The sequence below is a fragment of the Sphaeramia orbicularis genome, chromosome 17, assembly GCF_902148855.1.
Source record: "Sphaeramia orbicularis chromosome 17, fSphaOr1.1, whole genome shotgun sequence".
NCBI classification, from domain to species: Eukaryota; Metazoa; Chordata; class Actinopteri; order Kurtiformes; family Apogonidae; genus Sphaeramia; species Sphaeramia orbicularis.
The window spans coordinates 22660554-22915489 of NC_043973.1; the positions used below are offsets into that span (position 1 = coordinate 22660554).

The 254936-nt window shown below is 38.0% G+C and overlaps 4 protein-coding genes across 5 annotated transcripts; 2 read left to right on the forward strand and 2 right to left on the reverse strand.

Moving 5' to 3' along the window:
- Nucleotides 1-15696: 15696 nt before the first annotated feature.
- LOC115437925 (glypican-5-like) lies at nt 15697-124478 on the reverse strand. 2 transcript variants are annotated; one of them, XM_030161329.1, is made up of 9 exons: nt 124021-124478; nt 114947-115108; nt 100644-101347; nt 85404-85567; nt 84294-84350; nt 83482-83604; nt 56792-56912; nt 40058-40199; nt 15697-17177 (listed from the first exon to the last, which is right to left on the reverse strand). In XM_030161329.1, the coding sequence occupies exons 1-9, from the start codon at nt 124196-124198 to the stop codon at nt 16990-16992; spliced, it is 1839 nt and encodes a 612-aa protein (XP_030017189.1). In that variant the 5' UTR covers nt 124199-124478; the 3' UTR covers nt 15697-16989. The 2 variants fall into 2 exon arrangements, with proteins under 2 accessions (XP_030017189.1, XP_030017190.1); XM_030161330.1 differs by lacking the exon at nt 84294-84350.
- An 11392-nt stretch (nt 124479-135870) lies between these two features.
- nyap2b (neuronal tyrosine-phosphorylated phosphoinositide-3-kinase adaptor 2b) lies at nt 135871-155062 on the forward strand. Its single transcript, XM_030160125.1, has 7 exons — nt 135871-136857; nt 139248-139449; nt 143426-143745; nt 147030-148106; nt 150759-152078; nt 152514-152617; nt 152724-155062. The coding sequence occupies exons 2-7, from the start codon at nt 139271-139273 to the stop codon at nt 153006-153008; spliced, it is 3285 nt and encodes a 1094-aa protein (XP_030015985.1). The 5' UTR covers nt 135871-136857; nt 139248-139270; the 3' UTR covers nt 153009-155062.
- A 2646-nt stretch (nt 155063-157708) lies between these two features.
- LOC115437361 (collagen alpha-4(IV) chain-like) lies at nt 157709-198116 on the reverse strand. Its single transcript, XM_030160588.1, has 46 exons — nt 198061-198116; nt 195743-195785; nt 188226-188297; nt 185239-185373; nt 185093-185137; nt 180578-180694; nt 176438-176503; nt 176322-176357; nt 175578-175640; nt 175379-175414; nt 175245-175286; nt 175027-175113; nt 174795-174839; nt 174631-174702; nt 174491-174535; nt 173966-174029; nt 173649-173753; nt 173061-173222; nt 172928-172936; nt 172753-172842; nt 172209-172360; nt 171969-172041; nt 169896-170002; nt 169588-169771; nt 169391-169456; nt 168221-168328; nt 167209-167427; nt 166900-167055; nt 166612-166779; nt 166235-166378; nt 165159-165251; nt 164866-165044; nt 164509-164572; nt 164333-164407; nt 164070-164177; nt 163846-163953; nt 163629-163700; nt 163321-163449; nt 162977-163084; nt 162728-162883; nt 162537-162644; nt 161352-161489; nt 161143-161259; nt 158444-158632; nt 158057-158340; nt 157709-157969 (listed from the first exon to the last, which is right to left on the reverse strand). The coding sequence occupies exons 1-46, from the start codon at nt 198099-198101 to the stop codon at nt 157709-157711; spliced, it is 4941 nt and encodes a 1646-aa protein (XP_030016448.1). The 5' UTR covers nt 198102-198116.
- Nucleotides 198117-202753: 4637 nt separating this feature from the next.
- On the forward strand, nt 202754-238249 carry LOC115437362 (collagen alpha-5(IV) chain-like). Its single transcript, XM_030160589.1, has 51 exons — nt 202754-202819; nt 207567-207656; nt 207892-207936; nt 208063-208107; nt 208676-208738; nt 208911-208964; nt 210038-210064; nt 213495-213563; nt 213644-213706; nt 213804-213839; nt 216506-216550; nt 216636-216719; nt 217874-217927; nt 218840-218905; nt 219482-219526; nt 219619-219672; nt 219763-219804; nt 219990-220071; nt 220236-220271; nt 220420-220596; nt 221239-221328; nt 221425-221502; nt 221618-221688; nt 221778-221966; nt 222057-222228; nt 222341-222430; nt 224682-224789; nt 224890-224984; nt 225351-225501; nt 226604-226708; nt 226889-227053; nt 227482-227568; nt 227742-227879; nt 228046-228144; nt 228235-228330; nt 228423-228562; nt 228826-228916; nt 229017-229097; nt 229269-229367; nt 229528-229575; nt 230007-230189; nt 230832-230962; nt 231150-231222; nt 231457-231531; nt 231805-231930; nt 232092-232187; nt 232697-232906; nt 233021-233198; nt 235107-235221; nt 235317-235489; nt 238135-238249. Exons 1-51 carry the CDS (start codon nt 202754-202756, stop codon nt 238247-238249), a joined length of 4911 nt encoding a protein of 1636 aa, XP_030016449.1.
- The last annotated feature ends 16687 nt before the right edge of the window (nt 238250-254936 follow it).

The window sequence follows — 254936 nt, forward strand, 5'->3', positions numbered from 1 at the left end:
CCTTTTCATAATGTAAATTTACTTTTTTCGCTCTAAAACATAGAAAAAAGTTTGGAGTTGACATTATTTATATATTATTATGTTATTATTTTACTGGTTTGGTCCACTTCAGATCAAATGTGGCCCCTGAACTAAAATGAGTGTGACACCCCTGGTTTACGAGGTAAGTCTGTGACAATATGGAGAGTGGCTTGTTTTTATTAGTACTGAAAAAGAATCAGTCAAAAGTAATGCCAAGACAAAGACTGAAACACACTCATTTATTCAAAGAACATTTGAATTCCCATTTAATCAGGTGTTCAACAGGTGGCACCAAATGAAATACAGCCATTATAATAGTTTTTTTTTGTGTGTTCTGTGTTCTTTTGTTGTGTCAAATGGTCTCTGCTGCACTTTCATCAGGCTGGTAAAAAGCAAATTTCTTCAAAGCAAATTACTTTAGGAAAAAAAAAAAAAAATCATGTTAGGATTCAGTCATTTCTTTCCTGTACTGTATCTTCATCTTCCAGCAATGGGTGTCTTTTTGTTAAAAAAAAATTGTTTAATTCTTTAGAAATGTGATGCTGTTGATTACATTTAACCCTTTCATGCATAGTGGTCACTACAGTGGACAGTTATTCTCCAGCTGTTCTCTTGTATATTCATGGGTTTTGTTGTTTCAGTTCCATATCAGCCAACACAGTGGACGTTTATGCATCATCCCAAACACTGCCATTCATACTATTACGGTAACCTTTCTGTTCTTCATAAACCTGATCTGCACATGTTTTGAATGTAAATCAGTTGCTAATTGTTATTAGACTGTAATTCAGAGTTTTCTTATACAAAAATTCTTTTTTTTTTTTTTTTTGCATACTATCTCCATGAAGTGAGTAAAAACTAGTATTAGCCATTTGTACCTATGTGTTTTATATATGTATGTGTGTAATTTTAATTGTGTTTGATTAATTTTAACATCTTTGTACAGTGACCTTGAATGTCCTGAAAGGCACATATAAATAAAATGTACAATAATTATTATTAGAGTATGTTAAAATGTGACAAAAGATCAGATTAGTGGCATTAAAAATGTGTTCATTTCATAGTTTTCACACAGTTTATCGCTTTCTGATGATGGGTTTTAAATACTTGTTTCTTTGCTGCAAAAATTAAATGCATGGTGTCCAGCTGAGTGGACATTTTTCTAACTCCATGAAAAATAGATTCATAAAAAAATTGCAACTGTTGTTTTTTTTCATGCCTAAAAAGGAATAAAATCACTCAAGAAAAACATATTGACTATGGTTCTCATGATTCAGGCATGAAAGGGTTAATGTACAACAAGAATGGCTGTTATATGTAATATCGATACACGCAGATGTCTTCTGAGTTTTGAAAGCATAACCATCAGCCACTGGAGAGTACATCGATGAAAAATACATACAGTTATGTGGATGTTCGGTGTCACGTCTCCAGTCACGCTTGTGGTAAGGTTCCAAGTCAAAATGAAAAAATGCTCCGGACCTTTGTTGTCCCAACAGAACTCAAAGTCAACAAGATGTGTTTAGTGTCAGTAATGTAATCCAAATCCTGTCCGGTATGAGCATCGGGGTATGTGTTGTAAGAATGAGAGCAAAGGCTTTGTGGCATTGCTACATTGATTTCTCCTCTCTCGTGTCCTGCAGAATCGGACGGGACCCGACGTCTCTGAATACATACAAAGAGCCAATCAATGCCAGTCCTGAGTCCAGCTCATTCATTCATCCTATAGGTCACACACATTCAAGTGGTCACATGAACAACCTGGAAAAGCACTCGGAGAGCGTAGAATTCAAAGGTAGATCACCCCCCCCCCCGCCCCCCCATCACCACCAAAATTTTATCATTTGTTCCTTGTGCCAGAATCAACATTTCCTGAAAATTTCATCAAAATCCCCCCCCCCCCATCACCATCAAAATTTTATAATTTGTTCCTTGTGCAAGAATCAACATTTCCTGAAAATTTCATCAACCCCCCCCCCCCCATCATCACCAAAATTTTATCATTTGTTCCTTGTGCAAGAATCAACATTTCCTGCAAATTTCATCAAAATCCCTCCCCAATTCACCACCAAAATTTAATCATTTGTTCCTTGTGCAAGAATCAACATTTCCTGAAACACCAACACCCCCCCCCCCCCAATATTACCACCAAAATTTGTATTATTTGTTCCTTGTGCCAGAATCAACATTTCCTGAAAATTTCACCGACACCCCCCCCCCCCCCCAATATTACCACCAAAATTTGTATTATTTGTTCCTTGTGCCAGAATCACATTTCCTGAAAATTTCATCAACCCCCCCCCCCCCCCCCCCCAAATATTACCACCAAAATTTGTATCATTTGTTACTTGTGCCGGAATCAACATTTCCTGAAAATTTCACCAACCCCCCCCCCCCCCATCACCACCATCATTTGTTCCTTGTGCCAGAATCAACATTTCCTGAAAATTTCACCGACACCCCCCCCCCCAATATTACCACCAAAATTTGTATTATTTGTTCCTTGTGCCAGAATCAACATTTCCTGAAAATTTCATCAACCCCCCCCCCCCCCCCCCCCCCAAATATTACCACCAAAATTTGTATCATTTGTTACTTGTGCCGGAATCAACATTTCCTGAAAATTTCACCAACCCCCCCCCCCCATCACCACCATCATTTGTTCCTTGTGCCAGAATCAACATTTCCTGAAAATTTCATCAAACCCCCCCCCCCCAATATTACCACCAAAATTTGTATTATTTGTTCCTTGTGCCAGAATCAACATTTCCTGAAAATTTCATCAACCCCCCCCCCCCCCCCCCAAATATTACCACCAAAATTTGTATCATTTGTTCCTTGTGCCAGAATCAACATTTCCTGAAAATTTCATCAAACCCTCCCCCCCCATCACCACCAAAATTTTATCATTTGTTCCTTGTGCCAGAATCAACATTTCCTGAAAATTTCATCAAACCCTCCCCCCCCCCCCCCCCAATCACCATCAAAATGTAATCATTTGTTCCTTGTGCTGGAATCAACATTTCCTGAAAACTTCATCCAAATCCATCCAAAACTTTTTGAGTTATCTTGCTAACAGACAAACAAACAAACAAACAAACAAACAAAGAAACAGACAAACTCCAATTGAAAACACAAGAAGAGCACTCGGAGACCTCCGCCAAGACAGATCTGCCTGCCCCACCCCCCCCACCCCCAAAATGTAAGCGTTTCTTCCTTATGCCAGAATCAACATTTCCTGAAAATTTCATTAAAATCTGTCCATAACTATTTGAGTTATCTTGCTAACAAACAAACACGTATGCACACTAACGCACACACACAAAGCAAAGTGATCCAAGTATCTCCTAGCAGAGGTAACTAGCAGAGGTAATAAACTCTGCCGTTTTACTTGGCAGAGATAATAAATAAATTGTCGTTGATGTTCAGTTATGCTTACGCAGTGATATCAGATACTGGAACCGTATGACGGAAGCTGTGGCATAGGGTCTACTTATTACCAAAATGTTTATTGTGCAGCAGTCATACACAGTAATGTATCCATTCAGTGGTTCCATTTAATATAGACAGAGAGAAGTACAGAGAGGGAGAGAGTTGGAAAGGTGAAATGGCACCCAGGGGAGCCATGGAACATTCACACCAGTGCTCATCCATCTCCAGGACATGAGGAAGGAGGCTGCCTGTAGCATGCCAAACAGAGCCAGCATGACAGAGAGTTCAGCATGAGAAGCAGGCGTGCCTTGAACATGTGTGACAGATACAGATGCATGGACACAGACGCACACACACAAACTCCTTTTCAGACTCTTTAATCAAACCTCACACCACACACACACCGATGCAGACCCCACTGGTCTAATTGGAGGGTGGGGGGGTATCTGCTAGCAAGGGGCACATTTTTCTCAGGCGGACTATTGTCATGTGGCAACATAGTTAATCTGTTTTCTCAACAGCCAGACTTTCATGTGACCAATATTTAGGTCCGTCTACACCACTTTATTAAGATCCAATACATTGTAAAGTCAGGTCTTTCCACTCCTGCTTGTGTGGTCTGCGGAGTGTGTATTACTTCTTAAGTTTTTTATCTTGATATCTTGATCATTTCAGGTTACAAGTTCTGGATCCTACCAGAACAAGATCTAGGACGTTCCACATTAGACCCGGCACCTCCTTCATCACTATTAAAATGTGTAAATCTGTTGTGTAATTATTTTATTTCCCTTTGGCTGTTAATTGTTTGTTTGGATGTCTATAAAGAGATAGAGATATCAATCACCTACGTCATGCAGTGATGCATGAAGTCACACTGGAGAACTACTGAAATGGAACATAGTAGAACCATGCACACAAAGACAGAGGACTTAGCCCAGTTTCTTAGAACGGACGCTTTTCTTCTTAGAATGGACGCTGTACATAGATGTGCGTAAGGTGCTTTTGGCCAAAATTTCACCAACCTGCCTTTTGTCCAAATCCACAAACAGAAGGGTGATAACTGAGTGGGATACTGAATAAGAAAGAAAAACTAACTCAGTGGGGGTGCTAGCTTGAATGGCACCCTGTGCAAGACACCCCTTTATCACCCCCCCACACACACACACTGCAAATTTATTTTCGGGTGGTGACGTCCTCCCCATACAGGTCTGAAACGGTACTTTTACAATAACGTACTGCACCCCCCCCACACACACACACATTTTCTCAGGGATGGGGGGGGGGGGGGGGGGGCAGCAGGAGGCTGATGCTACTGTTAGTGGGGCTTTTTTTTTTTTTTTTTTTTTTAAGTTTTAGAAACATTACATTCCACTATAGAAAACTATTTCCAATTTTTCAATTTTGGGACATGTTGCCCCCCCCAGGAATGCACATGCCAGAAACTGCCACTGGACTTATTACACGTGTTCTGATTCTCATTTCTTCTACAATGTGTCAAATATTTACTTTTTCCTCTAACTGCTTTGGTATTCGCACTATTAGAGACAAGACTTAACCCATAAAGACCCAGTGCTACTTCTGTGGTAGTTCCCAAATGAATTTTTCTCCATTTCTGCCTTTCTTAACTGATTTATCACCAATTTTTTAATATAATATTATCCTCTGTATTTTCCATATTTTGGTGTAAATCATGTATTTTCCTATATTCAATGCACAGATCATGTAGATGTTCGTGAAAACTCTGTGTAAATTAAAAATTAATTATATCAAAACAAGAAAAAATGAAGAAAATGTGACTTTTTCAATCAAATCTATCATGAACTGAACATAAACCAAGTGTCTCCATCCATTTTCATTGATCCAACTCCATGGGTTTTACTGGTGAATCAGTACAGTGGTCCCTTGTTTATCGTGGGGGTTACGTTCTAAAAATAACCCGCAATAGGCGAAATCCGCGAAGTAGTCAGCTTTATTTTTTACAATTATTATACATGTTTTAAGGCTGTAAAACCCCTCACCACACACCCCTCACAGCATCTTCCTCTGCCTTTTGGGTGTGACCGCAGGTGCCTTTGTTGGTGCAGAACGTTTCATCGTCGTAGTGGGTTTTGTCGGGGAGAAAACTTGCAAACATACAGCACTTCAGAGTCACACTGCTAGCGATCGAATATTTATGTAAATTTGGAAAGCCAAATGCATTCTGTACTGTACAGGAAACACGGCACTGAGGAGATTGATTGAAGATGGTCTACAGTCCCTTAGCCAATCAGGACGCAGAACACAATGCCCGTTCATATGCTGTAAAAAAACAAAAGCATGCAAAATTGCACTCAAAAAATCTGCAAAACAGCGAGGCCGCGAAAGGTGAACCGAGTTATAGTGAGGGACAACTGTATTGCAGAAGATGACGGTGTTTTCACGGCAACTACAAAGCCTCTGAACATCCAAATGGGTCATATTTGATGAACATAAAAAAATAACAAACTGTGTTTTACACCAATTATTTACCTGTATTGATAGGATTAGTGGATCAACAGATATTAAACAGTTTATATCTGTAGATGTTTTGTGTCACTGGTGGCTGTTTGGGTCTCTATGGTTTAATAAAGGAAGCACAGATTTGCATCATGGCAAATCCATTATCTGCGGTGGGTAGTCAGGCCTCAGTGACTAGTGCAGACCAACCTAACATAGCCCCTGGACGCCCTCCCACAGCAGGTCCGGAACAGCTGGGAAACATGTGGTCTAAGTGATACTAAGCAGGCAGTAGCTATAAACTGAAGTCTCTGGTTTGCCACGACTGAAGAGGCAGCAGTGTAAAGACTCACAGACACCGTGGCATGAGGGAGCATGGCATATGAAGCTAACCCAGGTGACCTCTGCATCTACAAATAAGATGGATGAAATCTAATTGATGACAGCAATGTGCCCATGGATGAGAACAAATCACACCCAAATAAAATCAGACCACTCAAAACACAGTGTCCTTGTCTTCAGAAGATGCAGGATTGTAACGCTGCAATGTGAGGTGAGACTAGGTGAGGACCTAGTTAAATGTGAGCAGAGACAGTGTCCATTTGTGTGGTGGCCTAGACATTCTACAGAAATAAACTAGCTCATGACGTAATGCCAGGTGTGCTCTGAGCTGAAAAGAGCACAACTAGACTATTATTCCAGGTTTATAGAAATACTGCACCTGCCCTCAATGATGAGTGCATGTGCAAGTTATCCAAAGGTCTTTGCCAGGTTTGGCATTCCAGACAATGTGGTGAACAGTAACGGATCACGATGTTCGTCGAGTTCTCGGAGTGAGGAAGCTGTTCTCAAACACTGCACGTCTAGGCTTCACCGCAGTAGTAGGCATGCAGAGAAACCCCTACAGCTGCTATGATAGCTCTGATGAGTAATCGGTTGACTCCGGGCTTCACCACAGGTAAGCTGCTGATGGGAACAAAGATTAGGAAAACACTCTCCCCCTAAAAAATCTACTAAAACGGCCCTGCAGAACAACTGTGAAACAAAAGGACACGAGGGATCAGACTAAACGCAATCACTAACTCAACCGCAGCCGTAGAGACAGGCTCTTACTTCTATTACTTTAAAAAGAGGCAATTTCCAAAAGGGCCAGGCAAGCAGAGGTCGAGTCAGAGCATGAATCCATAACCCCTCCTGGTCCTGGACAGGTGAGGTGACATTTGCCACGTTTCCACCAATGGCAATTTCTCATAGACTGCAAGGGTAGTTCAGCTTCCCCTAAAATTACGAAAATTCAGTGGTTAAATATATACAGTTGTGTTGACAATTCATTGACTACAAATGTGTTAGAACATGTTCATCTCACAGACGAGTTCACTCAGAATCAGCTTGTTGTCCCGCCCCCGGACGCCCAGCGTCTCTGGGGGTGAATGGAGCTGTGGGTGGAGCTTGGCCGGGCTGGACGCCAGGCTTCCACGTGCTGATTGGAGGATCAGTGGAAAGGCTGAATCCCGTTTGATTGACAGCTATTTTGAGATCTACTCCCTTACTTGACAGAGTTCAGTTTAATACCGTCGCGCATTCTGCTTGTGAAATGGAGAGAGAAACCACTACGAAATTACTTGTTCATTTCTTGAACTGTAAATAAAACACACTCATTGTACTTCCTTGTTTCAGTTTAACATAATTTCAGCGTTTTCTTGTTTACTTGGTACGATAAGGTCACTGATTTTTTTCTCAAAAAGGAACGGAGGGCCGAATTTATGTTTAATTAACTTGACCATTTTTTTTTAATGCAAGCCGACAATGAGCTTCCCCTCTCTGAAAGACGAGCAGCTGTCACTGGTTTCCACTACATGGTATCGGCTCGACTCGACTTGACTTTTTGCGTTTCCATTACGAAAAAGGACCTAGAATCTGGTACCCAGTACAGGTTTTTTGGTATCATCTCCACCAAGGTTCCAGGACTGGGGACCAGATACTAAAAGGTGATGTGTACACACTGCAGACCACTGATTGGTCAGACAGTTGTCTCTGTGACCCGCCATTTTACAAAAAACAGATGCAGAAGTGGACAGTAAATATAGCGGTAGGTTAATCCACATGATGACAGCCCACAAAACTATACAATGGTTTGTCGAAGAGGTTCAGATGTAAAAATTCAGTATGAGCTTGACAAGACAACACGCAACGAACAAGTTTATCAGCAACTCTCTGAGCAGTCGACACAGAAGTAACGTGCCGCATCGCTATGACGTCCAGGTACTGTAAAGCTGGTAGTATCCTGTAATGGAAACGGTCTGGAAACGGTTGAATCGAGCCGAGCTGAGTCGAGCCGGTTCCATGTAGTGGAAATGCAGCTTTTTTTTTAAGTGCTGTTAATATGAAGATTTTCTGTACAAGTCTTCTATTAATGTTAACACAAAGAACAGGAAATGCTTCATATAGTCTTACGTAATTTCCGTATGTAACATAGAAAACAGATGACCACATGATCCATCTTGGGATTGTACATGTATATCCATCTACTGCCTGACATTGATTGGTTTAAAACTTTGTTGGGCAAGTTACTATTTTTGGTCATTTGTGCACACATTACAAGACAGTGGCATCAGCAGTTCCAGTGAGGACAGTGAGTCAACAATCTCAGGTCCAATGTGGTCTACAGGGTCTGTAAGGTCCACCTCTGCATGAACAGTGAGTGTACCTGCTTTGTTAGGTACCATGAAGTAATGGTACTAATGTAAGGAATGATGTTCAAAGGGGTAATGTGGATGTGGACAGGGGTCTGGATCAGCACTTATGTTGGTCTAATGTTCTAATAGTGATGTTCTAAGGTTCTAAAATACATGTTCCTCTCACTTTACATGTATTTTTTATATTTACTTCTTGTATTATTTGTTTTTTTCCGGCCACTTATTGGTAAGGAACCAAATATGGTAACTTCACTGACCTTGATTTTCGACATAATAAAAAAATAGAAAAATTTCACAAAAGTAATACAGTCTTGTTATGTCCTCCAATAACACACTAAGGTTGAAATTTTGAATTCAAAGTATTTCTATGAGTGACCTATAAAGGGTTAAAAATCAAAGCCTGCAAATCAATAATTATAGATGCAGTAAAAAAACAAAAACAAAACAAAAAAAAAACATCATTGTTGTCTGACAGCTCATTAGCCAGCCTCTAGATGAGATGCTACAATAATGGCACAATAATAATAATAGTAATAGTAACAGAGTATATAATAACAGTATTGTATTTGCTGTAAAGAAACAGGAAGAGTGACGAATAACAAAAATTTGTATTGGATAAGTGGATTAATTGGATAACTTTTTGATATGTTAAGGGACATGTAGGAGCTTAGTGACATAATTGTCCATTTGTATGTGAAGTTGCCTGGTGAATATTGGATGGAATAAGTGGAAAAAAAAAAAACATTTTTTTGCCTTTGGAGCTCCTTCAACAGTGGTTAGAAAAGGGTCCAACCTAGACGCCCAGTCGTCTGGCTTATGGTGTGGCTGTTCACGTCTGCCTCTATTTTTCTTTCATAAAAGGCCGAATAGGTTGGGATTCTTGAGGGATCTGAGATTATTGCACAGTCGAATGGTTGTTCTACATTATTACTTTCATATTGGGCGCTGTTGCACATTCAGAATGCCTGCCAGAAGGAGCTGCGGGATGCCTCTGACACGTCTTAACTTTCTCTATTGTTAAAATAAATGAATGTTGTTCTTAGAAAACAGTCATCAGTCAGAAGCAAAGAAAACCAGGGAGTGTATTGTCACACCACAATTATTCCTGCAGTTAGGTCTATGAAAAATGACAATATCCTTATGGTGTTTGTCAGGAGGAGAGCACCCCCTAACTCTGTTTACCTGCCGTCTGCCAGCAGCAGAGTACATGATGGGAAACAGAACTGACAAGTGAGGCCAATCAGTGAATAGGAAGAATCAGGCAAAAGTTCTCATGTCCTTGTTGTAGATCTGATCCCTGTCAGTGTTGAACAGACTCCTCTTGATGGTCTGTCGTGTTGAAAATGTGTTTAATTTGAACCAATTAACTCCAGTGTTCAATGCACATAATGCTAATTGGCTAGCAGAGCACAGTGACAAGTAGAATTGGCAGTGGCAGCTTGTGTTTGTCTGTTGTTAAGGAAGGCAGAGGAAGCTCTGAGCTGAAGGGAAAGGATACAGTTGATGGCTGAAACTCAAGAAGGAGAGCTGTGGTTATTAGGAGCCGCAGGTCCTCCTTCGCTTCCCCTCTGCCTCACTCAATTGTCCGTCTTTGAAAAGTTATTTCCAGTAGCTCTCCGCCTCCATCGCTCCCTCCTCTTGGTTTAAGCTTGTCACTCTGGCTAAAAAGGTAAGACAATCTGGGAAGGTGGTGAGAAAGCGGGGGGCATGGGGGTTTGTAACCCATGCTGTCACTGACTTCAGTGAACATCTGTTCGAAAATGCGGTTATGCATCTTAAGGCTCACGGTCACGGTCTGTGATGCAACTGCGGTTCATCTCTCAATGTGTGAAATGCTCTTAGATTTACTCTTAACTAAGGCAAGGAATGTTTCAGTATGTGTATGTGTACGTATGTGAATGTGTGTGTTTCTGTGTGTGACTGAGAGGACACTGAGGTGTGGACTTGGCCAAGCCAGTGGGACAGAAGCGCTGATGTGTGCTACCGTTTAAAATAGCCCAGACAGACAGCTGAGCAGCTGTGACCTCAGGTCCCCTGAACTCTCAGTTACACTCACTGACCACACTGCTCCTTACAGTGTGTGTGTGTGTGTGTGTGTGTGTGTGTGTGTGTGTGTGTGTGTGTATGCAGACTACCTACAGTATAATAAACTGAATCCTCCATGCCCATTTTGAAAACATTAAAGTGACTGCATAGCCCAGAGCTAAAAAGCTTACTTCAAAGTACTCTCAGACTAAACCTTTGTGTCTCCGTTTGCTGCTGTTGTTGTTGTCCATATTTTAAAGTCATCCATGGCTTTTTGCATCAGTCATTGAAGGTTATTAAAGGACGGCAGACTGCTTTAGTTCTGTCAGACAGGGACAATGCAGTCCAATTACAGCTCAGCCAAAGAGCAGGCACAATATCCTTGGACTGGGTACTCTTCCTGCTCGTCTGCAGCCAGCCAGACACTCAGTTTCACAGCAACAAGCATGAAATAGACTCCAAGGATCAAATACAGACTGCGTGCAATTGGAAGTGTACAACTGTGGGACAGGGTGTGTGAATGAGATCATCGGCGTGTGATGATTTTTATGTTCGCAAAAGTGTATGTGCGAGAGACAAAGAGACTGAGGAGCGGGTGGATATTGTGTGCTCAGCCAGGAAAGTGTTATTAGTGCTATATTCTTCCAATCTGATGGCTAAAACAGTAGGAGGTGTGGTAAGACTTGGAGGGCCAGTGTCGCCTGATCCACTGCCATCAAATGCTTTTATAATCAATGGGGAGGAAAAAACTACCAGTTTTACCCTGAAGGCCAGTTAGAAACATTACGACCAAATACTTTGACTCACTCCTCATGTCTTTGCAGTTACTAGCTTTATTTTGTAGTTAATAAAAACCATAAACTAAGCAGGTGTACTGCTGCATGGCGGAATGTGTCATGATTCAGGTTGAACCCTCACTCTAATCGACTCTCAGCGTAGATCTGGACAGTTTAGTGTTTATGAGCCGTCTGGTACTGTAGCTAACGTCAGGTTTGACAGCACAGACTAATTTCAGGCAATTATAGTCCACAAATAGGCAAAGTTTCCCCTCCAGAAGCAGCCAATGGGTCAGCCACACATCAGCTGAGCGAGCAAACTGTCACGGTCGACGCCGCTGTCATCACAGCTGACTGTCTTTCCTTCACCATACCTATTCATGTCGTCTCCGCTCTCACACTCTCCCCTCTGCCTCTATTCCAGGGGCAAACACACAGACCGATATGTTTAGCAAGAGGCTTCCTGAATGCAAATAGAGAAGGTCAGACTGTGACGGCTTACCCTGCCTGTGCCCTCAAAACTCCATTTCTGACCAGCAGCAGTCGGACTGTCAGTCAGACTGGGGTGGATGACACATAGACTGATGTTTTCAGGCGCAGGAATCAAGTGTCGTGTAATTATAGTGGCCTTCTGAGTTTAAATGAATCTTTTTAGGACGTGCATAAAACATTAGATAATAAGATCTATATTAATCATATGTTTCTCTTGTGTATGTAGTTCAGGGGTGTCAAACTCATTTTAGTTCAGGGGCCAGTTTCAGCTAAATTTGATCTGAAGTGAACCAGTAAAATAATAACATAATAATATATAAATACTGTCAACTCCAAACTTTTCTCTGTGTTTTAGAGCAAAAAAAGTTAATTTACATTATGAACAGGTTTACATCTACAAACTATCCTTTCAAAAGATGTGAATAACATAAACAAACTGACAAAATAAGTGTAATTTTAACAATATTCTGCCTCAGTTTATCATTTACACATGTACATTAGAACTTACAGATCACAGTGGATCTACAAATACACAAAACATTTAATAACAGGCAGAATATTGTTAAAGTTGTACGTGCCTCTCTTAAGACATTTCAGGTGATTCACATTTTTTGCAAAATTATACTTTGTTTTAGTGTAAATACATGAAAATATTTACATTTACAAAGAGAAACATTTGGAGTTGTCATTATTTATCTGTTATTATGATAGTATTTTACTGGTCTGACCCACTTGAGATTGAATTGGTCTGAATGTGGAACCTGAACTAAAAGGATTGTTAATATCTTCAGTCTAATTTTTGCATTTCACAAATTCATCCCAAGGGCCAGACTGGACCCCTTGGCAGGCCAGATTTGGCCCCCGGGCCGCATGTTTGACACCTGTGATGTAGTTGAAGTAAGCAGTTTGCATAGGTAAGCAAAAGAGGGGGGAAAACCGCATCTCCCCAAAGTTAAAAAATACTCAACCCAGCTCTATCTCATTATAAAATTCTGCATCTTATTAGTTAAACCAACATTACATACAAAGATGAAAAAAATAAAATAAAATTACAATCCTTACTCTGGAGGGGTTGCATGATAACCAAACTTACTGGAACAAAATGACTCCACTGGTATTGTTTATGGTTCGGTTTGTTTGTTAACACTCTGGCAGCAAAACTATTGGTTGAATTCATACCAAATTGGTTTTACAGATTGCCAGTGACCCAGAATAGATCTGATTACATTTTGGAAACAGTAGGTCAAAGATCAAATTTTTTTTAATGAATTTTTAAAATCTTTTTTTTCATCTGTTTTCATTATAATGGGCAAAATTTTAAATGTCTGTAGCAGCAAAACTATTAGTTGAATTATTTCCAAACTGGGTTTATAGATTGACAGTCACTCAGAGTAGATGTGGTTACATTTTGGGAAAAGTTGGTCAAAATTCACTTTTTTCATTTTTTAAATCTTTTTTCTTCTCCCATTTACTTATAATGGGCAGAATTTCAAATGTCTATAAAAACATCAATTTTGTTTCAATTTACTTCGAACTTGGCACATATATAGAGGCAGTTGATATGCTGGCATCAGCACATGCATAGACATGATGACATCAGCTGGACTGATGCCAAAATAGGCTACAATTTTTGTGTGTGTGTGTGTGTGTGTGTGGAGGGGTTTGTTTTGTTTTTTTTCAGCAAAAGATCTTTGTCTTTTCCATAGTACTCTAGGGCACAGGTGTCAAACATGTGGCCTGGGGTCCAAATCCAGCCCGCCAAAGGGTCCAGTCTGGCCCTTGGGATGAATCTGAGAAATGCAAAAATTATACTAAGATATTAACAATCCTTTCATTTCAGGTTCCACATTCAGACTACTGTAATTCAATCTCATGTGGGCAGGTTTCAGTAAAATACTATCATAATAACATATAAATAATGACAACTTCAGATTTTTCTCTTTGTAAATGTAAATATTTTCATGTATTTACACTAAAATAAAGTTTAATTTTGCAAAAAATGTGAATAACCTGAACAAATATGAACAACCTTAAATGTCTTGAGAAGTAAGTACAGTTTTAACAATATTCTGCCTGTTATTAAATGTTTTGTGTATTTGTAGATCCACTGTGATCTGTAAGTTATCATGTACATGTGTAAATGATAAACTGAGGCAGAATATTGTTAAAATTGCACTTATTTTTTCAGTTTGTTCATGTTAATCACATTGTTTGAAAGGATAGTTTGTAAATGTAAACCTTCTCATAATGTATATTTATTTCTTTTTTGGTCTAAAACAGAAAGAAAAGTTTGGAGTTGACATTATTTATATATTATGTCATTATTTTACTAGTTCGGCTCACTTCAGATCAAATTTAGCTGAATGTGGCCCGTGACCTAAAATGAGTTTGACATCCCTGCTCTAGTGACTTGAAGCTCTTCCAGGCTAAGCTGTGCTGACCAGAGCTCCATCACATACAGAACATATCGAATGCTTAAATATGACATTAAAAGAAAAACTGTGTCACCATGATGTTTTCCACATATGTGACATGCAGTATTAGACTTCTTCACAGGATGAATTTTAGGTGAATTATAATATATTAGGCTTGAGAGCTTTGGTTTTAAGAAAATATTTACCTATGTGTTATGTAATCGATTAAATATGTAATCATTTATTAATAGAAAAAAACCCTGTGATCAATTTGCAATTTCTACAACAAACAAAATGCCAAAGTATTAGCTGGGAAACAATAAGTAAATGTCACCATGTGCTGCATAAAGAGCCTCAGACATAAATGTTAGACCAAGGTGTCATCACTGTGGTTGTTTGACATGAGGAAAAGTGTAAAACACCATTATTTGATCCAAACCAGTGGACTGGTTTATGGGACAAAAGATAAATCCAGATTCAGGTCCAGTTTTTTCATCTCCTTAATTAACACATTGGGTTTTATATTATTATTATTATTATTATTATTATTATTATTATTATATGATTTTTTTTTTAAAGAGAGGCTATCGAGACCAGAAAAAAGCAGAGCACCTTTAATAGAGCTCAGCTACACTGTATTATACTGATACAAAAAGAGAAGAAATAAGACACAAAACAATGGCAAGTGACTTAAATTATGTACATTTATACACATGCGAGGGAATATGACTGTTAGTGATCTGTGGGTGCAATGAATGACAGAACAAAACACAGATGCAGTAAAACCCATATGGATATAGAACAAGGTGTGACACATTTAAACTTGCAAAACTGTATAGAGCCTGTTTTCATTTCTATTCTTCATTAACTGCAGAGATTTATATGTATTTGTGTACAGTGAAATTAAATGGGTCATTCTTCTATATTATGCAGAAGTTGATGGTGAGGTTCCAGTTGGGAAAGGAAATGTTTATAATTAAGGTTTACTGATAGAAGAGGTGCATATATCAGCTTCAACAGACTGATACTGACCTTTAACTGTACAGACTTATTTAGCTTAGATATTACATGTATCTTTTAAAAGGTGAGCTTTAATACTGTTTCTGCAATAAAGTGACATTCATTATCCACATTCACTCATGAAACTCTTCTGTATCAGTATGTAATTTGATTTTTATTAAGTGGAATTTCAAAGAATGGGAGTTTGATTTAAAACATTTGAGCTCATTTGGTTCTCCTGAATGTTAAAAAACCAAATAAGAGGGATACATGAGGAGGGACTGTACAAATTGCGACCTCTGGAAAGGATGTCCCAATTTTTTTTAAGTGTTCAATAATCCTTTTTCTTTCATACACATTTATGTGTTAAGTGGTATTTATTCTGCATATGTTTGATATGCTAACTTACTCTTTTTCTCACATTTCTGGCCCTTGTTTTAGAGACAAAAGTTAAGTTCTGCTGTTGCTATCACTATGATGTGAAAAAACTTTTTTTTTTTTTCCAAAATCTGCTTTTGATGAACAGATTCCTGAAAGAAAGGCCTGATCCAGTGGTTAAATTTGTAGGTTATACATGCATTAATGTGCAATTCAACAAGCAAACACACAAACTGGATGCACAATAAACATTAGTAAAATCATCAATGTACAGACTTTTGTTTAAATGTCCAAAGTTTGTTCATTTACTCTGTGTCCACTGGTGTACATTCCTGGTTTCTTTATGATACAAATGAAATCTGACTTTTTTTTTTTTTTTGCATGGTTATGCACACAGTATTCATATTTAATGTAAGGGAGAAAAAGAAGAAGAAGAATCCTTTCAGCTTAAATGAGCTTTTTGTCAGAGCCTCATACATCATATCTTTCCATCTATATACAGTTACATACTATACACACCTAGTTTGTCTGCACAATGTGTTCAGCCATGCCAGTGTGCCTGTGCTCTACCTGTGAACTCATTACGTCCTAATCCCTGCCAAGGTACACAGTCATTATAGTATATCAGATCAGCTGTTCTGGGCCAGACACATGGGGTTGTTCTATCAATCCATCATGCATTCTTTAATCCTCAAACAGAAAACGAGTTGAATTTTCAAATGAGCTGGATTCTTCGGCCTTACTGGCAAATGGTGCAATGGCTGTGATGAGGCCTTAGCTTGATAGGATAAGTAAAAACCAGCAGCGCTAAGAAGACAGATGTATCGGCAGATTAAAAATGTATGTATATGAATTAGCGTTTTTAAGTAAAGTCAGAAGGATGCAGTCCTAATCTGAACCACAAAGTCTGTGTCAGTGAAGCGAGGAGCAGTAGGGCTGTTCTAGTGTTTGTCGCCCGGACTGGACTGTATACGGAACAGAAGAAGCAGCAGGCCTTGTAGATCATTGCAGAAGAACATGCATGGTATCAGCTTGTGCAAACACCTGAATTGGTGATGTTGTTCCTCCGTGAACCCCTGTTTACAGTCTCCTATAATGCAGTCTTCTCTCAGCTTTCCGTTATTTTTTCCATCTTTAGTCCATCCGCGTAAGTTGAAGTCGGGGGGGGGGGGGGGGGGGGGGGGGGGGGGGGATATTATATGATATGTAAATGGAAGTGTCTGTGCATGTATGTGGTTCCTAAAAGGACAAGAGTAGGGGACTTCACAGAGGCTGCTGGCATCAGAATAAGGTCCACTGTGAGCAAAGTGCAGCGAGAAGCAGTGCAAGGCCCCAGGGTCGTGGCCAGCTGGTGGACGATGAGCTCCCTATCACCATAAATGATGTGGGTTTGACAGGTCTCTCGTATGGGCCGTCACTTCCAGGCTGTCTCCCTGTGGACTTTCCTTCACTGGAGACGTCTATATGAGCTGTGAGAAGACAGAAAAAGGCAGACATAAACGGAGGTGAATGGTTCTGATCGTGACGCTAATCACGATGAGTCCCTGAGCTTGTAAAGTTTTACATCAGAGACTAACTATTATCATACAATTTCCTTTCCCATCACCTCATTTGTAGATTTCAGCCAATATGTAATAAATAACAGCACGATTTTCTATCATTAGCACAGAAAAAGTCACAGCCGTAGTTATTTTTTTTCTTTTAACTCATAAAGACCCAAACAGTCACTGGTGACCAAAACCATCTACTGATATAAACTGTTTAATACCTGTTGATCAGTACGTGTAAATAATTGGTGTAAAATACAGTTTATCATCTGTCCATGGCCATCAGATATGACTCATTTGGACGTTCAGAGGCTCCCTAGTGAATGTGGAAACACCGTCATCTTCTACAATACAGGTGTCAAATATGTGGCCCGGAGGCCAAATCCGGCCCGCCAAAGGGTCCTGTCTGGCCCTTGGAAAAATAATACTGTTGTGTTTTTGGTTTAACCCATGAAGACCCAAACAGCCACTGTTGACGAAAAGCATCTACTGATCTAAACTGTTTGATCCTAATCCTATCAATACATGTAAATAATCGGTGTAAAATGTAGTTTGTCATCTTTTAATGGTCATCAGATACATTTGGATGTTCAGAGGCTCTGTAGTGAACATGGAAACAGCGTCATCTTCTACAACATTGATTCACCGGTAAAACACATAGAATTGGTTTGCCAAAGGGTCCAGTCAGGCCCTTGGGATGAATCTGTGAAATGCAGAAATTACACTGAAGATATTAACAATCAAGGATGTTAGAATCATTTTAGGTCGATTCAATCTAAAGTGGATCAGAACCAGTAAAATACTATCATAATAACCTATAAATAATGAAAACAAAAAATTTTTCTCTTTGTTGTAGTGTAAAAAAAAGTAAAATTACACAAAAATGTTTACATTTACAGACTAGCCTTTTGCAAAAAATGTGAAGAACTTGAAATGTCTTAATAGAAGTCTGTGGAATTGTACCAGTATTCTGCCTCTTACTACATGTTTTATGCATTTGTCGATCCACTGTGATCTGTAAGTTGTGATGCACATGTATAAATGATAAACTAAGGTGTAATATTGTTAAAATTACACTTATTTTTCTTAAGAATTTTCAGGTTGTTCATATTTGTTCATGTTATGTTTAAGTACAGTTCGTAGATGTAACCATTTTCATTACGGAATTTGACTTTCTTCACTCAAAAACAGAAGAAAAAACTTTGGAGTTGACATTATTTATGAGTTCTTATCCTATTATTTATATTATTTTACTGGTCCTGCCCACTTTAGATCATATTAGGCTGAATGTGGCCCCTGAACTAAAATGAGTTTGACACCCCTGTTCCACAACATTGATTCCCCGGTAAAACCCCATGGACTTTGAGAAATGACAGTGGATGGAAACACTTGTTTTATGTTTGAGTAATGTTATATTTTGTTGAAAAAGTCACTTTTTGTTCCGTTTTCTTGGTTTTTGATATAATAAAACACAACTTTATTCAGAACTTTTATGAAAATCTACATGATCAGAAAATTAAATATATGAAAACACATGATTTACACTGAAAATACACAAAATAACACAAAAGAAGCACTGGGTCTTTATAGGTTAAAGTCTAAACATCCACCATGATTATTTTGAAATATCCCATAGCAGATGATAGTCAGACTTCACTGTGTTATAAAAGCCAGCAAGGAAAAACAGTTGGTTCATCACAATCCAACAAAACACATACTTAAACGTCAGATTCACCAACACTCGCACAACTATCCAACTCACATCTGTCCACATCTCAGCTTTTCATAATGAGGACTTCACCCTTTTGTCTTTCCCCCATAGTTTCTGTAACGCGATCGCTCCTATTCTTACAAGATTGAATTGTTCTGGTTGTGAACATATCTTTTGTCATCTCCCTTCCTCATGTGATCTGACAGTGTGTTTGTGTGTCTAAAATCAAAAGGAAATGGATTCCTTCTGCTCATTACCCACCGTTCTTTCTGTTCCCGTCAATGAATCCCAGCTCTACACTCATCAATAGATTATTGAGACTGAGGATGGTAATCTCATCCTCAGCGCAGATGTTACACCACACACCCAGTGTTACTAATTCCGTTCCATTTAACTGGGCTCATACTGAGTGCATTATCGAAGGCCAGGTTGTGCTGTTTTCAGTGATGTGTTGTCAAACCATGTCTGGAAAGCGTAAAGGGCAAGACACAATAATCTGTTCCGAACACAGCTAATAGTCTTTCCTTAACAGCTTTCTGGCAGAAGTGGAATGGACACGTAAGACCTTTAGGACTGTACAAGTGTCAGATAGACATTTTCACCTTCTGCAAGCCTTGATTGAATGAGCAGGTTATATTGAGGAAGAGCAAATGAAAAACAGAAAACAGAAGCAGGATAGAGGGATAAAATTACTGTGTTTGTTGTGACAGGGGTAAGCTATCAGGACGCTGATGGCACAAGAGCCATGTGTCAATACTGTTTGAGCTGTCAAGAAGATAGGGCATGTTTATGATGATTATTATGTGTGTACAGACTGATATGTCTGGAATTGTCTACTCTGTGACTCAGCTGTCAAACAGGCAGGCAAGCAGGTGTGTGATGTAGTAAGAGATATGATGCTTGTTACACACAAAATCGACACATATCAGAATGTCAAAACCTAAATAATACATTCTTTCATTTAACTGAGAATGCTTATCAGCCCATCCCTACTGCGCACTTGGGTTTGTATATGCATGTGTGGACGGGGCTAGGCAGGACTCGAGAGAGAAGAGTGTTTCTTGTGCCAATGGCTTTTGTTGTTCCAGTAGACAATAGACAAAGACATCATTTATCCTAAATCAGATGCTTGTTATTGTTTCAATGGAAATGGGCTGCATCTCATCAGGGAGATGTCAGAAAACAGCATTTGAATGGGCCAGCATTACATTAATACAACTCCACTGCAGGCTAAACAACTGGCTAATTAATGGAGCAGGTTCCTGCCAGAACAAGCAATTATGAAACAGACAGCAGTTTTGCTATCTTTATATACACATTCATTTAAGAATGCATGGTGTTGGAATGCTCTAAAGTTTGAAATGAAATCAAACTGGATGCAATAAAAGTTACAAGGGTGACAATCAGTTCCTATTAAAACTACTCATCTTTCAACTACTCATCTGTGAATATTAATCACCATGTGCACTAAAACTATTCTGTATACAGGGTGGGGAAGCAAAATTTACAATATTTTGAGGCAGGGATTGAAAGACAGTGTATGACCAATTAGTTTATTGAAAGTCATGAGAATTTAAATCTTCAAATCATATTTTACTGCATTTCTAACAGTCTTGTTGTCTACGTCAAGTTCAATTGCCGTTTTTCTCATGGATTTGGTTGAATCCTTTAGGATTTTGGATTTGAGAGCTTTAATAAAAGCTTTGGTACGTTTTTTGTTGCTTCCTCCACTTCCAGACTTTCTCGTAATAGTTTTGCTCATAGTCATTCTCTTCTTTCCATTATAAACAGTCTTTATGGACACTCCAACTATTTTTGAAATCTCCTTTGGTGTGACGAGTGCATTCAGCAAATCACACACTCTTTGACGTTTGCTTTCCTGATTACTCATATGGGCAAAAGTTTCTGAAAAGGTATGGATAATAGTGTTAGGTATGATTATGACATCAATATAAGTTTGGTTTCAAAATAATTGACGTAGTGCCTGCTGAGAAAAAACAACTAAATGTTCATTGTAAATTTTGCTTCCCCACCCTGTATATTCAACCATCCTGTGCAATACATTCTTTCATTTTTTTTTTTTAAATTCTCAATTCTATCCTTTTATCTTCATATTGTATGTAAAACTAACTGCGCTGTCTTGTAGGACTTTATTTTGTACATATTTTGCATGTTATGTCTTATATATAGTCACCTGTTTGCACTGAAAAAGGAGAAGCTCTTCAATCTTGTTGTGCATTCCAAATAATGACAATAAAGGGCATTCTATTCTATTCTATGACAGGCAAATCTAAACTGCGTGTGTGTGAATAACAATGACCAGACATATAATCGCAGAAAAATTATTAGACCATCAAAAGTCATCAAAAACAATGGTTATGCAATCAAGTACTAACTCCTGTGTGAATCATGTGACTAAAACAGAACGAAAACAAAACACTGAATGCCTAAAAGCACTGTTTTTGTCAGTACAATGTCATAGCTATTGATGTAAGAGCTAAAGTGATTTTGGTTATTATCAAGAAAACATGGAAAATGGTTAGATATCAGCTCTGAAATTAAACTCTTATGAGCTATTTTTGTTGTTATCATTATATTTGTTCAAACAAATGTACCTGTAGTTGTACCAGGCATTAAAATGAACAAGAAATGGAAGAAAACAAGGGTGGTCTAATATTTTATTCCATGACTGTAGGAGAAAAGAAAAAAATGCACAACTTACCAAACAGCACATCCATTTAAAATTCCTATCAAAGCATCATCTGCTGCAGCAAGTAGATTTATGAATAAACCAGAGACACTATGTCTCTATGATGTGACCAAGATGGGCATTCGTTTAAAGATACCATTAATATTCTAACATCCAAACAAAAATGAAAGCCAAATTGCTCGCTTTTATGTGGTATTAATGTGACTGGGAATAAAATAGGAGGTCAAAGTAAATCTATAGATTACTGTTGCAGTATAGGTATTTTGGTACGTAAAAAAAAAAAATAAAAAAATTCAATCATCAGTTTACAACATGATATGTTGCCATGATTTTGCTTGCAAAATTTTCAGCAAAATTACCAACACACTCGTTAGATGTAAATACACATTGTACATAAATAGGTTCACTGGAAAAATCTAAATCTTACCAAGTGTATTTTTCTCATTTCTAGTCAAAATATCTCATCACACTTAAAATAAGACATAATGACCTAAAGAGGAACTTTTCAGTGAGATATAAGAACTGATTTTTAGACAACAGATCTTGAAAATCTTATTTCAAGAAATCTTATCAAGATAATTTTCACTTGTTCTATTGGCAGAATTTTTGCTTTATTGATGTTTTTTTTTTTTTTGCTTAATTCAAGAAAAAAGTCTGTCAATGGAACAAGTGAAAATTATCTTGGTAAGATTTCTTGAAATAAGATTTTCAAGATCTTTTGTCTAAAAATAAGTTGTTATATCTCATGGAAAAGTTCCTCTTTAGGTGATTATGTCTTATTTTAAGTGTGATGAGATATTTTGACTAGAAATGAGAAAAATACATTTGGTAAGAATTAGATTTTTGCAGTGTTTTGGGGAGTGTGGATAATTAACTCTCTCGGGACACAAGAAGATAATCACTATTTTTGATAAACTATAATACTTTTTTAAAAAAAATTATTGTTATTTTATTTTCATTTGAATGATTAGAATATTTTTGACAATGAATAATTGTAACTCATGAAGACAAACAAAAGCACAAACTCTAAAGTGATGCAATGAAACAGTTAATTCCCTGTAAGAAAATAAACACTGAGGCACAACGTAATGAAAAAGCAAGAGGGCAGGATGACAATGGAATGTGTTGTTGTTGTCATAATGAGACAATGTTAGCGGATAAGCCTCTCTTCATAAGCTGGCTCATGTGTAAATCCCCAAAATATGGTGGGGGAGAAGACAGGAGAACAAGCAAAAAACAAGAACAGAGGAAGGAGAGGAAGATGACGTCAAGTTAGAAGCAACAAACAGCCCAATTTCCAGTGTGATGGTAAATATCCGCCGTCGCTTATATAAAAGCAAATGGAATCAAGGAATGCTTATAAAGCTCCAGATGATGTCTGTGTGAGGAAAACAATGACTGAATGTGTGTGTGTGTGTGTGTGTGTGTGTGTGTGTGTAGGCAAAGAATGTGGTGTTATCTGTTATTTGTCACTAGAGGCTGCAGTGGACAGGGTCAGTCAAATGAAAGAAGACAATGTCAGGTTGTCAGAAAAGGTCTGCTTATCAAACGCCAGCGCCATCCTGCTTTACTTTAATAACTATACACAAAGCAACACAGCTCAACCAAGGTCTGCGGCTTGTTAATGAGGCTGTCGACTCGTGTACTTTGATGACCTCGGTGCTTCTGGCTAAGAGTGTGAGAAACGGTTCATCATGTCCTTTGCTGCTAATGCCTCTCCAGATGGGCAGATTGTGTGTTTGGAGGAGCATCCATTTCCCACTAGCCACAGAGCAACAACAGCTGCATCTAACAAGCCACTGCGCCGAAGAAGAGGTGGACCTCGAACTTTAGCCAAAAGCAGGAAGGATGTGAGAGGAGGGAGTGAGGATGGGGAGAGAGGGGGTTGGAAGGTGAGTGGGAGGAATAACAAATGCCTCAGTCATCATTCCTTTAGAAATGTTTGGAGTAACAGAAAATTGCGTGGCGTTTCTTTGAGCAATTCTACCGCTACTGTCCTCCATCTCCATCTTCCTCCATCCTCTCAAACGCTTGTGTTTGTTTTTTTTGTTTGTTTGTTTTTGGGGTTGCCAGCATACAGCCACTGCTGGCGCACAGATTAGACTCTCAAACCTATGCAAAGAAAAGAAGCAAACTGTTCCCAAACAATCCTCCTTCTGTCTCCTGCTGATAAGATTTTGTCTCTTTTTCTGTATACGTCATACTCTAACAAGAATACACACATTTAAAGTATACGTGCACAGTGCAAATGGACACACAGTGTCTTTACTCTTTGCTAACACAAATATTTGCATACTTTGATATGAGCCACTCTAGTGCAGCAAAACAAAGTTGATTTAAGGACAAAACCTGTTCGTGAACACAGGGATTTTAAGTTGTGTATGCCTACGTGTGTTACTGCATTTGTGTTGTTCAAGTCTGCATGGATCTCTGGCCTAAATACTGGCTCCAGAGCTGTAATCCAGTGTGGAATGGTGCCCCTGTATAATGTGGCTTAGCAAGTTGTCATAATATGTGCTCTCAAGATGACAATGCAGTATTCAAGCACTAACTTGATGCAGTCATTTCAAATATACCATAAAAACACGATTTAGTATTATTTTCTATTATAATTCATTGAATTAGAATACACACAATATAAACACTTAACTCAGAATAGAACCTAAGCTGCCCTTTTGGACCGTGGTACTTAATAACAAGTGCAATCAAAAGGCTGGCTTGTTTATTGTGGCCTTTAAAGTATCTGTGGCAGTTTCTGCTGCTCTACATTCTCTGCACAATACAAAAAAGGTAAAGGTTTGTTAAAGGGCATATCTGGGGAGGTGGGTGGTGATCAGTGTTTTGTTTCACCTCTCATTCTTACTATCTTCCTGTGTCTTTACTCACAGCCCTGCCTTGACCTTGGGGGTCCCTGCCAAGCATTAGATGAGAGATGGATGCGTGGGGGGCTGTAGTGCATTGAAGGAGCTTGGATTTTGACAAGGCCACTGGCAGCCTTACAGGGTGGTTTCATTAGAACAGGTGACCTAAGATATGATTTTTTTTACCACTTTGTAGAGGCAGCCACATAAATGTTAGTATATATAATCCATTTATGTACATTCATGACATTCAAACACTGTATTAAACTAGAAGCACTCGTAGAACGCAGACCTCCGCCAAGGCAGATCAGTGGCCCACCCCCGATCACTACCAAATTTTAATCATTTGTTCCTTGTGCCAGTATCAGCGTTTCCTGAAATTTTCATCCAAATCCATCCATAACTTTTTGAGTTATCTTGCACACAGACAGACAGACAGACAGACAGACAGACAGAAAGACAAACCAATGCAGACAAAAACATAACCTCCTTGGCAGAGGTAAAAAAAAAATAAAAAAAAATCTTGACCTTGAGCAACTACCCTATGTTATGACGTCCAACATGGTTTAGCTCTGACTCCAATCCACACCAGGACTGTTCAGAAGAAGAATGTTTTGTCTGTTTGATCTCCTGATTTAGGCTACGTTCAGACTGCGGGCAAATGTGGCCCAAATCCTAATTTTTTTTTGCCCATATGTGACCTGTATCCAATCTGTCAAGGACAGTTTGAACAGCCCAAATCCGATTTTTTCCAATCCAACCCAGTCCACTTTCATATGTGATCCTAAATCCGATACATATCTGATATTTTATAATGCAACTTCATTCTGAAAGGCCAGGTCGCATTTATCCGACCTTTACATCATTGAAATGCGACAAATGTCACAATTCTGTATCCCAGGAGGAGTGGCAGGAAAAACATATTTACTTCTATAAACACAGTGCGTACCTACGTGGTCACGTATTACGTCAAAACCTCTTTTGTGCATAAGGATCACTTCAGGATTGCATTCAGTTCATACTCAAAACTGATAGAAGTCACATTTAATGTGTAATATGAATGAGCACACAAAAATCCGAATTGTGCATTAAGACCTGCTGTCTGAACATAGCCTTAGTCATTTTTACATGATTTTTGTGGTTCTGCCATAGGCTAAGTAAGCCAAGCATGCTTTTACTGCCCTGCTGTTAGTACAGTTAAGTAGAATGAATGGCATGGATCAAATATTTGCAGCTGTTGTTAAAAATGCATTCATCCACATAATTATTTCATATCTATATTTTTGTGCAGTAATTTTATGTGACTGAGAGTCTCACTTTAAGACTAGATTCTCTATGCCATTTGTGTGTCTAACTTTCTGTTCATCTCATCTGCTATGTGCCGCTTGTTACAACATCCATCAAAAAATCGACTTGTGTATTTCAAGTGAAGCAGAGCACTGAGCCGGTTCTAGGGGAGCTTCAAACATGCACCACGGTCCATTGGTGGAAATACTGGAACTATGTACAGGAGCTGAAATATGATACAGCAAGACCCAGTGGAAATCAAGGATCTGTCCGCATGAATACACAAAAAGACAATGTAAACATAATAAAAAAACATGCCAAACCAATATACAGTGATAACCCTAACCCTATTGGTAGATCAAACAAAGGACATAATGGTGCACATGGCGCGGAAAAGGTTTGTTTTTACATGCCATGTGCATTTAAACACGAGGTCTAACTAGAAAAAAAAAAAAAGCTGTGAAAGTGTGGACTAGATCTGTGGGCTTGAATTTCAAGACCAACTCAAGTGTGAGTCACAGTTTAAACTATTTCCTATTAGTTAATATACTACATAAATACTATATCATATAACAAAATTATTTTCTCCTAATAGCTCTGCCCACTGTGTAAAGGATTTAAGATTTTCTGAATGAATCACAAGTGCTGTAATGAAACCTATGAAGCCTTTGAAATCTAAAAATCTAAGGAAATTAGCAACCTCTTTTAAGTGCCTCCTGAAAACATAATTTTGTGGTTGAGACTTTCCTGATTTTTATTGAGTTTTAGTTTCCTTCAGCTCTCTTTTATCTGCCGTTTGTGGATAGTTATTCAGCAAATTTTTATATGTTTTTTCCCTTCTTCAGTCCAGTGACATTGAAGCATTTCATAACGTGGATGTTGTGTTTTGAAAAAAAAAAAAAAAAAAAGGATTATTCTTAAGTGCTGTATATATATGAACACATCTATCCAGAGATGGTGATCTAGTGATACTTATTCATAGCAACAGTATCATGGCAACATTAAAATATGACCATAACATTAGCCTCACAGCATAATTGTCTAAGTCACCTTTTTCAGGACATAGCCAATGATGCAAAATGAAGTAGCAGTGTTATGAGAGTAAAGTGAAGCTAACGATAATCTTCACACAATTCACAACAGATACTCATGAACAACCAAGTGAAAAGCCTGGTATTATAGTTAGGTAAAGCCACGATTAGTAAAACTCAGAGCTATCAGTCTGTCTTGGATCAGACGTTAGGAGACCAATACAAGACTGATGCTCCCCTTGGTGGCTATGGATCACGGCTGTCCTGACACTGTTTGGTACAGCTGGAGAATGCTAAAACTCTCTGGGTCACTATCTTATTTTAAGGCTTCTCTTTCTGTGTCTCACACAAACGCGTTTACCTTTCTGAGTAGTTACAATATTTCCTTATCTTTTTTTCACATATGCTTTCTTACAAAGGGGGATAAGGTCAGAGGGCGGGGGAAAGGGGAGGATGCTTTTCACACACTTCATTACTGCCCATCCATCTTTGAGCTGTTTTTGTCCACAACTCAGTCTTTATGTGGTGCCATGTCAGGCAGGGGCTCCTCATCCCTTTAAACTAATCTCCCTATTTTGTATTCAAAGTAAAACACCGATATTGGGGACACACACACACACAAAACCTCACTTTTCTGGGAACAGTCCCCCTGGTTCACAGGCAACCTGTATAGGGAATCTAGGACTGGTACAGGGGTCTCTGGAAGGCCATTCAAGGGGCAAAGGAGACAAAAATACAGTGGGCTACACATCCTAGCCTGCAGCTAACCTAGCAACGGGCACAGCAGCATGGCAACTCCAGAGTAGGGATCAGTGCAGTGGAATCTGTCCAGTGCAGTTCTTGGCTGTATAAGACTATTAGGCTTTGGCAAGATGAAGATTTACTCCCATATACACACACACACACAAACACATACAGATAGAAACAAATAGGCAAAAGGGGCCCTGGGAGGACAGTGACCTCCACCAGTCAATGTGGCATATTGTCAAGATGGAGGGGAATCCTGAAGGAAAAACAGTCTATCCAAGAGCACAGTTAAAGGCCCAGCAAAACTTCTCAGATGGCCCTTTTCAGCATACCAACCAACCAACCAAAAATCAAACCAACCAAGTTCCACTTGCCTTGGTTTGATTTTCCATCAGATACCCACAGGGCTAACTCTGGTGCATTTACTGCAATGTGAACGAATGTACAACGTCCCTGTTAAATAAAGCAGTAAATAAAAGAAATTAAAATAAAATACATTAACCCTTTTATGCATGAATTATGAGAGCCTTAATCAAGATGTTTTTTTTCCTGAGTGTTTTTATGCATTCTTTAGGCATTAAAAAACAATGTGATTGTTTTTTTGTTGTTTTTTTTAATGAAGCTGTTTTTTGTGGAGTTGCAAAAATGTCCATTCAGCTGGACACCATGTGTTTAATTTTTGAAGCAAAGAAACATGTAATTACTGAAATACTGTGTGAAAACTATGAAATAAAAGCATTTTAATGCTACTAATCTGATGTTTTCTCACATTTTAACATACTCTTAATACAAGTTATTACTCACTTCATGGAGATAATATGCCAAAAAAAAAAAAAAAGAAAAAAAAAATGTTGTTAATTACAGTCTAATAACAATAACAAGCAACTGATTTACACTCAAATATGTTAGATCAGGTTTATCAAGAACAGCAAAGTTACAGTAATGTTATCAATTGCAGTGTTTGGGATGATGCATAAGCATTCAGTGTGTCAGCTGATATGAAACTAAAACAAAATCCATGAATATACAAGAGAATATCTGTCCACTGTAGTGACCACTATGCATGAAAGGGTTAAAGTTGTGAATTGTACCGGGTTCCTTTTTGGCCTCCAGAGTCCAAGGATTCTGCCTCAGCTTGATGGCCTTCCAAGCTAAGGTGGTATGAAAACACTGTAGACTACTGACTGATCAGACACACTTGTCAATATTACTGTCATCTGTGTGCAAGTGGATGAGGTTGAACAAACTCAATCTACTCTTTCTAGTCAATATTGTAAGTAATTTTATACTATAGCACTGATGCTGTAATATTGACTCCTTCTGCAGTACTGTATCCCTGAGTCCATAAAACACATCTAGTTATCATTCTACCACTTTACATGTGACAATGAAGACCAGATAAAGTGGATGAAAAATAAACAAGTTTACTGCTGGCTAATGTTTGCACGTTAGTTCCCACTGCATCTTCCAAACTGAATCTTTATGGATTCCCCTGATACAGAATACACACCAAAGGGTTTATAAGGCATTTCCGTTTTTAACACTTCATATTTCATTTGTCAGCCCTGTATCTGTGCTGTTAAGCTCAGGGGAAGTGATGCACTGCTGTAAATGGATCAAGAGCTTAAATAGTATTTGAGACACAAAAAATTGCAATCTACTTCATGTAAAACACAGATTATGGAAAATTGCACTGTCCACTGAATTTAGCCCCTTCTGATCGATAATGCTTGTCTCACTAATGAGAAAAATCTACAATAAACGAGCATACAGACTTCACCGTTGTTGACTGTTTAGACTGAAAAATGGCAAGCAGATATTGCAACCCACAAAACCACCTTGAGGTCAAGTCAGAAAGTACAGATGATTCAAGAATAACAAACTTTTATGATGATCAGTTATATTGAGCGGTGGACTGAGGTTGAAAATAAATTGAATATTGGGTATCAAAAGTGAAGTGAAAGTGAGGGGGAGCTGACATCATGTGGTGGGAAATTGGCAGTCAAATCTCATAGAGGGACACATGATGTCTCCCACTAGTCATTTGAATGATATCAATGTTCAGACACACACCTTGCGCTACACCTGTGTGTGTTCATCCAGCAGATGCCTTATTACACTGGCAGGTGTCAGGGTGTCCTTGTAGACAGACAAGCATGAAGGATGGAAAGGTTGGATTCACACTCCTGTTCTCTCCCTCTCTGCTTCACACACACAAACACACACATATATACGTTGTCAGAAACTATTCCACTTGAGAGGAAGTGCATATCAGAAATCAGGTAGCACTGAAGACGTAGTATTTCACACATGGATCCCTCCTTTTGCCCACTGGAATCAGCCAATCAGTACAGTCTCAAGATAAATGCTTTCATCTGTCCTGACTCTCTCACACACTCTCTCTCTCTCGCTCTTGCTCTCTCTCTCTCTTTCTCGCTCTACACATCATCTACACTTGCCTGGAGAGTCAAGAATGCAATGAGACATTCAGTGCTTCAGAACTTGCTGTTGCTGTTCGAGTGACTGTCTGACTGTTAGGGCTTTAGCACAGAAAAGAGGCTTTGGTGTGTGTAAACTGTCACTATGGTGCCACCAACACGATGACACCAAGTAGAACGGGAGCCCACACGAAAGTAAGACGCAGCCTTGTGTTTCTCCAATGCGACCAGTCTCCTCTGAGTTTATCTAATCTATGAGATACTTGCCTTTTCAACTTCAAAGTGTTTTCAGAAATCTCTGACGGTTAGAAAAAAATAGTTCCAGTGATGTTATAAATGTTTGATTTTGTGGGGGCGAGTCAAATACTTTGATGTAAACTCTTGGTTGCGTAACAAGCTGCAGTTTTAGAATCAAATTACTAAGAAATCTGCAATATGTACACTGTTTTGGCCCTTTGTACCTGATCCTCAATCAGTGTGAAACAACGAGAGGTCAGCTGCTGCCCGGCCTTAGGGTCTTAAGTCTGTCCCAAGTCCAGCTCTAATTGCCACATCAATTATGGATAAGGCACAAGGGCTTTGTTGCTTCCACCGCTGGTCAATAAGATAGACCTTTAATGAAGTGACTTGTGCATGTGTGTCACTTTGATACATTCACATACACAGGCCTGCACACAGAGCCACACTGCAGGTAGTCAATACAAAAACTGGCTGAATGCTACAAACCTAGATTATCTAACCATTCATGCAATGCTAATGCTCTTTCACTATCTAAAACAGATACTTCGCTTTAGAAACTGCTCATTTGTCTTTAAAACAAAAGTTCACATCTCTTGTTAGAAATACATCTACCGATGACTGATCCTAGCCCAAGTCTTTCCGTGTGCTCTCTCCTTCTCCCCACACCTAGTTTGTATTTCCAAGTGCATACCGGGCATGGCTAAGACAAAGAGGATCGGACTCATCCCCGCTTATCCTCCCACTGTATTTTTCAATATCAATGGAATGTCTGCCTTTATTTGCTTAGTACTGTGTTACAGCAGGAATGCCAGTTTCTGTGTTAGTAGCCAAAACAGGGCTCCAGGCAAGTAAAGAGAGTCAAGGGGGTCATTCTAGCAACCCATCCCACCTTCCCAGCCAATCTCTACATGAACCCCCCCCACAGCAAATCCTGGCTACAAGCATTAATGGAGCAGCTCTAATAAACTGGGGCCATCGCAAAGTTGGTGCGAAGCTTTGCATCGACCCGTTAGCCTCAGTAGCCAGCAAAAAAAAAAAAAGTGTCAGTAAATGCTCTGCGTGCTGATTAAATCTGGTCCCAATGATATCCTTAACATTTGGTCTAGGACTAATAGGAGGCAGGAGTGGAAGCGACATGTGCAAGTGTGTTATGCACACAATAAAATTCAAGTCATATCCACTGAATTCGCAGCTTTCAATAAAGAACAGTTTATTAGTCTGGACACCATCTTTAACTATCTTTAAAGTGCTATTTACAGCCTGGAAACCTGCACATTATAGGGATTTCTTGTTAGATTTGTGAATAACAGCTCTTTTTCTGGTACTGTAGTTAAGACTTTTATGTGGCTATGGTATCAGAGCACTGAGTCAGGAGCATTCCACATTTGTCAGCCAGTAAACTCCATAGCAGCCACACAAAATACAAATTTACCGGTATCATTTTCACTGACTTCTGAGTTAGTTTCTCGCTACTTCCTTTAGTTTATAACCTGTTTCCACACAAGATTACAGACGCTAGGTGTTTCCCAACAAGGGTCCTAAAGGTGTGCTCAAGAGGCTCAATCATAAAGACCTCAGTGATAATGCTTAGGACTGAAATGATGATGTGAGCTAATGAGAACCATTCTTCTCTGATGACCAAGTGCCAAGGGAGCCCTTCAAGCTAATATGCTCTCAAAGTGCCATAAAAACCACAGGGTAGAATATGCCAAAGTAGAATGAAAATGACACCACTGAAAAGAAAAGTGGAAGATGGTATAATGGATGTAGGAAAATGGGAGACATCTGATTACAAATGCTGGTCTATAAAGTACAATAGAGTATGATACTGTAATTATCATAAAACTGAATATCTGTCAGGTGTTTCAAGTGCTGACAAAGGTATTTAAGCACATTTTAGTCTTAAGATTATCCCTCTAATTGGTTTGTTTGAGGGATATCTTCCTCATATTAATTTAAAAAGGAACAGACGATCATACTGAAGCTCCTCAATATCATTCATACCAATTGCCAAAAAAGCAAAGAAGATAAAAACTGGAAAAAAAAACCAAACAGTTAAAAGTTACAAAGGCTACACTATTTCTTTTGTACCATTAGAACAAATAGATGTCTCTGCATATTTGATTAACAATGTTATTCATTCCTTCTACATCCTTCTACAAAGCAGACCGTCTTTCTGCCCAGCCAAAGCCAAGGCTGATCCTTTTGTTTCTTCTTCTCCAATCCTACTGTGCCCTGCAGAGTTCTGTCGGGCCGTTGAGCTTCAGATGAAAGGCTAAGGGAAATGGCAGTCCTACTGGTAATATCCGCACCAGGACACAGCCTCTACATCTGTTGGCCATCCGGCCTCTATACACGCCATTCCAAAGAGGTCATGGATCAGTCCAGGACCCGGGATAGGAAGAACAAGGGGTGTATCAGTTCTACTCTGACTGGCAGAACATACAAGCAACAAATCCCTACCCTCCCTGCTAACCCTTCTCTCTCACGTTAAATTGAAACATAGCATGTATGTTGTAATCATACTGATCTAAAATCTTTTCTGTCCCCATCTCCACCCATGACCTTGTGTCCTCTCTCAGACTGAAATCACAGCACTTCTCCCTTGATCCTCATTTTTTGCTCCATTTTGCAAGTTTTCAGACTTGAAAGGCAGGTGCGTGCATGGTGCAGGGCAACGGCAGGCTATAGTGGGTTTGGGATCGATCTAATGTAATCCTGCTAACACGAGTGTAGGTTGGCCATATCCTGCCCAAGCAACCACTCACATGAAGAATGTACTTTTCCCTGCCAGAGGAAACGGCTGCTACACACCTTTATTGCCTTATAGGCTTTGATAAGTTTCCTCTATGCTTTCTGACATTAAGACAGTAATGTAGGACCCTTGACTGATGTACATGAGGGCAGATTTCAAGAGTTTTCACCCCTGAAAGTTCACACCAAAGTCCAGCCATGGTTTCTTTTCTCTTCATATCATATCTGATGCTGGCATGTTGTTAACTTGCCACATTTTTAACTTCTTCTGTCTTCCACTTGTTTTTCTTCTTCATTTATTTCAGTGTCGGGTCTGAACAACCCAAAGTGTTTTCAGACTGTACATGAACCGAACCGCACTTTAGTTTGATCCAAACCAAGAACACTTTTTGGGTCAGAACGAAGGCTGGCTGTTTGATCCACTCCATGCCCTGTAGGAAGTTTCACACTTTCAAATTTGGCTTGGAACAAATATGAAAGTTTATAATCTTTCAAGTATGAGCAGGCCTTCTGGACGTTTCAGTGAAAGAAACATTTTTACAGAATCTCAGTGTGATGTATACAGCCATGGAATAAATTTATAGTATGTGTGTATGTGAAAGACACACTAATAACACTGGACATTGATGGATGGGGAGCACAGATTTTGCTGTGGCATTCTTCAGCCTTGAATTTAGAATCTGCTGATGTGGGCCTTCCTTCTACAACCACTTAGGCATAGCTACCTTGTTATGCATGTGAATGTGTGCATATGTGCAAAAACATCCATAGCCTAAAATGATCACAAAACTATCAGCAGAGGATTTGAAAAAGTGTTCAGAGATAACTTATCTTGTTATCTGGTTTACACAGAGGGATAACTACACATACATGCATGGTGTAGACACACAGCTACCTGTTCCATAAAAATGACATACAAGGCAGCACCATATACCTGTCATCCTGTCAAACGGTGATGTTGTCACATTTAGATAATTATGTTCTACGACAGGATGCCGAAGCAGAGCAATCACTGCCCATGGCTTCATGCTAACAGACAGGTTTAGCTACTGAATGGCAGAACAAATGAGCAATGCCGGGGGTGTCTTCACTTTCTTGATGAGCTCACCAGTGTTCCTGACAGATGGTGTTTGTTACCAAAAGAGAACTGTACTTTCATGACTTTGCAATAAACGCTTTTTAGCTGCACATCCCTGTGGACCAATCAGAGGAAGTTTTCATCCATGCACATACTTCTCTTCCTTTGAGAAGGAAAAGATAAAGGAACTTGCTATTTTTTGTAGCCTTTTGCTTTTGTCTTCTCAAACCTCGCTTGAACATATCCAGAAACAATGTTATATGGCAACTGATAAAAGGCGCAGCAACATAAAAGTAAGTCACAACTTCATGAAAAGACAAAGTAAACTCTATTATTCATAGCTTTCACTCACATGACTGCTCCGGGCCCTGGAAGGCAAAAGCAGTTCCCACATGGAGGTGAACACTGGACACAGCGCACAGCCCTTTAATTTAACATCTGTTTTAAGCCGCCTCTAAACAGAATTAATACAAAGATATGTGATAAGTTTTGGTTATTTTTGATCCACATGCAGCACTCACCACAGTATTAAAACCAGAGAAGTCCCTGCCCAAAAACAGACAGTTCTGTATTTTACATCTGGATAGGTTATTACTGCTGCTGTTGTTTTGGATGAATGACAAGAAATTCTTCATCGTCACGGCTGTGGCTGATCAGCCAATGTTACTTAGCTGATGGTCATTGATTTCTGCTACTATGGAGGGAGACAGCAGAAATGTTGTGGTAATATTAACATATCTAATTATATTTAAATCTGACCCCAAACATGATTCCAGTGCCAGGTCAACAGTTGTTATAGTTTAAATGAGTCTGTTGCTTCGGACTGGGAACTGATATGATTTGTATTTACTTGTATAGGAGCGCTAGAAGAATAAATAAATGAATATGTGTCTGAGCTTTCTTTCTCAGGAGGGACTCTGTCGAAGCATAACCCAGAGTAATCTCCTTGTCAGTGAGTGTCTTCTACTGCATTTTAGCTCAATAAAATTGGTAAAATAACTGGCAGGCATTGGGAGAAAGACTCATTTTGGCCTCCAGGTTGGTATTAGTATAAGCGTGTGACAGTATGTGAAAACTATGAATAGTTTTACATCTAAAGTGAAAGGAAAATAGACTAAGACTGCTGGATACAACACCACATGGATGCAAAAAAAAAGGATTTAGAACAATTTCCAAGTGAAGTATCAGGAACCTTTAAACATTCTCAATTAGAAGAACATGTTGTACTTTAAACAGAATTCTAGGACCCCACTATGTGACACCTGGTATAGCGTATACCACATACTGTACTGAACTGGATCTGGGGCTCGTTTCTGCACTAGCTCGTTAAATCGTTAAGACCAGCGCAATGCAAAATGCATCCATTTTCTGGGCTAGTTCATTAAAAGTGTGCGCTTGCCCAGTTCCGCGCTAAAGGGCTGATTTTAACACGGACCTCGGAGGTCCACGTTAGAATGAGGATGTATTCTTGTAGCTTAATTTCACTTTGTTTCTGTCATGTATTTCTTTTGAAATATTATTTACATTTGAAAAAGAAGATTTTTAACACAAGTTTGACAATATCTTTAATGATATCAGAATTTTCCTATGGACATTTTGCACCAATAAAAACGAATTTACTAAGTGAGGACTGATCCGCTCACTGAATTTTATTCTCTATCGATTTATGGATAAATGCAGACAGCTGAGGGGGTACATCTATAATCAGATGAGGAGGTCCATCTAGACAGCTGAGGGTAAGGGAGGAGGTCACAGATATCCTACAATAATTCTTCATTCTAACCATAATGCTGTCAGATGACTGGAAACAGCGGGAGCAGAGGCATTGTTCTGGGTTAAATAGTGAACGCACCTGTTTAGTGCACCCTTGAACGCAAATAGTGAGCGAACGATGGCTTAGTGAACACAACGAGCGCAGAAATGGATTTTGCGTTCGTTAGCCTCTGCATTCGCCAACCCATCGTTCGCTCACTAATTGTGTTCAAGGGTGTGCAAATGGCTACGTTCACTATTTAATCCAGAAATGTGCCCCTGGCTCACTGCTGATGTCATCACCACTCTCTGAAATGTTATAATGTATGCATTAGCTTGTAACTGGTCAAGATTGATCTAACTGTTTTAACATTAAGTTCTTTAAAATTGGTATTAAAACATGAATAAAATTTGTGTAGTTGAGCTACTCTAAATAGTACTTTTAAATGAAGAAAGGAACCTAGTACAAGCACTTCAAAACTGTATTTAAGTTCTTGGGTTGATGTAGTTTCCACTGCTGTTGCTTAGAGTTTCCCCTCTCTTCCTAATGGAAAAAATGGTGGTCTAGTGTGCCACAGTTGGTCTTTTAGAGATTAATATACTAATGAGCTAACTACAAATGAATAGCTCCTCTGGAAGAAGCAGACATAAGTGTTCCCCAGATAAAACAGTTCATAATCCATAGTCACGCCACAAAATGTACAACAGAAGAGGCTCTCATAGCTTAAAGGAAAGATACAGCTATTAAATATTCACTGGTTTATTTTACTGTTAAAGGCTGTAGTTATGGCAGTTTGTATGAGATCAGGCATTGTTTGGTTACCACAAAAAGTACACTAGCACTAGCATGTTCGTAAGCAAGAGAAGCAGGAGCAGAACTATCTGGCCTGACATCATCGCATCAGATTGTGACAAAATAATGTGGCTTTTAAACTCTCTACTTGATTACATAGTGTGTAGGTTTTTTTTTTTTTCATACACGCCTACAGCTCTCTGGTCCCTTCTATGTATTGGACTGAATCTCCTTCAGAGCATTTTAGAATCGGAAAGGACTGAGATATATTCATGTATCTCCACAATAGGATTTGCTGCAACTCCATCAAATCTGAGCAATGATAGAGACAGCGAGTCTGTTCTCTGCAGATTAGCACTGTTCATTAGCTTGGTAATGAAGTCTCTCTTAGCAGAACAGCAGGCGGTCATGCCCCCTTTTAACATGAACCTTGGGAGCTCTGCCACAGTTCCACAGATGCAAACAAATGCACACACAGATGGAAAGTAAAATAAGCTTTCAACCATTACCACACATTACTTCTCATAAGGATAAGGACTCTTCAACAGATGTCAAAGTGGCGGCTTGGATAACAGATCCACCAATATTTGATGAAAACATAAGAGAATTAGATTTTTTTTTTTTATCGTCATATCTGATGGAAGTGCTCTCTAGGTAATTTCAGAGATACTCTGTGGCTCGGCCCTGCTCTTGAAGGTTTTTTTTCCGCAACAGATTGTCAGACAACAGGGATTCTCCAATATATTTAACATGGAGGACAAAATCATTGACAAAATCAACAGCCACTAACAGTTCAACTTATTTCACTCGGATAACACTTGTACAAATATTTCAGCTAAAGTAAACAACTGGATGAAAAAGCTGTGCAACAAATAAAGGAATAAATTTGCCTCCTGCATGAACCGTAATTGTAAAATGTCAAGAGGCGAAGAAGTACAATGACACAAAATGTCAAATGGCAAGCTTAAGGCAAAAAATATATTCTTTTTTTTTTTAGATATACCAATAGGCCAATCATGTCTCCGAGCAGTGAGCTTTTGTTACTGGATGATAAATATTCTTTTGAAACCTAAAGGACAGTTGAATAGGCAACAGGGCTCACTAGGGTATGGATTTATACTTGGAGGACAGACTAATGGGGTTTGTTCTGTAAATCTCAGACAGTGGTTTTGATTGATTATGCCCTGCTGTAGTGATACTGTTGGTGCTCTAAGAAAGGATGGCATGTTCTACCCACATCACAATAAGCAGCAGGGTAGAAAGGACCTGTTCGCAGCAGTGTGTAGTGGGGAATGTAATGGCTATTGATTGGTGTGTTAGTTGTATTTCGGTGTGGGTAGACTTATCTTGCTTTAAAACAGCAAGAGTAGTGTTCACATTTAGTCATACTGGCCATTGTCGTCTTTTGAATGTCGATGTCTTTCTATCTTCTGAGTACTGTACTGATTAGAAGGTGAATAAATTGCTGTGTTATATCTGTATGATACCTCATGTCAACACTTAGGATGCTGTGCTCAAATCTGCATTGACAATTGCTGTTTACTTGAAATTGAGGACATAAACCTTGCTGTGAGTAGATATTTAAAAATGCATCAAGGAGAGCACATGCAACACAGGTACGATTTTATTCACTCAAAAATACCCCTAAGATATGGCCCATTTCTATTGCGATAAGGAACATGTTTTTTGGACAATTTGTACATTTTTTTTATTTTTTTATTTCAAGCTTGTTCTCATGGTCATGCTATTATTTTATTGGAAGAAGCGGACGGGAATAGGATAGGATAGGACTTACCGTACATGTACTCAGTGTCCCTAGCCTTAAAATTATGGTTATAATGAATTCCTACGCAAACAAGCCACTCCTGTTGTATTTCGCTGCATACTTGTATGGAGGCACATCTCTACGTGTCTACCTGTGTGCATTTGTGTTAACCTATATTAAAAAAAAGTTTGTGATTACATATGAAGATGTGTTAGCCTGAGAGAGTGCTGAATCAGTGTTCGGCATTTCTGCAGTCTTACCAAAATGCCAAAATAGCTCAGCTTTCCCAAGCGTGAATCTCATCACTAGGTTAATCTCAATTGTGTTTTTGCTGTACTTATTTTTATTGCGCTTGTCTGTAATTATTTCCTTCACCTGCTGCGATTTTGTGCATGGATGAGTGCATTTTCTGCTCTTTAAGATCCTCCATGCTAGTAAGACAAAGCCTCACATGAGACTCGTTTGTTATATTGTGTAGGTGGAAAAAACAACAACATGATAATTAGGTATGATTAATGCGAAGCTTCTGCAGAAGATCAAATGAATCTCATCAAAGCCCAAACAAACACAAACACCTCCTCACTGCCACTGAGTGTTGATGTACTTGTGTGTGTGTGTGTGCGTGTGTGTGTGTGCGCGCGTATGTTTGCTGAAGCAGACTGGCTTTTGTCTCAAGATGTGAAGAACCTCAAGGAGACACAGTAGGTGAAGATGGCAAAGTGTGAAAATGTGTTTTAAAGTAGATTTCCTTTGCCATGTAGGAGGTGGAAGGAAGAGCAACTGTGTGGAAAGTCTCAGAAAGCAGTTCAAGGCTGACTGTGATGGAGATTAGACCAAAAAACTGTGAGACAGATTTGTCCTATGTCATAAACCATACATAATGAGATGAATTGTTCAACACAAATAAAAATAGAACTGTGATATTATAAATGAGGACAGATTTTGTTACTGAGACAGAATTTGTTAGAGGAACAGTGGAGTGAGATAAGAAATCTGTTTGCATTTTGCTTTTGCAGACATGATTAACCGATAAAGACACAAACCTCCATTGGCAACCAAAACCATCTACTGATCTAAACTGTTCAATACCTGTGGATCCCCTAATCCTATCAATACATGTAAATAATTGGTGTAAAATACAGTTTGTCATCTTTTCATGGTCATCAGATATGACCCATTTGGACGTTCAGAGTCTCCATAGTGAACATGGAAACACTGTCATCTTCTACAACATTAATTCACCAGTGAAACCCATGGAGTTGGATCAATGACAGTGGATGGAGACACTTGTTTTTACGTTCAGCTATTCATATATTTTGCTGAGTTTTTTTTTTTTTTCAGTTTTCTCTATTTTTGATATAATAACCCTAACCTGTATTCTGAGCTTTTATGAACATCTACATGATCAGCAAGTTAAATATAGAACAATTATTGATTTCGGCTGAAAAAAACACAAAATACAGAGGATAATATGATAATGAATCATGATAAATTGCTTAAGGAAGGTTAAATAGAGAGAAAAGTTCATTTTGACCCGCCATAAAAGTGGCTCTGGGTCTTTATGGGTTATGGAAAAAACCTAATACAGAAACTTTTCTGAGTGTATATGTATGTATCTGAGCATAAAGTACTTACATGTCCTTTCTTGACCGTCTCCTGAGGCTTGACATCCATCCTCATCATCGCAGTCTGTGGTGCTGCCCTCCTCTGTTTCCCCACTGCCTAACTCCTCCCAGGCCTCCATCTGGCCCAGTTTTGGAAACCTCTCATGGGTCTCCTGTAGAAACACAGTATTTGAATGTTTATAGCACACTGTTTTATACATGATATTACCTCTTTTTTACTCTGTGGAAATCCAGTCAGGACATAATCATTAATCATTGATTTGAAAGTTGAAAATATTGCTGATATTTATATCTGCAAAGGAGGTTCCACTCCTGTTTGTCTACACAAACTACTACTCTGACTTTCTGGAAGTTTGGCAGAGTTGGTAGGGCATGACCTTTTACTTCTGAAGCAAATACGTAAAAAGCCTGAAGGAGCCTGTGATTGTTTTTCACTTTCTTTGACAGTAGAGGAAACTGTCAAAAGCATTTGTGTGCATAAGATAGAAATGTGTGCATGCTATTCTGTAGTTGTGCAAAAAAATAAATATTTGTAAACTCTTGAATGAGTTCAGTCGTACATTAAATGTATTGTGTATATTTTATCTGTCAGAATAGGAATGAAAAAGTTTTGACATCAAGAATTACAAACACAAAATGTAATTTACGATTGCGCTTTCTCCATCATGAATATGAATTCACCAATGTGACTCTACTGTCAAAAATACGTCACCACTTCACTGGTATTATTTATCAAGCAGAAGATACATAGATTCCACAGACTGCACATGAGTTGAGAGACAGAGGGCGCATATCGAGGCACTGGCATGGAATCTGCAGCAGCTGTCCTGAGTGCTGCACTATTTGCCAGCAATATTAGTAGCATATTTCAACTGACCAGGCATACTCCCATGTAGCCTATGACTGCCTTTGGCTTCTGCACCAGTAAAATACATGTAAAGTGCTTGCTGGAGCTGTGGTATATCATAGTTTCCAGTGTAACTGACTAATATACTGCTTCATAGTGTGTTTTACGTACTGTTCATGCTCCTATTTCCTATCAATTACATTGGACTGTTAGCTAAGGAAGCACCTTGTTCGGCTCTGCGCTTTAAGTGGTGACGTATTTTGACAGTAGAGTCACGCTGGTGAATTCATATTTGTGATGGAGAAAGCGCAGTTGTAAAGTTGCATTTCGTCTTTGTAATTCTTGATGCAAAAACAATAAAATACACACAATACATTTTATGTACAACTGAACTCATTGAAGAGTTTTCAAATATTTATTTTTTTGCACAACAATAAATAAGCATGCATTTCTATCTTATGCACACAAATCTTTTTGACAGTTTCCTCACCCCATAGGAAAGCCTCAGGTTAACCTCTGTAAACAACCACACTGACTGATGCATGTTCGTTGTTGGTTTGTGTAATGAGTGTGAATCTGAAATGACAACAATGGATTAATAGGATTAACAAAAGGATTAATAGTATCTTTACCCCTAGCTGTTACAAATGGATACTTTGGATTTTTTTATGTGCCTGCTGTGATCACAGTCAGCACTGTCATGTTTTAGTAAAAACATACAAAAGTAGAGGTTTATATCTTCATTTTCAAAATGTGTTTCCCATTTCTGCCTGCAGCCAAATGGCTAAGTGAACAGAACAGCAATTAGTTTGACAATTTTTAGAAAAATCTCTTTCGAAAAACGTGTGCATTAGTGAGTGGGTCAGAGTTAAAATAAAAATATCTAAATTAATAAATAAAGACACTAACCACAAACTGAAGAATTACAATGTAGTCTTTTGTTACAATATAAACAGCTGGTTGTTTTAGGTTTAGGAGAGCTGACTATTGGCCTTGGAGAAGGTCTGCACACTCTGAGTGCCCTTGTAGTTGACTGTTAAATATAAATGGCCCGTGTGTTTTTGCTTTTGTTTTGTTTTTTTACAGAATTTAAGAACATTCATGGCAAAAAGTTGAAAAAAGTTTTTATGTAGGTATATCTGTGTGCCAAATTATAGAGCTTGTAAGTGACACTAGCAAGAGGCTGTCTTGTGTTATCACCAGTAGCACAATAAATCTTGTCCCTAAATTTGACATACAGTATCAATCAATGTAAACGTCAATAGCACATCGCATTCTGGTAAAATCTAAAGGCAGTGTGGGTTTTGAACATCAGCGATGGCCTTGGGTGACGTGTTGCATTTAATTACAACTACATTGTTATAGCAGAGTTAATTATAAGGCTGAGGAAACAGCCCCAAAACAAAAAGGACCTTCATATTCATTCTCTTACAAGTATTAGCATCACAAAAACTAACCCCGAATGTTGTGTTTAAATACAAAAAACTAAAATACTGTAGGTATTGTTTACTTGCCCTAATGTCCTCTCATAAAGTATTAGTTCACTGATCAAACATTAAGCAAACCGTGACATTTCTATCCAAGTGTTAAACATCAACCACTTGTGTTTGATATTAGTTTTTCATACAATGGATCTCAGATTTCCTTTCAGTTGAATCAATAATTCAGTATGTGTCTGCATGTGTCTGCAGCCTTTCCAATCTTACTTCACCACTGCATGAAATTGTAATGTGCACCCTATAGATTAAATTCCTCAACATAATACAAGCAAAGTTCTGCAATACAACCTTGTCAATCACTGTGCTTCATAATGCTCGTTCCTCTCATTATGAGGCCAAGTAATTGGACCACCCACTGGCCTCTCCTACCGTAGACCATCATCTAGGTCTGACAAGAAGCGCTCCTGACAACAACAACTGATGCTTTTGACTATGAGGGCATGTACAAAGTATGAATATTAGATTTGTGCGAGGCAAAGAAGTGCTCTTTTCTACAACTACTGACCATCCTTACATGTAGGTTGCATGCACACAAGCATACACACACTATTAAACATGTATGAGGAGGCTGAAGGCTACATCATGCTGACCTTCATTTACAACGAACAACCACTGAAGACAGGTTGAGAGGCGGGTGGGAGGAATCGGGGAGGGGCTTGTGTTGTTGAAGGATGACTTATATCCTTGCTATTGACACCAGACTCTGTCACTCAATACGCCTGTCAGCCAAGGTGACCTTTAACTGGGTGTTTCGTACTCAGTAAAGACTCCAAAAGGAGATCAGACAGGGTTACGTACAGTATAAACACTAGATAAGGTACAAACAAGGTAGACGATTAACTGTTATTAAACGCACAGGAAGAAATTATGAGGAAAAAAATTAAAGGACTGACAAAATTTGGCTGACACAGACAGATTGATGATAAAAAAGTGATTCAGCAGCAGTTAAAATGGTGTCAAATCATCAGAACCACTATGAGTTTTATTGATATTGGTATTCTTGTAGTTTATCACCTACTGTACCTCTGCCATGTATCCCATTTATCACTAGTGTTTATGTATTCCCACTCACTCAGGTCTGAGTGAAGTTTAATGGGTTCCACAGTGGAATGAGTCATGTGCTAACCACAACACACGGCTAGGCTTCACGAAACTCAAGTGAGCTCTTCAGGGAAAGCAGGTAAAACATACCACTTACTGTATTTTCACTGCAAAAGTGAAAGCCAATAGTTGATAGCTGGAAGGCTCTGTTTTCACAGACACAGTAAGGTTCAGGTGAATTAGATACTGAGACAATCACAATACTACATGCTGGTTACAACTGCATATTGTATGGTTATGGATAGTGCTCACGTTACAACCTGTTGACAGGCTCATTGTGTGTCCTTCACTGATTCCTGCCCTTTGGTTTGAGGTGTCAGAACTTTTAAAAGACATCATTAAAGTCTTGTTCTTTCCTCAGATTTTAAATGCACACCGAACTGTTTTGCATCAGTAGCACTTATTCTGCTTTTATAAAAAATGCTGCATATCTGGGAAGCAAACAAGGAAAAATAAGACAAATATATGGAGTATTCAAAGAGCATGCAAGCTGAAACATTATAAAGGAAAAGAGAGAGAAAAGATGCAGAAAACATGGTAATTGGCTCTGGACAGCAACCATGATAAACCCATTGACCTTTTTATTATGTAAAGCAACTAAATAAATTCAACGCACATTCCATGAGCAAATGCTCTGCTGAGCCGCAGAATGTTGTGTACCAACACCATCCAGATAACCAGTTGGGTATTAAGCTAATAACCGTGGCGTTCAGGCGACGTTTAACACAATGCCGCCTGGCCCAGCTGACATAAAGCATGTTAATTAGAGAAGGAATCAATTAAGGCGCTGTCGCTGTGGAAACCACAGTTGAGCAGTTGTAATGTTCACTGGCTGCTGTCCAGAGCAGTTTGTCGGTTTGTTTTAACTATCTAAGGACTGCAAAACCGCCATAGTTTTAAGATACTTCTCTGTTTACATTTACTTTCCAAGTTACTTGCATGTGTTTTCTTGCAGATGTTTCTAAATTGTCTTCAAAGCAACAAAATGAAATATCATTAAATTATTTTGCATACTAATATGAAGTGTGTTCTTTATTTTTCTATATCTGCTCTCTTCAACACAATCAGACTCAAGACCAGCTCTGGATTTCAATGAATGTCTTCAGCATTTTCTGTTTTTCTATTACTTCATCAGAATTACTTCATCTGTGCAGTTATGTAAATTGTTTGTACATACTAGACTTGCTACTTTTTAATATATACATTTATATTTATTCTGTCTTTTTTTCTGTTTTACCATTGGCTGGAGGTACAAAAATACATTTCACTGTGCATTGTACTATGCATAACTGTAGTCGCTTTTCCTTTGGACTTATGCTCAAAACTTTACCAAAATTTACTAAATGTAAAAAAAAAAAAACAAACAGAAGTGCATAATGTCAGTTTTTCCATTAAATCACAAATGCGATGATTTGTTTATTTATTATCATGAGATGACCCAAGAAGTCATGCCATAAACATGGCAACAAATGTAAATATCATGTTGATTTGCAGATATATTCATTATTATTATATATTACCATTCTATCTCAGACTAAAACCTCAGATCAGCTGAAACACTCAGTTTATTTAAATCCAGGTTAAAGACCCACCAGTTCTCAGCTGCATTTGAATAGAGTTTTTATTCATCAGTTCAGATCTGCACTATTCCTTTTAAGCTAAAAGTTTTTATCTGTTTTATCTGCTTGTCTGTTTTATCTGTTTATCTGTTTTATCTATTTATCTGATTTTTGTTTGTTTGTTTTTCTCATGCCTTCTGCTGTAATGCTTTTAATGTTTTATGTAAAGCACTTTGAATTGTCTTGTACATGAAATGTGCTATAGAAATAAACCTGCCTTGCCTTGCCTTAATTTAAAAAAATGATCTGGTTTCCTGGTGTGTCCACACATACCGCGTCAAGTTTCTTTTAAAATTCTTCCTTTTCTTTTTCTTTGAATGAATGAATGAATGACACTAGCTGCGGAAAAAGGTCTTTCTATTGTGGTTTTGCATGATATACCATTTGCATTATGCCCGAAAAACCACCTTTTGCCAGTGCAAAAGTTTTTAATCAAAAAACAAGAGTTTTGGTGAAATTGTCATTTTTCCATTATTCACAATTTTTATGCGCGAGTTATATTTGCGCAATTTGATGGTCAGTGGAAAAGCAAATTGTGATAAATAGTCTTATCTTATCTTACAATTGGAGAGTCACATACTATATGCTGTTAGTTAATTTTATAACAAATATGAAACAGTATCAGGCATCCAGTATCATCTGCTGATGTATAATGGACTAAAATAAATACAATGAAAGGTTTATTCATGTCACAAAAAGCAACATTTAAAACACCCGTCCTCCTGATTTGTCACAATGTAACATATGATAAATATGAGCGGTGTGCTGCATTTTTCAGCAGCAAAGCAGATATCCACAGTCATTTTTAATTCTTCAGGGACAGATGTCTTTGTTCTAACATATCTCAGCTGTCTCTTTTGGATGTAAAACCATGCTGAATATCATTATCTGCAGCACAATTTTTATTTATATTTCATGAATACTATAAATGTAAAAAAAAAAAAAAAAAAAAAGCTCTTTTTCCTACTTGGGGAACTGCGACTTGATTTTTAGTAGACTTTCAAATCTTGTTTCGATCTTACTCCGCGGTTTTATTCAGATAGAAGAAGTTGTTTATAACTAATAATTGACAGAGCGACATTGTTGAGGTAACAAAAAATGTTTTCTAGATGGAAAAGGTGTGGCTCTTACAAAAAAAGAAACAAAAGCCCTGGTACTGTGACTTAAAGGGTTAAGACTCTGAAGTTCAGCCGAATTGTCAGAATTTCAGAACGAGCACCGACCCAGAATTTGCTGCATGTCTTTCACTGTCTCTCCTTGGTCTCCTGTCATCTGTCTACTGTCCGTATCAAAACAAAGGCATAAAATATACATGAAAAAAAAAAAAAACAACCCCAAAAAGTTGGAATGACAGAGTGACAGGTTAAAAGGAAAAAAAAATAACTGTACTGTGAAATAAAAGTACTGTGTAGAAAAGTAAACAAGGAGCTTGATAATACAGGCAGGTGAAAGAGCTGAAGGTGCGGAGGTTGAAAAAACTAGATGCCACCCTTCTTACTTTAGACTTGCCTTGAAATTACACTGGCATCCAAAGACAAATCAGGCATTCCCAAAAGGCTTTGAATAAAATCCCAAATCATGAAATATTTTCTAGGTCTGCTCTCAGCCTGCCAACTCATTCCCCTCTCTCTTTCTTCTCAAAAACATTCTTTAGTGAGAGGATGGTGGGGCAGGTTTGAGAGCATCAAGGGCCTGAATTCCTGCTTCTATTTGACCACTCACAATAAAATCTGTTCTGCCAGGAGTAACAAATCATGTGTGCGTTTCCATTTTCCTTTTCTTAAATTTAAAAAGAGTGTCTTGTTTTTTTTTTTTTTGTTTGTTTTTTTTATATATATTCAGGACACTTATGCTAGGACTGCATATGTGGACAGAGAAAAGGAGAAAGGAAAGAAAATCTGGAAGAGAGTGAAGGAAAAAGTGACAATCTCTGAAAGTCTGCAGAAATGTTTTAAATTGAAAAATAAATAACAGAGCGACCAAAAAAAAAAAAAGTATGTATGTAGCTATGGGTGTCTGTGTGACTTTATATGTCCCTGGCTTCAGAGGAAGTGGCTCCAGCTTTTTCTACATCACTCTTCACTCAAGAAGCAGCCAAAAACTCCAAAGTCTGGGTGTGACGGGTAGAGAAAGGATAAGAAACTGTAAGTGAAAGCATAGAAAAAGACTGATGTGCTGCAACGGTACACTGCCCTGCTGAGCCATCATGAGCTGCTGATTCAGAAAAAGATACAATATATTATGACAGTGGATTAAATGTGCTTTTTTATGCCAACCAGTCTCAGGATAGTTCATAATTAACAGAAAACTTTGACTGGCAAATTAAGCAAGTTGTGCACAGCCAGAGAAACTGACAGTCTGAACTAAAGCAAAAGTCTGTGCTGCCTTCCACTACATAGAAAATGACACTATTTCATGTGTGAATCTGAAATCAAAGGCATAACAACACAGAGAGCCAAGTACTTTTGTGCTGCTGTCCTTTCCCATTGTTAAAGTTGAAGCCAATAAAAAAGCCTTCATCCAGATTTGACAGCCAGATCTTTTGCCTTGATCCTCTCTGGAAGTGAAGTTTATATTTCACAAAGGACAATGAAAAAATGAAGTGCACTCTAAGATCACTAACTACCACCTCACATAAACATACAGACTTCGGAGCTGTTAAATGTCCCACACGTTGTGCTAGTCCAAAACAATGTGTTAACACATAAAGACTGAACTTGTGCCAAACAGACATACACTAAGAGTATGTTGCTTGTCTAACAGTTTTGAAGTGATGATTTTGAAGAATATGTCTGTATTCTTCAAGATGTGAAAAGAACCATTAATTTTGGAGTTATGGACAGGTGAATCATGTTTCTACAGCATCAAATATAACCCTCACATCGAGTTGCAGGAGTCAAAATCAGGGAAAAAAAATACCAGTTTGAAAAAATACACATCACATCACAAAATACCTGTTGAAAAATTCCTCCTGCCACTCTCTAAAAATACTATCACTGCCTAGCCAGAAAAATAGTCCCTTCGATTTAACTAAGCATATGAGAGGAGAGGCAGATGAAGTGATTACCCATCATGCCTAGTGCCTACAGTACAAGCATGTGGGGGCTGTTCTGTGATCTTGGGTTGCTTCACTTGGTTAGGTCTAGGATCAGTAACATTATGGGCCTGATTTACTAAAGGTTTACGTGTGTAAACGCATGCACAAACTTGACTGTGCACACAAAAAGCTTCACACAAAACTGGCTGCAGTTGTGGCGAGGAGGCGGCATAGGCAATGCAGAGAACCAATCTTTTCTGCTCGCGTCAACATTTTTGGAATGAAAATAATTGAGACGTATCACCTGCCCAGCAATGCCATTTTAGAACTTCTAGATGAACTAGGGGATGATTTGGGGCTAGTCACAAGGAGGAGTCATGCAGCACCTTCTATGACAAAACTCCTCCAATGTTACATTTCCTTGCGTCTGGATCATTCCAGCATACTGCGGCCATTAGTGTTGGCGTATCTCAGGGTAGTTTTTCCAGCATACTGTCTCCATGACAAAAACCAGTAGTGCATGCAAAATCCTCATTTAAATAGGGCGGTCTCCAAGACTTTACACCTGTTGTCATTTGCGCAGGCAATCTTAGTAGATCATTTGTGACACACAAATCAATAGCACACATACTTTTGGTGCGAGCAAGCAAATTTGCACCCGTTTTTTGCAAACTTAGTAAATCAGGCCCTATGTGTCCAAAAATGAGGTCAGTTGAACCTGAATATACTGAATGACCAGGTCTGAACATCAGTGGATTTACTCTGCTGATGACACAGACACATACCAAGATGACAATGCCAGGATTCATCTAGTACAATTTGGAAAGAGTGGTTCAGAGAGCATGAGACATTTTCACACATGGCTTGGCCACCACAGAGGCCAAACCCCATGGAGTATCTCTGAGATGTGATGGAGAAGACTTTACAAAGTAGTCCAACTCTCCCATCACCAATACAAGATCCTTGAGAAAAATGGAAGAATGAACTCTTCATGGAAATAAATCTACCATTTACTGTGGTAACCTTTGCTTAAAGACTGCAACGGCAAATGTGTCCTGTAATCAAAGCTTAAGGGAGTCCAATGAAATATCTGTGACAATTTTTGTTTCTCTCTGCTGAGCCTTAGAATAGAGCAGTAGAATTGTATATGACAGAATCTATGCAGCTGATGTATTTAAGCCCCATACCTGTCTGAAAACACCTGTGAGTAGCCAAAACCTCCCATTACAGGGTAGATTTTCTACAGCCTAAAAATACAGCACCCAGTAGGTGCAGACGTCTTGAATCCTCTTAGAGCACTAGAATTATAATATGCAGAAAAAGGGATTCTTGCCCCAAGACACCAAAAAAAACTATCAAGCACTGAAGCTTTAAGGTTTAAATTGCATTTGGAGGTATAGCAGCTTACTCACTGACTATTTGCCACATTACATCTAAATTTACATTTGATAAATGTGTAGCGAAAAAGTCTTTGAAAATAGTAACCAAAATCAAATCAGCAAAGAAAATTTGTTTAGGCCTTGGAAAACACGCCCAATTCCCATGAGGTGTGAGTAATGCTTTAGACACGTGTTGAACAATAGCAGAGTCATACACTCTGCACTGCAAGCTAGCACAGGCCACTTTCTTTACTAACTGCTGGTGACACTTTCTATTGGCCGTGACCCACGTAATCCTCATGAGTCAATCACTGCAGCCAACTGTAGCATCAGGCTGTCACACCCCGGTCCTGTCAGGAACTGTGTGTTTTGTATGTACGTGTGAATAAACTCTGGCTTCGATCAACCGAATCATGAGGATGCCGTTAAAAATCTATGACAGTTTGAGTGACATCAGTAGTTTTCTGAGAGCATGTTGGAACAGCTACCTACTTGATGAAAACTGGTGTGAGATATGAGGGGCAACAGACCGTGAGCGCTGCTGCTGTTTGGCTGGGTAACAGCAGCCTGTCAGGCTTCAGACTGGGCCACAGAGGCCTTGTATGGCACCGACACAAAGGCTGTGAAGAGAACTGTCTGAATTACTGAAGCATTATGGTCATCATCAGTAGTTGATCAAAATTAAAATGCAGGTTCCACAGTACACAGTCTTATTTTTAGTAAGACTGTCCTACTTTTCTGTGACTACGTATACATTCACAAATAGCATTTAAAATGGTTATACAATTCATCAGGGTTTTGGGTAGATTCTAAGAATTAATTCTGAGAATCACATCAAATTGGATCAAACAAAAAGGAAGTGAATAGGTTCAAATTTAATCTAACTGGGAGATCAGTGCCAACATTCAGCTTTAATCCAAAATGATGTTTGGAATAATTTTACTTAGAAAACCTAACAGCCCCTCCTTCCTATAATGCTGCACTATTTAGTAAATATGAGTCCACACGCAGCTTGTAATCCCTGTCACAGATAACCTTTGGAACATAGTGTTTTGATTTGGTTTTAAAAATGCACATCATATCAGATCGAGGAAGCAAAAACACATGTCGAGATTCTGTCTTCACGGACCTTAAACCCACAAGTCAAGTAAATATTATCCAGTGTGGAAAAAACAGTCGCAGTTTACTGGGTTTTTATGAGCTTCGTATCTAATTATAGTAGTTGAAAATGTTATGCTGAAACTAAATTCTGGGTTCATGAAGTTTGGTTACCAAGCTTGCAAAAAGTCCTGGGCAGTGAAAGTTGTTGGTGTGTTGTTGCCACAGCAGCAGCAGAGCTCCTGTGATGGCCAGCTCCATCCTCTTCTTCAAGTGGAAAGAATCTGTCCCCTCCCTGTGACGGGCTGCCAGCTCAGCCCCAGCTCTTTCTTATTCCCTGGCCTCCACTAACTCTTTAAAAGCTCAGACTCTTTTTCCTGGTGGAGGCATTGCTAAAACATAAAGGAGCTATACACTGTGGAGGCATATTGAAGTAACACTAGCAGTGGGTTACTCATACGGATAAATGTTCTAAGTAACACGTATGCGCCATAGAAGATAACAAAACCTATTTTATTTCACTTTTTTTTCTTTTTAATAGAATTCACAAACTTTGCTAACTCATAAGAGTACATTGTGTGTCTCTCTCAGTCATTTTGCTGGCTGATAATTTAAAGAACTGACCACATTCTAAACAGATACTGCTGAATGTGCATTAAATACAAGTACGACTCTCTGGTGTGGAACCTGGTCAGGCTACTGGCCCGACCAGGCAGCGCAGCAGCGGTCAGTTTCATCAATCACACATACAACCGGCCTCTCTGTACCGAATTTCAATGTTGGAGTCATTCCAACTCACCGTCTGCAGTGGCTTTCATGCTCTCTAATGACGCCGTTTGTGTGTGTCAGGGGGGAAAAAAATGAAGAAGCAAATAAAGCGTGAGAAAGAGAGTTAGGTTGTTTTTCCTCTACGCTGCCACTTGCCACTGACTTTGGATTTACCAAAGTGCAAATTGACAAACTGACAAATGATCTGGTCTTATTACTCACACAGAAACAGATAGACCATTGTAAAAGGATCCCCACCCAAAAACAGCTGGACTGATGGCCGGGAATCAAAAATCCACTTTGAAACATTTATTGTCCACATTAGCAATATTTACAGGCAGAGAGAAGGAGAGTGAAAAAGGGGCGTCAGTGTAGATACACAGGAGACGACTAGGACTTGGCCTTTTCACATAATGGACCATTTAATAGATACACAAAAATTAGGCTTGTCCTGTGTGTGCCTCCAGCTGTATATGAATCAACGTGAGGTGCTTGAGGTGAAGATATGCAAACCGGTCCGCTACAGGTTGTCTGCAGGTATATAGGAATCAAACATATGCTCTCTGTCATGTCTTTATACTTGGAAACACACGCATTCATTCTGTATGCAGCTCTGAGTGCTTTAAGAGGGAAAAAACCCTGTGTAGATGAAGGGCCAGAGTCGGTGATACATCCACGGCAGTTTCCAAATCCTCTTATTGTCTCAGTGACCCAGGTCTAACTACTCTTCAGTATTAAAAAAAAATATCATGAATGTCACTAATCCCGGAAGTGGAGGTTACTGAAATTTCAAAAAGCTCAGATTAAAGCTTCATTAACATACCAAAATACCTTTTTAGTCAAAAAATAGAATATGGATGTGACTTAAAACCTGTCTAATATGTCTATTTCCAGACGCTCTTTCTACTTCCGTGCAGACTGGCAACCTAACAAGCGCCAAGGATGAAAGAAGATGCACAAGGTGATACCTAATTGTAATTCTAGCCACACATTTTTAATCCAAACAGTAAACAGTCTTTTGAAGAGGAGAAGACTTAGCTAAATGATCTAACTTTGCTGAAGTGATTCTAAAAGCCTCTGATATTCAAATTGCATTCTACAAAGACACAAGAGAAGAAAAAGACACAGAAAGGACCAAATAATCACAAATAACAACTGGTGCTTGAATATGTAGTCCATGCTAAGCGCCTCAGTAGGTGTGCTATACAACATTTATTTTCTTTCTGTTTATCTTTTGCTAATGTCACAGCCAGAACTTGCATATTTCAGGCTCAAAATCTGCCTTGTTTAACATAAAGACCTAGTGCTACTTTTGTGACAGTTCCCATGTGATTTTTACCCCCTCTGAAGTGACTGATCACCATTTATTGTAATATTATCCTCTGTGTTTTCCATTGTTTCAGTGAAAATCATGTATTTTCCTATATTTAATTCACTGATCATGTAAATGTTCATAAAAGTTCAGACTGAAGTTGAGGGTTATAATAGCAGAAACAGAGGAAACTTAAAGGAGTCATATGTAGGATTGTGGCCAAAACTGGTACTGCAGTCACATTCAAAATACTGTAGAGCGTGGCATCCCCTCCCCCTCCCCCCAGACTAGGGGTTGCCAGATCCGGCATGAGCGTCTACTACAAGGAGCTACCATGCGACAAGCGACAAGTCCTAAACCAGTATAAATACCAGCCCGGTCTCTTCACCCAGGCCCGGGGTGCAGTCTCGTCACCTGGTGGCTCTCATCGGGCGGTGAGACCACGGCCCAGGCTGGGTGAGACCATGGGAGAGCCAGCGTCGGTTTTCAAATTCTTCTCTGCTTTCAGCCATCTCCATGTTTCAAAAGCATCTCCTATATATATCCTTGTTTTGTTTCTCACTTTGTCACAATGTATTTGGGAATCATAAGGGGCCTTTTAGGTTTAGTAACGTCAGACATTTGTGATCAGAAATGTTCCAGCTGCAGCTCAGTGGGAACTGGCAACCTGGATGCTACTGACTTTGCGATTGGGAGATAGGTGATGGGCTGAGCATCACACCAAAACACAAAATAACAACATAAACATTACTTGTGGGCTGCCACTTAGCTTTTCAAATGTAAATATTCTGTCTGGACTACTACTGTCAGTGATATCAGTATTTAAAATGAACATGATTCCTTAATGTCTGGTGACATTCAGGGTCATTTTATGATTACTTGGAACATAATTCTTACATACAGCTCCTTTAAGAAAAATGTGACTTTTTCAACAAAATCTATCATTAAATGAACAGAAAACAAGTGTCTCATCCACTGTCAGTGATCCAACTCCATGGGTTTTATTGGCGAATCAACAATGTAGAAGATGGCAGTGTTTCCACGTTCTCTATGGAGCCTCTGAACGACCAAATGGGTCATATCTGATGACCATAAAAAGATAACAAACTGCATTTTACACCAATTATTTACACATATTGATAGGATTAGTGGATCAACAGGTATTAAACAGTTTAGATCAGTAGACGAGTTTGGACGCTGGTGGATGTTTGGGTCTTTATGGGTTAACAAAGTAAAAGGAAAATCTGAGGTTTTAAAGGTGTGATTTATGGCATTTCCACCAATGTAACTACAATATCAGCCTCAGATTCACAGGCGCTCTTGATCCATGACACCTCCACATTTTTACCATCACTGCTGAGATTTTCAACCATGGTGAGAAGAAAGAGTGGTGCCATCTTTGAATATCTGCTGGGAAGGCTCTGCACTTCACGGCCCCCTGAAGTACTTTTGTGGCGCACAGAGCTGGACATGCAGTGTGCTGCTTTCATCTAGCTCCTCGCCAGAGAAACAGCACAAAACCACCAACACAATTAAGACTGTGTGGATTTAATCTCTAAACAATGCTTTATATCAATAAAGCAGTCTCTCCAAATTTGATCATAATTAAATTTAAGGCCTAAGTATCGTCATGTTGTCCATTAAAATTACTAATTTAGACATGAGTCCAGATGTGCTTGCCAAAATTAATCTGCAAATAAACTTATTTCATTAACTGAGTCGTCCACCTGGAATATTTTTACATAATGTTCCTGTCTCTAAACATCTGCTGAGGGTTTGGTGGCAAGGACAAGCAAAGTGAGAGGCAAGTGGTGACCTTGTGTGGATAAACCAGGCAGGTAACAACATTATTTATATTGAGAGAATTAAATTAATTGTTTAAGTATTACAAGTATTTTTCAGGACAATATGCAGAAGGGGAATGTGATAATTAAAAGGTTCTAATGTTTGCTGATATTCATGGCACTAAATGTCAAATGATTGCAAATTTTAATCAGATTAATCACAGGGTTGCTGTGGATTAATTCCGAATAATCATGATTAAATATCATTCATTTTTAATCTATATTAATCATGTTTCATTTTGCATGAGCAATCATACTCAAGAAAGAAGGGAATATATATGAACTTAAAGTGTTTGTCGCAAGCTGGGCAACACATTAGCCGAAGTGCTAGCAGAATTCCCGACTAATGTATGCTTTGCGTTCATGTATTAATTTAAGATGGAAATGCTTTGCTGAAAAGAAAACTTCTTCCTGCAGAGGGTGTATAATACTAAATGTCGGTCAACTGTTCCGTCTTGGTTTTTTTTGTCCTCATATTTCCATCCAGAGGCTTAGGGTTAGGGTTAGGGTTAGCTGTTTAGTGCCTTCCATCTTTATGGGTTGGTTCTGCTGCCTGTCACTACTGGATAAACTGCCCATTTGCACATGCACGATGCTAACTGTACTTGGATAAACTGACTGAAATGCACTGCCAGAGACATTCAGTCATTCTGCGCTGCAGATGGGTTAATTTTGTTAAAATGTTTAATCAGATAAATCATGATGGATCAATCTGCGTTACTGCGTTAATTTTGACAGCCCTAGTATTAATCTATCAATGCATTTGCAGAAGATGTCACTTTGAATAAAAGCAGCTTTATCATTATGAATCCGGTTGAATACTTATCAAAGTTGGCTGCAGTCACAAGAGTGTGTCAGTTAAAATGTTTTCTTTCAGTTTCTTGTTTCTCCAAAATCTTCACATGGCTGATGCATAACAGTGTATTGGATTCGCTGTGTAATCTGTGTGTGCACATGTGATAAACTGTATTTCTGTACTTGTTTAACTATTCTGGAGGCATTTTTGGAAAAGCTGCCACATTTGTCACATTTTTAACACTCTGTGATCCTCTGCTGTTATCTGGCAAAAACACAAAGCTCAGCCAAGTCCTGCCACTTGGTCTAGATTCAAGGTGGGCTTTTCAACTCTGTAAATGTCAACAGGACACCCGCTCAACTCTGCATAGTTACCATGACAACAGGCTGCTTGACGGCGTTTAATGTGAAAGTATCTTGCAGTCTGACAAAAAAATGATCCTGAGATGTCAGTGGAAGACACGTGGACAGTCTGACTGACAGATAGTGCATTATATACTGTTAGTGAGATGCGAGATAAAAACAAAATGGATGAGTACAAGAGTGAAAGGAGCTGACATGTGTACAGTTACCGGTACATACAGTAATTGTCATAATTATAAAGAGGAAAGACCAAACAGAGACAAACTACCAAAGAGAGAAAGACATGTTTTCAGGGTATTATAGAGAAGAATAAGGAATCAACAGATACAGAAAAGAAGAAAACTGAGAAAAAGAGGGATATAAAGATAGAAAGAGATGGCTGGTGGACTATCTGCAGGCATTATTTTCAGGGCAACAAAAGGGCAGGCAGGCAGAGGGGAACCAAATTCTGGTCCGTTTGTCTCCCCAAATGGCCTCTAGGGACCATGTGAAATGGTCCTTTTCTTCTCGGCCCTTTTCAGCCCTAAACCCCATCTACATGACAAACAGTGTGACTTTGAAGCTGCTTGTGTCATCTCTGGCTATCTGTCACTCACTCCTGACCTTTTGCTCCCTTCTCTCATCTTTCTTTTTTTTTTTCTTTCCACAGTAATTCACTTTTTTTGTCAGTGTCTCCCTTTCATCATCAATCTTTTCATTTATCTTTGATATCTGCCTCTTCGCTCATAACAAGTCTTTGGATCTGAAGAAAATGGCAAGGACACTTTAGCAGATCTTCTGGCTGTGTATTATGTTCTTCAAGAAATCCCAATTTATGAAAGCTGTTAAACCCTGCTGACCCAGTCTTCACCTTTTTTGTGTTGTTATCCAGATATATATTTTTTTATTATACCATGAAACCTGTGTTCTCTTACTGTATGTTTGAGTTTATACAGACCAATAAAGCCAACCATTAGCAGGTGTATGACCTGCAGAACAAAATTTATTTCTGAAATGGCTGGAGGCATAGTCTTATAAGTGAATATATCTGCAAATATAAATGTGGCGACAGATTTTCCCATGCTAATCGGAGGATATCATACCTGACTGAAGCGCTCCAACCTCTCCTTGACCTCAGCCAGGGTAGGGTTGGGACTGCGAACTTTGACCTCTGGGTTTTGCCTCTGGGCGTGCAAACCATTTCCTACCACTCTGCTCGTATAACTGTAAAAAAAAAAAAAAAAACAAAAAAGAGAAAGATGTTAGAAATGGTGACAAATATTCATACAACTACACACATATTCTGAGGTTATTTTATTCTTTAAAATGTTGTCAGTGAAAGCAAAGTAAAATAAATTGACATCAATATTACAAATGACATAAACCATTAAATTCTGCCTTCTATGGTTGGATGATACAACAATAAACACTGCTAGAAATGTGTCTGCTGTTTAGGATTCAGCAGCACATTTTCCACCACAGTGAAGATGTAAAGGGCAAGCTATGTATGAAATCAAGGCTGGATTCTTGTGTGATCTTGTGATCTCGCAAATCCTGCTGGCTCGCACCGTCACGTGATATTTGCAGCAGGACTGCTCAGTACATTTTCATGTGACGTAAGAGCAGCAGTTGGTGGTGTTCATGCACTTCTAAGCCAGTATGCTAACGGCCATGGAAAAAGGGAGTACCAACACTTAGGAGGAGAAGTGTGAAACTGTAAATACACAGCAGGAGGCATCCCAACCAAACCAAGACAAGATGTTAGTTTCATTAATTTCAGTCGAACTTTAACTGAAGAGAATTTTTTCTGTTTGTATGAAAGTTCCAAGTATACACACACATATATATATATATATATATATATATATATATATATATACATAACATGTTTTGATGGGAAATTTGTGTTCTTTCCATTGGTGTGATTTTTAAAAATGTGAGAAAAAGCATTTGGGCTGTGGACTTTCCTGCTGGCACTGTCCAGACTGCCTTCTTTGTTTATTGGTGTTACAAGACAAAGATGGGGTGACATAGGGCTGGAAACTTACAGGGCTTATGAAAAAAAAACTAAGCCAGCAATGATAAAGTTGTGAATAACTTTTTTTTGAGAAGGGTTTGCTCTACCTTTTGTTGGTATTTAGAAGCCCATACATCAAATGCCCTTGGATAACATAATTTTTTTAAGAATTATAATTTTAATTTGAAAGGTAAATTGCTAACTTCCTGTTTGAGTTAGCTCATGGGGTCAGCGTATGATTTTTAGGGCTCAATGAAACAAAAATTTTGGCTTTTGTTTCATGTTGCTACAACATTCCTACTGGCTGCTAGGGCTGTTTTTGTCCACCTAGATGTCGCTAGAGAGCACATTTTGGCATCTAAGGGGTTAATTTTTATATCACATCAAATTTTTTGCCAGGCGTGACATGCGTGCCAAATTTGGCGACTTTTTGAGCATGTTGGGGGGGTCAATTTCCAGTTTAAAATGGCATTGGAAGAAAAAAATCTACAGGCAAGACTGTGAGTGAGTGAGAGGGCCTCTCCCTGTGGGCTCAGTCCCTAAAAAAACCCACTTATGCTGCTTTTGCTGTTCTGTTAAATTAAAATGATAACACTTGTTTCTAAAAATAAAGCTTGCTGTTGAGTGAAAAACAGTGTGCTTGACTCCGCAGTATAATCCCTCGCATGCTCGATGGATATGAAGCTTGCCAGGGATTATAGCTGTTGATTTTGTCATAGCTGTTGTTGAGCTGATGTGAGAGAGGCTAACACTTCTCATAGCCTGATTTAGAGGTGATGTGTTTTAATTGTGCAATAACAGAGACAAAAACAACTTGTTTTGCTGAAACAACTTGCAAGTTCTAACGAATCAATCTCAGTTAAGGTAGATGCAGAATGAACAAATTTATCGAATTCTACTTTAAATGGTTGCGTGTGTGATGGATTCCAGAGTGTATAAGTGGTCTATATACTTTTAGTCAGAAAACTCTCAAATGAATATCCTTGTATTTGTCATTACCGGGTAAGTTGTACTAATAAAACCTACAACCTCAGTTAAACAGCTGAAAGCAAAGAGGAGTCAGTAAATTTACAAGAGCAGTTTTAATTTGGAAAGATAAAAGATAACAGTGAATGCATCCTACAATATTGTTTTTTTAAAACTTGCTTAAAAGAGGTTTAAAAGGACTCTATCGTACATTAAAAGTACGTATATAATTCACGTAGACACTTGACTCTTGCATACATCATTTGTGTATGTGCTTCTCTCACATTTCCCCCCTCTTAAACCTGGGTTAAACACCAACTTTAGTAAAATCCTCATAGCGGTATATCATATAACTTCCTTTTAACCACAGCTATTATATTGTTATCCAAATTAATTTGAGAATTATGGTTTGCTGTTAATCTTCCCTGCGTGGGGGATTTAACAGCATCGGAGAGGAATGACTTGGGCTGGCATCAAATCAATCGATGCTTCCACAGGCAGCAAAAAGCTGATGAAGTGATTACCGATCATGTAAGTGAGTGTGTTTATACATCTGTGTTTATGGAATTATCTGTGGTGTGTTGTATGTGGTCAAGCATGCGCACACTTGTATGTATTCATGAGAATATGAGCAGAGGCAATCATAAAAGTGCTGAACTTGAGAATCTTTGGCCTGTGATCTAAGCAATGACTTGATAAGGTCTGAGCTTCATTTTGCTGACAGCGCTTTACTGAGAGCCTATAAAAATGCTAAAATTTCCCACATAACCTTCTGCTGATACACGTTACTTCACAACCTGTTCTTGTTTATTTCTTCTTCCTCCTCGATTGCTCGTTTTTGCAAAGTGGATCACCCGTGACCCCTCCCACCAGCAGTCCCGCACATAAACCACTGTCTGCTTTGACAGCGATTGAAGCTCTTAATTGCCAGCAGCTCTGAATCTTCTCTTGTCAAGATGGAAACAATCGATAGCTTTTGGACTTTCAACTTCCCCCCTCTGACATAAATGATTAACTGAAGTATCAAACAGCTCCCTAAGCAGTGGTTGAAAGTGGATGCCTGTGTACTATGGAGTGTGTGCGTGTCTGTCTCGACGCTTGGCCCGGGATAACAGTGTTGGCGTGGAAATGAGCTCATCAGATGGGATGCTAATGAAAGAGAAGTGTCAGGGTGCATTTGGCAGCATGTTAGGCCTGGAACATTTCATTGCAGGGTATGCTTGATATTACGTAGGAGATGACAGCTGACACAGCAGGACATCCCAGAGCTGATTACCTGACAGACAGACTATTAATGCTGCAAATTTCTGAAGTAGACACTGAATAGTTTCCTGTGAGTGGCAATAACGCACTGTTTCCAAAAAGTTCTCTCAGAAACACTAAAGGCCGAATCCACAAAGAATGAACTGTGGCCGCTAATTGCACAGGGAACTGTACAGCATTTGTACCAGCAGTCTACTCCTTTTAAGGACCCATTCACAAGCGTAATTTGCCTTTTTTTTTGTGTCAAGAGTTTCTAGTGTTTCAGGTGTTTCATACAGATTGGCCCAGAATGAAAACTGCAAAAACTCCAAAATTGAATGCATTGGAGACGTGCACACAAAGAGATCACAAACCAACTTTTATGCCTCTTTTTTATTTTGCACCACAATACAAATGTGAAATGCCCATCATAATAGACTCCAGCTATTTATGTAATTCAGGCAGGTCTGTTTGAGGAATGTATGACTCTGAAAATAATGCTAAATAATACTGAATATATCTGGGATTTTGCAAAAAATATTAACAGTGTTGGTTTGTTTGATACTCAAAGCTGGATCAAAGCATCATCTCTGAATTCCAAAAATGACTGTTCACATTTACACGCATGATGCAGCTTCTGTAACTTCATTAAAACCAGATCAAACAGGATCTTTGATCATTAATGCAGTGTCATAATGTTGCTTTTACACTCTGGGATTTTAGGATAATAAGGGGAAGTGTTTGCAGTCTGATCCAAAACTCTGAGATAGCACGTACACCAATTTGATCCCAATGTCTGACTTTAGATTCCGTGTTTCGTATCATTACACATTAATTCAACATTATTCAAGCTTCACAAATTCAATTGGAGCAAAACTGAGAAACAGTGACAGATGATGAATCTGTAGCCCAGTGGTTCCCAACCTTTTTTGGCTTGTGACCCCATTTTAACATTACAAATTTCTGGCGACCCCAGACATTCAAAACTGAGACATATTTCTCTTGGAGATGTCTTAGCGGGGCAATGTGGGTGAAGAAATCTTTCCAGTCTCTGTTCGGTCCGGTTTTGACTGTGTCCAGGCAGGTTGAAGCGTAGTAACACATGCGGTCACATGATCGGATCGATCAAGATATGCCCTCTGAGATGTTATATCCTGCATTATTTGAACTTGATTTTTATAAGGAAAAATGTGTGGTGTTTTAATTATACTGAAATATATAATGAATCATTAAAAAACATTTTTTAATAGTAATTTATTTGCTATTTTTTTTTTTTTTTAATCAATTACTAGAAATTTCAGGTGACCCCATATGAATTCCACATGGGGTCCCGACCCCAAGGTTGAAAAACACTGCTGTTGCCGAACTTAGCCAAACTGTATAAATATTTCATAATTTACATGCATGCGCAATATTGATGCCGTCTACTTGGCATTTCTGTTTTCAGAGAACCCCACCCGTTGCAGTTGCATTGTGGATTACATGCTAAAATATTGTCTCAGCTGAACAATATTTTTGCACCCCCAAAAGCTGTGAGTGTGGCCTTATGTTTCATTAAATTAAACTACAACTAAGAAAAATAAAACACTACTTGAATAGTATCTTTCTTATTCTTATGTAGCTCATAAAAGAGAATAAAACAGGTTTCTGCACTCCTGCTTACCCCCTGTTGTTCTGAAAATATCAATCAGAAAAACATTGGAATTGACTCTCTACACCATCCTCCTGACTCCATGACTCCTTTCAGTGGGAATGCCTCATTCCACTGTGAATACCCAGCTGATGCACTTCCCTAAAGGCAGCTGTTGTTGTCTTTCCCTCTGTATGTAGCAGAGGTAAGCTATGACCTCGACTCCCTCATTCTGACCCCAAACTGAACTGTTAAAGGCCTACAGGAACACTCATGGTTTAAACATCTTGCATAGATATGCTGCAAACAAAGCTGTGATATATAATGAATAATAATATTTCAAGAGTGTGTAAACATTTGATGAGTATAGAGAAGGGTAGCTGCTGCCAGATTGAGGGGGCGTCTAGTAAACTGGCCCCAGGTAAAGTACATTCTTGTTGTCTTTCATCTGTACTGAGTTCTTGACTGATCATCGCAGTCTCGCTGAAAGGCTTAATGAGCGCACAAAATTCACCAGGGAATTCATTTGGCAGATAATCTTTGTGTTTACATTTGTGTGTTTCTTTAAAAACATACAACGGTCATCCGGCGTTTCCACAGAGATGTTTCTGACCCAAAAACATCCATCATAAGAAACTACAATCAGATGAACTGGTTAGATTGTTACACGTCAAAGTGCTTTCAAATGGTTCAGGGTTATATTTCGTATTCTAAAAACACTTCAGTATTTCTGCTGTATTTCAAAAATCCCATTAAATTTAAAAAGAATACAAATTGAGCTTTGGCCTCAGCAATTTTTCTAAGGACTTTAAGGTTAGCACAGCTTTAATCTGAACCTTGACTGCAATAATTGAATCTGTGTGGATAATACAAGACTAAATAACTAACTAGAACAGACAGAAAAAGACGTATTCGACACAACACTAACAGGCTCTTGTTTTAATGTACCTGATGTCACTCCAAAAAATACAGATCATGTCTTTGATTAAATTGGTTTAAGATTATTGTTTTTCCTCCAGTAATTATTAGGCTTGAAACATGAGTCAATATGAATTTTGTAGCCAAATTTGTACAAATGAATTGAGTTCATAAAGTTGGCAGAAGTAAACATCAGCCCGAATCTGAACATTTTCATCCCATAATTAGATGACTCCTCTAAAGAAAATTTTCTACTATAAAGTTAATGTATGTTACTAGGGACATAATTCCACATTAGATGAAAACATATACTGTATAGATTTCTCTCAATACCACTAAACCCATGAGGTTGTAAAATGCTACATTACAGCTTTCTCTTCCGGCCCGTTGGAACAAGAGGACCCGAATGCACATGTGAATCCAGTAGTGAGTGCTGGGGAGGGGCTGAGTAGATGTTTGTAGCCAGCTAACTTTACGAGCAAGACTTGGACATGTCGAAATACTCTGAACAGGAGGTTTTGTTCTGAAAGGCCAGACTGTTCTCACACACTCTGAGCTAAGCAGCAATTCACTGTACTAACACCAAGCACATGAACGGACAGGCAAATGGTCAAAAGCCACTTTGCAAACATTTAATCAACATGAGATATGTGCTTGTCCTGTCTTTTAGACAGTAAACACGAACATGTGCAAACAAGCCAGTGCCCTGTAATGCATGTGAACATACACACAGGAACACTCTGACATTAATGCTACCACAAACCCTTCAACCCAAAGACCTCAACAGTAAACACTCAAAATAAATATTTTATAAATCAAGCTATGTTCAAAATTAAGTACTGGTAAAATCTGTGGCTGCTCTCATTGAAGGATGTCCAAAATCTGCTGTAACAGATGTATGCTGCAGCTTGTTGTTCTTCAAAAACAATTTTCTTAGAGTGGAAATGCTCAGATCATAAAATGAGAAAGGAATAATGGCAAGCAAATCAGAGGGGGTCATCTGCAGGGGAAGCAAGCTCAAACAGTGCACTTTTCTTTCTGTGCTCTATTTCTCTGTCTTCCAACCCAAACCCCACTGATTATTTTCTGTTTTTAAACAATGTCTCCAAGTCCACTAAGAGGCTCTGTATTCTGTCCATCTTTCCGCTTCCTTATGATTTTTTTTTTTGCACTCAACACCAAAACTTTTACTCAGCTGGTAACCACATGAACTCACAGAACACCACCGGTAGCTGCACTTATTTGGAAGACTTAGCAGTACCTGGGGCATTCAGGCTTGGCTTAATTTTACTCACTTCGGTCCCAACAGCTCTGTGTTTTTCCCGTCTTTATCTGTCTCCTCCTATCTCTTGACCTCACCTCTTCCTTGTTCCAGCTGGCAGCTTGGGGAACTGGAAATGAAACTGTTCTATAGCCAGGCTAGTCCCAGTGAGACACCGACCTAATGGATGTTCAGAAACAGTATGATACTGTGGATAATGAGGCTGACTTTGAGAAAAAGTTATACCAAGTTTAACGACAATAAAAAGGCAGAACAGGCCAGTTTACTGCACTGTTGCTTCAAATGATTTCATTTGTTGTTTAGAAAGCTGAGAGTATAGTTCCCACGATGAGATGTCATTGAGCTGGAATTATTTGTCTAAATTTGTTTAATCTCTTCAAAGTCTGCATCATGGGGGCTGTGTACTTTACTTAACCTGGCCTGTAGCCCAGTAGGCCCCGTCATGCAACTTTGGAGCCTGGCAAGCAGCTGTATCAAGTGATGAGTCAGAGATGTAGGCAGAGTCAGGCTGGGTCAAAAACATAAAGAGAAGCACACAAATAGGAGCCCTGTTGGCAGTCCAAACAGGATCAACAACACAGTCAGCTGCTGAATTTAGTAATCTCATCACTGTTGTTTTGAAGTCTGAAACAGTTTTTTTTGAGTTCAGTCTGACTAGCTCTTCCTCTGTGTATGGGCTTAGATCCTGGGATGGTGTGGAGGGCTTTCCCTTAAAATTATTCATCTACAGTTTGCCTGATTGTGTCCTCTAAATGTGAATGTCAAAGATTCCCTACAGATTTGATGCTGTGGCCTTTGCTTGACTTTATGCTACTAATGATTCCCCATCAGGATTACCACAGGGGTACAGCTGCAGCCGCCAGGGGACATGAAGACAGAGAGGAATATCGAACGCAAAATCACATATTAATACAATTGCATGAGATCTAATACAAAATGGGTTCTGTACAATTTTAATCTTATGTTTAGAATATTTGTTGTGACATTGATCTAGTTAAACATTATTCATAAGGAGAGTGACCTGCATCCCAAAAGGCTGATTCAGTTGTAAGTAGGGTTGCACAATTAAATGCATGTCAGTCATCATCATAAGAATCTGTACAATTATATAATCTCAAAAGGCAGCAATTTGAAGGTCCAGGTTTAAGAGGATTTAGGGAGATTTAACAGGAAATATTCCTAAAAAAACAAACATTACCTCTGCTGTATGGCCATATTTTGGATTCAGTGAAAATGAGCAGAGATGTACCTTGTAAAACGCACAAACTGCAAGTCGCAGTAGTTTTTTGTTTTTTGTTTTTTAAATGCTTTAAAAATATGTATATATATTTTTACTAGTGTAAGTTGTTATCTCTGACTTGTCATTCTGTAATTAGCAATATGTGCATTTTCCTTGATGACTAAGTGAGTAGACTGAAACCAGCACCCCCACAATCCTCCAGAGGATTAAGTGGTTCTGAAAAATGAATGAATGAATATTTCCCTTATTTCAATATTACTTTTTCACTAAACTATTTGTGAAATACCTCTATGAAAATGTCAGTAGTAGAGAAAAGAGAACTTTTAACTAAAATAGTTAAAAGTTGTGGTTCCAGTCATAAACCGTGGACTTTTTTGCCATTGTAACTGCTAGTACTAATAGATGAGTTTCAGTGTTTACTAACAACAGTGATGCGCGTGCAACTCAGAGGCAAAAACACTAGTACCAGCTACCAGCTGGCTCACATCAGCCATGTACACCTCCAGGCTGTCCCACGGAACTCGTGAACGAGCCGATATGTTAGCTCTAAAACGGTCCATTAACTGTTTCTGTCCAAAAGACAATCGCATCTTCTCTTTCACGGCCGCATAATTTGACTTGACCGCATCGGGAAGGCTGTCCCATAGTAGAAAAGCAGACTCGCAAAGACGGGTGGGGACTAGATCTCAAGTACTTACCAGATATGAAGTGTGCACTGTACAGACGAGCATTCTTAATTTCCTCCTCAGACCAGTTCTCGCATCTTAATGCCTGCAACCATAACTTTCGCCGATTTTTGTGGAAAGGATGTTTACCAGCAGAAATTCTATAGAAGATTAAATCTGTCTGTGTGCTCTTTCTATTCTGACAACCCACGGCACAGCAAGACGACAGCATTATTCACACTGGCAGTCACTGCTTTGCAATGAACTCAGCGTGCCTTCTGCCTCCAAGGTGCGCACGCAGCATGCGTCATATGTCACATGAAACTGATCTATACAGCAAAAACAGCTGACAAAGAGAGAAGCTGCAACTTCTCCTTCTGCCTGACTAGGGACTGGAGATGGAAACTGGCAATAGCTATAATCTCTTCATGTGACTCATCAGTTACTACAGCTTGTTTCTAACAGGTAGAAGTTATACTACGTAATTTGCAGTGTCCCTATCAAATAAACTTAAAAAAAAAAAAAAAAAACTTAAAGACTAGCAATTTCAGACTAATTTGTGTTTTCTAGTAAACATACTTTACGACTATCAACTTTTTATCGAGAATAACCAGAAAAGAGGTCACAGCCTGTTTTTTGGATCTCTAGTCACCCAACTGCACTATCCCATGTCAAAAAAGATGAAAAATTCTTGTCCACAAGGTATAGGTTAATGTGTGCTAAGCTGTTTTTGTCTTGGTCTTCACCTGAGGCACGACACCTGTGCGGACCTGATGGTATATCTGTCTTTGTGGCGCTGTGAACCAGTGAAATATGGCTGTTTATGGCTGTGTGGTTGGGTTGGAATTACACACCACTATGTTGGTCTCAACTGCTTTGCCACTTCTTAAGAGGTCCCAGGGTGATTTTACCAAGACCAGGCTGGTTTATTGAGTGGTTACACTGTAACGGCTATATGGTTGAAGGTCCAACGGCTCAAATTACTCATGGCCATTACACCATGAAAGCTTATCCTCTACAGTGCAATAAAACATGTTACTGCGGTTATGAATGGCTTCGTTCATACTGTATATTTGTTTTCTATATTATTTTTAATGCTATCAAATACACATACCTTGCATTTACCAGCACAGGTCAAGTATTCAGTCCATATTTCCTCTTCAACCCGTGATTAATTCTGTTCACACCGACATTAATCTCTTTCACAGAGGCGAGCTGTGGGGAATTAGGAAATCTAACTTTCATATATGATCATTAAATTCAGATTTGTGTTCATTTAAATTCATATGCACCATACCAATCTGTTTACCTGCTGATGTTTGCTTGTATGATCGGTGTGGTAGCTGTTGTTGACGTGTCCCATAAGGCTGTAGGGTGACAGAAAATGAAAGCTGACCCTGATCCCCCTTAAGCTAAAAGATAATGGGTGATGTTGAGAAGTGGATTTTCAACTTGTTATACTGTTCGGAAAAACACTGCCGAAAGTCTTGTTGGAACAGTGTTTTACTTTTTTAAACTTGTTGGATATGCAAAACTAATCCAGCTTACAGTATATAGATGCTGCTTTAGACTTCCACTATATGGGAAAAATAAGAGAAAAGAGAGTTAAAAATGAGCGGTTAGGGCAGTGGTTCCGAACCTTTTTTGGTTCGTGACCCCATTTTAACATCACAAATTTCTGGCGACCCCAGACATTCAAAACATTTTTTTGCCAAAATTTATTTGTTTTTGATCATGTAATAGTTTGCTATATTATGTTGCAAATAAACAGACATTTTAGACGACATTTAGGCTATATAATGTGTATTATTATAGATGGAGGCAGAAAAGCCAGGTGTAGATTACTGTACAAAAGTGAGAATTTTATTTTCCTTAGTCAGGATATGTATAGTCAGTCCACCTTGGATTTACAAGGCTGCAAATTAATACTGAACAAACAATAACTCAAACTATGAATTATGAAGAGGCTGCAGCATTTTAAACTGGCCACATTGAAGATAAACAATAGCACAGTGCTTCAGTTTCATCTTCACAGTTTGTCATGTCTTTTATGTATTGTGATTGTCTCTGTCAACTCACCATATATTTTTTAGTAGTAAGTTTTTAATTTTTTATCAATTACTACAAATTTCAGGCGACCCCATTTGCATTCCAAGTGACCCTACGTGGGGTCCCCGACCCCAAGGTTGAAAAACACTGGGTTAGGGTCACATAAATGTACATAATCCCCAACTATGGACAATGGTTCACTTAGCATGCACTTATACTTAACAGGTAATTACATACTGTGATTAACTTGTACCCGGGAGGTGTTTGATACTCATCATTAGACCTATTCTACATGTCTATTTCTATTTCAGTCTGCAGGCTAAGTAATGTCTATAACATCTAGTTTGACTCATCAGTGGCCCATTACTAGCCTCTATACAGCCATGCATGCTTCATCTCAGAGCTACTTCAGGCTAATGAACAACTATCGATTTATCTAACAATCACAGCCAGCTCCAAAGAGCTGAATTAATTTGGTGTAAGTGACTTGCTCTAGGCAACAAACTGCTCTTGCTGTCTATTTTCCTTGCATTTTCTCTCACACTCATACTCATCCCTCTGGCTGAATAAGAAAATCCTGACAGCAGCAAATCAAAACTTGCAGTACAGGGTAATGTACTGTATATTCTCCCTTACTCTGTGTGTGAATGCCCCAGAGCCAACATAAAGTCTGTGTGCTTCATTCTGTCCATAAACACTGAAGGTCTGCATCACTTTATCATCAAAATCTAAGCTGATGTGATGGAACTGCATTTATTCACATTGCAGAGGTAAGGCCTTTAGTTAGAGGTAGTTGCTTTTCTGACAGTGTGCCAAAATCTGGTTCCACACTGCACCCATGTGGACAATATACAGAACTGCATGCAGTATACAGCATTCAATGCCCCAGGCTTTCTTACCACTTTCACGGGTCGGTGACTATACCTGCAGGGCTAAAAGGGTTTTGGGCTTGCATCAGCATCGGTTCATTTTAGGGCAGAGATTTCTAACAGTCGCAAACAAGTCTTCATTGACTCAAGTTTCAGAAGAGAGAGAGAAAAAAAGACTCCCTGGTAATACATAATGTCATGATGCTATTGTGGTGTTGGGGTTGTGATGTCCCTGTATCTAATGGATTAACATCTTCTTTGAAAAGAAGGTAACAGCATCAGGAAGAGTAAAGCTTCATCAAGACAACAGAACTGAAAAACAATCCAACCTCTGACAATGTATTTTTATGTAGGCATGCTGTACCTACAGTTGCGAAAAAAATTATTAGACCACCCTTGTTTTCTTCAGTTTCTTGGTCATTTTAATGACTGGTACAACTAAAGGTACATTTGTTTGGACAAATATAATGATAAACACAAAAATGGCTCATAAGAGTTTAATTTCAGAGCTGATATCTAACCATTTTCCATGTTTTCTTGATAATAACCAAAATCACTTCAGTTCTTACATCAATATCTATGGCATTGTACTGACAAAAACAGTGCTTTTAGGCATTCCATGTTTTCTTTTCTGTCTGCTTTAGTCACATGATACACACAGGAGTTAGTACTTGATTGCATAACCATTGTTTTTGATGACTTTTGATGGTCTAATAATTTTTTCCGTGACTGTATATCACACCCTTCCAGTTTTAGACAATGTCAAATATTTGTGATTATGAAATATTTGTGTGTTTCAAAAGTATCAGACAGATACAAAAACTAATTATCTATTTGTTTGTTTGTTTGTTTTTCTTAATTTACCATTAGCAAATAAAAATAAAAATTGCAGAAGTAAAATTCTTGACAGTTTCAACATGTCAAGCCCTGGATATGTTTCATGGGGTATTGTCTTGCTGAAACATCCAGGTCTGACCTCTATGGAACAGAGAACATGCAGAAAGGAGAATATCGGTTTGGAGAATGGAACAATACTTGGCAGAGTTCAATAACTTAAGATTCATTCATAATGTAATATTTCACAAATGTATGGAGTGTCCAAAGACTTTTTTTCCCAATACTAATAACTGACATTCTAAATGGAACTTATACAGTCAACCAACTGAAGTGAGAGAACTGTTCTCCTCACACTCCTCCACCAAACCAGCTACAAATCAGCACAAGCACTTGGTCACACTCAGTACATGGTAAGAGTTAAACAAAATGAATGTCTTATGAAGAACTGAGGCATACAGTGGTGAGACAGACAAATAGGTTTAGAGTATGGTTATAATCTTTAAAGCTTTAATAGTCTGTGTTGGAAGTTACATACTGTAGATTACAGCAGTAATTGGCCTGTGGTTTGGTTTCAGGACATTCCCATGCCTGAGTGTCCCGACTGTGTCTCTCACTGGGTGTAACTGTTCCCCACCTCTCTGTGTCGCCTGCTTGATATACCAGCAGACATACTGCAGGCTGAGTCAAGAGACCACACAGACTTCTGGGAAGCACTATTAGATTGGCGAAAGAAGAAAGCCATGTCCGCCTTGCCCACACATGCACATGACATGCAGACAAACATCATTTCCTGACAAAATAAGAACATTTTTTCCTGATGCAGAAATGCCCTCAGACATAATCACTCACACAGAATTTCCTTACGTGTATTCATCACAAACATGAACAAACAAGAAACCGCAAATGTAACAAGACAGGTATAAAAACACTGATGCCCCCACACTAAAAATTATTTTTTACTACTTATAGCATAATTTGGTATTTACACTATTCAATAAATAACAGGCATTTTATTTATAAAGCATGCAACACAACACGTTTTCCATATAAGATCAAACACCCACTTACAAATTCAAATTAGCATACAATAACTCCATACAAAACACACATCCACTTGTACTTGACACGTAAAAAAAAAATTTAAAAAAAAATGTTGAACCATAAAAGGGTAACCTGATGCCCAAAGTAACCTTCAATGGCTCTGATGTTCCAGTAGGTGGCAGCATTAGGCAACTCTGTAGGATCATATGAACTTGTTGAGACAGAAATAAAGCAAGAGAATGAAAGAAAAAGATGAAAAGCAAGAAAGACGGGAAGAGTAACAAAAACAAAGAGAAAAAGACTGAGAAAAAAATGATAGAGTGAGGTGTGTGAAAGAAAGAGAAACTAGAAGAAAATGAAAGAAAGAAAGAAAGAAAGAAAGGCATCACAAGAAGCAGACCTACAGCGATTATCTGTCACCCCTTCCAGCCACATGCCCACATGCCGAGGAGGGCATGGATAACTGAGGTTAGAGGTCTGGGGTGGGGTGGGGGGGGGCGGGCAGGGGGGCAGTTGGTGTATGGACAGCAGACAAGGGCAGGCAGGGGCAGAGCCAGGAGAGTAAACTATGCCCCCGAGCACAGACGGGTGGAGTGGCCCATGATCCTCTGGTGTGGTAAGACCACCTGTTTGTATGTCTGTCTGTCTGATCCAGGCCTGAATGGCGGGCTCTAGTGCTTAAAGTTGACAGCTCCAGTGTAAACGAAAAACCAGTCAAGGGGTTCACTGCGGATGACGTTGTATGTCATGTTTTGCCGTCCTTATTTTACATCGACGCGGTGCGGGCTTTGCAATTCCAGAAAGGTCCGGTAGATAAAGTGTATCATAAACATAGGCCCAGATGACGAAACGTTATGTCAGATGTGGACTGTGCTCTATATGCTGCTTCTGTAAGCAAAGAGAACTCAGTGCAAACAGTCTTTATACCCGACTGTACTGCATGTTTGACTCTGGGCTACAGACACACACAGGCATCCACATACTCAGACATACCCACATACAGCAGAGAGGGCTTATGAGGGTGTTGAGTGAAGGGGTCAGGGATCAGTCTCTCTTCACTGCAGTAAAGGGCACATGGGAGTGCTACTCACACCAATCTTCTGCCATGATACAGACATGTGGTGCGTACACAGACAACCACGCACTGCATTTGTTATGCCTCAGATGCAATCAGAAGAAAGACACAATCCTCTACACACATATACATATAAGTGGTCCCCAGACAGCCAATAAGATGGGCATTTGAGAGCACGTTTTAGATGAGGAGATACAGAGGCTGCTCAACTACAGCTACTCGACACCAGAATAACATATATGGGATTAAATACTGCGATGCTGTGCAAAGTGCTCCTGAGGTCTAGCAGTAAGAGAGACGGACTATATGGCAGGCAGAGAGAAGAAGAGCAAAGGTTAGGGGCCTATTATCCAAATGAAGTCAGGCAGATGGTAGCATTGACAAACACATGGTCAAAATGGCTTTCTGGGCAGAAATCCCAGCCATAACTATCATGTTTGTCAGGATCAGGCTTATCTGTCAATCAGCTAAAGGTTGGAAACTGCAGACATCATTATAAGTATTTCGGTGAGATGAATCTGAGATGTGCTGGTTTGGTTGAGACAGAATTTTTTCCCATGAGTCACTGACAGTATCCCTGTCTCTGGTATTCTCTGTGCCCTCTGACATCTTACTCTATTCTAATAAAGTGAAAAGCTTTAATCGCTTTAGCACTCTTGATAAAATATATACTATTACTCTCCCTTTGACTTTACCTTTTATGTCTGTAAAACACTACGGAGGACTCAGTATGATTTAAGGGCTCATTTATTTGACTTTTGCGGTGCAGTGCAACAGGTTAGCCTTTCTAAATGAATTCTAAACAGGCAATGACAAAATATATATTCCAGTAAAATTAACTACACACTACACTTTAATGTGCTTGATTGATAATGGGTGCATAAAAAAGGGTCACTGGGATTAATAAATTATTCAACTAATCTTTGTGCAGCTCACATAAACCCACACGTGCATGGCCAGTCACATACCACTTGTGAATTGTTCCCAGTTGAATTAATCTGGTGCTGCTGATATAAACCTGGTGCAGTTTCAAACATGCATTTATAAACATTACTAGGAAATGAGCTATTCCTCACTATTGCTTTTAAGGAACATTGTTATACTTTTAGTACCTTATAAAATAATGGTGAAGTTTTTTTATATGTATGTTCTTGTCAGTTTTAAGTTTGTTTTTAGTACTGACTTTCATTGTGTTTATGTATATTTTTAGTGTGGATGTATGGCTGTGATTTCCATTTTGTTTAACTTCTGCTGCTGCTGTCTTGGCCAGGACACTCTTGAAAAAGACATTTTTAATCTCAGTGAGCTTTTTTCCTGTTTAAATAAAGGTGATAATAAAAAAATCCATTACCAGTTGTGCTTAAGTGCTTAGCAGTTCTACCTAAAGTATAGGACACCTGTGTATGTCTGCATAACAAACCTATTCTACCTCATGCAAACAAAAAAGCAAATGTACTTCTTGATAACATAATGATGCAATCTGGGCTGGTTTATTATTTGGCAAACACTATTGGGCCTAAATCCAGTACATTCTGACCCTGGGCAAAAAGGCTGGCCAGATTGCTACTTAAAGAAGTTAATTCTCAGCAGTGAAAAGCCCAACTCAGCAGCCCCTAGACCTTGCCAAATCTGGCAACAATATACAAACCACATCCTGTTCAGTTGTGGTCTTTGTGTGCACCATCACTTAGCTGCAACAAGCCTGACTCAGCTGGGCTGATAGAAACTCTACTTTGCACTTTTGACTTGTGAAATCTGTCAATATTGAGCACACATGTCTGGATGATAAATGTGAAAATTAGATCTCAAGGATGTAAAGATGTGCAATGTCTTATTTCTGAGAAAGGCTAAAACAATATTAGGTTTAGGGATTGTGCGTTGTCTTAAAGGAGCAGTCTGACAAATGTGGTGGTATCTAACAGCAAGTGTCTGGATAGCATCCGACTGGATATTTATCCTTTACCCTTCCCTTCCAAGTGAGTAAAAGAGATTTGGGTGGTTGTCACTTTGACATAAAAACTCCAAATTTCTTCTCAAGATCCAGTACTTATTGGCAGCACAACTTAGTGTTTATATAAAGGTATCATAACCTACAGAAAGCAGATGGTGCAGTTAGATGATGATATGCTAGTGAGAGCATAATTGTGAATACTATATTACATTTTTTGTTAGCATATTTATTTATGTCTGTAAACTTGTTTTTGAAAAGTAAAGTGCTGAATCTATTTGTTCATCTTTACTCTTATTTCTGCTAATACCTGAACTTTTATCTTAGAAATTTGTTTTTTATTGTATATTGCCTTGTATTTGATGGTTTCCTGATTGGAAATATAGACAAATCTCAATTGGCAGGACAATTCTATACGAAAAAGACTCATCATAAAGCATAGGTATAGCTGTTTGAAGGTTGGGATGGGGGACTTTCCCTTCATCCTGTAGCTCTTCGTGCAGAGGCCACATTCCCAGCACCACTCAGGGGGCTCCAGTGAGCAAGCCACGACACCAAACCCACCCGGAATTCTAGGAACGTTTTCCCTGTGGTTTCAGGTTACCACATATACACACACACACACACACACACACGCACACACACAGGGCATGGATCACAGGCCCTCACACAACACCCACCACAGTAGAATACTGTACTTTTGTTGTTTGTACAGAGTTGGATTTGTTAGCTTTCCCTCTCCTCCCGTGCCTGTCATTCATTTTCATTTTGACCTTACATAAACATTCACTGAGTTGGACAACAACTTGGAGCGATGCATAAACCCGCAACTGGACTCAGCATGAAAGTGTTCGGATTCAGATTCTCACTCTGATGGTAAATACCACACTGAAAACTTTTGCACACACATTCACACTAAAACTCTACAAGGAATCTTGCCAAGGCTTGCTATGGGCCTTGACTTCAGACTTACAGCTATACATCACAGCATACAAAATTTTACAGAATAAAGCTGACATTCAAGAAGAAATCTAATCCTAATGAACCTATAACTATGTTTTGTCAAGTCTGCTGTATCCCTGAGGAAAAGAGGCATCCCTAAAAATAGTCACCACAGAGAGGTTCAGCTCTGTAAGTCAGATGTAGCCATGCTGGTGAGTGTTGATATGTGTTAGGTGTGTGAATGTGTTGTGTGTAGGGTGCACACTGTCTGTAGCACACAGAAATAGTGATGGTCTATAAGGTTATGATCCTTACATATGGATCCAAGCGAAGATTCAAAGGTGAAATGTCTTCAACTTTGAGCAGTGTTAAAATGTGTTTCTGAAATGAGAAAGTTAAATATATGAAGACTTCTTCATAATATCACAAACTCCATTATCTCATATATCAGCATTTTTGTTTTAATTACAATAAGTACAGTTAAAATCCAGTTTAAAATGTATGACTAATTCAAAGTCACTTTCAAAATCAGAAGGTATTGCTTACATAGATAGGTGAAGCCTTGATTTCAGTGTGCTGTTACTACATAAGTCTACTGGGTGCCAAACTCTGTTGATACAACTACAGACAGCTCTAATATTACAAAAATGTGATAAAAAATAATAGAGAGACTGCCAGGAAATAATGACCACTCCGCTGAATAGCTGCAGTGCCTTCCAAGAGCAATTTTCACGACACAAGATAAAATTACCTCCAAAATGAGACGTTAGTCCTGGATGGCTCACTGTTTACCGTTTTGTTTCACGTGTAAAATTCCGGGGGTGTGTGTCTTTATGCATTAAAGTACATGAAGTCAGTGATAATTACAAGAGGAATATATTATTTGAGTTTTTTTTTCTTTTGTTAACTGTAAATCCTGAATCATTAAATCACTGACATAAAATTCCAGTTCTTTGAAACTGGAGCCTTTATTGGTCCTTCTGAACAACCAAAAAAATTTTTTTTTCAAATATCAATTTCCATGTATGAGTTGCAATTTTATATCATATTTGATACATGGGGTCTCAATGCTCAAATACTTTTATTTTTGAACAAACAAAAACATAATACAACACAAACATGTCTAACAAATTAGTAATTCCTTTTCAAAATTGGCAAAGTTCTGCCTCCTTCCTCATTCATGACAATTTTGTAGTGTCACTGGAAAGGCCTCTAGTGAACAAATCCCCCCCTGTTGGATTATCTGTGTATTGCATGTATCTAATTGTATACATCAGGTTTGTCAAGAAGAAATATCACACTGATCATGTAGAGGGCTTCAAAACTCATGTATCAAATATTTTTGGTGTTAAAGGGTTAACTAACATTAGACTTCATGTCAAAACTCAGGGGTTTAGCAGAACAGGCAACACGCAGGAAAATGATTTACACACATTACTGACTGGCACCAAGACATGCAAGCAACGAAGGCTTCAAACCAGCTCACTGATGCAGTTAAGCCACAAAGACAAAGGGCTCTCCTAAAGCCACTGCTTCCTTCTCCCACTGACCTACATCTCTCATTTCTTTACTCATCAGTTACTACATTTCTCTTTCTATCCACTGTTTACCCATCCAGACTTCCCTTCATCCTCCATAGTCCATCTACTCCTCCATTTCTTCTCCTCGTCTCCTGCAGGGGTTTTGATGCTTTGACAGAGGGCCAGTGCTGAGGTTGCTGAGTCCACTGTGTCTACTAGGCCCAGTAGGAACTGCTTCAGTAAAGCATGCCAGTCTATTGTGGCGTTTTAATTACATTAGGTCAACCCACTGCATACACTGGATGCATAACAGAAGGGAGAGGCTGTAAAATTGTGCTTCTTCCATAAAAGTGATAATAGGAAGACTGTCAGGAGCTGGGTGAACATTTCAGCAACATACAATGAATAGGCATGGCATGCCGTAAAACCAAAATTTGAGAAAGCTGAAACACATAAACACTTCCCACTCAGAGCCATTTTAGGTCTCAAATGGGCAAATTACACAGTGAGGCCAACAAAATTTCACTTGCTTACACACCATCGACACAAATCTTCTATCCTCACTCTTCCCCGTTTTCTTCTCGCACAGCTACTGATTTAGAAATAACATAACTCCAAACATTCGCCATCCAAGCTGAGAGCATAAATAACTCAGTTACTGGAATACGATCACTGTTGTTTTCACTTTCCCTCACACACACACATCACAAAGCTTCAGGCCCAAAGAGAGATAGATGTCTATGCAGTGTAGCAATGTAGAACAGGTCAAGCTGAGGTCCCCGGCAGCATCCCAGGGTTATGGGAAAGGGATGGGCCACTTAATCAGAGCTAAGGCAGAATAGAAGAGAGGGTTTGTAGGACACACACAGAAAGGACTAAGAGGTTTGTTAAAGATGTCAGATGCAAATGGCAGAGGTGAAAGGGGAGCTGGAGGAGAAAAAAAGAAAAAACATGAGGTCTACATCTCCAGCTGTTTTCTACTTTAAGCTGGCATTTTGTCACTGTTAGAGAAAAAAAGTGTCTACTTCGCGTGATGTATATCGACGAAGACATGAGCAGAATTAAACTTTTAAAGGGCGCTAATGCATGATCATTTGTTGATGTATACTATGCAGTTTGCACATGTGCACTGTAGTTCACCTTATATAAGCAGAGGGTCGTTACTCAATAGCCATAGCTCATATAGTAATTAATTTATTGTCCCTTCTGCTAGAGTTTCATTGTCTTATTCCCTCACATTTTTTCACTAAACTCTTCTGACCCAAGAGACTGACACAGAGAAGGCAGGAAAGAAAAATACTATGACTTGATGGGACTGGAATAGGACAGAAAGAGAGAGAGAGAGAGAGTGTCAGGGGTTAGGACTTTGCCTGGTGCAGCACTCTTCCTGCTTCTCCCTACAATAACAGAATGGATTCCAGATGTCAAAATGATAAACAAATGGATTGTCATAACCTTATAAAAATGCAAGGCATTCAGAAGCACTCACACTGCTGAATTGTCTGTGATCCATCCCCTTGAGCTAACACAAAATCATACTCAAAATATGGTGATGGTATTGGTTGTTCACTCTTATAGAAGTACATGCTAGACGCACATGTCGGCACTTCAGTACAAAACGCATGTGCACGCACCCACTCATATAAACCTCTCATCCTTGATCTGACCGCAATCTGACATACTCTTAGACATGTGAGTATGTCAGAGCTCGTATCTCTGCCAAGGACTCCTGTAACTCACATGGGTTATCTTGCAACATTTGACAACATAGTGTAACAGTCCCAGGATATGTCCCTATTTATGGGTCTGTTCCAAATTCATTGGATTGGTCCTTGGCACATGCCCTACTCTTCAACAAAACATCATACATGTTTTTGCAATAGATTTGAACTAATTTAACTGAAATGCAAAAAAAACAAAAAACAAAAATAAACAAATCAACATACATAAGCGATTATATTACCTCCTTGGCAGGGAAGAAAAATATTTAATTTTTTTGGGTCACTGTGGTAAATTTAGAGTTGAAATGAATGTCTCTAATGATACATATGAAAAAAAAAAACAAATAGGAGGAAACAAGCTGTCAAGTAAGTATTATAGCTTCTGATTGCTTACATGGTTAGAACAGCGTCACCATGTAAATCAAGTCAATACAAACACTGCAGTGTTTCCAAGTCACAAAAAGCTGATGACGTACCCGTGTCCAGCTAAATCATCTCCGAACACATGGACTGAATACAGCTTTTGGGAATTTTTAAAGCATTAGGACAACCAGTGTGTACTCCTGAATGAAAGTTGAAGAAAACTTAAAATAACTGTGGTTTGAAACTATTTGGTATTGTCAAAACAAGAATTCACAAATGTCCAACACTGACAGATTGTGTCTTCTACTGGCCTGCGACATGAACATGTGTGTAACAGATTAGCCTTCCGGTGCTCAGCATTCATTATTATTAATGTTTTATGACAAGTGGTAGAAAACTTAAAAAAATAGATACATGTTTTCTGAATCTGCACCAAAATGTAATGGTTTCATCCTAGGCCCATGCCCTTTCCTACCATTAACGTTCATGAAATTCAGTGGTGGTTTTTGGTGACAGACAAAAGCAGGAATCACTTAACCTCATAATAATACCTTCAATACAGTTTTTCTTTCTTGTGTTAACCCTATCTCTTTCAGTTAACTAAGCATCTGAAACCATAAACTAAACTAGTAAACCAGTGGTTCCCAACCCCATTTTAACATCACAAATTTCTGGTGACCCAAGACATTCAAAACGGAGACTTTTTTTTGGCTAAAATGAATTTGTTTGTGATTATGTAATAGTTTGCTATACTATGTTGCAATAACCATTAATTTTAGATGACATTTAGGCTATATAATGTATATTATTATGGACGGAGGCAGAAAAGCTAGGTGTAGATTACTGCACAAAGTGAGAATTTTATTTTCCTTGCTCAGGATATGTACAGTCAGTCCAGCTTGTATTTACAAGACTGCAAATTAATAATAACAAACAAACAAGAACTCAAACTATGAATTATGAAAGAGCTGCAGCATCTGAAACTGGCCACAATGAACATTTGAAAGATAAACACTACCACAGTGCTTCAGTTTCAGCTTCAGAGTTTGTACATGTCTTTTATGGATTGTGATGGTCTTTCTCAACTCACCATATATTTTTTATTAGTACATTTTTTTGGTCTTTTTTTCATCAATTACTAGAAATTTCAGGCGATCCCATTTGAATTCCAGGCAACCCCACGTGGGGTCCCGACCCCAAGGTTGAAAAACACTGTACTAAACTAAAAGACAAACTCATTTCCTATAACTATAAACACTATTTCTCTGTTTCCTAGCATTGTCATTCAGTATCATTAACTCAAGTCATCACAACTCCTCACATAGTGTTCACACAGAGATCAGAACCTCAGGGTACAAAGGTCATAGATCACTTCACTCATTCTGGATCCACAAAGACCTGAAGGTAGACATGGACATAAGAGCTGAGGTGGAAGAGAAAAGACAAGAAGAGAAACAGCTCGTGATTAGATTTATGTAACTCTGGCTGATCAGCGTCTTGTCCATGGGATTCCAATGAGAGAAGATGCACTAAGAATGCAGTCAAGTCTGAGCTGCTTTATCGTACCTTCTACAGTTTCAGCTTCAAGTATCTCAGTCTGACCCAGACCAAAGACAGGATGAAATGTGATTTTACGCTCAGAAATTCATACACAGAAAATTATTTTTGCAGTAGCCTCTTCTCCTTCTGTTTTTCTGAGTTGCATATTTCTGCAATACGCTGACTTTTTCACTCAGTTTCAGTTACGTTTTGAGAATAAATAACCGGCGTTTGTCATTATATTGTGTGTGCATCGTTCAAAGAGGCCGTTCAGGAGGAAAGCGTCGTATTTACTGCAGTAACAGTGTTTCAGATTGATCTCACCACCGTGTAATGGCTGTTATGTTGTGTTTGTATATTTGATAGCTTTTTTTGTGTGATGTCTGAAGGCATCCATGTAATTTTATTGCTGTAAAATGACATGGTTTTGAGTGGAGAACATAGCTTTGACGTAGAACTTTGAAGTTTGTGAAGGTGTGTGTGTGTGTGTGTGGTACATATCTCTTAAGAATTGTGGCTAATTGAGCACACATTTCCAAAAACTTACCTATTTATCAAAACCTTGAGTGAAGAGGAAAGAGTATTGACTTATTTCAGTCTGTGATGAAGTGCCTCCTATAAATACAGGATAATCTATGAATCTATATAAAGAATCTGGTCATTTTGGTTGATCTTACCTTTCCGGAAAAGAGAGTGCAAACTATTCACACATGTGATACTGTAAATGTGCAGAGATATTTGAACACATGCCAACATGCACTTTTAGTTGTAAGTACAACTGCTTGCCCCCCCCTGCTTGCCTCCTCTGTCATCAGATGCTGAATAAGAGAGGAAGGGAATTTCAATCCCCTACATCAAACGCTTTTTGATGTACTTTGAAGTATTACAACATACAAGTGTGTGTGTGCTTTCAGAAGTTGATGTGTGTCGTCGCACAGCATGATTGTGCCTAAATGTATATCCTCTCCAGCTGTTGAATAGCATATGGGTCCCATGCAGATTGATATGTGACTGATTGTGTGTGCATATATGTGTTTACGTCCTCCTGCTTGTGGGGAAAACCCACCGATCCCTCAGAGGCTTTGTGTGCCCACCACACAGGAAGCACAAGTCAAAGTATGACAGCGACTAACGCCACAGAAGCTTAGCACCAGTGATGGCCTCATGCATTCATTTCATTTTTATAGGGCTTGTGTCCTACCCACTGTACAGAAACTGAACCCAACTGATAAGTTAGACTTAAAAAAAACCAAAAAAAAAAAAAAAAACCCCCACAATTTAAAAATCTTGCATGATATCTTGAGTTTTCTCATGCAATTTCCCCATTCATGGTATGGTCAGTGGCAATGGTGGCAGCAATGTCCAAGTCTTTCCCATGCAGCCTCATAGGAAGGTCTTTGTTCCCCCTCCAGGCTTTGGGGGTCCCCACGGCAGGGCTATGCCCCACTTCACTGACTCCACAATGGGTCTTTATGCTGCCAAGGTCCCCCTCCCCCCTCTTCACCCCACCATGCTTCCCTCATCGGGGGCACAGGGAGGCACAGGGGGCACCACGGCACCAAAACGCCAACTCTTTTCATGCTTTGTCCTGTTCCTCTCTCTCTCTCTCATACACATGCCAACAGTGTCAGATACAGTGGAAGAGTTTTGCTGAATAGCCACAAGTCAATGTGAGCAGTTTATGAGTGGTGCCAAATGTCTCAGTAGGATACTGTTTTCTTATTCAACCAAAGAACACATGACACCACAAGCAAAGACCTGAGTCTCACCAGGGAGTGTGTGATAACACACCATTACAACCCATTAGCACTGTTGTTGAAAGTCTGTGCCCTTGGAAGTGAAAAGACTCACAAGTAGAATAGAGAGGAGTGATGGGATGGTGGAAAGAGTAGCAATATCTTCACCAAACTACAGTAGGAAGGTTTCATCTGGTTTATTTACTGAATATTTGCCTCAACTTCTGTTTACTCTCTCATGTGTTCCTGATCACGAAGCTAGCGCACACGCTGGCTGCTATACTTTGTGAGCTGACAAACTGTCATACGCCTTGATAAATGGGTGGTCTGCTTAATATGTCTCAGCCATTGGCAGATCCTCAGCATTTGGGACGGGTAGGGAGTGCCAGGCCAAGAGATGAGAAAGAAAAGAGATGAAGAGAAGAGAAACAATAATGAGATTTTGAAAGCTGCCTAACTACTAAAAATTGTGACAAAATGATTTACAAGCCACTGAGGATAACAGAATAAAGTGTATCATACTTTTGTGTGAGTGGATCTTCAGTATGACTTTCGTGTGAGTGGAAAAGGCAACATTGGACCTCTGTTTTCCAATGTTAAGACCAGTATTGGCACTACCATGAGCTGAGACTGCCATGATAATGGTAGCCAGCTTGGGACCACCACAAAAGGAGAGCATAACTTTATCATAATTGCAGTTTCTAAAGTGTTTAAGAACCAGATCCAGCAGGGGGAATCAGTTACAGACTTGCATTGGCTCAGTAATCTGCCTCAATTCTCTGTTCTCTGTCAGTGGAAGGATATATCTACACACACACACGCACACACACACCAAGTACTCAGTCTTTGAGAGATGCAGGAAAAGTTTCCAAGGCCACACCTATAAATCAGCAAAAAAATAAAACCTCATAAATGCCCTAAAAAAGAGCTAGAAACAAGAAAAAAGGGAACAGATAACAACCCATTAGCTAACTGAAATACAAAGCAGAGGAGAAGCCAGGGACTATTTGTTCTGCCTGCCTGTTGAATGCGGAGATGGATTTAATGACTTCCTTATTTCCATGCTGATTAACAACAGTGTGCTACACTGACTCACACAAGCACACAGATAAATGCACAAGGCCTGTCACTTTATCCCAAGTCTGAATGGACTCATATTTCTCAAAGCAAAGTATTTAAGGTTATTAAAACTAAAGTGTACCAGTAATGGATGATGGGCAGTTCTGAACTCCAGACTGCAGCCAAAACCATGGAACAACTGGCCAGGACAAATACACAAATAACAAAATACACTGGGACATTGTCTTATCATAAGAAACAAACTGCTCTAGTAGCATAGTTGTTCAAGTCAAAACATAAGAAAGGAATTGTTCACTAACATTAAAAAAATAAAAGTAAAAAAATAAGTATATGTGGGTGTACTATGCATCAAAAATATTGGCTAAATAGGATATATCTTAAGCTTTTCAGTGATAGTCTCTCTATATATTTATTTTTTGGTCATTTAGAGGCACTTTTTTTTCTTTAAATATGAATTTAGATTCTGTTTCAACAGTTGCAGACACATATAGTACTTTGCAAGGTTGAAGGGCTGAAATGATCATATGTATGTATTTCTCATTCTCTTTTCTTCAGATACACAAGAAATAACACAGAATACATGCACAGCCTTACTACACACACAAAAAAACTGAAATAATGGTTAAAGTCAGTATTTAGTGTGACCCCTGTCCCCATAACAAGAAGCAGCACAAATAGTTAGAGTGAAACCTCTGAACACCTGAAAATTAATGCAGTAAATCTCATCTTGTCTGAACAAAAGGGTTACAGACATGTCAAATGTGAAATGTCTGTGGTTTATAGTTGTTTTCCCTGTAACTTTTGTTATTTACTGCTGTACATACTTCCCATATATCCAGATTGTATGTTAAAACAGAAACTGAGAAATGTACTGTATATATGTGGTCATTAGAACTTTACTAAACCAACAAACCTTGTGTGCACAGCACAGTTAAGTACATTTGGAATGTGACTGGCATATGCAGATAATCGTTTCATATCATGTCAATCCTCTTATTTTCCTCCATGTCATTTGCTCTGGGTATTAATTCGGACGTGACAGATTAAGCACATTTGTCTGTCCCCTTTCCCCATTTTCCCTGAGAAGGTCTGAATTGATTTCCATTCTCCTACCTCTCCACCACGTTGTCTCCGCTCCAGCACATGGAGTCATCAACAACATTCTCCCCTTCGCACAGCATCTCTGGCAAAGCTGCAAAGAAGGACTTGTAGCGCTGCACATACATCAGGAACTCTCTGAGAATAGACATGGGGAAGGCACAGAAAGATATTAATCTATTGCACAAATGCTCTGAATAGCTTGACATGCTTAACAATGAAATTGAGAAATGTATTATGTGTGTCCACATGCTTGGTGTGGTTGGTGGAGAACCTAAACGTGATATTCTGTCTTGGTATTATACCACCAACAACAAACAGTATCTTCAAACCATTCCACAATACATGCACATGATAAATAAACATGATTGATAATGAAGTTGGCAGAAAAATACTGGCTTTGAATCTGACCACTTCACTGTATCAGCACATTTTTCTCAATTACACTGTGCTACAAAGTGCTTACTTCATCAAATCTACAAACACATGTTAACAATACAGACACTATCACTCCAGCAAAACAATATCATAATATTTTGATCGGACACACATTGTTGCCACCCACGTGGCAGAGCAGACAGCAGGGGTCACAAGAGCTTCCAGTATGTGTTGAGTCATTCAGAGCAGTAAGTGATGAAAGTTATTGTTGAGATGATCATCAAACCATATGAATAAGTTTTGTGAAAAATTGCAAGTTGCCCAGAATCTAAGCCCTTATGAAACTGACTGATTAAGAACCCTATGCCCATATCAATCACAATATAAACTGTCATTGCTACATAAGGTGTGTGAGGAGAGATAAAGAATCCCCTAGGGTTCATGCTTACCTAGAGAGTGTTCTCAGACTATGTTTATTGTTCTTGGAGGGTTTCAGGGGGAACGAGCTGGGAATGATGGGAGTTGTAGTCCAAGGGAAATTGTTGCAAGCAGGGAGTATGCAGAGGGACGAGATGGAGGTGGGGGGGATGAAAGAAAGAAAAAAGAAACAAAAAGACGGCATGATGTGGGAAGGAGGGACAGAAAAAAAGTCACTTGACCCTGGAAGAGAGTGATTAATCATGCACATGCAGAGATTGGGCAACACCAGATATAAATCAATATCAAGTCCACAGCACTCCAACAGTTAAAGGAGACAATGATGTGTCAAGTACATGTTAATTAGTGAACAAAAACACAAGCAAATATCTGCAAATATATGTGCAAACAGTTATGTGTTCATGGAAAAAAAAAGAGGGTTCTGCTGAATTTCTCAATCCTGATTCTTCCATTAGAATAAAATAACAACGTTGTTCTACATCATCATGTGTCATATTTTCTACAGTACTTTTCTCCCTTTACTGTAGTGGGTGATGCCATGTCTCTGAAGTGGTCACACTCACATGTGCTTTGGTCAGGGCTGGCAGCGTGCAGGGAGCTGGATTGTGTTGCCGTGAATGGTGGTGGCAGTGCCAGGCCAGACCTGTCAGCTAGGCTGGAATCAGTGCCATGATTCATGGTTTGGGACAAGGTCAGGCCAGTAACACTGTAAGAGTATGTCTGTGTGTGTTTCTGTGTGTTGTACTATTTAAACTGAGGCCGGCTGGTGTTCAGACGTGGTGGTATGGACGTCTGGGTAAACAGGAAATTGTTGGTCTGTCAAGATTAATCTTACCCACTCCCCCTCATACGGCACAGCACAACCAGCTGCTGTGGGCATGGGATGGCTGCCCCAGAGGCCAGGTGGAGGGCATGGACTACAGTGCCAGGCACTACTTTAATTGTGTGAGTGTGTGGGTGCATGTGTTGTACAACTAACTGAATGAAAAAGAGACCTAATGGCAACTATGTCTTGTAAAACTGTAACCAAAAGCTCAGGGTACTTCTAACTTAAATTTACTTAACATCCAGTATAACTAATAGAACACTACTAAATATCAAACGATAACAGTTAACCTTACCTCCTCAAGTGAGCTAACTTCCCTATCCACTGCTCTGGTAGAGGCTGTGAGGGGGCAGCAGACATAGGAGGAGTAAATGAGGTCATGGTGGAGGTTGTGACCTCTGAGCTTGTAGGCTGCATGCCAGTGGGCTCCCCTGTAGACAGGCCACACACCTTGTCCACCTGTGGAAAGCATAGAGCAAACACACACACTTGTTAAACTAAAAAAAATATATAATGACAAGGGTGGAGATGGTGGCTTCAATAAACCACCAACTAACACCTACACAGATGAATGCAAATAAATGTGGATGCTTCAGGCTTTAAAAGAGAATGAAGAGAATGTCTACATTTTAGCTGAATGATTGCAAGGAATACAGCAAAAACAATGATTTGTGAAATATTTTAATTCAGAGCAATGATAAACATGAGAAAATACTGCACAAGAAGTTAGGGTGTGATTTAAGGAAATGGTGTGATGAGTGAATAATTGTCAGGAAGGATGGCACTAAATGCAGAACATTCAACTACCTCATGGAGGTGAAAGCACGTGCGCACAGTTAGCAATGAATGCTTGTATCTCTAGTGTGCTATTAAAGGCAGTAGTGAAGAGGTGGAGACTGTGGGGTCATGAATAAAGGGGCGTGTGCTTCCAACCAAGAAGCAAAATCAATGACATCTCATTGGCTTAAAAGCCTCTAGGCAGTGTTATTAAGTGGTTCTCAATTAGCCAGAGAGTCAGCATAATGGCTTTTGCACTGTGGACTGAGTAAATCCTCAGCAATCAATGTATATGCACTGCTTTGTTTAAAGGGGATGAGTCATTCTGTCATGTAAGAGCATCCAGTAGGGATAAGTATTATTCATTATTAGGACTGTTATTAGTTCTTTTCTGACCTAGAAAAGATGGTCTTATAGGTAAAAAACACTATTTAGAAACAGCACAGTCAGAAAAACTCCTGTTTCTCTCCATGATTGTGGAAGGATCATAATGCACAAAAGAGACATCATGGCTCACATACTGCAAAAAACGAAGGTCTTTCCCAGAGCACATATACAGTAATTATCAACTTTGATCATTTAGGACATTCATAATAGTTGTCATAAGCCATACTGTAAAAGATGTAATAATGTTGAAGTGTCCTTTAGCACTGAAAACAGAGAACACTATGCTGCCAAACTGTAGTAGCTCTACTGACCTGTATGTGTGTGAATGATTCAGTGAATACACTGTAAAGAATGCTGGACTGGGCTGGAAAAAAAAATACTGTAATTGGCTCTGTAACTGACTAACTAACCCTTACTTTTGGAATAAAATCATTTATGCACCTAATAAACTGACTTTAAGTTGAGGTTTTTATGTAACATCTATCTATTTTGGAGAAAAGGGATTCCTATTAATACAATCACACTAATTTTATCTCACAGAATAATTGCATACCTGCACATTTTTTAACTGCATTATTGGCTCTTCTTTACAGGGCTCATTCTGTCCTACTCTGTCTATACTCGACTCTGGTCTTAAATCTTCACTTAAGGCAGACGCCGGGCACGGGAAGGTTGTTTTATTGCATTAACCTTAACTCCCTCTGGAAACATAAAACATGCTCACATGTGGTAGAGCTGCTCACAGCCACACATGCACAAGGTGCATACACACACATCCAAAAGTGTCACACTTACACTACATTGTGGTGGTGACCGGACATAGAGGAACATAGTAACTGTTATGGTCATGACCAGTAGCAACACATTAATCCAAATGCCCTTTTCATGAGCAGTGACATTTTTCTGTTTAATTAATTTGTATTCTGTCTACACAACATGTGTTCAGACATTTATTAGAACTCTTGTAAACTTCAAACCTGTAAAAGGGATTGTTTTATGAACAAAGTTAGCCAAATTGGAGCATTTGAGCAATGGTAATGACAAACAAGGATATTTTAAAGTTTATAATTTAGTTTATACCCGCTAGATTACTTGGAGCTTTCAACATTGCGCAGTCCATTTTCAAGTACTTTGGTGTTTATGGCAACAGAATAAAATTACCCAATAAAACCAAGATGTAATAAAACTGAAAGTGTGAAGGCTGATGCATATTACCATGCAACCTATTTGGAAAGTAAATGGCATGCTGTTGATAGTTAAAGTGAACCATATGCATCTAACCACTTTTATTTAAAAATACTACGTATTGAAAACTACATTCCTGAAATGCACACACCATATAACAGAATATATAATCCATGACATCATGTCCAGACCGGGAGGTCTATGTTAGTACCAAAAAAGGTTTGCATTTTTCTGTAGCACTGAGAAATGGTGGATCAAGGCAGAGTGGAATCATGTAATTGTGAACTTTTTCAAGAGGCCATGAAGCATTTTAAATCCAGTGCCATTTCTCACCTGACTTTGTATGACACTTTTCTATTCTCTCAGACAAAAATGTAAACATCCTGGTAAAATATGAACATCAAGCGGGGGTCACTCACAGTTTTGTTTGCACTATCCCCTTAGTTTTTATACCCTGTTTATAAAAGAGATTCTGTGATGAGGCCTGAAGATTTTGCTGAATAGTTCACATTTCAAAACAATAATGATAACACAAATAATTGAACTGTCTAACTAAATAAACAGTCTAAAGAGAACATCAAGTCATGGAGGGGAAATAAGCATAACCTCATTAAGGATCTCATAGAGAAATTGAGACATGCTTCATTGGTTGGATCTTGTGACCACATAATCCGGAAAGCCAATCAGATGACAGGTTGAATAACGACATGGTCCTGAACATGGCCATAAATCAATTATCTCTTGACCTGATGATGGCGTGAGAATGAAAATCCCATTTGGGTAGAGCATGTGCGTGTATGCACCTGTTTGTCCTTGTTATACCTTCACAATTTCAGCTATTTTGTGGTGCATTCCTTATATGATTGCCTGAGGACAGAGACTGATGGGGTGGGAAAATTCACTGGATGCATGCTCTCAATAAGGGAAGACTTTAGGGAAATACAAAATATGTATTCTATGTACGGTTGAGCTAACCAATGAAATTTGACTTCTACTGCTGCAGGCAGCATGGATCAGCATTTTTATGGCACATACATATGTTTTAAAAACGTAGGTTTGCATTATTACATTGACAGAACAGTCATTAATCTAGCCAATTTACCTTACAAAGGTGTGCACCAAAATTTGTTTTCTCTCTTTAATTTTATTCTGATGTGTAGAAGTGTTTAACTCTGTGCACATATCATCCTGCAGCAAGAGAGTGTAAGAAGACCTAGTAAGAGAATAAGGTCCAAGTTAGCCTAGCCCAGGGCCATCCCTCCTCTCAGGGAGTATTGCCTTTCGGATAGCAGTGGTGGTCTTGTCTTCCCAGTTTATTTATCAAGGGATTACCCAGTAAAGCCAAGGGAACTTTCTCAGCCCCCTCTCACCCGAAGTGCACAGCACTGTGGGATGAAAAGGGCTTGTTTGGACAGTGAGGGCCTCTCCTTTTCCATAGTTTGTGCACTAAATGTGTCCATACACAGCCTGCCCACCTAATGCTAATGACATTAAATGTGAAAAGAAGATATACCTACTGTATATTTCCTTGCTCTGTAATAAATAAGGTATAGCTAAATGAAGAGAGGTGCAAAATTCTTACCAACTAATACTGAAAAAAACAAACATTGATTTTTTAACTACAGTACTTGGCCTGATCAATCCTTCAGAGGCCAGAAGTGTTAAAACTGAAAACAAACAGTCACATACTGAGATCCTTTTATATCAACAATTTCTGACCTCAACTAAAAACAATACCCACTTTTTTTTAACTAATCCATGGGGACTGTACTCATTTATCATAACAAGGGGTGTAGCTGTAATATCATGGAAGTATAGGTCTAAATGGATGATAAGCTTTTAGACTTATCCACTTATGTACTTGAAATGGAACTCAGGAATTGACAAACAGTTAGAAATACTAAACAGATGTTTGTTTTCATTCATGTTTTTATTATTGCTCTAGGGTCAGATGCTAAAATCCACCGTCAAATATAATCACTGTCTACTCAAGATAGTGGATAAACAAATCTAATCTTGAAATACTTAATAAAATACAACAACTACACATCATCTTTTGGTATAAAGCATGTCTTTCACTACTAAATGTGAATGGTGCACTTCTATATTTATAGAAAATCCATCCAAGTACATTGGAGCAGCTTCGGCCATGACACAGTAGAGAGTAAACACAGAGTAAACATGAATAGCTGTATGATCTCCACCAAACAGGTTATGTTTTTGGTGCTGTTTGTTACCAGAATTGTGCCAAAACTACTGCGCCAATTTTCAGTAAAGTTGATGAGTGTACATCTGCTGGCATTAGTTCACCACTGGCCTTGGCGGAGGTCTGTACACTCTCTTGATGCCCTCTAGTTTGTTGTGTTCACTGTGGTTGCTTACTAAAGCAGAAAAAAGGCTGACAATAAATGTGATCAGTAAAAACCAGCAGCGTGAGTAACAGGAACGCCAAGAGGACACCAGGCAAAATGCCACTGGTTCAAATACTACTCGGCTCCCCTACACAGGAAGGTCTTTGATTCTTTGGCAGCATAGTTGTTTTTAATGTTTCCTCCAACGAAAACCCAAAGCCCCAATTTCATTTCAAATGACTGGTGTTTGCTGTTGAGTAGCACAATAATTGTGTTTAAACAACTACCAATTTTCATCTCTAATTACAACACATATGAAAATAGAAAGCGAGGGCCCATTACTCTGGAAGGAGAACAGTTTCCAGTTCTTGTTTTATTCATTGACTCTCAGTGCATTGTTCATTGCCTTAAAAGAAAAGAAATCAGGCTACAGTATATACATCTCTTATGTACATCTGTTTTTATGACTAAATACCGGAAGCTATGTAAGACGGTGTATATGTTCATTTAAAAATAAACATATGTACACATGTATGCAGCCATGTATGTATAGAAATAACCTAGTCATATAAATAACTTGTTCTTTTATGTATGAAGGTGACTACTTGAATTTCGCAGGACCAGCAGCATTGTGGTGAAGGCACTGAGGTTAAGGATGCAGGCTTGTGACTGGAAAGTTGCCAGCTCAAATCCTGGACTATGTGGGAAAGTCTGGGTGGGTAAGGAGAATAAGAAACCCTCTTTGTGGTTGCATTTTGAATTAACAAAGAGAACTGTAGGCTGTTATCAAACCATTACAGACAGCAGCAGACTTTAGGTAATAATCAGGAGACAGACAGACAAGGCAGCTCATATATGCATTCATTCATTCATTTTCTGAAGTGTTTAGTCCCCAGAAGGGTCACAGGAGGGGTTGGAGCCTATCCCAGCTACTGACAGGAGAAGGTGGACGTATCGCCAGTTCAATACAGGGCCGACACATATATATGAACATCCATTCACTCTGACATTCACACCTACAGGAAGCTCAAGTACCCAGACAGAACCAATGCAGAACCCAGGACTTTCTCACTGAGAGGCGACAGTACTAACCACTGCCCTGCTGTAGCCGCCCCACAGCTCATATATTTAATGCAAAAATAATCACATGGGCCTCCAAACACACTAATTCTGGGTGGAGATCCTGACAAATGTTGGTAATCTACAGTGAAATGTTTACCCTGTAATTAACAGAAACCTGAACAGAGTTGGACGTTAACATGTCTCAGAATAAAATAAATGATTTATCGAGAATACAATTTATAAGGAAGTGGTTATGCACCTTAATTAGACCAGCTGGCAAAATGGTGAAAACCTAAAGCCTAAAATGGAAAAAGTGGGAGATTGTTTGTTCGTAATGAATTCTCATGTTACATACAAACTACAACGCATTTCTGGACTCTCAAAATGTACAAACCATGAGCAAAATATGGTGTTTGTGTGTGTGTTTGTGTGTGTATGTATGTATGTATGTACACCAATGGTACTGAAACTAAACTGAGGCCTCTGTATGACCAAGATAACATTTAAATCAGTGATAATAATATAATTGACAATAAGAAAATATGACAAGTCATTAAAGAAAATACCAAAGACAATGTACAATATTTTGCATAAACTGTGGAAAAATAGAAACCAATTAATCAAATGAAATCAATTGCTGAGAGAACTAAAAAAAATACCATATGAATAATTCCACTGTGCTAACATGTCCTGGGGGGCAGCACTGAGCAAGCAAGTGGAAAAAATTGGCAAAAATGTGGATCCTGATCCAGACCATCTTTGAGGACTGAGATTTGGTTTAAAGTCTCTATCATATCTCAGGGATTTTCAATGAGTCTACATAAGATCTAGTAAAAGTGTGCTGCAGCATTTAAACCACAGGTGCAGACAGACAGACATAAAGACAGACAGACCCAACTGCAATACCCCCACAGGGGCAAGGGTAAAAATCATCAACTTATGGGTTTGTAGCTATACTAAACATGATGTACTCTGTAGATGATGAAGTGTTATGGCTTTAAGCCAATATATTAATTTGGTTTGCTTTTTTTCCCCAGTATATCACACCCCCTGGACCACCACTCATGGACATAACTGTGACAGATTTCCATTAGGCCTATCCCTTAGAGCCTTGATTGAGTACACATGATTTACACTGTCTCTCTTCTTTTTGCCTTCTTTTCTAACTCCCTAACAAATCCTTACTACCAATCTTTTAGATCTCTCCTCAGTCTTTCTAAACCATTCTATCTTCATCATTTTCTTTACAGTGCTCAGTCTGCAGTCTCTGTCAGTCAGTCCCCCCTTCCCGATAGTTGTCTCCTCTTTTATGTGAATGATGTCAGTGCTAATTAAAGAAAGACTCTGTGACTCGTATATCACAAGGAGAAGTCCTTGAGAGTCCAATCGGAAAAGAGCACACTGAGTCTCTCTCTCCACACTGAGACTTGTTTATCCTGATTAAATCACTCACAGATGATTTAAAAATGAGAGGCTGTTGGTCTTTTTCCTTGTAAATATGGGTGTTACTTTGGAGTTTGTTGACAACAGATGTCCATCTTTGTAAACAAATTTAGGCGAATTACAGACACTAAATGTGGCAAAATGTCTCCAAGGATTCAAGTGGTATAATACCACAAATGAAGGCAAAGAGACAGAAAAAGGTCAAGTGAGTTCACTGCGTCTGTGCCTGCAACATGCTGGAATACATGCATACATGCAAAGAAAATAAGCTTGCGGATACTGTAGAAACTTTGACAGTCCACATGTCCATTTTCAAGTCCTTCAATGAACCAGCAAGAACTATTAAAATCATAACACAGATGTAGTAGGTATTCCCAGCAGCCTGGACACAGATATTACAAGGAGACATTTCTCTGTGCAGTAACACCAGGCCTTTGAGTGCCTACAGGTACCAGCCAAGGCTGCTGATAAGATATAGGCTGAAAAAGAGGAAGCTCATAATAAGGAAGTGGAAAAGGAGGAAAAGCTCAAGAGCTTACTGAGGTATAAAAAAGGAACTAATGCAGTGTATTAAGACAACATGAGAAGAACCAGTTTGTTATAGAATAGTGATACTGTCTCAAACAAAGTAGGCCTATTTATATTCACTCTATAAAAATGTACATCCATTTGGATAACACAGTTAACGTAATGTATGCAATAGTATATGCAGGAGTACATATAACATGCATGTAGTGTAATTTTTTCTTCTGTCACTTATGTTTTACTGACAGTTTGTTATGTCATAACTATGTAATCAGCTTGGAGGAAAATTTTCTATGCAATTACTACACACAAATAGACTAGGTTTTTGGTGACAATCTTGAGAAAATGTTGTCTATATACCACAAAAGAGTGCTTTCCTGCAGTTGCTGTGGGCTAATATGAAGCAGGTTAAAGTGACCAGTCAATGTATGTTGGCAAACCTCCAACATTTCCTGCTACTCAAGAAGACGTGGAGCAAATTCCAAGTGGTATTGGGTCCCGGACTGATGATTGACAGAGACATAATGTGACCAATATTGAAAAAACAAGGTCAAACAGGGGTGTTGTTGAGATTTATTAGTAATCTTAAATAATAACATGACCATATATGTCCTCTTGCCAAACCTCTTTCTCTCTTTCTGCCCTTCTCTTTCCAGCGTTTCTATGCAAAATAATCTATTTGAGTAACAGGCCACATAATAATAATAAACGCCACATAATGTAGTCTCCCTCCTGTGAACATTTCATCCAATGATAATCAACTACATATCTGAGAAATAACATGATTTCTTGAACTAGCCTATATAATTCCACCAGTCAAGTCATGGGTCTTGGAGAAAAAATAATATACCACAGACCATGGCTTTGTGTTCAAATCAAATTTTAATGGCCCAGCCATCAATTTTACAGTGATTTCTTAAAGTTAACATTTCCATAGAGAGGAGAAGAAATGTGGGCATTTTTTGTGGTGTCTGCTTATCATCAGCATATTAAAGAAAAATGCTAAAAAGAGGGAAGAGTAGAGGAGAGTAAGCGAAAAAGATGTGTGAGCTTGACTGAAGTGAAGAAAGGCTGCATCATTAGCTAATGGACTGCTTTGAAAGGGAGTCAGTCAGCTCCAGGGTTGGACCGACTGGCAAAAGCCAACACAGCTCAAAAAGATGGGTTAAGGCCATAGATGGGCCTTGAGTACATCATGCATCACCAAACAGTCACAAATAATAGATAAAAAGTCTAGAACGAACACACACTAGTCGCTTTTCCACTGGACATATGCGCAAAACTTTACTGATATTTACTAAATGTTGAAAAAACAGAAGTGCATAATGTCGGTTTTTCCACTGAATCACAAATGCGATGATTTGTTGACTTATTATCACAAGATGACACAAGAAGTCATTTCATAAACATGGCGATGACCTTATGTTATTATATATTACCCCTCTAACCTGTACTAAATTAAAAAATGATTTGGTTTCCTGGTGTGTCCACACATACTGCACCATGTTTCTTTTAAAATTCTTCTTCTTTGCTTGTTGTGACTTCCATCAACATCTGTTTTTTTTTTTATTCATGTGACTCTAGTTGCAGAAAAAGGTCTTTCCATTGCAGTTTTGCATGATATACCATTTGCCCGAAAAAAAACACCTCTTTCCAGAGCAAGAGCAATCGAGAAACAAGAGTTTTGGCAAAATTGTCTTTTTTTCCATTAGGTAAATTTTTAATGCCCAAATTATATTCACACTATTTGAAGGTCAATGGAAAAGTCACTACTGATACTTAAAGCATTCTAAACATACCTAAAACAAATGATTTAGTATCGGTGTGTTAGTTTATAAGGCAGAAACAATAATTCATGTTCACATTTTTCTGAAACAAGCTGACAATTAATTGAAATTGTTGGACAGAAGTTCCATAATTAATTTTCAGGATATCATTATTCAAACGCTCTGACAGGAATCAAGAATTCTACAACCCATCTGCTGTCTCTGTTTTCAAGCTGTAGAATATCTAGATGATGACTTGATTATATTTTGGATGCTCATAGATGTTGTCAAAAGGGAAATATGTGAATGACAGCTGTAATTACAAAATGTTATTTAGTTTCAGTGAAATGTGATGCTCCATGGTTTGTCACAGACATTCTGAAAAGCAATATCAGATCATCTATGTTTATATTTAGCCTTTTGATTCAGACTAAGACACCAGAGCTCCTGCTGCTTTAAAAAACACCACATACACAGTATAAAATAAACATACGCAACAAGTAGTAGGCATTTATTAGATATATATCAAACTGTATTACTTCTACTAGGGAGGTTACTTTTCTCCTGTGTCTGTTGGATGGTATGTTTATTTGTCTTTCATGAAAGTGCAGGGAATGGCCCAAGGACGAACACATTACATTTTGGGGCAGATCCATGAAGACGGACAGGGGTTAGATTTTTTTCCGTCTTTTTTTCTAAGACTGGAAGATAGGGCTCCTGATTGAGTTACAGCGCTGTGGGGCCTGTGGGGGTATGTGTCCTATTGCATCCATTTAGATATGTGTCAAACTGATATAACATCTGTGTACTAACTTCGTCTTTTTTTTTGTCATTATGGGCTTGCTTGAGATATCAGAGGATGGAATTCAGAGCACAATTTTTAGTTTTATGCTTAAAAATTCATATCTTTAACTTGGAGAATGTGACTCCTGAAATAGGCATGATGTATTCATTTAAATGCAGTTTCTTCTCACAATGATTTTAGTGTAACATGATGCTGCACTATGAAAATATAGGCTTGTAGACAGAATAAAATACAGTGCCAAAGTGTGATAACAACAAGGTTTGTTTTCATACCAGCGACATTATTTCATTTTATTATGGGCTATAGAAAAAGGACTTCAATGTAAGACACTACAGACTATTGAGGTGCCGCCATGGTGAATGGAAACCTTCCAGTCATCCCACTGGCCTTGTTTCCATTATCTAAAGGCCCAGGCTGCTATTATCATTCCTCCATAAGACTGTAATGAGAAACTGGGGTAAAACCAACAAGCGGATAAGGTAGACCTGCATATAAACTGCACTAATCTGAACCTCTGTTAGTATTTTGTCATAGGCAGACTGTTGATATCTCATTAAGAGAGTGAGTGAGTGATTAACCCCTATTCATCGTCTACAAGTACAAAATAAAAAGCCACCCCCCACCCCGGGTCATATGAGCCATATCATTTTTATGGCCATGTCAATAAACAGCGGTACGTGGTCTCTGAAACACAAGCACCGACTCTGAATGGAGAAAGTCCAAGATGAATTCAATAGGGTTACATTCAGCAGGAGAAAAACTTTGCTAAACACTAGAGCCACCATTTGCTCTAGGGTACAATAAGAGTAGCCACTTTCACTGTATATTTTCCAGTTTCGACTTAATTGTGTCTACTCGACATAATCCAGCCCCAGCCTCCCCAAATATCCATAACCATAACCATTTCCCTTCGAACCCACGTTCACGCTCCATCTCAATAAGAGCAGGAATGTGTTAAAACAGAATCTCCACTGCTGCCCCACACAACTATCAATAGCTGCCTTTCAGTCCTGCACTCCCTGCTTGTATTGTCACAGGGTGGGCTGCACATCTAGGCTCCTTACGGGACTTCTAAAAACCTGATACCTGTGCACAGGGCAATGATGTTAATGAGTGTGTGTATCTACAGAATGTGTTATGACCTAGGTCCAACCCTATGACGTACAGAAACATATAGTGCAGACTCTGTGTAGTCTGCAGTTTGCCAAGTGAGAGAGAGAACCACCACAGAATGGTTTGGGATTGCATCCCAGTGTAAAACCACACAGTCACAATAATTTCTTTAATAACAACTCCATATAATATTCTGAGTCAGCAAAAGGACAAAAAACGTTGCTTCTCTGCGCTTGACTTAACACTTTGTGCAAATGGGAACACGCTTCTCATAGATGATATATTACGATAAATTAACTGAATAAAATTACAAAATAAAATATGAATGAGGTACATTGAGGTGTAATTCAGGAAGGGAGTATTTAAAGGTGCAAGGGTGAGGGTGGTTAAGCTGACACAGTAGTTGCACATTAGAGACTTAACAGTTTTCTTCGACAGGCCACTGTGGCTTTATAAAAACATATGAGATGTAAAAGGCCCAGGCGTTGTACGTAACACGTGGAAATAAGGCTTCTTGCTGTGCAATGTGCTATTTTGTGTGTGTGCGAATAGAAATGATAAAGCCCCTGGGATACATCATCTCACTTTCAAGGGGATCCTAGTGCAGAAGTGGTGAAGAATATATGAGCAAAGAAAATTGGAGCCACCAGTGTCTGACTAGGGGCCACATCCAATTCTCCAGAGCACTGTTTTCCAGCTGAGTGGGTCTAGTTTGTATGGCCTAGCTGGAACCCTTTCAGCCCTATCCCACTTGTCCCTGTGGCGGACTTGCTGCTCAAGGCTTGTCTGCTACCCCATGAATACCAAGCAGGAATACACACATGCGTACACAGACATGAAATGCAAGCTGAGTCCCTCTCTGCATAGTTGTATTAAGTCAGTCTTTAAGCCTGGCAACCAACCCTTCCCTGTCTGTGTTTGTGCAAGTGTGTGCACAATTAGTTTTATTTCTTAGATGTGGTTCTTTTTATGTGGAGAGAAATTAATGTCGATCATTTGGGCTGTGTGATGTCAGCCGTTAAGGATCATGCCAGTGGTTTTGCATGTGGAAGCTAATTAACTTCAAATGACTTCTCTTTTGTGTTATGTATCCTATAAATATTTCCTTGAAGTACAATTTATTTAAGCTCATTTTGCACATGAAATTTTACAACTACATTGAAATGATGACAACAGTGGTGCTGTGACCCTTTAAAGTGACCAAGACATAAACACTTACATTGCATTCTGCAGTTGTAATAAAAATCACAGAAGGTTTTATGGGATAGAAACCAATAAGGACCAGTATCACAGGTTAGAGAAAAAAGAATCATATGACAGCCACTGCTGAGTGTGGATAGAATATGAGAGGCACTACCACCGCAACCTGCAGTAAAAACTATATAAACTGAGATTAAAAAATGCATAAAATATCCCAGTGGCACAATTACTGTATATTGTTTACTTGCCAAGAGCTGGATGGAATATCAATACTAATTTCAAAGTTGAAATATGCAATCCATCCAACAACTCCAAACTTTTAACGGGCTACAATAAGTAAAACTCTCAGTATTGTCCTTTAAGATAACTTTGCCAGTTTGCAATTTGTACTGAAAATAATTGACAGACTTCGGTGGAAGATTGCAACTGTACATTAAGATGACTAGAATGGCTGAGTCGAAGTTTAATCCACTAACAGCTTGAATGTTATGGCCTCTATAGTGGCAGTTGCAGCTCAGTTCTGGGAACAGTTCCAGTTTAGAGTTGTCTACAAGTGATCCCATTACATATATTGGGAAACAAGTGCACCCTGCGTAGCCCTATCAACATTTGGAATATAGTTTTTTGTTCTTTGGACTGAATGCATTTCAAAACACAGAGAGCTGCTGTTTAGCTTTGGGTAGTAAAAAACCCTATAAACTCTTCTCTATAACCCTTCATAGTCAAGTGAGGAAAAACAAGGACAAGGCTGACTGGAAACAACAACAGAAAACAGCAGACTCAGAAATCAGGTCCAGAATATTGTCAGGATATCTATCTAGAAGTTGAATATCCAGAACTTTTCAGGTCATGTCGATTTAGAGATGATCGAAGAGAATTATAAACTGTGTAATTTAAAGTAGAACACAGGGTAATGCAATGGGAACCATTATGATTTATATGTAAAATGGAGTGCAGTTTTGGTCCTCATAATTGTGTACATTAATCACTATAATCACCTCCTGCTCCTTGGTGTATGGCCAACACTCCAACACCCACATGTACAGCACTTAATATTGTTAGGATGAGAAAGTTTTTAAAGTTACTGTTTAAATTAAAGTAAAATGGACCACAATGTGTTGTATTTACTGTCTCAATCAACTGACAGTATCAACAGAACTATTACTGTGTGTAAGTGTTTATATAGTGAATTAAAAAACAAAACAAAACAAAAAAATGACAATTCATTTGTGATAATAGATTTGGAGTCTCATATCTACAATCACTGGCAGCTGATTATTATGACATGCCATCCCAGTTCCAGTTATCCAAAAAAGAGCTATATAAGCAGGTTAAACATGTATTTTAAATCAGTTATGAAATATTTCTGAAAACATTTGCTGATGCTATATACACTATACTAATTTTTAGAGGTGGTTTGATGATTTCTGTGTTAATATGCATACATTCTATGTGAGGGATGTGGCCGCCAGCCAACTGAGTGTCTATGTAAGTCCTTCAGCTTTTGGCAAGCAGGTGAACTTATAATCAGTCATAATGTTCTAGTGCAGTATACTAATGTTCAGTCCCCTCCTGAGTGTCTCTGTGGTTATATATACTGTTAATACAGCCAAATTCATCAATTCATCATGAAGCTTTTCCGATGGCCAACTTTTCCTGTATTTTTTAAGAGAATATAAGCATGATATCGTACTTTATGTAGCCCATAAAGACTGAAGGTTAAGCAGCAGTCATGTCCAACCAGCTGCTTTGTGGCGATAAAAAACAGTTCTTCTGTTTCTGTGTTTGTACATAAAATGATCAACCACAAAAGGTTAGCTTAATCTGCTGGCATCCATCAGAGCATAGTTTTAAGACATTGTATGAAAAAGCAAACAAATGCCCTTGCAACACGAAAAGAGCAAGCTGGTGTTACACTATAAAATCATAAGCATTTATTGCACTTACTGGTACGGCAACAGCCTGAATGTCAACAAATTAGTATGTCTGAGATTCATGTGTTCACAAATTTACCACAGACAACTGCTGTGCCACTTCACATTTGATTTGGTTTGCTTATTATATGAACTTATTTTTAGCAGCACTCAAGGAAACTGTAAAATTGCAGTTTGCAATTACAATTTCATTATGATTGCTGTGAATGGATCAGTCCCTATCTAAGATACACTCTTGAAGTTTAGTTATGGATTTAAGTAGAATACACAGTTTTAAAGTCTGTTCATTCATGAAACTGACATCAGGTTATAAATATTCATTTTACGATTGCATATCTTCCTGAGACCCAGGAAAGTAGTTTTTTTTACATAAAATAATTGCCTTGGTTGGAAAAAAGCATAATGCAACAGTTTTTCAGATGCAATTTTTATTTATTTATTTATTTATTTATTTATTTTTATGGAATGTCCTTTGCAGTGGACAGGATTTTTTTCTCAGTAAAGCTGTGAAACTCTTGTCCCCTTCAAAGGACAAAAATGCACTGCTGGGTCTCAGGAGGATATAGCATTAAGCACATGGTTATACTCAGTGCATACAAATGTATGCAATCTGCATTTTTCAGTGAATTTGTAATATTTCTCTACCGTCAGAGACCAAAGTTTAGTGTTGATTTTTAGCCGCCTTGTCTTTTCAGAAAATATTTCTTTCTTCAGACTCAGTCCTTGGTCATTTTTTTTTGTTGAACAAACATTTTTTTTCTTAATAGTTTCAGCACTATGCAAACATTAATGTAGTGTGCAGTGTTCTTTGTTGCATTGCAGGGAAAAAAATAGCTCATAGCCCACAAGTACCCTGCAAAACCTTTCCAATCAATACAATCAACATGGCCAAAGTACATGTTTAAAACAAATATGTTCAAACTTGTTTCAAGGTTTTTGCATGTGCCATTAAAACTGCTGCTCTCTGTTTCTTCAGTGTGTACTCACCGTGGCAGTGATGAGTGGACCATGAAGCTGTGCATAGAGCAGAGCCTCGTTGACGTGTCCCCGGACCCCCAGCAGGGCCAGTTCCAGGCTGTGCTGCCCAGCCATAGCATGGGTTAGTTGCTCCAATAAGCTGGTGTACCTCCTCCAGGGCTGATCCAGCTCAGATACACTGGCCAAGCAGCCTCGCATAACGTTCAGACAGTAGCCCACACAGGGTTTGATCAGCGTCAGGCCTCTGCAGTGAGAGCAGTACACCATCTTCACTAGGCCCTTCACACACTCTTTGCTCAGGCTGACATGTTCCGTGGCATTCATCACCTCCAGACCCTCCTCCAGGGCCAAGCCCAGTTGTCTCCCAGCTCCCAATGCTCCAGCCAGCTCTTGGGCCATGACAGCTGGATGAGGACCAAAAGGATTGACATCTTGTCTTATCATACGCAGACAGTCACTCATTTCACCTGCGACCATAACATTACTTTCGATCCCTGGATTGATCAGTCGTGTATAGACGAGTGGAAACAGGTTGTTGAAAAACTGGTGAACTGCTGCATCCACTGAGACATTGGCCCCACGGAGGTAGTGGGACAGAGACGAGAAGAGCTGGTTTACATGGGGCAGGGCATGGCGAGACAGAGATGAGTACGTTCCCTCCAACAGAGAACTCAGGTGACCCTGAGAGAAGGAGAGAAGGTACTGGAACATGTCTGCAAAGAGAGAAAAGGAGAAACATTATGAAATTAGGAGATTATGAATCAAGAAAAAGTAATATAATTATGTCAGTAATTCAGTCAGAGAACAGGAAACTGAAAACCACTGGAGAAATAAACTACATGATGTTAATAAAATAGGTTGAGGAATGACAATCTAAACCCAAGTCCAACTCCGGCCCATTAGCTAATAACCAGCTAAGCTTGGCCTATAAAGTAAACATAGTTGGGTATAATTGACTAGGAATTAAACACAATGATGAATATATCTTATAGAAAGAGACCACAGTTTATCATAAGAGTGAAAAAAGTACAGAAACATATTTGCTTTTATAACCTTATATTTTATGTATTTTATGCGGTGGAGTGGGCTGTCCAATAACCAGAGGGTTGGTGGTTAGAATCCCGCTCTGTCCTAGTCATGTGCTGTTGTGTCCTTGGGCAAGACACTTCACCCACCTTTCCTCCAGTGTCACTCACATTGGTGTATGAATGTGTATGAATGTCGGAGGGGCCACACTCTAGTCAGTCTGCCCCAGGGCAGCTGTGGCTGCTGATGTAGTACCACCACCAGAGTGTGAATGGGAGATGAATAATGGATCAAAAATGTAACGGCGCTTTGGGTGCCTTGAAAAACACTACAGAAATCCAGTCTATTATTATTATAGACAATTGGTTGCACAATTGTTTAAATACAGTAACTGTCTACGTATTAAGCATGTCCACTAGGGGGTGCACAGAAAAACTAGCATGATATACCCAATAAACATGACAATCAAATATTTTAGATTTTTCTGTCAATCTTGTTAATTCTGTGATCACAGTAGAAACAGGCATTGCAAAGAATTACATTATTCTGACATACTGGGACAGTCACGAGTTCCTTCATTTCCCTTTTTGGGTGTATTACATTTTGCGTAGATGTAGTGGATGTGCATAACCAGACCTCCAAACGGATATGGAATATGTGCATGCATGCACTCATACACGCGCGCGCATGCACACACACACACACACACACACACACACACACACACACAGAGTTAAAAGTATGTGCATCTCCGACCCAAAAAACTGGACTGATGCAGAGATTTATTAAGAGTAAAACTGTAACTTCTAGATTCTATAATGGTGCCTGACATGAACCATCTTACAACACAAGAGCACACACTTATCCAGACACATAAGCACATACTAGAAAGGGTTGAGTCATTCAGTTCTTATGTCATTTCCTGGTGAGAAAGTTAAAGCTGTAAAGCAATCAATGATGTCAGTGCACAGGCTGAGGCGTACTGCCAATGCAGTGCCACTTCTTGCTAAGCAAGGTAATGCATCAGAGTGGAAAGACAGAAAAGAAGAGGTTTCATTAGGATGAAAAAAAGTAAAATAGATTGACTCTCATTCCCATTAATCTCCTCCCTTCTCTTACCACCAGTATCTACAATCCAATTATGTGATATCAATAGACAGTATGTAAATACTGATTGTAAACATTCAAATGATAATGTAACGACGACTGTCCATTAAGGCCATTAGGTTTAATTTATAAAAGCCACCTAATTCATCCCACCGTATTGTTAACAACCCATCCACTTAATCCTATACCCTTCAGTCTCTCTACACAGTATTCATGTGTGGCACTGGTATCATCATGTATGTGTGTTTGTGTATGCTGTCCTGGACACAAAACTCTCCTCTTAGCTGTGATGTCAGCCAAAAAGCATGCCAGAACATGAAGGAGCAGTAGCAACTGTACAGAAATTGAAACTGGAGAAGGTGGGTGCATACCCCCACCACACACACACACACACACTGAACAAACTGTTCATTAGTCTACTATATGCATATGATACAATATGACCACCTCATTATTTTAACATTTTCAGTCATAATAACATTCGCTTTTAACTGATCATTTTACTTTTACACTTACATTTTCATGCAGAACATCTACCTCACACTGACCCTCTTTCACTACAGTGGCTGTTACCAAATGAACATGACTATGTTCTGTATGCGTGTGCCTATGTGTGTCCAGCCCCTCCCAGCTAACAGACTGAAGGATAACAACAGTCATGTCCTACTCAACAGCTGCACTAATATGACCGCTGTCTGCGACACACAGGGACTCCCCACTAGCCAGTAAAAGGCACAACGCATTGGTAATGCACCAGAAAACACCACTGTAATGATCAGAACAGCCACCACAGATGGAACATTTAAAGCTGTAATTTAATTTAAATGGGTTTTGAAGGGTATGAGTTAGAGTCTGACTGTTAGAGTCTGACAGCAGACAGAAAGACAAGAAGAGTGAGAAGCTGTAAAGCTTTCAGCTTCACTTCAGTGCCATCTAAGTCAGTGGGGCTAAAAAGGTGGTACAGACTGGAACAGGTCACAAGGCTCAACAGACACAGAAGATGACACCTGAGTAGTGCCCACTAGATAAGGTTATACCGCATTACATAATGTTACTATAAAATGGTCATGCTGGGAAGTATTATGGTTTGATGTTACGCTATGAGGCAAACAAGTCCACCACAAATTCAAGTGAACTCATTCTTGTGCTTCTCAAAAGCAATATGGCTGGATGCTCATCAAAGGCTTCATGACTGAATCATTAAAATCTGTTATTGTTAAAAAAAAAAAAAGAAAAAAAAGAATGAAAAGTGACAAAGAGAAACCTAGGAGAAAAAAAGGCAACATATGGTGGGAAACCGCCAGGAAAAAACGGAATAAAAAGAAGCAACTGAAATTTTCATCAAGGAAAAACAACTACTGTACAAGTGGACTCCACCTTGTGAACATGCTCAAACATCTGGATTCATTTGGCCCCTGGGTTCGGGGCACTTCCCTGTCTCTTCATTGCTATTACTTCAAATATATCCTTCTCTGAATATACAGGATGAGGACAAGAGTCCACCTTGCTTCTTCTCTACGTTCAATAGTTATTCTTTATCCCCTATCAGGTTTTCTTACACATTAAAATAGATCCAGCCTTTTATTCTGTGATAAATCAAGTACAATTGTTGTGGGTTTCTCTGCACATCCCAGTGCCAGGAAATAGAGTGAGAACAAAAGAAAATAATACAAAAAAAAAAGACAGCTTTTATGTTCTAACTACCCCTGTATGATTGTTGGGTTTTATTGTACTGTCTGACCACTGAGTCTGAGTCTGTATTTGACCACATACACTCAGACACAAATTTGATGGTGGCTATCATTACCCTGTCATAGGCCGTCATCACAAAGGCTCTTGGGAAATGAAGTCTGGTTGGCTTGATGAAATCTGGCATGAAGCAATTATTTTTAATTTGCAAGGAAGTATAAAACACTGCCATTCCAAAGTATAACTCCCAAGCTAGCTGTACTTGAGTAAATTACAGTCTATGTAACTCTGTAGGATTAGTTTGATATGCTTCTCCACAGTATAAACAATGTGTTTCTGGTAAAACCATATCTCTGCTCAATGCTCAATACCTGTAACAATAGCTGTAACTAGCGCGCTAGCACTTTTATAAACCTGCTCATTCCTGCAGCCTCCTTCCAGCGACTGGAACCGATTACAACAAAAGCTAAAACTCACACATCCCATTTTCTTCATTCAAAAACTCAATCCAGTCAATAGCCGATCAACACTGCACATGTCCTCGGTTGAGCACTGTTGTATATATTGTACATTAAAATGCACTGCTGCACTTTGTACAAAACGGCTTTCTGTATTTTATATTGTCTTGGATCTGACTGCCGCCTCTTCAGTTCTCAATTGACCCACCTGGTTAAATAAAACTAAATAAAGAAATAATAAAAGAATAACAACTGGAGCGGTGGCAGGCCCTTGTCCTGTATCTACATGGTAAACTCTGGGACAGGATACGCAGCAGTTTCCTTCTACAAAAGCTATGCCAGTGCCACTTTCTGAGATCACTGGGGTTTGCAGATAACAAGGTACTTCCATTTTACAGTCACATTGCATTACGGTCAAAATAACTTCAGTTTTCTAGCCAGCAGTCTATGATGTTTAAACCACCGGAGCCAAGATGTGTGCAGGTGTGTCTAACTGTGCAGTGCTATTGCAGCCATTGCAGGTACCTAAATACTGTACTGAAATGCAGCCCAGACGCCAGGTACCAAACAGTCAGTAATATAGCATTATACTAACTATTTACTTTTTTAAAGCAGCATATGGAATAATTGATGACTTTTGACAGTGGCGACTCCTAGTGGTTGTGTGAGTTTAGTGTGAGTGCATACGTGTGTCTGCTAACACATGCTTGGAGATGCAGTGATATTGTGATAATGAGGTAGGAGACACTGTTCTCATACCATGAAGCTGTAGGCCATTCCTATCTTGGCAATCATTCCTGACCGGACCCAACCAACCATCTTCTCAGGCAAAAGCATTTTAATCCTGCCACAGGCTTGGGTTTCACACAGGTCACCACACAGATATGTGACACAGTGACACGTGTGTAGATTACATATCCTTGTTTTAATTAGTAGAAATACTGTACATTGGGCTTTCTCCCACCCAGCATTTGTCATCTTAGGTTACACGGGAAAGCTGCATTGTCACACAATCTTCCAGCCTACAAGCAAACAGTTTAGTGATAATAAACTAATACTGATTGAATCATCATTGATCTGTTGATTCATTAATGTGTGTCAAAAATACATGTCTAATGCCTTAAGTGGGAGCATGAGTCATCTGTCAGACAACTGCTGCACGTGTGCTGTTCATGCAAAGCACTCCTGCTAAAAACCCTCCCTGAGCCTTTCAAAAACTCACATACGCAATCACAAATGTACATATCCCAGCTAACCCCTGCCCTAAATCCCAATTTGCTTGTCTTGCCCTATCAGGCTGCTAACAGGTGGGGTAATGAGCTTGAGTCAGAGGACAGGAGGTGGTTAGTAAGGAGGAAGGGGGGCGGCGAGGAGGGAAGCAAGTTCTATCTCTCCATCAGCATTCCAGTAATTAAAATGCGGTGCAGCTATATCAAAACTCTTAAACATAAACAATTCCACAAATGCCAGGGGCACTCGGGGTGCACTGGGCTATAATGTGATAGAGAGGGAGGAGGAGGAGGAGAGGTGGAAATTGGACTTGGGGATCACTGCTCTCCGCTTTGGCCAAAGTAGGGAAACATGATCGAAGGCAGGGGAATGAGCAGACGAGAGAAGGACTGGGACAGAGGAGACAGAGCACAGGGCAGTGGGTGGGGGGCTGTGGGGGCTGAGGAGAGAGCAGGGCAGAGAGAGAGGGAGAGAGAGAGATGTTCAAATGGCTAATGCCATACAGGGGAGATGTAGAGGGTAGCTTTGGAGCACACTGTTGACAGACTGATGGACAGCACCTCTGGTCCTAAGCATTAATGGGGGCGCAGGCCTAAAGTGACCTCCTCCCTCATTTCTCCTTTGTTTATTGGCACATAAATCACAGTGTGTCCATTGATACAGTTTAATGTGGAGGAGCAGCACTGAGTGTCACATGTATTAGTACTTAGTGACAACTACTTACAGCTGCTATCAATGGTATGCCAACTACACAATTAAAAATTACAACTGTACACTTAAATACAGAATGAAAATGATATGGTATCATGGCAGCCTTAATATATTACATGCTGCTACACATCCTCTTTACTCTTTTTTAGCAGCTGCTTCATACCTCTGAGATCTGCTTTTATGGAAAGGTAAGCTGTGCACATATGAAAAAACTCCTGCATCCGGCCTATAGCTTTAAGAACAAATACATATGCCGATTGTAACTCTAAGTAAGGGAATGATAAGTCAGAAAAATAAAGAAGTCGGTTTCAGTTTCATGTGGTGTAGTATTCAACAGACCAGGGCATAACATAAAGTGGTCCTTTCTCCCAAACCTAGACACACTGATGACAGTTACTGGGTAGACCCCATGTTTTAGGGCTGCACGATTAATCGATTTTAAATCGAAATCGGATTTTTTAATTAGGACGATTTTTAAAAAAGGGAAATCGTAAAATCGATTTCATCTGTCTCGTGCCTCCGGGCCGCGCGCCTCCGCGCACCCGCGGGCTACCGTAGGCTCCTCCTCCTATCAGTGACAGCGGTTTGTCACAGAAGTCTGTGTAATGACCGGACTTTAAATGTGTTAATGAGCCCGCAGCACTTATAGCAGTGAAAGACGTGGCTTCACGTACGGATCCCGGAACTGAAATAGAACTGCATGCGGATCACTCATCTTACGTTGTCCCGGATCCGTACCGTACTGTCTTCTTCCGAACCGGGTCCGGGTCTCTGGTCATCAGCCTCAGCAGAGGAGCCCACACAGCCCTGTGCCCACACACATCCACCAGCTCCACACATAGAATCCCTCCAGCGTGTCCTGGGTCGGTCTGTTCCACGCACGGATCCCCCAGTTTAAATAGAACCGCATGTGGTTCCCTCATATTGTGTGGTCCACGCACGCACGCACGCACGCACGCACGCACGCACGACTGATGCCTGTCACTGACTTGCATTGGTATCACTTCTGTGGGCCAGATACCCCAAAAAGGGGGGAAAAAAAAAAACTTTTTTTTTTTTTTTTTTTTTTTTTTTAAATAAATAATTTAGTCCTCTTACTTGCTAAATTTTTCATTCACCAATGTAAGTTCTGTAACACAAAACCAAATAGTATTTATTTTTTGTAAGATGTTGAACTTTATTTAAAGCTGTTAGATAAATCTGGAAACAAAAAGGCTGTAAAAACATAAGTATTTGCTCTGATTTGGACATTTTATTGTAGTGTTTTCCCCCTGACAAACTTATGTTGTTTTCTTCTAGTTGTATACATTGTTTGTACACTCTACTTCATTTTAAAGATTTAATGAAGAGAAAAAAACAAAACAAAAAAAACTGTGGGTTCATCACATGATACCATCACAGATTTGAGGTAGGGAGCAGTGCCTTGCATAGTGGGCTGCTCATGAAAACGACATGCTGACTTCTGTTGTCTTTTGTAGTTTTACCCAAAAATCGAAATCGAAAATCGAGTTTTTAGAGGAAAAAATCGGGATTTTATTTTTTGCCAAAATCGTGCAGCCCTACCATGTTTTCATGCAAGTTAGGAGGGAAACATTTAAGCTCACATTTGATTAACACGAACCAGACCCTTGAATGGATGTCGAGGTGTGAAAGGAACCTAAGATGAAAGGGAGTCTAATCAAGAATTTTTTTGCACTTTTCTTAACAGGTGTTTTAGCTTTATTTTTAATAAGGACACAGGTTACTTATGTTTCGACCATTAGCCAAGACTAATCTTATTGGACCATTACAAATTAGACAAAAATGCTTCAAAGCAGTTCGTTCACAGAAAGAAGTCCTTGTAGGAAAATTCTAATCAATAAAGATTAGTCTTAACAGTTTGCTAGAGATAGATTGCACTGCGGTTGATTTAAAAACAGAGCCATGTAAAGCCTTTGTTTAGGTTGGCAGAGAGTACAATAATAGATATCATAATCCATTATGGTTCATACACTCTGCCCAGTCCTGGCTTGTCTCTACATCCTTTCCTCTCATTTATTGTACTTTATGCTCTGGAATACAGCGGTTAAATGACTGGAAGATCAGTGAATGAAGCGGACCATAGGGACTTCTTAATGGTGTGCTAGGAGCCACAAAGGCGAGGATAAAGGAGGAGAAAAAGCAGAGGAGTTCAACACAGGGCATTAAATGGAAAAGTGAGTGAATTTGAATTGAGGGATGATGAAGTGAGTAAGTCTAGGGGGATAGAAGGAAGACCGCCAGCTCCATCTTACTTTGGGCTTAAAAACCGGCATGAGTCACAACACAGATCCAACACATCAAAAATATGCACACAATTATGTATTAAAATCATACAGGCGGTACACACCGTAATTTCCCACACTCGTCTGATGGAAGTATCTCTCTGTCACTGACATAAGGTTCTGGCCAGTCTGAGAGTCTGTCCAAAACCTCTTTTCCCGACTTTTCACATCATTACTTTACCTCATTTTTCATAACATAACTTTATTTTGGTCAAAACCCACCGTTGTCTCTGCTGACAACAAACTTTGCTTTGATTAGACACTTATTTCACCTATTATGTAGTTTATTTTCTGATTAATCTCATCTTTTTGACTAAGATTTTAGCCAGCTACTTTACGTAAAAATGTGTGCACTGGCTCATCTACATCTCACTCTTAAACACAGTTCTAAACATGTGCACAGGCACACACTAACTAATACATTTTATGGCTTCTGGGATTAGTTTGGGAAACACGGGTGCAGCAGAGTCGAACAAGACACAGGAAATAGCCAGGCTGAACAAATCACCGGCATTAGAGTATAAATCCCATCAGACAGACAGATTGTGTTCCAGAAAAGTCAAATTGTCTTGAAAAGAGAACAAGCCCTGGGAGCCTTTTGTGTGATTACCAAAAACGTTAGTGGACATTAAACTTACAGTGCGCACAGACATAATCGACACCAAGTGTGTTTGTTGAGTGGAGAGAGAGTGTTGAAGAAAGCATTTGTAAGACGGTGTTGGAAAAATCATTCTGCATGAGATGGTGTTGGCAGCTAATAAAGGGGTATATTTCTCAGTCTGATTTCATTCTTGTAATGTCAAATTATGTCTGTGGAGACTGGCAGCAAGCTAATATACACAGACTTCATATTGGTTTAGGCATCAAATGTAATATGGAAGAACATGGGTAGTGGGTGAGGAACACGGGCTGCCTTAAAGTAGAACAATGAAAAACAGAAAGCAGATCTTTGGAGTGAAGTAGAGGACAAAAAGCAATCTGTATTAAGGTTTGTTCTGTGTACTGTTGGCAGCTGAGTTATCTTTAAGACTTAAAAGTTCCCTGCAGCGCACATGCCATCAGCCAAGTTGCTGGCAGCGCGCCCACGTAGGCCCATGAGCTAATTAAACTTCAATTGCTTACAAAACATGGACCACAGAGAGAGACATAGCAGAAAGAGGGGAAGAGTTGAAAATAAGTGGACTTTCAGTATACAGGACAAAAATGTGTTGCAACAACTTTACTTCGAATCCCCCACAAATACCCCCCCACACACACACACACACACACACACACACACACACACACACACACACGCCACACCTGACAGCACCACATTCAAACACACCTGTGAACACTTTCACTGAAACTTTGCTTTGACCATGAGCCTTCCCTCTAACTCGGTTTTCTTGGTTACTTTCTAAGCCCGACCCTACTCCTCCTTTTCACACATTCATGGTGAGGTGAGAGCGGTAGATGAAAAGCAGAGGTAATTAAGGAAGCTTTAAGTGCAACTTTATGACTATGAGAGGCTTTGAGCTTATCCCCTCTCTCCTCCCTCCTCTTCTTTGTTCTTTCCCCCTTTTCCCCGGTGAACATTAGTCCTGTATTTTAAGGGGAAACACAACCTGCCCTTATGTGTCATGTCTACTCAGGAGATTAGAAAGGCGTTGTTAAAACACAAACTTGCTTAAGAAACACATACACACTGACATACGCAATGTATTCACTACACTATTAGGTCCATAAACGCGTTTGCTCCCCACCCTGTATGATTAAATGAGACGTGTAGGGATGGATTCCGGATATCCTCCCTAATTTGAGTATGAGCTCATTGTGCAGTGCAATGTCATCTTGTGTCCAAGCATCAGCCTCTAGAGCAATAACCCTGTCGGTCAAAACATCTGCAGAGAAAAATAAGTGCAGACATGGAGTGGGAGAAGGGATGATGATGTGAGAAGGGACAGGCTAAAAAGATCACAGGCAAAGTAAGAGCAAGTGAGACCTTCCAGACAAATCCAGAGATTGCAATAAAGATAGAAGGACCTGCGTCTGATGAAAGAATTAAAATGGATCAGCCAAGTAATTCATCACCCTTGACATTTGCGCACACGTTGACTTACAGTCACGCATGGCCATGTAATGTATGCACACAAGTACATATATTTAATATATGAGATTGCTGCGTTCACATTGGCTGAGCTAGCTAAGCCACCCAGTATGATCTTGACAGCCAAAACAGTGAAAAGAGTGGGGAATTTACGGAATCACATCAACAAGGGCGGCTTACTATGAAAAATATAGCTTCAGGCAACTTACTTCTATCTGTTGATCTAACACATGTCTACTGTCTTCAAAAAAAAAAAAAAAAGCAATCAAGAAGGCTACACATTCCCAAGGTGTGGAAAGTTTCAGCTCAACCCCCTGTGAAAGCCTGGGGATACAATCACTCATGGGGAGAGACAACCAACCAGGAAACGGCATTATCTTATGCATCTTTCCTCTAACAATTCCTACATCTCCCACCCAATTTACAACTAAACCAACAAGTATTCACTTCCACACATATTCACTGGAATACACACATGTACACCTTCTCTCTCAGGACATGGGGTCTGGAGAGTTCTTGAAAGTTGAGACAAGGATCAATTGCGTCACCACAACTAGTAAAAGCCTCTTTCTCCGTCACGCTCTCTATCTGTTGCACTTTCTAAAATGCACCAACATTGCAGGGCACCTAAAATTTTACATGCACTGTACATGCACCGATGATAGAGAACTATCTAGGCCAGAAGAATACATTTCTCTGTACAGCATTTGTCATCTCCTGTGAGGACAGCTTCAGCTTGTGGTGGTCGTGGTGACTAACAGTGGTGGTAAATACTGTACATGCTTGCATGTCTTTGGTACACAGATACACAATGATCAAGATGCATTTGCAAAGTGCTCAAACACTGACACCAACACACACAAACACAGATATCCTGGCCTTTAGCTGTGGACCTGGTCACCCTCATATCAATGACACTAGAGATCAAAAGTGTCAGCATTTTCCTGTCATTTGCTCCCTAGCAGTGTGAGTATATACCAAGACACTCTTGCTCGTCATTCCCACCTGTCGTTCACACATACAGACACGGGCACTCAGACAGTTACATACGCAGACACACACATACATAAATTGGATTTGTGCAGGAAGGTTTGTCAATCAGGGTTCTCTGAACATTTCACTTAAGTAATTTATTTGGAATCAACTAAAATGGACTTGATCGATGAAGAGGTAACATAGGTAAACAGACACTGTGGTGACTGGTCCATCTGTTCAACCTTCTCTTCACAAATCCAGAGGCCACAGAGAGGTTTCCAGACTGTGAGATTATTCCAGATCTGATTGGTTAGAACAGGTTGACAGGCCAAAGCTCTTGATGGCAGCTCTAAGCTGGCCAAGCTTAGACTGGGCCCTGGTTGAAACTTACCCACAGTCTCCTTGTTCAAGTGTTTGAACTACTGAGGAGACCAGGGGTTAAAAGCGTATTTGTGCGCATTAAATGTTTTGGGAAAGTTGAAAGGTTGGAGGGAACAAAGCACAAGCAACATAGATATTACAGGAGGAAAAGAGAACTATTTAGTGGAACATTTGTTAAGTAAAAACATGCACCCGCAGTATACAGAGCATGAAGTTAAATGAGTAAAATAACTTTCTTTGAACATCTCCAGCTCTGTTTCACAAATTGGGGTGGGTGCAGCATATCAAACCTTTTCCATTGTAATATTAAATAATTCAATAAATCTGTGAAAATGAGCCCTCAGCATGTAAATGTGGTCTGTGTTTATGGGGTCACACTCATGACATGACAACTCCCACACATGACAAAGCACAGTAGGGCCTTTAGGGCTGTCAAAACAAAGACAGGCCAATGAAAACATACACAAACACAAAGACACACAACTCTCACACACCTTTCATGTTCTTGTGCATTTCGTTTTGGTTATACCTCACCAAAGAGCAAGAGTTTATATTTATTTCCATAATTAAAAAGTACTGAATAAAGAGATGTACAGGAGGAAAACTCAATTTTCCATTTTTAAAGAACATATCTACGGCTGAACTGCAGCATGAACACCCAACAGAAAACAGTAGACTGAATCTGAGCAGTTTTTAGCATGCAAACAACCAGCTCTGTGGCAAACTGCAATTGACTAGGTGCAAACATGAAGAGCTAGGAGAAGAAAACTACCCACAAACAATTTTCCAACATCGAGCCTGTGAATAACAGTGCCAGTGGTATCAGCCAAAATCATATTCTCATTACTTCATGCGGTATATGAGCCACTTGCTACTTCACATTCCACTCGAGGCACTCAGACAGCACAGAGACTGTCCTTAGAAGGCCTTGCAAATTGAGGGATAGTGACATCATAATTTTCAACACCACTAAACTCTTGTTCTATTGTTATTCCATTGTTATTTTCCATCTTGGCCTTTTCTGGACATGTGGAACACCTGATCTTCACTCTCCAGACGGACTCAGACATGAGGTAAGAAGGGAAAGATCTTGATGATGATAAAAAGGATGCATACCAGGGACACTACTCAAACATGGATATATCTGTTCATGCACTTGTAAAACAATTGTAGGAGAGGCCTATCTCCCACGCACCCTGGACACCTACAGAGTAATATGTTTGAAGACACCTGACACTTGACACTAAAATATCCTTCCTGTCCAGATGACATTCGCAAGTAAAACATAACGGTATTACTTCCATGTGAACCGTGTCTAAAAATAATCTACTTTCATTTCTAGTTCTCTCAAACGTTTAACTTTTATTACAGTTTTATACATGTATGATATTGGTTTGTACCGGAGGCCAAGACCAGCAGTGTTTCTATGTTCTCATAAAATAAAACTTTCCTAAATAGCATCTAAGCAACCCATTGTGTTATAAAACTAATTGCACGCTGCAAAAGTTCGTGTAACTAAAAACATCCAAAGCATGTCATCAACACTAGGGGTTTTGGGGAGGAAAAGTTGGTCTGTTTCGGAAATTTTTAAAAGTCACTGCAGTTACAAGAGGAAGCAGGAAGAGAAGGTTGGGCAACTAGTGCATTGGCTGATTCAGTTGGGTGTAGTACAAAGCCCTTTGGCAGGCAAAAACCTAACTAAAAAAGGCTTTGTACTGACAGCAAAGCCTTGTTTATCTAAAATGGCCACACTAACAAATTGGCATTATACACGAAAATAACTCAAAATAGCAAAAAAAATGTAGGAGGACAGAGTCTTTTTCTTAGAACAGGATCAGATCAGGATAAAACAGGTAAATTTTCCATCAAACTCTATAGAACTGTAAGTCTGAGAAAGGCCTTTATAGCCACTCTTCTCCATGTCTACCCTTACTGATCCTTTTCCACAACTCTGTTCCTGCCAAATCCAAAGAAGAGATTTTGGGGGAAAAGTGAAGCCATGCCCATTTCTGAGCTGCACTCTTGCCTGCATGCCAGCTACCATGACCTCAGAAAACTGAGTAAAAGACTTTTTTCATCAAATACTGGACACATAAACTATGTTTGCAAGTGAAAAAGCAAGCAGAGTTGTTTTGGTTTTTTATTGCTGGATGTCTCTATAATAAAATAGAGGGCATAAGGTCTGTTAAATGTCAGCATCCTAAGTAACAAAACTAAACTTACAGTGTTGGTACAGTGTAGATTACCTCACCTCTCCTACCCATCAAGACCAATCCAGTATGTGATCAAACTCATCCCACCCAAGCTGTCCACCCCAGTTTGGCCCGTGTTCTGAGCTCTTACCCTGGAAGGCATCTGCATGTCCGGAGATGAGGTGTTCAAGCTCATAGCTGTAAGAGTGAATGTTGTGGAGGGTTTCTCGTTTTACAGCAAACTGGTAGCTCTCTTCCATCTTCCGGGTACAGCAGGATGGACCTTGGTGCTTGCAAACCAGCAGATCCACATCTGTGTAAGACGAGAAGGAAGTGACACATTTTCATTTGCTTCTTGTTTATTGGTTATCTTTTTGCAGTTTGATTTTCACTCAAAAACATTTATGTGTGCAAACGCTAAACAGCACATACACCGTTCTGCTCAATGTGAATATGTATAGGATCCTGAGTATGCACATAGACAGACAAGCTGTAACTCCGATGGGAGACAGAAGAGGCACCATGGGAGGGTGAGAAAGTAGACCAAGAATTCATCAGCGTTTCCCACTATAAATACTGCTTCTGCTAAATATATAAATACCTTTAGCCTATGCACTGCACACATGCTGGTTTCATCAAAATATAAATTTTCCAAAAACATAAAGACACAGTAATTCATGTGAAACTGTCCTAAGCATAATCATTAAACATAATACAGTTCATAGCAACCGTACATAGACGTTAATTGACAACACTAGTTGCTTTTCCATTGACCTTCAAATTGCGCAAATATAACTTGCGCATAATGGAAAAATGACAATTTCACCAAAAGTCTCATTTTTCGATTAAAAGATTTTGTGCTGGCAAGAGGTGGTTTTTCGGGCATAGCGCAAATGGTATATCACACAAAACTGCAATGGAAAGACCTTTTTTCACAACTAGAGTCAGGTGAATTAAAAAAACGGATGTTGACGTACATTACAACAAGTGAAGAAGAAGAAACATGTCGCACTATGTGTGGACACACCAGGAAACCCAATTATTTCATAATTTAGTATGAGATAAAGGGGTAATATATAATAATAATGAATATATCTGTAAATCAACACCACATTTACGTTCATCGACATGTTTATCTAATGACTTCTCGTGTCATCTCGTGATAATAAACAAACAAATCATCGCATTTGTGATTTAATGGAAAAACCAACATTACGCACGTCTGTATTTTTCGACATTTAGTAAATGTTGATAAAGTTTTGTGCAGATGTCCAATGGAAAAGTGACTACTGTGATCCAAAGAACAACTCAATCAAGCTCTATTACATCAGTCCAAATTGAGTTTAGCTTGTTCTTCCTCCTGCTTCTCACCATCACTAAACGTGTCATGACATCACCTGGTCTGGTCCCAAAGCATAGGCTATTAAAACTGTCCTTTCCCATCATTTCCTTGCCCAAATTCATATACATGAAGACATTTCCATAATGTAGAGGTCTGATATGATAACTCATTTTACACTGGGAAGGGCTGGAAGGGGGCGGATGGAGGCAGGTGTTGTAACCAGAGCCTAAAGCATGGCCTTAGGACAGACCGCAAGACCAGTGCCTCACTGTCCAAATCCCTCCATGAAACACAATAGGGTTGCATTCTCAATCCCTCTTTCCCTTTCTGCTCCCTCTCTTCCATTTGCCTGGCATATCCTAGTGAGGCCTGGGTGTCTCTTAATTACCCAGCGAGGCTCCATTTGTTCCCATCCCAGAGCCAGACGAGTGAAGTCATAACTGGCTGCCCTGCCCCTTCCAGCTCATTATCTCCATCTCTATGGCAGTGCACCCCTTTTATTTTGACACTGTTTCCTTCACAGTACTGTTTGTACAAGTCAGAATGCCAATGTGTCTCTCATTTCCCAGCACCGATATATAATATTTGAGGAATCCAGCCCAAAGAACAACGCTTAACAGTTTGTTGTGCATGCATTCGTCTTTTGAGAACATCTACCATAACACATACCTGATACCTATTCACTTAAACATCACATCATATCAATATATTAAAAGGAGCAAATACAGCACAGAGCCACTGCCTACCAATGAGCTTATTAGGAAATTTAATCAGCTCTATATTAATTTTAGTCCGGTTAAATTAGTTCATTAATCAGCAAATGTGAATTTAATTATGTCATGGACTCTTTCCTTTGCCAAAGATGCACTACCTTCTGAAAACACAATATACGGCTCTGATTTTGTTTTAGAAATTTTATCTTCCCGTGTCTGATAACTGTTGTTTCACTGACCCTTCACTGGCTGGCTCGTCTGTCCTTTGTGTTTGTGTGTTATTGCTGATATGAAACTAATATCCAGGGACTCACAGTGGAATCCAGCCTGGCCTCTCCGTCCCTTGCGAGTAGCTGCATGGAGTAAGTGATACTCAGAAGGACTTTGGCTGTTAAAGCCACCACAGCAGTCAGGACAGGCTGACTGTGTCACGAATATTCCAGACCACTTTCTGGAGTCATTAGAAGCCATGTCATGATTTGTCTCCGAACAAAAATACAAATTCCTAAGTAGGTTGTTGTAGATTATATATGTCATATAGTTATACAGAAAGGACTGTCTGTAGCGCACAAAACAATTGGATTAGTGAACTATGACCATACTTTTCTAAACACTGTAAGAATCACTAAAGTATACAATTTAGGACATACCTATTAATATCTGACTCCCTTGTTGTTAAGCAGATAATAAAAGCTAAAAAAAGAACCCTCATTAAATTCCTCTTGTAAATTCATGATTTGCATGATTAACTAATTGTAATTAAGTATTCAGCTCAACATGTTAATCCCAAAGTAACAAGTAAAAATAGCAAGTGTAACTTCATCAACATTCTGAGTCTATTGTTGGTAAAGTTACACTTGCACAGTTTCTAAAAGTGCTATAAAGAGGCTGAATGTCAAGATATAGATGTGTGTGACAGGAGGGTTTCAGGGTCAACAGCAGGACAGAGAATCACAAGACCCCTGTACAGAACTATGTGAGGGTTTGACAGGGTTAGTCTGGGTTTATGTACTGTCACCAAACTAGAAAACCTAAATGTCACACTAACTAAATCTTTGACTATACATAATAGCCATCAAACATTGTTTTTTTTCCCATGAGGAACCCAAGCCATGACAAACTTGTTAATTCACTGCTAAAAGATACACTTTTTTTAAATAAAATTTTTTTTATATAGGGGTAATTTTGTCAATTTCCCGTAGCTATTCATTCTGATTGCAAACAACAACTCTTGCATATTGTAATGTGACTTAATATGAAGCCCAAAAATGTGAGAAAGCCTAAACTCCATGTCCTTTGTAATTAGCAGCATTAATTCAGCTTGGCTAAACTTTGACTCCCGCTTTCCTTAATCATCCTCAGATGACAAATACCTTTGGAGTAATTTGGCGTATTAAAGCCACAGTTAGGGGGCAGGACTAGGTTACAATCCCATCAGCAATGCCTCAGTACCCTTCACTGCACAAGTCAAAACTCCAACAGCGCGGTGAAGGTCTGCTAGTCTATAATTCCCCTACAAACTCACGTCACCTTCAGCATGTGGTAGGACAGTAGCAGAGGTGGATACAGTAGTATTCAGCTGAGGTTATGTTACTACCACGCTTTCAAAACACAGACATGCATTAACATAAAATAATTTATATGTATAAAAATATACGCTACTTAAATAATTTATATGCAGCTCACAACTCCTCAGCGTAGCATGAACACTTTTGTTTTGATTTGGATAGTGTTGATGACCAGGAGGTTTGTGGTTTCCTGATGCTGCTGTTCTGACAGTTTTCTGAAAACAAAAATAACTTTGTTAGGGAGCAGGCAATTAATGCAGTTACCCCTCTCTCGCCTCAGGAAGCCAGCTCTCTTTGAAGCTTTCCAATCCACAGAACGTACAGGATATTTACTCTATACAGATTTGCTGTGCTTGGGATGGATCGTGTTGAATGAAAACACACCTCAAAGGATCTTTACCACATACCTGCATTTTTGGAAAGACCTTGAAACTTAACTGGAATGTTTAATTTTCCAAGACCCCCAGATCCGACCCGCTTGCAGTGATTGGCACAGAATCCAAAGGATAGACGGTTTGTATAGGGCCAATAGACCACTACTGTACAGAATATGAAGTGTTATTAGACTGAATGAAGGACTGGGGTGACATCTTATCTCTGCATCTCTTTAACCCTCTTCAGAAACCAACTATTCTTGTCTAATATTCATATTCTCAGAACACACTGATGTTCATTTTTGCTACAGCTATTATTAGGGAGTTATAGTTCAGTATACAAACCTCATAAACTTGCTTCTGTCCTTACCACAGCAGCAAGCCATGAGGGTCAGGTATCACACACTATCAACTAAAACAAGATTGACTTACACTGAAATCCAATAACAGATGTTGTACAGAGACTGACTCAGACATCAGCTTCATGCTGATGCAACGCTGGTAAGACTGGAATGATTTAAATGGACTGGTTTCTCTTTCTTCTAAATATCTAAGGATAGTATTAGACAGGAAATGCTGTGATTTTGATCGGATGTTTGAAGAAGGAAGTGTGTCCCATGTGTATATCCTTCTAGAGGGAAAACACCATATTAAAAGGGAATTAAAATAACTACATCCACTCAGAGAACATGCTGAGCTTTGAGAGCTTGCCAAAATTTTTTAGAGTTGTAACTGGTTAAGGATGTGGTGACATGTGATAAGACACTCTGTTCCCATTCTTCTACTACTAACACATGACCCCGCTCGCTGAGTATTGAAGACATACGTTTTCTCTCTCCTTGTAAAAGCTGTTAATGAGTCAGTAAATCAGTAAATGACAGCACAGTAATAAGATGATAAAAGTGTTCTGTGTGTGGTATGTACACAATCAAATAAGCCCCGCTCAATCAGATAGTTTAACTCGGCTGTAAAATTGGCTGATCATATCTGAGACCGTTATCCAAAAGGCCAAGTGCGGAACTAGTGTGTGTGTGAGATCAGAACTGCTGGCTGTCTTTTTATTTTTTTCCAAAGTCTCTCTCCAAGGAGCCATATCAGCATCTCTAGGTAATCTCAATATGGAGTGCTTGGCTGTATACCCGAGTATGAAAGTGGTCATAACTCACAGGGTAAGCAACTCCATGTCACTGATCATCCGAGTTTCCCTGACGCTGAATGGGGATAAAGTCACTTCATAAATTGCGGACTGAAGATTTTGTTTTAAAACCAGCCAACACAGAAACAGACTGAAATCCTTTTATAATACACTATTAACAAAAATGTATAACTTATATTGCAAAAAAGAAGAAAATCATTCACTTTAATAATTCTAATAGTATTAATAATTGTAATAATTGTACAAAGGGATTGTATATTTTAAAACATGTCATAGTGTATAAGACAAGTGGCCAACAGTGGTTTAGAGAAATTAGCTATAATTACTCATGTTCTGTAATTAAGCAGATGTTTGAGATGGACTTCAGATAATTATAGAAGTTACTGACACTATTTAATGAATGTAATGGTTTCTTTGGATACAAGCTCAATAATCTAAAAAAAATGTATTTTAAATCTGATTTAAGTGATTCCTATTACATAACATGTATTTGTGCCGTAGAAGTGTAATTCCTTTATGCAGGACTGTATCCAGTTGGCCTGCTCTTCGGTTCCCTGCTGCCACACTCCAGGCTCTTAGTGAGAAATCAGTTCACTACACATGAATGAAATGCAGCACTGTATCCTAAAACAAACAGCAGACTGTAAAAAGGGCTGAAGTTTTGCCACTTCAAATTTCAAGAGTTGCTTTTGTTGGCATTCGATCTAAGACCTGAAGCAGAGTAGCATAATTGTGTACACACACACATATACACCAAATCTCCCACTCTAACACCCCCTTCCATTGGTCTGCCCTTTGAAGACAAGATTGCTCCTGACCCAAAACCACCTCTCTGGGACAAGTACACATAAGAAGCAAAATAAGATAGAAGCTCAAATGAAGCTGCAGCAATGTTTGATTAGCTGTGAAGGAAGGAAGCAGCAGAGATGTGGTGCAAAGTAAATGCACAGAAACGCACTTCACCAAACCCTTTACATAAACATAAATATATGAATCAATAGCTTTCCATTTTGCGCTTGCATTCCATTTCAATTTCCAAATACTGTATTATTAGACGCTACTCATACCTTTGGTTAAAATGCTATTTAAGAGGTGCAATCGCATACGGAGATGTTCATGACTTCAATCAGTGCACTGCAAACTGTAAAATGCTGTCCCGAATGCCTTCGTGCAGACTGCTGACATCCTCAGATGACCAAGGTCCTTCTGTTGTCTCTGAGAGCTTAATCTAAATAACAGCCCGCAAAGAAATTGAAATCCTCTGTTGCTAGTGGTGACACCCTGCTAAACAAACATATCAAGTGATTTGGATGCACCTCTAGGTATGTTTCCCACTCAGATATCTGTTGCTCATTTGCCTATTACAGCATGTATACTCAGAGAGGGTGATACTTAAGCAGCAACTAAACTAAGCAAATAAAACGCAGCAGATGTTCTAGTATGCAGCTGATGATCGATTGTATTATTTGTGCAAATGTCTGAAGACAAATATACTCAAATTAACCCATAAAGACCCAAACATACACTTGTAACCATAATCATTATATAAAAATATAAAATATGAAAAAAAAATGTAAAAAGTGAAATACCTGTTGATCCATTAATCCTATCAATACATATAAATAATTGGTTTAAAATGCAGTTTGTCAACTTTTGGTCATCAGATATGACCCATTTGGATGTTCAGAGGCGCCGTAGTTACCATGGAAACACCGTCATCTTCTACAACATTGATTCGCCAGTAAAACCCATGGAGTTTGATCACTGACAATGGATGGAAACACTGGGTTTATGTTCAGTTAATGATATATTTTACCTAAAAAAATCACTTTTTCTTCCGTTTTCTCTGTTTTTGATATAATATGGACATCAATCATGATCAGTAAATGAAATGTAGGAAAATACCAGATTCTCACTTAAGAATACAAAATACTCAGCATGATATTAGAATAAATGGTGATAAATCACTTAAGAAAAGTAAAAAAAATAGAAAAAAATCATTTGAGGACTGGCGTAAAATAGCACTGGGTCTTTATGGGTTAAAACACTCACACTAGCAAAAAAAGTAATAATGTAAGCTGAGTAGTCAAAATCATATGAGTCAAATGTCATAAATAAATACAGAATTACACATGGAAGAAACACAACTTGATTAAAGTAAGGACATATCCTACTTCTGGAATAAACTTCAAGCAACACAAGCAAAAAACCTAAACCCTTTCAAAATACCTGTTTCCTCCAAAGCAAAAAAGGCCAAGTGTTTGTTCTCACATTCTCACAAAACCACTTTTCCTTAGTGCAGAGGTAGAACACATACCGCAAAACCTTCAAAGCAATCAAACTGCTTTCAAGCATCTCTGATAAAAAATCTGACCAGAGAAAAAAAAAAAAAAAAATATGAGCACATTTTATTCAGAGGTGCCAAAAGATTCAATATGCTTGCTGGGGTGTTTTGATAATGCAGTCTTGTAAACTAGCTCCTAAACTAAATGTAATAAACGCATGGCAATCCAATCTGAAGATGACAAATAAATCACTTGTGGGCGCACAATTCATCATCTTTATCCACTAAGATTACACCATATGAGTCCTATGCAATATGCTCTATAATACTCTATTTGATCCAGCTTAGCAGTCTCAAAAGTTTGTTATTATAGATTTTATGTCAAGACACGTAAAATAATTGTATTGTTTTTTCAGTCTACTGCATGAAAAGCAGCTGAAATAATGGAGAGAAGTAAAACACTCTGATGTTCTAAACTGTTCAGATGAAGTCTTCAAACATGTATTAATGACAGTGTATTTATGAGATGAGAACAAACTTCCAGATCTTAAGAATGCACAATGATCGACTGTGCAAATGTGCCTTGACAATGTACAGTCACGATCAAAACATATGAGACACATTTTAATTCCCACTTCACGCAGCTTAATCTAATTTGGAATCTGGCAGTAAGATGTGTGGCTTAAAACATGTCAAAACAGATCAGCATCAGACATGAAGTTTCATTTAACCAGAAATGTTTTAGGATCTCACATTAAAGATCTGAATGCTCTTTCCTGGTGTCTGTGTACATCCCTCTATGTGTTGCCAGTGTTCTGTTGGCAGGTGGAAGGAAACTTAAAAGCTGTTGCAGGTTCTTTAACCCTCAAAGACCCAAAGGAATCTACTGATCTAAAATCTGGAATAACTTTTGAACCATTAATCCTATCAATACATAATACAGACAGAATGCAGTTTCTCAGCTTTTCAGCAGCATCATGTGTGCGTTTTGGATGCATCCATAGTCTCTGTAGTGAACATGGAAACACCATTGTCTTCTGCAGCTATGGGTCAACAATAAAACCTGTGCAGTTTGACAAATGACAATGGTAGTAGATGCTTGTTATGAATAAATAATGATATATTTGCTAAATAAATAAAAATTCTCTGTGTTTTGATATAACCTTTGGATTTTCTGAGCTTTTATTAGTACCTACATGGTCAGTAGATTAAATATCCTCCTGGCACCCAGCAATGCACTTTTGTCTTCTGTAGTGGATAAGAGTTTCATGGCTTTACTTTGAATGACAAAAAAAGAAAAGAAAAAAAGCTGTTCACTGCATAAGACGTTCCATCAAAAATGTTAAAATTAAAAAAAAAATTAAATATAAATATATAAAACTATCTAAAAAAAACAAACTGTTCCATCATACTGTCTCCAATCATGGCAATTATTTAATGGAAAATGCCAAAACTTTTACTTACTGGGTGTCAGGAGGAAAATACCTGATTTTCATTGAAAAAATATTGTGTATAATAGCATAATAAGCGATGATAAATCACGTGGTCATGGTTAAACGTAGAGAGATTCCTTTGGAAGTCACCCCAGACAGTAGTTCAGGTTAATAGGTTAAACTCCAACTTGGTAATGAAGTGGATTTTTGTAGTTATTAATGTTTCTTTAAGTCTTTGCTGTGACTACCACAAAGAGCATAAAGTTAAATTAGTCTCATTTACGCAATCTGTGATGTTTGGTATGGTGTAACCAAATGACCCGCTCTCCAGTGGAAGTGTCCCACGGTGGCTCACCTGTGCCAGGTGTCTCCGGGACCCGGTGCAGGGGTCCGACCTGCCGCAGCTGGAAGGCTGCCCTCACTTCATGACAGCTGTACGAGTCCACGCAAGTCACACACACCGAAAATACGACCGCTGAGAAAATCCAAAAGGATCCGTAAGAGTTCACGCGTGGGCATACTCCTCGGGACATTGCCGCATCTCACACCAGGTATCCTTGTGGATATCCCTCTGTAGCAGACTGGAAACACTGGGACACTGTGGAAAAGACACGGCACTCAAGTATGAAGCGACGATGAGTTTAAACATCTGACAAACGTTTCCGTCTAATTTTCACATTATTGGATGGGATGAGTGTGAGTGGCTCTCTGCAGAGGTGTGGGGTCTTCTCGTGGACAGTCGCACAGTGCAGTGGGCTACAGCCGCTCTGTCTCGCGCTCAACACTTTGCAGTAGTCGGCTGTCTGCATGCCTGATCCACAGCCTCGCGCACGCTCTCCCCTCCCTCTCTGTTTACTTCAGCGAAGTGCCCCAACTAAAACCCACGGTCATACCCCTGCAGGGATTTACAGGCACCACAGTCACAACACACTTTCAACTGCATGTACTGTTTCAACCCAAATGCATCAGTTAATGAGAGACTAAAAGAGCACTGATGGAAGTTGTTTTGTTACTTTTTTCCCCAAATCTCATTTCAGTCCATTTAACTCCAGTTATTCCTGCATCTGTGTCAAACTGAACAGTTTATCAAATTAACACTGATTTGGATTCTGTTATGTATGATTCATTGCTTTATAAATTTCCCTAATATTTACCTTCACCATACTTTTACTATTCCATCCCTAAAATATTGTTGAGTACTATTTGTACATTGACAGAATGAAAGAGTGAGAAATAGAACAGTCATAATTTAGTTTTCAGATCACTATTTCTACCTGCACCACAGAGAACTGGGTTCGTGTTGATAGCTACTTGTCATTTGGGTCCCACTGCTGCCACCTTCTGGATATTAGTACTATCCATTGCTCTATATTTTCCCTCAACTTACACTGTATCTACAGTTGTCCTCAAAATGATTCATACCCCTGACATTTTTTGTTTTTGTGATGAAATGAATGAGTTTTGTCATGTTTGTTTGTGACTTGTATGTGATACACAAGTGAAGGAATAACAACAAATGATACTTGAAGAAATACTTTATTTCAGGAGTATTTTATTAATGGATTAAAAAAAAAAAAAGCTATGTTCAAAATTATTCATACCCTAGGTTTACTAAGTCCAATGTCTTTTCTTAACAGTCAGTAGAGTAGCCTTTGTTCTGGATGATGGTTCCTGTTAGTGTCCACAGACTCTCTTATGTCTCCTGTGGGACTTTGGTCCACTTTTCCTGGGCCAAAGCCTCCAGCTGGGTCCGGTTGGATGGTCTCCTATCCATCACTGTGGTCTTCAGCTCCCTCCACAGATTCTCTAAATGACTCAGGTCAGGACTCTGACTGGGTCATGTCCTTGAACCACTGCTGCACTACCTTGGTGGTATGCTTGGGGTCAGTGTCCTGCTGGGATGCCCAACCAGGACCGATCTGGAGTTTCTCAGCAGACGCTTTCACATTGTCATCCAGGATGTTGAAATGATCCTCCTTTTTATGATGCCCTGTATCTTGATGAGGTTCTCGGTGCCGCTACCAGAAAAGCAACCCCATACCATGATGTTGTCACCCCCATGCTTGTTATTCCCTCACTTGTGTATCACATATAAGTCACAAAAAAACTTGACAAAACTCATTCATTTCATCACAAAAACAAAAAAAATCACAAAAAATGGCAGGGGTATATAATTTTGAGGATGACTGTATGTCTGACCTGACATTATATTTTAGGCACCCAGTACCATTTAGACATGACATGACATTAATCATGCCTGATTTCAGATTTCTTTGAGGCAAAAGAACAAGTGTGTTGCCTCAGAGTGTTTGAATCTTGATTGTCTCACTAGTTCACTGTCTCTTTACTATGGTGTTTTACAAAGCTGTTAAAAAATAAACAAGCTACATTATAAAAAATGAATGGAATGCAGCATAAATGTAGATTTAAAAAAGTAAATACTGTGAAAATGTTTGATTTGATTAAGTGGTTATAGCAGACATGCTGTCAGATGGGACAGAAAACATGATGAAATATTTTAGGGGACTCATGTTTAATAAATGACAGTTGTTCTTAAATGCAGCATACCTGGTTCCCTGAAGGTAGTGGCTTAAAATGATTAGGAGTTTTGAAGCAGTTTTCTTAGTAATTTTGCTGATGTTCCTTTCAAATACTACCCTCTGGTGGTCAAAATGAGTACTGCATAAATGATCTGTTCTTTTTAATCTATAAAAAAATCTACCCCCAAAGACTTTTACACATTACAAGAAATGTGTTATAGACATACAAATACAGATATATATTTTCCAAATCTGTATCTTATAAAAGTAGACTTTTATACATTTCTTATCAGCTTATGAACACATGACATAATTTAAATTTTACCTCTGGGAGCACACTGCTTACTATATAGGTGTAGTGACTTTTACTAATAAAATATGACTGTTTTTATTTCAGATATATCAGATATATCTAATATAACAGCTCTGGTCAGGATGCTCTAAAGTCATATGTATATTGAGATTATGGCATTTGGCTCCTATTCAGACCAATGAAACAACTACATTGTCGCGACAAGGAATGACCACATCATGGTTACCTGCCAAAGTCTACATCCAGATCAGTCAAGACAGAATTCACATGCTCAGTATGTCTGTTTCTATTAAATGTGACAGACTTGTCAGTAAACAAAACTTAAAATACAGAAACTGTAAAGAAGCTACAGATACACACATCTTTAACACCCTGTATTCAAATAAAAGATGTTGCTGTGATTGATCTTCAGTAAAAAAAAAATATCATAACTCCTTTTTAATTCCTATTTCACAGATGCCATAATTATCATATGACCTGCAGGGCCTTATTTTTTTGCCACAATATTCTAATCATCCTTGAGTTCAAATAGATAGCTATGCCAAAATATTGTTCACCAGAATGGAATGGATGGACTTACAACCAATAAAACAATGCCAACGCCTGTTAGGCTGAAGTGCAACAAAATTGAAGTTATCTGAAAGAAGTCTATGGCATAAACCCCCAGACCACAGGTGCCAAATCCGGTCCGCCAAAGGGTCCAATCTGGCCCCTGGGATGAATTTGTGAAATGCAAAAATTACACTGAAGATATTAACAATCAAGGATGTTAAAATCATTTTAGGTCAATTCAATCTCAAGTGGATCAGACCAGTAAAATACTATCATAATAACCTATAAATAATGAAAACTACAAATTTTTCTCTTTGTTGTAGTGTAAAAAAAAAAAGTAAAATTACACAAAAATGTTTCCATTGACAGACTAGCCTTTTGCAAAAAATGTGAATAATCTGAAATTTCTGAAGAGAAGTATGTGGAATTTTAACAATGTTCTGCCTCTTACTAAATGTTTTGTGTATTTGTAGATCCACTGTGATCTGTAAGTTGTGATGCATATGTATAAATGATAAACTAATTCATAATATTGTTAAAATTGCACTTATTTTTCTTAAGAATTTTCAGGTTCATATTTGTTCATGTTATGTTCAAGTATGGTTCATAGATGTAAACATTTTCATTAGGGAATCTGACTTTTTTCACTCAAAAACAGGGAAAATACTTTGGAGTTGACATTATCATTCTTATCCTATTATTTATATTATTTTACTGGTCCGGCCCACTTTACATCACATTAGGCTGTATGTGGCCCCTGAACTAAAATGGGTTTGACACCCCTGCCCTAGACTATATATCTATGGATAAACCTCAGAACTGCTCAGAAACCATTAATAGATCCATAGCACAAAACAAAATGTAATCTACATGTACATTTTTCTACAGTATGTGAAATGTAATATTAAGTTTCTCACCTTACATCCATGTTTGTCAGATATCTTCACTCACACTTTGTGACCATGTAGCTACACGGTTATGTTGCCGCTGATGTTTTTCCTTCTTACGTCTGACATGTAAAACCTTGATGTTTCCTGATGACAAGCTGAAACAAAACCACAGAAAACCTCATGTCTTAGGACCTCAACAGTATATCTGCAGAGTTCATAGACGATCCTCCTTGTGTAAAGGTCAGATTTCTAGATGCAGCAGTGTAACTACTGTTTGCAGAGGTATTCTGCATTTGACTATTTTCCTCATCATTGTAGCCAGACAGTTTCTGGTGCAGTGCCACCTGAGAGGTCAAAGGTCATGTATATGTGACAATGGTTTTCACTCTTGACATTTACACAGTTAGATTTCCCCAGACTCCAACAATATTTTCTGTGTTATATATGAATAAGATGTAAATTCTTTGCATCAAGACATATTATTAAGCATTGGGTGGAGGCTCCTTTTTATGCAAAAACATGATTTCATCACCTGTTACAAACTGCTAATAGTGGAATATCACAGAACACAGTTACTAGGATATTCTATTTTACATCTCAGAATTATTTCCATATTATTTCAGACCATTTTTGTGCAGGGATTAAAATAAAAACTTTGCTTATATTTACAGAAGTTTTTTTTTTTGTTGTTTTTTTTGTTTTGTTTTTTTTTAAGTGTCAAGCACATTACCCAAACATTTTTTAGTTTTTGTATTTTGGCAATTGTTATTTTTCCTAGAAAGAATTTATTTGTATTTGTGACTCATTTTGGTGTTAAACGTTAGCTTAACATGCTACAACACATTGATCCAAAGGCTTCAAGTAAGTAATAACTGAATAAGAGTGCTAGTATGAAAAAAGTGGTTTAAAAAGGTTGTTACAGTACCTGAGCTTAACTTCTTTCAGCAAAGGTGATAAATTATGAACTGTTTTCTATATATGCTGGGGAAAAAAATTGTCTTGTAGTTTTAAGAGTTGGGTTTTGAAAGTTAGCATTTTAGCTAAATGCTAAACGTTAGCAAAGAAACATTACAAACAGGTGTTACTAATTTAGCTTAATGAGCATGTAGCATTGAATGACAACATCATCCTCTATAAAATAAAAGTCTGCAGTTGAAAGGTCCAGATTTAGGAGGATGTGGAATGATTTAATTGCAGAAATGGGACAAAAAAACAAAAACAAAACATAATCTCTGATGGTGATATTTTGGATTTAGCTAGTAACAATGAGCATGCAAAATTAATGATATCAAATATAATTTTGTCATTTTAATGCCAGTCTAATTCACTACCCCTTTTTTAAATAACAATATTGAAGTGGTTTTGTTAAATATGTGCTTTTAAAATGCAAAACCAGAGTTTATTACTTTTATTAATATACATTTCAGAGTAACAGTGATGCAGAACAATGACAAACTTACTTCCTCCATCTCACAGGTGTTCCAGTTAAAATTGTCCCTCGGTCATCAGAACCGGAACACCACTTAAAGGTTCTGGGATGAATCAAGTGAGTTAAGATGGGGTGAAGTATTCATGAGGAAAGAGAAGATCAAAAATAATAATCTATCTAAGTGTGTGTGTGTGTGTGTGTGTGTGTGTGTGTGTGTGTGGGGGGGGGGGGGGGGGAGTTATTTGTGAGTTACTTTTAGTTACTGTGGTTAAATGTTTGTTTGTTTTTTTTTTTTTAAGTTTCTGTCTGGGTTATATGTAGGGAATATGGTGAGGGCGAGGTCATTTGACCATGGCCAGCTATAAGAGGGCTGTTTTTATCCCCAGCTGCTGCTGTTGTCTAGTTAAGTATGGGGTAAAGAAGCTGTCAAAATATTTGTGTGTATAAGATAGATATGTGTGCATGTTAGCCTATAGTTGTGCAAAACGGCTAAAATTTGCTTAGAGGTCTTATTTATTTCTTTGTGCATAAGAAATCAATATAAGTGAATCCCCAAAGGAACTTTGTGTTGGTAAATGCAAGTTATGCAAATTTACAGGATTTCAGTTATGTTGCAACATGTTGATGGTCATATGAACTATGTTTTCAGGTCAAAATGTCCAATTTCATCCCAATTAATGCTATATTTTCATGTCAAAAATGGCCAACTTGTATTTTAACTGAATTTACCTGAAAAACAAATATTCTATTCTTTTAGATTCCCCAATTTTTCTTACAAGATAATATACTACATATCACATGTTTTATTTTTACAGGTTGCAATATGGAGTATGGTGCTGATCCATCCTGCTTATGTTACGCCAATACATACATTAAGAATGAAAAAATCACTTTTTAAATCAACAGTTTTCTAACAATAAGCATTTTTATAAAGAAATAACAATTCTACAGGGTGGGGAAGCAAAATTTACAATGAACATTTAGTTGTTTTTTCTCAGCAGGCACTACGTCAATTGTTTTGAAATCAAACATATATTGATGTCATAATCATACCTAACACTATTATCCATACCTTTTCAGAAACTTTTGCCCATATGAGTAATCAGGAAAGCAAACGTCAAAGAGTGTGTGATTTGCTGAATGCACTCGTCACACCAAAGGAGATTTCAAAAATAGTTGGAGTGTCCATAAAGACTGTTTATAATGTAAAGAAGAGAATGACTATGAGCAAAACTATTACGAGAAAGTCTGGAAGATACTATTAAAGAAGAATGGGAGAAGTTGTCACCCGAATATTTGAGGAACACTTGCGCAAGTTTCAAGAAGCGTGTGAAGGCAGTTATTGAGAAAGAAGGAGGACACATAGAATAAAAACATTTTCTATTATGTAAATTTTCTTGTGGCAAATAAATTCTCATGACTTTCAATAAACTAATTGGTCATACACTGTCTTTCAATCCCTGCCTCAAAATATTGTAAATTTTGCTTCCCCACCCTGTATATTGTTATTTACTCTTTAGTATGATGATAAACTATACAATAAATAATTCTGATACTAGTTTTTTCACAGGGATCATTTGTGGAAATGGTGACATGGCTGCCGAGCATCAGTATGATGGGATCCGTAACAACCATGTCACATCCGTCCACTGCCACATTTTGTGTTTTTGTGTCAGCTGTTATTGTTTTAGATCCACAATACTAACATTTATGAATAAGAGGATAATTAGCAATAGTAATTCTATAAGTTTATTACTAATAAAGTACTGGTACTGACCAGATCATCATGGGTAATGTCACGTCCATCCACTGTCATGTCTGTTCACCAGCAAAAGTTTTCACATACATGTGCTATTTAAAATCTAATATTTCTGAAAATATAGCTTCCTCTGTCAAATAATATCAGTAGTCTGTGCACAAATGTATTAGCATTATTTCAACACAGTTCTATGCATTTCTTACAACTTTTTTTTTGACAAAAATGGCCACTCATTTGACCCCCTAAGTAAATTTTAGCCAAAAAATAAATATAGTTGTGCAAAAAAAAAATATTTGAAAACTCTTAAATGAGTTCAATTGTTCATAAAATGTAGGCCTATTGTGTGTGTTTTTAAGAATTACAAACACAAAATGCAACTTTACAACTGCGCTTTCTCCATCATGAATATGAATTCAGCAGTGTGATTCTACTGTCAAAAATACGTCACTAATTCACAGGCATTATTTTTTGACCACAAGATAAATCGATTCCACAGACTGCACATGAGTTCAGGTTCCCTTTCCACGTCTGAAGGCATGCGCTATCTGTGGAATCAATGTATCTTCTACTCGATAAATAACGCCTGTGAAGTGGTGACATATTTTTGACAGTCGAGTCATGTTGGTGAATTTGTATTTCTGATGGAGAAAGTGCAATCATAAAGTTGCATTTTGTGTTTGTAAATCTTGCTGTCAAAACTTATTAATTCGTATTCTGACAGATAAAATACACACAATACATTTTATGTATGACTGAATATTCATTTACAAATATTTATTATTTACACAACTATAGACTAATATGCATACATTTCTGTCTTATGCACACAAATATTTTGACAGCAACCTTACCCCATAGTTAAGCACCTGGTTGGTTTGTACTGAACAGCCTGTATATGCAGCTGCTGTGTCATTCTTCACCCAAATAATTTTGTATCTTTGTAGAAAAACATATTTATTTCAACATGAGTAATATGTGCATTTTCCTTGATACTGAGCAAGTAGATTCAGATATTGCCCACTATAATTAAATATGACTTTTTCACCATGTTGTGCAGCCCTATACTGATCATAAGTAGATGTAATTCTGTGTCCACAAAAATAATTTCTTAGAACTGTTCTATTTCTAGGTGACATTCCCCTAAGACAAAATCATGCTCCAATGTAGTGCAGAATGACTGTATTGGACTGAGTTAATTTTCCCAAAACTTCTGTCTTCATTCCTTTATTAGTGATTTGCCATGCCCAACCAACATCTCTATCCTCCATGTGTATATAGGACTATTTCTTGTCATTTGTGTCACTTCTCTTGCCAAAGGTGACGGTCTCCAGAACATATGCCGATCAACCCACAGTAAAATGTCATGGTCTTCTGTGGCATCCACAGTATGTCAGTGCACCATGATAAAATTTATACAAAATATTATGATTTTTAGTTATGCCTTTAACGGAGAGGCCTCTGTTGGCATGCGCAGAATACATACGGTACTTTTTGTGACTGTCAGATGGTTTGTCTCATCCTCCTGCTGGATCTGGTCAGCAGATGGCGCCATCCATCCTATTTTTCAGTCCCGTATCCTTGGTGTGATTTATGAAGGTTAGCTTTTCTGTTTAAGGTGCCATTGGCATAGTTCAGATTAGGGTCAGTGCACAGTGACGAGAACAGCATGTGTTTTCCTCTCCAGTCATTTTCAGTGTTGAAAATAATTTATTGTATTTATCGTTCTGGCCTTTAGAATCCTTTAGTCATCACCTTAAATATGACATGTGTTTGTGTAGCATAAACCATTGATTCCTGAAGTGCATTATAAACCAGAACGTGCATCATTACAGCTGTGGTTCCTCTTATTCCAACTAAGCCCCTCCATTCCTCTGACAAGGGAATGATTAAGTGACTTCACCAGTTGCAGTGGTGTAGGGGATCCCTCATTATGTGTCCTCATGCTGTGACTGGGTCCAGTTACTAGACGATCTGCGAAGGTTTTAGCCCATCAGTTCTGGCCCTCTAAACTGGGGATTTATAAGGCTTACAGGGGGTTAAACCCCAAAGATCGGAGCCTTCAACTGCCTGTTTGAGAGATTATGCTCTTCAGTCTTCTATTTTCACCTCTCTGTCTTGGTAGAACAGCAGGAAGTGTTGATGGTGTTCATTTGAGACATGCCTCTGCTCGACATCTCTGGAGGGAGGCAGTGGTGATAAATAAGTGTTGAGAAACTTGATTAAGTAGAGCATTGCTTCATGCTGTGCAAATGAATACTAAGGGACTTGTGAACAAGATTTTGTGAAAAAATAAAAAAGGAATGGAAAATGCTGCAGTGATGAATTCCAAATTTGGGTGTGGTGTGCAATGAGTGGAATAGGAGCTCATAAATTTGCAGTCTGCGCATACCTACATTAAACATGGGGTGGTCAGGTGTCTGCACATTACCGGTCAGAGGAGCAAGGTTATGCTCCATTTCTCTCGGGTGGAGATGTGAGGAGTGGAAGTAAGCTCTGTTGCATCTTTAATGGGGATTTTCAGTGCCACTGTTTCACCGTCTGTTCTGGCCGTACCTTCTTCCTCATCATTTGCAAGACTTTCTGATACAATTTTTCCTGGTAACATATTTAGGCAAATAAGGAATCTTGCTAAATAAAAGCAGAGTTGTGTTAGTTGTACACAGCTGGTTTCTGTTCTGTTGTTTAATTGATTGGTATAATGGTTTTTATAGACTCTTCATTAGCCAGTTACAGCCGTGGATCAATACAACATTGTTACATGCATGATTGAACGGAGTACCAGGCATCTGGCCCAGGGCGCATGGCACTGTTTTAGTAAACAGTCATTAATGTGACAGTGTTACAATATTAGCAAGTGTAGATGTTACAATGTGCCTGATTACTAACAAGCCAAAATGATTTATCCATAAAATTGATCATTTTTCCTGTTGTACATTTGGACTCCAGTTAAAATGAACCATATTAGAGCAGTATGTCTCTACACACAGCTGAGACAGCTAAGTGTGTCAAAATGCAGTGTGCCACTAGCAGACAGCTTGTTCCTGTTACTAAAAGAGCTTGAAATTCCTTATTAGACAATGCAATGCCTCTTTAAGAAAACTCAAATAATGTATTCAGGTGACAGTTTGGATACCCTTTTATGTCTGCACATCAGTGTGTACATGAATTCAAAACTTAGGCACTGAATTTTATTTCACCCTCTCTTCAGTCCCTCTGGGAGTGTCCTGTACTGTTCACAAAACAAAGTACTGTTGTGCACATAGGTGGAAAGATTTGTTTAACCCTTTCACCCCTCAGATATCCTCACTGTCTGTGTTCATTGAACTCTTATGGGATCTAAATACTTCCTTTGAGATTGTATAGCAGGGTCATAGACTGAGGTCAGATTGAAGCTTTTTGTGAATGTGCATGTGTACATGTGCGTGTGCTGAGTTGGTCTAGATAGAGTGATTTGCTTTGTGCATGACCAGTCAACCACATCCTTTACAATAGGCAGAAAAAGGGGTGACTACCTTTTGACAGAGCATTTTATCTCAGTGAGATCATAGCAATTGGCTATTTATGGCAGGCGGTGTGCTGTCATGAGATAATCATTTAGACTGGGAAATAATGTTTGGTCTAATTTGAGCATCCTTTACTCCTTTTCTCACTGAAAAACAAATGCCTCTTCTGATAATTATCTGCAATCCTGCATAGTGGTTCAGCACTGACCCTTTTAAACTCATCAGTGTGCTGTTGCTCTTTTGAGCTCTCCCTCCCCTTGCCTTAAATTTTAACAACGCTATTATCCCCTTCTCTAAAGTGACCATGACATGTTTGTGAAAACTGCTTTTGGTGTCTCCAACCTCCCTCTCCAGTATCCGTTTTTTTTCCCCTGTGAAGAGTGGGATAGAACCAGAAATAGAAGGAGAGGGGGGGAAAGTGAGGGGGAGAGATAGGCAGGGTTAAGAGAAATGGAGGGGAAGGGTTGATGAAAACAACAGATCTCTGCTCCCTAATCCTTTTGTGTCGACGGTGTTAATCCATCCGACCAAACCCAGCCTCCCCTGTTCACCCACTCCACCCTCCACCCCCCCATCCCCAAACCCTGCTTATGCACCATATACCAGGCGCTCCCACCACATAAACAACCGACAGCACTGCTGAAACCAATACTCATCCCCTAGACAGTCATGCAGGCACAGTAGCTGAAAAACATGCAACGCAGATTCAACTCTGTCCCTGTTTTAATCTCACTCATCTCTGTGGCTGCTGGGAACAAGCCTCTGTTATGGGCTGCTTGCTTTATGCAAACATATTTTAATGTTTGGCAAGTCAGTATGTGCATATTGCAGATTGTGAAGTTGTTCCTTTGTAAAGGTGTTTTTGCTGACATGTATTTGCTCCCTTTTGTTCTGCTTTGTTTTGGCTACTGTAAATGTAATGAATGCACTTGAGACCACCACAGTGTATTCTCTGCAAGTGTTTTTGTGTCGTGGTCTTGTTTACGAGCTGTAAGAGAGAGGGGAGGAAGGAGGGGGGGGCACTGGGTAGGCAAGCGCAGTGGTTGCTGGGGGGGTGGGGGGGGTGTCTAATGAGGTCACACCCTGGCAACCCATAGGCTCCTCCCACAACCCCTCACCCCCCCCGCATCTCTCCATTTGGCCCTGTGTGAGCATGCCCACCCACTCAAACCCCCCCCCCTCGCCCTCTGACAGGCAGAGCTCTCCGTGGTGCTGAAAGAAGAAAAACACATTCCACTTACAGTGCAGACGCAAAGGGAAGGCAGACGATACACACGACACAAAAGAATAAAATTTGAAAATATAGAAGGAGATGGGTTTACAACTGCTTGAGAACATGCGCTAAAAAGTACACAGGAGTAATCGGAAGGGAAGTGAGAGAGGATGACGCACTAGTGTAAGGTGGCTACAGTAGGCAGTGGGCGTGTTCTTCGTGTTGTGATCTATAGTTGGGAAGCCCGGTGTCATCTGCCTGAGCACAGACTGACTGTACAGCTCTGTGAACGAGCAGGACAGGCAGAGCGGACAGGGAAGACCAAACCTGGAAATACACACCACTCTGCTCTACCTCGGTCTCAACCTTCAACGCTGGATGAGGATTCCGTTCCTGTTTACCTGTGCAACAATCTAAAGAATTTTTTTTTTTTTTTTTTTTTTTTTTTGTATTTGGAGCTCAAGAAGAGACATTACGGGAAATAGATTTTTTTTTTTTTTGTAATTTGAATTAGATATACTGTTTGTGCCTGGTCTGCCACTACAAGAGGAGTTGAAGTGGAGTTTATGAGTGTGTTAGTGTGTATTTGTGTCATGCTTCCAGTTGCGGGTGCGGTCTGTTGCTATGCTGCACCTTCCATCTGTCTCTAGCATGTGCAGATGTGTGGAGCAGTGAAGCTGGCATCTAGTTTGGAGTATAGCACAGTCTGGACTGGAGGGGTTGCATCTCCCCTTTCTCCTCAGGGGAGGGAGCCTTGGGCTGGGCACCCAATGGCCCAGCTCCCCTCTAACACCAGCCTTATCCTTGGTCACAGGGACTCCTTCTAGCAAGTCAGTCAGTTGAACTGTACAATGGATGGAAGCCTATGTGGATTTAAGAGGAAATGTGCACTGGTGCTCCAGCATAGGTCAGAGTTCACTAGCGTGCACTGGACTAGTCAGGGGAAAACAGAAGACACATTGGTCCACAAACCAGCAGGGACACAGCCCCATTGTAAGTATGCATCCTAACTCTTGCTCAAAAACAGTGATGACCCACAAACTCAAAAAGAATATGCTTCTAAATACTCAACTTTTACACATCACACTGCACGTGAGGATATTTGCTACATCTTAAATACACTACAAATAATGCAGAAGTCCACAGAACAGCCAGACACATTGCTGCCAAATGTTGCACCTGTGCATGTCTGGGTTTACAGGTTAAGCTTGGTCCACTGCACCGCACTGACGTGTGTGTGCACACGGGTGTGTATGTGTGTCTGTAGGTCTGTGTGTGTACATGTCACTAAACTACTGTCCCTGCAATCTTTTTGACACTGTGTCTTTAGAATATCCATGCTGCCATTCTCTTGTGACACAGTTGCCTGGAAACAGAAACGGTGTGCCACTTTCATTTACTTTTATAGCAAAGTGCTCGAACTGTTGCAGCGGTTGTCAGAGGGGGCAAGGAGGGACAGCAGACACGAGACATGAAAGAAAACACTAAAATGCTTCAAATGAAGTGCAGCGAATACAAAGCAAAAAAAACGGTGCTTGGTACCTGAGTCAGAAGGTTTTTATGGAAATATCCAAATAAAAATTGCATCTTGCATATTAATTATGAGAGGACAATTCCATTTGAAAAAACAAAAAAACAACATTGTGATAAACAAGCTGATTCCAGTGCAGAATGCTGCTGCAGGCTTACAGGGATTAGGCAGGCAGGCTTAATTCAGCTCAAACACTGTTTGAACTGTGGCTTCCAACTGCTGCACCCTTTACACATTTAAGTGCTACACATCATTTCTCCCCAGAAGTCAAGATTTATTTTGCTTGTACAGCGTCAGATCTCTAACTATACCTGTGCAGTGGTGATAAAACCAGATAATCTGAAGAAAAAGAAAAATCCTACACCACATGACAGCAGTGTACTGTACCCTAGTTTGAACCCTGCTCTGAGATGGTGATTCTGTCTGTTGGCTCTTATCACTCCTGTCCTTTTGCCTATAAAAAGCTATGTGAAGGAGTGCTGAGGGTGTGCAGTAGGAGCCCGGCAGATAAACCCTCTGACCCAGGCCCCATGCTGGACTTATTCATAGACAGACATGAGGTAGAGGGATGCTGATGATGGCCAGACAATGGCCGGTCTCTCACTTGGCCCTACAATCTCCATCTGGCTGCCCTCCAAACCCCCCCCACACCCTCTCCTCGCCTCACTGTCCTTGCCTTCCTACACACACATGCACACACAAATGCACGCACAAACATACATACGGTTATCACAAACCCCCTCCCCCTCCCCACGCACACTCACACTCAGTGCTTCTCTCACACGTAAACAAGCATGAGTCTTAGGCTGATCTGAAAACATTGACCTACATAAAAGCATGCACTGTCTTCTTCTTTCCCACAATTGGTCTCTCCAAAATTTACGCTGGGCTGTTGCACATAGCAAATACCATGTTGCATGCTCTTGCACACATGTCTAGGCTGTACATGCATGAACACTGAATCACATCAGCTTCTCCATGCTGCATTTGGTTAGCTGGAGACTATGCTCTTAAACAGATTTTCCTTTAAGAGGTGTTATTCCCAAAGTGAATGGCTTATTAGAAACAGCTCTCATAGAATTATCCAGACACTTTGAATTACTGAATGCATCAGTGATGATTTGTTTTGATTACTGAATGCATCACAGTCATCATGATGCATTCAGTAATCAAAGCAAATCAAAAGACAGCAAAAATATACAATATATTTTTAGTCTGTATGACAGTTTTTATATGTAACACATGCATCAGACTGGTAGGATTGGTTCATTTCATGTGTGTGGCAGTTCCCTGGAGTACTCTATTTTCACATCTGAGCCCTGTACATATTACAACTGCAGAACATGAAAGATCTTTTTCAGGCTCATTCATTTGGTTTAAGCCAGAAAATGTGCAAACACAACTGAGAAAACGAGCAGGCTCTACTGATTCACAGCCAATAAGAAAATGATAAACAGACAAACCAAGGGATATGTGTAACTTTAGCCAGATTGTAAGTGTGTGTATGTGTGCATGTTTACAGTGAATGAATAAAAACAGAAAGATGTTACAACCCTCCAGAGAAAATCTGTACTCTCGTTGACACTGGATGATGCAAGCGTCACCACCAACATGAACCTTTCATATGCCAATGATACGTGAAGACACAGTGAGGAACCTTTAAAACAGGAGGATCACTAACTCTGTGCATGCATTATGGGACTGATGCAACATTTCTTCATCAGTTTTCATCTGAGACTGACATTGAAAAGTCACATTTGAAAGAACTGCCACTCACACAATTCCATGTTACTTTTAATGATGATGTTTATATTATAAATTAATGTGTGTCTTTTCTGTCCCATATCCTCAGAATGCTGTGGAAACACTTGAAGAATGATGAGCTCCAAAGAGGAAGAAACTATACGTTTTTTCCAATACGTTGAAGAGAATGGGCTGAGAGCCTACAACGGCCTTGTAGCTCAAAATTTGGACCACGCCAGGAATGAGAGAAATAGGACATTCCTTCAGGAGAAAAACGATAAGAAGAGAAAACAGGAGGAAGCCATAAGGAGGTAGGAAGAAAACAGACACATAAGTGGTTCACAGGGGAAACACACAACAGATGCATGGTACACAACCCTATTAAGATGATATGTGTTTTCACAGAAATCATGTTTTAACATTGCATTCATTTATGAATTTTATGAATCAGACTCATTTGTGTTTCAGCAGTAATTTTGCTTTGTGAATGCAAGAATGTCACAGGCTTCACTTTAGAGAAAGACTGTAAGGAAGTGGGACAAGTGGCCAGAGGGTCCCCATGGCAATGGCAGGTTGCCATATTTTGGGGATTGCCAGCATGGACTGGTGCACCCTATGATCCACGGAGGATAATTAATTCTCACTTTTAGACTTATTTGGGACTTGTCCTTGGATGGAGGTCATCGCTGCTCCATTTTTGAGACAGACAGCTTTTAGAATTAAGAAGGAAAGGGGTGCGCTGGTTTTAATGTGAACATGACACATTTATTGAGATCTCATGGTCTATATTTAGTATTATCTAACTGTCCCAGAAAGAAAGTTGATTCATTGTCAAAAAGTTGTGTTAGAGCATGAGAAAATGTAGCGTTTCTACCTCATCACATCATATTTCCATTTGTATCTGACCTCTTTTTCTCTTACGTTATGATTAGTTACAGCATTGCCACTGTGCACAGCCATGGCACTGTGTGGCATCCCAAAAGTTAAGCAAATAAGAGGCACGCACTCGCAACGTGACTAGCACGTGGATACGGCGTGCTTGTGTTGTTGGATGGCACGACAGGCTCTGTGTCGGTAGAGATGGTAACAGGACATTTGCAGAAGGTTTTGGAATGTGTTGTGTTATCACTTGGAAATCTTTTGGAGTTTTTTTCCATACCGATGGTAGCGTAGCAATGATTTGAGCTCCACGAATCTTAAATCTGCTTCTTTGTCTTTGACCTAGTATAACACAATCTTGCCTTTTTTTAAGACTCAGGACTGATGATATATAAAATAATTTCATTCTCTTATGGTTGTCTATTCTTTTTCATAATCAGACTGTATCCTGAATGAGTCTGAGAGACCAAGTGTTAGCATAGTCTCTGACAAAAGCAACAAATCTAGTACTTGTGCTCCACTCTGATGGTTGAACAGTAAATCGAATGACATTGTAGTGAAAGCACAGAACAGTTTGCCAGGAAAAAGCTTCTAACAAAATGGTTCAGTGTTATCGTGAAATCTAAATATCTGTTCTTTATTTGTTTGACATTGTTGATGTATTTTAGCAGCTGTTGGGAGTTTTAGCTGTGCATCAGATGATTATATGATTTGACTTTGGGGGCTGAGCATTTTGGATGACCAGATGTGGCTCTTGACTTTTTTTTTTTTTTTTTTTTAAATCCAAGTACATTGTGCATATGCATGATCACAGCTGACTTTGAGTTGAATTTCTAACATATCATAAATGTATCAAAGTTAGAATCCAACAGTACACAACTGGAAGAATTTTTTCTGCTTTTAACAGCCTGAAACAGTCATGTATTGGAACTTAGTGAATGCTCCAGGATGGGGTGATGCCTGAGGAGAGTGGCATCTACTGTCCTGCTATCTTTTCACTGTTTCTCAGCTGTTGCCAAAGCTAAAATATTAATACACAGTCACTAGAGGAAGAGTCTAAAAAATAACTGGATTTTTCATGAGGCCTATAAGTAGGTCAATGAGACGACCCATTTTTACAGTAACTTACTGAGACTGACAGAGAGTGTAAGGATACATGTGCTTGAATTTCTGTATGCACAAGCATGTTTGTATACATTTATGTGCATGTAACCACAGGAAAACAAGATACATTAGCGTATGAGAAAGGATCTGAAAGAACAAAGGGGTTTTGGGATTGTGTGCAGGAGAGAAAGCTTGTTAGAGCAAATGTGTTTAAGAGTCGGGAGAAAAGGAAAAAAAAAAACCTGTTAGAGGGAGATTAAGTGTGAGCGCAGGAGATGTGTTCTGCCTGGTGACAGCTGGAGCAGCCGTAGGCCAATCAGATCGCCACGTTAGGTTTGAGTGAGGCGGGCCTTCCTGCCGGCTGCTATCTGACTTTGACTCTTTTTCTTCAGTTTCATCAGAAGTTAATTCACACACACTGAGACAGATGCCCACACATCCACTTAAACATGCATGCATATTTATAATGCATGATTCATTAATATATACACACTTTCTTTTAGTCAGATTCAGATATGCATATGAATTCTGCACTATAGTTTTTGCTTTTTTTTTAGGTTTTGTGCACATACTTGTAAAGATGCAGGCATTCACAGAAAACATCCTTGTCAAGATCTTTTAAGGATTTTGTCTTTTAGGATTCCTAAGAGTGTTTTGTTTGTGTCTTTGATGGTTTGTTTTTCCTGTCACATGATATCACAGTTAGAGTCGAAGCTGCCCGACAACAAGTCAACTCCAACTGGTCCAACTGCACCTGTGGTCTGTCCTCTAGCCAATCACTGGGCAAATAACCTATAAATAACCCAGTCACTTCTTCTCCAGTCACACCCACACACATACACACCATTCATGTATATAGAGAGAGTGCAGTCAAAGCAGATGCACATGCAAACTATACATAAGGGAGACACTGTTTGTACTGAGCTGGAGACACCTGTAGCCTCCTGCCCAACATCAAGATTTACAGATTTTTCTGGTTACACTTTAGATTTTAGAATTATATTTTATATACAGTATACATAGATATATATATATATATATATATATATATATATATATATATATATGTATATGTATATATATATATATATATATATATATATATATATATATATATATATATATATATATATATATATATATATATATATATATATAGTCATTTTATGAGAAAGACTTCTTTATTACCTTTCTTTACTCATGTTGACAGTGTGGCTCTACAGGTTGCTGCAGGCTGCCTCATACTGTGGAACCACTGTAGTCGTTAAACAAAGTAGTGATTTGCCTATGATGTCCACATGCCAACGTGTTGAGATGTGCACGTGCACTTTATTATTGTTGTGTGGTAACAGCTGGTTCTGTGTCTGGTTTCTATGGGTACCCTGTTGCTAGGCAAAGTTAAGCCCCTGACCAATGAACCCACCCTACCAGGCGCCTTCTGTTCAGCAGCTGGCCGGGAGGGAGTCAGAGTCAGCAAAGTCACACAGCAAGGGGTCACACACAACAGACACATAAACATACACACCCACACGTGTGCACACAAGTACACAAGGTGGAGATTTGTGTATCCACACATGCAAATTCATCCTGTTTCATGCCATTTGTTTAAACATTTAAATCTCTGACATTAAACTTTGTATCATCACGATATGAAAACACTACAGAGATCAAGCATGCAAACATTGTGACCTCATTATGTCTTTTGTTTCCCTGTGGATTTGAGCCTATTTTACTAAAAACATCCAAAACATCTGGCTCATTTTCTATGTGATACAATGACATACACACAACCCTCTTTTTCCTCCCTTACCACACTGCACTCAGATGTCATTAACGCTCCATTCAGGCCAATCATCCATTTATCGGGATTGATTGTGTACAGGCTGGGGGGACTTCCACGGTGTCATTATGTGCACAATGTGTGAACAGCATCGGCCATACCCAGGGTTAAACACAAATCAATGCTTTTTGCTGAAAGAGTCTCTTGTTTTCAGTGACACTAACACATCTGTTATTGGTAACGTCTGATCTTTTGGATTACCACTAAATCACTAGCTCAGAACAAAATGTGCATACAGAACATAAATGGAAATATAGTGTGTTGATGTTGTATGTCAGGTTATACTATGTGATACTTTTTCTGACCTGGGAGAACTATTGCCAAAGTTTGTGTCACCATGTCTCTTTTTTGATATTTTACTTTATTTCAAGTGGTTTATTTTGTTTGTATTACACATAAAAGCATTTTTTTGTTAGTTTTTTTGACCCTTTATCCTTTCTATCGTCTTCCTCTTTGTATTTTAGGACGGGTGAGGACATAGCAACTGAAGGCAAGCACTTACGCATGGGCTCTATTACCATGCCAGACCCCCAGGAACGCATGCCCTTACCACACCCACATGCCCTCGCCTGTGGGCAAGGTTTCTCCGTACGCTCCCAGTCACTCCACTCCGTAGGTGGTGGGAACAGTGGGGGCGGAGGAGGAGAGGAGGAAGTGGGAAGTCCTACCTCTAGGAAGCAGCCCCCACCCAAACCAAGGAGGGACCCGGCCACCAAGCTGAGCATGTCGTCTGAGGCGGTGGACCACAGTCCCATGTCCACCTGCCGCGGGGAGAGATGTGATGGTGAGTGGCGGTGGCACTTCCCACCAAACTGCTATGCTATATATAGCTGTTCTCCGCAGTGTCCTCCTCAACTCTGTTTCTCCTACAATGACATGACATGTAGCTATCCCATGCATGCCTCACAGAAGTGAAGTATGCATTGAATAGCATGTGGCATCTATAACTACAACAAGGTTAACCTACAGTAACAGACACATACTGAGCACAGCAGACTACAATACAGCGAGGGAAAAAATCATTAGACCACTCTTGTTTTCTTCTATTTCTTGTTCGTTTTAATGCTTGGTACAACTAAAGGTACATTTGTTTGGACAAATATAATGATAACAACAAAAATAGCTCATAAGAGTTTAATTTCAGAGCTGATATCTAGCCATTTTCCATGGTTTTCTTGATAATAACCAAAATCACTTAAGTTCTTACATCAATAGCTATGACACTGTACTGCCAAAAACAGCGCTTTTAGGCATTCCATATTTTCATTTCTGTCTGTTTTAGTCACATGATACACACAGGAGTTAGTAGTTGATGGCAGAACCATTGTTTTTTGATGACTTTTGATTGTCTAATAATTTTTTTCGCAACTGAAGGTTTGGGTCGGGTATTAAGATTGCAGGTTACAGGATAGTAAGATTGCAGTAGATAGCCAAGTAAGATTCTTTTTAAGTATTTGTTTTTCTTAGTATATTCAAAATCGTTATATAGTTTTCAGAAATGGCACAGTACAGTCTTTGGCTCAGTAAATTTCTTAGGCTTCAAATTATCTACAAATTTCTATTGCTGAGAGTTATTCATAAGGAGCAATAGCTGTCCATTGTACTGGAACTTAACTCCAGTCACTTTGCTATAATGCATGGGCTGTAATCTTACAGTACGCTACAGCAGGTTAATAGTTTTGACCATCACTTATCTGTGTTGCTCTTAGGGATGTCTAATCCTGGTCCTCCAGAGCTACTATCCTGCATGTTTTAGATGTTTCCCTCTTCCAGCACACCTGACAGTCGTTATCATGCTTCTGCAGAACTTGATGATAGGCTTATCATTTGAATCAGGTGTGTTGGAAGAGGGATACATCTAAAACATGCAGGATAGTAGCTCTGGAGGACCAGGATTGGACACCCCTGTTCTTAGTTAACATAAAAAAGGCATATGTGTCTAGACACTTCTGTCCCCTCGCATAAAAAGAAATATCTAAATGTTATATTTCTTGTGCTTTATCAAGATCCCTGCAGTCTCCTGAAGCAAAATAAACAAATGCAGTATAATCTGGCCATGGATGAAAAACAGAATGTAATTATAGTACGTTAATTTCAGAGTGAATAGCTTCAATAACAAGGCCAGGAGTTAATTAAGCTAACCTTGTTTTTTCCTTAACAAACTATAATCCATTTACTGCAGTAATACTGCTTCACCAAATGTGTTTACAGAATATATTTCAGCACAAAATCATATGAGCAAAATGATACTTAATGCAATAAAACATAAAGATAATAGTAATGTGTGAGACAGGTGGGTGTGAGAGCAAAGAGATTCAGAGGTTGCGGTAAGCTTTGACTCCATTTCAATTTGGATGCTTGGTTGCCAACGTGATGTTTAGGGAGTCGCCCAGCCTGGCTCAGATTGGTGGGGATCTCTCTGTGTGCACACAGATCTTCCTGGGCACCACGGCAACCATCCCACAGAAACAAGACCCCCTGCAGCTCAGCCAATCACAACATCTCTGAGCAGCATGAGCCAATGGGGCTCAAGAGATGCTAAAGTCTGAGGCTCCGGAGCCAATCACAGTGCAAGTGTGGGGGTGTCCCTGGATGAGGGGAGGGTTGCGTGCTCTGTAGCTGGTGCTGTAGCGGGAAGGGGAGGAGCTTGTCAGAGTAGAATTCATTCAGGAGGAGCGATTGACCTAGATTCTGTTTCCCCAGGAGGAGAGGGAGGGGGAGGGGGTTGCGGGTAAACACATCCGCTATAGGGGGAGGGGGAGAAATAGAGAGAGGAGAAGAGAAGGGCCGGCGAGTAAGAGATGTTTGGAGGGATGGATTCATCGTGAACAGATTCAACATGCAAACCTGTTAATCCAGTGCATTTGGCAATTGTAGAATAGAGGCATAATAAAACTATTGTGTGTATGCTACAATATGCACATGCGCACTCAGAGAAACAGAGTGAGTATGATCTACACAGGTTCCAGAAACACATCTGGACTGAACCAAATCTTAAATTAACACCTTATTAATTAGAAGCCATGGAAAGAAAATATGGAAGACCTCATCAAAAACACTGATAGATAAAAGGTATACAAAATAAAAAGCTTATTTATCACATCCAATATCCATCATCATCTGCTGCAAATCTTCTCCACATACATTTTAGATGCAGCTAAAAATGAGGTAGACATCAGCAGAGTTAGATGTCCATTTTCCGGAAATGGACAATTTTGTGTTGTCTAATATGAGTGCATGGCTGTCCCAATTTCCCTCTTAGAATGTGTAGGAATGTGTCGTGCACATGTGCATGTGTGCGTGCATGTAGTGATGGTGGTGAGTCATATAGTTACGGGAAGTATGCGTGTGTCTAAGCCATCTGGCATCTGAATTATTAAAGGTGTAAAATCTGCAGTTTTAAGATTTCAGACATGGTCCAGCTCTTAACTACACTTATCTCCCCTGCCTATCAGAGAAAGGGACACTCCTATCTAAACATCTTTGTGTCTGACCTAGAAATACACTGCCAGCAACCCACTACTTTAGAGCACTGCCTACTGCGAGTAAACTACCATTTGCGTAGTAGTGTACAGTAGTATCTAGTTAACGTGAACACTGTGCCATAGCCTCAATGCACCACATCTAAAGCGATTCACACTGCAATGCTACGTCACCACTATCAGAAAGAAGCTCCACAGTGTGTGACCCAGATACTATACTCACATACTGCTACGCTGCTATACATGTGACCTAGAAACATGCATATGCCTCAACTATTCCCACATATCTGACTCAAGATAGTGCTCTTAGCTATAAACATTGACCTACATCTGACCCACAGAACTGCATGTATCTCAATATTAATTGTAAGTATTAACTTAATGAATGCATGATTGAGGAAAAGAGACATTTTTGCTAAATTTAATATTACTGTGTGTATGACAACAACAAGCTGCAAGAGTATTCCAATGAACACAATGTTTTTTCTCTCAAATTATGACCCAATCTTAGTCAGAGGGACAAATTTTGATCAGTAAATATAGATGTATCTTAAATAATTTACCTTTTTTCCTTTTTATCCTTTAGCACCTCAAGGATGCAGTGAGGACTGCAGGAGGGTGCCACCACCCAAACCCAAGAGGAACCCGAACACTCAGCTCAGTGTTTCCTTCGATGAGTCCTACATCAAAAGCCACAGTAGCAGTGGGGTTTGTCCTTCCAGACCTCTTCACCATGTCACCTCACCTTGCGAACGCAACCCCTCACCGCCACAAAGCGATGAGAGCCCTACAGATGACTGTGAAGATGAACCCGTCTACATAGAGATGGGTGGGATTGATATTGGACCAAGAGAACCTCTTAAGAGTGAGGACGAGGAGCCTGGAGAGTCTGTTTATGAGGAGATGAAGTACCCAGTTCTAGATGATATGGAGTACCGTACGGACCCTGTGGGATGTCGCTCTGCGTGCCCAACCCCAGCACCCTATGACCCTGAACCTCTCAGCCGCTGTTCTACACCTCGAAACATTCCCCTCTGTGACATTCCAGCACCTTTTCCCAATTTATTGACCCATCGACCTCCACTGCTGGTGTTCCCCCCGGCACCGGCTCAGTGCTCACCCAATTCAGATGAGTCTCCCCTCACACCTCTAGATGTAGCCAAATTACCCATGCTGGAGAACCAGTCCTACAGCAAATCCCCCACCTCCTCTACAGAACCTCCCTCCTCTGCACATATTCGCAGGGAGCTCACTGCCACCCCAACCCTCACCGTCTCTGGGCGCTCCTCTGCACCTCCTCTACCTTGTACCCTTTACAAATCCTCCTCCTCATCCTCCTATCAGCGCAGCCACTCTGCTTGCCCTTCGCCGGTCAGCATGGGCCGCTGTCTCACCCCTCTGAGCCTCATGCGGACGCCTCCTTTCGATGCTCCAATGCCTTTTCCTGGGGGTCTGCCGCGTAGTGCCTCTGCTACCCCTCATGGCAAAGGCTCACCACCTCAAGACTCTGTAGGTCGACTCCATGGCTCTATGCAGAACGTATCAACAGGGCGTTCACGGACACCAACCAGCCCACTGGACGAACTGACCAACCTGTTCACCACAGGCAGGAATATGCTGAAGAAAAACGCAAGCGGCAGAAAGTCTAAGGAACCTGGAGAAAGTGAGTAGTTTGTCTCATTAGATTTGTGTTCAGATGTAGTGAGGCAGTGGTCCGGAAAATGTTTAATCGTCAACTTTGTCATTGTGTTTTTTAATAGCAATTTGTACTATGCGTAGATACTCAGAATACAGTATACTTTCCGGTTAGACTACTAATATGGCAGATGTAACATTTAAATATTTTTTCAGTGTCTAAACTAAATTCTGGAGCAACTTCAGTGTCAGTTCATGCATCAGCCACAGTCTAATTTATCCTTGTTTTAGTAACAAAAGTTCAAACATGCAAAATTAGGAAGCCTTCCATGGAATGTATCACTTTTACGGGGCCATGCAGGATGTTTGGGGACTCCTTTCAACCTTCCATTTGTTTAATCTAGAGCCAGCCGGCCAAGTCAGATACAGATCGTATGATTTAATCTGTGGGGATTAGAGAATAAAACGGACAGCAGGACTCTCAAACCTACTCATGGCATTAGGCCATCAGACAGTATTACTTTTAAATATGTAAACATCACTTTTAAATACAGTTAGCCATGCCATACTCAAGACACTGCCAAAAGCAATTCTGAAGAAAAAAAATCTCTTAATGACAGAATATACACATTGTTTTAAGTTTTCTATAAAATTGTAAAAAGCCTCACACTCTCAAATGGTGATTCTGGTATTAGCAGCTTTATCAGCTACACACAAATTAACAGTTTCATTCTCACAATATAGAAATGTGCTTTAAAACTATACTAAATGATACAGAAAGAAGGTTTTTTGAGGTGTGAAGAATCAAATAATATTATAGAGACATGTTATGAATTTCTTGAAAAGGTTTTTTTAAATAGGTTTCATACAAATTAATAGAGATGGCTGAATTAAAATTGATATTAAAACTCTATAGAAGCAGCCTGCCCCCAGTGCTGTGTAGGCTGAAATTTTAAATAATCAAATTAAAATCCTTAATGAAATCCTGTAAACCAGATTAATTCAGTAGTTTTTGTATAAATAAATGCATAAAAGAAGAGAAGAGAATCCACATCCTTGCTTGACACTCTTAGCAACTACAACATAGCAACAGTGGAAGGAGGAAAAATCCCTGTTTCTTATTTGCAGATTCCCTCCCCATGGGTAATGCAGCCAATCACAGCTCGGTTCATGCCTGTCTACAGCCGAGCGTGGAGCTCTTGATGGGAATGGCTGTGGCTCTGAACTCATATCTACACCTGATCAAAAGATTTCACTTTTTCCTTTCTAACCAATCAGCACGTACTCTAGTTTAGACTAAGCCAATAGGGTTAACTCTGGCAGCTGAGCTAATGGGGATTTTTAAAGCTCTTGCTCTTTTGACTTCAATGAGCTACACTTTTTTCCAGATGGTTACTACATGTGCATTTTTACTGATTAATGTTAGTAGATGCACGCCTTGTCTTGATTATATGGATGAATTTAAATTGGAATTACTGGCTCATGCTGAGAGCTGCATGCTTTAGGTAAGAATTCCCAGAGACGCCTGAACAATAAGCTATTTGACAGTGTTTAGTTCTCTGAGCCCATATGGTTTGTAAACAGTTTGCATATGCAATCTATACATTAAGGGCAGCCTGTGTTAACAGGTCGTTCTAAATTATTTACTTTACAGTATATTCCAACACCTGTGTGCGAACACCACATGGGGCTAAGAAGCTGACAGGTTGTGTGTGTTGCTCTGTGACAGGCTGCTAGCAGACAGCACACCTGGTGTAATGAGCACATAAGCACAAACGAAACGCATGAATGGAGGTTAATTTATTCCCCATTTCTTTTCTTTTTTTTCTGAGGCAATAGAGGCAGCAACAGCTACCCTGACCCACTTACCAATCGCTCACCACACAAGCACACTGAGCATGCACACACTCAAATGGCATATACATTATGACATATGTGGACATGACAGGGGTTGTTTGTGCATGGTCCTGTATGTTAACATCTAACCCAGAACCATATATAGATGTAGCCTATGTGAAAATCAATCATGCACATACATTTTTTATTTGTGCAGTGATTATTTATAATGTCTCTATAGGGCACTGAATTGCTGAAACCTATACGGTTGTTTAGTAACAAATAGGCTGAAAAAGCTAAATATATGTCAGATACCTCCATTTATCAGTGCATTAGGATGTATCACAAAACATTGCACACAAAAATATATGACCTATTTAAGAGTATATATTATATTACTACATATATAAGGTGTTTGTGAACAACACTGCACATTTATGAGTAAAAGGAATTGGATTAAAATTGTGAAACAGCTGCATTAGAATCTACTATGTTGAAGCCTTTTGAAAGCCTGCCAGTTGTACATGTGGCTGCCTTAGTTAAGAGTGACCCCTACTGGATATTTTATGGTATGGCAGCAACTGGGAGCAGATAAACCTTGATTTTACATTGACTGTATGTTACAAACATGTAATCAGTGGTTTGTATTTGGTCGGCTAGATTCATATTTAGATATTTGAATTTTATACATATATATATATATATATATATATATATATATATATATATATATATATATATATATATATATATATAAAAGTACAATTATGGATGAAAAGCATGATGCTGACCAATACATTTGACCTCTGATTTTTTTGTTTTTCTTTGTCTTCTTATTTTTCAGCTGAGTCTAGAAGCAAGTCTCACAGCGAATCCAAGCGAGAAGGCAAGGAACGGCACAGCCACAGTCACAGCAAGGAGTCTAAGCGAGAGTCCAAGGAGCGCCACAGCAAAGAGTCTTCTCACCGGAGGGACAGAGACAAAGACAGAGACAAAGACAGGGACAGAGATAAAGACAGAGATAAAGAGAGAGACAGAGATAAAGATAGGGGGTGCAGCAATATAGAGCCGCTGCCACACAGACGTAACAGTAAAGATAGGGGGTTGGAGGCACCAATTGTCCGCAGGGATAGCCGGGACCAGGGCTGCAGTGGACCAGAGCCCGTCCTTGTAAGGCGGGACTCCAAAGACAGGGGCTGCAGCTCCTTAGAACCCATCCCACTGATAAGAAGAGATTCTAAGGACAAAGGGATTAGCAATGGTGACATGATGCCGAGGCGAGACAGCAAAGACCGGAACGGGGGACATGGACCGGAATCTGTGTTGAGACAAGATAGCAAAGACAGAGAGAGAATGCTAGATCAGCCGCCTGAACTGTTACCAAGACAAGATAGCAAGGACAGGATAAGGAATGGTGTAGACTGTAGGCATGAGAGCAGGGAGAGACTGCAGGATAAGCCACCTGAGCTCTTACCACGGCAGGACAGCAAAGAGAGAGCCAGGAATGGTGTGGACTCTAAACAAGAAAACAGAGATAGGCCACCTGAGTTTCTACCCCGACAAGAGAGCAAAGACAGAGCGAGAACTGCAGTGGACTACAGGCAGGATCATCGTCCTGATTTGTTACCTCGACAGGACAGCAAGGAGAGAGTGAGGAATGACATGGAACACAGACATGAGGGTAGGGTAGACCAGCCACCTGAGATCCTACCCCGGCAAGAAACATCTAGAGGCACTAACAGCAAGGAAAGAGGGGGCTACAGCACTGAAACCAAGCATGATGGGAGAGATAGGAACTGCCCCAATGGAGGAGATGTTCCTCCCCCTCTTCTGCCCAGGCAGGACAGTAAGGATCTCAGCAGAACTGGCCTTGAAGTGAGACGTGACAGCAAGGACCGAAGTCTGAATGGTTCAGATCAGCACCATTATGATGTTAAAAATACCAAAAGCCCTACTGCAAGGGAATATAGGGGTGATAAAGAACGAGGATACAGACCAGATGGCACACCACGGCGAGATATCAGAGCAAATTATAGCATGGACCAATCAAAAGCACAAGAAAGAAATGGCAGCACAGTAGCAGGGCAGCCTTCATCCACAACAACACCTACGCACCATGGAAGATCTGCTGGTAGCCCACCAGTGGCTGTGGGAACAGGAAATGGTAAGGGTTAAGACCATATTCCTCAAACCACTCAAGCTATAACTATGAAAAACCATTACAATCACACTTCCTCTACCCCCTTGAATGAAAAATACAAAACTTCTTAATATGCAAATATTGTGTTAAAGTTGAATAGTTTGACACAGATGCTACTTTTCCTCAAGTTCACTTGAGTGATTGTTTCAGGTTCTCATGTTCCACTATATATTTGATTCTAATTGGCTCCAAAATATTGTGATGTCACAAATTGACTCCACCTCCCTCATCAGATGAATTAAAAACATCCTGACAGTGTCAAATAATCAAGGGTGTCATTCTGCACGCTGAAATTCAAAGTTCATAATATATGTTTTTGAGTGTTGTGTACATCAAAACACAAAATATCTAACTTTTTACTCTCTATTACATGTAACTCAGCATGTTTTTCCTTTACAGATCTGAAAGCAGCACTTAAGTATAGCCACTCACCTTCAATGCCTGCTAACCCCTCCCCAATGGGGACTCCACAAAGAAGAGCAGCTGAGGCGCATCAGAGTCAGGTCTGCAAATTTACTGGTTACTTTCTTCTTCATTAGTATTTTTGACTTGTGTAGTTTGTATCTAACATTGAAGTCAGTCTCACCGTTGCTTTGACTCTTCCCTCAGATGCCCCAGATGCCGTGGATATGTGGTGACACCACCATGCTAGAGCAGATTGAGAGGAAACGCACACTCTGCATGGAAATTCGCTCTAGACAACACCCACATCTGCAGAGATCTCTGGAGAGGCCTCCACCTGACAGGAGTGACGACAAGCATCAGGAGCGGAGTCAGTGCAAGCAAGAAAGCACATCTGTCCTCCCAGGCTGGGGGAAAAGCAACGGGGCCAAAAAGATCCGTCCTCCCCCATACCCTACACAGAAAACTGTGTTCTGGGACACAGCCATCTGACAGTAACGACACATTTAGCACCTCCCTACTGCACAACCCAAAATTACTCACTCCCTCATTCCTCTGGGTTGGACTGATTGTCCCCTGCACATCAGGGCCATCAGAACAGCTCCTTAGAGCACCAGGGGGGTTATACTCACTGATGTCAAAGGACAATGGTGGATACCATAGCAATATTTATGCTCGTTCAGGTTGTCATGTTTTCTTATCATCACTGGTGATATTTGATATTTTTCTATTTCCTGTGACTGGATTCTTGTAATATAATTAGTAGAATAGATATTTGATGAATAGATATTTTCTAAATCAGATGGCAATTAAAAAGCAGCTTAAATTATGTACAGTAGATGTAGATGGAATCTAATGTTTGTTTTTATGTTTTTTGTTTTGGTTATTTTACATTTGAAAGCATAATCTATCAATACTTGTACTGTAGTAGCATAATTTTCTTATGCCCAGTTCTTTTTTTGTGCTCAAAAGCACTAAAACGAATGGACGATTCAATTCTGTCTATATATTCTTTACATTTTCACTGTTGTATTGTAAATTGAGGAGTTGCGTCAACGTGCTTTAGATTCCAGCGCCCTCCATGCCTGGTCCAGTTTGTTCTAGAATGTACAACAGTCAGTCCTAGAACAAAAACAGGAAACTTTGTGTGCTGCAGTTTGTATTTTACAGTAAGAAGCTGTGTAGTCACTGTGTCAAAGCCTTTTGAAGCGGTTTAATCGTTTTTTTAGGAAAAACTGTTGGCTGGCATGTTATAGAGGACAGAGAAAGTGTGAAATGTTTCTTCTGTATACACTATGAGGGTGGGTTGGGGAGGTAGTAAATTAGAACATACATTATTAACAGTATAATTTGCAAAACCAGCCAAAGCCTATTAAAGCGAGACATGGGTGTGGTTGCACTTTGGACGGTTGGTTATTTGAAATGGGGTTGGTGGCAATAGCTGGTGAGTACCAGTGCCCTTACTTTGCCATGCACACTGCGAGCACCATGACACAGTGTAAATACTTGATGCCAACAACCAGCCCGTACAATCAACACCTGAGCTTTTAGAACATTTCTTAATTTTACTGCAGATTTTAATAGCCATATGCACTTGCTTAAGAAATAACTTTCGAGATTATGCTTATATATGTATTTTTGAAAATGTGTTGAGTAGAGAGCTGTGCCATGGAAGTTTTAATTCATTGGCAGATAGGTAAAGCCTCAGGAGACTGGCTGTGTGTGACATGCAGCCAAATATGATTGGTTGTCTCTGATATTATTCCCAATTCAATTGGCTGGCAACCATTTTTGAGATCAGATTGTACAAGGACCTATAACATGGCGACAGCTCTGCTCAGTTACAAGGACAAGGGTTGCACAAGGGCCTACAAATCTTTATTTAAAAAAAAAAAGTAGTAAAACTGCACTACCCATCATCCTCCATCACATTTAATCAGGCTGGTTACATTCATGTCCCTGTCCCCCTGCTCTCTCCCTCTACCTCAGCCTCCTACTCACATCATCTAAATTGGTTCTCTTTTGCACACTAAAATGCAATGTCTACATTGCCAAAACAGCATGAGCTGACAAAGGAGCTAGCCCTCAGAGTGCAAGTGCAGTACCCCTTTTCTGAGAATCAATGTGACAGAGGTCCCTCTGTATTGTACCTGTATGTGTGTGTGTGTGAGGGAGAGAGCTGTGCGTGTTTGTGTGTGTGCGTGTGTGTGTGTGCCAAGCTACACTGTATGCAAGTTGAATCTTTAAAATGATTGTTTTAAGACATTCACTTTGCCCTCTTCATAATGTTGGTGGGTGGAGTTTGGAAATGTAATAATGATGATGTACAATCTTCTTGTGTGTATAAACGTGCACTGTGAAAAGGTAGAGAGAGCACCGCACTGTCAGAGTCCTCTGTCTTATTGCACTGAGTGTTCTCTTGTTTTGCGTATAAAAAAGAAAAGGAAAAACATGTTTGAGGAAAAAAAGTACTGTATTCTGATTGTCACTTGGGTTCTGTTGAGAGAAATAAATAAATATGAACTTGAAACCCGCTATGGAAAAAAGGCCTCCAGTTGGAATTATTCACCTTGTTTTATCTTGGGATTTTTGCATGTTTCAGTTGGTGTTTAAACTGTCAGCTGCTGAACTTTGAATGACTCGTATAAAAAGTTTTTCTTTTGCATTTTAATTAAGAAAAGTTGTCAGTATCAATCACACATCTCTCATGAAAGATGAAAATATAAAGATACAATTTTATTTTATTTTTTTTTTCAAATATCAACCACTTCTTATCAAAAATAGCACCTGATTTTAAACAAATAAAGATACAGTGTTGGCAGCATGGTAAAAGAAAGGCTATTGTTACTGTTCATAATCTTAGCAAAAACAAACGTATAGAAGGTAAAAGGGCTTGAAAAAAGGTTTAAAATGTATTGAGGCAAGTTAGGGCAAGGCAGGTTTATTTATATAGCACATTTCATGTACAAGACAATTCAAAGTGCTTTACATAAAACATTAAAAGCATTCCAGCAGGGAAGCTATAAAAAGTATAGGCATGAGAAAAAGAACAACAGATAAATAGATAAAACATAAAAACTTTAAGCTTAAAAGAAACAGTGCAGATCTGAACTTCTGAATAAAAACTCTACTCAAATGCAGCTGAGAACAGGTGGGTCTTTAACCTGGATTTAAATAAACTGAGTGTTTCAGCTGATCTGAGGTTTTCTGGGAGTTTGTTCCAGACATGTGGAGCTGAATGCAGCTTCTCCGTGTCTGGTTCTGACTCTGGGAACTGACAACAGACCGGATCCAGATGACCTGAGGGGTCTGGTGGGTTCATACTGGGTCAGGAGGTCACTGATGTATTTTGGTCCTAAACCCTTCGGAGCTTTATAGACCAGCAACAGAACTTTAAAGTCTATCCTCTGATGGACAGGCAGCCAGTGGAAGGACCACAGAGTTGGACTAATGTGGTCCGCTTTATCTGGTCTTAGTGAGGACTCTAGCAGCAGAGTTCTGAATGAGCTGCAGTTGTCTAATGGATTTTTTAGGTAGACCTGTAAAGACACTGTTACAATAATCAAGCCGACTGAAGATGAACGCATGGACTAGTTTTTCCAGGTCCTGCTGAGACATCAGATCTTCCTTTAGATGTTCTTAAGGTGATAGTAGGCTGATTTTGTGACTGCCCTAATGTGTTTTTTAACCCTTTCATGCATGAATTACAGGGTGGGGAAGCAAAATGTACAATGAACATTTAGTTGTTTTTTCTCAGCAGGCACTACGTCAGTTGTTTTGAAACCAAACATATATTGATGTCATAATCATACCTAACACTATTATCCATACCTTTTCAGAAACTTTTGCCCATATGAGTAATCAGGAAAGCAAACGTCAAAGAGTGTGTGATTTGCTGAATGCACTCGTCACACCAAAGGAGATTTCAAAAATAGTTGGAGTGTCCATAAAGACTGTTTATAATGGAAAGAAGAGAACAACTCTGAGCAAAACTATTACGAGAAAGTCTGGAAGTGGAGGAAGCAACAAAAAACGTACCAAAGCTTTTATTAAAGCTCTCAAATCCAAAATCCTAAAGGATCCAACCAAATCCATGAGAAAAATGGCAATTGAACTTGAGGTAGAAAACAAGACCGTTAGAAATGCAGTAAAATATGATTTGAAGATTTAAATTCTCATGACTTTCAATAAACTAATTGGTCATACACTGTCTTTCAATCCCTGCCTCAAAATATTGTAAATTTTGCTTCCCCACCCTGTATGAGGACCTTAGTCAAGATATTTTTCCTGAGTGTTTTTATTCCTTGAGACATTAAAAAAACAATGCAATTGAAATAGTTTTTATAAACCCATTTTTCATGGAATTGCAAAAATGTCCACTCAGCTGGACAGCATGGATTTAATTTTTGATGCAAAGAAACAAGTATTTACTGATAAACTGTGTGAAAACTATGAAATGAAAACATTTTAATGCAGATAATCTGATGTTTTCTCACATTTTAACGAACACAAAAACTAGTCATTACTCACTTCATGGAGATAATATCCAAAAAAAAAAAAAAAAAAAAAACCCACAAAAACCTGTTAATTACAGTTTAATAACAATAACAAGCAATTGATTTACACTCAAACATGTTTGTGCAGATCAGGTTTTATCAAGAACAGTTAAGTTACAGTAATGGTATGAATTGCAGTGTATGGGATGGTGCATGCACTGCAAAAATCTAAATCTTACCAAGTGTATTTTTCTCATTTCTTGTCAAAATATATCATCACACTCAAAATAAGACATAATCACCTAAAGAGTAACATTTTTTGTTTAATTCAAGCTAAAAAAAATCTGCCAATGGAACAAGTGAAAATCATCTTGGTAAGATTTCTTGAAATAAGATTTTGCAGATCTATTGTCTACAAATCAATTCTTATATCTCACTGAAAAGTTCCTCTTTAGGTGATTATGTCTTATTTTAAGTGTGATGAGATATTTGGACTAGAAATGAGAAAAATACACTTGGTCAGAGTTAGATTTTTACAGTGTGAGTGTCCACTGTGTTGGCTGATTTGGAACTAAAACAACAAAATCCATGAATATACAAGAGAACAGCTGTCCACTGTAGTGACCACTATGCATGAAAGGGTTAAAGTTTAGGTCTGAGTCCACCACTACACCCAGATTTCTGGTCTGAGGTCATTTATAGATCTCTGAGGCACACATGACACTGACTGGCTTTGCGTCGCTGTTGCTCAGCTGCTTTAATAGTGCCAGGTCTTGGGGTAATAAACTGCTCCGATTGATCAATAGTAATCAGCCAAAAACTGTAGAGATTGGCAAAGTAGTGACAAGACCCTCGTGCGCCCTGGCACTCTATGACGGGGTGAGTCCGGAAATCCTTAAGGCAGCTACCAGAAGAAGTCAAAGACTGTCCACCGCCTTCATCACCTGCCCCTGTGTGCTGAAGACAGTATGAAAATAGACACACATTGAGCGAGTTGACAGCAGTTTTCTTATCCACATACAGTCCTTCTACTTTTATACTCACCAGGAGGAAAGAGTACCCGGTCCATAAACTCCTCCAGCCAGGAGGGCATGCAGGCATGGTATAGCTCTGGCTGTGGAAAGCAACTGCGGGCGAAGTTGTCTCACAGACCACACAGCGGCTGATGTGGGAATGGATCTCCTGGCCAAAAAGTGGCATCATGGGTATGGGAGCAGTGGTGGACAGCCAATAGGATTTGTCATTGCGACTTGAGTAGTGACAGGCGGCTTTGTTACAGTAGGAGAAAGGCATGGGGGAGAAAACAGGGAGGCAGGAGCCAGCTTGGCCTACAAGGAGGAAAGATAAAAGAAGAGCACGAAAGAAATAAGGACTTTTTATTTTTTATTTTTGAGGCACTGGTGTCATAGATGGACACATGGTATCACTTGCCTAGGTCTTGTGTGTGAGCCTTCTCTTGTCCCTCCAGGTAGACCAGACTGTAGCCCACCCAAAGCTGACTGCTGCCTTCAGGGCACCGGGGCACCAGAGTAGACTGGCTGTGGATAACCACTAGGAAGCCTGACCTCACTGCCCTCTTATATCCTGGAGCACCTGGATCACCGGGTGAACCTGGGATACCTAGAGGTTTAAAAGGTGAAGGGGAAGTGGGTAACATGGAATGTGCAAAATGTCTGTACATATTATAATCGGCTAAAATTTACTTAGGGGGTCAAATAAGTGGCCATTTTTGTCAAAAAAAAGTTGTAAGAAATGCATAGAACTGTGTTGAAATAATGCTAATACATTTGTGCACAGACTACTGATATTATTTGACAGTGGAAGCTCTATTTTCAGAAATATTGGATTTTGAATAGCACGTGTATGTGAAAACTTTTGCTGGTGGACGGATGTGACATTACCCATGATGCTCTGGTCAGTACCAGTACTTTATTAGTAATAAACTTATATACTTACTATTGCTAATTATCCTCTTATTCATAAATGTTAGTATTGTGGATCTAAAACAATAACAGCTGACACAAAAACACAAAATGTGGCAGTGGACGGATGTGACATGGTTGTTAAGGATCCCATCATACTGATGCTCGGCAGCCACGTCACCGTTTACACTAATGATCCCTGTGCAAAAACTAGGATCAGAATTATTTATTATATAGTTTATCATCATACTAAAGAGTAAATAACAATATAGAATTGTTATTTCTTTATACAAATGCTTATTATTAGAAAACTGTTGATTTAAAAAGTGACGTGTGACATTCTTAATGTATGTATTGGCGTAACATAAGCAGGATGGATCAGCACCATACTCCATATTGCAACCTGTAAAAATAAAACGTGATATATAGTATATAATCTTTTAAGAAAAATTGGGGAATCTAAAAGAATAGAATATTTGTTTTTCAGATAAATTCAGTTAAAATATAAGTTGGCCATTTGTGACATGAAAATATAACATTAATTGTGATGAAATTGGACATTTTTGACCTGAAAACATAGTTCATATGAAATCCTGAAACTGAAATCCTGTAAATTTGCGTAAGTTGCATTTACCAACACAAAATTCCTTTGGGGATTCACTTCTATTGATTTCTTATGCACAAAGACATAAATAAGACCTCTAACCAAATTTTAGCCGTAATATAAATCCTCACTGTAAATAATGTATACATGAACATATATTTTAATAGATCGGTTCTTTGTACACATCTGTTGCGTTATTCATATTCATCTTAACCAAACTGTACGTCGTGAGCTAAGAAAACCCGAAGCCAAATTCCTTGTAAGTGTTCACATACTTGGCCAATACAGCTGATTCTGATTGTGAAAAGAAGATGGGATAAAATAAGGTAATTTAGGAGATATTCATTTTCTTTAACTGGGGAGCTGCATTACGGACCAATATTTTACATGTTTCAAGAAATTTTGACAAAAATTAAGAAGAAGGCAAGGCTTCACAAGAAAAGAACTGCATCCATGTGCTTTCAGTCCTGCAACGTTTTTGACACATTTTAATTCAGGCATTCAGCTGAATATAAGGCTGTAACATGTATCTTTTCTAAATAAAAATATCTAAAAACAAGAAGACTTTGTGGTGTTTATATTGTATCACATGTTTCCAACAGTGTCTAATTCAGAGGAACCTGTAATCGTATTCCATGTAATGGCCTGTTTCATTTGGTCACCTGTCAGTGAAGTAATAATCAGAAAAGAGGTGCTTGGTTGGAACTGATGTCCGCCGAGACTAATTCCTGGAGGGAGGGGGAGGAAGATGGAACCTGTTGGATGTGCTGTTTTTTATGTAAAATGACGTCAGGGTATTTTTAGGACTCCAAGGTACTTTTGTTGTTTGGTTTTGTCTATCATCTTTTTTAATTTGCTTGTCTATTGCCCCTTCATTTTTCTTATTTTTTTTTTTTTCTATCTAGTCTCTTTGTTTTTGTGTTTTGAGTGTGTGTATATATATTTGTCTATTGTCTCTTTTTTTTTTCTTGTGATTTTTGTCTCTTGTCTTGGTTCTTGTCTATTGTCATTCATCAGTTTTTTGTTTTTTTTTTGTTTTTCCTTCGTGGCTATTGTTTTTTTTGGGGGGGAGGGGGTTGGTTTTTGTCTATTGTTTTTTTTGTTTTGTTTTGTTTTGTTTTGTTTTGTTTTCTGGTGACTTGCAGTTTCTTGTTGTTGTGATTTTTTAAGTAAAAATAAAAATGATTAAAAGAAAAAAAAAAAAAAATCATAAAAGTCATAAAAGGTTATCTGACTTTATTCCCCTAATTCAGTCTCTGCATTTTCCCTATCCTAATACATACAGCACCTAGAATTACCATTAGTAATAATTAGTATTGGCACTTAACACATTAAGAGCAGTGCCATTGAAAGGGCTCAGGATCCAGCTCTAGATTTTCATCAGTACTGTAATCAGGGGCACTGACAGGAGAATTAATATGTACCTATTTTTTTGAAAACAGACAAACTCAACACAAAAAAGCCTCCAATATGTTTTCTTCTGGCATACTAAATAAGACACTAATAAAGCTCTTGGAAAACAGAAAATGTTCTGAGAGAAACAGTTGCATTGAAACAGTGCACAGTGCATTGAAAATATGAAATGACTGTATTTGATTTGTCACCTTGAGGTCCGGTAAATCCTGGCTGACCACTTTCTCCTGGATTTCCAATAGGACCACTGGGTCCAGGGGGACCTGGCGGGCCAGACAGGCCCCCAGGCCCAATCATACCTTTCTGACCTGACAGACGTAGACACAAATTTTGACACATTTATTCATAGTCTACATCCTTACAGAAAAACACGTCCACAGTATATATTAGTCTCTCTTACCTTTACGTCCTGGAGTCCCAGGAGGACCTACATCACCAGGGAATCCCACAGATCCCGGGGAACCAGGAGGTCCTGGAAGTCCAATGAGAGGTTCTATTCTGGGTCCAAAGATGGAATCACCCCGGGGTCCTTTGACACCTGAAGAGAAGCAAAACGTACTGCTTAATAGATCAGTAATCTTTAAAGAGGCCCTAATAGACATTCTCCACTTTCTCCTTTCCATTAGTGTGTTACATAACTTTCTATACATGTATAAGATCATCAGAGTTTCATAGTCAGCTGTGCAGACCACACAGCATCCCTTCATCACAAAGGGCAAAGTTAAGAGATCTGTGAAAACACCTAGATTGTTCTTCTGTTCTTTACTCTGGAACAGGTCTAAGTCAGTAGGCACTAACAAGTCAAAGTGAATGCCCATGCCCATGTGCAGGAGTCAGAACTGAGCCTAAGTCTGAGACTCTAAGACAAATCTGTCCACATGCCTACAAGAGTCTGGGTTTGTTTTTTTGCACTGGTACCGTAGCAGCTGAAAGGGAAAATGATGAAGTATGTCCTGAGCTGCATCAGTGCAAAAATAGAATATCCAGGTACACTAGTGTTGCTTTCTGTGATGATCTCTGTATGCTTGACATGCCCTGGTGGCTGATACTGTGGGCTGACTGGGCTGTCCGACAGGGGGAGCTTAAAGAGACAGGAGCTAAAATGTGGCAAGCAGTGAAGAAAAGTGTATGTTTTTTGAGCATTGTATGTCCATTCCAGTGGATTCCCAAAACATGATTATGAATCCAAACATGAGCATAACAGATCCTCCTTAAGAGCTGTTTTCTGCCAGACAGAAAAAATCCACAAAAAAACATTGAAGTATTTATATGCACATACTATATGATCTATGGTGTATGACATGCATTTTAGTTGAATAATGTTAAAATATGTTTTTGCACAGTGTGTAGGCTGACATTTTTATAACTGGGCAGTCTAATCTTGCTTGGATCATGGTGACTTCATGGGTGGATAATGTGAGAATATAAAATCTCTGTCATGTGATGGTCTCTGTCATGGACCCATAAAAACCAAGTGGATGTTATCACATTCACTGCTGATTTCAGCTAATAACCGTACAGTACTCCATGGATAAAATAATAATGACAAAAGCATAGCCCTCATTCTCATTATAGTGCTCCTCACCTCTGTCACCAGCTGGGCCAGTTTCTCCTTTGCGACCCCTGGGGCCAGGAACACCTTGCTCACCTCTGTATCCCGGTGGACCTTGTGGTCCAGCAGGGCCTGGCTCACCTGTCAAAATGCAGCAGCTTTGGAGTACATACAAGTACATGTAAGACAGTACTAATTACTGTTGTCACTGTCATATATTCTACCTTTTGGTCCTGGAAAGCCATAGAAGGTTTGAGGCCCAGGTAGTCCTGGGAGGCCTTTATCTCCCCTTTGGCCTGGTAACCCAGGAAGACCAATTCGTCCAGGTTCTCCCTTAATGACATGTATGCTGCCTGGAAGGCCTGGTGCCCCAGGAGGACCTAGAAACCAAACACAAGAGGCACTGTAAATTACAATGTGTACAAAAGTCCCCAAACTCTGGAAAAACTGCAAAGACCAAGAAATGTACACACCTGGTCGTCCTTGAGGTCCTTCATATCCTGCATCTCCTAAAATTCCAAATGTAGGCCTTTGGCATTCTTTACCAGGGTAACCGGGGTCACCAGGGGTACCCGGGGAACCTGACAGATGGATGTTACGTTTAAAAACTTACTATACAGAATATTTGATTAGTCAATAATTTGTTAGTGTTCATATACTGTGTTTCCTGTATAATGAAAATAGCTTCAGTATGTTTCATATTTTAACTGATAAATTAAAACTGAAGATGTTCTCTTGTTCTATGCTTTTTAAAATAAATATTATCCACTACTTCTGCACACAAGAGCAGCTGATTTATATGATAAATAATGAATACCTGTTGCACCAGGTGAGCCCTTTAGACCTTTAGGTCCAGGAAAAGAAGGTCCTGGTTGTCCTGGGTAGCCCCTGTTACCTTTGGCTCCAGGAAAACCCACTGGTCCTTGTGGGCCTGGGACATCTGTGCCTGAAGATTGGAATCCGCATATTTAATTTATTCTATGGAATACAATTATGTACAATAAAATGTAATAACAAAAAACAAGACATGGGCTCAGCCAAAACTAAACTGCAGCTTTTCAAAACTTCCTTTTAAAACACCCAAAGGTACAAGTACCAACACAATAAAAATTTTATTTTCCTTACCACTTGCTCCCTTCATCCCCTTAGCACCCATGAGCCCATGCAGGCCATCCAGACCTGGTGGTCCCGGGGGCCCTAACACAGAAACACAATAAATTGAAGGCATGTTCCCTAAATCACATCATTCAAATTTGTCTCTAAATTGTCAGACACTACAGTCAATTTCAAATATCATTAGCAAGTCAGATAATGGGAGGCACAATACACATTATATTAGCACCTTTGGGTCCAAATGGGCCAGGTGGTCCAGGAGGCCCGTGACTTCCAATGTCTCCTGGAGGACCAGGAGGACCTGGATTACCTGGTGAGCCTCGTGATCCAGGAAAACCTATTGTGAAACACATGAACAAGCAAGTTTATAAAGAAAGTCAAAAAGGAAAATTATAAGCTTCTATTGCTAGCTTGTATCACTTGTACAAGGATGTTTTCTGCCGTATAACTCACCTGGTCCACCTACTCTTCCTGGGTCTCCAGGAGGGCCATGATTACCTGGGGTTCCAGGAATTCCCCTGGGTCCTGGATCTCCTGGATCTCCTGGTTCCCCTCTGTGTGCTGATGAGATAACAGTACTTCTTATACAAGTTATAGTTAGGTATAAATGTAAAACCACTTATGAACCAGTTTTCAAGGTCAAACCTCAGCTAGGAATACATTAGTGAGGTAGTATTAATATTGGTACTCTTTAGTGCGCCATGGTATAAGCTCACCTGTGGGTCCATCCTCTCCTGGAAATCCTTTGGGTCCAGGTAGACCAGGTACCCGTGCAGATTCTCCTGGTTCACCTGGAATGAGTTTTGACCAGCTCAGTGACAGCTTTGTGAACTCCAGATCACAATATGTTTGCAGCACCTGTATAACAAATTTACAGTCTGTTCTGTCTCACCCTTGGCCCCTGGAAATCCTTGTAACCCTGGAATACCAGTCGGTCCCGTAGGCCCTGGATCGCCCTGTTACAAACATTAGTATATTAAAACTATTAAAAATAACTTCTAAATCTAGCTTGTAGTAAATTATAAACAGTGGAGACTAACAAACATTAATGTTAAACTTAGAATTGTCAGATAAATGCTGTGCTCTCTACAAACCCATGGGAATAATGAGCTACTGGTTCACTACTGGTGACAAGTCCTTCATAGTTTTGTCAAATGTGGTTTCAATGCAGTCTACACAGGCACTAAAAGTCAGCACATGCACAAGTTATTGTTTATAGTATATGAAGACAAAATGTTTTATTGTTTACCAGTTCTCCCTGAAGCCCAGGATATCCCCTCGGACCAGGGAAACCTTTAACCCCAGGAGGACCAGGAGGTCCTGGGAATCCTGTCTGGCCAGGAGCACCAGGGGCACCCTTCAATCCAGGTGGACCAGGCCATCCATTAGGGCCTGGGTCACCTTGAGCTCCCCTTAAACCTTTTGCACCTGCTCAGGAAAAAAATGATTGATGAGCTGTATTTATTGATTCATGATCATTGTTAACTTGTCTATAAGTTCATAAATTAAGAATCAATCAGTTAAGAATTAAGAATCCATTACCGTCAGGTCCTGGGGGGCCTGGATCTCCTGTCCTCCCTGGAATTCCTGCTGGACCTTTTGTTACATTCTGAAGCTGTGATGGTCCTGGAAATCCTGGGGGACCACGCAAACCTGTGTGTACCACAGAATTGACTTTATATGTTTGGCTTGGAGATGGTGTAGTGAATGCCTACTTGGAATCCTTTACCCAAAGTCCTAAAATCACACACAGATCTGTGTATCCATTTACTACCAGTCCTACCACATTTAAATTCCAAACAGCATCACCTATAAACCTTCAGCAACTTACACAAATAACAACAAATACTCCTATAGAGGCTGACAAAAGTCCCATAAATGACAGTAAGGAAATAAGGAGCTGATCTGTAGGGAGTGAAGGCACTGATTGAGCTCAACAGTCTAAGCCAGACAGAAACAGATGAGTGAATCCCTACTTGGATCTCTAACCCAAAATTCACTCGTAGACAGAGGAACCACTTACACAGAGATTCAGTTACTCACAGGATCCACTGTAATGTGAGTCCTCTGATTCAGATTCGAGTACATAGACAATCCGCTACACTGCAAATCTTTTCATTTGCAATTGGACAATTCTGGTTCAAATAACTCAAGTGACTCATATAACCTGGATTCAATCATTAAGTGATTCAGAATGACCTAGATCCTTAAATGATCCCAGTTTCCCATCATTAGCTTGGCTTGATTAGACATTTACAATAAAACATACAGGTATCAGTTTTGCTTCTTCCATAAACTGTTGCCATTATTAATAAAAAGTTCTGTCTTGAAATGTCGATAACTAGTTTTTGGAAAAGTAGTGTTTATAAAAACCTAAAAAAAAATCACAAACAAGGCAAATGTTTGTCATAAGGTATCACAGAAAACACTGATATGAGAACAACACTTTGTGCATTTGTACAAATGTAAATGTGGAATATTATGTGCTACTCACATGCTTGTCTTAAGCTTTCAAAATGTAGCGGAATTTGAGTTGGCTAAATATTAGACAGCACTAAAAAAAAAAAGCAGTCTATGGCTTAGAAAACATGATATATGGTATGTTGGTAGAAGTATACCTTTATAACCAGGTGGTCCTGGGTCTCCTGGAGGACCTAGAGCACCTGTAATTCCTCTATCCCCATGTCTTCCTCTAGGTCCTGGTGGTCCAGGAGGACCTGGTAAACCTCTGGCTCCAGGGTTGCCAGCATACCCCCTTTCACCTAAATAAACCAAAGAGAATGCAATAGAGACTAGCTAATCAAAAAATAAATGTGCATTACATTTATGTGTAAATTAAATGGGGATGGAAGTGTTTACAAAGGTGCACTGTAGGTGTAGCTGTGTTGGATATTAGAAGTTCAATGGGTTAACCAAAAATATGTTAATTTGTCTGTAGCTCCTGTGTGCAAGTTTTTTTTTTCAACATTAAACATTCTTCTTAACCAAGTTTCACCTTTATATCCTGGTGAGCCACCAAACCCTGGATCTCCTGGGGATCCTGGGGGTCCTCTTTGTCCAGGCGAGCCTGGCACACCGGGAGGGCCCGGGAAACCTTTTGGGCCCTTTCTTCCAAGACCAGGTGGACCTATATCTCCTTTCAATCCTTTTTCGCCGGGATAGCCTATGTAAATTTATAGATGTGAATACAATCTACATCTAGTTTTAAAGTACAGTCACGAAAAACATTCAAACAGTGACAGCATCCCCTTTAAAATTTAGCTTTCTGTTGTCATGTGCTCACCAGGTACTCCCCTGTGTCCTGCAGGTCCTGGAGGTCCTGGAGGTCCTGTAATGCCGCACTCAGAACAGGGTTTGCCTGGGGCACCAGGTGCTCCAGGATCACCCACAACTCCCTCTTCTCCTTTACGGCCTGGCAGTCCAGGTTTACCTTGTATTCCTGTAATTTTATTAACATGTGATTCGATTTAGAATAATTTAGGATTGACCAGTTAAAGATTTGAGTAAGCAATTGAAAAGTTTCAAGATTGTTTTCCTTGGGATATATTCTTTACTATACTGAATCATTTGTGTCCTAAATTTATACCCTCACCTGGAAAACCAGGTTCACCATGAATTCCATGCTCCCCCTTCCTTCCTGTAGATCCTTGATGGCCTTTTGGGCCAGGGGGACCTGGCCTGGCAGAATAGACATCTCCTGGATCACCTTTCCTGCCAGTTGGTCCTGGTGCCCCAGGAGGCCCAGGTAGACCATCCAGGCTGAGTCCACTTGGACCAGGGTTGCCTGGATCCCCATCTAAACCTGGATTTCCTGTTACAGATAAGAGAGACCAACAGTATCACTATGAAAAGCTTCAACCTTCAACATTAAAACATTAAAACAGGAAAAATCCATAGACAAAGTATTTAAATGGTCTAGTCTAGTTTGAAATAAAACGTTGCTTGGTGAGTCACAGCTGACTCCAGCATTGCTGTACATCAGGCAGGTACACAGGATAGTTAGTTACTTCTGTTTTAAATGATGACTTCCATCCTTTGCACTACCACCTTCAGCTTCTTCCCAGCAGGTGAAGGTTTGTAGTCCCGAGATGTAAGACACAACAGTAAAAAAACAGCTTTGCTCCTGCTGCAGTCACAGAGCTGAACAAGCTGTAGCAACATATTGAACAGAATTTATTTATTTACTTATTTATGAATTCATCTTGTGTTCTTGATTATAATGGTATTGATTGGGTTTGAAACTCCATCTTCATGGGCTTTTAACTTCTTCAGATGTTTTTTTAACCTTTGTCTCAGTCCAGAGGTTTATTTTGATCTTTCATCACAATCATTCTTTTAGTAACCCATCGCTCTCTAATCTTTTTATGTCCTGATTGGTGGAACTTGGAAGTGTTTTATTTCATTTTATTGTACCGTCTCTATAGTCAACTCATACCTTGGTTTCATGTTACATGTCATTATGTTTTGAGAAATGTTAAAAGGATATCATCATCGAAATGCAAAACAACATCTAATTGCATCTACCCACAGGTATAAATAAGGTAACCTAAACCTTCCTTCAGTAAATAGTCAATGAATCTCTTTGTGATTCATTCAGTTCTTACCTGGCGGTCCAATTCCTCCAGTGTCTGCATCATCTCCTCTCATGCCTTTAGGGCCTCGGTGTCCAGATACGCCCGTGCCACCTGGTCTACCTGGAATACCTGGTAACCCTACAGGGGCAAAAGTTCATTCCAACATCAGGGCAACAAATTCTGAGAGCAAATTTTGAAATAAAAACTTACAATCTATCACTTTTTAATGCTAGCATAAATGCAGCACCCAATGTAGCACCCAGTATAGAGATACACAGAGATATATATAGAGATACATGGATCATACTTGGACTGGTTAAGAAACACTGAAACCCCTGTGTTTGAGTCATCAGTGTAATTCTAATAGTGTTGAGGGATTATTTATAACCACTGCATACATAAAAACAGGGACTGAAATGATGACAGGATTTGGCGAGAGGACTCAGGATTGAGGAGAGTGTGGTGTACCTTTAGGCTGATATTAAGCATGAATATACAGTCTCAGCCACATTAATGAGGTAAACTTTGATGTAAAAATCTAAGATCCTCAAATGTTAAAGAGCACTGAAGCACTCCTAGCACATATGGATAATGCAAATTAAGTCTGAAAATATATCCAGTGATAGCTCTCATGCAACCATTACATTCCATAAAGTCACTATGAGTCTACATCATAATGCAAGCCATGTTCACAAACAAAACTGTAATAAATTATCTCATGGTAAGGATATCATTCATTGTTGCAATCATTTTGTTAAGGTTTGAAGCACTGAGTTTGATTGTTGGATATGTACAGTATAATACTGCAGTGGCTCTATGGTGACACTTGTGTGTAATGCTACATGACAGATGCACACGTCTTCTTCTTTGTTGTTGTTAGGATTCATAGTAAAGAACCATGGATCACTTGGCTATGCATTTCTATGCATCAACATTCATGAGGTTCTTTTATGGTTGTATGAGGATATGCAGACAGTGGAATAGGAGGCTAATCCACCTCCAAATATCTGCAGGTGGACTGTAATTTAAGGAAATATTGCCTGTATGTGTGTGTGTGTGTGTGTGTGTGTGTGTGTGTGTGTGTGTGTGTGTGTGTGTGTGTGTGTGTGTACGCATATTTTGCATATCTGATTATTTTTGGCTTTTGAGTGGATGTAGACTTTTTAGCATGAATCCAATGCACTGTTTTTTATCACTTACCTGGGGATCCAGGCTCACCCTTTCGCCCAGGATATCCAATTGTAATTTCACGACAGCATTTTTCACCTAGTGGTGCATAGAAAGCATGTATTTTTAGCCTTTTCTGTATTTAATGTGGGAAAGGGAGTAAAGAGTTGAAGGCAGTGTTTTTGTAGATGTAAACATGAACCAATTCTTTGAATTTAACACTGTCTGACCTGGGGGGCCTGGTGGCCCAGGAATTCCTGGATTGCCAATGTTTCCCCTATCTCCCTTAGGTCCATGTGACCCCTGTTGTCCTGGAAAACCAGAGCCTGGAGGGCCTGGGCGCCCTGGAAATCCTTTGAGTCCAGGATTACCAGGGAAACCTTTGGGACCAGGTAATCCCTCATATCCAGGACCCTGACAAAACATGACAGAATAGCAGTAACTGTAGTAGTAATGTTTTGCTTTTACTGTCATTATTGAGAGCATTGTCTCTCCTGTTTATATTTAATTTTCAATATTAAAATAAGGATAAACTCACTGGTGGTCCTGGCTCTCCTGGAGGACCATGGAGACCATCAGATCCTGGCCTCCCAGTTGTTCCTGGAGGACCAGGAGGTCCAGGATCTCCTTGGTCACCTTTGGTTCCTTTCAGTAAGAGAAAGAAAATTTAGATACTGCGTTGCATATACATGTATATATATATATATATATATATATATATATATATATATGTGTGTGTGTGTGTGTGTGTGTGTGTATATATATATATATATATATATATATATACACACACACACACACACACACACACACACACACACACACACACACACATATATATATATATATATATATATATATATACAGTCATCCTCAAAATTATTCATACCCCTGCCATTTTTTGTAACTTTTTGTTTTTGTGATGAAATGAATGAGTTTTGTCAAGTTTGTTTGTGACTTATATGTGATACACAAGTGAGGAAATAAGAACAAATGATACTTGGAGAAATACTTTATTTCAGGAGTATTTTATTAGAGGATTTCTAAAAAACGCCATGTTCAAAATTATTCATACCCTAAGTTTATTAAGTCCAAAGTCTTTTCTTAATAGTCAATCAATAGTCAGCTGGGTCCGGTTGGATGGTCTCCTACCCATCACTCTGGTCTTTAGCTCCCTCCACAGATCCTCTAAATGATTTAGGTTAGGACTTTGACTGGGTCATGTCCTTGAACCACTACTGCACTACCTTGGTGGTATGCTTGGGGTCAGTGTCCTGCTGGGACATCCAATCAGGACCAGTCTAGAGTTTCTCAGCACTTTCACGCTGTCATCCAGGACGTTGATATAATTATGTTAAATTCATGATGCCTTGTAACTTCATGAGGTTTCCAGTGCCACTAGCAGAGAAGCATCCTAGCATTATAGGTTATAACCATAGCATTATGTTGCCACCAAAATAACCGAGGTATGAAGGTATCACAGACAGCCATCCAGCCAGTATTGCACAAAGGAGTTCTCCATGGATGCAGACACAGGAAGATGGCATGACTCAGGATGAAACATCAGGAGGCTCATCTGGCATTTCCTAGAGCTCTTCTTAACCAAGATCCAAGCTTTTGGTCATCAATCCACTGATTTGATGAAACAAAGATGGAGTTGTTTGGCCACATGGATGTTGACTGCATCTGAAGGAAGCAAGGAGAAGAATGCAAGCTGAACACAGCCCCGACTATCAAGCATGGTGGTGGCAACATAATGCTATGGGGTTGCTTTTCTGCTAGTGGCACCGAGAACCTCATCAAGATACAGGGCATCATGAAAAAGGAGGATTATATCAACATCCTGGATGACAGTGTGGAAGTGTCTGCTGAGAAACTCTAGATTGGTCCTGACTGGACGTCCCAGCAGGACACTGACCCCAAGCATACCATCAAGGTAGTGCAGTAGTGGTTCAAGGACATGACCCAGTCAAAGCTCTGACCTAAATCATATAGAGAATCTGTGGAGGGAGCCAAAGACTAGCGTGATGGGTAGGAAACCATCCAACCAGACCCAGCTAGAGGCTTTGGTCCTGGAAGAGTGGACCAAAACCCCACAGGAGACAGAAGAGAACCTGTGGACACTTACAGGAACCATTATCAAGAAAAAAAGCTACTCTATTGACTATTAAGAAAAGACATTGGACTTAGTAAACCTAGGGTATGAATAATTTTGAACGTGGCATTTTTTGGAAATCCTCTAATAAAATACTCCTGAAATAAAGTATTTCTCCAAGTATCATTTGTTCTTATTTCCTAACTTGTGTATCACATATAAGTCACAAATAAACTTGACAAAACTCATTCATTTCATCACAAAAACAAAAAGTTACAAAAAATGGCAGGGGTATGAATAATTTTGAGGACGACTGTATATATATATATACATATATATATATATATATATATATATATATATATCACTTGCCATTGCTGTTGATATTTGTTTTTCTCATTTATCAGAAAGCACAAAATTCCCATGAAACAACACTGACGTTTTCAAGCAACTAAAATATCAGTACAACTAGACTTTAATAAAATAGATTAAAGTGCAGTTTTGTTGTATGCTCACCTTTTTGATCTGTTACAAAAGTGTCACCTTTCTGACCCTTTTGCCCTTTGGAACCATGGGGACCTGGAAAGCCCTGCATGAAAACATGTGAAGAAGTAGATATTATATTTTTCAGCTTAAAACATAATTAAACACACAGATCAAATTCATTTGATATCAAGAGGGCATGCTACAGATGTCATATTTTAAATATGTTGTAGAAAAAATATAATGTGATGTAAGAATGTAATTGTTACTTACATGTGGTCCACTTGGACCAACATCTCCTTTCAATCCTGGCTCCCCACTAATTCCCTTTGTTCCAGGTAACCCTGGAGGCCCTGGAAAACCACGTGGGCCAGGGGGTCCTATGCTCCCCTTTCCAAACCTACATTCACATTCTCCTTCACAACCTGTAGGATATTAGATAAGGTGACAAAATGTATGATCACAGATAGGGGTGTCACACTACTTACATTTGTCCTGTACTGTCATGGTACGGGCATGGTGAATATGACAAATACCTCTGTCATCAGACTGATATTGATGTGCTACAGCAGGTGTGTCAAACATAGGGCCCACAGGCCAAAACTGGCCTGTGATCCAGCCCGAGGAGATAAATTTACAAAGACATTGATAGTCAAGGGAGTTCAGGGGCCACATACAACCCCATTTGAGTTCAACCACATTCAGTTACAGTTCATATTCACATGACATTAGACTGTACGAACAGTCAGTGAACATAGAAACACTTGAACAGTCTCTGCTTGTGCAGAAATCTGACCATTTAACAATCAGAGTTCACCTTTAATTCCTTTGAGTCCTTTGTCTCCAGGAGATCCTTTGAATCCTGGGTCACCAGGGTCCCCTGGGTAACCGGGCTCACAGATGTAATCTGTGCAATCAACCAACCACTTATGTTATCACAGAAAGTAGATATAGTGCAAAATGCATTTCATGTGACACAATCAAAAACTCACCTCCACATCCTAATGAGATTCAACACAAAAAAAAAAACATAAGAAAAAAAATCAGTCATGAGAATTTTTGTGTGAGGATGAATAACACATACGTAAAAGTGATTAATTTGTGGTAAGTGCAAATGTGCTGTACCTGGACGACCAGGGGGACCTATATGACCTTTAAGTCCAGGGACTCCTTTAGTTCCCTTTACTCCAGGCAATGGCTCGGTTTCAAAGGTATAGTATTTCCCTGGCTCTCCCTTGTAACCTTTGGGACCTGTTGGCCCTCGTGGACCGGGGAAGCCAGGCACTTCTGGGCAATTACGAGAGATGATGTGAAAGGTCAGGTACAGAGACACAAATCTCAGAAAATGAAAGCCTATAGATTCTAGGCTGTTCACACTGAATATCAGTATGCTGTACTGAATATGTTTAGGACCACTGCCATCTTAGACATCCTGTGCTGGAGTGGGATGAACATTAATATACATGACATATACCTGTGATACACAAACACTCAGGTAAAATAGATTTTTTTATGCCAACACACAAAAGACTCACAGGGAAACATTCGAACATTTGCTGCACCACAAAAGGAGGGAACCTGGACTTCGTATATCGCTGTGTCACATGTACATAGACTATTAACAAATGGACAGATTATCAACCTTGATGTTTTAGAGTATATAACAAGGAGTAACCTCAAAGTAAAAGCCACATGCAATGGTAGTATGCTGACCTGGTACTGTTATCCCTGGTGGACCAGGAGGTCCATGCTGACCCATGGGCCCAGGATCACCTGGGACTCCAGGTGGCCCAGGATAACCCCAGTTCCCTTTAGGACCTGAATACAGACACAGAACCTAGCTGACTTAAGGTTACAGCAGTTACCCACACTGAATGTACAGGACTGAAAGGACATTTGTCAAAACTACTGTAAGATTAGATTTGGAAGTTGCTGAACTTTAATATGCCATTAATATGCTATATTTAAGAAAAAATATTGAATATTGTGTGGCCAAAAGAGCAACCATGCAGGTACTTGTGTAGACTCACCTCTAGTATCAGTCTGATTATAAAACTGTACAGGACCAGGGGGACCTGGATCACCTGGAAAACCCTGTCGGATGTAAAGAGTGATCAATGCAATGTTTTACAAACCTTCCATTCATCTGCCACCAGAGGGCAGCAGATGTAGAAGTATTGCTAAACTTCTCCTTCCCTCCATTATGGACTGGAATGTGATTGTGAAAAAAACTATGGTGTAGAAAGAAAATAACAATTTTCTTTGAGGATAAAGATAACTGTCATATTATACAACCTTAAACCTTCATCTTTTCTGGTTTACTTTACTGGTTTACTTTACTTTACTTGGTTTTACTTACTTAAATACTCTGTTTGCATTAGATTTCTTGGATTTTCATGTTTGTGTAAAACTCACTTTTGGCCCAGTTCTCCCTCTCAGACCTTGGGGTCCTTCCTGTCCCTGTAAACCCTGTAAAATGTATAATGGATTAAACTGTTAGTTAAATAAAAGTGTGAGTACATTAACATAAACCTTTATATATATGACAGGCATACCTCAGGTCCTGGTGGTCCATGTCTTCCAGGAAATCCCGGCAGACCCTTCAGATGAAAATGATGGGGTGAAGAGTATTTGATATATGTGTGTATGGTGTGTAGAGTTAAGAAAATGGTATAGTTTGATTTTAGTCACTGACCCGAATTCCAGGAAAACCAAGGATTCCTTGCTCTCCTTTAACTCCTTGATAAAAGTAGTCTCCCCTTCCACCCTGTTGGATCAGATACAGTGTAAAAATCAACAGCCATTGTTTTTGTAGCAGTCTCTGAAAGACATATCTGTAGAAAGCTGAATAAAACTCACAGTCAGGCCCTTTGGTCCACATGGTCCAGGAAGACCTTGTACTCCCTGAAAAACAGAAAATAAATAAATAACTAAAACAGAGTATGTAGAACCAATGGATTGAAACGGACACATTTTGATTAGAAACAACTAAAACTGTAAGATACAGATTGGATTGAGTTTCCATAAGGACATTAAAACAACTGTCTGATTTCTTCTCTCTTTCATGAATTTAAAGCAGATTAACATTTACCTTGTAACCTTTAGGTGCATCAACCAGTGGAGGATCTGGTTTTCTGTGTTCTTCTGGTCCAGGTGGACCAGGTGGGCCTTGTTCACCCTGTTATGCAGAAATAAAGAGATGAAACAGTTGCTGGGATCATACATTCATACTGTACATACATGTATACATCACACACACATCGGTCAAATTCTCAGTGCAAAGCAGTTAAAACTAAGAAAGACTCTTACATCGTCGCCTTTATCACCTGCTAGTGATCCTCCAGGGTCTCCCTAAATAACAACCATAATGTGTAAGTTTATGTTTGTGTGGATGCATGTGCATTTGCAGACAACTAAAGAAAACTCTTAGACAGGTGACTCACTGGTGGTCCTCTCACACCTCTAGTTCCAATCAAACCCTGAATGGAATAATACACACAAACATACATTTTATTTATTGTTGTTATGATGATTAGCATAGTTATATTATACAGTCCTGCACATGGTATGTATAATATAAAACATGCTTGTATAGTTCTCTATTATCTGCATATATAAGTAAAGAAGTCAACTGTTACCCACATCCACCCCAGAAGAACCAGGAAAGCCAGGATTCCCTTTAGGTCCACGTGTTCCTTTTTTTCCCTGAAGTAAAGAAAAACAAGAAAACCACGCACAATTACACATCATCTTAACTTCAATTTTAAAAGAATTTAACCCATAAAGACCCAAACAGCCACTGGTGACCCAAAGCATCTACTGAGGTAAAATGTTTAATTCCTTCTGATCCACTAATCCTATCAATACATGTAAATAATTGGTGTAAAATACAGTTTGTCATCTTTTCATGGCCATCAATATGACCCATTTGGATGTTCAGAGGCTCTGTAGTTACCTTTGAAACACCATCATCTTCTACAACATTGATTCACCAGTAAAACCCATGGAGTTGGATCAATGACAGTAGATAGAGACACTTGATTTATGTTCAGGTAATGATAGATTTTGGACTAAAAAAATTACTTTTTCTTCAGTTTTCTCTGCTTTTGATATAAAAAACCCCAATTTCAATCTGAACTTTTATGAACATCTGCATGATCAGTGAATTAAATATAGGAAAACACATGATTTTCATTTAAAAATGCAAAATACAGAGGATAGTATTACAATAAATGGTGATAAATCACTTAAGAAAGGTGAAATATTGAAAAAAATAAATTTGGAATTGTCAAAAAAGTAGCTCTGGGTCTTTATGGGTTAATCTCTACATGTGTAATTTTGCTGATGAGGACAGGTAGTCTGTGAAAATAAAAACCAAAAACATACAGGCAAACCACGTGGTCCACTTTCTCCAGGATCCCCCTGTGGAAAAAAAAAGAGATAAAAATTGCAAATAGGTAAAGAACTCCTTAATTAGGCCTGATCAATCAGAAGGAACTTACAGGAAGTCCTGGAAGAGCACCATCATACAAAGGTTCTCCTTTTATTCCTTTTGGTCCACGGACTCCCTGAGAAAAGGAGACAATACAGTAAATGCTGACTTTAGACGTAATAAAAAATAAAAACTACAGCTTTTAGAAAGTACTTTGCACATATTCCACTCACATTAATATAACAGGTTAAATTTTTTTTTAAAGGAATGAATGAATGAATGTTGGCTGTTTTATATCTTGTTTCTGTCACCTACCTAAGAACTGTAGATGAAAAGTAGTTATTTTTATTAATTCTAGTATATTTACATAGGTGTATTTTTTATACAGCAATGTTCATAAATGTGAATGGTCCCTATTAAATAAACCAATACAATAAAATAAAATAAATTTGATATTTATGATTAGGGCTGACCTTGATTTACAAAAATACAAATAAATTAAAGTAGAGAATTAAATCGATATTTAGTTGTTTCCTTTATAGGTGTGCATTTCAGATATACCTGGTGACAGGTGCTAGTATTTTAGAACATTTGACCTACCACAAAAAATAGCAATGCATATTAACCAGTGTTGCTGTTAATCATTGACATGCGCCAGGCTGCATTAACAAAAAAAAAAAAAAAGTCATCCAATTTTGACATAGTATATTGGAAAAAATGTTTTTGTTTTGGTTTATTTACATAACAAATGTGGCATTTAAAGGGTTAAAAAAAATGTGACAATTATTGAGTATTTGGTATTTTTTTATTTACGACTCAACTTGGTGAAGTAGAAAAAATGCAAAAGAGTTAAAAACAAACTGTAAAAAACTGAAAAAAATGTTGACGTTATTCTGCAACTGTGCCTTGGTGGTTAGAAAGGACCACTGTGGGCTGGATACTGGAGGGTTAATATCATACACCACCTAAATAAGTTCTTTATTGATGAATTAACCTCTTTAGATAAGGGTTATAATAGTGTACAGTTAAAGACTTGACCATTTTAGATTTAAATGCCCCAATTTTTAGAGTAATTCCACTGTATGGCTACATTAGATATGAAGTATTTGCAAAAGAAATGCCCAACATGTTTGTTTGTGATTGAACTCTGTAAATGTATATAGAGGTAGACCTTGTGTTGCACAAAAATGTTGATGCAATGTGTTAGCTTTAATCGCCTCATATATATTCTGTAGCAGCTATTTGTCATAAAATTTAAACAACTTTAAAGTGACTGAACTTAAGACTTTAACATAACTCAAATAACCACTAGATGCACCATGGGTTTGTGGTTTCCGCAGTCAAAAACACAATGTCCATACCATAGATGTATTCCAAGTGGTTTATTTTCAGGCTTTTTGCAGGCAAATAATAACCAAGGCCTTTTTGCTGTCTCTCTAGCTCATTCTGTCTGACTGACTGACTGACTGTAAAGTCAAACTGGTTTTAATGCACTGTGGGAAAACATGGAGAAAAGGAAAAAAATGTGTGAGATTCAGAGGCCACAGCACAGGTCAGATCAATCAAGACCATAGTGAGTTCAGCTGTGCGCTGTCACATCATGCACTGCTGAAAGGCTACAGGTGTCTCCAATGAGACTGCAGCAGCAACTGGTAAAAGGGCGGAGCAGACGCCACCGCTGTGGCTCCTTTTGCAAACTTCAGACTGCTGAGAGACAGATGGTTGGAAACTGCGGAGGGGCGGCCGGTGAGACTATTTATGAAATCAAATGATTATCAAATAATCAAATGATAGTCTCATTAATGTGCTGCTGTGTGTGAGTGCGCCGGAGCACAAACAGGGTTTAAAGTGTGGGTGGTTTTTTGTTAATTAGTAGGTTTATTTGTGGTTTATATTAGATATGATTGTATTTTAAATGTAAATTGCCTGGGACAGGTTTTCAGCTGTCTGATTATGTCAGTTAATTATAGTTAAAGTAGTGATTTTGTTGGATTTAAATATTGTTAATTGAGTGTAATTAACTGGATTTTTTGTTTGCTTATTCTATTTATTCAGATTTGTTAAATATATTATATATTGTATATTATTATATTTCTTGTTAATTTAAACAATTTTTGTATTGTATTTTATCTGTATGTAAATATCTATTTTTTTCTATAATAGTGAATTTGTATTTATAACATTTTGTATTTATCGATCAATTAATTGTTGTTTGTTTTGTGTTGTTTATTGTTAAAGGTTTTTTCACCTAAAGATCCAAGACCTGTGCCTCTGAAATTTAATAAAAGAGAAAAAAAAAAAGAGGAAAAGTCATCCTGGAAATCCTTTGAGTGAAATGCAGTTGCCAAAACCTCCTCCAAACGTTTGAGCCTTTTTTTCAAGTTGGGGCAAACAGCAACAAAAACAAAAAACAAAACCAGAACAACTTGACACTGACTGGTAAAAAACCATAGGCCCACCCAGGTGCATGATGGTCTAACTTGGTGCTGCCTATTTATACCCAGGTGCCCACGGTCTAAACCAATAAGAAAACCCAAAACCAAAAAGGTGCTAAATACTAAAGAATGAAAGGAATAATCATGAAAATCAAAAAATATTCTAAATATTAAACAAACCAAAAAGTAAATCAAAATAAACAATTGGCAAAAAATACTAAATTACTAAACAAAAAACTAAATTAACTTTAAACAAAAAACTAAACAGACCAGGGGTAGACAACCTATGGCTCCAGGGCCACATTTGGCTCTTGGGCCCTTTTCCAGTGGCTCAGTGTGGCTATGTCAAAAACCATAAGGAAATGAATAACCCTTTAAAAAAAAAAAAAAAAAAAAAAATTTGCTATTAATAAAGTGATTCTAATCTTATACAGTTGTAAAAATGTAGACTATACTCCAAATGAATATAAAAATTATAATAATAGTAGCCTAATAGTAGCTAGTAGTAAAAGTAGATTACTTTTTAATTTTAAGAAACTGGAGGTATTCGTCTGTATTCTTCATTCCAAAGAAAGTCTTCACATACCAGTTGATTTTTGAATGAAAGTAATGACAAATATCACTTTTAGTTCTGTAAATGGACAAACTTTGATTTACAGGGTGGGGAAGCAAAATTTACAATGAACATTTAGTTTTTTTTCTCAGCAGGCACTATATCAATTGTTTTGAAACCAAACATATATTGATGTCATAATCATACCTAACACTATTATCCGTACCTTTTCAGAAACTTTTGCCCATATGAGTAATCAGGAAAGCAAACGTCAAAGAGTGTGTGATTTGCTGAATGCACTCGTCACACCAAAGGAGATTTCAAAAATAGTTGGAGTGTCCATAAAGACTGTTTATAATGGAAAGAATAGAATGACTATGAGCAAGACTATTACGAGAAAGTCTGGAAGTGGAGGAAGCAACAAAAAACGTACCAAAGCTTTTATTAAAGCTCTCAAATCCAAAATCCTAAAGGATCCAACCAAATCCATGAGAAAAATGGCAACTGAACTTGAGGTAGACAACAAGACCGTTAGAAATGCAGTAAAATATGATTTGAAGTTAAAATCTTACACAAGAACACCAAAACACTTGTTGACAACAGCAACAAATCCAACTTTTGCAATTTTTGGGAATCATGTTTATGGCCGCCTTCTAGCCCAGATCTAAACCCTCTGGATTCTGCTATTTGGGGCGTTTTAGAACATGCTACCAATAGAACATCACACAGCAATGTCAACTTTCTTAAAGATACTATTAAAGAAGAATGGGAGAAGTTGTCACCCGAATATTTGAGGAACACTTGCGCAAGTTTCAGGAAGCGTGTGAAGGCAGTTATTGAGAAAGAAGGAGGACACATAGAATAAAAACATTTTCTATTATGTCAATTTTCTTGTGGCAAATAAATTCTCATGACTTTCAATAAACTAATTGGTCATACACTGTCTTTCAATCCCTGTCTAAAAATATTGTAAATTTTGCTTCCCCACCCTGTATTCTCCACATATGCTGTACAAACTAATCCTGAAGAGCTTCTTAAACAGTTACCACTTTGAGGAAGATATAAGGGTATCTTTTGGCTCCAGACAGTTTTGTTTTTCTATTTCTGTCCTAAAATGGCTCTTTAGATTGTAAAGGTTGCCGACCCATGAAACAGACAAATAGCTCCTACATATTCCTTATCTATTTCTTGAACATGAATGAAAGTGTGTTGCTTTACTCACTGGTGGCCCATGAAGTCCATCCCATCCACGCCTACCGGGGACACCTGGTTGACCTCTTGTCCCATTGCAGCCATCCAAACCAGGCAAACCAGGCTCTCCACCTGCTCCTGGGTGGCCCTGAAATATTTAATACATTTGCCTTTATTAGCTTTCTGTAATCGAGAATGACACAATGACCCAATATTTCAAAATAATGTGAAGTTTGTGAAGATGATCTTCTATTATGCATTAGAAATGAAATGGCACTAACAGTCAGTTATGAAAACAACAACACAACCACCTCAGTACCCTAACATGTCCACCAAAGGGCAGACAAAACACATCATTTAGCCATCACACTATATACGTGTAGCACCTCTACTAATGCATCTATACTGTTATTAGCTGTTAATACAATATGGTATATTTGTGAATAGAAAACCAATCCAATCCAACTTTATTTTGTAAAGCACTTTAAAACAACCACAGTGAACCAAAGTGTTGTACAGAAGATTAAGAGCACAATAAATATTAATAAAAGCATTAAGAAACAATAAAATCAAATAAAATATGACTGATCACTCAATGAAATGTATATTAACGCATAAGGACCCAGTGTGACATTTTTTGCAGTTTTTCTCGATGGTTTATCACCATTTATTGTAATATCTTCAGTATTTTGTGTTTTTTTCAGTGGGAATCAGATATTTTCCAGCATTTAATTTATTAATCATATAGATGTTCATAAAAATTCGGAGTAAAGTTGATGGTTATTAAATCAAAAATAGAGAAAACTAAAGAAAAAGTGACTTTATCAGCAAAATCTATCATTTACTGAATATAAACCCAGTGTGTCCTTCCACTGTCATTGATCCAACTCAATGGGTTTTACTGGCAAATCAGTGTTGTAGAAGATGACGGTGTTTCCATGGTAACTACGGAGCCTCTGAACATCCAAATGGGTCATATCTGATGACCATGAAAAGATGACAAACTGCATTTTACTCCAAATATTTACATGGATTGATAGGATCAACAGGGATCAACAGGGATTAAACAGTTTATATCAGTAGGTGATTTTGGTAGACGGTGGATGTTTGGGTTTGAGCTACACAATATATCGTCATCGCAATGTACGTGTGCGCAATAGTCACATCGAAGGTCCTGCAATGTAGGAGGCAAATGAACTCAACATGTTCTAAACATGTTTACGACAAGAAGAATGATATTGAAGCACATGTTCTGTGTCAACAGTGTCTTCCACCTGTTGCCGCAACGAGAGGAAACACAGCTACTTTGTTTGACCATTTATGCCGGCACCACACAGCTATTATATCCTCCTAAATGTTTTTTCATATCGCAATATATATTGCAGGGTTAAAAAAAAATTGCAATGTCACTTTTTTTCCAATATCGTGCAGCCCTAGTTTGGGTCTTTATGTTGAACCCATAAAGACCCAAACTAGGGCTGCACGATATTGGAAAAAAAGTAAAAAGAAAAGAGTGCAAAGAGTGTGGAAAAAATGCTGTATCTCAGGGGTGTCAAACTCATTTTAGTTCAGGGGCCACATGCAGCTAAATTTGATCTGAAGTGGGCCGAACCAGTGAAATAATAACATAATATACATTACAAACAAAAAGTTTAGGATATTTTAAATTTTTGGGCTATTTTTTCAGCTTTTTACTTTTTTGTGTGTTAATTGAATTGAAACACATTTTTTTAAATGACCAGACAGTTTTATTTACAAATGGCAAAAATGACCAAAAAAATGTCAAAAAAAAAGAAAAATCCTTAATTTTTTGTTTGTAGTGTATAAATAATGTCAACTCCAAACTTTTCTCTGTTGTACAGTGAAGAAAGGCAAATTAAATTACGAAAATATTTGCATCTACAAACTATCCTTTCAAACAATGTGAATAATATGAACAAACTGAAAAAAATGTGTAATTTTAACAATATTATGCTTCAGATTATCATTTACACATGTACATTAGAACTTTCAGATCACAGTGGATCTACAAATACACAAAACACTTGGTAACAGGTGGAATATTATTAAAATTGTACTTACTTCTCTTAAGACATTTCAGGTTGTTCATATTTACTCAGGTTATTCAGATACTTTTGTTCAATATTATACTTTGTTTTAGTGTAAATACATGAAAACATTTACATTTACAAAGAGAAAACTTTGGAGCTGTGAGTATTTATAGATTATTATGACACACTTGAGATTGAATGGGTCTGAATATGGAACCTAAACTAAAAGGTTTGTTAATATCTTAGTGTAATTTTTGCATTTCACAAATTCATCCCAGGGGCCGGACTGGACCCTTTGGCGAGCCAGATTTGGCCCCCGGGCCACATGTTTAACACCTGTGCTGTTTCTTTTCAAGTACCTCACTTATAATGATTTACGGAGCCCGGGAAGGGACATGAAGAGAAAAAAAATGTATTGCGTTATAATGCAATAGTTCAAAAGTGTTGCGTTATAATGCAATAGTTTTTGCGTTATAATGCAAAAGTATTGCGTTTAAACGCAAAAGTATTGCGTTATAACGCAATAGTTTTTGCATTGGGATCTGCATTCGGGATCGGACAGGTCGTCAGGTCAGACACCTGTACCTGCAGTCTGGTGCCCTATGCATGTGTAGTTCAGATGACCGTAACTCTGTCATTATTTGTCCGATCAGAAAAATTCCAACGGTTTCTGAAACCTGAGACTCTGTGCTTTATGGACATTCTCGGGTCAATGCGAAAATTTCACGGGCACCTGTCCTAGAAGATGCAAAATAAGCCATTCGCTGACTGGGGACGCACACAGCAGAGCGGATTCACGGAGCGAAGAACCGGAGCGCACAACTTAGTGGATAACGGATTAGATCTAGTTTTGGAAAATGTAGGCAAGACGGATATCCCAAGTCCCATGACCCCCCTGGAGGTTTACGGATGGATTTGTGACCGAAGGAGCGACTGATGGAGCAACATCTGAAGAAGAAAGGTAAAGTTCACCCAGTTCCATTTAGTGGATTTTCTACATGACTGAAGCACTGTCTGCTTTTTTCTATGGAGTTTTTACTTGTTTCACTTTAGTATATTTGTAAACTGACGCTTATACTACATCGTGGTTTTATAGAATAAAGTACGAACCGTGTAGAGTATGTGTTAGTTCGGAGTATGTTGGACTTTCTGTGCGTAAAAGTGCGCATGACGCTCTCCAAAATAAGAGCGCATACGCTGATGTTCGGTGACTTTTTTTCTTCAATAGTACAATTTGACCTTGTTTTGTTTGTCTAATACATTGTTCTATGTGTGTTATTTTTCCATGTGTCCACCGGTAGTTACATTCAAGGATGAAGAGAGAGAAGTCACGGTGATGCGCAAAGGCTCTGGTGATGAGAGCAGAGACTGAAGACAGTCCACACACAGATGAAGGACGGAGGAAGAGCCTGATGATGATCAGTCCAAACACCACAGACATTCAACACATCCACAGGAGGACGGACTTTTCGTTTCAACAGACTATTTTCCATGTTCAGACTGTGCCATAGGAGCACTGCCTGGATCAGAGCTGTGAACTGACACAACTGTTTCTGCAGAACCACGAACATGAAGGCACTCTGCAGCCACAGAACGGACAAATGCCCTGTGTGTGTGTGTGTGTGTGTGTGGGGGGGGACGGACACCTGTAGAGTTTGGATTTTTACCCTGTTTTTGCACAATAAAAGGAAAATACTCACACAGCTTGTTTTAAACACTTTTTATACTTTTAAAGTTCATATTTAACTTTCAAATGTTGTATCCATGTCTAATTTCAGTGTTTTTCTGCTAAAACTAAAAAAAAAAAAAAAACTAATTCCGTTTTTGTGTTTTTTGTCATTTTAAATTGTTATTACAGTATTAAAACAAATAATGATTGCAATATTGAACGTTCGAAGTGGTCTGCAAAAATTGACAAAACGACTCAAAGCATATTTTCCGACCTTTTTATGATCAAAATAAGAAAACCAGTCCAGGTGGACCATCTGAGGCTCAGGAGTATAAAGGATTTTAATACAATGCGCACATCCTCCTTCTCATGCGCAGATCATTCACACTTGGCGCACATACATCTGTATCCATGAAGCTGCACACAGACGTGAAGCTGGGCAAATAGGAATTTCATTCAAAAACCGTTGGAATTTTTCCGATCGGACTAATAATGAAAGAGTTATGGTCATACTACACAGGACAGGGGGGCGTGTCAGACCTGGCACGGTCGGACCCGAACTGGATTACAATGTATTATGTACGGACCTCAATCAAGAGAGAGCATATATGATTGCGTTATAATGCAAAACTATTGCGTTATAACGCAATACTTTTGCGTTATATCGCAATAGTTTTTGCGTTATAACGCAATAGTTTTTGCGTTATAACGCAATACTTTTGCGTTATAACGCAATAATTTTTATTTTTTGCATGTCCCCTCCCGGGCTCCGTAATGATTACTATATTCTTACAGTTAATTTTGTTCACATCAGAAATGTACTTACCTCTGAACCACTATGACCAGGGAAACCAGGATCACCTATAAAGCCCTGAAATATATAGAAAAAAAAGGAACCTCTCATTTATTACCCATTTACAAAGCATTATTCACTCTGATCCCATCACACACATACTTTTTCTACACACTTACTCGGTCTCCTTTGGGTCCATCTGGGCCATGTGGTCCCTCTACTCCCATCCTGCCTTTCTCTCCAGGAGGCCCCACTTGTCCCCGTAGTCCCATTGGTCCTTGTGGGCCTTGTTTGCCTGGCTTACCTGGAGACCCCTTCAATGACCACATTAGTGCAAAGAAAAGGCTATTTAAAGGCCTATGGTTATGAGAGACACTTTTTTGGGAAAGAACATTTTTTCCTTGAGGACATTTTTAGGCTTTTATTCACCTCTTTTAGCAACCTAGGTCCTGGAATAGGCTAATGACATTGGCATTGACTTTTTTGACTTTATTGCCACTTCACCATCTTCATGAAAACTGTAATGTGATTGAGATGCAGGAGAATATATGAGAACTCTGCTCCTGGGGAAGTAACCACTGAGTCAGCTGCATTAACTAATCAACAAGGTGCATATTCATATGGTCATTTATCTCTTTAGGATGATATAATGATGATTTCTAAACAGAACTATTCTAAACACCTTCTAGAGCAGGGGTGTCAAAGACATTTTAGTTCAGGGGCCACATTCAGCTAAATTTGATCTGAAGTGGGGCAAACCAGTAAAATTATAATAATATATAAATAATGTCAACTCCAAACTTTTCTCTATGTTTTAGAGTGAAAAAAGTAAAATCACTTTATGAAGATGTTTGCATCTACAAACTATCCTCTCAAACAATGTGAATAATATGAACAAATGGAAAAATATGTGTAATTTTAACAATATTATGCTTCATTTTATCATTTCCACATGTACATTATAACTTACAGATCACAGTGGATCTACAAACACACAAAACATTTAGTAACAGGTGGAATATTATTAAAATTGCACTTACTTCTCTTAAGACATTTCAGGTTGTTCAGATATTTTTGCAATATTATACTTTGTTTTAGTGTAAATACAAGAAAATATTTACATTTGCAAAGAGAAAAATTTGGAGTTGTGAGTATTTATAGGTTATTTTGACTGAATTGGTCTGAATGTGGAACTTGAACTAAAATGATTGTTAATATCTTAGTGTAGTTTTTGCATTTCACAAATTCATCCCAAGGGCTGGACTGGACCCTATGGTGGGCCGGATTTGGCCCCCGGGCCGCATGTTTGACACCTGTGTACCTGTAAAGGAATCAAAAATGCATCTGTAAAGTTCTGTTTCCTGTTGGTGTTCAGCCAATGGGTGAAGACGGCAGAAGACAGTACACTGGGCACGTAGACGTATGCTCATTACTAACCATAACCCTGCTGAAGAAGCTAGTTAGCATTAGCATGATCCCTGTGATCAGCAATGACAAGGTAAGACAACCTTTCTCTGACTAGATAGAATTCTTTATCGATTGTGGATTTATACACTGACGTCCTCGTTGCCATGCCCCCTGTTTGAACATGTAAAATGTGCAAGTGTTCCTGCTGGGATTCGAACATTGTGGGCCGTAGTGTTACTTACCGAGCTATCCTTCCACATGTACTTCAGGGAGCACGTTTATGCATCCCAACTAGACTGTCCTATCTCTTGTATTGGGGGGGGGGCACGCACCATTTATTACCACAGTCTGTGTGTAACTCAGAAGTAATACAGGAGTCATGTAACGCATTACAGTTCTGAGACAGTAATATTGGGATTACTTTTGAATAACAGTAACAAGTAATGTGCACTGTAAAAAATGACTGTAGAATTAACAGCAAAAAGTTGTAAAATTGCAACATAAAAAAACTGTAAGTGACAATACAATGCAAAGTTGTTTATTTGATAAGATTTTTGTGTTAACGATTAAATCAAATATAGCTGTAGTTCTAACAGGAAGAGTATGTGAACAAAACCAGATTTGTATGTAGAAATGATGTATTTCTATTGTTTTTAGAAAACAAAACTGTAAATTGAAAAACAATGCGGTGCCGTTTAAATTGCAAGACCATAATGTTGAAATAACAGCCTTTTTCGTTTACGTGTGTGTGTGTGTGTGTGTGTGTATATATATATATATATATATATATATATATATATATATATATATATATATATATATATATAATTTTTAATAAAGTAAACATTTAACAATGTAACATTTTAAACTTGTAAATGAATGGGTCGGTAGAGTTGGTAGAGCAGCTCGTCCTATAACCAAAGGGTTGGTGGTTTGAATCCTGGCTCTGACTGTCCATATGTCCAAGTGTCCATGGAAGACACTGAACCCTAAATTGTTCCCAGTAGGACCTGGTAGCTTTGGGAAGTGCTTTGGGCACCATGAAGGTGTAGAAAATTTGCTAAATAAGTGCAGTCCATTTGCCATTTAAATCCAATGTTAAATCTACATGTTTAAAATGTTAAATCTACATGTTTAAAATGTTAAATCTACATGTTTAAAATGTTAAATCTACATGTTACTCTGTAAATATGTTTACAGTTGGATGTGTTTTTTACAGTACTGTTCTGGTCACCACAACTGCCAGTTTTTTTCTGTAAAAACAACAGGATTTTTTTTACAGTGTGTAATGAATTACAGTTTGGAAGTAACTTCCACAACAGTGTACTCTACACAAGTGTACTAGAACAAGACCAGTGTTCAGAACAAAACTGAGCAGCACCTAAAAAGTACAAGAATTAAAATCAAAATTAAAGATTCAACGACAAGTGAAAGTTGTGCTTTACAAATAGTTACAATCATTTCCCTATGATGTTGTAAAGTGGTAGAATACAACAAGCTCATATAAATCAATCCTGGTGCCAAAGCTGATTTATATATACTTTGTTTTTATTTGACTGGCTTAATTTCTCATGCTTATCTATCAAATGATTCATTTTAAACTATAAAAGCCAATGGAGTCTGTGTCTGTCTACTCCTCACTTTTACTACTTTTGCTCGACAAGGATGAAAGAAAACATACAAAATTAAAACTGAAACAACAATTCATGAGTGCTTTGTCAATACAAAACAATAATCAAAACCTTTCAGAAATACATACCCGTGCACCTTTGGCAGGATGACACTGACACACAGAGCAGTCTCTACCTTGACACGGGCCCTCGGACCCCCCCTGAAACCACAAACAAACAGAGACCATTACAGCAACACTAACCACAACTGCATTTGTGTTATAACACTGAGGCTGTTCATATATGAGGGAGAGTCAAAAAGAGACAAATGTAATGAAAAAAAAAGTTTATTCATCAAAATAAAATTATTATTATTTAATTTTTTTTTGGAGTGTCACCTCACAGCCAGAGGGTCTTGGGTTTGATTACAACACCAGCTGATGGGGATATTTATGTGCAGAGTTTGCATGTTCTCCTGTGTTTGCATAGGTTCTCTTCCTCCCACCATCCAAAGACATGCACTGATAGGTTAATTGGTTGATCTACATTGACCATAGGTGTGAATGTGATTGATTTTCAGCCCTGTGATGAACTGGTGACACATCTAGGGTGTACCCTGCCTTCACCCACAGGTAGCTGAGATAGGCTCCAGCACCCCCATGAGGGTAAAGTGGTTCTGAAGATGAATGAATGAATGAATGAATGAACAAAACTATTTTTCCACATAAGCTCCATCAGAGTCTAAGTCAGGGGTCTCAAACATGCGGCCCAGGGGCCAAATGCTAAACATTCCAATCCGGCCCATGGGTTGAATTAGCAAAGTGCAAAAATTGACTGTGGAATTGAAATTCCGGTTTTGGCCCCCAGGCCGCATGTTTGACACCCCTGTTCTAGGTGATTCCACGTGGGGTCCCGACCCCAAGGCTGAAAAACACTGGTATAAACCCTTTTACAACTTATGTTTCCATCTGTAGATTCCTTCTTTGGAGGATTGCTGGAGCTGTGTTCGACACAGATTTTGTCATGAGAACTTGCTGACTCTCCCTTGTATAAATGCGTCTCAGTAGCACAGGTGACAGAATAAGGTCAGAGGACATCAGAAACATCAGATAAAGTTGTGACTTTGGCATTCGCTATCTGCCACTGCTAAATATTTGCAGCTCACCCAGCCTTGAGAATGAGAGATTTCCCTGAGGAGACTGGACAGGCCTGATTACAGAGCTTTAAACAAATAGGCCCAACTGATCTCACATCAACCAGGGCAAATAAGGAATGCTCTGACCTTGATCAAAAAATCAGCACACAGAACTCAGTCATTATTACCAAGCACTGATGAAAAATATTCTCCACACCTCTCAATGTCAGATGTTCCCAATGATGTGTTTGCATGAGTGCACTGGGAGTTCCACGGTACACAGATATATGTGTCACAAACATTTAGTAATTTCCTCTCAACCATCCCAAATATTTGGATGAGTTTAAACTGTATTGCACATCTGTTGATAAACCTGTTCCAACTTTCACTTTTGACCTAAACATTCACAGGGGTCTCGTCATCCGTTCTGAGAGAACATTCAACACTTGCAGAGTCTGGGAACACACAGCGACAAGTGAAAACACTGTAACACAACTGCAGCTGCAAGAAATGATTAAGATATGTGTGAAAATCCTGCAAAACTGACACAAATGATAATCTGTTTTCTGCTCATTTTCAAGTCTAAGCTGCGTTGATGAAAATTAGATTAAAAGGAAAGAAAGTTTAGCCCATTTGTTCAGTTTTGACTCCAACTACATACAGAAATAAATAAATAAACCACGTTTTATTTTTTTTTAATTTTTTTTTTGAAAAACACAAACCTGCTATTTACCATCTCAAGCACAAACCAGTTAACACAGGGATGTCAAACTCATTTTAGTTCAGGGGCCACATTCACCCCAATAAGATCTCCAGTGGGCCAGATCACTAAAATAATAACAGTGAAAAAAGTAAAATGAAATGATGTCAATGTTTACATCTATGATGTTTCCTTAAAAATCTGAATAACATGGACAACTTGAAATGTCCTATGAAAAACAGGTGCAATTTCAACAATATTCTGCCTCAGTTTATCATTTACACATGTGCATTACAGCCTACTTTACAATTACAAAAACACAAAATATTTACTAACAGGCAGAATATTGGTAAAATTGCACTTAAAACATTTCAAATTGTACGTATTTATTCAGGTTTTTCACATTTTTAGAAAAAGCAAAGTTTGTTGATGTAAAACATTTTCATGTAATTTTCCTTTTTTTACACTAAAACAATGAGAAAATTAGCGGTTGTCATTATTTATAGGTTACTACGATAGTATTTTACTGGATTGACCCACTTGAGATTATATTTGTCTGTATGTGGAACCTGAATTAAAATTATTTGGACGCCACTGATCGTTAATATCTTAAGTGCAATTTTTGCATTTCACAAATTCATCCCAGGGGCTGGATTGGACCCTTTGGCAGGCCGGTTTTGGCCCCCGGGCCGCATGTTTGACACCTGTGAGTTAACACTAACTCAACTGACCCCCAGTATCTAGTTCAGGTTGGTAAGTTGTCACAGTACAATCGATGTTAGAGTAAAATTTCATAAAACAATTGTCATTAATAACTTTATTATTTAATTTATTGTTATTGATTCATGTACCATTTGTAACAAGAACATGCAAATTGTGTTTTTTACTGATTTTTTAGGATACATATAGTATTTTATAGTATTATTTTATGTAAAACATAAAATTGTCAGGAAAATAGGAAGGAAGGAAAATATTATAACTCATTTTATATTCATTTCTATTTTGTTTTAATGAAAAAATTACAAACACACAAACATAAAGAAATAAATATAAGATTTAAAACCCTATAAACCTAGGATTCTCATTTTGTCACAAATAAGAAATGCATTACAAGAATATGTTTGAAGTAAAGTTTATTTTAAGTCTATCACCTTTTCCTTTCTTCTTTTCTTTTCTTTTATGCTAATTGTTTAATATCTTTTGCAAGTTGAACTGTATAAATGTTGGTTTGGATATCTAGACTCTAAAAATGTTTGAATGAATAAAAAAACGATCAAAACAGTAAGATATTAGTAAAAAAAACTCTGCAGGCAACTATTATTTTGTGTGCAGAACCACTGCATTCTTTTCTCTGCTTTATCACTGATTCCACATGTAAGCATATTAAAATATTAAAGTTATTTGTCAACACTAATTTTAGCGTGCCGCAGTACTTTGCGACTGTTCGGTTCAAGGAAACAGCTAATTTGTTTTCATTTGTTGCTGAAAACCTCCCAGACCTCCCTCAGGGACAAATTATGCAATAGCAACATTTGGATACCCCAAAATATCCAGTATTTTTTGACATTTCTGTACCACAGTTTCTTAATTGTTACATAAGGCAATAGGCCAAATCCCCTGGCCTAGCTCTTGCAGCACATTAACAAGATGTACTGTATGCATAAGCCTCTAAGTACTGTAAAAAATACTGTAAACATGGAAGTAATATATTGCGATTCCATGGTTCATCAAGTACATCCTGGAATTTCAGTGCTCAGTACTTAACATGCTTGCGGTTTGGGTTGACATAAGGAGCCAGGTGTGTATAAACTTCATCACACAAACATCAGTATCACTATAATTATTTACGAAGCATCTGAAAAGGATTCTAATTTACGAAAAAATGTAAAGGCTGTATATCATTTGATTTGTATTTTTATTGTTTTTACTTTAGATTATTATTTCAGTTATATCACAATTTTAATTCTTTTTTTTTTTTTTTTTTTTTTTTCCTGTGTATTGTTTATTTCCAGGGAGGTATTTACATAAGACTTTTTGGCTTCTATCCTCTCCTGCACAGTGGTGTTACTTGCATGAAAATTGTTTTTTTTTTTAATTTTCTCTTGTTGTCTATAATGTGCAAATAAATAGAAAAAATAAACATAATTTAGAACCATGTACACACACATATTCAAAAGCGTAAGATTCAGCATTATCAAGATCCAAATAGACCTTTACCTAAGTTAACCCTCTGGGTATCCTGTCAAGTTTATGGAAACACCAAATATTCTCTGACAGGGGTGTCAAACTCATTTTGGTTCAGGGGCCACATTAAACCCAATTTGATCTCAAACAGGCCAGACCAGTAAAATAATGACTTAATAACCTATAAATAATGACATATTGAAGTTTTTCATTTTGTTTTAGTACAAAAACCCCCCAATTAAATTATGAAAATATTTACATTTTACAAAAAAGATGTGAATAAGCTGAAAAAACAGAAATTTCATTAGAAAAATTAGTGCAATTTTAACAATATTATGCCTCGACTTATTATTTATGCATGTACATTTACACACAATGTTACATAAACATTTGGTAGCAGGCAGAATATTGTTAAAATTTTGGAGTTTAGAACTAAAATTTGAACAATTTCTACGATATTACATCTTTTATTATTAACACAACTACAGATCACAGTGGATCCATAAATGCACAAAACATTTAGTAACAGGCAGAATATTGTTCAAATTGCACATTTTGGGTTGTTCATCTTTGTTTTTATTTATGTATTTATTTGTATTTTATTGAGAAAAAATTATTTTGTAAATGTAAATATTTTCACTGTGTGATCTTATTTTTTTCACTTAGATTTTTCACAAAGAAAATTTGTCATTGTCATTATTTATGGGTTATTGTGTTATTTTTACTTGAGATCACATTGGTCTGTATGTGGAACCTGAACCAAAATCATTTTGACAACCTTGACTGTTCAGGTTTATTTTTGCACTTTCATCCCGCGGGCTGGATTGGAACCTTTGGCGGGCCAGATTTGGCCCCCGAGCCACATGTTTGACACCTGTGTTCTATGGCTTTTGAGAGACACATGCCCTGTGAGGATCTGGCAACATCCAGGGTGTACTGATGGTATCTGGGATTGACTTCAGCATCCTGAGAACCCTTTACAGCTGGGATGTCAAACTCATATCAGCTCACATACAGCCCAATTTGATCTGGCTTTATCATCAGATAATAGCATAATAACATATAGATAATGCCCTTGACTGTTAAAAACTTCAGTGTAATTTTTATTCTCTGTGGGCCGGATATGATCCTATAATGGGCCAGTTTTGGTCTGCAGGTTGTATGTTTGACACCTGTGCTCTAGAGGATTAAGTAGTTTGGAAAATGAATGAATGAATGAGAGAACCATGCATGTCCCTTATGTGCAAGAAACTATGTAACTTAATGATATGGAGATTTATTTGGACCAAACATAAAACACATACATAAAGATATTAGTATAAAAATAGTTAAACTTTATCCTCATTGAAAAATCCTCCCATAGCAACTATAAGAGTCTTGGTCTCTCACAGTTTCTCCAAAAATTTACCTGAAATGCCTCTTGTAAAACTTATCATTGATTTTCATGTCTAGTCAGATGTTTCTTTCTGACTTTGCGATCCAGTTTGTCCCAGATCAGTTAAATACATTTTAGGTCAAATCACTGAATGATAGATAACACGCCATGTGAATGTTTTCTCTCTAAATAATGCTGAAATAGCCTAGATGTATGTTTCACTCTGAAGTTGATGTTGAAGTATGGAATCATAGCCATGTCTTATGTACTGACCTGCATCAAAACTGAACCATCAAACTGTTACTGTTGTTCATACGTCACTGCATTTAAACACACATTTAACTATGATTAATTAAAGCCTGAACCACAAAATCATTGATAGGAAATTCCAGTTCTTTGAAACTGGATACTTTATTGGTTGTTCTGAACAATCCCCCCCAATTTTTTTTCAAATATCAGTTTCCATGTATACGTTTCAATTTTGTATCATATTTGATACATCAGGTCTCAATGCTCAAATATTATTTTTGAACAAACAAAAACATAATATAACATAAACCTGTCTAACAAATTGGTAATTCTTCTTCAAAATTGGCAAAGTTCTGCCTCCTTCCTCATTAATGACAGTCTCGTGGTGACACTGGAAAGGCCTCTGGTGAATGAATTCCTCCCCCCTGGTGGATTATCTGTGTGTTGCATGTATCTAATTGTATACATCAGGTTTTTCAAGAAAGAAAAATATCACACTGATCATGTAGAGCACAGATGTCGAACATGCGGCCTGGGGGCCAAATCCGGCCCGCCAAAGGATCCAATCCAGCCCCTGGGATGAATTTGTGAAATGCAAAAATTACACTGAAGATATTAACAATCAAGTGTGTTAAAATCATTTCAGGTCATTTCAGTCTGAAGTGGATCAGAACCAGTAAAATACTATCATAATAACCTATAAATAATGAAAACTGTAAATTTGTCTCTTTGTTTTAGTGTAAAAAAAAGTAAAATTACACAAAAATGTTGACATTTACAGACTAGCCTTTAACAAAAATGTGAATAACCTGAAATCTCTTTAGAGAAGTATGTGGAATTTTAATTATATTCTCCCTGTTATTTAATGTTTTGTGTATTTGTAGATCCACGGTGATCTCTAAGTTGTGAATCACATGTATAAATGATAAACTAAAGCGTAACATTGTTAACGTTTCACTTATTTTACTAAAGATTTTTCAGGTTGTTCATATTTGTTCATGTTATGTTCAAGTACAATTCATAGATGTAAACATTTTCATTACAGAATTTACTTTTTTCACTACAAAGTTCTTATCCTATTATTTAGATTATTTTACTGGTCTGGCCCACTTTCTATCATATTAGGCTGAATGTGGCCCCTGAACTAAAATGAGTTTGACACCTCTGATGTACAGGGCTTCAAAACCCATATATCAAATATGATACGTTTGGTGTTATGGGGTTAACCTAATGAGCTGAGAAGGCCAATGTGATGCAGCTGCATATATTTCATTCAAAATCTACTAACATAGTAGTTTGATGAATGTTAAGGTTTTTATGCCAATATGTATAGATTTATATATTTGTTTGATCAAAATACATGTGAAGTTACCTAGTTTGGAACATGCATGTATCTGTCAAAATGGTAAAAGATCCAAACTTTTGGGTGTTTCCACACTTTTTACAGGTCCTGTACAGCAGCTACTTACCAAACTCAGCCCCGAGTGAGGAAACTGGAGTGATCATGTGGTTTTTGGGAAGCATTATATTCATAATATGGGTATTTCATTAAAACCTTTGACTATGTGTTATGTTGTATGTGGTAAAACATTAATCCTACTGTGAGGTCTTTCTAAATTACATTACAAATATTGGTTCCCATAACACACCATGTTAACAAGTCATCTAACAATGAACTGAAATAACATTTTCAACAAAAACTCAGTGATTATGTATTATGATCATAATCTTAAATTCATTTTGCCCTTGGTGCTCACCAATACATATTTTGGAGTATTTTTTAATCATCTCATATCAACAAGTGCTTGGATAAATAATGCAAATTTAATTATAACATTCAATACAATCTGTTTTACAATTTATAGTTTGGGTTTTTCTCAACAGCATCATAATGCATTTTATACTCGTAACATGATTTTATTCGTAGTGGCACTTTTGAGATGAAACTGTTTTAAGGTGATGCTTTCAAAGGTGCATAGTTTCAAAGCCAGACACGTTAATATTCAAATAAAAAAAGCCTTACTGCATTAAGCTGCTGCACAAAGATGCCCAGGAGGAGGATCCACCTGCCAATGCAACATAATAATAGATTAACTTGAGTGTTTTTATGCCCAGACTCCTCACTACGGATAAAATATCATCACAAACTGTATGACAGAGACCTTATGTTGTTGACTTTTTTTCATTATACTCTGCTTTTCATGCTGAAGCCATAAAAACTCATAAAACGTGAGACAAGGCAATTACAATGAACCATATGTATGAAATGACAGTTGCATCTTGAGTCCATGTATTGAACTGCTAAAGCTATACTTAAACTTTGGAAGAAATGATTGTCTACTAAATTGTAAAACACACTGCAGTTGGATGACTGCAGGGTTTCAGTTTTTGTTTTTTTCCAGCAAAGTTGTAGTTGTGGTGTAGTTGTAGAATATCTAAGTAAACAGGAAAGAAGTGTGTTGTACTGTACCAGGCTGTTTATGCTGTAGATAAAGATTTTAATCCAAAGAACACACATATTTTAATGAAAGAATTGAACTATTTAATTCTAATTTAGATTTTTTTTGCTGAAATATTCTTGATTAGTCAGTAATTAAACATATTATTGTCAAGAATTCATCAAAGTGAGGGTGATAACATTATAACTGGTGCTGGAGCATTAAATGATAAAGTATATGTAGAATATACAGTTGCGGAAAAAATGATTAGACCATCAAAAGTCATCAAAAACAAAGGTTATGCAATCAAATACTAACTCCTGTGTGTATCATGTGACTAAAACAGACAGAAAAGAAAACATGAAATGTGTAAAAACACTGTTTTTGGCAGTACAATGCCATAGATATTGATGTAATTTTTTTTTTTATTTATTTGCACATACAAATATAAAATGAGGCAAATACATGTACATATCTCTCTTGGTAGAGAGAGGGGTATGAAAATGTGCAGTTGAGGTCAGAAACCCAAAAGGCTTATAGAATGACCTCACCTTGACATAGCTGTATTTAAAAAAAAATAAAAGAATGTCATTTGCATACCTCCCATGAAGTAGAGGGATAAATAAAAATGACATAAAAGTAAGAAATGATTGTTATATATCTATAAACATAATTTCTTTCAATAACATAAAGAGTAAAAAGACGTGAAAATAATGATAAGCAATAATAGTAGTTGTAATAGAAACACTAAATACATAGTAGGGATGTAACGCTATGAAAATTTCATATCACGGTTATTGTGGCCAAAATTATCACGGTTATTATTATCGCGGTATTATTGAAATTGTGCTCAAAATGTTCAAAAAGTGCTAATACACACACTGAAATAATTCAACCAAGTTGCATTTTGGGAAATAAATAAATAAATAAATAAAATAATAGGCACAATGTACCTTCTTTCGGCAGAAACATTCAAATATTAACCCTTAGTGGTCTGAGCCTATTTTGTCCGTTTTTTTCAGTACTTTTGATTTTGCCTTTATATACTATATAAACAAATGTTTACTATCCCCATGTTTGGTATCTTTTTTTTTCAGCACAACTTCATCTATAGCATCTGAGTATTATTTTTTTCACTTTAACCTATAATAAAAACATAAAAGGACAAAAAACACAAAAAATATATATAAAATCCGATTTGAAAAATTTATATAATTTATTGCATAAATAACACACAGATGCTTAACGAACCTTTTCAAAGAGTTTAAAAGTGAATATTGGTTCCAAATATTAGGTATATACAATTAAAATTGTAATAAATTAAAACTATACTCAAATATTTGACATAAAAGCAGATCTTTTCATAGGTGTTTTTTCCCCTAAAAGTGCAGTAATCAAACACAGTTATCATGATGATTAGAATTTAAACAGTAATACTAACTGTTTGCAGTTTTACCGTGGTTTATCACTATACCAGTAATCATTACATCCCTAATACATAGATAAATAAATAAGCAGATAGATGTGAAAAAGTGTGATTCCGAAGAGAATACAGCTAAATTAAGTTCTAATAACACACCAATAAGAGAAATCCAAACAAAACGTGTGGCACTTAGGAAGATACAATTGAACAATCAAACCAATTTTTGCTGTGAACTTAAGGGATTTTGGTTATTATAAAGAAAACCATGAAAAATGATAGATATCAGCTCTGAAATTAAACTCTTATGAGCTATTTTTGTTGTTATCATTATATTTGTCCAAACAAATGTACCTTTAGTTGTACCAGGCATTAAAATGAACAAGAAACTAAAGAAAACAAAGGTGGTCTAATAATTTTTTCCGCGACTGTATGTCATATCACAGTTATTCTTCATTGAATTGTTGTTGCAGTAGGATTCACCTGAGCATGTAGGGAGTCACAGAAGTACTTGAGGATCTCATGTCTTGTCAGTCCTCTGATCAGGTGAGCACTGACCTCAGTGCTGCCCCTTGTGGTGGAGGAAATCTGGCACGACCCAACAAAAGAATCAGCTGTTTAGACATGTGCATCATTTACAGTACATGGAGCAAAATTTAAAAAGTTATGTCTTTCAAGATAAATTCAGTGGGTGATATTATGGTTTGATAATTACAGACTAACTGCAGAAAATATTAATGCTAATCTTCAAAACTTCTAAACTTCTGGAGATATTTCTGATTCTGACATCTCTAAACATTCTAACTTAAAGCAATATCCACAACTCACCTGAATCCAGACACTCAAACAGTTTCCATGCAGTGTTCGGACAGTCCCGACAGACTAATCTCCTGTCCTCTGTCAGTAAAACCCAAACAGATGAACTGCCACTGTTTGTAAGAGCTGGGAAAGCGATGAGGGAGGATGATGATTGGACTTGTCTGTATCAGTGAGTCTGGACCACCTCCTTTTCTAGGGTCAGGTTAAACAACTTCTCCTGTCTGCTCTATCTATCAAGACACTTGAACCCAGACAGAAAAGTTTAATCTGAAGCAATGACTTAACATGACCCGTGCAGGAGCGGAGGAGTGGATGGATGTAATGTGAGGGTTTTGTGGCTGTGGAGATTGTTCAAAGACGTATCGATCTGCTCTGTTGGGACTCCTGAGCTTTTGATGCAACTTGACCAAGAAAAGCCATGACAAGGGCAGTGTTTGTTGTTGCTTTGATCCTGGGTGCTATGGTGGGAATCTGGGCCAAAAGTGTAAGTTTCTTTTTCGTTTATTTATAGGCATAATAGAGTAGAAACATATGATTTCATTTAGCAAAAAATCTGCATGAATACAATAAAAGAGCATGCATCTTAATTTCATATTTAGTTGCGGAAAAAATTATTAGACCATCAAGAGTCATCAACAACAATCTGGTACTAACTCCTGTGTGTATCATGTGACTGGGATGTAACGATATGAAAATTTCATATCACGGTTATTATTATCGCGGTATTGTTGAAATTGTGCTCAAAATGTTCAAAAAGTACTAATACACATACTGAAATAATTTAACCAAGTTGTATTTAAAAAAATAAATAAATAAATAAAATAAAATAATTGGCACAATTTACTTTCTGTGGCAGAAACATTCAAATATTAACCCTTAGTGGTCTGAGCCTATTTTGTCTGTTTTTCAGTCCTTTTGACTATGCCTTTATATACTATATAAACAAATGTTTGCTATACCCATGTTTGGGATGTTTTTTTTTCAGCACAACTTCATTTACACCATCTGCTTATTATTTTTTCACTTTAACCTACTATAAAAACATAAAAGGACAGAAAACACAAAAAATGTATAAAATCCGATTTGAAAAATGTATATAATTTATTGAATAAATAACACAAAGATGCCTAATGAACCTTTTCAAAGACTTTAAAAGTGAATATTGGTTCCAAATATTAGGTATAGAAAATCAAAATTGTAATAATTTAAAACTATACTCAAATATTTGACATAAAATCATATCTTTACATAGGTGTTTTCTCCGGAAAAGTGTAGTAATCAAACATGGTTAGCATGATAATTAGAATTTAAACGGTATTACTAACCGTCTGCAATTTTACCACAGTTTATCTTTATACCGGTAATCATTACATCCCTACATGTGACTAAAACAGACAGAAAAGAAAACATGGAATGCCTAAAAGCAGTTTTTGTCAGTACAGTGCCATAGCTATTGATGTGATTTAAGTGATTTTGGTTATTATCAAGAAAACATGGAAAATGACGAGATATCAGCTCTTAAATTAAACTCTTAGGAACTATTTTTGTTGTTATCATTATATTTGTCCAAACAAATGTACCTTTAGTTGTACCAGGCATTAAAATGAGCAAGAAATTGAAGAAAACAAGGGTGGTCTAATAATTTTTTCCGCCTCTATGTTGCAGTATATTGATCATTCTGTGACAAAGCATATTGAAAAGTGCAATAAAGTACTGGAATAATATATTTCATTCCACTTGCATGCTTGGTAAATGCTACAGTTGTAAACAATGCTTCATTAAGATTTTATTTATGTTTAATAATTTCCATATATTTCTTTAATATAATTTTTCTCTTGCTATCACAAATGTATGCACCGTACACAATCTGTTTTCTCGGTAATAGTGCTATAATCACATACAACTGAGAAAAAACCTCTGGCTTTTGTGACTTTTATTGTGTGTTTATGTGAGCACTGTTCATCCTTTGCAAACTTAACTTTGATACACAACACTTCAGACTGTTTGTAACTGCAGCGACGCTTATCTGCAAACATTTTAGATCCTGTGTAGATGGGGTTGTTTGCACATTTAGTTCATTGTGTACAGAATGTCGAGCAGATCTCAGGATGTTACTTGGATTTTTCTCGGGAGGTCAGGATATGTGTAAGTTACATTTTGGAGATAGAAAATGACTTCACTCATGCTTCTAGTACAAGAAAAAAAGGTTAGAAGGCCATGGTGTTACATAATAATGATAGGACAACCCAGTCTTAAAAGAAAAAGTAGATATTATCCAGGGGTAAATCTGTGAAAATAATGTAATTACAGAATGTAAAGCTGATGTTACATAATGAACATTAGTGCATTAGTCTGTTAATGTTTACAGTGCAACATGGTGATCACATAATCACATTTGGAGCTCTGGCTATTGAGTCTGACACTAATGATGAGCAATTAGCACCATCGTCTCCCCTGGAAAACCAATCAAATAATATGCATTTAATGTAGAGCTTCATTTTATGTGCACAAGGAAATTAACCCTTTCATGCATAGTGGTCACCACAGTGGACAGTTATTCTACAGCTGTTCTCTAGAATATTCATGAATTTAGATTTTTTTAGTTCCATATCAGCTTATGCATCATCTCATACACTGCAACTGATACCATTGCTGTAACTTTGCTGTTCTTGATAAACCTGATCTGCAATAACATGTTTGACTGTAAATCTATTGCTAATTGCTATTAAACTGTTTTTTTGTTGTTTTTTTTTACTTTTGTTTTTGTGCATATTATCTCCATGAAGTAAGTAGTAAGTAGTATTAGAGTATGTTAAAATGTCAGATTACCAGCATTAAACATGTTTTTACGTCATAGTTTTCACACATTATATCAGTAAATACATGTTTCTTTGCTTTAACAATTAAACACATGGTGTCCAACTGAGTGGACATTTTTGCAACTCTATGAAAAATAGGTTCATAAAAAAATTTCAATCGTATTTTTTTTTTTTTTTCATGCCTAAAGAGGAATAAAAAGACTCAGAAAAAAAAAATCTTGATTACGGTTCTCATAATTCATGCATGTGACCAGAGATAACTGAATGACCAGGTACAGTGATCCAAGTTGTGATAGCAAACAAATCTGTGACTATAAAAGGAAGACCACCAGGATTCAGGTGATCGTAATGTGTGTAGCCTGTAAAATATGTTGATAATATGATACTTATTTAACCCATGAAAGACCACTGACAAACAAGCCTTGTATGAATATTAATATTAATAAAATAATAAAATTTATATTAAAGTTGATTTTTTTGTGGATAGCACTCGTGCCCCACAGCAAGAAGGTCCTGATTCCAACACCAGTCAATGGGGGTGGGACCTTTCTATGTCTGCATGGGTTCTCTCCGGGTACTCCGGCTTCCTCCCACCATCCAAACACATGCACTGATAGGTTAATAAGTCAATCTAAATTGCCCATAGGTGTAAATGTGAGAGTGATTGTTTGTCTCTATATGTCAGCCCTGCGATGAACTGGTGACATGTCCAGGGTGTACCCCGCCATCACCCATAAGTAGGGGTGTGTATTGGCAAGAATCTGCCGATACCATACAAATCACAACACTAGGATCGCAATATGATATATCACGCTAAATCATGATACAGTTAAAAAGGCGATTATTTTTAATGATTATTTCCTGGAAATTTTAATTACACCAGAAATATGCACAAATACTAAACACATTTTTGTTTGATTAGAACAGAATCTAATGCTATATCACAAAATGTTCCTGTGTTCAAACTGAAATTATGTTTTACAGACATTACAGTTTAAGATCCTGTTCAAATGTTTATATTCTATTAGTTCAGAACTAACATCATAATATTATTTTTGTGCAATCCCAACAAAGGAACTAAAATCTGCCTCTCTCAGACAGTAAAAAGTGCTTTTAGGATGCTTCAAATAACCATTATTTAATAAAAGAATGTTAAATAATAATAAATAAGATATAAACAGTGTTACACCCCGGCTGGGGGACCCTAGGGTGCAACATGAAGAGTGTTGTCACCTTTCCTCACTCCCAAGCCACAGAGAAAAAAAACCCTGGACATGGGTTGTGCAAGTTTAACAAAAAGGTGATTTATTTACAAGGTGCAACATAAAGATATTGAAAACTAGACAAAAGGCAACTGAAACTTCGGGGTGGGCTCTGGCCAAAACAACAAACAAAACTGCACTAATGAGAAATTTGGCTGACCTGCAAAATAAAGAAACCAAAATACAAGGTCTAACCTTCCTTACCAAAAACAGGAGAAAACGAGATAAAACAAACAGGGCAGCCCACCCCTACTTCTGAACAGGAACGCTGGCGGAATGGAGGCGGGGTTGGGAGTAGAGGAAGTGCGACAGGGGTCCGGCCCAGCTCTGCAGTCTTTAAAGGTCCGCCTCCAACCGCTGCTCAAATCACAGGGGAGAATCTGGCTCGGCACCTGCAACATATAATCCACTCACACAAGAAAAAAGTGGACACACCCACAGAGTGCCACTCAGACCCACCAATGGGTCGTAACAACAGTGCAGAAAAACAATAAACAAATGTGAACCTCCGCCGTATCTGCATTTGAATAAATACCCAAAAATATTGATACAGTATTGTGAAATGAAATATTGCGATATATTGCAGAACCGATATTTTCTAACACCCCTACCCATATGTAGCTGGGATAGGCTCCAAGCGACCCCCGTGACCCTAGTGAGGATAAAGCAGGTTCAGAAGATGAATGAATGAATGAAAAAAACTTTATTGATGTAGCACTTTTTGTAGAAAGATTTCACAAAGTGCTTTACAATAAAATCAGAAGTAAAACACATAGGACAAGGTTGAAACTTTGAGTGTCATTATTGTGACATTATTGTGAAAAAAATATTGTGGAATAAGTGTATACCTTTCATGCAGTGTCTTGTGTTGAATTTATTGGAAAAATTGTGTAGTTTCAGAATATAACACCAAAAAATGTGTATCACTTGTCCTTGTGTGACTTTTTGCATGATGTTTGATGAAAAGTAGAGAAAAATTACCCTTTTTCAGTGACAAATAATTTGAAAACCCATATTAATCCTGTTACTGCTTGCACATTTTCATTGAACTTGCTTATTTTGAACCTTAGTAGAAGAGCTTATGGTCTGCCCTTTTGAATGAGTACCAGTTTCAGTGATTTCAGTTCAAAGTCAATGACGTCATATCAGCCAGTTCCTCAGAAGACGTCCTGTGACAATTTTGTTTGGATTTTTTGGCTTCTAGGTAAGAATTTGACTTAGAATTCTTTATGTAGAGTTGATATTATCATAAATCTGTATGTATTATACACCATTCTTTTTCTTTTTCTGTTGTGAATAAAGCATTACCCAACAATTAAGTATATTCTAATATTAGATAAGTCAAATCATTACTTTTACTAACCCTACCCCCATCAGTTTTTAGTTTGTGAAAAAAACACATACCACTGTGGAAAAAAAAACTTGCATTCACTCAATTTTCCATATCTAGCCTCCAAAATTTAATCAATTATGCCCGCCTACATGGGCTACAATTAGTTTATATTATTTAGGCCCATTTACTTTCCTAAAGTGAGATCAAGTTTTTTTTACAACCAAATTTTCATATTCGTTTTTGAAACTGCGCACCAATTTGTTAGATTTTGACTTACTCTGTCAATGATGAAGCCATTTTAACCAGAGATTTTGCACAAATGATTTCAGATTCAGTTTTCTGAGAAAATTTGACCCTAAACTAATATTTTCAGTCCATAACCAAGAACTTGAATTTTTGCCCTTAATGTCACTAAAATTCAACTCAAACCTTGAACCTTGTCATAGGCAACAAAAACACACAGTTGCATACAAACCTAGTGTGACGTTTGCTGTGGTTTCGTGCTGACGAATAAATCCTATTTTCATTATGAGCATCAACAGTAAAGACTGGCTGAGACACAGTAAATAAGAAGTTCATCAACTTTTTATTCAGACAACACCTTTTCTTAATCTGTATGGTAAAACATTCTAATATAAGAAAGAAATAATAAAAGCCAAAGCCTGTCACATGGCCAAAGACACAAGAAATATAATATATACAGTATTTATTTAACTGACTTTTTAATGTACTTGTTTCACAGCTTTTTTGTAGGGATTGTTTTTGTTATGATCAGATATATTAAAGTTATGCAATTTGTTCATTATATAATTTATATTTCTGTTATATGATTTACATTTTTGATAAAAACGTAAGTGAAATTTGTTAATTGTATGTCTTTATTCAGAGAATGTAGACCATTCATTGTTAGCAGGGCAGAAAAACAATGGACCTAACAGTTACTATTAGGGCTGTTAGAAAATATCAGTTCTGCAATATATCACGATATTTCATTTCACAATACTGTATCGATAATTTAAAAGTACTGTATCGATATTTTTAGGTATTTATTCAAATGCAGTTATGACGGAGGTTCATTTTTGTCTTTGGGTTTTCTTTATTTCTTTTATCTTATTTTTTTATAATTTAACACTGTTTTATTAAATAATGGTTATTTAAAGCATCCTAAAAGCACTTTTTACTGTCTGAGAAGCAGATGGTAGTTCCTTTTTTGGGATCGCACAAAAATAATGTTCTGATGTTAGTGCTGAACTAATAGAAAATGAACATTTGAACAGGATCTTAAACTGTAATGTCTGTAAAACATAATTTAAGTTTTAACACAGGAAGATTTTATGATATAGCATTAGATCCTGTTACGATCAAATAAAAATGTGTTTCGTATTTGTGCATATTTGTGGTGTAATTCAGTTCTTCCAGGAAAAAAACTTAAAAATATATAAAAATCTTTAAAATATATATGAATAAATGAATGTAAAATGAATAAATTATAATACAAATAATAAAAAAAATCTTAAAAATCTAAAAAAAAAAAAAAAAAAATTGCCTTTTTTAACAGTATTGTGATATATCATGATATATTGTACCGTGATTCTAGTATTATGATTTGTATCATATCGCCAGATTCTTGCCAATACACAGCCCTAGTTACTATCGTATAAATTTCATAATGTCATTGCAGTATTGAACAGTATTATTGCATATCCCAAATATGCATCCTTGTGCAGACACACTATAGGTTTATTGTCACTGTTACATGGGCACTCACAGCAAAGTAAAAATGAAATGGTGCAATGAACAGTGAGTTCAAATTGTTTTTGTTCCATATTTGGACATTTTAACATAAAACCTGAGTACAGTTAGGAGGTGGGTTGTGCTTTATGGGTCTAAGGTCACTACTAGTATTGAGTAAGTCTGGCTAAAATACATTATTATATACAACATATTTGCATTTATTAAAAAAAAAAAAAAAGAGTGACTCTGCAATTTATTTTCAGTGTGTGTGCAATGGAAAGTCAAGGTGCCACTGTGCAGGGGTGAAAGGCATCAAGGTGAGTGGAATTTTGTCTGTGTGCAGAAATAATCACCTGCAACCACAAAGGTATTAACTAAAAATGATTGCTGCCCCAATAAAGCTACATTATTATTGCTATCATCATTAGTATTATTGGTAGTAATAATAGTAGTAGTAGTTGTTGTCATTGTTGTAGTAGTACTAATATAGTAGTAGTATCAGTAGTACTGGTATTTATATTATTCAACAAAATTTAAGACAAATGCTCTTACCACACTTTGTGCAGTGTCTTATCTGACATACATGAACATGTCCTGATGTCCTGCTGTTTTTACATCAATTATTCCTGACTCCTAATCTCATAAGTCACTTTGCATTAAATGTAGTTTGTCTCTGTGTCCTTCTTTATCGTTTTAAACTTATTATGGGAGACCACTTGTTTCATTTTAAATCAATTTGTAATGAGCTCAGACCAGACGGACAAGAACACATGCGACCTATTCAGCATCATACCGTCCTGGTATAGTAAAGGTATGCAGAAGGAGGTCTGGGCTTAGAAACACTAGTGTCCATCAGTTTTAGTGCTGACTAATGTGTGTCTGTTTGGATATGCACATAAAAAGAGTTACCATGTCTTACTATATAAACTGACAACTGTTTTATTTATTTTTATTTTATTTTATTTTAATTAAAATCTTGCTTTAGGGGATTAGTAATGTTTTGTCTTCATTAGTGCTTTTTTTTCAAACTACACTTTTTGGTAACACTTTATAATAAGTACACACTATGAAGCATTAGTTAAGCATTAACAAATACTGAATTCATCATTTATAAAGCATATTTCTGACATGAATACTCATTAATATAAGGTTTATAAGCACAGTTATAAATGTTTTACTCATCATTAATAAGAACGTCAGTTATGGATTAACAAATACTGAATTCATCATTTATAAAGCATATTTCTGACATGAATACTCAATAATATATGGTTTATAAGCACAGCTATAATGTTTTACTCATCATTAATAAGCTCATCTACAATGTGCTTAATGATTGTATTTTCATACTTTATAAATCATGGATTCAGCATTTAAAAATTTAGTATTGCATCACTTACAGACCAGTCATGATGTGCATTTATGCTCACACATACACTATTCAGACATGTACTAACGGTTAGTGAATATTTTAGTAGGTATTTTATACTAACTCGCACATTTATTTTCCAATAGATGTCCTATAAACAGTTATTAATCCACAAATTCATTATTTCAGGTAGTTAAAAACCACTTACTACTCATTAATTAAGTCTATGGTGTGAGTTCATCTAAAGTGTGCACTATTTGTGCCATCTAAAGCATTTACAAATGAGATTTTCTGAATCTGATTCTGAATCCATAATTTATAAAGTATGAAAATACAGTCATTAAGCACATTGTAGATGAACTTATTAATGATTAGTAAAACATTCTTAACTGTGCTTATAAACCATATATTAATGAGTATTCATGTCAGAAATATGCTTTATAAATGGTGAATCCAGTATTTGTTGATGCTTAACTAATGCTTCATAGTGTGTACTTACTATAAAGTGTTACCCACTTTTTAAGCTTTTAAAGTGAATTCATCAGCAGATTTATCATATATCATCAGTACAAGTGTAATATGTTTAAATTCAACACACAAGTACACAAAATGCATTCCTATATGTCTTCTAATATATTTACATCCACACATAGGGCGAAAAAGGTTTTCCAGGTGATCCAGGTCTCCCAGGGCCACAGGGTCGTCCAGGATCAAATGGTCAAGCTGGACCCATTGGACCAAAGGTGGAGTCTCTCTCTCTCTCTCTCTCTCTCTCTCTTTCACTCTCTCTCTCTCCCTCTCTCTCTCTATTATTTTTAGTGCATACAGTATACAGTTGTAATGATCTTCGTAGAGGGCAACAATGAATTCAATTGTGTATTAGTATGATGAATTGCACTCTCCTCTTTGCTTTTTGGGGTACATATTCTGCATCTCATTAGATCTCTAAGATTTATTATAGGCTGGTGTCTTTGACAGGGTAACGCTGGGCCTCCTGGAGCTGTAGGGCCTAAAGGTGATCAGGTAACGTAAACAGGGCTATTCAGGAGTGAAATGTGTGATTTAAAAGGCTCATATAATGCTGTAATTCTACTTTCATGTAGACAAAGTCAAACCCTTTCATATCTTAAAAGTATTGTGTTTTCATAGGGATTTCCAGGAAAAGAAGGATTTGCTGGGTCTCATGGTTTACCGGTGAGGTGTCACTTAAACTTTAATCTGATTTAATTTCTGATTTGATTTACTTACCCAGTAACTGTATTCTGCAGATTTTTACTTCATAACACTGGTCTACAATTTTTTAGAAATGATTTGCTTCAGAGATTAAATGTGCTAAATGTTACGTATTTTAATAAGATTAATTGGAAAATAAATGACAAAAGTGTCGGTTTGCTGATGTTTTCAAGGTATATGATTAAGTGTTTTTACACATATATATTGGTTTATGTACATTTATATAATAGTTTTATAAATCTTCCACTAAATAGAACCTGTAAAGTGAATGTATTCTAATGTGCAGACAGTGTTTTGAAGTAGATCTTGTAGCTCTGAGACAAATATTCCTTTTGGGTCAAACCCATTCTCTCATTAATTCCTGAATTTCACATTTTGACCCAAGGCTGTATCTTGGAAAGTTCAGCCAACCAGCATTTTTTACTTGATTTTTCTTTGCCAGTGACTCCCATGTGGTAAAATTTCATTTCTTTTATTCTGGAAGCATTTTCCTTGTAGACCAGTGTAATCAGTTCATTCTATCTTACAGGGTATCCCAGGTTTACAGGGGCCTCCAGGTCCCCCAGGGGCCCACGGCTGCAATGGAACAGATGTAAGGAAAAACATGTAGAAATAGACAGCAGGTCTGATGTTCCATAGTGTCACATCAGTTTAAAGTTCTTAGGGTGTAGAGATATGAAACAAAAGCTTTACAAACATATAGTGCTTTTAAAAGAATGAACATTTTTTGATACTTGAATAAATCCCTGTTTTTCTACTTTTAGGGGGAAAATGGGTCTCCCGGTAGGCCTGGGAACAGTGGGACTGATGGACCACCAGTAAGACAAACATCAATGCAATTTATCTACAGTCACGGAAAAAAAATATTAGACCATCAAAAGTCATCAAAAACAATGGTTATATAATCAAGTACTAACTCCTGTGTGTGTCATGTGACTAAAACAGACAGAAAAGAAAACATGGAATGCCTAAAAGCACTGTTTTTGGCAGTACAATATCATAGATATTGATGTAAGAACCAAGGTTATTATCGTTAACGAAAACTAACGAAATGACAAAAACTTGAATTGAAAAAACATTTTTGCTAACTGAAATAAATAAAAACTATAATTAAAAGAAAAAAACCCATAACTAACTGAAACTGTATTGTGGCCTTACGAAACTAACTGAAATGTATAAAAATTCTGGATAAAATTCCCTTCATTTTCGTCTTTGTCAATGTCGGATTGATATGAAATCAATTTATTTCACTCGGGCATTTTTAGCTAGCGGCACTTCACGGTCCGTCACTTGTCGAAACTTGTACAGACTCGACCTCTCATCCCCACTCTACCTGGAAACATGGAGACTAAAGTTGGGAGAAAGTAGTAGTGTCCTGTACGGGATTTATCTGAATACGACAGCAAGGAAGATAAAAGATATGAAAAAATTAAAACTAAACTAAAACTAAGCATTTAGAAAAAAAACAAAAACTAATAAAAACTAGCAAACCTGCTCTAAAAACTAATCAAAACTAACTCAATTAGAGAAAAAAAGTCAAAACTAAATAAAACTAAACTATAATGACAAATCCAAAACTATTATAACCTTGGTAAGAACTTAAGTAATTTTGTTTTTTTATCAAGAAAACATGGAAAATGTCTAGATATCAGCTCTGAAATTAAACTCTTATGAGCTATTTTTGTTGTTATCATTGTATTTGTCCAAACAAATGTACCTTTAGTTGTAGCAGGCATTAAAATGAACAAGAAATTGAAGAAAACAAGGAGTGGTCTAATAATTTTTTTCTGTGACTGTATGTTTTGTTTATTTATTTTATGAATTCATGATTTTCAGCATATCTGAGCATTTTGTGTTCAAAAATGCCCTCCCCTTTGTTCTTACTTTGCAGGGCCCACCAGGTCTGCGTGGACCTAAGGTAATTCGTTGAATAATGTCCACCCACAGCCTTTTGTTAAGTACTTGGTAGAAAGAAAGGTAGAACTGCAGAACTACTCAGCAATTACTGTCTTTTAAGAAGTTTATTAGCTCCTGAAGGACCAAGAAAAAAAAACATGACGCTGCACCAGCAGAAACACTCTGCTTCTCTGAGCTCCCATAGCTCATTTTGAACTGGGCCCGCCTGAGATCAATAACTTTTTAAGAGATTATTCTTTCTGGTTCCATCTAAAAAAGAAGAAAAGTGTTGCTTTGGGAATATCAGAAACATTCCTAGAGAATCATAAAATACTGTTGGTCACATGTTCAATGTTGATAATGTTTTATCAGGTTATGTGTAGAGGTTTGGACCAGTTTTGTATTTGTTCTGTTCTTCTATATACACAAGCCCTGTTTTTACCACTTTTTTTTTTTTTTTTTTTTTTTTTAAATATTAAATCTGTTTATTCCCACACAGTGCCAAACCACACTGCTGTCACAACCTCATATGTTTGCACCAGTGTCAGTTTCGTTCTGGGGATTAGGTTTTTTTGCTTTGTTTTTTTCAACTTTTTGGAAGATATTTAAGTATACAGTACAAAAATTTAAACAAACAACAAGATGTCAAAAGGGAAAAAGCATTTGAACATATAAGTTTAAGAAAGTAATGAAAGATACAAAGCATAATATACAAATAATAGTATAAAAAAGTAAATAAATAAATAAAAATAACAGATATAACAAATATAAGTAAATAAATACAACAGAGAGTTCGTTCAATATTAAAGAATTGTTTATAAATAGCCAGGGTGTTAGAACTTTTTTTATTATGGATAAATTCTAAAGATTTAATATAATTTTCAAATTCCAATAGGAAGATTTTAAAATTTGGGTGTGTTTTAGTATATTTATTTTTATGTATATGAAATTTTCCAAATAAGATGAACAAATTTACAACAAATTCTGAATAGTGAATATCATGTTTAAAATATGTAATCACATTTTGGGATGTTATAGTTATCTTATTATTACTTTTAGATATGATATATTTTTCAATTTTGGACCAGAAATTGTTTTTACCACTAAAATGATAAACACAGACTGTGATTGTTGAGATAACACCTAACCAAAAGTCTGGAAACATGGAAACTACTGGGAAAGTTGTGTTGACAGTCATTGGCATGAGGATAGAACAACCCATATAATGAAGTCAACATTTGCAGAAACAAAATGAGAGTCATTATTGAAGATATACAGGAGAGATGCATACATTTCTTCTGACAGATATTGCTGAGGAGAACCAGGAAGACCAGTTAATGCAGTGGTTCCCAACCTTTTTCAGCCTGTGACCCCATTTTAACATCACAAATTTCTGGCGACCCCAGACATTCAAAACTGAGACTTTTTGTTTTTTTTGCTAAAATTAATTTGTTTTTGATCATGTAATAGTTTGCCATACTATGTTGCAAATAAACGTTAATTTTAGACGACATTTAGACTATATAATGTAAATTTTTATTAGTAAGTTTTAATTTTTAATTTTTTTTTTTAATCAATTATTAGAAATTTCAAGCGACCCCACGTTTGGTACAGTCTGTTCTTTCTCAAACTGATAAAATCTTGTGCTACAAACATCTTAAACCAGTGTACACATCTGAATGAAGGGGTTAAGCCAGTGGTTCCAACCTTTTTTGGCTCCTGGCCCTATTTTAACATGACAAATTTCTGGCGACCCCAGACATTCAAAATGGAGACATTTTATTTGCTAAAATTAATTTGTTTTTGATCATGTAATAGTTTGCTATAATATGTTGCAAATAAATGTTAATTTTAGGCAACATTTTGGCTATATACTGTAAATTTTTATGAGTAAGTTTTAATTTTCTATCAACTACTAGAAATATAAGGTGACCCCATTTGAACTCCAGGTAACCCAAGGTTGAAAAACACCGAGTTAATGTGTACAAGTGAAATATGTACAAATTCACCCCCTGTACAGTTGTCACAGTGGGGAAAATCACCCATTGACACCCAAACCCTTTTTGTACCAGACTGGAAACTGTTTATTATAAGCTCCAAATGTCAAGATATTCTTTCCTGAGGTATCACATTAGCAAAAACTGGAAATATCATACATCTGATCATAACTGATGCCCACATAGAAACATAATAACATGTATACAACCAGTAGAAACACTTCAGACTGTTCTGCTTAAAGTCCGTCATATTTAAACATTCAAAGCATAAATTCCATTCTGTAATATTTAAGGAGATATAAGAGAAGAGATGGTATATATTCATCACATTTATGTTTTCAGTTGTCTATAATCAGGCCTTAATGAAGGACTTAGATTTTTTTTATCCTCTACATAAGCTACATTATTTTCTGTGACTGCACCAAATTTAGCATTGGCCTCATAAAACAACCATGCCCTGTCGTAGGTTGATTGTTGATTTGTGGGTAATAATTTGTTGTGTTACAATCATTGCTAAGAATAGTGCAGATGGTTAATAAGAGTTTCCTCTCAGTAATATGAACAATAGTGAATTTTATTATATAATGTCTATTACTGATCCTTACACCCTCACAGATGCCACCCTGCTGCTCCGCTATTTATATGACAAAGTAAATTATATGTTGGGTGTAAATTTTATTACATTTCCCATGTCCCTTGTTACCAAATACTTGCACCATCAGGTTTTTGACCACTGATTGGACTAGATTTGTGTATAATATAGTGTATATTCTACATCACAGGTGTCAAACATGCGGCCCGGGGCCAAATCTGGCCCGCCAAAGGGTCCAGTCCGGCCCCTGGGATGAATTTTTGAAAAACAGAAATTACACTAAGTTATTAGCAATCCTTTTATTTCAGGTTTCCCATTCAGACCAATTCAGTCTCATAAAAACCTGTCAATACTCACAACTCCAAATTTTTCTGTTTGTAAATCTAAATGTTTTCATGTATTTACACTAAAACAAAGTATAATTTCACAAAAACTCTGAATAACCTGAACAAATGTGGACGACCTGAAATGTCTTAATAGATGTGCAATTTTAATAATTTTCTACCTATTAATAAATATTTTGTGTGTTTGTAGATCCACTGTGATCTGTAAGTTATGATGCACATGTGGAAATGACAAACTAAAGCATAATAGTGTTAAAATTACAATTTTTTTTTCAGTTTGTTCATGTGATTCACATTGTTTGAAAGGATAGTTTGTAGATGTAAACATTTTCATAATGTTAATTTACTTTTTTCTCTCTAAAACATAGAGAAAAGTTTGGAGTTGACATTATTTATATATTATTATGTTACTATTTTACTGGTTCGGCTCACTGCAGATCAAATTTAGATGAATGTGGCCCCTGAACTAAAATGAGTTTGACACCCCTGTTGTACATCATTGCTTCTTCTACTTGACAGGGTGAATCAAGGATATCAGTGAATGCATCACCAGGTCCACCGGGGCTGCCTGGGAGGGACGGAGAGACGGTAACTGTTTCTGTTTTAATATTAACACAGCTGTTTAATTATGTCTGCTTATACTCAAAGGAAGCTTCCTTGTCCCTCAGGGATATGAGGGTCCCCCTGGAGACCCTGGATTGCAAGGGAATCCTGGATCACATGGACAACCTGTGAGTGAAGTTCTTTGTGTTCCATACACCGACTAAACAACACACACTACAGTAAATGTCATGCTAATCATTATAATGTGGTATTACCTATCAACAGGGGTTTCCTGGCCAAGCAGGTCCTCCAGGTTCTAAGGTAATGTTCATCGGCTAAAATTTACTTAGGGGGTCAAATGAGTGGCCATTTTTGTCAAAAAAAAAAGTTGTAAGAAATGCATAGAACTGTGTTGAAATAATGCTAATACATTTGTGCACAGACTACTGATATTATCTGACAGTGGAAGCTATATTTTCAGAAATATTGGATTGTGAATAGCACGTGTATGTGAAAACTTTTGCTGGTGGACGGACATGACATTACCCATGATGATCTGGTCAGTACCAGTACTTTATTAGTAATAAGCTTATATACTTATTATTGCTAATGATCCTCTTATTCATAAATGTTAGTATTGTGGATCTAAAACAATAACAGCTGACACAAAAACACAAAATGTGGCAGTGGACGGATGTGACATGGTTGTTACAGATCCCATCATACTGATGCTCGGCAGCCATGTCACCGTTTCCACAAATGATCCCTGTGCAAAAACTAGGATCAGAATTATTTATTGTATAGTTTATCATCATACTAAAGAGGAAATAACAATATAGAATTGTTATTTCTTTATAAAAATGCTTATTATTAGAAAACTGTTGATTTAAAAAGTGACGTGTGACATTCTTCATGTATGTATTGGCGTAACATAAGCAGGATGGATCAGCACCATACTCCATATTGCAACCTGTAAAAATAAAACATGTGATATGTAGTATATAATCTTGTAAGAAAAACTGGGGAATCTAAAAGAATAGAATATTTGTTTTTCAGGTAAATTCAGTTCCAATATAACTTGGCCATTTGTGACATGAAAATATAGCATTAATTGTGATGAAATTGGACATTTTTGAGCTGAAAACATAGTTCATATGACCATCAACATGTTGTAACAGAACTGAAATCCTGTAAATTTGCATAACTTGCATTTACCAACACAAAGTTCCTTTGGGGATTCACTTCTATTGATTTCTTATGCACAAAGACATAAATAAGACTTCTAAGCAAATTTTAGCCATCATGAAAGATTCTGCAGAAATCTGAGACTTATGACACAGGTTATGAGTCTGAGAAATAGTTGGTGATTAGATGCTTTTGTAGTATCTGCTGCATTATATATAAGATAAGATATACTTTATTGATCCCCCAAGGGGGAAATTCAAGTATGTTCAGCAGTGCAAGACAGTATGCGTCAATACAATAGAAAAATGAAGAGATAAAAATATAAACAAGTCTGTTAAAGTGGTTAAAATGACAAGAAATAGCAATAACAATAATGATAAAGTAGCAAGTGTGCAGTAGGTGACTTTTATAAATGTGCAAGTGACATTGACAGATACTAAAAGACTGCTTAGAGCAGGATGTAGTTCAAGCCAAGCTGCTGTTGTTCAGTCTGATGGTGGTGGGAACGAAGGAGCACCTGAAACGTTCAGTCCTGCACTTGGGTGGGATAATCCGCCCGCTAAATGAGCTGCCCATCAGCCACAGCTCCTCATGCAGAGGGTGAGAAGGATTGTCCTGGATTGCTCAGATTTTGTCCTTCATCCTCCTCTCAGCCACCATGTCCAGACTGTCCAGGTCCAGTCCCAGTACAGAACAGGCCTTCCTCACCAGCTTGTTCAGCCTGTTGCCCTCACCAGTCCTAACGCCACCCCACCAGCATACTACAGCAGAGAATAGTGCACTGGCCACCATGGACTGATAGAAGGTTTTGAGGAGCCCCCTGCAGACACTGCCCACTGGTACAGGTTGACTCTGGTTCCTCCCAAAGTCCACCACCATTTCCTTGGTCTTGCTAATGTTGAGCTTAACCTTTTCATGCATAAATTATGAAAACGTTAGTCGAGATTTTTTCCTGAGTGTTTTTATTCCTCTTTAGACATGAAAAAACCAATGACATTGAAATTTTTTATGAACCTATTTCTCATGGAGTTACAAAAATGTCCACTCAGCTGGACACCATGCGTTTAATTTTTGAAGCAAAGAAACATGTATTTAAAACCCATCATCAGAAAGTGATATACTGCAAAATAAAAACATTTTTAATGCAGCTAATCTGATGTTTTCTCACATTTTAGCATACTTTAGCGGTAGTTATTACTCACTTCATGAAGACAATATGCAAAAAAACCCTAAACTTTTTGTTTAACAAAACTGTTAATTACAGTCTAATAACATTTAGCAACTGATTTACACTAAAGCATGTTAGTGCAGATCAAGTTTATGAAGAACAGCAAAGTTACAGTAATCGTATAAATTGCAGTGTATGGGATGATGCATAAGTGTCCACTGTGTTGGCTGATATGGAACTAAAACAACAAAACCCATGACTATGCAAGAGAACAGCTGCAGAATAGCTGTCCACTGTAGTGACTACTATGCATGAAGGGGTTGAGGTGGTTCTGGCTGCTCCATGTAACAAAGCTCTCCACCAGTCCTCTGTACTGCTCTTCATCATTGTTGCTGATGCAACAGACTATGGAAGAGTGATCTTAGAACTTTTGGAGGTGGCAGGATCCAGAGTAGAACCGGAAGTCAGAAGTATAGAGGGTGAAGAGGAATGGCACTCTGGGCATCCTGTCATAGCAGTTGTCTTAATATGATTCCTACTAAGTGGTTAAATTGCATTTCACAATCAAACTGTATGGGAAAAAAATAGAAAATGTAGTATTGTTACAAGTTACAATTGCTGTTCCGTTCCTCAGGGGCAAGAAGGCATAGGTGGTATTCAAGGTCCTCGTGGGATGAAGGTAAGTCTTTATTTTTGTGTTTGTCCGTTGTGTAGGGTTACTTTTTCTACCTCAGTAACAAGGATGGGCATTTTGTTTTACACAGGGAAGAAGGGGACCACGAGGTCTGCCTGGTCCACCAGGTCGCACTAACCTCTACGTCTCTGGAGGCTACGAGTTACTTTTCAAGGTAGAGAGCGTTCAATATATTGATGAACGCAATAGTAACATAATGTAATGCAGGGGTATCAAACATTTGGCCCAGGGGCCTAATGTTCCAATCCGGCCCATGGGATGAAATTATGAAATGCAAAAATTACACTTTAAGATGATCACAAAAATTTTGTTCAGGTTCTACAATACAAATCAGTAAAATATTATCATACTGACCTTTACATGCTCACAACTCCAAATTTCTGTCTGTAAATGTAAACATATTCATGTAATCTTCCACTAAATTTACACTAAAACAAACTATCATTTCACACAAAATGTAAATATCCTGAACAAATATAAACAAACTGAAATGCCTTAAGAGAAGTGTAATTTTAACAATATTCTGCTTGTTATTAAATGTTTTGTGTATTTGTAGATCCACTGTGATCTGAAAGTTGTAATGAACATATGTAAACTGAGGCATAATGTTAAAATCACACTTATTTTTCTTGAGGAATTTTAGGTTGTTCATGTTATTCACCTTGTTTTAAAGGCCAGTTTGTAGATGTAAACATTGTCATCATGTAAGGAAAGTTTAGACTTGACATTTTTTATATATAATTATGTTATTATTTTACTGGTCTGGCCCATTTCTGACCAAATTTTTGTTTGGCCCCTGAACTAAAATGTTTGACACCCATGATGTAATGGCTGTACTGAAACAATCACAATTACAGTTAAAACCAATATCCACTCATTTTCTTCTACAAATCCACAATTGTGTTTTGGGTTATAGTACAGTGAAAATAACTCACCAGTCACAACTTTATTCTGTTTTTTTGTATTTTACTTCATAAATGAAAGACAAGCCTAGTGATATCATAGTTCAGAAGCATCAGCAATTACCAATCAGACATATTTGGTAGTCATTCTCTGTAAAGGCTTTAAATCACTTCAGTAAATGTCATTGAAATGTCACGTCATGGAGATGAGAATTTAGCAAAAATCATTACAGACATTTGAGATCATGATTATGATTCATGCATAATTTCATAACTTGTAGCTGTTAAATTATTATGCATATGTTTAGACCAAAATGCTAGGGTAGACAGAATGATGCATTTTTTTAGACTCCCATTCTTGTTCCTATAATGAATATATCATAACAGGGGTTTATTTCATCTTCAGGGTTTAAAGGGGGATGTAGGAGATGTAGGAGAAAAAGGCTGTCAAGGTGAACCAGTAAGTATCTCTTTTTAGCTTTATAACAATAGCACTGTTAGTATCAGACATAACACATATTAACCCTTTCATGCATGAATTATGAGAGCCTTAATCAAGATTTTTTTTCCTGAGTGTTTTTATTCCTCTAGGCATTAAAAAAACAAAGCAATTAAAAAAATTTTTATGAACCTATTTTTCAGGGAGTTGCAAAAATGTCCACTCAGCTGGACACCATACATTGAATTTTTGAAGCAAAGAAACATATTTACTGATATACTGTATGAAAACTATGAAATAAAAACATTTTTAATGCAGCTAATATGATGTTTTCCTCACATTTTAACATACTTTAATAAAGACAATATGCAAGAAAGAAAAAAAAAAAAAAAACTGTTAAAGGTAGGGTAGGAAATGTTTTCCTGGAGCATTTTTTTTTAATTATTATTATATTGCTTAAAATCCCCTTCACACCCCAATTTGCAACCACTTAATTAAATGCTCCAGCAAAAAAAAAAAAAAGAAAAGAAAATTTAGATACCTGTGGAATGGACAGGACTGAAAAAACACCATCCAATCATTCTAACAGGCCCATCGAAATGATTAAATGGTGATATGTCTATCAAACTCAGCTGGTGCAGATCAGGTTTATGAAGAACAGCAAAGTTACAGTAATGGTATAAATTACAGTGTATTGGATGATGCATAAGTGTCCACTGCATTGGCTGATATGGAACTAAAACGACAAAATCCATAAATATACAAGAGAACAGCTAGAGAATACATGTCCACTGTAGTGACCACTATGCATGAAAGGATTCAAATTAAGTGCATTTTTTTTTTTTTTTTTGAATCTTCAAAACCTCCATCTAAAGGTTTACTCTACTGTACGAGTGTTGATTGACCTCTTTTTTTATGAAAATGTATTTTTAGGGAGACCCTGGCTATGGTCAGTATGATAAAGGAGCAAAAGGCGCTAAAGGACAGGAGGGTCCAGAAGTAAGATACCATTTCACTTCCTCTATTCACCCACAGGGGAGATGTGTTCCAAACTCTAAATTTGCTGTGACCTTTGTTGTTGTGCCACATCCTTCCCCATCCAAACAGATTTTTCACACTCACACTGCACTGACAGGCTTCTTGTAATGCCCTGGGAATAGCTTAAAAAAATGATCAGCAGAGGGCAGTAATGCAGCATTTAACTCAATGTGATTTTCAATTGAATAAGGGAAGGGGATGAAGAAACAGTAGCCTTACCATCAATCAAAATAGGCCACTTCACAATGCTTCTGGTGGAGGACTTATCACATATTAAAACATTTTATAGTTAGTACTCATAAGAGCTGAGCTACAGTGTATGTGAAATCATGATCCATAGTTGGAGTCATTTAACTACTTTCTAAATCTATCTGGCAAACCTACCTGTGGCACTGAAATCTAAACCAACATGTGCATGTGTGTTATTGTTAGATAGATTCTGATCTGATTTGATAGTATACACACAAAAGGCAAGACTCTGGATGCCTAATGCTTCTATAAACTCATGATCCTATATGTCTTTCACTTTCCTCACAGGGAAAACAAGGAAAGGATGGTGACCCTGGGTATGCTGGAATAACGGTACTGTCCTAATGCACTTGACTTGTACACTATATGAAGTATGAAGAGGCTGTTTTTGTGTGATTTTCACAGCATATCTTTGCTCTTTGTAGGGGAGGCCAGGCCGAAAGGGTGAAATGGGATATCCAGGAGCCCCAGGAGGATATGTCAGTAGTACTAGAAACTGTACATACATATATCTTAAGTGTGTTATACACTTTGTTTCATCAAACTTTGTTTTATGCTTTGATTTTTAGGGTGAAAAGGGAAATAGGGGTCTCCCTGGTCCACCTGGAGATGTAAGGCTTATCTTTTATTTTTCATAACTTATTAGTCTGGATTCATTTGGTTCTGTTTTAGTTTGATAGTAGTGTTTGTCATTGGTAATAACCTTCTTTCCTTTAAGCATGAATTGACAAAAAATGATGCATTGATCATTTCTTTAATGTTTCACCATGATTTCGCTCCTGGTGGTTTGTTGCAGACATTTTGGATTATTGATCCACCTAAAGGATTCATTGGAGATCCTGGTCCACCAGGTGCACCTGGGCTCCCTGGGCCACAAGGTTGGTGAACATTATGTGTTCAGAGATTGATCACGAATAATCAAAGTCACAGGATACCATTATTTTCATACTCTGGGTTTTTTATACTTCTAAGGATTCTAGAAGTAATGAAAATAATATATGTATTTGTAAGAAATAACAATGTTTGGTATTCTTTTTGTCAGGTATTCCTGGGTTTGAAGGACCAGATGGTCCACCAGGTAGGCAGTGATTCTCCCTTCTCCCTACCCAACCCTCCTGTTTCCTTCTTCTTCCTCTTCTTTTTTTTGTAATTGAATTTATTTGAATATTAAGACATTTGCATAATCTGAATATATCATTTAAAGTCTATCATCTCATGTTGTACAGGACAAATTTCTGGGGGTTATGTGCCAGGACCACCTGGCCCACAAGGTTTTCCAGGTCCTAAAGGGGATAAAGGTGAGCCAGGGGATGTGTATATTGGAAGAGCAGGTCTAGAGGGAGACCCTGGTGATCAGGGCCCTCCTGGAGATCAGGGCCCACCTGGACCACCTGAGGACAGAAGTATGTGAAAATGTTTCTCACTTGCTACAAGCTACCTAAATACTAACACTGATACATTTTCTTCCTCTAATGGGGATTTTATTTGATACTGAAATTTGTCCTAAATCAGTTCTTAATATGTGTCTTCTTCAGTTTTTCATTCATGTTTTCAGTACTATTTTATTATGTGTTGTGGTAAATTACTGAGACAGGAGCATTTTCCTAAGAAGAGACGGTCTATCTTGGATTTTCAGCTGACATTCCAGTCCACACTATTTGAGTACCACCTATGAAAATGCAAATGCATAAAATTTTCCAACTTGAGAAATTGCACAATGAATCATTCTGCCTGAAATACCCATTTTGTGTCACTGTTGACTGTGATCTTATGCTATCCTTGATATTTCAAAAATGAGGATTCATTTGCTGTGTCCGAGAAATTACTAAACAGAGAAAATATTGTTGATAAATAGGGGTGGTTAAATTCAAAATGAAGTGGTTGAAATTACAATATTTGACACAATTGCTATGCTTTAAATGAATTTCTAATTTTTGAAGTGTAACAAAACTGAACTAGAATAGTAAGTGCATGAGGTATAAATGTATTTTTTTCTGATTACAGTTGTGCGAATATATAGCTTTTTTTTTTGGCATTGCTTCTAGGTAACAGGATTGTCAAGGGCCTACCAGGAATGAAGGGAATGAAGGGTGTCCCTGGACCGACAGGATATCCCGGACGGTTTGGAATGAAAGGTTGGAAATGAAATGTTCTGGACGATATCTCTTCAAACTTGCTAGTGTCCATTAACTACGTTTGTTGCTGAGTTTTTCAATGTCTTGATTGTATAGGAGAAAAGGGTGAGCCTTGTTATGACTGTGAAGGACGACAAGGACCACCAGGTCCTCCTGGTCCCCCTGGCATCCCAGGTAAAACTGTTTACTGTATTACCTGAAAGTCTATCCAGTTTCAAATGTATTTCTGTCAGTAAGCTTGAAAAGACTCTGTATATCATTCTTACATTTATACCTTTCTCTCATTCAGGACAAAACCAGGGTCGAGGTCCCAAAGGTGACCCAGGTTTCCCAGGACCTAGGGGTGCACCTGGAAGAGAAGTAGGAAAAAGTTTTGCTGTTGCAGATTTTTTCATTGCTGTTGTTGTTGTTTTGTGGAGAACTTGAAAAATATCATTCCTTTATGCTAGGGTCCTCCCGGTCAGACAGGATACCAAGGCCCACCAGGACAAAAGGGAGAATCCTACTCCCACAGAACCCCTGGGATAAAAGGAGAAAAGGGAGACCCAGGATATCCTGGAAGGCTTGGGGGAGATGGCCGTCCTGGGTCTCCTGGGCAGCCAGGTCGCAAAGGTGGGAGGGGCCCACCAGGCGATTCGGTGAGAAGGTTTTGACAGATGAGATTGATTTTTATCCACTTGTGTTTCAGCGTACTTGAATGTTGATGTGAATGTTTTACTACTCCCAAGTATGTCTATCCTGGTGTGGAGGGAGACCGTGGTACTCCAGGTCCACCGGGGCCTTCAGGCACACCAGGTCCAGAAGGCCTCCCTGGCCTACCAGGATATGGGCCTCCTGGATATCCAGGAAGTAAAGGAGATGTTGGTGTCCCTGGCCTGCCTGGAAACCCTGGGATTCCAGGTACAGAGTCATATTAAACAGTAGACAATTTAACAAAGAAAAATGTAGACAGACACATAGACAGATCAACAGATCAACCTATTTTTAACATTTCTCCCTTCTTCCTTAATAGGCCAGAAAGGAGAACCAGGCTATGGTCACTTCAAAGGAATTCCTGGACCACCTGGATTTAAAGGGCAACCTGGTTCACCTGGAGACCCAGGTAACTCTAGAGGGGATGGATGGATGGATGGATGGATGGATGGATGGAATAGTCACTTATATAGAGGGTATGCATGTGACGTCACGGCTAGCTGAAGTCACCGCGGTTAAGCCCACTGAGAGGCAGAAAGGGGGAGATGAGTAGTAGGGTTTAATACTGTCTAAAGTTAAGAACAATATTCAGTAGAAAATGGGGAAGAGCTGTTGTGCAATTGATTGTATGAACAGGTTTGAAAAACAGTCGGAGCTATCATTTTACAGGCACTGAAAGACAAAGAAAAGAGACGTAGATGGATCCACAAATCCAGGAAACCAAACCTGGATTTGTGGATCCCATTTCGTGTCAGGTAACATTAATTTATGCTGTTTTTTTGGGTAAAACCATACCTTAAATGACATATTGTTTTGGCTAATGTTACTACTTTGTAAAGCTCTTGGTTTCATGATCAGATCTTTCATGGTTTTTGTCTTCATTTTGTGATTCTGAACCTTGTGCTCTACATGATTAGTAAACTAACTTAAACTGAGGCTAACCCAGTTTTTCAAATACGGGGGTAGTGGAGCACAAAGCTATGACAGAGTATTAGGGCCACATGAGAAAATAAAAACGCTTGTCACTACAAGTATAAAGTCATAAAATATTGATTTAAAACCTGTAATTTTATGATAATAAAGTCAAATACAAAAAGAATCACAATGTAATGAAAATAAAGTCATAGTTATAAAAAAAAAAAAACTCATAATTTAACAAAAACGTCATTCGTTTGTGAGATTAAAGTCATCATATTCCGACAATAAAGCCATAATATTTCAAGAATAAGGTCGTAATTTAAAAATAGCTGCGAAAAATAACATAATTTACAAGAATACAGTCGTACCCAGCTCATCCCCAGCAGTAGTATCTGTGTTGTATAAAGTACTTGATATGAACTAGACGTAAATCTCCTCAGTACCAGTAGATCATGCATATATTCACTGGGGTCAGTACATGGTCTACTGTAAATGGACTTTGGATCAGCTGGTTCTCTGCCTAGTTTTAGCCCCTGGTTTTCAGTAATGATGAACCCATGTATATTTGTTTCAGGTAAAAAAAAAGTGATGAGCCCCTACACCCTGGATGTCAGGATATGCGATTTCGGGCCACATGTCAATGTTCATGGACCACTTGTTCTTTGGTAGCTCGTACGGATCCATGTCGTGTCCAATTCAAGGTTATTATTGTTAACGAAAACTAACGAAATAACAAAAACTAGAATTGAAAAAAACACTAGCGGCATTGTACTCGTGCTACCATTGTACGATTGTATGAGAGGCTAAAATCGCCCAGCATACTTCATAACATTTGAATACGGACATAAAATTGTGCCCAGTAGATAGTCAGGTAATGTTTCTATTCATTTGGCGAGTTTGGCGGCGATTGGGCCTGTGAAGGCTGAGGAAAATCCGTACAAATGCCCCCCTGTGCTGCAACATTGATCGGACACCATGCCAGACGCCGGACGGACGCAGGACACAGAATGTGCATTATAGTAGGATTTTCATTAACTGAAATAAATAAAAACTATAATTAAAAGAAAAAAACAATAACTAACTGAAACTGTATTGTGTGCTTACAAAACTAACTATAACGGATAAAAATTATGGATAAAACTTCCTTCGTTTTCACCTTTGTCAATTTTGGATGGATACAAAATCGATTTATTTCACTTGAGCAATTTTAGCCAGCGGCACCATACGACACGTCATGGTCCGTCACTTCTCGTCACTTGTCGTTTAGAGTCGTCTTCTGGTCCCCAGTCTACCTGGAAACATGGAGAATAAAGTTGGGAGAAAGCAGCAGAGTCCTGTCTGAGATTTATTTGAATACAGCAGCAAGAAAGATAAAAGATATTAAAAAAATTTAACTAATACTAGAACTAAACTAAAGCTAAGCATTTAGAAAAAAAACAAAACTAATAAAAACTAGCAAACCTGCTCTAAAAACAAATTAAAACTAAGTGAATTAGAGGGAAAAAAAAAATCAAAACTAACTAAAACTAAACTATAATGAAAAATCTAAAACTATTATAACCTTGGTCCAATTGTCCTTAATTTAATTTCATATTTCACATTTTCCCGGTCTTGCTGTGTTTACTGCTATACGCCGTCATATTGAGCAGGTTGGTTTTTGCCACTCAGTCTGACTTAGAGGGGTGTGGCCCAGGGGGGAAATGACGTATGTGTATACCCCCTATTCTTTTCCCAAAATTCAGGTAATCCAGGGGTTCCGGGTGTCCCAGGACAACATGGTTTACCAGGACCGAAAGGAGAAAGAGGTGATGTGTCACAGCCTGGGAGACCTGGGTTTCCAGGACCGAAAGGTAAATTACCAAAAGCCTGTCCTGTTTTTTTGTCATTTAAATGACCTTTTCCAGAGAATGTTGAAAAAATACTGTTTCTACCTTGTGTGTTTTTGTACAGGAAATAAGGGGCAGCCAGGTCTCCCAGGTCCCCCAGGAAGGGCCCCCCCTGGTAGGCCAGGTCCACCAGGCACAACTGGTTTTCCAGGACAGAAGGTTTGTAGTACAAAACTAATATAAAATATGTTGTTTAACTGTAATAAATGGGGTTTTGCACAATAATCCTATAACGATACAGTTACAGAAAAAAACAATTTAGGTTCATGTTTAATTCCCCCTTTTTTTCATGGTTCATACTTTTGTGAGTTTAATGTAATTTGAATGAACAGAACCGGCAGAAAAATACCAGTTTTCCAGTAGATTCAAGTGCTTTATAGATAGTGTCTGAGGTACTTTTCAATCCAATAAACCATCATGTAAATTGTAATTTTTTCTCAGTGAAAAATCCAGATAGTTACCCCCCCTCAACACCACACTGTACGGAAATGTCTGTCTGTAAATAAAACATATTGTGATCATCAGGGTGATGGTGGTCCTGGGTACACCGGCCCCCGTGGGTCTCCAGGGTATCCAGGACCAGATGGAGATCAGGGGCCTAGAGGAGATCCAGGGATACATGGTCCTCCTGGGGGTACAGGACCAGCAGGCCTTCCTGGTAGTCCAGGATACAAAGGTATTTGTACAGATACAATCTGTGGTTTATTGACATACAGATTTTTTGTGGTCCTATGTATTTATTAGTTCACCAGCCGATAGGCCATGAGCTATTGTGAAGGTGTTGTGTCTGGTGTCGTCTTTGTTGTCGTCTTTGTTAGCTCTTTCTTTCTTTGTTAGTTTGTTGTTTCTTCAAGCATCTTCTCTGATGAAACTGCTGATTGGATTCATTTCATATGTTTTCTGTAGCTTCTTGGGAACAATATCTACAAATCTCTTAGCAGTTTAGAGAAATTTACACTACCAGTCAAAAGTCTGGACTCACCTTCTCATTTAAATGGCATGAGATGGACTGCAGATAGCCAACAAGTTCTCAGCATCACTGGGAACTCCTTCAAGACTTTTGGAAAACATGTCAGGTGACTACCTCATGTAGCTCATTGAGAGAATGCCAAGAATGTGCAAAGCAAAAAAAAAGGAAATTGTGGCTATTTTGAAGAATCTAAAATATAAAACATGCTTTGAATTATGTTACACTTTTTTAACCACATAATTCCATATGTGTTTATTCATAGTTTTGATACCTTCTGTGAGAATCTACAATGTAAATAGTCATGAAAATAAAGAAAAACGAGGTGAGTCCAAACTTATGACTGGTAGTGTAGATTTTTGAATTTTTGGCAAACTTTCCAAAAATTTAAAAAATTGCCTTAACTTATAATGAGCCATATTTTGATGGCTTATAACATGGAAATGGTTAGAGATATTAATATATTTACTATTGAGGACTGACAAGAAGTCATACATGGACTTTCATTTCATTTGTTGAGTTCTCCTCCAGTGAAAGTACCACCCACTTCTATTGGGAGATTGATCTCATGCATCCAGACCACGTGATTGTAACATAGTGCAGAACCTGACAACCTTGCAAATTCATGTTGTTATTGATTCTTGATAGAACATGCCGGTAAGCTACATGGCCATTGGTCGTATTTTATTATATTACATTCTGTTAAAATAGATTCAATTTTTGGAGATTTATCCAGCCTCAACACGTCTAAATGTAACTCTTACCTTGACCTAACAGCAGCCTTAACACAACTTTTTAACCTCACATACAGGAAGTAAAGGTTCTGTAGGTTCACCTGGACCACCTGGAGACTCATGTAGGGATTTTAAGGGATCAGAGGGACCAGAAGGACCTATAGGTGACCCAGGACCATCAGGTCAGTCTATTTTGAGTTTGTATATATTTTACTACAACTCCAGATGAACATTAAATGCACAAACAATGGTAAAAGAAGAAACATGCCTCATTTTGAACATTTTTTCATCTTTCTCTTTCTTGCTATTTTTGTTAGACTCCACCCCTACTTTGTACTGACTATCTGTCATTCTTCTCCCAGGAAGTAATGGCTATCCTGGTGATAAAGGTAACCCTGGTTTGCCTGGACCTGGTCTTCCTGGAGCTCGTGGTGTGACTGGTTTCCCTGGGCCATCTGTGCCAGGTCCTGATGGGCTGCCTGGACCAAGAGGGATCAAGGGAGCAAACGGCGTGCCTGGTCCACCAGGTCTGGCTTTGCTACTTTCTAACGCAAAACTTTTATTTAAGTCTTCATTACACAGCAATCAGGATGTCAAGGGTTGAAACTGTTTATACGTAGTTTAAAATCCCATTCTGTCATTAGATGTCATGTACGAAGACATATCCAATGAAATACATCAAAAGTGCTTAAAGGATATAATGTATTTTCCTGTGCTCCTATGGTTATTAAGAGCTAATTTTTATCATAAGTACGTTAATTCTTTCCCAAAAAGGTGCATTATCATCATCGACTCTTAAAAATGCAGAACAGCATTTTCTTTGTGTTATATTAAGTTTAATTTTAGAAACAATCTGTACTACACAGTCTACCACATTGTCGTTAACAGATGTCTTAAAATACTTAGACACATTGTAATCAGAGAAAGCTACATATCTTGACTGCAATACATATAGGTCTGAGAGGAGACCCTGGGCCAGATGGAGAATATGGCTATGGGCCACAAGGATTGCCTGGACCCACTGGACCACCAGGCCAAAGAGGTAACATATGAGAACATGTAATTCACCATGATTGAGGTTAGATCCAATAGAACAAAGATATGAAAGAAGATATATAGATACATTTTTTTAATAATGACATAATTTTTGTGTTATTGTTCATGTTAACTTTCAGTTTGTATTATGGTATGAGCATTTTTCTGTGTCTGGTAAAGGTGACCCTGGCTGGGGTGGAGGGAAAGGTTCACGTGGCCCACCAGGCTTGATTGGAGAAAGAGGTCCCCATGGTCCTCCAGGCCTTACACCAGAACCAATAACCTTACTTGGTCCACCAGGAGACCCTGGAGCCCCGGGTAAGCTAGACCCTTCTCCTAAAAGTATTCTGTGAAGTCATAGTATTATAAACTTTCTTACTTGTGGAACAGAAAAGAAGTATTATTTCCATTCAGATATCATTACATGGTCCGTGTGAAGCCTCAAGTTGAAAATTAAATGCAAACTCTGCCCATGGTGTATAAGGTTACCCTGGTCTTGGTGGTCGCTGGGGAGATGGTGGACGTACTGGACCAAAAGGGCCCAATGGTATAGCAGGACAACCAGGAAACCAAGGACAAAGAGGTTTGACATTAGGTTCACGTTTAAGGTGTGACATTTGTTTTCTAGATAGACTCGCAATATTGTGTGTTTTGTGTGCCTGTTTGTGTCCAGGTCCACCAGGTGAACCAGGTATTAGTGGTCCAACAATAATAGGAAGTCCAGGGTCTCCTGGATTTCCAGGAGACCCAGGATTCAGAGGACACCCTGGTAAGGCCTAAGTGTTAGTTTAAGGAACTATGTACACTTTATACAGTTATTGTTTTTGTACCTGAAATAACTGTTTTGTTTTTTATTCACAGGCCCAAAAGGAGAAAAAGGACTTCAAGGAAACCCTGGAGGGCAGGGTGCAGATGGTGTAACAGGTCCAAGTGGTTATAAGGGTTCTAAAGGAGATGCAAACTACCATGGATATGGACAACCTGGTCCAAGAGGACAAAAGGTATTAAGGAAGGATCTGAGATTTTTGACAATTTGTAAAGAAGTAACAGAGCGCTGAAAGTTCATAAATAATTTTAGTCAGGCATTGTGTAGATGTGAATTATATTACCTTTAGGGCAGCCCTGGTAGTTCATTTGGTAGAACACCTAACTAATGAAATATATGTATAAAAAAACTCAAAATATTTTAAAATATTGCTGATTGTCTTTCTTCTTCTTTTGTCCTCAGGGAGAGCCAGGACAGATCAGTAGATATACGAGGAAGGGTCAGAAAGGTGACCCTGGATATGGTGGACCTGAAGGGTCACCAGGATACCGTGGAGATAAAGGGAACATAGGACCTCCTGGACAAAATGGTAAGTGCAGATTTTCATCAAAAGAGGTGCTATTGTATTGATTGAGTTTATTTCTCAGATTTCCCCATACCATAGCACCATTCTCACCCTGCTCTTCCAGGTTCACCAGGTTATCAAGGGCCAAAAGGTGTAGATGGCCCTCGAGGAGGCAAAGGACTAAGAGGACCTATTGGACCACCAGGCAAAGTCTTTATAAATTTCCCTCTGTTTTAATTATTTTTATTTTTTTATAACATTGTACTGCACAAGGACCTATTAAAATTAACCAGGCTTGAAATGTGAATGACTCAAATATTGTACTTATTGTTGTTTATATTTATTCTTAATTTTCTTTTCTTTCTGTTTGCCTCAGGTAGCCAAGGTCCTTCCGGTGGTGTGGGTTATCCAGGTCCAAAAGGTGACCAAGGGCGGGATGGGATTCCTGGACCCCCCGGGCAGAAAGGAGAGACCCGTAAGAGCTTTACTGTCTACACACCTGTAGAGAATCTGTAATTCTTACATACAACTGTTATTTTTTATGTGTCCAAAGTGTTTGCTGGTTGAAGACTTTTTCAATTAATGGTGTATTTAAATGGCTGTAGACTGTCTCATTTTTTTTCTCTTATTTATAGCAATAATATTCGGGAGACCTGGTCCACGTGGAGATACAGGTCCACCAGGTGAGTCTCAGGTAAATGAAGTATTCCATTGCCCAACTTTAAAAGAACATGTCAGAATTTTGACACTTTTGTAAAATAAAAAAAAGTTTTGTTTTATAGCTTTTCCAAGGTCTTCTAGCGTGCACCAATACACACTATATGCATATCAAAAGTTGGACAATGAAATATTCTCAATCTTACATATTGCTGATATGTTGTACTATGTCACTTGTCAATGTATTCATGTTTCAGTGTTTTCCAGTTGTCTTAAATACAGTGTAGGGATTCGTAGGGATTAGATTTTACATATATGAGAGTCTGGTTTCAGCCAGCTCTAAATGTAAAGTGTCATGAGATAACTTTTGTTATGATTTGGTGCTATATAAATAAAATTTGATATATACATATATATCTTTGGTACTACACTGTGGATATCTGTTTCTGTACTGTAGGCCCTCCTGGGAATCCTGGTGGTCCTGGCTTACCTACTGTAGGCGGTGCTGGACCAATAGGAGACACAGGATATGCAGGTCCACGTGGGGCCCCCGGTCCTGCAGGACCTCCAGGAAGAGATGGGACATGTATTCCAGGAGTGAAAGGAGACCGTGGCCATCCTGGTAATCCTGGAAGCCCAGGTGAAGATATTGTATTTATTTTATTAAGTGTCTCATAATGTCATTTATTCCATCTTAATAAAGGAACACAAGATGTTCTTACTAGTAAAGTACAGTTTATCACAATCTATGGATAAGAATATATGTATACTTCTTGAAATGTTTCAGGTCTAGATATCATTCATGCTCGTTCATGTTCAACCAGACATCTGTGCAATTAAGTCTTACCCATCTTTGGCACATGAGCAATTTGGTTGATGTTTATTCTATAAAGTTATTACCTCCGCCAAGGAGGTTATGTTTTTGCCAGGGTTTGTCTGTCTGTCTGTTTGTTTGTTTGTCTGTCCGTTAGTGTGCAACATAACTCAAAAAGTTATGGACAGATTTTGATGAAATTTTCAGGGTTTGTTGGAAATGGGATAAGGAAGAAATGATTAAATTTTGGTGGTGATCGGTGTTGCACACTAACGGACAGACAAACAAACAAACAGACAGACAAACAAACCCTGGCAAAAACATAACCTCCTTGGCGTGGGGGGGCCCACGAGGGGGGCCACTGATCAGCCTTGGCAGAGGTCTGCGCTCTCCGAGTGCTTCTAGTTACTTCTGTTATACTCTAATAACTCATGGAATATCATAAGAAATTTAATACACTTTACACAGGCTATCCAGGTGTGCCTGGTCCTCCAGGTCCCCCTGCACAAGGGCTCAAAGGAGACTTAGGGAACCCAGGTCCCACAGGACAGCCAGGCTATCCTGGACCTCCAGGAGACACAGGCCCACCAGGACCACCTGTAAGTAACCACAGAATGTAATTTTAAGGAATGTTTTTACAAACATGTCTACCAACAGGAATGACATTTTCCATGTTTCAGTCATCTGATCTTCTACTGCTGTGTCATTAAACATCATTAGTGAGTCATTTATTAACTTTATTTGTTTATGTCTGTTAGTTCTTCATTATTGTGTTTATCTCCCCAGGGTCCTGGAGGCAGACCTGGAAATCCTGGACCAAGAGGTGATCGGGGTCTGCCAGGATTTCCAGGGCCCTCTGGTAACATCTGTCTTTTGTATTTCATCCTGTGAATCACATGTTCTCTTTATAGTTTATAATATTAACTTTATACCTTATATTCCAAAAACTGAAATAAATTACAAATGTGACAGAGAATAAATGGGCCAGTCTGTTCAACACAGCAACTTGTATTTGAAAAGGTTTAGCAAGATCTTGGGGATAAAAGCCATAATGTATTTTCCTTGAAATCTATTTATCACCTTGGTATTTTAGGTGTCCAAGGAAACCCTGGATCCACCCCAGGCTTACCTGGTCCACCGGGGAAAAAAGGTTTACCTGGACCACCAGGTGAAAAACTCTATCTTACTGTTACTCACAGTAATCAGAAGTTATGCGTCATGTTCATGTATCTCAAACTTTGACCAGTTCTCTATTTTAACCCTTAATCAGTGATTACAAGAGGGAACAATTCACCATTTCAACGAACACTGTCAGAAAACCTGTCTAGTACTTGATAATTTGTTAGTGTTAGTACTTTACTGACATATGTTCCAGTGAAAGATTTGAAAAAATATTTGTCTATTCTTGGGGAAAACATTTCAAAATATTGTTTTCTTACAGGTCTAAAAGGTCCACCAGGGTATGGCAGGATGTTATCTGAACCAGGATATCCTGGCTTTCCTGGTCCCCCAGGCAATCGAGGAGGCCCAGGGATCACTGGACCACCAGGAACACCAGGACCTCAAGGTCTAAGCCCAGTCTGTGCTTTGTGATTTTTACAATTTGCAACTACTTTTTGGCTCCAGTCTATATCCTATATGTTCTTTCTGTATATGTTGTGTAATAGTTTTGTAGTTCTGGGATTTCTGCCACTTACACCAAGGGAGCTATGGTCCTTTTTGTTTCAGGACAGCCAGGTGTCAAAGGAACGCGTGGTCGCACTCGATCGGGACTACCTGGCTTTCCTGGCCAGAAAGGAAACAAAGGAGCACCAGGACACCCAGGTCTGTATAGGGTCACTTTTATCTACATATGATAATGTGTGTACCAGCATAAAGTACAGCCTTCTAGATCCAGAGTTTTAATTGGTCCATAGTTCACTGTATATCATCTTATACTGTAATAGGAATGCTAACACTTTTAAAACTTCACCTGTAATTTTCCAGACTTAAGCTCAAAATGTCCATTAATGATGGACCTGCAATAGCTAACTCTGAACTGTAACTGTGCTGTTACTAAACTGGGCTGGGACTTAGTTGAAGAAATTTAGGACCACATAACAAACGCACACTTTTCCATATGCACAAATGAACTTTAAATGTCAGGTTGTGGTGACTTAGATGTATAATACCTCTGTGAATATGATTAGCACTATTTATTTTGTACCAAATCAGTTGAATAAATAACTGAATTAATGAAGCAATTATTTGTACTAGTGCAAAGCCACTGAGGGATTTAGCAGGAGACCACTGAGCTTTCATCACACCCACTAAAATTCATTTCCTCTCTGAAGGTGCACCGGGCCCACCTGGAAGCCCAGGGCGCAAGGGTGCTCGAGGGTTACCAGGCAGAGGTGGTCAAGGATATTTTGACGGTTTCTTAATAGCTCGACACAGTCAGAGCACTGTTGTCCCCGGCTGTCCACCAGGCACCAACCTCATCTACACCGGTTATTCATTCCTGTTCATTAATGGAAATGAGAGAGCTCATGGACAGGATCTTGGTAAGTGAATGTGAAACATTCATGTCAAGGAATACTGTGCTGACTGTGTATTATCAAAAGCTGTTTGTCATCGTACTCTATGATGGTGCTTTAATACTTCACACTCTTTCTCAGGCACCATGGGAAGCTGTCTCCCTCGTTTCTCCACCATGCCTTTCCTGTTCTGTGACACAGAAAATAACTGCCGCTATGCTTCCCGTAATGACTACTCTTACTGGCTGTCCACTGGCACGCCTATGCCTCCCAACATGATCGCCATCACAGGGGATAAGCTGGTCTCCTACATTAGCAGGTGGGAATGTAGATGTGAAATCCAAATGAAGCGTCCACTGCTGTAGTTGAAAAAAAGAAGTTAGCCCGTAAAGACTCAGGGTTACAGCCGTGGCCTAGATGGCTGGAGAGTTGGCTTGTGACCGATGGGTCGCCAGTTTGATTCCCTGGAGAATTGTTGGGTGATGTGCCCTTGAGCAAGGCACTTAGCCCCCCCGTTTGCTCCCCCGGCGCCTGATATGGCAAGCCCACTGTTCCTAATATGCAGTGTGTGATGCATTTATGCATGATCTAGTGATGGGTTAAAGGCAGAGGACAAATTTTAGTGTGGTGCATTGTTTACATGCACTGTAAAAAAAATCCTGTTGTTTTTATGGAAAAAAAAACTGGCAGCAGTGGTTTCCAGAACAATACACATCCACACATCAACACATCCAGCTGTAAGCATATTTACAGAGTAACATGTAGATTTAACGTTTTAAACATGTAGATTTAACTACTAAATAGACTGCACTTATTTAGTGCATTTTCTCCACCTTCATGGTGTCCAAAGCACTTTCCAAATCCACCAGGTCCAACTGGGAACAATTTAAGGTTCAGTGTCTTCCATGGACACTTTGACATATGGACAGTCAGAGTCAGGATTCGAACCACCAACCCTTTGGTTATTGGACGACCAACTCTACCAACCCATTAATTTACAAATTTAAAATGTTACATTGTTAAATGTTTACTTTTTTATAAATTATATATATATATATATATATATATATATATATATATATATATATATATATATATATGTATGTATGTATGTATATATATTTATATATAATGCAAATACACCGTTATTTCAACATTATGGTCTTGCAATTTAAACGGCACCACATTGTTTTTCAATTTACAGTTTTATTTTCTAAAAACAATGGAAATACAGAATTTCTACATACAAATCTGGTTTTGTTCACATACTCTTCCTGTAAAAACTACAGCTATATTTGGTTTAATCGTTAATACAAAAATCTTTTCAAAAAAACAACTTTGCATTGTATTGTCACTTACAGTTTTTTATGTTGCAATTTTACAACTTTTTGGTGTTAATTCTACAGTCATTTTTTACAGGGTGTGTGAACCTACTGACAAAATAAAGATTCTTCTTCTTCTTCTTCTTCTTCTTCTTCTTCTTCTTCTTCTTCTTCTTCTTCTTCTTCTTCTTCTTCTTCTTCTTCTTCTTCTTCTTCTTCTTCTTCTTCTTCTTCTCTTCTTCTTCTTCTTCTTCTTCTTCTTCTTCTTCTTCTTCTTCTTCTTCTTCTTCTTCTTCTTCTTCTTCTTCTTCTTCTTCTTCTTCTTCTTCTTTTTTTGTGGCTGTTCCAAAATATTTTTCCTCTTTATATTTGACTTTTCTTAAGTATCACAATTTATTATGACATTATTCTCAATATTTTGCATTTTTTTAGTGAACATCAGATATTTTCCATTATTTAATACTCTGATCATGTAGATGTTCATAAAAGCTCAGATTAAAGTTGAAGGTTATCATATTAAAAACAGAGAAAACTCAAGAAAAAGTTACTTTTTCAGCAAAATCTATCATTAATTGAACATAAACCAATAGTCTCCATCTATCGTCATTGATCCAACTCCATGGGTTTTACTGGTGAATCAATGTTGTAGAAGATGACTATGAACATCCAAATGGGTCATATCTGATGACCATGAAAAGATGAAAAACTGCATTTATACCAGTTCTTTACATGTATTGATAGGATTAGTGGATTACAGGTTATTAATCATTTTAGATCAGTAGATGGTTTTGGACGTCTGTGGCTGTCTGGGTCTTTATGAGTTAAAAAAGTTTGAATACTTCTTTGAGTACTTTGACAGTCCCTGGGATTGTATTGAACGGTTTGTCTCTGCCTGTGCTTTTTAGATGTGCAGTGTGTGAAACTACCTCCAATGTCATAGCAGTCCATAGTCAGACAACTCTGATACCAGAGTGTCCCCGAGGCTGGGAGTCCCTGTGGACTGGATACTCATTCATCATGGTAAAGACATCACATTTTTCCCCCTCAACCTGGATATCATCTTCTTTGCCATTTTTCCTTCTAATGTTCTTTCTGTTGTCCTTGATCCATTCCAGCAAACGGGTGTTGGTGCTGAAGGCTCCTCCCAGCCCCTGGTATCTCCTGGCTCGTGTCTGGAAAGTTTCCGCCAAGTGCCCTTCATTGAGTGTCACGGCAGGGGAACATGTAACTACTACCCTGATTCCTATAGTTATTGGCTGGCCTCCCTTGACCCCCGCAACATGTTCAGGTAATCTGCTCCCCTTTCTGTAATCGCTAAATGATGCATGTTATAGACCGGGGCCTGTCATCATAAAACAGAAAACTACTGACCCTCAAAGAATTTAATTAGTCCTGTGGAAACTCACAATGCTGCTTCAGAGGGTCAAGAGAGTTTGAGTATATCATATAGTAGAAAAGATTTTTATTTATTTATTTATTTATTTTAACCCTTTCATGCATTAATTATCAGAACCTTAGTCTAGATTTTTTTGTCTTGGGTGTTTTTATTCCTCCTTAGGCATGAAAAAAATAATGTGATCTGATGTTTTGTTTTTTTTTTCATGGAGTTACAAAAATGACCATGCATTTAATTTTTGAAGTATAGAAATGTGTTTAAAACCCAGTATCAGAAAGTGATATGAAAACAATGACAGAAAAACATTTTTAATGCTGCAAATCTGATGTTTTCTCATATTTTAACATATTCTAATGCTAGTTATTACTCACTTCATTGAAATAATATGCAAAAAAAACCTCTTTTTGTTTTACAAATAACAGTTGATTTACACTAAAACATATCACTGTTGATTAGGTTTATCAAGAACAGCAAAGTTACAGTAATGGTATGAATGTCAGTGTATTAGATGATGTATAAGCGTCCACTGTATTGGCTGACATGGAACTAAAACAACAAAACCCATGAATATACAAGGAAACAGCTTTGAATAACTGTCCACTGTAGTGACCAATATGCATGAAAGGGTTAATACTCTTTTTATTGAACATTTTCAAAATTATACAGTCCAGCGTAGTACATACAGGTTGTGTGAAATATATAGCAAATCCAAAATATGTTCACCTCAAAGATCTCAAAAGTCCTTATTAAATCTATTTCAGGCAGTTGCAGTCTGAGTTCCCAGATACTCTAACACACAGGTGTCAAACATGCGGCCTGGGGGCCAAAACCGGCCCGCCGAAGGTTCCAATCTGGCCCGTGAGATGAATTTACAAAGTGCAAATTGCAAAAATTACCCTGAAGATATTAACAGTCAAGGGCATCAAACGCAAAAATAATAGCACAATAACCTCAAAATAATGACTCCAAATTTTCTTCTTGGTTTAATGTGAGAAAATAATATGATATTATGCCTATAAAAAATGGCAACACCAATTTTTTCTCTTTGATTTATTACAAAGAACTTTAAATTCTGATATCCTTTAACAATAAAATGTCAATAACCTGAACAAATAACCTGTCCCACGTATCTCAATAAGATTCTCTTAATTCAAAAGAAATTTTTAAGAATGATCAGTTTTTCTAGGAGACTCGACTCATCTGCTCCTCTTTTCAAAAAATTCAATCTTCTCTCAGTTTTTGATGTGAACGTTTACCAGACCTGTGTCTTCATGTACAAATACGTTCAATTAACTCATATTCTTCCTAAAGTTTATCACAATTTCTTTATGTTGTCTTCTGTTATTCACAACTTTCCGACACGATTTTCAAGCAAATTTTATCTTCCGTACTGCCGAACTTCTGTCTGTCAGTATTCTCTGAAATATTGTGGACCAAATCTGTGGAATAATCTAAGACCTGAACTTCAACATCTACTTTATCATTGTTTAAAAAGCATCTGAAAAGGACTTTAATTCATGAAAAAATGTGAGGCTGTGTATCACTCTATTTGTATTTGATGATTTGTAATGTGGATTGCATGTTTATTGTTTTTACTTTAGTTTATTATTTCAGTTATATTGTATTTTTTATTCTTTTTTTTTTTTTTTTTTTTGTGTATTGTTCATTTCGGGGGAGGTATTCATATAAGCCTTCTTTTTGGCTTCTAACCTCTCCCACACAATTTTGTTACTTGTTTTAATGTTGTTGTTTTTTTCTATTGCTGTTTTTATTTTGTGCAAATAAATTAAATTAAATTAAATATGAACAACCTGAAATGTCTAAAGAAAAATAAGTGCAATTTTAACAATATTCTGCCTATTTTGTGCTTTGGTAGATCTGATCTGTAATGCACACATAGAAATCATAAGTTGAGGCATAATATTGATCAAATTGTACTTATTTTTCTTCAGAAATTCCAGTTTTTTTCCAATTGTTCACAGCTTTTTTGTTTTGGATAGAAATAGTTTCATCATTTAATGTTATTTTTTGCATATAAAAAATTTAGAGTTGTCATTATTTATAGGTTATTATGCTATTATTTTACTGATTCCGGCCCGCTGGAGCTCAAATCAGGCTGAATGTGGCCCCTGAAAGAAAATGAGTTTGACACCCCTGCTCTACCACTTTACCAAACTTTGCTGTAAAGATGTCCTGATCGTTCATATAACATCTTATTCTTTCCAGAGAAATATAGTCTGATATCAAAGACTTCCACAGATGTACTGAAGGAGGTTCTTCTCCTACACATTTGGTCATAACAGCCTTTCGGCCCAGCATAAACAAAAAATATACAGTATTATTACGTGTTCTCAGTGATTCAAGGATACATCCCAATAGTCACCAATAATGGATTAGACTGTAATTACTGAAAGAAATATTTTTATTGACGTGATCGAGTTACTTTCAGAGACTTTACCGAGGTGTTAAAAAGCTGTAGGATTTGTAGATGAATTTCTAACGTTATATCTGTACATGTGCTTTGCCCTCTTACACAGTGTACCAGTTTCTCAGACGGTGAAGGGACCTTCTCTACAAAGTGTCATTAGCCGTTGTCGGGTCTGCAGGAAACCATGGCAACCAGGCAGCGATGATAGAATTGAGATCGCTTAGCATTCAGTCGTATATTTTACGGTGCCATTGGAGGGATGAACACTGTGATAAATGTGAAATAAAACACCTTTATGTGCAGTGTGCCGATGTGAATCTGATCTATTGGTGCTTGTATCTTACACATCTGTGCATATTCTGGATATGAGTCTTAATGTTGAATAAAACACACTTAAATTTAACAAAGCCGCCAATCAAATTTGATGATCATGTACTTGTACTTCGCTAAAATGAATAAACTGTCATAGCGTTGAAGTACTGTAGAGTGCCACTAACATGTACTTACTAATGTAAAGACAGCGTCAACATTGTGCCTGGTTTAGTTTCACAGTCAGATCATTGAACACTGTTGTAGATTTTACTAAACAATCCACTGATACATATCATGAGAAGTATTTTTATCAAAATATACATATTTGTGACTGTATATAAAATTTAATGGATAAAGACTCCTCTAATGTTCATGATTACATGTCAGACAACAGCTAGACTACTGAAAATAAAGAAATGAACCCATCCTAACTGATATCATTGATGTGGTTTTTTTTGTTTTGATTATTGCAGTATAGTTAGACAAAAAATTATATACATATTCCTGTGACGTAGAGATGAGATGTGTTGTAAACGTGATGCAGTATGCTGTTAACCATCCAGTCATTTGTGGGTTCACCCTAAAAGCACAGCTGTACTTAAATTTCAGCAGGTTAAATGGTGCATGGAAATGATTATACTTTATGACTCATGCTGCCTGCAACTTTTCCATCAATCCGTTTCTAAACACTGAACTGGGGGGAGGAAACACTGTCACACAGTCTCAGGCTTAGAGAGTGAGAATAAAAAATCAGACACTGTAGAGTGGATTAATACATACATACATACACTGCAGTTTCCCCACATTATATGTTTATTTGGTTTGGAAACTTTGGCTTATTAGATTAAAAGAATTAACTTGTCTAACTGTGATTATTTATATGTCATTTTAATTTACAGTGGGTAGATTAAAATTAAATAAATAACAGTGGGTGAATTAAAATGGCATGTAAATAATCACAGTTAATTCTTACAGACATGACCAGTGATTTCAACAAAAGCGAAAAGCAGAATAAATATATGTATTTTTACTTTAACCCTTTCATGCATGAATTATGAGAACCTTAGTCGAGATATTTTTCCTGAGTGTTTCTATTCCTCTTTAGACATGGAAAAAAAAAAAAAAACAACAGGATAGAATTTTTTTTTTTTTTTTTTTTTTTTTTTTTTTTTTTTTATGAACCTATTTTTCATGGAGTTACTAAAATGTCCACTCAGCTAGACTCTATGTGTTTAATTTTTGAAGCAAAGAAACATGGATTTAAAACCCATCATCAGAAAGTGATATACCGTGTGAAAACTATGAAATAAAAACATTTTTCATGCTGCTAATCTGATGTTTTCGAACATTTTAACATACTTTAATGCTAGTTAGTACTCACTTCATGGAGATAATATGCAAAAAGAACAACCTTTTTGATTAAGAAAACTTTTAAATTACAGTCTGATAACAATTAGAGAGAGATTGGGGGTAAGAGTATGTAAGTTTTTACTTCTTCTACTCCTTTTCGAGCATGTATAATTTAATTTCATTTATTTTATCTATCTTATTATTATTATTATCATTTTTTTTGTTAGTTTCTTTGTTTTTTGTTTGTTTTTTTTACTTATCAACCTTGTATGTACCAGTACTTATATTTTGTTGGTTGATTTTTGTTTGATTTCACTGTCTACATGTTCCAAATAAAGATTTCAATGAATCAAAATTAGCAATTGATTTACACTAAAACATATTACTGCAAATCAGGTTTATCAAGAACTGCAAAGTTACAATAATGGTATGAATTGCAGTGTATGAGACGGTCCGTAAGCGTCCACTGTGTATGCAACTAAAACAACAAAATCCATGAATATACAAGAGAACAGCTGGAGAATACCTGTCCACTGTAGTGACCAGTATGCATGAAAGGGTTAAATGTTCGGTGTTTATCTTATACAGGGGAAAAAGGGTTTCTGGAAGAAAACAATAGAATGGGAAAAATACTTATTTCCTATTAACTATTTTAGGTTACTGTGTATATTTTTGCTATTTCTGTCAGTGAGTATGTTTATGTTTTTTGTTTTGTTCTTCTTTACATATATACAAGTTATATACATGATGTAAAATGCTGATAAGATAATGCCTGGAAAAAAAAAAAGATAATTACAAAAAAACAAACATATTTTTATCCTACAACAGCCTTGTTTTACAGTGTCTTTACAAGTCTATCACTGAATAAACAGCAATACAACACTAATCAAGCTTGTTCATCCAACTACACAATAGATAAACTAACAAAGAGGCTTAATACAGAAATGAACAACGAGCAACAGTGTATTTCAGTAAAATACAGATTCTTTTTGGCTCACGGATATTGCATGGTATTGATTTCTCGGTCAGAAATACCACACTGAACCTCATATGCTTATGTAAGAGAGATGGCCAACAGTCAAGAAGTTAAACCCTCATCCTTCCTCATCCTTCTGCTAATCTTGCTTATTTGTTGACATTTTGAGAGCATCCAAAATCCTTAAAACTTAAAAACATGTCTGAAAGTGCAGCCATAGAAAGCAGCCATTTCCTGAATGCCACCTTGAATTAAGTATGTCGTACATGGCCTGGTGCAGACAGTTGTCAGCATGGATAGAAACACTCTTGCTATAAAGTGCTCTCCGTAGCCTTCTTAACAGGATTATTCTGCTCCCGACTGTGCACTTACTAATTGTTTAGGCAGCTATATTAGGATTCTACACCTCTGTAATTGGGTTAGAATGACGATTTGTTGAGAGGTTGACATGCCTCAAGGTTGTCTCACATTTGAGAAGGACATATCCTTTTAGTTTTCTTGACATGGTTTAATATGACTTATGTATTTACAGGGGTTGGACAAAATAATGGAAACACCTTCACCTCAAGATGATAATGCCCCAATCCATACAGCTAGAATTGTTAAAGAATGGCATGAGGAACGTTCTAATGAAGTTGAGCATCTCGTATGGCCGGCACAGTCCCCAGACCTCAACATTATTGAGCATTTATGGTCAGTTTTAGAGATTCAAGTAAGACGTCGATTTCCACCGCCATCGTCTCTAAAAGAGTTGGAGGGTATTCTAACTGAAGAATGGCTTAAAATTCCTTTGGAAACAATTAACAAGTTGTATGAATCAATACCTCGGAGAATTGGGGCTGTAATTGCCACAAAAGGCGGACCTACACCATATTAAATTATATTTTGTTGATTTTTTAAGGTGTTTCCATTATTTTGTCCAACCCCTGTATATTTCTAGTATATGTCGATAATGTATCTATGAACTCCAAACATGTGCAGGCATTGTTATTTGTAGGTGTCCTTCTGGGAACTGTTGTCTAGATAGATTTATTCTGTTTGGATTCCACAGTTAGCAGTTTGAAGTTTAGAATTTTACCTGCCTTCCCCCCCCACACACATTTACTACACTGTAAAAAAAAAATCTGTAATTTAACAGAATTTTCACTGTTTATTTTGCATATTTTGCCTGTATTTTTAAGATACAGGAAAATATTAATGAAATGACAAAAATAAACTGTGACTTTACACGTCAAATGTAAAATAACACGAAAAAACTGTAACTGTATAACCATAAAATTTCAGTTTTTTAAAAGAAATGTTTTCTTTTTTCACAGAAAAATACAGTTAAAATACATTCGCAAATGTATCATAATTTCACAAATATTTCTTTTCTATTTATGAGATTAGTTTATTAGTTTATTAGTTAGTTTGATCCCCATTAGCTGCTACACACCACAGCAGTTACTCTTCCTGGGGTCATTAACAACATAAAAACAAAGCGCCACAATTTCCCATAACTCACTCAACAAACAGGATGTACATACACTCAACACAACAACACAAAAATCAAAAATCAACAACAGCACACAATACAAAACAATGACAATAGCAATAATAATACTAACAACAACAACAACAGAAAAAAAAAAGAATAAATAAACCATAAAACAGAAACAAAAAATAAAAACAGCTCCACAACAAACAAAAAAACAAACCGTCTAGATGATGCCACTATAGGATGTGCAATAGCTCAGACAGTTATTCTTGGGTAAATATGAAAATTAAACTGACTAGATTAAACTGTTAATTTAAAGTATAATACTGTAAAAAAAAAAAAAAAAATTAATTAATTAAAACCAGATAAAATTACTGACAATTAACCGTAAAAGACGTATTTGTTCTGTAAGTTTAACAAGACTTGTTTGTTAATTGACAAATATCTTGTGTAATTACAGGAGGTTTCACAACAAAAATGTTGAATAAATGTATTTTTGTGAATGTATAACATGTATAAGCACTGATAAACTGTCCAAATATAGTTTTTATCAGTGGATTGTACAACTTAGTCTCATTGAAAATTATTTATTATAGGTAATTTAATTGTTTTAATACATGTAAATATTCTTTATTAAACATTAAAAAGTCAAAAAAAAATATGCCAAATCTTATGTAAAGTTAGGGCAATATCTGTATTTTAATTATGGAAAATCACTGTATTTTTATGAGATGGTTATTTTCAATTATTTAACCTTTTTCTTTCGGCACCCCTGCTGCCGGAATAATACTGTTGTTGTTTTTTTTTTATACGGTGTATTTATCACATTAGCATTAAAACAGCTTTTTCTTTCTTTCATTTTTTAAAGAAAGTAACACTACATTTTATTTCAGTGGCATGCAATTAGATGTTTATGGCACATACTATAGCATAATAATTTAAACGTGTGATAAATATGCCATTTGTACAGATGCACCAGAAGTGTAAAGTTAAGCAGAGCAGAAATCTCATTAAATGGATTCACAGAGCTAACTCACAAGGGTGTAACAAATGATAAGCTGACCTTTATGGCCTCAAGCTATCCCAGTGTCTCAGTACTACTCGTTGACTCAAATTTATGACACAGCAGCATTAATGAAGTCATTATTTCCCCATGTTAATGTCATTAATATTTTATTTTACATGACTGCACATGGCACTTACAGGGCTTTGGTTTTAAACAAGGAGCCATCCCCTGGTACACGTCATGGCTTTGACAGCTTCAATGTGACCTTTGCTTACACAACTTGATCAGTGTGTTTTTTTGTAAATGATGTCATCATGATGGCGAAGATGTCCTTAATTAGACTTTTTGTCAGATTTAATGGCAGCTGTAAATTACAAAGCACATGCTTCAATGAACTGAGAACAGCCTTAAAATTGACAAGTCTTTTACGCAAATCCCCTCCTCCCTGGTCCACCTGGTTACCCTTTAAAACCAGACATCTCATGGTGCTGTGATGTACATTTGACGTGGACATCTGCAGTAGAAGTGAACGAGAAGAGCACACTCAAAACTGTCTTCATAAGGATGGACCAGATCTTGTGCATTTTGGCACTTTTGTGTTTCGCCTCGTGCATTGCAGAAAATGAAACTTTTCAGCTTCAGCAAGACTCGTTTCCATGGCTCAGAAAGTCACAAGACCAACAGGTGAGATTCCTCCGACAAATCCTATTATTACCCCGCCCTCCGAAGGGGAGGCAAGGGGTATGGTTTTTGGTTCGGTTTGTTTGTTTGTTTGTTTAACACTCTAGGTGAAAAACTGTTGGTTGAATTAATACCAGATTTAGTTTATAGATTACCAGTGACCCAGAATAGATCTCATTACATTTTGGGAACAGTAGGTCAAAGTTCAAATTTTTGATGAATTTTTCTAATCTTTTTTTCCCCATTTACATATAATGGGTGAAATTTCAAATGTCTGTAGCAGCAAAACTATTGGTTGAATCCATACCAAATTGGGTTTATGGATTGCTAGTGACCCAGAATAGAACTCATTATATTTTGGGAACAGTAGGTCAAAGTTCAAATTTTTGATGAATTTTTCCAATCTTTTTTTTCCCCATTTACTTATAATGGGTGAAATTTCAAATGTCTGTAGCAGCAAAACTACAGCTTGAATTCATACCAAATTTGGTTTATACATTCCCAGTGACCCATAATACATGTCATTACATTTTGGGAAAAATACATCAAAGTTTACATTTTTTTTTAGGAATTTTTTGAATCTTTTTTTTCCCCATTTACTCATAATGGGTGAAATTTCAAATGTCTGTAGCAGCAAAACTATTGGTTGAATCCATACCAAGTTGGGTTTATGGATTGCTAGTGACCCATAATATATCTCATTACATTTTGGGAACAGTAGGTCAAAGTTCAAATTTTTGATGAATTTTTCAAATCTTTTTTTCCCCCATTCACTTATAATAGGCAAAATTTAAAATGTCTGTAGCAGCAAAACCACTGCTTGAATTCATACCAAATTTGGTTTATACATTTCCAGTGACCCAGAACATATGTCATTACATTTTGGGAAAAATACATCAAAGTTTCAATTTTTTAGGAATTTTTAAAATCTTTTTTTTTTTTCCCCCTTTACTTATAATGGGCAAAAATTCAAATGTCTGTAGCAGCAAAACTAGTGGCTGAATTCATACCTAATGGGGTTTATAGATTGCCAGTGACCCAGAATAGATGTAATTACATTTTGGGAAAGTAGGTCAAAGTTCGCATTTTTTATGATTTTTTTTTATTTCTTTTTTTTCTCCTATTTACTTATAACAGGTGAGATTTCACATGTCTATAAAAAACATCAATTTTGTTTCAATTTACTTTAAAATTGGCACATATATATGCTGACATCAACACAGGCATAGACATGATGACATCAGCTGGATCCATGCCAAAATAAGCTACAATATGTGTGAGGGGTGAGGTTCATTGTGCCTGGCACCACTTCTTATAGTGTAGTTTTTATTTCGAAGAAATGCTATCTGATATTAATAATAATGACAACCTCAGTACATGAAAAACTACCGTACTACCGTCCATTGGTTAAGAGCTGTGAACACACTGCAGGCATTAGGATGTCCTGCCAACATTTTTTCAGTTAACCCATAAAGACCCAAACCACAACTGGCCACCAAAAGCATCTCCTGATTTAAAATGTTTAACACCTATTGATCCACTAATCCTGTCAATACATGTAAATAATTGGTGTAAAATGTAGTTTGTCATCTTTTCATGGTCATCAGATATGACTCATTTGGACATTCAGAGGCTCTGTAGTGAACGTGGAAACACTGTCATCTTCTACAACATTGATTCACCAGTAAAACCCATGGAGTTGGATCAATAACAGTGGATGGATATGCTTGGTTTATGCTCAGTTAATGATAGATTTGCTGAAAAAGTCACTTTTTTTTCAGTTTTCTCTGTTTTGATGTAATAACCTTTGAATTTACTGTGAGTTTTCATGAACGTCTGAATTAAATATAGGAAATTAAATCCAGGAAAATACACGATTTACAATGAAAAATGCCAAATACAGAGGATAATATTATGATAAATAGTAATAAATCACTTACAAAGGGTTAAATAGAGAGAACAGTTCATTTGGGAACTGACATAAAAGTAATGCTGGGTCTTTATGGTTTAAAATACCCTGTAGTGTGTGGACGCTAACATTTATCCATTTTATTCATTTTATTCATTTATTTCAGTGCAATTACTCACTCTAAAGATTAGACTAAATTTCCCTGCCTAGTTATGAGCCAAAAAACTAAAATTCACATAAAATGAATTAACATAGTTTGACAAGAACCCCATTATACTGCAGTGCAATGTATAACATAGTGATAATGTTTGAATGGAGGACAGGTACAGGGGTTGGACAAAATAATGGAAACACCTTAAAAAATCAACAAAATATAATTTAATATGGTGTAGGTCCGCCTTTTGCGACAATTACAGCCCCAATTCTCCGAGGTATTGATTCATACAACTTGTGAATTGTTTCCAAAGGAATTTTAAGCCATTCTTCAGTTAGAATACCCTCCAACTCTTTTAGAGACGATGGCGGTGGAAATCGACGTCTTACTTGAATCTCTAAAACTGACCATAAATGCTCAATAATGTTGAGGTCTGGGGACTGTGCCGGCCATACGAGATGCTCAACTTCATTAGAATGTTCCTCATGCCATTCTTTAACAATTCTAGCTGTATGGATTGGGGCATTATCATCTTGAGGTGAAGGTGTTTCCATTATTTTGTCCAACCCCTGTATATGCACCTGCTATGAAAGAGAAAAAATAGCTAGAATTTCACATTTACAAATCTTTCTTGGTTTGTAAATGTGCCGAATTTGTCATCTTTATATTTCGTCCATATTTTCAGGAACTGAACGAAAAGCAGAATTTCATAGAGTGGCTTTATAATCTTTCCACTTCCAAAAATGAATTCATCCACCAAGAAGAAGAAGAAGAGAAGAAAAGGGAGGACCAGCCAGACCACAAAGTAGAGAAGAAGAGTCGACGTGGACTGTGGAGAGGATTCACAACGAAGGCACGTGATGCAACCTGCAGAATCTTCTTCTGGAAAACCTGGGCCGCCTGCTGATTACATCCCCACTCCATGCAGTACCAGACTGTAATACCCATGAAATGGATCTCTGATGTTTATTTTCTACAGTTGTATGCTGATGTAATTTGCCGTAGTGCTCTACTAAAGTCTCAATATTAATCATGATTTCTATAGAACACAGAAATTTGGTCAGTGTCCCACCATCCACTTGTGGAATTGGTTCTGAGTTGAATATTTTATTAAATTTCACCATAAAATTCAGACAATTGAGCTACTCAGCCGCGCCGACTGTCATTAAATAATTCCCTTTGCATCTTGTTCTCTCATTTAATTGAACAACAATCCTGTGCGCCTGCATTATTTACAGCACGCCTGAACCTTCGCAGGAGGAGTACGCTGAATAGTTAATACTGAGTAAATGAAAAGTGGCTGGGGAAAGCTGCAACAGCACTATCCTGGTTGTTTAAGATCCACTGTGCTGTACTAATCTGCAGAAGAATATGCTGTCTGGATCCATGCTCGCAAAATTACATTTCCACTCAACATTCATTCATCAAACCCAGTATTTCGTCTCCTCCGGTCTTCCATTTTGCCTCTGGGCTGCCTTCTGTTTGCCACTTCATTTTCAATCCAGCAGAGGAGCCTGTTCTTTTCTTTGCTAGATCCAGATAAACATTAAATTAATAAAGTCTGCAACGTGCATGATTTGTGTCTTCAATGTTCCTTTAATTGTCAATACATTAACCCTTTCATGCACAGAGATCACTCCAGTGGACATCTATTCTACAGCTGTTCTATTGTTTATTCATGGATTTTGTTGTTAATAGTTCTATATCAGCCAACATAGTGGAGCTTATGCATCATCCCATACACTGCAATTCATACAATTACTGTAACTTTGCTGTTCTTGATAAACCTGATCTGCACTAACATGTTTGAGTGTAAATCAATTGCTAATTGTTATTAGATTGTGATTAACAGTTTATTTTTTAAGCAAATTTTTTTTTTTTTTTTTTGCATATTATCTGCATGAAATGAGTAATAATGGTATTAGAGTATGTTAATATATGAGAAAAAATAAGATTAGCAGCATATAAAATGTTTTTATTTCATAGTTTTCACACAGTATATCAGTAAATACATGTTTTTGCTTCATAATTTAAATGCACAGTGTTCAGCAGAGTGGACATTTTTGCAACTCCATGAAAAATAGGTTCATAAAAGAAAAAATTTCAGTCATGTTTTTTCTTTCAAGGCATTGTAGAAGCCAATAATGTAATAATGACCCATAACGTAATAAGTTATTAAGAATTTTTTTTTACCAGGCCAATAACGTAATAACCAACCGATAACATAATAAGTTATAACGTTATTAGCTAAAACATATTACGTTATCAGTTCAGGACTTTTATTATGTTATTGGCCTATTACATTTTAAAAATTGCAAATTTATTACGTTATGGGTCGTTATTATGTTATGGGTCGTTATTACGTTATTGGCTTCTACAATGCCTAAAGAGAAATAGAAACACTCTGAAAAAAATCTTGATTAAGGTTCTCATAATTCATGCATGAAAGGGTTAATGTAAAACAGCTAAAACTGTCAATTTCCTGGGTCTCAGGAGGATATTATCTCTATGAAATGAGTAATAACTAATATTAGACTATGATCAAATGTGAGAAAACATTAGCAATTTAGCAATTAGCGGCATTAAAAATGATTTTATTTTGTAGTTTTCACACAGTATATCACTTTCTGATGATGAGTTTTAAATACATGTTTCTTTGCTTCAAAAATGAAATGCACAGTGTCCAGCTAAGTGGACATTTTTGCAACTCCATGAAAAATAGGGTCATAAAAAAAAAATTTATAGCATTGTTTTTTTTCATGCCTAACAAGGAATAAAAATAGTCAAGAAAAAATATTGACTAAGGTTCTCATAATTCATGCATGAAAGGGTTAAAGCTCTACCAGCCACATGATCCCTATGTAAGTCGACTGCACATTCTCTTCATTTCATCTGTAGGAAGATCTAATATTGCAGTGTATGTACCTGTGTGGAATTTATATTTTGCAAATCCTTTTACATGCCTGTGTGTGCGATGTATGCATAAAATATGATAGATCATTGTTCTAAGTGAAGAGGCAATTCAAGACTCTCAGCAGGACTGCATGTGCTGGAGGCCTCTCCTCTCCTGATGAAAAATGCATCAAACTCAGGCGTGTTTGTATCATGTACATATGCATGAAAAACTGCGAGGTTAATTTGCAAAAAAATGATATGAATTCATTACCTCAAACAGGTGAAGAAGACTGTAAGTTGAATAAAGCAATGATGGGAAAGTGCAAAACATTAAGACTAGAATGTGGAGAAAAGTATCCAATTGGATAAAGGGGTGTAGAGGGAATTGGGATTAGGAAAGTGAGAAAGAAGGGGGAAGAGAGAGGAAGGGAGAGGCAAAGAGGATGAGTGAGAAATTATTAAAGTAGCAGTGTTGGAGCATAACCGCAGTCAGAGCTTGGCTTAGTATCCTTTCTGTCCCAGGGCTATTGGGATTGAACAGAGCAGCATCAGTCTGTAATAGGAACCACTGCCAGCACATTTACATGCTCACACTGCAGACCTTCTTCAACAAAGTGTATGAGAGGAAAAAAAAAAGTGAGTGTGAGTGGGTGTGTGGGATGGAGGCAGGGTGAGTGGGCTTGCAGGGTGCGTGGGTGCATATGAACCCACTGTGTCTCGTATCATTTAACCTGCCTGCTTGCAGTATACCTTACAGTATTCATTTGCAAACCGGCTAAAATTTACTTAGAGGTCTTATTTATGTCTTTGTGCATAAGAAATCAATAGAAGTGAATCCCCAAAGGAACTTTGTGTTGGTAAATGCAGGTTCTGCAAATTTACAGGATTTCAGTTCTGTTGCAACATGTTGATGGTCATATGAACTATGTTTTCAGGTCAAAAATGTCCAATTTCATCACAATTAATGCTATATTTTCATGTCACAAATGGCCAAGTTATATTTTAACTGAATTTACCTGAAAAACAAATATTCTATTTTTGTAGATTCCCCAATTTTTCTTACAAGATTATATCCTACATATCACATGTTCTATTTTTACAGGTTGCAATATAGAGTATGGTGCTGATCCATCCTGCTTATGTTACGCCAATACATACATTAAGAATGTCACATGTCACTTTTTAAATCAACAGTTTTCTAATAATAAGCATTTTTATAAGAAATAACAATTCTATATTGTTATTTACTCTTAGCATGATGATAAACTATATAATAAATAATTCTGATACTAAGTTTTCAACAACCATGTCACATCCGTCCACTGCCACATTTTGTGTTTTTGTTAAACTGTTATTGTTTTAGATCCACAAAACTAACATTTATGAGTAAGAGGATAATTAGCAATAGTAAGTATATAAGTTTATTACTAATAAAGTACTGGTACTGACCAGAGCATCATGGGTAATGTCACGTCCGTCCACCAGTTTTTTTATGCTCTTTCTATTTAAGAATTCTATTCTAATTTATTTTCTTCTATTCTGTGTTATTATTCTATATTCTATGCTATATTCTGTTCTACACTGAATTTATTAATTTCAGTGCCCCCCCCCCCCCCCCCCCCCCCCCCCCCAGACAGGTGTTGGGATTATTATACCATATTCAAAATCCAATATTTCTGAAAATACACCTTCCACTGTCAAATAATATCAGCAGTCTGTGCACAAATGTATTAGCATTATTTCAACACAGTTCTATGCATTTCTAACAACTTTTTTTTTTTTTTACAAAAATGGCCACTCATTTGACCCCCTAAGTAAATTTTAGCCAACAAGAAATGCAAAAATCAAATAAACAGGAACTGAACAGAGGCAGAGAGAGGGTGTCTTTGTATTGTCTTGTAATAGTGGAAGGTCCAAGCAGCTCCTTTCTTCGTATATTTTCCAGAAGTAAATTAAAACCAATTATCAAATACTTTCGCCAACTCTTAGCAACCCATGTGAATGTAAAAGATGCAGATAAATAACAAGAATCCAGCTACATCAAAGCAGCATCACTGAGCTTAAATGAACAGAGGCCAATTATTTTTAATGAGTAGAACTGAACACATCTGAGACCGAATTCTCCCTGTTCTCCCAGTGGGAGAAGAAATAGAAACAAGTGGATTCCCAGTAGCACAAGCCCAAATCAAAACAACAGGACAAAAAGAAGTAAGACAGAGAGGACGAAACATTCCCCTGGATAAAAAGATTTGAGTTCATGAGTGTGCAAGTCATATACACTTCTGTGTAAAAGAGCTGTGCGGGTTATAAATAGATAGTGTTGAGTTGTTGACCCAGCTAACAATTCTGCATCAGCTCTGTTTTGTATTATTGCAGGTATTGCAGTGATGTGCACAAACTGACAGCGGTGAGGAGTATAATTGGCACAATCCTGACAAAGTGACTTCCGTATTGCAGAAAAGTTGTAAAAAAAAAAAAAAAAAAAAGTGCAAAGTGTGACCTTTAAAATGTAATTAAAGTCCCCTTCATCCTTTAAAACCTGCCAAATGTTAATCCAGATGGCTTGCAGGAAAAAGAGGAGGGAGGGCAGGGGTGAAATTATCTGGTAACATGGGATAACAGTTTTGGAAAATAAACAGGATGGTGTTTAACTGGTCAGAATTAATTTAGTGTTATTTTAAAAATGCCACCTGTTTTGTCTGCAATGAACAAAAAAAGAGACTACAGTATCAAACCAATTTATTTCAGCAGCATGTTTTATTCACAGTATCCACAGGCAGCCTGCTGATATCATCAAACTTAACTTTTTTCTTTTTTTTGTCTGTTTATTTTCACACTATTTATACAGTACTAAGTGGGACAACGGAGGCAGAGAAGTGGGGAGGAGAAAGATGTGATAAAAATGCAGCAATGGTTTGTCTCTGGACTTGCATTTGGAAAATTTGCATACTTGTCTTATGATTACATCAGGGTTTTAGACCATCCAGATCACAGGTGTCAAACATGTGGCCCGGGGGCCAAATCCAGCCCGCCAAAGTGCCCAGTCCGGCCCCTGGGATGAATTTGTGAAATGCAAAAATTACACTGAAGATATGAATCATTTTAGTTCAGGTTCCACATACAGACCAATTTAATCTCAAGTGGGTCGGATCAGTAAAATACTATCACAATAACCCATAAACTCAAAACTCCAAATTTTTCTCTTTGTAAATGTAAAAATTTTCATGTCATTTTACTGTATTTACACTAAAACAAACTAACATTTCACAAAAACATGAATAACCTCAACCAATATAAACATTTTGAAATGTCTGAAGTGTAATTTTAGCAATATTCTGCCTGTTATTAAATGTTTTGTGGATTTGTGGATCCACTGTGATCTGTAAGTTGTAATTTACATGTTTAAATGATAAACTGAGACATAATATTGTTAAAATTGTACTTAGTTTTCTTAAGAAATTTCAGTTTGTTCATGTTATTCACATTGTTTTAAAGGATAGTTGGTAGATGTAAACATTTTTATCACATAATTTTACTTTTTTTTTTTTTGCTCTAAAACATAGAAGAAAGTTTGGAGTTGACATTATTTATATATTATTATGCTATTATTTCACTGGTCTGGCCCACTTCGGATCAAATTTGGCTTAATGTGGCCCCTGAATGAAAATGAGTTTGACACCCCTGATCCAGATCATCTAGAGTTGATATTTTGATAGATATGCAGAGGCTGAATATGAATGTACTCAACATATCTCACCAACTTTAGCCCATAAAGACCCAAACATCCATCACTGACCAAAAACAACTTCTGATGTAAACAGTTTAATACTTGTTGATCCATTAATCCAGTGGTTCCCAACCTTTTTTGGCTCGTGACCCCATTTAAACATCATAAAATTTCTGGCAAACCCAGACATTCAAAACAAAGACATTTTTTTTGCTAAAATTAATTTGTTTTTGATCATGTAATAGTATACTATGTTGCAAATAAATGTTAATTTTAGATGACATTTAGTCTATATAATGTATATTATTATGGACGGAGGCAGAAAAGCCAGGTGTAGATTACTGTACAAAGGGAGAATTTTATTTTCCTTGGTCAGGATATGTACAGTCAGTCCAGCTTGGATTTACAAGGCTGACAATTAATACTGAACAAACAAGAACTCAAACTATGAATTATGAAAGAGCTGCAGCATCTGAAACTGACCACAATGAACATTTGAAAGATAAACAGTACCACAGTGCTTCAGTTTCAGCTTCAGAGTTTGTCATGTCTTTTATGGATTGGGATTGTCTCTGTCAACTCACCATATATTTTTTATTAGTAAGTTTTTATTTTTATCAATTACTAGAAATTTCAGGTGACCCCATTTGAATTCCAGGCGACCCCACGTGAGGTCCTGACCCCAAGGTTGAAAAAGACTGCACTAATCCTGTCAACACATGTAAATAATTGGTGTAAAATGCAGTTTGTCATCTTTTCACGATCATCAGATATGACTCATTTGGACATTCAGAGGCTCCGTAGTGAACATGGAAACACCGTCATCTTCTACAACACTGATTCACCAGTAAAACCCATGGAATTGGATCAATGTCAGTGGATGGAGACATTTGGTTTATGTTCAGTTAATGATAGATTTGACTGAAAAAGTCACTTTTTCTGCAGTTTTCTCTGCTTTTGATATATAATCCTCAACTTTAATCTGAGTTTTGATGAACATCTACATCAGGGGTCTCAAACTCATTTTCTTTCAGGGGCCACATTCAGCCCAATTTAATCTCCAGTGGGCCAGACCAATAAAATAATAGCATGATAACCTATAAAAGATGACAACTCTAATTTTTTTTCTCTGTTTCAGAGCAAAACAACCCCATTTAATTATGAAAATACTTACTTTTATAAACAATCCAAACAAAAAAGATGTGAATAACCTGAAAAAACTGAAATTTCCAAAGGAAAATAAGTGCAATTTTAACAGTTTTACCTCTCAGCTTATCATTTCTACATGTGCATTATGGATCGGATCTACAAAGACACTAAACACTTAGTAACAGGCAGAAAATTGTTAAAATTGTGCTTAATTTTCTTTAGACATTTCAGGTTGTTCATTTTTGTTCAGGTTATTCACATTTTATTGTTACAGGATTGTTTGTAAATGTAAATATTTTCATAACTGAATATTATTTTTTGCACTAAAACAAAGAAAAAACATTAAAGTTGTCATTATTTATCGGCATAATGTAAGATTTTTTTTTTTTTCACATCAAACCAAGAAAATATGGAATCATTAGTTTTTGTAGGTTATTATTTTACTTGAGATCAAATTGGCTTGTATGTAGAAAATGAGTTCCACAGCCTTGACTGTGGAATTATTGGACTTTGCAGATTCATCCCACGGGCCGGATTGGAACCTTAGGAGGGCCGCATTTTGCCCCCGGGCCGCATGTTTGAGACCCCTGATCTACATGATTAGTGAATTAAATCCAGAAAAATACTCGATTTACACTGATAAAATACAAAACACAGAGGATAATATTATAAATAAATGGTGATAAATCACTTAACAAAGGTTAGATATAGAGATCATTTTATTTGGGAACTGACATAAAAGTAGCAAATCCTAATATTGGAAATGGCAGTATTCAGTGATTTTATTTGTCAGCTTAGTGTAACTTCTGACACAATGAAACTGAGGAATGAGAAGAGGAGAGGGATTCAGCGGTCTGGACAGTATATTGACTATGAATAGACAGTGCTTGTTTTTGGTTTTTGTTACACACAGTTGATAGCTCTAAATCCTAGAATTATGGCAAGACATTTATGTGATACTTTTTTTAATGGAGCAAGTATTGGTATGAAGTAATGATGAGTCAAGTGGGAGAAAAGTCTCAGCTCTAGTGAAATGCAGAAGATGGTAAATTTCAGCATGATGACATAAATCTTCACTTTTTATACATTTGCAGAGGTTGCCAGGCTGCACTTTACTGTAATGGAAAGAAACATAAAAATAGAAAAAACAAATCATGTTCTCCTCGCAGTTGGACAGCGTAAATGTACGGACACATTAATTATTTTGTTTTCCTGTTTTTTTTTTTTTTAATGGAATATCAGAGGTGGGCTATAACATAATAATAAATCTGTTAT

What these genes read in the sequence shown, in the direction of transcription:
- LOC115437925 (XM_030161329.1), bottom strand. Translation starts at nt 124,198, where the DNA reads ATGTCCCGAGGAGTATGCCCACGCGTGAACTCTTACGGATCCTTTTGG. An exon ending in ACATGCAGATGCCTTCCAGG is followed by an intron (nt 101,348 to 114,946) that starts GTAAGAGCTCAG and finishes CTCTCTTTGCAG; the next exon opens with ACATGTTCCAGTACCTTCTC. An exon ending in AGACGGTCAAGAAAGGACAT is followed by an intron (nt 17,178 to 40,057) that starts GTAAGTACTTTA and finishes GTCTTCTCACAG; the next exon opens with CTCATATAGACGTCTCCAGT.
- nyap2b (XM_030160125.1), top strand. Translation starts at nt 139,271, where the DNA reads ATGATGAGCTCCAAAGAGGAAGAAACTATACGTTTTTTCCAATACGTT. An exon ending in GGCTGTGGGAACAGGAAATG is followed by an intron (nt 152,079 to 152,513) that starts GTAAGGGTTAAG and finishes TTTCCTTTACAG; the next exon opens with ATCTGAAAGCAGCACTTAAG. An exon ending in CTGAGGCGCATCAGAGTCAG is followed by an intron (nt 152,618 to 152,723) that starts GTCTGCAAATTT and finishes CTCTTCCCTCAG; the next exon opens with ATGCCCCAGATGCCGTGGAT.
- LOC115437361 (XM_030160588.1), bottom strand. Translation starts at nt 198,101, where the DNA reads ATGAGATCCTCAAGTACTTCTGTGACTCCCTACATGCTCAG. An exon ending in ATGGACCCAAAGGAGACCGA is followed by an intron (nt 185,138 to 185,238) that starts GTAAGTGTGTAG and finishes TATATATTTCAG; the next exon opens with GGCTTTATAGGTGATCCTGG. An exon ending in CAGGTGATAAAGGCGACGAT is followed by an intron (nt 175,114 to 175,244) that starts GTAAGAGTCTTT and finishes TCTGCATAACAG; the next exon opens with GGTGAACAAGGCCCACCTGG.
- LOC115437362 (XM_030160589.1), top strand. Translation starts at nt 202,754, where the DNA reads ATGGAGGCGGGGTTGGGAGTAGAGGAAGTGCGACAGGGGTCCGGCCCA. An exon ending in TGGTAATCCTGGAAGCCCAG is followed by an intron (nt 230,190 to 230,831) that starts GTGAAGATATTG and finishes CACTTTACACAG; the next exon opens with GCTATCCAGGTGTGCCTGGT. An exon ending in AGGAACACCAGGACCTCAAG is followed by an intron (nt 231,931 to 232,091) that starts GTCTAAGCCCAG and finishes TTTTTGTTTCAG; the next exon opens with GACAGCCAGGTGTCAAAGGA.